This window comes from Homo sapiens, chromosome 1, assembly GCF_000001405.40.
Source record: "Homo sapiens chromosome 1, GRCh38.p14 Primary Assembly".
Lineage (NCBI taxonomy): Eukaryota > Metazoa > Chordata > Mammalia > Primates > Hominidae > Homo > Homo sapiens.
In genome coordinates this window covers 34,457,208-34,745,565 of record NC_000001.11, presented here as the reverse complement: position 1 = coordinate 34,745,565, position 288,358 = coordinate 34,457,208, and the positions used below count along the sequence as shown (strand labels likewise).

At 44.1% G+C, this 288,358-nt stretch overlaps 2 long non-coding RNA genes and 1 other non-coding gene across 10 annotated transcripts, besides 6 other annotated features; all 3 read left to right on the top strand.

Moving 5' to 3' along the window:
- Nucleotides 1–21,309: 21,309 nt before the first annotated feature.
- Nucleotides 21,310–35,549, top strand: LOC105378642 (uncharacterized). 6 transcript variants are annotated; one of them, XR_007065731.1, is made up of 6 exons: nucleotides 21,310–21,417; nucleotides 24,417–24,532; nucleotides 27,157–27,298; nucleotides 33,996–34,114; nucleotides 34,357–34,420; nucleotides 35,360–35,549. It is a non-coding gene; the product is annotated as an uncharacterized LOC105378642 (long non-coding RNA). The 6 variants fall into 6 exon arrangements; XR_007065726.1 differs by lacking the exon at nucleotides 34,357–34,420; XR_007065729.1 differs by having other exon boundaries at nucleotides 34,357–35,549.
- Nucleotides 26,467–27,666: an enhancer, noted in NCBI's record as "CDK7 strongly-dependent group 2 enhancer chr1:35183501-35184700 (GRCh37/hg19 assembly coordinates)". NCBI's record gives its function as "activates an origin of replication core promoter dependent on BRD2, BRD4, P300/CBP, MED14 and CDK7 cofactors, with strong dependence on CDK7, by STARR-seq in HCT116 cells {active_cell/tissue: HCT116}" and the evidence as "EXISTENCE:reporter gene assay evidence [ECO:0000049][PMID:35650434]".
- Nucleotides 35,741–35,900: a silencer, noted in NCBI's record as "fragment chr1:35175267-35175426 (GRCh37/hg19 assembly coordinates)". NCBI's record gives its function as "represses an EF-1alpha promoter that drives an FKBP-Casp9 reporter gene in an ReSE screen in HepG2 liver carcinoma cells {active_cell/tissue: HepG2}" and the evidence as "EXISTENCE:reporter gene assay evidence [ECO:0000049][PMID:32094911]".
- Nucleotides 60,247–287,707, top strand: LOC105378641 (uncharacterized). 3 transcript variants are annotated; one of them, XR_001737964.2, is made up of 9 exons: nucleotides 60,247–60,401; nucleotides 129,871–130,002; nucleotides 140,989–141,093; nucleotides 186,319–186,452; nucleotides 197,937–197,987; nucleotides 275,580–275,785; nucleotides 282,457–282,503; nucleotides 283,340–283,444; nucleotides 286,666–287,707. It is a non-coding gene; the product is annotated as an uncharacterized LOC105378641 (long non-coding RNA). The 3 variants fall into 3 exon arrangements; XR_001737965.2 differs by lacking the exons at nucleotides 275,580–275,785; nucleotides 282,457–282,503; nucleotides 283,340–283,444; nucleotides 286,666–287,707 and adding an exon at nucleotides 203,878–204,065 and having other exon boundaries at nucleotides 197,934–197,987; XR_001737966.2 differs by lacking the exons at nucleotides 197,937–197,987; nucleotides 275,580–275,785; nucleotides 282,457–282,503; nucleotides 283,340–283,444; nucleotides 286,666–287,707 and adding an exon at nucleotides 203,878–204,065.
- On the top strand, nucleotides 75,872–75,967 carry MIR552 (microRNA 552). The gene has a single exon (NR_030278.1). It is a non-coding gene; the product is annotated as a microRNA 552 (primary transcript).
- Nucleotides 105,191–105,690: an enhancer, noted in NCBI's record as "H3K4me1 hESC enhancer chr1:35105477-35105976 (GRCh37/hg19 assembly coordinates)". NCBI's record gives its function as "activates a minimal SCP1, AML or CMV promoter by ChIP-STARR-seq in primed H9 embryonic stem cells {active_cell/tissue: H9 hESC(primed)}" and the evidence as "EXISTENCE:reporter gene assay evidence [ECO:0000049][PMID:30033119]".
- Nucleotides 173,095–173,744: an enhancer, noted in NCBI's record as "OCT4-NANOG-H3K27ac-H3K4me1 hESC enhancer chr1:35037423-35038072 (GRCh37/hg19 assembly coordinates)". NCBI's record gives its function as "activates a minimal SCP1, AML or CMV promoter by ChIP-STARR-seq in primed H9 embryonic stem cells {active_cell/tissue: H9 hESC(primed)}" and the evidence as "EXISTENCE:reporter gene assay evidence [ECO:0000049][PMID:30033119]".
- Nucleotides 195,613–196,113: an enhancer, noted in NCBI's record as "H3K4me1 hESC enhancer chr1:35015054-35015554 (GRCh37/hg19 assembly coordinates)". NCBI's record gives its function as "activates a minimal SCP1, AML or CMV promoter by ChIP-STARR-seq in naive H9 embryonic stem cells {active_cell/tissue: H9 hESC(naive)}" and the evidence as "EXISTENCE:reporter gene assay evidence [ECO:0000049][PMID:30033119]".
- Nucleotides 214,858–215,027: an enhancer, noted in NCBI's record as "active region_715". NCBI's record gives its function as "activates an Ori minimal core promoter by ATAC-STARR-seq in GM12878 lymphoblastoid cells {active_cell/tissue: GM12878}" and the evidence as "EXISTENCE:reporter gene assay evidence [ECO:0000049][PMID:35858748]".
- Nucleotides 287,708–288,358: the final 651 nt, after the last annotated feature.

The window sequence follows — 288,358 nt, the reverse complement described above, 5'->3', positions numbered from 1 at the left end:
TTGGCAGGGGCAGTGAGTAGGGCAGGGAGTGATGGACACACCTCCTACACCCAGCCAGCCCAGGGACTGCTCATCCTGATGCTCCTAACCTGTCTGTGAATCTGGGTAAAAGACTTCCTAAGGAAGGGGAGAGTTCAGGCTTCAGGCTTCAAGTTGTGTGTCTGTGTGTGTGTGTGCACGTGTGTGCGTGCACGTGGAGAAGTAATGCCCCCTCTGTCCCCAACTGCCGTGCCTGAGCCCTTGGGCTATGGCCTTGCTTTGTCTCTTATGCCCTGACAGTGGTGAGGGAGGGCTCTTCCCTACCTCAGCAGAACACAGGTAAATGTGTGTGCAAATGATAGGCTTTTAGGGGGAAAGTAAGGACTTTGCCTCTCAATCAGGAATCTTCCAGGATTACAGAAGATTCTGACAGCATCTGGGTGAATGAGCGAGTGGGTGCTGGGAAAGGAAGGCAGATCTTGTGGGCAGAGCTGCAAAGCCTGAGCTCCTCCAATCCTGCTCTGTGGAACACCTACTTCTCCCACCTCAGAATCCTGCCTAGAAGTCTCTCTGTACCCCCAACCCCCGCCACCCACCTCCAGCTGCTGGGCACACTGGTGCAGATCACAGGCCCAAGAAGCCTGAGGGCTCTGGTGCTAGGATGGCTCAGGCCTTCAGGTATGGGGCCCAGGCAAGACGTGGGATGGGGAAGAAAGGCCAAGAGGAGGCTGAGTTATCCTAGCAAACAATAAGACGTTGCACATGTGCACACCTACAAAGCTCCTAGAAACATCTCTAGCTCATGGCAAGTGCTACCTATGTGCTATTAATGCAAATGAAGATAGATGAGAATGAAGAGGCCTGCGTCAGAAGCTTCCGGAGTCTGCTGACAACCAGAACACAACCTCCTTGGGACCCCGCACCTGCTGGAGAGAGGGGACACCAGCACGGGACAGAGTGCTTACTTTGTGCCAGATACGGTTCATTTAATCCCAACAGCTACACAATGAGGTGTGATGATCATCGGCCCATCTTCCAGGCAAGAAGATGAAGGCTTAAAGTAGTTAAATAACTCTTTTTCTGTTCATTTTGAGCATGTCAAGATGACTTCTTTGCACCTGCTCTTCCCTGTCTGCAGTGCTTATGCTCCGCCCTAAAATATTCACAAAGCCAGGATACAAAGCTATAACAAATCACCCCCAAATTTAATAGCTTACAATCACAAGTATTTATTATCTCCAAGTTTCTGTTGGTCAGGAATTCTGGAGCAGCTTCAGGACCACATGATGATGTTTATGGGACCTAGGCACTTTTGCCTTTTATGGCCTCTTCCCTTTTCAAAGAATATTTGAAAAATCACATTTCATGATTGTGTTGGTATAAAGATAAATATATTAATGTTATATATTAAAAACATTTTCTTTGACCTAAAAGTTCCTTCTTTCTCCTAATTTTAAAAGAAGTGAAAAACATTTTCACTGGTCCTAAATGTCTTGTGGGCCCAAGGCATGGTGCCTCCTGTGTTTAGCGGACAAATTGGCCCTGAGTGGCTTAGCCAGCTAGTTCTGGCTCGGGGTCACTCAAGTGGCTGCAGTCACCTGAAGGCTTGACCGAGGCTGGATGGTCCATTTCCATGATGGTGCACTCACATGGTTGCTGGCAGAAGGCCTCAGTTCCCCGCTGTGGGCCTCTCAATGGGTTGACTTGAGTGTCCTCATGATATGACAGCTGCTTCCCCTAGAGTGAGAGAGGGGAAAGTAGGGCGGAATCCTTTTATGCCGTATCTTGGAAGTCATCCATGGTCAAATATCATTACTTCTGCCACATTCTTCTTGTGAGTCATTAAATACAGCTTGCACATAAGGGATGTAGGGGAAGGGAAATTAGTCTCCACTTTTTGAAGGCAGTGGACGGACATATTCAAAAACCATTATACTTGGCTTCAGACAGGCCTTCCCTAGGTCACCTAACTTTGACTCTTGTTGCCACCCTCCAAGTCCCCTATAACACATCACTCAACTTATCGCCATCGGAGATTACCTTGTTCATTGATTCAAATTGTTTGTCTGCCCCAGCTGGAAGGTAAGCTCCTTTGTGGGAGCGGACCTCATCAGTCTGTTCTCTGCCTTTGTTCTAGGGTCTAGCGTAAAGCCCAGCACCCATGAGGCTCTCAGTAAGTATTTGGTGAATGCAGGAATGAGTGAATGAATGAGCTTTGGTGGTGGTGGTGGGAGAACCTGCAGTCACTTCAAACTGGTGGTGGAAGGGGAGTGTGTGGAGAGGCTGAAGCTCTCCGCTTGGGGTTTGTTGGCCTGGGATGGTTTCCGAGGCTCAGGGGATTGGGAAGGAGGTTTGGCAGGGAAGAGCAGAGTAGAGCAGTAAGGGAGTGAGAAGCCTGGAGAGGCTGGATGACCAGAAGGCATGGAATTACCTTGTGAGCGCAGACCCCAGATTATAGGATCTAGTGGGGTCTAGTTGCTACACATGTAGCAACAGGAAAATTACAATGCATTATGGCAGATGCCTAACAGGAGTGTGTTCAGGACCCATTAGGCTGGACGCTGATGCTGACCGCTGAACGGAGGACTTTGCTTTTGGCCACACCCTTGACTGTGGACTTTGCTCACTTGCCGAGGTGTTAGGGGATTGCTGAGTCCTGGGGAGACACACTTGGCTGCTGGTCGCTGCAAGACTAGCTCACCTGCCCGGGCTGCTCCATTCAGCCGCTGGGGGGCAGCAGAGGCCCAGGCTTGGCGGCAGCGCCCGGGCTCCTGCAGCCTCCGCCCTCAGAGCCGTTCTGTGCTGCCAGCGACCAGCCACCAGCGACCAGCTCCTGCTCCTGTAGGGGCAGAAGCTGCTGGGTGGGGTGGAGGTCACAAGTTTGGGGTGTTCCAGTCTGTGCTCCTTCTGAATTGTTCCTTCCACTCTCCCCTGAGCCTTCTCCTAGTGTCCTTTCCTCCTTTACAAATCTTCCCAGAAGATGAAAGCAGAGAGGTGGCGGTGGAATGGGGGCCTGGAACTTGTCGACTTCAATGAAGGAGTTGGACTTTACCCTAAGAGCCATGGAAAGTTCACTGAAGTCCCTGATTTGTGTTTGCAGAAAGATACCTCTGGCTATCGGGAAGCAGAAAGCCCAGACAAGAAGCTGCTTCAAGGCTCAGGTGGGAGAGGGGTCAGAGAAGAACCAGTGAGACAATGAGGTGGATGGTGGGTACCCCCTCGCTGGGACATGGGGAGAGCTGGGCTGAGTGCAGGGGGGCAGTGCTGAACCCCAGAATGAGCACACTATTGCAGTGGTGGCAGAGGGTTCAGGACACAGGGCCCCCAGCCCAGATAGGCCTGGGTTCAAGGCTAGGATTCCCTTCACGGGGGTGACAGCAGGTAGAAGGGGAGCAGCCCTCCACCCTAGATGGACTGGCTTGCTAGAAAGTGAGTCAGGAACAGGGGCCAGGGACCCACAACTGAGCACAAAGTGAGGTGTTGGACTTGACCGTGGTGGAGTCTCTGACCAGAGCTGGGCTCAGAAGGGCAGCTGGCCCTCTAATTCCTAAAGGCTGTTCTCTCATGCCATGTGCTCCAAAGGTGCTGTCATCAGACATCAGGGACAGTGTGAGGAAGCCCTAGAGGATTGGCCTGGTCTTGGCCCTGACCTGGAGTTGACTGGAGTCCTACACTTTCCAACTTGGGGCTGAATCCACAGGCCTCGCCAGCCTTTGTGCCTGCTGCCTGCTGGCCTTCACCCCACCTGGCTCCAGGTCCTCCAGGTCCTCCAGGTCCTCCAGGTTGGTACTGAGCTGGAAGCTGGCTGTGTGATCACAGTTGAACTTGTGCCCAGAGACTACAGTTGGGCTGGGTCTAGCAGAGGGCCTCGCTGCCTCCCAGGGATCCTAAGGTGGACTGCTCCTCTAAACCTTTGCTGTAGGTGGTGAAGGACTCATCCCTGAGCCGCCAGGAAGGTTTGGCCCAGAGACTATAGTTGGGCTGGGTCTAGCAGAGGGCCTGGCTGCCTCCCAGGGTTCATAAGGGGGACTGCTCCTCAAAACTCTTGCTGCAGATGGTGAAGGACTCATCCCTGAGCCGCCAGGAAGGTTTGGGCTTGTGCCCCTCTTCCCCTTCCCACCGGCTGTTCCTGGCATCTGCAGCATTCTCTCACTGCTCCCTTTTACCTGGCCAACTCCTAGTCATCTTGATGTCTCAGTTTAAATGTCACTTCCTTGGAAACAATTTTAGTGCACCCATTATTCTTGCTCAGAGCGTCCTTTGCTTTTCCTGCAGTGTATTTATTACAGCTTATTATACTTTTACTTGGAGAGAGAGAGAGAGAGAGAGAGAGAGAGTGTGTGTGTGTGTGTGTGTGTGTGTGTGTGTGTTAACATCTTGACCCCCTGAATAGACTGGAAGCTCCCTGGAGACCGGAAGCATGTCTGTTTTACTCATGATTATAGTCCCAGGCTCTAGCCCCAGGCCTGGGATACTGCAGGCACTCTAAAAATATTTGTTGAATGGGTGAAGGAAAGAAAGAATAAACGCATTATGGATGCCCCTGGGGATGCCCTATGTGTTGGGAATTCATAAAGCCACAGAGTAAACCTGGCATGTCTCTGGATCATCAATTTTACTTGATGGCAAGGAATTAGAAGCATTCTATTTACTTATTAATAGAATATTTTACATTACAAAAGTAATACATGTTCCTTGTCAAAATTCAATCAATAGGCATTGAAACAAACCCTGACACATTATGGAGTACAACAAAAAGTTCACTTGACTTTTAAAGAGAAAATAGGAGGCTTCAAAGACATTTTGAGCTTAAGAGGGGCCAGACTGACCTGCAGTGCAGGCTCCTGCAGGGATGAGGTCACTCCTGTGGGTTAGGGCACCTCCATGGGAGAGGCTGAGAAACTGCTGTTAGGCAATTGCGCTGTTGTTGGCGCTGTGGCTCTAGAGCCTGGGCGCTGACTGCACTTGGAGAGAAAGCAAACGCCTGCTTTATATACCGAGAAGTCGTCTGGCCAGACTCCAGGGGCAGGGGCCTGGAGGAGAAGAGTGTTTTTGTGGAGGAGTGGGGATGCAGGGAGGCTTTCTAGGGGGTATCAGGAAGGAAACCTTCCTGGTAACGAAATAACAAAAATCCTTTCGGAAGAGTGAGAGAGTGGGGGTGCTGTAACAGGTCAGCCACTTCAGAGGGGCTGGCTGTCCCAGGCCGCGGGCATCACGGCTGGAGAGTACCGGGGAGGTGGGAAAGTAGGTGGGGGGGATGTCATTGGGTTGGCTGAAGGGGCAACCCACGGCCATCCAGGGAGACCAGCAGCGAACGGGCCGTGGAGAATGACACTATTATGTGCAAAATGTACAGCTCGAGGTGGAGTCAAAGATGTGGGCCTGGAGCCTGACAGATCCGGGTTCAAATCCCAGCTCTGCCATTTTTAGTGATGTGACTTTGGTCAAGTCTTTCCCTCTCTGAGCCTCATTTGTTCCATTGGCACAAGGAGAATCCTGATCACCATCTTGAAGGGGGTTGTGATGGTTCCATTAGGTATCTGTTCTCTGTACGTTCAGATCACCTGGGTAGTGTTTTAAAAAATACTGATGTCTGGGCTTCAGCTCAACTATCTGAAGCAGAGTCTCTGGGAGTGCATCCCCAGCATCTAGGATGCTTTGACAGAGCCCCAGGTGATTCCGTGTGCAGCCAGGAGAATCCCTGCCAGAGGTGATCTGAACACAGCCTTGTGATTGTCTCCAGCAGAGGAAGAGGTTCCTGTTTCCCGATTAATCCACCACAGTCTGCCCCAGGCTTTGTGGTCAGTCCACAAGCTGCCTTTGTGCCTCTCACTGGGCTTTTCTCCTCTGCCTGGCTTGTTTGCTCTTTGTCTGGGTCCCAGCTATCAGGCGCAGGGCATGAGCCAAGTGCCCACTGGGATGCAGCTGCTTTCTGTCCAGTGGCTTTGGGGGTGACAGACAGATGCAGACCTACTGGGAGAATGACGAAGGGGCGGACAAGCCAGGCCTAGAGCGAGGAACACCCCTCCTTCCCCGCAAGGAAGATCCAGAAAGAGATTGACTTGGTGCTTAAACTTGAGCTGCACCAGAAGCCCCGGGGGTTGGGGGAGGGGTGTTAAAATACAGATTGCCAGGTCCCCAACCCCAGGGCATCCGATTTGGTAGGTCTAGGGTGGGGCTGGGAATGTGCACTTCTGACAAATTCCCAGGTGACACTACTGGCCCCCTGGACTACACTTTGAGAACCACTGACTTAGAGGCCCACAGAGAAGTCAGCTACACACCACCTCGGCCCACACATACCCAGAGCCAGAGAGCAGCAGGCCCAGAGGAAAGGCGGGCCGTCAAGCAACCCACAGACACCCTCTAGTCAGAGGAGGCACCGAGGAGGCGAGAGACCCGGACACACATCAGCAGAGCTGGGGGAGACAAGGACCCCAGTATAGACCCAGGGAGGAGACACCTAAGGGACAGAGAGAGTGACATCTTCCTGGCCCCTCACCCCAGCTCAGAGAATGACCTCGGGAAACAGAGTGGTAGGCTGACCCAACGACAGACAGACAGACTGACTGGAGGACAGAGAGGCTGGTGGAGATTCGCAGTGCGTGAGCACCGAGCAGCCGGGGGGAGCTCTAGGGTGTGCTGGTGCCAACTTGTACCCCTCAGTTTTCAGGACATTTGCGGGTGAATTGTAAACCCTTAATTGTTGGAAGTTGGCCCTGCTGGGAGTGTTCACCCCGTGTGGACACCCTGTGAACCCCAAGTGGTGGCGACTTTAGAAGCAATGCCTCCTCTTTTCTGACCTAGGTTTGACCCATGTGGGACTTTTTGCCCTTCTGCTCAAAGGTCAGGTGCTGCCACCTGCTCCAGGAAGCCTTTCTGACTGCTCCACCCATGGGGTGGAGATGCTTGTCTCCCGGGAGTTCTGTGGCGTCAGCTTCTCAAGCCTTCTGTGGATTTTTCAGGGTTTTGGTTCATTGTTTCTGGTGTGACTCCGGGTTGTATCACCCCTTTCCCGGCCCTCAGTGTCCTCAGTGGGGATTGGCTGAAGGATTCCTAGGGCCTCTTCCACTTGAAATAATTTGTGTTTACTCCCTCTTTCCTACCTTTTTTGGGTTGTGTTCCCCTGTCCTTGAAATTTTCTTGCGTAAGGCCCATCAATATATGTATGTTTATTTATAAAATCTATATGTTATGAGACATATATGAAGTATAAATTTAACAGGATGAGATAAAAATACAAATGGAAGTTACTCTGTGTGTATATATACACACATATAAATGTATGTAAATAGATATATATTTATATATTTATTTTCAACAGTGCTTGAGAAGTAATATAAATATATAGTAACTATAAATATTTGATTACTGTTATCAAATAATCAGAGAACAGGGGTAGCTGTTTGCTCATTATTTGATAGTAACAGTAATAGAATATTTACTCAGCGCTCTTGTTATGAGCTGGGTACTGTGCTAATTGCTTTACATGAATTGACTCTTTTAAGCTCCTTAACAGCCCTATGAGGTGGGCACCATCATCATCTCTACTTCCCAGGTGGGGAGACTGAGGCACAGAGATGGTGGGTAACTTGCCCATTATCACACAGCCAGTAGATAGTGTGACTGGGATTTGAACCCTGGTCCAGCCACCAAGCTCAAGCCACCTGTTAGAGGGCAAATGAGGGAAGTTCTGCCTCCGAGGGCTGGTCCCTGAACTGGCATGCTCCCAGAGGTGAAGGCCATGCTGTCTGTGTCTGTTTTCTTTTTTCTTCTTCTTTTTTTTTCTTTTCTTTTCTTTTCTTTTTTTGAGACTGAGTGTCACTCTGTCACCCAGGCTGGAGTGCAGTGGTGTGATTTCAGCTCACTGCAACCTCTGCCTCTGGGGTTCAAGCAATTCTCCTGCCTCAGCCTCCCAAGCAACTGGGATTACCAATGCCCACCACCACACCCGGGTAATTTTTGTATTTTTAGTAGAGACAGGGTTTCACCATGTTGGCCAGACTGGTCTCAAATTCCTGACCTCAAGTGATCCACCCGCCTTGGCCTCCCAAAGTGCTGGAATTACAGGTGTGAGTCACCGCGCTTGGCCCATGCAGCCTGTTTTCGTTAGAACCACTGTTAAATAGTCTCTGAGAACTTCTTCGACTTCCGGTGTCCTGTTCAGGAGCTGTACCCGCATTATCTCATTGACTCCTTCCTCAGACCCCGCAAGGGCAGTATTGCTATCTTTACAAAGCCCGAGCTCAGGAGGCAGCGCCCTTCCCTGGGACGTGCCTGGGCCACTCTCCTGCTACCCTGGCTGAGCAGAAGGGTGAGATTTCCCCATAAACATTAGGAGAACATTAGGAGATGCATCAAGCTGCCCTAGAAACTAGGCTCTAGTTAAGTGCTTGAAAAGTAATTATAAACTCCAGAATATCTTTCAGCCGAGCAGGTGGCTGGAAAATTAGAAATCTATTTCTGAGACACCTTCTGCTTTCCAGAAAGGCTGAGGTTATGTTTCAGGCAGGTCAAGTGCTGGTGGCCTCTGTTGGGGGGGTGGGTGTGTGTGTGTGTGCACGACTGCATGTGCATGCGGGGTGCAGCACCGAGGGGCCAAGGAGAGAGGAGACGCCAGTCTGGGGGTGTAGCTGTCATGCCTGCCCTTCCCTGGCACTCTGTGCAGTGTGGAGGCGGCAGGCGCCTCCTCTCTGGTGTCACCCCTTGAGAGCTGGGTTGCTAGGACACCGGAGCCGAGGAGATGCCAGTTGATTTGCCAAACAATTTTTCTTCCAATTAGGAATAATTAGACAAAGGGAGAAAGTGTGTGCTTTGATGGTGGCAAGAGAGGCTTGGAGCTTGGGGACCCCGAGGAGCTGTTAGGGTTTCGTGGCTGAAGATGGCTAGGAGTGTTGCCCCACCCCTGGGAAGGAGCCTCTTTCTGGCCCGGTGGCACCCAGCCTGGGGGAGAGAGGAGGAGATCTCACATTTATTAAGTGTCTACTACATGTGTGCAGCCCTCTTTCATACTCACGATAAGCCAGGAAGAGGGACTAGGATCGCCTATGGTCTCTTCACTGCTTGCAGCCACACTGGGCTCCCTCAGTTCCCAAACTTCTTGGGATTCTTGCACACGCTCTTCTGTCTGCCCAGAATGCTTGCTCTTCTCTATGCGGCTGGCTCCTTCTGACCCTCCAGGTGACCGCTGTTATTATCCACAATAGGCCCTCACCCAGCTTTCTCCCCAAAGCCCCTGGCTACCTCCCTGCGTGGTGCTCATTACGGCTTGCGGTTATTTTATTTGTCTGGTCACTTGTTTTCTTGTCTGTCTTCCTAGCTAGAACATCACATTCGTGAAGACAGTGTGTGGCACATGAAAAGCTCTCAGTAAATATTTGTTGAATGAATGAATGAATGAAGATCTCTGTTCAAAAGGAAGCGGAGGCTTAGCGAATCTGAAGTTCTTCCTTATGGTCTGTCCCTCAGTAAGGGGTAGAGGGATAGAGCCAGGCCGTCACCTCGTGTCCCCCTCGCTTTCAAGCTGGCTCTCTTCCCATGGCATCACGCTGCCTGCAACCTCTGTTTGCCTGCAAACAGACAGGCGCGGCCTCTGTCTGTTTCCCTCTCTCCAAAGAGGCCTGCATCAAGGGAAGGCTGCTGGTCCTCCAAGTGCCAGCAATGGAGCAGTGCAGGGTAGTAGTCCCTGGAGTCTCCCTGTCTGGGTTCAAATTCCAGATCTGGGCTGGGTGCAGTGGCTCACGCCTGTAATCCTAGCACTTTGGGAGGCTGAGGTGGGGGAATCACGAGGTCAGGGTATCGAGACCATCCTGGCCAACATGGCGAAACCCCGTCTCTACTAAAAATACAAAAATTAGCTGGGTGCAGTGGCGCACGCTTGTAATCCCAGCTGTTTGGGAGGCTGAGGCTGGAGAATCGCTTGAACCCAGGAGGCAGAGGTTGCAGTGAGCTGAGACCATGCCACTGCATTCCAGCCTGGGAAACAAAGTGAGATTCCATCTAAAAAAAAAAAATCCAGCTCTGCCTGGCTGGGCCTCAGTGCTCCTGGCTATAATGTGGAATGAAAACAGAACCCATTTCTCAAGGGTCTTGTGAGGATATAATGAGATAATACACGTGGAATGTTTAGAGCAGTGCCTGGCACATAGGAAGTGCCTCCTATGATATAAGTTATAGGAAAAACTGGGGTGACAGACAGCTCTGATCCTTCCTGCTTGTGTCAGTGACACATAGTGGGCCAGATGATGCAGCCCTTTAGGTGCCTGATATAAATTATTCATCTTGGCATCCGGGGCCCCAAATTCTTAAGAGCTCCACTATTAGGAAGCTGAGAGAAGCTAGCCAATGTGAGAGAGCCCAGTACAGTGTCTGGCACATAGTAGGTGTTCAGTAAAATGGCAGTTGAACCACTCTTGAAATAGCCGGGCCGAAAGTCCAACTGACTGTCGAAACTGTCCACCTGGGTGTGCCATTGGTCCCTCAAATGCAAGAATAAAAATAGCTACTGAATTTCATGTACTTTTAACTATTTGAAATTATCCTATGTAACTCATTTACTACCTGTCTCTTCCCACTAGAATGAAAGCTCCAAGAAAGAGGGATTTGTCTCCTTTTTCATTGCTCTTTTCTCCATGCCCAGAGCAGTGCCTGGCTCATAGCAGACCTTCAAGAAATATTTGTTGAGTTAATTGCCCTCATGTCTGTTATGGATCCTGTATTAGATTCCTATTGTTGTAACCAATTGCCACAAATGTTATGATGTAAAACAGTAACATATTTAATATCCTACAGTTCTGGAGGTGAGAAGTCTAAAATGGGCCACAGTTTGTGTTCATTTTGGAGGCTCTGGGAGATCATCTGTTTCCTTGCCTTTTCTATCTTCTAGAGGCTTCCCGCAATCCTTGGATTGTGGTTCCGCATCACTCCGACCTCTGATTCAATCATCACATCTCCTCTGACTCTGGCCCTCCAGCCTCCCTCTCAGGCCACTCAGAGAATCCAGTAGAAACTCCTCATCTGAAGATCCTTAGCTCAATCATACCTGCAAAGTCTCTTTTGCCCTATAAGGTAACAGTCACAAATTCTAGGAATTAAAATGGGAACATCTTTGGGGGGCTGTGATCCTGTCTACTGCAGGCCTGATACCCCATCTGTTCTTTCTGATGATTTATTCTCTTTCTGTCTACATTCTTCTTTCTCCCCTATCCCACTGCCCCACACCCCTGGCCCCCCCAGGCTCCACAACATCAAGGGTTTGCCTCCATGGACAGACCATGGTTTCTGTTCCCAACAGCTCTTCACTCTGAACTCTGGGAGTGATAAGGGGATTCTAAGACTTCTTAACATTTAATATTTGGGAGTTCTGGTACACTGTAGTGTTGTTATGCACTGAAATGCAGGCAATTTTTGTAGTACCAGCATTTTTTCAGTATTTTAGAAACATCTGAATCACAGCTGCCTGAAGTCTACTCAGAGAGGGATATGCTGCACTAAGATTTCCAATTAAACAAAGGTGTATTCATGTATAAGGCATGCTGAGCACCTCCTGGCCCTCATTGAGACCCTTCCAAGTCCTCTTAATGTTGTTTTAATTCCCTCACCCTGGGCGATAGTGAAGATGCAGAGCTGGATGTCTTCCCCCTGTTTCAGCCACTGTGTTCCCTTTAGAGCCACTTTGGGTCTCTGATGGAGTCTACCTGGGATCAGGTGGTGGAGAGGACTTCAAAGAAAATGGGAAGAAGGTTTGGTTAGGGGACTTAGGAGAGAAGAGAGTGGAAAAGGTATAGGGAGGTTCCCCAGACCCAGTTCTCAGCCTTCCCCACTCTCTTCACCAATTTACTTAACCAACCCTCATTAAGAACTTAACATGTGGCTGGGCGTGGTGGCTCACACCTGTCATCCCAGTACTTTGGGAGGCAGAGGTGGGTGGATAACTTGAGGTCAGGAGTGAGGTGGGTGGATCACTTGAGGTCAGGAGTTCAAGACCAGCCTTGCCAACATGGTGAAACCCTGTCTTTACTAAAAATACAAAAATTAGCCGGGCGTGGTGGTGCACACCTGTAATCCCAGCTACTCAGGAGGCTGAGGCAGGAGAATCGCTTGAACCTGGGAGGTGGAGGTTGCAGTGAGCTGAGATTGCACCACTGCACTCTAGCCTGGGTGACAGAGTGAGACTGTCTCCAAAAAAAAAAAAAGAACTTGACATCTTAACATGTGCCAGGCAACTTTCTAAGCACTTTATATATATTAAAGAATTTACTCTTTAAAACAACCCATTGAAGTAGGTATTATCATTAACCCTGCTTCACAGACAAAGGCACAGAGAGGATAAACAACTTGTTCAAGGTCTCACAGTGATGAACGGAGCCGGACTGGACCCAGGCAGTTTGGCATCAGAACCCATGAATTCACCACTGCACGCTGCTGGATTTTGCCTGATAGCTAAATTCCCTCTGATTTCCTCCTCCTTCTTCCTGAGCCAGCTCTGATATGGTTTGGCTGTGTCCCCACTGAAATCTCATCTTGAATTCCCACGTGTTGTGGGAGGCACCTGGTGGGAGGTAACTGAATCATGAGGGCAGGTCTTTCCCGTGCTGTTCTCATGACAGTGAGTAAGTCTCATGAGATCTGATGGTTTTAAAAAGCAAAGTTTCCCTGCACAAGCTGTCTTCTCTCGTCTGCCACCATGTGAGATGGGTCTTTCACCTTCTGCCATGATTGTGAGGCCTCCCCAGCCACATGGAACCGTAAGTCCAATAAACCTCTTTCTTTTGTAAATTGCCCAGTCTTGGATATGTCTTTATCAGCAGTGTGAGAACGGACCAATACACGCTACTTCCTCATGGGCCCTGCTCCTTCCTCCCTGATAATTTATTCTGGCCAGGACCTTGCCCTCCATCATTATACCTGGAGAGACTGAAGTCAGAAAGATGGAGGAAGCTTCGTTATTTATCCTGGCCCATCTCAGATAAAGCAGCATTTGAGGACCCCGTGTGGGTTCAGTGGTGATCATAGATTGCTTTTTAAAAAAATTAGTATTTTAGTATCATTTTAACGATTTATGGAAATACAGCAATCGGTTGTTTTGCTCCAGAGCTGCAGCCACTAGGTCAGAATCAGAGCCTAGTTAATCATGAGGCCATGGGGCAGTGACCTGGAGCACCCGCCTATATGGAATTCCACACATCTTTGGAATAAATTGCGAACTAACTGAGGTTTCCTCACCAGACCCTGTATGTGGCAAGTAGAATGTCAATGAGTCCTACTTCTGCAACACCCTCAAAGGGAACACTGCACAACATCTTGGACATAGGTTATTTCTTTTACTCCGAATAGCAGTTCTATGAAGTATGCATTACGATGTGCATTTTATAGATGAGAGAATTAGGCTCAAGGAGGCTCAGCAATCTGTCCAAAGTCACAGCTAGTAAAAGGCAGAGCTGGAGTGTCACCGTGGAGTTGGCTGTGTCCAGGGCTTGTGGTTTTAATGTCCTTCCTCTGCTGCCCAAGGAGATGGATAGTGGGGGAAGAGACGGCCCGCAACAGTTCCTCCTCCCTCTCCATCTCACAGCCAACGTGGGGCAAAAGTGCCTGCAGTGAACTTAGGTCTGTGGCTCATAATAAGTACTTGCCTGTTATGGGGGTGCAAGCATCATGATTGGAAGAAAATGTAAAGGAAAGAAGACAAGAAGTCTTCAAGAAAGAAGTGGCATTTGAATGAGGCCTTTGATACAGGGAAGGGCCTATCTCCATTTATGACTGTGCGCACATGAGTGGGTTCATTCACTTACGATTTCCTGAACCCCTACCATGTGCCAGATCCTATGCTGGGCACAGAGTACACATTAGTGAGTAGAAGAGGCATTGCCCTGCCCTCTGTAAGCTACAGTCTGTGGCAGCACTGTCCAAGGGAAGTTTCTGGGCCGATGGAAATAACTCACGGTGTTCAGTGCAGTAGCCACTGGCCACATGTGGTTACTGCAGGTTTGAAATGTGGCTAGTGTGACAGGAACTGAATTTTAAATTCTTTAAATTAATTTTTTTATTTAACTTCAGTTAATTTAAATCTAAATTTAAATAGTCACACGAGGCCAGTGGCTATGCTATTGGACAGTGCAAGTTTAGAGGGAAAGACAGACAGTAAACATAAAGAAGTGCTTATGGTGATAAGTGCTATGCAGGAGGCAAGATCCAGTGGATGAAAATAATGGGGAGTGTCCTATTTAGATTAAGTAATCAGAGGAGGCCTCTCTGAGGAGGTGACGTTTCAACAGAGACCTAGAAGATGAGTGTGGGCCATAGGAAGAGTCAGGGGCAGAGGGAACAGTGGGAGAGAGGCCCTGAGTAGGAGAGGGGTGGGTATACCTGAGATAATGCGAGGAGGCCAATGGGTGAGAGTGTCGTGGGCAAGGGGAGGGGATGCAGGAGATGAGGGCAGGGCATGAGGGGAGCAGGGTCTGATCACGTAGGCTTGTAGGCTCGGGTAAGGAGCCTGCACTTATGTAAAGTGCAATTGATGTCACAAAAAGGTCTCTTGCTCCGACTGCCACAGATTGTAGGTGGTAACAGTGGAAGCAAGGACCTCAGGGAGGAGCTATAGCAATGGCCTGGGGTTGGGGAGATGGGGGCACGGAGTGGAGTGATGGCTTTGGAGGTGAGGGAACTGACTGAACTCAAGACATACTTTCAAGGCAGACATGGCAGGTAGCCTGGCTGTGGAGGGTGAGGAAGTTGCTCAGGTTTTTGGCCCGAGCCACTGGGCAAATGGTGGAACCATTTTCAGAGAAGAGAAAGTTAAGAACAAAAAAATCAAGAATCCAGGCAGTCGGATGGTCATCCAGATGGTTGCTGAAGTCGGAGGGAAGCTGAGTGTTTATCTGATTATGTTGTGTCTCTGTGGGCTGAGCATGTGAGCACAGTCTGTGTGGGCGAGTATGCATTGATGTTTGTACACATTTTTGCTTTGGGTAAAGTATATGCATCCATTTGGGGTGGGGTGAGTGTGTATGCACATGAAGGTCTGTATTTGGATGACTGTATAGGAATGTCCGCACACATCCATGCAGGTGTGGGTGGGGTCAGTGTGTGTGAGTGTGTACCTCTGTGTGTGTCTGCGTGTGTGGTGAGAATGTCTGTCTCGGGTTCAGGGTGAGCCCAGGCCTGGTTTATCTCTGTGAGACGCGTATAAGTGAGGTTTGTGTGTATGCGTCTGTGTGTATGCAGGGTGAAGGCGTGTGCATGTATGTGGGGTGACTGTGTGCAAGTTGGTGTACATGTGTGGATGCAGCAAGTGCGTATCTTCATGCATGAGGGTGGAGCTGCATGTAGTTGCACACTTCTTCCTACATGAGGCATGAGTGTGTGTGTAGGGTCTGTGTATGCACATCTATTTGGGGGATCATATGCACAGACCTGTGTGTATCTGTCTATGGGGAGAGTGCATGCACATAAGTGTACAGGCATGGAAGGAGGATGTTCCAGGGATGGGTGTGTATGGGGGTGTGTGCCCATTTGTGGGCCTCGAGTGTGCCTGCCTGTCCCCTTTGAAGCTCCTGTGACTGCAAGTCACAGAGGCAGCAGCTTGCAGAGCGTGTTACGTCATGTTTATAGGTCTTTCAACCTTAATGCATTTTAAATTTCCAACCCAAGGTGATCCCAGTGGATGGCAGAACCATTTGTTCCTTGCTCTGATTTAAAAAGAAAGTTTCCAGAGTAGGATCCCTTCTGTCTCCAGCCTGGCAGTCCTGCCTGATTCTTTGACTCTTCAGTGGAAGGAGGACCCAGACGTGGGTCCCCAAACAGTGCAGGTGGATGGGGACATGGGAAGCGAGCTGGGGAGAGAGGCTCTTTGAGTGTGGAGAAAGCGGAGGCGTAGAGGCTGGAGTGGAATGGGAACAAGGAGGTGGGAAGAAATCAGACCCTCTCCTCACTAGGGCAGGCCCAGGACACAAAGGCTTGCAGACCTAGTCTCTTTTGCATACCCTCTTTCTTTCTTGTCTGCTTGAGGATTGGCACTGGGCCTTTTGCTTCTCACACTACACACACTCCATGAGCAACTTGACCTCTAGCTGCTCAAGGCAAACCCTGATACCATAAATCCCTTTCCAAGCTGCCCTGGGCACCTTCTGGGACCCCTCCTGTGTGCCTTTGTCTACCATGAGTGTCCACCACTTTCCTTTCATTATACTCCAAGTCGCTGTGGTGATGTCTCCTGTTCCTATTGAAGCCCAGCATATCAGCTGTGTCCCCCAGACAGAAGGGGCCACAACTCCTGCTTGTCACAATGTGTGCTGAGGGCCTGAGGGGCTGCTCCCAGCTCAGCTGCTTGCAGAGACCCACGGAGGTAGGAGAGAAACAACTCAAACTTCAACTTGTAAAGGTGAGGAGCTGGAGGCCACCTTGTGCCAGATCTCAGGGATGAGGTGGTTGGGGTTGTGCTGCAGCACACACCAGAGCTGGAGTGACACACCAGAGCTGTGCTAGAACCTCCTCTACGGTCATCTTTGGACCAAGTTTGGACCTCAGTTTTCCTTTCCCTTTGATGAGTTTTCCCTCCGTCATGGCAACAGCTCCTGGTGGGCCTGCCTCACCCCTTCTGCAGATGTACTAGAGTCCAAGGATGCACATAGATTGAACCCTGTGTCTCAGACCTCTGCATTCGTTGATACCGCCTCTCTGGTGATCTCACTTGCTAGCCATTTGGGTCTCATTTGAAACAGATATTTATCATAACACATTTTTCTGGCTTTGAGTCAAGCATGGGCTGGGTCTGGGGCTTGGAACTGAATGCCATAGGCGTCTCTTTCTTTACCGTTGGTCAGCTGTAGACTCACAGGATGGACCTCTCACCCCACCAAGGGATAAGCCTACAATCTGGGGTCTCCTTAACATCCTTTCCACCATGGGGCTTCCTGGACCAGGTCTTGTCATGTCCCTTGAACTTACCTTGTAGGAATTCTGTCTATGCCCCAGCTGGTAAGGAGGCAGGAGAATCATCAACAAAGACCTGGGGATGTGTCTTTTGGAAACATAAGGCACCTTAAAGCCAAGCTGATGAACCTTTTTTTTTTTTTTTTTTTTTTTTGACAGAGTCTCGCTCTGTCGCCCAGGCTGGAGTGCAGTGGTGCGATCTCGGATCACTGCAACCTCCACCTCCTGGGCTCAAGCTATTCTCCCATCTCAGCCTCCCTAGTAGCTGGAATTACAGTTGTGCATCACCACGCCTGGCTAATTTTTGTATTTTTAGTAGAGACAGGGTTTCGCCATGTTGGCCAAGCTGGTCTCAAACTCCTGGCCTCAAATGATCTGCCCGCCTCGTCCTCCCAAAGTGCTGGGACCACAGGTATGAACGACTGCACGCGGTCTTTTCTTAAATAAGAAAAATGGTCTTACTGTTTTCGTAGAAATAGTGTCTAACCACTGTGGAGTAGGACAGCTTGATGGCTAAGCACACGGACTCTGGAGCCAGGCTGCCTGGGTCTGACTCCTGTCTTTGCCACTTACTGGCTGTGTAACTGTAGGCAAGCTATTTGACCTCCGTGTGCCTTAGTATTCCAGTCCTGTAAGATAGAGGTAATAGCAGTATTCACTTTGTAGCATTGTTGTTAGGATAAGATGAGTTAACATATATAAGGGATTTACTGGAGTCTGCAGCACAGAGTAGGTATAATAGATGCACCTTCATTATTATTCTTGAACACTTTCAATGCAGAAGAAAGCAAAATTGACACCAAATGCTATCACCCAGGGGACCTTCATCCAGAAATCTCTCTTGGGGCTAAAACACACATAGTTTTATATAAATGTGATTTATGATATGTATTGTTCACATACCTTTTTTTCTACTTAACCATATGTCTTAGAGATTTTTTCATATCAGTCCCTATAGATCTACTTCATTCTTTGAAAATTAGTATTAATGAGCTACAATTTATTTGCCTGATCTATCACTGACTTGTGGGCATGAAGGTTGTTTTCAATTTTTCTCTATTGTAAACAATGCTGTGTATATATGCTATGCATATGTCTTCTTTTGCATTTGAGCTGTTATCTCCTTGGGCTGAATTCTAGAAGTGGGAATGCTGGGTTAAAAAGTACGCACATTTTACATCTTGATATATGTGGCCAAGTTGCCCTTTGGAAAGGTTGTCTCAGTTCCCAGTTTACACTCTTTCTGTCCTCTGTCTGTGACGTCTTCTTGTTGAACCTTTTTCATTTTGATTCTGGGTCTCCCATTATGTCCCCCTTGTGCCCTGAGGTAAGGCCACCTAGATGCAGAAGGAAGCTGGATGAACACATTTTTTTTTTTAAATTGGTCCACGAGATCACAAGCTGCCAGGAAAGTGTTGCCACTGAAGGCACTTTCTGATGTGGCCGTTGAGGGACCTGTTGTGCCACTGCAGTTCTTCCTGAAGCAGAAAGGGCGAACTATGAAGCATGAGGAAGGCTGTTGAAAAGTGACTTTGATGAATGTTAAGCATTGTTCTCTCCAGGCTGCAGATCGAAGCAGCCCGGTTGATTTTACTGGATTTTGCATGTGAACAGAGGCTTGGAGTGGCAGATTGCCCTTTTCAAAGATGGCCACAACAATAGCGTCCATGCCATATGTTTGTGTACAGTGGGACCTTGCCATGACCCATCAAGAGGTGGAGTCTAATTCCCTTCCTCTTGAATCTAGGCTGGCTTGTGACTGCTTCGACTAATGGAGTCTGGTGGAAGAAATGCCCTTCTTGAATTCCAGAACCACGAATTTGGGAGTAAAATAAAATGGTGGTCATTCTACATTTTGGGGGTCATCTATTACACAACCATAATACCTGGAACATTTAGCTACTGCTCACTGGGGAAGACAGTCCAGTGAAATGCAGCAGTTTTCAACCTTGGGATACCTGAGAATCAAGTGGAGCTCTCATGAATGATGCAGATTCCTGGGTTCCACCTCTAGAGGTTCTGACTCACAGGACTTAGGGTGGGGCTGAGAAATCTGCATTTTAAAATGAGCACCCTGGAAAATTCTGACACTGGGTAACCAATCGAAAACTTTGGTGAATCATGTAAGAGCAAAAGCTAAGGAGCCAGAAAGACTTGGATCTGAATTCTGGTTCCGTGGCTACCATCTCGCTGTGCCTTTGTTCCTCATCTGTAGAGTGCAGGCAGTCATATTTCCTACTTCATGGTGGTATTGAAGGGTTAGATGAGATAATGCATGTGGTCCTTATCATAGTCCTGACACATAATGAATACAAGGAAATAGTGTTTGACATTGTAGCTTCATGGGGCAAGGATTCTTAAGGGATTCCTCCCTGTGCTTTGATATTAAATAGAAAATGTTGGTTTGGGTGTATTTAAGTAGGAATGGGGCCCATAGTTTTAATCAGATTCTCAAAGAGTCCTATATCTAAAGAAAGTTGAGAATGCTCAAGAGAAAGTTTCTGCTGTTTGACCTGGCTCCAGCCCCAAGAGCCCCTTTTCCTTCTAACTGAAGTCTCTTGACCATACCCATGGGGTTGGCTTCATCCCAGAGCATGGAAGAATGACTTTCATGTGTCCTAGTTTCACTTTCTGGGACTCAGTGAAAGTATAAGGTGGTTGGAACAGCATGGACAAAGATCTGGAGGTGGGATTGAGCTGGAGTCCACAGGTGGCAGCAAGCTGATATTCAGAGAAAGAGGTAGTTTAGAGTCTGATTACCAGTATTTAGAATGTCAGGTTAGGGAGTGAGGAAGTAGGGAGGCAAGGCAAACCTCTGAGCAAGAAAGTGGCAGGATCACCACTGCGATTCAGCAAGGCATCTCTGTGATGCTGGTTGAGGCAGGATGGTGGCCTGGTTGTTAAGGCAAGGGAAGAACCCTGGATTCAGGAACAGGCTCAGTGCAAAGGCAAACTGTGATATTCCTTCCTGGGAGTTTTGGAAGAGCTGGTAGCAGCTGACTGCTTCTATACCTCCCCTGCCCGGGCATGTATGGTTGATGGAAGAGCAAAGGACTCCATTCTTTGGGCTGGAATGCCAAGGCCTGGGTGGTGGTGTAGCAGAGGGAAAATTAAACTCCTGCTGTGTCCTTGAGTAAGCCGCTCCTCCTCTCTTGGCCTCAGTTTTCCCATTAGTAGAATAAGGGGTTAGGAGACCTGGGTAGGTTTGTGACTGCTTCATCCTGTTTCTTGGAGTCCTGCTATCATACAGTAGGAATGGCAGGCGTGTTTTAACTTCTGTGCCACTGCTGCTTGGAGTGTGTGCTGTGTTGGATTCTGAAGTGGAATCTGGGCTCAGTGGGAAAGGGCTCTGATAGATTAGCAATGCCTGCCCTGGTTGTGACTTGGGCAGTGGCCTGTCTCGTTAATGCCCCATCATATGGAAACCTTATGTTCACACGGCATGACTCTAGTCACTCAGGTTAACATCGTCACAATTTTTGCTCTATCTATATACCACCTCAACTGACTTAATTAAAAAATTAATATATCTTAAAAATTGACTTACTTTGACATTATATTGATTGTTTACATGGTTTTGAATCCGGATTATTTAAAAACACACATGCAGCTAAGTCTAATTTTTATTCGTAGTCCCTTTCCCCTGTTCTTGCTCTTACTCCCAAAGAGAATTGTTTTTATTTGTTTTTGGTTTATCTTTCTATTGTTTCTTTTGGCAAGTTATATAATGCATTGTTATTTTCCTTAACTGTCTATAGATCGGTAAAAGGGCCAAAATGTTATTTGCTTTTACTTGTCCAAATTAAAAATCTTTTTATTGTAGTGTAATTGTGGTATAATGCATATACAGAAAAATACACATATCTTAAGTGTACAGTTCCATGAGTTGAAAGTTGGAAACTCTAAAAGTGAATGTATCCATCTGATCACCTCTCAGATTAAGAAAAAAAGTATTCCCAGTTCTCCACAAACATCCTGCATGGGTTACATTTTTATTAGATGTTTGGGCATCTTCTTTTTTGGAGTTCCTATGTCTTTGGGTAATTTTTCATTTGCATTATATCTGCCTTTTTACAACTGGTTTGTAGGGCTTCTTTATACGTTCTAGTTGTGTGTCTAATGTTGATTACAAATATTGCAATAGTCTTCTATTTTGTGGTTTTTATTTTACTCTCTCAGTGGTGTCCTTTGATAAACAGAAGTTCTTAATTTTTAAATAGTCTGGTTTATCCATCTTTTTCTATATAATTAATAATTTTTTGTTCCATTTAAGTAACTCTAACCCCAAAGGCGTAAGATCCTCTTATGTTTATGATCTAGAAGCTTTTTTGTTCTATCTTTAACGTGAGGATACTTGGAACAGACTTTTGTGTATGTTAAGGTAGGGGTCTGATTTTCATTTTTTCCATACAGATATCCCACAGACCCAGCACCATTTATTGAGAAGACAATCTCTTTCCCCTGCACTTCAGTCATTCCATTAAAAAAAACTGACTATCATTTTGAATGGTGAGTTTGATGTGCTAAATTATTTTTGTAAAATACATTAAAGTACACATGTATTTGTGAAAATAAAACATGTTTAATCTGCATTAAACCACCTAAAATCATCTTATGTACCACACTTTAGGAAACCTCTCAGTGGGATGTTGAGATAATAGCCTCAGATAAGGGAAGAAATTCTCAAAGTAAATTCTTAAAATTCCTTTAAGAATTCATTATATAAGAAGTTCATATTTGTTTTAGAAACAATAGAAAATACAGATAACTATAAAGAAGTAAATAAAAATCCCCTGTAACCCTCTTACCCAGAGGTAAATGCTCTTACCATTTTGGTATATTCTTTTCCAGCCATTTTTTCCCCCACACACACACTCACACACACACACACAACACACACACGTTGTATCTTATAAAAAAGGGGTAATGAAATACATACTATGTTGTATCCTTAATTTTTACTTAATATATTGTTAACACCTCTTCATGTCGATAAATCATATTTTTACATAATAATTTTATTAGACATCTAGGCATGATATGCCAACTGGCTCCCACTTTTTCCATTCTTTTAAACATAGATTCTTATTTCTTTCTTCCTTTCTCTAAGCCCTTGCTTTCCAGACCCTCATTTTAATAGTACTTACCACCAAGCTTAAGAAATAAAGCCAGGCTGGGCATGGTGGCAGGCACCTGTAATCCCAGCTACTCAGGAGACAGGAGACAGGAGAATCGCTTGAACCCAGGAGGTGGAGGTTGCAGTGAGCCAAGATCATGCCACTGTACTCCAGCCTGGGTGACAGAGCAAGACTCTGTCAAGAAAGAAAGAAAGAAAGAAAGAAGAAAGAAAGAAAGAAAGAAAGGAAGGAAGGAAGGAAGGAAGGAAGGGGAAGGGAGGGAAGGAAGGAAAGAAAGAAAGAAAGAAGGAAGGAAGGAAGGAAGGAAGAAAGGAAAGAAAGAGGCTTCCTTTGATTCCTCCTTATCTGATTCCATTTTCTTTCCTGACTCCTGAGTCACCATCATCTAGAGCTAGTGCTTCTAAATAATTTAACTTGCCATTTATGGTGTGCACTTTTACTATATTCAAGTATATTCATTAACAATATATAGTATTGCTTTGTATGTTTAAACGTATATGTAAACGACACCATACTGTACACAACCTTTTGCAGGATACTTTCTTTACTCAAAATTATGCTTCTCGGTTTTATCCATGTTGCTGTAGGTAACTTTCATTTATTCATTTTTAACCACGATGTAGTAGTATTCCCTTATATGAGTGTACCACAATTGAATCATTCATTTCCTTCGTTAGAAAAAATAAGGAATGATGCTCTCTTTCTCAGTAATCTGTAAGGGTTTCTTTAGTGTTCATACACAGGACCAGAACTGCAGGGTATGCAATTTGATTTTACTAGTTATTGCCTGCCCAGTTGTTTTCTAAAATGGTTGTAAATTTACAATCCCATCAGAAATGTATAAAATTTCCAATTTCTTTGAGTCTCAACCAAACTTTGATATTGTTACATTTATAAATTTTTTCCACCCAATTGGGGTGAAATGACATCTATATTAGCCAGAACTCAGAAAACCAGACACCACACAAGGTATTTCAAACAGAGTGACTTTAATACAGGAAATTGCCTACATAGATGTTGGAGAGCTGATAGGGCCAAAAGGGAACACAGAGGTAACTCAGAGATAATAACTGCAGGAAGCAGGTACCAACCTGAGGGCTAGAGGAATAAAAGAAGTTTGGGAACCAGGACCTAGGAGCTCAGAGTATGGGTCCTGCGGTCCTGCAGAGCTGGTGCTGAGACCTAGGAATGGTATGTGGCTGCTATTGGTATATGGAAGGATTGTGGTGAGGCTGGGTTTGGGAGTACATCAAGAAAGTAGGGGCTGGAGCCAACTGCTGCTGCTGGAGTGATGCTGGCAGGAAAGGAAGAAACAGGAACCAAGTCCCTTCTCTCCTCATCTTGCCTTCCAATCTTCCTCGAGTGCCTTTCGTTGTGGGAACCTAACAGGAAGCCAGCTGGTCCTGGAGTCTGGGAAGGGTTGTGTTCAGAGTCCTGGCCTCAGCAAGAGCAGAATACAAAAGGGTAGATGTGAGCTGAGAGACATTGGGTAAATAACCTGCATAGAATTGCACTGTGTGTATATTGCATCTCGGTTCTTTCCATTTTTATGTGTAGCTATTTTAAATGGTGCTTCACAAACATCCTTGCACATACGTTTTCCTTAGAACTTGTTTCCGAAAGTAGAATTGTAGAGTCAAAGAAAATGCATATTTTTAAGGCTTTTGGTCCAGGCTGACAAAATCACCAGTGAGTAGGTTTTGGAAGAAAGGGAGTCCCCCCACCACCCCACACAGTGTATTCCTGGAAACCACATCACAGAGCAGATGGTAATGGAGAAGATCATCTTTCTACGCTGGGGTGCTGTTACCTGGGAATTGCTTCCTGCCCAAGGAATGAGTACCAGGAGACAGCAGTTCTAACAACCCTATCTCAGAAAAAGAGAGCTACAGCCTCAAACTTCTGTGTCATTTATACTAGTTATATTATTCTTTGAATTTTATATCTATTACCCATTGACCACGGAAAAGCCACAGTGAATTTTAAAGTGTACCCACACAATTGAAGCACACAAAAATGTAATTCCACAGTATCACTCACGCAATCTACCACCAGTGATGTATCCTTCTGCTAAGTGCTCAGTATTAAATTAACTGTGGATTCGTTTGCTTAATTGGGCTTACAGGGGCCAGGAGTGTGTGTATGTGTGCAGTGAGTCTGGGCAGCTGGAAGGCAGAGGCTAGAGGGAGTGTAGAGAGGAGATAAAAGTCTGAGTTTAGGAGGGTGAAGAAAGTTGCTGTCAGTTGGCACAGTGGGAGCTCCCGAGGCATTTAGGGGAACAGAAAGTGCAGTGGAAAGAGGGATGCATGGGCGTGAAGGCCTGGGAATCCGTGGGGCAGTGCTGAAGAAACACCTCACCTGTATCACCAGATAGCTAAGAACTACTCCACCTGGCCCAGATTCTTTGGCGTGTGTCTCTGCTCAGCTCCGATGAATGCAGGAATCCCTAATCAGATGACTGCAATCACAAGACTCCCCTCCAGCAGGTAATCAAGAAGCCAGAGCCCCTGAACATTGGGCCAGGTATCCATCTCCAAGGGAGCTGTCCCTCCCACGGTCACCTTGGAAAAAAGCCCTGCAGAGGGACCTTGGCCTTGGCTGGGTATTGTGGGAAACGAAGGGTTGAAGTCTGAGCCTTGAAGAAAGCTTCTCATAATTTTTCCAGCTCTTGACACTTTCTGAAATGTGTCTGGGGCATTTGGGAGATGGCCCCCAAGCCGTATCCAGCCCTGACTATTCTCTGAATTGTCTCCTGGATGTCTCTTGGTATCTTCCTCTCACCAAGGCATACCTCCCATAAGGGCAAGAACTATGTCTGTTTGGCAAACCATAATATAACCAGAGTCCCATGCAGTGCTTAACACAGATACTCAAGACATATTGATTGGATGAAGGAATGGAGTTCTAATACAAAAATGTTAACTTTCCACTTGCAAACAGTTCCATCTCTGGGCTGCTTTGTCTGTCACTGATGTCATCATAGTCATTGTCAGATTCATTCTCCATCTTCCTCCTTCTCTCATCCAATTGGCCATGTTTATTCTATCACCACTCCAGTGCCCTAGCGTAGTCCTCTTTCTGCACTTTGTGCCATCCTTCAACTTCACATCTAAAACCCCCATCGGTTCCCTTTCACTTTCAGCATAAAATCCAAACTTCTTAGTTTGGCCTTCAAGGCCCACCATTGGTCTCCAGCATCCTTCTGTCTGCCTCATCCATTTCTCTCCTGCATGTGTCCTGATGCTGCCAACTGGTTTCCTCCTAACTGCTCAAATATATTCTGGATTTACCTGTTCTTGTATCTGGGCTCATCTCCCTGCCTGTAATCTCCTCTTTTCACGGGCCAATCCTGTTTGATGATTTCTCCTTCCACTGAACTGAGAATCAGATTGAAGTCACAACATGAGACCAGCTCTGCGTCATGGTAGGTGTCGGGAACTGGTGATGAAGCTGAGGCTCTGATACATGTAGTGATGGTCAAGGTCACACAGCTGGTAATAACAGCTGCCACTTATTGGCTGTCTTCTATGTTTTAGGTCCTCTTCTAGGTGTTTTACACACTTCCTTTCCAACGTGCTCAATACACTTGCAACATATCATTCAAGTAAGGATATAGCATTAAAAGATTCCACAACTGTGCCCATTGCCAGGCAGGACCATTGCAGGAAACTGGCTCAGTGATGGAGTAAGTTATGGCTGGAGTAAGGAGAGGATAGGATCTTGGAGTGCTGCTGAGGACACCAGGGGTTACCTTGTATAATAAATGCTCAGTTCCTGGGGAAAGCAAGGGAGAGGAAAAGAGAGATGCAATGAAAAAAATCCTCCATTTGTGTCGAATTATTTCTCTCCTGGAGGAAGAGGAGATAAAATCTGGAGGTGCAAATGGGGCATGGTTCTATCTATACACAAGACACACAATGTCTTTTTAAAGACATTAGTGCAGACTTCAATGTACTGCTTCTCAGGTGGGGCCTGGGATTCTTCATGTCTAACAAGCTTCCAGGTGATTCAGATGCTGCTGGGTCCTGCACTTTGGGTAGCAAAGCTGTAGGAAGGTTCCATCTTCCTGTGACTGGGGTCTAGGCTGATGTGTGACCAGGGCCTAGGGTCAGTCTACAATTGGGGAATTGCATCAGTCCAAAACTGGAGAATTGTGTGATTGACCATACTTTTGGTTTTGACCAACACTGCATCTGTCCTCCAACCTATAGCCACGAGTCATAATAAAAAAATCACACAAGAGTGAAGGAGAGAAAAGATATTTCCCCTGAAAGAGGAGGTGCAGAGCACATGGGGGAAAGATTCCCGTACTATCCGGGTTGGTTAGCTCCTTTTTTGTAAAGGTAATTTCTCCCTCTTCTTTTCTCACTCTCCATCCCCGCATTTTACATATGTTCTTAACAAAGAAATATATGGTTAGTGCCACATCTGGGAGTCTTGTCCACAAGGCCTGATGGCAATATATAATCAGTTTGGGAGAGGGGGTGGCACAGCATAAAGAAAGGAAATGGTTTCTCTAGACTAGGAAAGAAAAAAGGAAGAAAAGGAAACCAATATGTATTGAGCTCCTGCTATACACAAGGCACTCTACCAGATGTTTATATGTAAGCCAATCATTTCATCTTCCCAAGAATAAAATATAGTTCTTATCTTATTTCACAGATAAGGAAACTGAAGTCCATCAAGGCATCAAGTACCCATGGTTGCTTGAGTGTTAAAGCCAGGACTCCGTCTAGATCAGTAATCTCAAAATCCTTGCTGCCTCATGGGACCTAGTCAGATGAGTTCAGTTTGGGAAATAATGCATTTGAGGAGCCTGTGGAGTGGGGTGGGGAGGGGAAATACTCAGGTGGAGTGGTTGAGGTCTTAGAAGTCCCACGTGGTAGAGTGCAAAGAGAGAAGAGGCCACGGCAGAGACTGCTCTCTTCTTCTTCCTCAGTGTTCAGAATACCTGAGTTTTAGCTAGACACAGCCATTGGAATGAAGATTCTGCTTCTCATCCACCCACAGAGCTGGGTGTGGCTATGTGTTAAGTTGTGAGTAGTGGGAAGTGTGGGAGAGTGGTTCTCACCTACCTTTGTCCCTCCGTGCTCCCTTTTCCTTCCTGCAGGCTGGAATGAGGCTGTGAGGCTCCAGCAGCCGTTTTGTGCCACGAGGCAGTAGAAACCTGGGTTCCTGATGACTGTGGAGCTGCCGAACTAATCTGGACCTCCAGATTCCATACCTGCAAGACACATGAACATCTGTCTTATGTAAGCCACTATTACTTTTTTTGTTTGTTTTTTTTTTCCTGTATGGCAGAACATAATCTTAAGGAACACAAAGGCCAAGGGCATCTTTTCCATTCAGGGCTGCAGTTCTCAAACCCAGCCGCACTTCAGAATGCTCGGGCCTCCCAAAGACCAACACATTGAGACTTGCTGGAGGGCGTGGCTGCACATTTGTCGTTTGAAGCTCCCTAGGTGATTCTAGTGTGTAGGAATTGATCTAGGACTGAAAAGGATGTGAAGAGGGCATGTTCCTAAAGAGAGAAGAACCAGGAGAGTGAGCTGTGAAGGCCTGAGGAGGGAATTTGAGTTAAAAAACAGGCGGGCATCAGCACTGAATGCCTTAGTTGGAAGCTGGGGAGGGGGGAAGCCATGGAATTAGGTTATTGAGCTCACTGGTGACTGGGTGAGAGGCATGAGGTCAGGGTCCAGTTTGAAATGGGCTAAGGAGGGGTGAGTGCTTCATAAGAAGCCTGGTAGCCCATCAATGATACACTGGATAAAGAAAATGTGGCACATATACAACTTGGAATACTATGCAGCCATAAAAAAGAATGAGTTCATGTCCTTTGCAGGGACATGGATGAAGCTGGAAACCATCATTCTCAGCAAACTAACACAGGAACAGAAAACCAAACACTGCGTGTTCTCACTCATAAGTGGGAGGTGAACAATGAGAACAAATGGACACAGGGAGGGGAACATCACATACTGGGGCCTGTCGGGGGGTGGGGAGAAGGGAAGGGAGAGCATTAGGACAAATACGTAATGCATGTGGGACTTAAAACCTAGATGATGGGTTGATGACGGGTACAGCAAACCACCATGGCACATGTATACGTATGTAACAAACCTGCACGTTCAGCACATGTATCCCAGAACTTAAAGTAAAATTAAAAAAATAAAGAAGCCTGGTAGTGTAGGAAAGAGAGGTAGGCCACTAGCTTGATGGGACAGTGAGCGCATATTTATACTAATGACTAAATTTCCTTGAGTGATGAAGGGGCAGGCAGCGTGCTAAGCCTTGCCAGGCATCAGCATCTCATTTCACAGTGACCCTTCGTCTGAGTTAGTGGCTGTTATTTCCACTTCACAGATGTAGAGGCTGAAATACAGAGATGGAATGACTGGCTCAAGGTGAATACAGCTGGTAGGTGATGGAGCCTGAACTTGAATCCAGATCTAATTCCATCCTGGGAAGGCCACCTTTAGCCTGGAGGCACCTGGAGCCTGTTTGTTGCTGGAGGTCAAGGGAGAGGTTTTATGTGCAGATCCTCGAGGATGCAGAGGGCGTGGGAACTCAGCTGTAGGCTTGGGCTTGGATGAAAGGAGGGGCCCTTCCTCTCTCTGAGATGGAGGTGAGGATGTGGGGAGTTGTGGAGAGGAGGGAAACTGGGGCCCTCCTGTAGCACCTCCATCTTTCCAGGAGCCAAAGCAGGGTCATGGCAGGGCACAGGGGCAGTAGGGACTGATGAAAGCTTGAACAGCAGGAATTTGTTCTCTGCCAGAGGGCAGGAGAGTTGGCCTATCTCTAGTATTGTACTGAGGCCATGGGACCTTGTGATAGAAGCCTGATTCCAGGCTCTGATAGTGCTAAGCCAAGCAGAGCTGATTATTAAATATCCAAGGACTCCTCTTCTGATAGAGACATAGGTGAGTTCTCTCCCATCCCCTGCCTCCTATCCCCAGGACAGCCTCCTAACAGGATTCTGCTGTGGCTGCAAATGAATTTGCTGTGATCCCAAACTCTTTGATTCCAGCAGCCATCCCTGGAGAGGATCCCTGGAGAGGAGCAAACCCAGGCCATCCGGATTTTCTGCATGGGAGACCTGGCTGACCGCTGCCTGGGCTGCTTTCAAGTCTCACCGAATTATGAAGTCAACTACTGGGTGTTTAGAATGTCTCAAGTTCAAAGACTAGCAGGCTAGAAGCAGACATCTGAGAGAACTTCGGGCACCTTAGCAGGAGGAATATTAAGATGTGGCATGCTGGGCTTATCGGGAGACTGGATAGGGATCAGAAGGAATACATTTCTATTCTGCGAGCTGCAGAGCTCAGGAGTCGTTCTGATATCAGGCCCATTGGTGGGTTTAGCTTTGGTGCAAGTTTCTTGGCCATGGAGCTTAACTAGGAGGAAGTGAATTGCAATCATTTTGGCCTGTGCTCCTTAGAGTCCCAGGGATCAATGGGAGACGAGTGACTGGGTGGGCGGGTAGAGCAAGGAGAACAGGGTGCAGGAGACACTGCCACTTATTTATTTGTTTTTCCTACAAATATTTATTGAGCCTCTAAGTATGTACCAGGCACATTCCAGAAGAGGGACTCAGAGGTCGTTGGAAGTGTATGCCAGGAACCACTGAGCAAGGCCCTTGTCTCTCTTTGTGGGCCTTCTTCAGACACTTCCCCCTCATACACGGGATCTGGGATCATTAAACATCTCATTGTCCTTTGGATTCACCAGCTTTTGAAAGTGCTGCTCCTGCTGGAAAAGCCCTCGCTTCCACTCTTCACCTAGAAAACTTCTATTCATTCATTAAGGCCTGACGTCACGTTTTCTGGGAAGTCTTCCTTGCTTATCCCCTGACAAATTTGATTTTTTGTCAAATTTGTATTATTTATATCTTTGTGTTATTAAATTTCCATCACATTTCAGAGTTTCTGAGTGTTTAAATAACTTAACCTAAGTTCACACAGCTAGTTAGAGTCTCAGCTAGGATTTGAACTTGGAACTTCCTGACACCAAAGCCAATACACTTAACCACTAGATCGCATGGCCACTGAAGTTAGTGGTTCCTTCTCTAGGCTCCCAGGGCCCCAGAGTTTTGTCATGGAACTCATCATTGTTGATTGTCATTATTCATTTGCTGGTGAGATTTCCAGGGGTACGGGCTATATGGAGTCACTATGATGACTCAACATAGAATCGACAGCCCAGATGCTGGTGGGATGATAAGAAAGGCTATTAATGTGCCCAGTACTGGGCTAACCTCTCCATATTCATTGTATCATTGATTACTCATGACAATCCATGAGACAGTCATTACTATTCTTCCCATGTCATATTTGGAACAACTGAGGCTTAGAGAGCTGAAACAATATGTCCAACTCCCACAGCTAGAAGAGGCAGACCTGGGGTTCAAACTCAGGTCTGGCTTATTCCAGAGCCCATGCTTTTAACTGCTATATCACACTCCTTCTCCTCGACGTGTTCTCTGAAACCCTGTAGTGGTGCTGGGGTACAGAGACAAGTGTCACCAAGCTCCTACCTTCAAGGAGCTCACAGTCAAGTGGAGAAGTCAGGCATCCCGGCATCCCAGGCATCCCTGATTATCCTGGTATGAACAGATAATCACAACACAAGCTATAAATGCAGGTAGCCTGGAGAAAGGAGTAAATAATTAGTCAAACAGAGGGAGTGCTAGGGAAAGATTTCAAAGCAGTGGGGATACCTGAACAGGGTTTTGAAAGTTAAATAAGAGTCTTCCAGGAGACAAGGAGGTAGAAGGACACCAGACATACAGAGCAGCATACACGAAGGGAGGGAGGGAAGGAGAGAGAGAGAGAGAGCTGCTGGGTGGTAGGGAAACTCCAAGTGATTAGAAATTTCACCCTTCCTGTCTCTCCTTCCGCAGCTGACTCTGCTAGGAAATGTGGAAAGCTGCAGCTGCAGACAGCTGGCTGTGCCTGCTTCACTGGAGTTCTCAGCTCTCTTACACCTGTCTGTTTAGAAAGGAGCAGACAGGCTGTGAAGCTCTGCAGGATTCTTTTCAGTGCTGGGGCAGAAGGAGAAATGGTGGGGACAGCCACTCTGGGCATCAGAACCGAATACCTGCTCCCCACTCCTCTCAGTTGCACAGCCCAGCTCCTGGCTTCACTGCAGTGGGAAGGGAGATGAAGGACTCTTGAACTCAGAATATGACTGACCAAGACCCTTACAGCTGGGGTGGAGGTAGGGGGCTGAAGGCAGGTTCTGGAGGTGGAGATTGAGTCTTCCAGTTGTTTTCCTGGCAACAGCGGGAACAATAGATTCTAGGTTCTGGCTGGCTCAGGAGTTGGGGTGTCTGACCTGTCTTTCCTCAGTCCCTTCTGCTATAGATACTGATAGTCCTCTGCCACCAGGCTCTGCCTACCAAGTCCCTGAGCTCTTCCTGACCTAGCCTGGCTCTGAGAGGGGAGCCAGCATGGCAGAGGGTGGGCCTGGTACCAGTTGTGTCTCCCTGAATACAGGATCTGAGAGCTGGGGAGCTATGGACACCCAGAGCCCATCAGCCTGGTCTCTCCCCTCACTGTAGGTTCCCAGGCCAGTGGCTGGTTCCTGATTTTACCTAGTCTTCTGCACTGGGATAAGAACCTGACATCCAGCTTCCCCTTTGGGAGTAAGGCCTCTTCCACGGGCTGCTCCTGGTCTGTGTTTTCCACTGCAGTCTGGGAGCCTACTTCCCCCATGAAGGCCCTAACCCCACCCATGAAGACACTACATGAATTACTGTCCAGACTGGACTCCAGATGCAGCCTCGGATTAGACCCAATTTGGCCTCATCTCCTTGGAGCTGTCTAGTAATTTGGAATACACGCTGCTCCCTACTTAGCCACCTGCAAAGCAGGGTCCATCTCCCAGCCTGGTTCTGCCTTTTCCTCAGTCTTATATGTGTGTGTCTGAGTACATGTGTCAGTCAGTGATCATGCCAGGACGGCCAGCTGGACTTGTGTCAGCATGCACATATGTTCCTTGAGGCTGTCCCGTGCAGGCGTGCACTGAGTTCTCAGCCCAGTTCTGAAGCGTGTTTGTGAATATGCCCAGATACATCATGAACATTGCTGGGATGCTAGGAGGGGGATCAGTATGAATGACATTGCATGTCCTCAAGTACACAGGTATGTGTCTACGCACACGCACAAACCTCTCTAATATGTATGTATGCACGTGTACATGTGTATAATATGGCTAAGTGTGTGTCTGGGAGTATTTGACCATGTCTGATGTGAATCTTCTGCCCATTCTGAAAGGAAAGGGGACATGGGCCCACTCTCCCTTTTTGTAGTTACACTGTGGTCAGGGCTGGCTTGTGACAGAGGGAGTCAAGGTGAGTGCCCCTCTGAACTTCTGGGATCTTTCTGCCTAACATTCTGAGACTTCCCCAGCTGTTCCCTAGTCCTGCAGCCTTGGCTGTCAGTACTTCAAGATTATCTGGCCAGGCGTGGTGGCTCATGCCTGTAATCCCAGCATTTTGGGAGGCCGAGGCGGGCAGATCATTTGAAGTCAGGAGTTTGAGACCAGGCCAACATGGTGAGACCCCATCTCTACTAAAAATAAAAAAATTAGCCAGGTGTACTGGCACGTGCCTGTAATCCCAGCTACTTGGGAGGCTGAGGCAGGAGAATCACTTGAATCCAGGAGACAGAGGCTGAAGTGAGTCGAGATTGCACCACTGCACTCCAGCCTGGGTGACAGAGTGACACTTGGTCTCAAAAACAAACGAACAAACAACAAACAAACAAAAAAAAAAAAAAAAAAAGAAAAGAAAAAGATTATCTGGTGCCTTGGCCCAGTCCCCACCCTTCACTTTGGAAAGGGTGTACCTGCAAAAGGTACAAGAGGAAGTCCACACCCCCACATTTAGTCTGGCAATGATGCCAACTATTCAGGACTCGCCTACTGTGGCCTGTGTAGGTCCTCCTCCTCTCCTGCTCATGTCCAGGCCATTGTCTTTAGTGGGACAGGGGGGCCTGAGGGAGGAGCTTCTGACCTGGCTGTTCTGGAGGCCTGGGCTTGCCAGAGGCCTTCAGCTTTGGCAGAGGACTCCGGGCTGTTTGGAGGCACTCCCAAGGCCCCTGTGCTGTGTCAGGGGCAGGAGGTGATGGTGGGGGGTGGGTAGTACGTCCAGAGCTTCCCCTTCCCAACAAATCTGTGGATGGGCAGGGGGTACACTCATGGGGAAATTACCAATTTAAATAGGAAATGCAAGCAATTTGGATAGAACCCCAGGACTGCAGTTTGAGAGCTCATTCTCTGCCCCGTGGGGGTTTGATTACAACCAACTTGGCTGATAACGTGCAGAGAGGGCCAGAAAAATGGTTTCCAAGGAAACTCAGATCTTTCTAAGCCCCTTCTGGCTCAGGTGGGAGCCAGGGCTGGCCGGGAAAGCAGAGGCTGTGCTGAGTACCATGGTGCTCAATTCCCGGTGAGCCCTCTGCCCACTCTCTGCCTGCTTCTGTGCTTATCCCTGCTTCCCCAAACCTGGCCTGCACTTTCATTCCTGTTTACAACAGTTGTTTCTCTCTTTGTCTCTGCTCCCTTTGTCTTCTTATTTATCTCAGCTGATGTCTGCACTTGGGAAAGTTGGCAAACATTAAAAAAAAAAATTCTAATTTTTTTCTTATTAATGGCGACTATTCATTCAACACCTACTCTGTTCCAGAAATGCCACAGGATTTAGTTCTATTATTTCCATTTTCACAGCAACCATATGGTAGACAGGATACTATGTGTTCATCAAATCTTTTTTCTTCCTGGAACTACATTTCCCAGCATGCCTTGCTGTAAGGTTGAATCATGTGACTGAGTGCTGGTCAATGGAATGTGGGTAGGAGTAATATATGCCACTTTTGTGGCTGCCCGGCCCCCCCTAAATATCACGAACAATCTTCTACACATACTCATTTACTCTTTTTTTTTTTGTAGGCCGTGGAAACAGAAATCTAGTGGAGGATTCTGATCCCTAGGGAATGTAGGGCCACTGGACCCAATTGCCCTATAATCTTGTGTGGTATTTCCCTGCCCCTGCTCAACTTCATTGGATGGTAATGTTACATTTGTTAAGCCACTAAGGTTTTGGGGGTTGTTTATTAGGCAGTTGTCTAGCCTGATAACACAAGCCTGAAAGAAGGGCATTCTTATCCCTATTTTTCCCTGGGGGAAATGGGCTCAGAGATACTAAGTAACTTGCTAAAGTCACACAGCAAGTAAGTGGCAAATCCAGATTTGAGCTCAGGTTATGTCTTTTCCACTAACCCAGGCTAACAGGATGATTGTTCCTGCTTAGGTATTGCCTTGGTCTTTGTTTCTTGAGGAGTCACAGAAAGAAAGACACAGACCAGGACTGGGAGGTAGGGAAGGAGGGAGCAGCTGGGGGGCAGGTGTGTAGTGGTGCATCATAGCAGCAAAGGGAGGTAAAGGTTCTAGGAAGGGGTGGTCAATTGTGTCTAATGAGATCCAGCCAGGTGGAGGAGGAAGAGGGCTGGGAAGAGCCCATTAAATTTAATGACCTCAGTGACAGTTTTATCTGAGTGATGGGGCAGATGCCAGCTTGCAGAAGGTTTGGGAACAAGTCAGTGATTATGTTGGTTAAGGGAAGGAGAGAGGAAAAAAAGAGAGATAGCTTTAAGTGGAAGCCAGGCCAAAGGAAAGCATTTTGAGAAGGAAATCAGTGGTTAGGGAGAGGTTAAAAATAAGAAAGGGAATCATGACCTACATAATGCAAGGCATCTGAATGTGATGATTTCCTCCTTTAGGCTTGGTTCTGGTGTGCATTTCCAGGGCTAAGCTGACTGGCCAGGAAGCAGGGAGCAAAGGGGGTTGGACACAGCCAGCAAATCACGCAGCATTAACTGGGCTGCGAGGCCGGATCCTGAGTGGGCAAGCAGGTGGCAGCTGAAGTATTGTGAATCGAGAGCCTGAAATTCTTCAGGATCTTCTAAGATTATCCATTTGATTGGGTCATGGAATTAATGTGGATAAGCCTAGTTGATCAACCTGAGTAGAGGGTGCTGTCACCTGCACAACACCTACCACAACTTCCTAGAACCTAGTGGCCGAGCTTGTTAAGTGTCCCCAAATGCCCATTCTCTCCTTCCTTTTAGTCAAGGAGCCATGAATTTTAGGGAAGAACATGATCATTTAGCTCAGGACCACAGTTCCCAGACTCCCTGCAGCTGGATGTGGATGTCTACTCAGTTCTTGCTAAAACGATGTGTGCAATTTCCAGAGCACATCCTTATATGGAAGTTATTTGCAGTGAACATTGTCTGTTTCCTCCTTTCAATGAGGTGGAACTGGAAGTGCTGGAGATGAGCTGCTGTGGCTGTATGGACAAAGGCAAGATCCTATGGGATGGCCAAGCAACCAGACAGAAGAACTCTTGAGACCTTGAGGAAAAGAACTGCCCGCAACTGCTCTTGACACTCTCTCCCTCTGGCCTGTTGTGTGGGAGAGAAATAAACTTCTATTTTATTCAAACCACTGGATTTATGGGTCTCATTGGTACAGCAGCTTGTCCTGCACCTTAATTAATATTCCTCCTACCCCTCTCCCTGTCAACATCTCTTTCTATAGTGTTCTCCTTCATTCAGCAGTCGACCCATCCCCCTCTCTCATTTCTTCCCTTCTTTCTCTTCTCTCCCCACTTCCATGGCAATATTCTTTGAGTCTCCACCCCACATCTAGACCATCTTCTCTTTCCTATTCCGTTTCTTCTGTAGAGCAATTTATGCCTACCAACACTAGCGCTCTCCAGGGTCCTGGCCTTGGCCCTGCACTGCTTTCCCCTCCACGCTGTACGTGCTTTCTTGAGTCAGTCTCATCTACTTTCTCAGTTTAAATTCTGCCTGATGACATCAGACCTGTTTCTCCCACTTGACTTCTTGGGTCACCTCAGCTCCATTCAACATATCTGTGTCAGTTAGGATGCTCGTGGCTGTACATGGCAGAAAACCCCACTCAAAATGTCTTAAACAATAAGGAAATTTATTGGCTCATATAAAAGAAGGGGACAGGTTGACCTTCTGGATGGCTTGATCCAATGGTTCAATGAATTCATTGAGGGTCCAAGTTTTTCTATCTTTCCATTATATTCTTCTTCTAGAATGGCCTTATCTCTTGAATTGGAAGATCACTGTCAGTCCTAATCAGGACTGTTTGTTTTCTGTTCTCAGCAGAGAGCTCCTCTCCCACAGTTATTGAAGACAGATGCTTTTCTTTGGTCTGAATGAATCAACTTATGGCCCCAACACCAATAAAGACACAAGGGAATAATATGTGCTTATTGGCTTAGACTTCTACTCCAACCAGTTATAAGCAAGGGGGATTATTACGGGATGGGTTGTCATGATTGGGTTACACGGGTCAAGGCCCATCCTGGATCTGGAGTGATTCCTCACATCGCATTTCTGGGACAGGTGGCAGAAGGCCTGAATGGATGTTGTGCATTGATTACAATGTCAATGTCAATATCAAAATCTAAATTCATCCTGTATGCTCATTCCCCACAACCCAGACCTCCTCTTGTCTCTTCTATTTCAGCACATGCTCCCACCATGAACTCAGCTACTTTAACCAGAAACTAGAGTCAGCCTTGAAGTTTTCTTTTTGACCCTCTCAATGATTACTCAGTTATTCAGTATTTTTCTCATTTGTAGCCCCCTCTTCTATCTGCTCTCCCCAATCTAACAGCTTTTTAATTGGTGTTCTTTCTTCAATCCCAGTAATTTTCAATCTACTCTCCCTGCTGCTTCTAGAATGAGCTTTTGAAAATACAAATATGATCCTTTTTGTCAACCCTTTGCTTATACCCTTCATTGGCTTCATATCATTTACACGATAAAATCTGACCTCTCCCTAGGTAGCTGGGGGGTAAGTAGGAATTAAAATGATTTATCTTGGCTACAAAAGCAGCACAGCTAATCCTGATGCATAGTAATGTCAGTAAATATTTGTTGCACTAAACAGAATGCTGCGTGGTGTGTACATGTGTGTACAAGGGCCTGATGAGAGAGTGAGTGATTGGCATGAAGGGAGAGTTGACACGAGGTAGCCTGAAGTTTGACAAAGCTCAGAATTCATACTGGCATGGTAGGTTGGTCTGTTTGTTTTTAATTGTAGTGTGGTGCTTAGGAGCTTTGGTTTAGAAGTTACGCAGCTGGGGTTGGGTTTGAATCCTGACGTCATTCACTGCCACCTTGGGCAAGTTGTTGAACTCTCCAGCATCAGCATCTTCATTTTCTCTGCAAATGAAGAGAATACTATTACCCAAATCCAAGATTTCTTGTGAGAATTTGCTGAGGTGATTCTCAAAAAGCACTCAGTATGTGGTGAATATGCAATTAATGTTGGTTGTTATTGTTATTTCTTAATTGAAACGTAACATAAATTGTAGACATGCTCCATATAATGATATTTTGGTCAATGTCGGACCATATATATGACAGTGGTCTCATAAGATGATAATGGAGTTTATACAGAAACTTGATATATGGCACTTGATATTGGCATTGCAGATCAAGTAGGGGGAAATGATTGATATTCTGTAATGGTGCTGGGACATTTAGTTTTCCATATGATAAATATACATATAAATAAAAATATATATACCCTCTAGGTTTGTGTAAGTACACTCTATGATGTTCACGCAATGACAAAATTGCCTAACGACACATTTCTCAGAATGTATCCCCATCGTTAGGTGACACATGGTTGTACTAATATTTAAAACGATTAAGAGACGTTTTATTAGTACAAACTTCTCCTATAAGAGGATGAATTACATAATATTTCCTTTCACACATGAACACAAATTTTTCTATTGATTTTCTTCACTGCATTAAAATTTGGAGTGGGATGTCTTTAAGTGCGAATATTTTTACATTACTTTTTAATTTTTAAAGTTTTTGAATTTTTTTTTTTTTTTTTTTTTTTGAGACAGAGTCTCACTCTGTTGCCCAGGCTGGAGTGCAATGGCTTGATCTCGGCTCACTGCAACTTCTGCCTCCCAGGTTCAAGCAATTCTCCTGGGTTCAGCCTCCCGAGTAGCTGGGACTACAGGCGTGTGCCACCACACTCAGCTAATTTTTTTGTATTTTTAGTAGAGATGGGGTTTCACCATGTTGCCCAGGCTGGTATCGAACTCCTGAGCTCAAGTGATCCACCAACCTCGGCCTCCCAAAGTGCTGGGATTATAGGCCTGAGCCACCGCGCCCCACCATTACTTTTTAAGTAGTTAAAAATTCCTAAAAATGAAATTCAAACCAAATGTTTAGGGACCTCTTGAAACATTTCTGAGGAAGGCTGTGTTCCATGGGACATAATTTAAAAGCCGTGGATCTAGCCCTGCACAGTACAATACTAGCTATGTGTGGCTATTGGGCGACTGACATTGGCCAGCCCAAACTGAGAGGTGCTGTAAATGTACAATACACATGAGACTCTGAAGACTTAGTACAAAAAAGGAATGTAAAATCTCATTAATATGTTTTCATATTAATTACCTGTTGAAATAATGTTTGATATATATTGAGTTAAATAAATATATTATTAATATTAATTTTACCTGTTCCTTTTTACCTTTTTAAATGCGGCTACTAGAAAATGTACAACATAGGCTGGGCGCAGTGGCTCACGCCTGTAATCCCAGCACTTTGGGAGGCCGAGGCGGGTGGATCCTGAGGTTAGGAGTTCCAGACCAGCCTGGCCAAGACGGTGAAACCCCGTCTCTACTAAAAAATACAAAAATTAGCTGGGCATGGTGGCAGGCTCCTGTAATCCCAGCTACTTGGGAGGCTGAGGCAGGAGAATTGCTTGAACCCGGGAGGCAGGTTTGCAGAGAGCCAAGATTGTGCCACTGCACTCTAGCCTGGGCGACAGAGCAAGACTCCATCTCAAAAAAAAAAAAAAAAAGAAAATGTACAACATGATATATGTGGCTTGTATTATATTTCTATGTATTTCTAACAGGGCTGATCTAGACTTCCTCCAGCCCTACCTCCTTCTTGCCTCTGGATTCACTGCCTCTATGTTCTGCTTTGCTCTCCTTAACTCCTTTGGAAGATCTCCAACATCCACTTTTTGCCCCGAACGTCTTGTGAAAGACCTGTGGCCAGACGTTCTGCACAGTTCTGCTCTGGCACCTGTGAATTCTCATTTAGAACTTCTTTGGTCCATTCTGCCACCTCCTGTGGGTGGAATTGAGACTCAGGAGCACAGCCTGATGTCCCTAGAGACTTCATTAGGGCCAGTTCCTGTGTGTGGAACTCAGCAGAGCCTTTGGCTGAGCAGGGGCAGCCGGGTGCAGGGCAAAGTATACACTTTCTGTGACCCTGGGGGATGCTACTTCTCCAAACACCTGCTCCTGGATTTCTGCACTGTGGTAATTATCAGTGTAACAGCGAACAATGGTGCAAACACAGGCTTTGGAGCTAGAGGTTCTGATCCCAGCTCCACCTTACAAGCTCTGCAACACTAGGCTTGTTTGTTGATCTTTTTGCATCTCGGTTTCCTCTTCTGTGAAATGGGAGCAATACAAAGCTGTGAGAATTATTGATAGGCTTTAAGAGGGCATGCATATAAACTGCCTAGCCTGGCATATGTGCAGACCCTCAGTGGATCTGACTTCACTTCCTCTCCCGAAATCCATCTCCACACTGGGTGAAGAGTAAGTTTGGTAAAGGAGATGAAGAGAACAGGGAGATGGAAAGGGCTCAGAACAGAAAGGCTGAGGGCACCAAAGGAAAACTTCCTGACTGTCCATTTTTGTCTAGGGCTAGCCCTGAGGGAAGAGACACGAGTGGGACTGCTGGGAGCTCTGGGTTAATGAAGAACTGGAGCCCACTCCACTGCTGTCACCATTGATTTTTCGTTCCAGGCAGCTTGCAAGCTGCCCCAGGAATCAATGTCGGAAGGTGAAAACAAATTTCTAAAATTAGCCCGGAATACACTGCAAGAAAAACCTTTTGTGCAACAAATTGTAATGAAGCTAATATCTGAGGAAGGTGTCATAACAAGGAGTTCAGGGGACAGGCAGCACATCCAGCACTCTCTGCTTCACCACAGGGGACTCAGTCCCCAGGGGTACTGATCCTATCCACCGGGAAAGACATACAACTCGTCACCACACAGACACATGCACAGCGCATTCCAGCACCTGTGAGTCCTATTATGCAGCCATTAAACCAGCAAGAAAGGACAGCCAGGCTAAGTGCTAATTTTGGGATGGTGTGGAGGGAGGGACACACATTTGTACTCTGCTGGTGGCACTGGAAAGTGTTCCATCTTGCCAGAAGGCTCTTATCTATGGGCAGTAAGTGCTGGAAAACCATTTAGATTTTTGGCCAGGTTACTCTGCTGAGCAGAGTCAGATGTGACCATTTGTGCTGGGTTAGGAATCCCAAACATGACAGTTTTCTGCTTGCTTTTCATGATGATGTGTCTGCGGTAAACCTTACTATCTGAAGTGAGCACCCTCACAGAAGCCCAAATGCCTGAGTGTCTTATTTCGCAGTCTTCCCACATCCTCCTGCCAGCATAAGCTATAAGAAGAAAGGAAATAAACAATGAATTCCAGGAGAATCATTTTGTGCCAGGAGACCCTCACCTGGGACCCATCTCCAAGACTGTGGAATTGTAGCAGGGGAGTTTCAGGAAGGGTGTGTGAAGGGGGAGGACATTTATTCTGGCTTTTTGTGACTCATGGATGACATAAATGAGCTGAAGACAAGCCTATGGATTTCCCATCCTCAGAAGTCGTTGGGATGTTTTAGTACAACTAAGCATCTGAGTAAGAAGGCTCTTGGTCTCTTGTCCTCTTGCAGTGGGACCGAGACATCATTACAATCCCTAGCAGCTGGAAAAACTTGAGTTTAAGGGCCCAAATCTGCCAGAGGAGATAGTCAACAACTGGAGGAAGACATCCCACAATCTCCTTTTGCAAAGCTGACTCCAAGGAAATAACCAAGAGGGAAAACAAATATTTGCAATACCCATGTTTTTAGCTGCATACTTTTGTAGGTGCAAAATATTGGAAACAATCAAATGTGCCACTTCTGGGGCTTGGTTAAGTGGCATAGTGGGATCATGGGGTGCTATGTGGGGGCTCAGGGTGAAGCAACTAGGGTGAGATGTTATGGGCTGAAAGGGACACAGAGTCATTTGCCCACTGGGACTGTAACTGGGTTAAATGCAGGCACAGACATGAGATGAGACATGATGCATTGTAAGTGAATAGATGCACAAAGCAGACGGAATCAAGTAGGAAGAGCGGATTTATTTATGTGTGTACTGTTTTGTTGTTAGTAAAACCATGCTTATTGTACCTTCAAGAAAGAAAGAAAGAAAGTAACCTGAGTCCATAAGGCATCTGCAATTTGCTGTGATTCCTGCCTCTCCTCCTTCTAAATAAACATTCACTTCTGTATTTAAAAAGAGTCGTGATAAAAAAGAGAGTTCATCGACATTAACTATAAAATTCACCAAGATCACAGACCAAGTTCTAACAGGGCCCTTAGGTGTAATTTGGTCTAACCTTTCATCTCACTCAATTCAACAGCATCTACGGTCAAGCATCTACCACAATCTAGGTCATGTGCAAAGGACCTGGGGAAAAATGTTGAGCAAACCCAGAGTCCTGACCCTCATGGTCTTCAAGGTTTAGGGTCTTTAAGGCTTAGGTCTTCAATGTTTCAATGTACGATCCCTTCTACATTGCTTCTCATAAACAGTGGTCATCTGATATCTGCTGGAATACCTGTGGGAGACCATCTGCTGGACACCACTTCTTTTTGAGATCAGTGCTCCTCCACTGTAGGACATCACTTGCTGGGAGCTGAAGTGTGGCTCTCTTATTCCTTCCACATTAGAGCTGAAGCTGCTCTTTGGGGTCACACTGAAAAGGTCTCTTTCTCCTCTAGACTAAGCCCATGTGTTTTCAAGACGGGAGAAGGTATTCAAAAGTCCCAACCCTGGGGTGCTTGGCTGTGGTCATACCCAGGGGGAATGGTGTGCCCAGAGCTGCTGTGCCCTCTCCCAGGACTGTAGATGGCCTGGCTCTGCTGATCTGCTCCCTAGGCCCACCATGATGGGCTTTCTTCCTCAGTGGAGACCTTTCTAAGTATGTGGACTCCTCAGTTGTCCTAATATGGGCTGGCATCCAAGGAGCTACAGATCTTTTAGGCTGTTCAGTTTTTAACAAGAAAGAGCTTTAACGAAGTCCTTTAGAGGCTACACTGGGTTGAGGTGGGTAAGGATGTGACTAGTTTTTTGACTTCACACTCCTGTTTCTCCTCCCCTGACTCCAGTCTTATGTTCTTTGACTTCCTCAAACCCAAGAATCAGAACTTTCTTCCTTTTCTGCGAGAGGGGGTCTTAATTTCAAAGTTCAGGATCCAGAAATTCAGTCCCAATGGCCCCAATATTCAATCCCAATGGCACCTTCCCAATTTCTCCCAAGAAGACTAGGGACCCTTAGTCAATCAGAACCCTTGGCAGCCAGCCGTAGAGGATTCCCAGTGTGGGGCTGTCAGGAATGCTTCATGCTCAGCAGCACTCACAGTATTTGGGAAGCTGTCTCTTTCCAGGTTCCTTTCTCAGGGTCTAATGTCTTCAGGAAATCTTGATGCTGCTGTTCACTAACTGTCTGGTCTTGGGCAAGCTCCTTGGTCTCTCTGAACCTTGTCTTGTAAAATGGAGAAAGCCCTGGTATCTATTTCGTAGGGAGCCATGAGATATTGGAACTGAATGAGATAACTGATTAAAAGAATATGCCCGGCCGGGGGTGGTGGCTCACGCCTGTAATCCTAGCACTTTGGAAAGCCAGGGCGGGTGGATTGCCTGAGCTCAGGGGTTTGAGACCAGCCTGGGCAACAAGGTGAAACCCCGTCTCTACTAAAATACAAAAAAGTAGCTGGGTGTGGTGGCGTGCGCCTGTAGTTCCAGCTACTCAGGAGGCTGAGGGAGGAGAATTGCTTGAACCTGGGAGGCGGAGGTTGCAGTGAGCCAAGATCATGCCACTGCACTCCAGCCTGGGCAACAGAGCAAGACTCTGTTTCCAAAAACAAAAAAAAGAATATGCCCCATTACCAGGTACACTGTAAGCACTCAAAATGTTTGCTTCACCGTCTATCACTAAGTTGTAAAGGGAGGCACCGGAACTAGACTCAAGACCCCAGGCTTGGTCATGCCAAAGTACAGTAGAATTTTTTTCTCCAACTTTTTAGACACTAGCATTCTATGTCTGGGAATTGCATTAGTTTTTGAATACCTTCAAAAGCTTTATGCATTTACTGAGACCTCCCCCACCATCTACAAGTCACCCCGAATACCACCCAGAAACTGGGAAGTTCACATTTTGGTCTGTGTCTTTCCATAACTTTTTTCAATTCTTTTTCTTAAAAAATAAAAATGGGCTTGAACTATTGCTTTGTAACCGAATGTTTTTCCCTTCATAATATTTCCTGATGTTGTTTAATATATTCTTATGCCATTATTATTTTTAATGGCTATATAGTTGTCAACTTCACAGATGAACCATGTCTAGTGGACACTTAGATTGCTTCCAGTGTCGAGTTATTATAAGCAATGTTGTATGAACATCTGGATTTTTTTTTAGTGTCGTAGCCATGTTGACTGTGTTCACTGAACCTCTAAGTCTTATTAAAACCTGCTGTTGCTAAGTTCCATTACTGTCCCACCCACCTCAATCCTGTCCTTGAGCAGTTATTATTTTGAAGCCAAGTTCGGACATGACATTTAAACCCTGTTTTATTTTATCTTATTAGATTCAGCCCATCAGTCCAGCCTGTCTAGAGCCATCTGGATCCTGTCAATGTTTTTGTAGGCTGCCTCTCCTTTTATTCTTTTTAAAAATTAACTACAAATTTCGTAAACAAGTCTTTTATGTTTTCAACTAAGTCATTAATAAAAATGTTGTACAGGTCAAAGTTGAGGCCAGAGCCCTGTGGCAGGCTTCCAGAGACCTTCTTCAGGTTTGATCAGCCCTCGCTGGGTTCAGCAAGTTACAAATTCTCCTAATTGAACCAGCATTCAGCTCACCTCCTCCTATAAGTTTATAATAAAGTTCATAAAACAAAGTTGGACCAGATGGTCTCAATACCCAGGCTCAGTCAAGGGGAACCATCTTCAGATGCAGAAGCTCAGGTTCTGGATGGAGAGTTGGGCTCCCATTGTTTCTATTTTAACTGGGGCACTTGGCCACCTGGTCTACTCACTGCCTCCTTAGTGACCCAGGCTGAGGGCTCCCTGGGGTTACTGTCCCCATCATCAGTCAGTGACAGCCTAGGGGAAATGGCTGATAATACCAGCTGAGCCTAAGTAAGAGGGAAGTCCAATACTGAAGGAACCCAGCCAGGGAGGGGAACCTCTGAGTGCTTCATCAGAATGTCAGTCTTGACCCCACATGCAGCACTGGGCCGTGGACATGGGGAACCACACATCCTAGGCTTTCACCATTGGGGAGCAACCTGGTGTTGATAGGGTGGTTCAGGGCCCTGCAGAAAGTACAGACTCCAGTTTCAGTACTTAGCTGTGTGGCTGTGGGCAAGTCCCTTTTCTTCTTTGAGTCTCAGTGTCCTCATCTGTTGGATGGGGATGAATATTATATACCTTTTAGGGGCTGGCATGTGCATTTAATGAGATAAGGTAGAGACAATATATATGGTACAGTGGGGGCAAAACAGTGGCTAATGGACTTGATTTGGCCAGCAAATGTGTTTTGTTTGGACTGATAGCATTAAAAAAAATTGAGGCGGTTTTCAAAAATCAGGCTATTTTACTTTATACTCTGAGTCCTGGTTTCTCTTGAAACATTAGAAGATATAGCAACATCAGTCTCACATTCCTAGCTTCCCGCACATGCAGCAATATGGCAGGCCATTCATGACTGTTCCCCTTGGACGGGCATCCTTTCCGTTAGCTTTTGCTGTGGTCTCCTCCACTCACGCAGCATATGCCTAGGCATGTATGCCCAGCCTGCTTGACCTGCTTACTTCACAGGCCTGGATCCTGCAGAGATGGGTTCATCACCCCTGGTGCAATGTGGATGAGCACTGGCTCAAGATTGGGTTGCTTAGCCCTTGTGTGACCTCTCAGTGCCTCAAATTCCTCTTCCATAAAACTGGCATTAAGAATGGGTTGTTACAAAAATTGTGTCTGTTGCACCTCTTAGCTGGTGCCCTGTGGAGTTGTGCAGACTGCACGGCCACCCATGGTGGCCTCGGCTGGGAGACCAACCTTGGAAACTGGTGGCAGCCAAGGGAAAGCCAAAGTGCAGAGCAGCAGCAGGCACAGCACCTGCCTCATGGCCTCGCCACCTCCCTCAATTACAAGAGGTCATGGGAGCCATCGTAGGGCAAAGGGATGTCCCAGGTGACATTCACTATAGATCACGAAATGCAGCTACTGGGGAAAATGTCATCTGTCATAGAAGAGGCACCCTATTCCTGTGTTACTGTGCCTTCAATCTCTTCTGTCTGCTTTGCTGCAAGGGTCCCCGTGGGCCTAAGACGTCAGTCAGGTCTTTCCCTATGCTTCCTCCTCGTGTCTTCAGAGTATCAGGGCTCTTCAACATGGATTTCCCTGAGAAACCAGAACGGGCCCCTGTGGGCCTCAGAGGAGCAAAGAATTCTTAGAAAAGGGTGCAGCCTCACCAGGCCACAGGTGGCAAGCAGCTTGGAGACCAGAGCTATTTTACTTTAAGACTAAAAACTTCCTGGTGCCACAGAGCAGCCCAGTACGGAACTCTCCGGGCAGTGGTGGGTATAGATGATCATCCCTTATGCCTATCCAGTGATTTCAAAGTGCTGGGCTAGTAAACCAGCTGGCTTCTGTCTACAAGTTTTTGGCCCAGTGCTCTGGCCTGTTGTATAAGTTTGTAACAAACTCGTCTGTGTGCTATCAGCAGATTTCAAAGCTGCTTCCCCTCTGCACTCTGGTCTCCACTGGAGACCTCCTTCCTCTCATCTGATGGGGGTGGGGGTGTTAATGAACCCTGTTGGGCACAGCTGTTGGAGTGGCTAGGCTCTGATGCCTGCCTGCCATGCAAGCCTTTCCCACTTTCGTGAAACCACCAATTCTCCACCTCCTGATTTATTCCCTTTTCTCTCTTCAGAAGGTGAAGACCATCAGGCTTAAGCTCAACATTTCTCTGTACATTTACCCAGTGCCTTGTTCTTCCTTCCTGCCTCAGCATCCAGGAGTTCCTGTCAGTGTTCAGAGAGCACCTACTATATGTTGGCACTGTGGACAGCACTCAGCAGACAAGGTTCCCCTTCTCTCCAAAGTTTATTACCCCCAACTGCTCCTCCAGAAGTACCTGCAGCTTCCTGTGCTCTAGATTAGGTGGTGTAAACTTACAGCCCGTGGGCCAAATGCATTATGGTATCGATTTTTGTAAATAAAGTTTTATTAAGATATGGCCATGCTTATGTGTTGACACGTGGTCTTTGGCTGCTTTTGTGCTATGATGGCAGTTGGGTGATTGCAAAAGAGATTGTATGGCCTGCAAAGCTGAAAACATTTACTCTCTGGCCCCTTACAGAGAAAATTTCCGATCCCTGCTCTAGGTGCCATGCCTCCCTGCCTCCCCTACACCCAGGTGAGTTGCTCCTCTCCACCTCCATGAACCCCTTTCTCTGGTCCAGGTTGCTTGCCTGTTCTGTAAAACCTCCCTCTCTGTTCATTGACGGGTTTCTTGAAGGAGTTCTGTATACTCACTGTCTCCACTGCCTCCCTGTGCTAGCACCCAAGGGGGTGAGGGTGTCCATCTTCCCAGGCTCTGAAAGCCACTCTCTGGATGGGACCTGGGAGTGGTGGGAGTGGCATGGAAACCTTCAGAAGAATCTGCCCGCTGAGACCTTCCTCCTTGTGGGGCTCCCCCAGACCCCTGAAACTTGTTTCTAGTCCAGCTAAGCACACGGATGATGTGAGGATCTGAGAGGGGAACAGGATCATACAGAGAAGAGAATGCAGGATGAGGACTCAGGCAGATCTGGGGGCGACTCTGCCACTTGCTAGATGAGTAACCTTGGGTTGGTTCCTTCACCTGCGACCCTCTCAGTTTTCTCATCTGTACAATGGGGATGTGATGCCCTGTCTCTGACACCTGTATCTAGAAGGCTTCCTCTCCTCTCCTGTTCCTGCCCCTCCAACTCCCTGGGGGTACCCACTCCCCTGGGGGATGGCTAGAGGATAATAGAGGCAGGCCATGCTGAGCGTAATGGCCCATGAGATCAGAGCCAGAGGGGCCGATGGCCCTCAGCCTGGCCCATTTCTGGACTCTGGATCCCTACCACATGCCCCTCCCCTCAGCCTGGTCCTTTCTTACAAGTGTGAGTTGAGGATGAGTGTGCCCAGCCAGTGGTGGGCTGCAGAAGGCAGCAGCCACGAGAGCTGAGGGCCTTTGAGGGGCACAGGTGCTGGGGCCTGGCAGAGGAGGCCGGGCTGGTTGCTATGGAGAGAGAAATGTTATGTGGTTAAGTTGTTTGACTGGCGGCCTTGAGAAATACCCATGTCCCCTCCAGGGCCTCAGAGCCATCTATCACTCAGAAGGCCTCCTTTCATGGTGAGGGTTATTTATTTGGCTAAGAAAACTGCAATTACAGTCCCTTCCATACAGACGGCCCTTCCCTTTTTACACATTTTATGGAGCCCTCTTCAGTTTATAAGGATCCTGAGGCTTCATTCTGTTCAGTGCTGACTTCCACTGTGACAGGCATTTTGGGGCACATTCTATGTGCTGGGCACAGAGAGGTGCGGGATAAGCCCCACAGAGCCCTTGCCTCGTAGCAGCTCCTAATCCCATGCAGACAAGCTCAGGCCAGGTACAGTGGCTCATGTCTGTAATGCCAGAATTTTTGGAGGCTGAGATGGGAGGCTTATTTGAGGTCAGAAGCTCAAGACCAACCTCTACAAAAATAAAAATAAAAATTAGCTGGGCATGGTGGTCCCAGCTACTTGGGAGGCCAAGGCGGGAGGATCACTTGAGCCCAGGAGGTCAAGACTGCAGTGAGCTGAGATCCAGCCACTGCAGTCCAGCCTGGGTGACACAGTGAGACCCTGTCTCAAAAAATAAAATAAAAAAATGGAAAAGAGATGAGAAAATTTCAGAAGCAAGTTTCTGAGGGGGAAAGAAATGGGATGTGGAGGTGACCTGGGAAGGGAGGAGGGACACTCTCATCTGAGATGGGAGGAGAGGAGGCAAAGAAGGATGAGACTATAGGAGTGCTGTGAGGGGAGCTAACAACAATCACGCATCTGCTTCGATCCAGGCACCGTGCCAGGCATTTGGTGTACATGGATTCATTTATCACAACAGAATTCTTTTGGTTGTGAGTAACGGAACCACAGTGCAAACTGGCTGAGATGAAGAGATGATTACTGGCTCAGGTGCCCAAAATCTAGTAAGGGCCGTGTTGACAGAGTCTGAGGAGTCACTTTTTCATACCATGTGGGAAAAGGCCACCAGCTGTTCCCAGCCTCCCCATTTTGTCTCTCAGGCAGGGGACATTTTGCTCTTTCCCTGGCTGCAGTTTGAAATATCCCCGGGAAGGACTCTCACTGGTTCAGACCACATCAGGTGGGCCTTTGAGTTGGTCGCAGTGGCCAAGAAGAAGGGCATGTCAGAAGGTGGCTGGTAGCTCCCATTGGACCCGGTGCTGGAACTGGGGTGCGAGGTTAGAAGTAGTCATTTCTAGGGGAAGTGGTGGTGGTGGTAGCACAGAAATGTCTCCAGAGAGTCATTAAAAAATTCATTTAACAAAATCTGATGAATACCAACTATGTGCTAGGCATGGTTTTGCCATGGCAGCTTACTAGGACCAATACTCAGCCCCTGCTCTCTTGGAGCTTATACATTTGTGAGGGAGACAAGGAATAAACAAGTAGATGAAGTAACATAATTTCAGGTCTTAAGTTATAAGTAAAACAAAGAGAAATAATGTAAAGAGATTAGAAAAAAATGGAGGGAGGTGCTGGTTTTGTTGGGGTCATCAGGGAAGGCCTTGCTGTGCTGAGGAGGCTGCACTGGTCATGAACTGCCTGTAGGGGAATGAGTCATGCCAAGATCTGGCAGAGGGAACCACATGTGCAAAACCCCTGAGGCAGAAATGAGCTTGGCATGTTTCAGGAATAGACAAAAGTCAAGGTGACTGGAGCAGTGTGAGCCGGGGGAGAGGAGTGGCTGATGGGGTGAGAGTAGACAGGGCCGGGTTGCATGGTGTCCCCTTTGCTGGCCATGGTAAAGAGTTTGGATTTTGTTCTAAGCGTGATAATCTTTCATCTTGGAGCACTGACTTTTCACAGATAAAGAAACTGAGTCACAAGGAGGTGGAGATAACTTGCCCAAGAAGGAAGGTCGTGCATGGTGGGACTCTCTGGAACCAATCCTTGCTTTCTTTCTTCCACATCTTTCTTCCTCTAGTTAGCTGTGAAAAAATTAGGAGGGGGCAAGGAAAGAAAGTGGGCAGCAGCCTCATGACCTGTCCTTCCTCTGTAAAGTAGGACAGATGGTCTTCAGAGAGGGAGGGGCAGCGGTGGGTCAGTGAGACTGGCAGAGGGTGGAAAGGGTTGGCACAACTGTGGAGCAGAATGGGAAATGGACAAGTCCGGGAGTGAACAGGAGGATTGGAGGGCAGAGGAGAGCCTAGCCAAAGCTGGAGACCGCGAATCTGTAATGGAGTGGATCAGCACAGTTATTTGATTTTCTCCAGCAGTACTTGGCAGGCAGCCAGCCTGGGACAGGGGCAGAGAGGAAGGAGGGATCTGTGAATAAAGGTGGGGATTGGGACCGCAGGTTCAGGGGCAGTGGAGGGTGCTGGTGGGGATGTGGTGGAAATGACATATACACATGCGCAAGCATATGTTTTGGTGTTTTCTAGGACAGGCGCAATAAAATGTTAATTAATTTTCAACAAAGGTGGTTATTTACAGTTTTAATTCATTGAGGTTTCAGTTTTATACATGTATAAGATCTTGCTGACAGATAACATCACTGTCATGAGCTGAGCTGTGCCCACCCCACCAAATTCATATGCTGAAATCCTAACCCTCAGTACTCAGAATGTAACAGTATTTGGGGATAGGACCTTTAAAGAGGAGATTAAGTTAAAATGAGGCCATTAGAGCAGGCCCTAATCCCATCTACTTGACGTCCTCATAAAAAGAAATTTGGAGGCAAAGAGACACCAGGGGTGGCGTGCACAGATGGATGACCGTGTATATGAAAAGGGCGGCAAGAGGGTGGCCATCTGCAACCAGTGAGAGAGGCCTTGGAGGAGACCAACCCTGCCGACACCTTGATCTTGGACTTCCAGCCTCCAGAACTGTGAGGAGTAAATTCTTGTTGTTTAAGCCACTTAGTCTGTGGCATTTTGTTATGGCAGCACCGGCAAACTAATACAATCACGGATCAGAACGTTTTCCTTGGGTCAGACTGTGTCCTAACTCAGCCTGCTCAGCCCTGCCTGATCCAGCCCATGCCAACCTTTCCATCCTCACTGTCCTTGCTCCCCTGACTTCTCTCATGCTCAGTGTTCCAGCCACACTGCCTTGAAATGTCCTTCTTGTCTCAGGGTCTTCCCACATTCTGTTCCCTCTGCCTAGAACATCTTTCCTCTCTTTTTTTCGTCTAGATAACTCCTTATTCTTTGGATTTCCACTCAAATGTACCCATTTTTTATTAGGGAAGCTTTCTGTGACCATCAAACATTCCCCTCATCCCCGGCCACCAACTAGAGCAATCCTTCTTTGACATGTTGTCTTTGTTGTTCCTTCTGGGACAGATTCCAGGACAGGGACCTGTGTGCATGGAACCGACACCCACAGGGTATGAGGTGGGAGTGAGAATGAGCAGGTGGAGTGGTAGAGCTGTGATAATGTCATAATCAAGGCCAACATCAATTCCTTAAGGAGCTGTGGAGCTGGGACCACCCAGTAGCTTTCCCGTGACTGCATTTACTGGTCATTGGCAATGACATACCCCAGGGATGGGGCTTGGTCTTTGCAAGGTGGCTGTTAAGGGCTGAGGGCAATTCTTGAGGAAGACTCAAGTGAGAGCTGCCAGCATCCAATACCCTTGGCAGTTGGGAATAAGTGTCTCAGCCCTGAAGGGAGGATTGGGGGGCACACCACAGCACCCACTACCTATGCTCCCACCTTTCCTTCAGAACACTTGGCGCCAGTTGTAAGTAGATATTTCTGTGATTAGTTCACTAATTTTCGTTTCCCACTAGATTTAGAGCAGAGAGGAGTTCCTTGACAGTAAAAGCGTCAACCCACAGGGCATAGAGGAAGGAGGTGGGATGGGTGGATATATGCGGAGAAGATAGTTGGACCAGGGAATGGAAGAGCAGGGACCTCAGGAAAATCTAGGAGAAAATGCTTGTGTGGCTAGAATGACTTGACATTGGTTATTATTGTAGGAAAAAAGGGAACCGAGTGAGAGGGGAATGTTAGTTCATTTGCCACCTGCTATGTCCCAGGCACTTCCCTGTTTAATCCTTATGACAACCCTGGGACTAAGGATTGTTGCAGCTTGAAAAGGGTTGATGAGAGGTTGGGCATTTCTAAGAGGAGGCTGATAGGTTGGCTGCTAAGAGGCCTTTGAGCCTGGCATCAACTTTGTGAATTTATTGCAGAATAAATATGGCCAACTTCTGGCTCCTTGGGCTCCCCTTGTCTCTGCTCCAGGCTAGGCATGTTCTCTCTGTTCACGCAGTCTTTTGTCAACTGATTTAGTTAATTAGGTTTCTGCTTACTCAATTACCATCACCCCCTCCCAAAGTCTTGCCTCCCCGTGACCATACCCAGGCCACCATGATTGGCTTTTGGGGTCTTCCCAAACTCTGTTCAGTCACATTTTCAGGTCATCTCTTGGTTTGTGCCAACAGACAACATATTTCATCATTCTGCGTGGATTTTACTAACCTCTTTCTCAGAGGGCAGCCTTGCTTCTCGGTCCCACGCTCACTTCCACATGTGGCTGTCAGGTATTGCTTCTGTAGCTTTGACAGTGAGGGGCTGAAGCTCAGAGAGGTTAAGTCACTGGCCCAGGAGAGCTGAGATTTGGTGGCAGGTCCTCTGACTTCCAAGGCAGAGTGAAGGGATGGATAAAGGACAGGAGGGTCACAGGTCAGAGGTGCACAGCCTCAGGTTCCATGGGGAGTTCTGGGCATAGATTGCTTTGTGATCTTGTACTTAGGGTCTCCCAAGGCTTGGTAGAGACAGTTGTAGCCAGTTCAGCCAAGAGCCACTGGATCCTTGGAGCCACATCTGTGTTGGCCGGAGCTGAGCCTGTGCTCCAGGGATCTCTCAGAGCTGAGCCTACTATGGTGGCCGCAATGGGAGCTGACTAGTGCTGCTGCCTGTGGTTGGGTAAGTTGAGTCTGGGGGGTGATTGGGGTTAAAAACCAGCTCACTTATACTCTCCAACCTTTGCAGCCTGGTTTGGGGCTGCCAAAGCCTAGAAGAAGGAGCAGCTTCTCCCTTCCAGACGAGGCAGCATTTTGTAATTTTACCACCTTGTGGGGGAGGCTTTTTCTAATTCCTGCAAAGTCCAGCCTGAAAGTCAGCTGAGTGGGTTGTGCCCAGCACTCCGTGAGCTCTGCAGACCTCTCATATGCCCCTAGATTTCTGGAAAGCCCTCTAGGCAGCCAGTACAAGGTCAAACACTTCTGTGCAGCGAATCCCTGCAGGGGGATTTGTTCCGGGAAGGGAATTACATTTCAATTTGATTTAATTCAATGAGAATGACACCAAATTGATCAGCTGGTAAAATGCCATTTGACGGGCAGATGTGCTCTTTCCAAGTCAATAGGAACCACCAGAAAAGTCAGTCTTGTTTTTTCAGACAGAACTGAAAGTTTTACCCATTTTCTTTGCCTTTTAAAAAGGGCTCAAATTCCCTGAAGGTGGAGAGACTTTTCCTGATAGGCCTGTTGACCTGAGCAAAGTGATTAAACCACCAGGCACCCAGGGAACACGAAACAAGTTCTATATCTGTTTTTTCATTTTTGTTTTTAATTAAAGGCTCCCTAAAGCCTAGGAGCTCTCCAGCTGTGGTTCCTTGCCCCTTTCTATATGCCAGCTTATTTTCTGGGGTGTAAGCAGACATTTGGGTACTTGACCATGTCCCCTGCAGGAGTTCGCAGAAACCATCTGGTCACCTCTGTTGACCTAGAAGGGTGCAGCGGTCCAGACTTCTGTGCACTTTGTACCAGACTCTTGTATGATCTTGAGAAATTTCTCAGATTCTTTGAGCCTTAGTTCTGTCATCTGTAAAATGGGCATGCAGTCTCCCTTCGTCCATCTCTGGGCTACTCCCTTTGGAGTAGTAACATGAAAAATAGCTATGGCCCCACAATAACCACTGCCATTGTTCCACACACCACAGTCACTAGCATTATTTTTGAGCAGTTACCATGGGGTGGGCACTATTGAAAGCTTCATCTGCATTAAATCGCATAATCCTTGTAACAATTCCATCAGGTAGATACAGTCTGTTTGGCTACGGTGCTTATTTTGAAAATGCAAATTTGTTTCAATGCGATCCATGTGTCAGGAAACTATTTGAGCATCATGTTAGTTTTGCATTTGCTTATGTCTGATTTGGTGTGTGAGAAACACAAGGTGAGTGCAGAAAATTGCACCCAGTTGAACTGAGCTGTGTAGGAATATACATAACACACACATGGACACACTTCAAACATCTCCCAGCATTCTCAGTTCCTGTGTGTTATGGCCACTCACAGGATGCTACAACCTTCCTTCTGACTCCAGATCTACCTCCTCCCACCACCTGACAGTAATTCTGAAGCTCGCTTCCACATACAGAGTGAAGTGTGTGTAGCGTCATGCTTATTGTAGTGTCTATGTATGTCTTTTATGGCATTTAACATGTGTAAAACCGTGTTACCCTTTTTATTAGGTTTCTTTTATTTTTCGTGTGTCGCCGAAGGAAGTTTATGAGCATTGTACCCCAACTCCATTGTTCTCATGAACCCTGTGGTTTTTGCACAGTGTGGTGATTCTTTGTTTTATTTTATTTTATTTTTTTCTAAATTGTGATAAAAAGACACAGCATAAAAATTTTCACTGTGATTTTTTTTTTTTTTTTTTGACAGAGTCTTGCTCTGTCGCCCAAGCTGGAGTGCATTGGCATGATCTCAGCTCACTGCAACTTCAGCCTCTTCGGTTCAAGCAATTATCCTGCCTCATCCTCCTGGGTGGCTGGGATTACAGGCATGTGCCACTGTGCCCGGCTAATTTTTGCATTTTTAGTAGAGATGGGGTTTTACCATGTTGGCCAGGCTGGTCCCGAACTCTTGACCTCAGGTGATCCACTTGCCTTGGCCTCCCAAAGTGCTGGGATTATAGGCATGAGCCACCATGCCCAGCCCAATGTGTCCATTTTAAAATATACAGCTCAGTGGTACTAAGGACATTCATATTGTGGTGCTACTGTCACCACCATCCATCCACAGAATTATTTTCATCTTAAAAAAACTGAACTTCTATACCCAGTTCACAACTCCCCACTTCTCTTCTCCCCTGCTCCTGGCAACCACCATTCTACTTCCAGTCTCTAGAAATTTGACTACTCTATAAGTGGAATCATACGGTATATGTCCTTTTGTGACTGTTTTATTTCACTTAGCATAATGTCCTCAAAGTTCACGCATGTTGTAGCATGGGTCAGAATTTCCTTCTTTTTTAAGGCTGAATAATCTTCCATTGTGTGTATATACTACACTTTGTTTATCCATAGCGGGTGACTTTTAGGAACACTTACGAGGCATGACAGCAGAGCTATCCTGTTATTTTTCTGTTTTGCACATGACGAAACAGGCACAGAGTGGTTAAGTGACTTCCCCGAGGTTTCCCCACTAATAAATGGGAGATGTGAGATTCAAGCCCAGGCCTTGCTCATTCTGCAGCTTGTGCCTCTGACACTGTGTCACCTCAAATGCTGTGTTACCTGCTTCCTTTTTTTTCACGTTATTGTCATCAAACCAGACGATGTTGACTTTGAGTCAGCTTGGTTATTAATTTCCTGTTGTTAACAGAAGCTTTAGTGTCTGAAATCTCTGCTGCACCATCTGGAATTTTTAATAAAAACTCAAGGAATTTCCAGGGGTTTCTGTGTATTGCATATGTGTATTAGCCAGGGAAAAATGCTATTTAAAAATAGAAATGCCTACAGCCACTTTTAAACTCCAGGTGTGGGGCGAGGAGGTGCCCAACAGAAGGAAGGCTGCTCTTTTGTTTAAAAAAAAAAACAAAAACACTATAGTCAGGCTTTTTGGATTATTCAAGGGAAGGCTCACTCCCTACCTCCACCTCGAATTGTCTGGAAAGGGGAGGCTCTAAACTAAATTGCTCTACAGAACAAGCTAGCAGGAATTCCCGAACAGTTCACTGGCAGCTCAAAAGGGAGGGAGTTTTCAGGGTCTTGTAACAGTCAGGAAAAGAGGAGATTAAATAATGTTCATGGTAGAGAAATTAAGTGCCTCTGAACAGGGCAGCAGTCTGGGGCTCCAGAAGAGTGATAAGACAGATGGGTACACAGTCATAGTAATAAAGAATACTATGGGAAGTATCCTTTGTTGAGGTGGTTAAAGAACTCTTTGATGGTGACAATTTTAAATGTTTTCAGCTGTGTGCTATTTTATACCCTCCTTCACCCTTAACGTAGTCAGCTACAGAGAGCAGGCAGGCTTGGGTTAGTGACACCTTAGTGCAGGAAGGTGGATGGAATGGGTTCCTGAGAAGGAGCAATTGTAGGGAACAGGACAGCAGGCGTGGGAAGTGCAACATGCGAGGGGCTCTTCCCACAAGTAGCTTAGATGGAGGCTGAGATTGCTTTTCATGGATGACAGAGGAATGGACAGTTCAGAAGGCAGCACACATGGCCATCTGGGGAGCTGGCTCCCAGGGAGTGATCCACATGCTGCCCAACCTGGGCTGTTCTGCAACTTAAGGCCGTGTACTTCATAATGAGCATGGCCATGATCTTTTACAACTATCACTTGCACATCTCCAAGGCACTCTTTGCACATATAGGTGCCCTTCTTAAAGTCATCCACATAGATTTGAAAAGTTAGCACGAGTACTTCCCTGTAATGGCAATAAAGCAGCATAAGGAAGGGACTCTCTTTTCTAATTTGCCCAAAGTCATCATTTGGGCTTGTGGCAGGTAAATAGCTCTGCCCTTTTTTGAGTACTTAGTATGGGTCCTTTATGCATATTACCTCTTCAGATCCTTAAAACAACCCGACAAAGTCAGCCTTGTTCCAGTTTTCATCAAAGAAGAGAGGCTTAGAAAGGCTTAGAGGTTGGTGACTTACCCAAGGTCATGCATCTAGGAAGTGGCTGAGGTGAAATGTGAACGAGGATTCAGCCATCTCTCAAACCTGTGCTTATAACCACTTTGGTTTCTACCTTCATCCTTGAAAAAGATGGAGGGGTTCTTAGATCCATCCTTTGGCCTGTAAGTCCCCTCTGCAAGGCTAGGGGTTCTTGTATTGAGCAGTGTTAGAATCACCCGGAGGGTTTGTTAAAGCAGATGGTTGGGTTCCCACCGGCAGAGTTTCCAGGTAGAGTCTGAAAAATGTGCATATCTAACAAATCCTCAGGTGAGCAGAGTAGCTCCTCTGAAGACAGCAGTTGAGAGCACTGTACTAGGCTCATCTAACTTGCTAGGTCACCTAGGCATTGTCTCTGAACCCCATGCTGTGCTCTGCTATACTTCCACAGCCAAGGACACAGACTGGGTGGGGCTTTGATTTACTATCCTCTCAGGCTGGGTGCTGGGTGCTGTCCCTGTCTTCCTGACCAGCTGCCCAGGTCTGTCTGGCCCTGGCTTGGTCTGGTGTCCGGGCCCTCCCTTCTCCCTTATGGGAACATGCATACTTTCTGTGGCGAGACTGCACATCAACAGTGCTGAGATCTGAGGGACTGGAGGGAGGGGAAGCAGGACCTCAGAGCTGAAGCGGGCTGGAGGACAATGGCTTCATCTGTTCTCTCCCTCTAAGAGCAGGTGCATGGGGCGTGGGGCATGCTGACTCAGGGATTCGAATGGCCTCTGCAGCAACTCAGGGGCTCCTCTCCTCTCCCTGCTGGGTTCAGACAGCCTTTCCCTTGGAGACAGACAGGTTGGAAATCCAAGCAGAAAGAAAAATAACTTAATGTATCAATGTCTTTCAGCAGTGGTTTAAAGCGCCCAAGAGACAGGCTGTCAGATGCAGTCTCTGGGTACCCAGACCAATATGCCTCTGCTCTGCTCTGCTCTGCTCCTGACGCCAGTCTCTTAATTCCACAGCTGGAAGGGGAATCAAATCATGAGAGTGTGTGAGTGTGTGTGTATGCATGGAGAGTGGTATCTTCCATAAAAGAGGAAGCTAAGGAGCTGGGATAAAGCTTCTATGTGGTGTGAGGCTGTATGGGGTCAAGGGGAAGCAGGAAAACAGGGAATCTGGATTGGAGAGATTCTCACACCAACCCCATGAGGTAGGGACTGTCACTCTGTTTTACAGAATCTGAGGCATGGAGAGGTTGAGTCACTTGCTTGAAGTTACAGTTGGTAAGTAATATGGATGAAATTTGAACAGACACTTCACCAAAGAAGAAATGATGGAAAATAAGCCCATGAAAAGATGCTCTACATTATTACTCACCAGGGAAATGCATATTGAGGCCACAATGAGATGCCACCACACATCCACTAGTCCCACTAGAATGGCTAATGTTAAAATACCCAAAACTGTATCAAGTGTTGGCAAGAATGTGGAGGAGCTGGAACTCTAACACACTGTAGGTGGGAATGGAAAATGGTAAAGCCACTTTGGAAAACAGTTTGTCAATTTCTTAAAAAGGTAAACCTATACCTATCATAGCATCTGCCATTCCACTCCTAGGTTTTTACCTGAGAAAAGAAAGTCTTTGTTGACACAAGAAGAACTCGTACATGATTGTTTTTAGCAGCTTTATTTGTAATAGCCCCAAACTGGAAACAACCTAAATGCCCATCAGCAGGTGAATTGATAAACAAATAGTGGCAAATCCATACAATGGAATAATACTAAGCAATGAAAAAGAACTATTGATATATGCAACCATGTGGGTATATCTCACAAGAATTATGCTGAGTTCAAGAAGCAAGACATAAAAGAGTACATACTGCATGCTTCCATTTATATAAAATCCTAGAAAATACAAGCTAATCTGTATTGACAAGAAGCAGATCAGTAGTCGCCTGAAGATGGGGGAGTGAGGAATGGAAGGGGCAGGAGGAAGGGATTCAAAGGACACAAGGAGACCCTTGTTGGAGGGATGGAGGTGTTCAATATCTTGATTGTAATGATGTATTCAAGGGTGTATACATATGTCTAGACTTGTCAAATTGTGTAGTTTAGACTTGCACAATTTGTTGTATGACAATTATGACTTAATAAAGGCTGTTAATAATAATAATAATAAACAGAACCCAGGCTGCAGTCTGTCTCTGTGCTGGAACTCTAATTTACTCACTGTTCTATTTTCCAGCTGTGTATTAGAGAGCAGGGCTGGCTCTGGGTCTGCACAAGGTAGATCGTCACATCACCCTATTGTGGGTAAAGTGCTTGGTACTTCACATTGTTTACTCTTCCCATTCCTTAATTTTCTCAGGAAGGTCCTGTTTGATTATGCCCATTTAATGCAGTGGTGTGGAGTTAAGTGACATACTCAAGGTCACATGGGTGGGGCGTGGGAGAAGGATGGCCCCCCTCCTTCACCACTTACACAACCAGCACCTCCTTCAGAAGAGAGGTGAAGGAGCAGCAAGCTGAGCCCAAGTGATTTCCAAGGCCTTTGGTCAGGGTCCAAGAACAGGCTGGCCAGGGCAACAAATTTCTTCTCCAAAGGGATGGAAGCAGATCCATTCTAAGGCTCCCTCCAGTTCTGGTCTCCAAGGAGTGTGTGAAATGAAATACCTAAGTGGATGCCCTTGCCTGCATTTTAGAAATAGACCTGGTCCTGCCATTTACCTTCCCGGTGACCTTGAGCAGTTCAACTCTCTGGGCCTCTATTTCCTCATCTGTAGGACGGCGATAATTAGACCTAACTTCTAGGGTCTTAAAAAGGGTTCAATAAATTAAGGGATATAAAAGTGCTTTGGACAATGATGAACCCTAAAAAAAAAACAAACTTTGTTTGTCTTGGTATTTCATAGTTTGTCGTTTGCCCTAAATAAGGTCAATTTTTTAAAAATTGTGGTAAGGTATATAATATTTATTATTTTAACTCTTTTTAAGTGTGTAGCTTAATGGCATTAGGTACATTTGCAACGTGGTGCACCACCATCACTTTCCATTTCCAGAACTTTTTAATCATCCCGAACACAGATTCTGTCCCATTAAACACTAACTCTTCATTCCCCCTTCCCCTCACCCTCTGTTCCCTGGTTACCTCTATTCTACTTTCTGCTCCTATTAACTGGCCTATTCTAGGTACTTCATATAAGGGGAATCATACAATACTGGAATGGGATCATTAACCCCACATTAATTCCCACTTTTTTCTGTTTGCTTGGTTTTGGTGTCAGGGGTGGGAGGAGATGGAACTTTGGAGACTGCTTTGTAGACAGTGGAGCTCATTCTTTCCAGAACAGAAGATGGGGTGCTAGGGAGTCCTTGGGCCTCTCTGAGAGGCTGGACTTGGCATGTAATCTAATATGACTGATGTTTTTATAAAACAGGGTAAATTTGGACATAGAAAATTAACACCATGTGAAGGTGAAGGCAGAGACTGGGTGATGCTTCTATAAACCAAGAAACTCCAAGGACTGTCAGCAAACCAGCAGAAGCTAGGAGAGAGGCATGGAACGGATTTCTCCTCACAGCCCTCAGAAGAAACCAACCCTGTCACCATTTTGATCTTGGACTTTAGCCTCTGGAACTGTGAGACAATACATTTCTGTTTGTTTCAGCCACCTAGTTCATAGTACTTTGAAGTGACCTTTACACCACTCTCACTTAGAGATGAGGTCTGTGTCCCCTCCTCTTGAAATTGAGTGGCTTTTGTGACTGTGTACACAGGTAGAGTAAACTGCAGAGCTGCCTGTCTGTGACTTCCAAGGCTAGGTCATAAAAGGAGATAAAGCTTCTTCCTGGCTGGTTGGGCTGCTTGCTCTTGAAGCCTTCAGTCTCTATGCACGCAGCATGCCTTCCCAGCCTCCTGTGGTTGTAGAGTGTATAGAAGGCAGTTGGATCACTATGGACAGCGGGTAAGAGCTGAGGAAGCAGCCTCCGCCAGGTGGTAACATGGAGGACCCTGAAGGTAAGAAAGGGCTCTTACTTGTTGGAAGCCCAGTTAAATCCACTTACAAATTAATTAGACACAATGCCATTTCCAGATGAGAGTTCTGGGAAGGCTACTGTGGTTAGGGCTTGTTCTCGTTCCTCCTAGGAAACCATTTAATCCAGACTCTGAAGGATCAGGGGATGGGAGGACCTTCTTGCTGGTAGGCAGAGTGGCTGGCCTGTAAATGGCATTATTGGAGAGGCATCCCCAGCCTGAGCCCCAAACACTTCCTCTGCTCCCCTCTGTCTTTCCCTGTTAGCAGCACTTCCATTGAGCTGTCTTCACTCACCCTCAGAACGGGTTTTTATTGAGTTCCTACACTGTGCCAAGCACTTTACCTACATTATCTCGTTTAAACCTTGCAATGACTCTGCCCAACAGGTTTTATTGTCTTTCTACTCTATCATTCACATCTCAGTAGGATTAATTAACCAAATTAATCCTATAAGCAAATCTCAGTTGCACCGTGAATGTCTCAGGCTAAAGAACAGGTTTTAACTACTGTGGAGGAAGACCGGCCCCTTTAAGGAAGAAGTGACTGCAACCAGGGTTGAAGCAGGTTGTAAAATGTTGAAATCTGCTGAGCTCCGGAATGGAAATTTCTTTCAATGTAGATTAGGCCTTGATTCAGGGTACGGAGAGAGACTGGTACCTGTGGTTCCCTTGGCAACTGCTCTCTGATTGGAAGGAGCCTAAGTGCAGAGAAGGGAGCAGCTGGGGGGCCCGTGTGACTCATCCAAAAGTGGGCAGGAAGCAGTTAAAAAGCAGCCATCCGGTGAAGCTGTAGAGGGACAGGGTTTTTGCTTTCTTTTAATCAACATGCCAAGGTTTTGGGAGGGACTGCTGACACCAGAGATATCAGAGAAGTAGCATAGAATGGCTGGCTTCTGAGAAGCCTCCTGGTTAGGAAGGAAGTTGTTCTCTTTCCACTGCAAGCTTAGAAGCCTTCCAAGTTCTCTCCTTCTGCAGCATAAAGAGACAATAACTCAGAGGAAGGTATCCCCAGGAGTTTCCAGACAGCTGCACAGATTTAAGTGCAGAAATCTGAGCAGAGGTATAGTCCTGGCATTTACATGAACACCTTTCAGTAGCAGGAAGAATAAATGGAAAGAGAGCTACAGAAATACCAGGGGCGAAGTCTTCATCTGAAAGTCCAATCTTTGATCAAGAGCTGGTAGGAAGTCTGAGAATTTGTATCAGCAGTGATTCTAGGCTGTCTGGTCTGAGTAATTGGGATCAGAGCAACAGCTGATATCATGCTTACCTTGTGCCAGGCTCCCTTCTAAGGGCTTCCTGGACACCTGCTCGTGTCAGTCCTCACAGCAATCACATGAGGTATGTTCTGTTGTTGTCTCCTTGTGCGGATGAAGACACTAGGCACAGAGAAAACTGGCCACAGGTGTACAGCTGGGGAGGCCAGAGCCAGAATTCAGACCTGGGGTGTCTTGGCTGATGTGAGCTAGTGTGGGCCAGCATGGGACACAGAGGAGGATTAGCTGGAGAAGCAGGACAGAGGGCAAGAGAGACGAGATCTCCGACAGTGCTGGGTCAGAGACACTTTCCTGAGCCATGATTAAACCTGATTATGGACATGTTTTAGCCTGTCAGACTCCAGCACCCAGAGCGGTCCCCTCCTCAGAGTAGTTCCTGGCCAGTCCTGAAACAAGATGGGTGTTTTTATTGTTACTATTAATTATTTTTAGACACAGGGTCTTTCTCTGTCACCCAGGCTGGAGTGCAGTGGCACCATCACAGGTCACTGCAACCTTGAGCTCCTAGGCTCAAGCAATCCTCCTACTTCAGCTTCCCAAGTAGCTGGGACTACACACGTGTACTACCATGCCTGGCTAATTTTTTAAAATTATTTTTTTTAGAGACAGGATCTCCCTATGTTGCCCAGGCTGGTCTCAAACTCCTGGCCTCAAAAGATCCTTCTGCTTTGGCCTCCCAAAGTGCTGGGACTATAGGCATGAGCCACTGCACCCAGTCTAGATGGATGTTTTCAAAACACAGATCTAGTTATGGTACTCCCCTCTATAAAAAATCCCTTGTTTGTAGGATAAAGTCCAGGCAGGCCCTTTGGCCTGTCATATAAAGCCTTTCTGATCAGACCCACCCTGCTTGGCCCACTCCTTGCTGCATTCCTGTGATTCCAAGCCCTAAGTTTCCCAAGTCTCTCCTTTCCTCTGGCAGAGCTAATCATGGCTCACCCCATATTTTGATGGCTGTTCTTTCCAGGTGATGCCACTGCTGTGATGAGTTTTCTGTAAAGAGAGGCATGCTTCCTCTGCAGTACTCTCAGATAACCACAGATATAAGCAACATAGGAACATAAAGTCAAGGTGCAATAACCATAAACCTTGACAATAATCTTAAAACAAGAAAACAAGTGCTGAGTTCTAGAAAATGAGCCTATGTACATTAATTATACAGCATACCCTCATGTACTATAAAGCGGGCATGAAGGAAAATGGCGCAACTCCACCATAAATTTGATATCAAATGGATGTGCCGGAAGGCAGGGTGCGGCAGAGGCAAGTCAGATCAGCTTCTGCCACTACTGATTGTGTGACTTTGAACAAATAAGCCTGTTTCCTTAATGTTAAAGAAGAAATACCAATAGTGTCCAGGTCATGGTGGCGGCATGATAATTAAATAATATGTGTAAGGCTCCAGGCAGTCCTTTACCTTACTTTTCCTGACCAGTAGGAAATGTTCAATAATAATTAACGGCAATTTTTCTCACTTTGTCACAATGATTCTTATGAATTATCTAGATGAGAAGGTAGAGCTGAGGTCATCTTTCCCAGTGTGACATTCAAACTCTTTCCACAATACTTAGAGACACTCAAACTCTGGCTATGTACTTAGAGACACTTAAGATCTTTCTAGGTACTCAGGCTGAGGATTTTCCAGGCATGGTCCTTGGCCCACACAGGGCCCCCTGATGGGCTATAAACAGATTAAAAAAATCAAAGTTCTTGTTTTGTTTTTCATCTTTTTTTTTTTTTAAACAGACAAATGCTGTGCAATCTGCAAATGTTTGTTTTTATATAGCACAAAGGGTTGCTTACTGAGTATGTTATTAAAGATCACCAAAAATCACTATTAAAAATATATTTATAGTAAAAATCCACCAGATCAATTAGGTGATGAATCATGATAGCCACCTTGGTTCTTTTACTTAAATTTTTTGTAAAAAAAAATCTTTATTGAGATAGAATCCACATACCACAGAATTCATCCACTCATTTGTGATTGTGCAATTCACAAATCATTGTTTTGTTTCTTACCAGTTTTTTGATATCACAGCTCTTCCCAAATCTCCCTCTCCCTTTGAAAAGTGGGACCAGGTAGAGAGGGAAGCCATGGGTCTTTGACGACACCTGAGGGACTGTGGTAAAGCATTTTGAGACCTTATGCCTTGCAGTGGTTTGGAAAAGTAGCCTGCATTCCCCACTTTTACCACTGGGTGTCAGGCTTGAAGGTGGGTAAAGTCTCATGCTTGGGGAACCCAGCAGGGTATACAGGGCCCTGCACTGTTGCTCTGCAGGTAAATGGGATGAATGGAAGAGAAGAAGTAAAATTAGACATCATGGGATGATTAGAACTTTGACATTTCTTATGTTTGGGCTTGGAGAATTGCTTCACATTTCCTTAGGCATGTGGCAAAAAAAAAAAAAAGAATAGTTTTTTCCTCCTCCTTTTGCTCACCCTTTATTACTATGTTTCACCATGTTTTGAGGATTGCTGTGTGTCAGTAACTGTGCTGGAAAGGAGAATACAGAGATGTACAAGACACAGCTGGTCCTTTCCCCTAAGGTGCTCATACTATAGGGAGGAGGGAGATTACAAATAGATCAGCAGGCCACAAATGGCAAATGCGAAGAAAGTGGAGAGCACAGGGTCAGAACCAGGGGAGGGGAAGGGCCGTACTATACACGTGACAACAAAAGCAACACAAACGACACGTCTGACCTGTGTGGGGGTTTACACACTACAAATACTTTCACAGACAGAGTTTATCGATTATTTAAATTATATTTGTTGAGCACTGGGTTAGGTACTGAAGATACAACAGTGAAAAATTACTGTGGATGTTATTGTTTATACTTTGCATGTGCCAGACAGTGTGCCTGGCTTTTTTACATACATTATCACATTCAATCTTCCAAGAACTCATACAAGGAAGGATCTCTTAGACTGATTTTTCAGATGAGGAATGTGAGGTACAAGTTTCTCCCCCAAGAAACCTGTAACTTAGTGAGTTGGATCGTTGTCCCCACCCAAATCTCATGTTGAAATGTAACCCCCAATGCTGGAGGTGGGGCCTGGTGGGAGGTGATTGGATCATGGGGACCGTTTCTAAAGGTTTAGCACCATTCCCCTAATGCTGTTCTCATGACAGGGTTCTCACAAGATCTGGTTGTTTAAAAGTATGTATCACCTCCCCCATCTTTCTATTCCTCCTGCTCTGGTCATGTAAGATGTGCCTGCTTTCCCCTTTACCTTCCACCATGATTGAAAATTTCCTGCGGCCTCCCCATATCACTATCAGCAAACAGCCTGGCTGTGTTGTGCTCCTGCTCTAGGGATCTGTGGAACTTTGAGCTTGAGAGTGATGATTTAGGGTATCTAGTGGAAGAAATTTCTAAGCAGCAAAGTGCTCAAGATGTGGCCTGGCTACTTCTAACAGCCTATGTCCATATTTGTGGGCAAATAAGTGACATGAAACTGGAACTTATATTTAAAAGGGAAGCAGAACATAAAATATTGGAAAGTTTGCAGCTTGGCCATGTGATAGAAAAGAAAAACCCATTTTCTGGGGAGGAATTCAAGCCAGCTGCAGCAATTTGCATAGCTAAAAGGAAGACAAGTGCTGATAGCCAAGACAATGGGAAAAGGCCTTCAAGACATTTCAGAGACATTCACGGCAGCCCTTCTCATCACAGGCCCAGAAGCCTAGGAGGGAAGAATGGTTTTGTGGGCCATGCCCAGGGCCCCTCCACCCTGTGCAGCCCTAGGACACTGTCTTCTGCATCCCAGCTGTTCCAGCTCCAGCCTTGGATCAAAGGGGCCCAGGTACAGCTCGGGCTACTGCTTCAGAGGGTGCAAACCATAAGCCTTCATGGCTTTCAAGTGGTGTTAGCTTGCAGGTTCACAAAGTGCAGAGTTGAAGCTTGGGAGCCTCTGCCTAGATTTCAGAGGATGCATGGAAAAGCCTGGATGTCCAGGCAGAAGCCTACTGCAGGGGCAGAGCCCTCTTGGAGAACCTCTACTAGGGCAGTGTAGAGGGGAAATGTGGGGTTGGAGCTCCCCCCAACAGAGTTCTCACTGGGGCACTGCCCAGTGGAGCTGTGAGAGAAAGGCCACTGTCCTCCAGATCCCAGAATGGTAGATTCACTCACAGTTTGCACTGTGCTTCTGGAAAAGCCATAGACACTCAACACCAGCCCTTGAGAGAAGCCACAGGTATAGAGCTGCCCAATGCCTTGGGAGCCCACTCCTTACATCAGCATGTCCTGGATGTGTGACATGGAGTCAAAAGAGATCATTTTGGAGCTTTAAGATTTAATGATTGCCCTGCTGGGTTTAAGACTTGCATGGGGCCTGTAGACCCTTTCTTTTGGCCACTTTCTCCTGTTTCAAATGGACGTACTTACCCACTGCTTATTCTCCCATTGTATCTTGGAAGTAACTAAGTTGTCTTTTATTTTACAGGCTCATAGACAGACAGGACTAATCTTGTCTCAGATGAGACTTTGGACTATGGGCTTTTGAGTTAATGCTGGAATGAGTTAAGACTTGGGGGCTGTTGGAAAGGCATGACTGGATTTTGAAATGTGAGAAGGACATGAGATTTGGAAGGGGCCGGGGTGGAATGATGTGGTTTGGATCTGTGTCCTCACTCAAATCTCATGTTGAAATGATGTAATCCCCAGTGCTGGAGGTGGAGCCTAGTGGGAGGTAATTGGATCATGGGAGGCAGTTTCTAATGGCATAGCAACATCCCCATAGTGCTGTTCTTGTGATGAAGTCCTCACAAGATCTGGTTGTTTAAAATATTGTGCCCCTGCTCCAGGGATCTGTGGAATGTTGAGCTTGAGAGTGATGATTTAGGGGATCTGGTGGAAAAAATTTCTAAGCAGCAAAGTGCTCAAGATGTGACTTGGCTGCTTATAACAGCTTATGTCCATATGTGTGAGCAAAATGGATTGAGCAAATAAAAGACATGAAACTGGAACTTATATTTAAAAGGGAAGCAGAGCATAAAAGATTGGAAAATTTGCGGCTTGGCCATGTGGTATAAAAGAAAAACCCATTTTCTGGGGAGGAATTCAAGCCAGAGGTAGAAATTTGCATAACTAAAAGGAAGACACATGCTATGACAAAGACAAATTTTTGTGACCTTGAATTAGACAAAGATATCTAGATAGGTTGCCCAAAGCATAACCTGTAAAGGAGAAAATTGCTCAATTGGAACTCATCAACATTAAAAACTTCTGCTCTTCAAAAGATACTGCTAAGTGAATCAAAAGACAGACAAAAACTAGGAGAAAATATTTGCACCGCATATATCTGATAAAAGACGTGTATCCAGAATATATAAAGAACTTTCAAAACTTGATAACAAGAACACAACCCAATAGAAAATAGGCAACAGATATAAGCAGACACTTCACCAAAAAAGATATGTCATGGAAGATAAGCATATGAAAGGTGTACAAAATCATTAATTATTGGGAAAATACACATTAAAACCTAATGAGATTTTCCACACACCCATTGGGATGGCTAAAATTAAAAAGACTAACCATACCAAGTGTTGGCCAGGACGTGAAGGAACTGGAACTCTCATACACTTCTAAATGGCAATGTAAAATGGAAACCACTTTGGAAAATAGTTGGGCAGTTTCTTAAAAACTTAAGCATGTACCTTCTATATAAGCTTGCATTTTACTCCGATTTGCACAAAAGAAAGTTTATGTTCATACAGAGAGTTTTACATAAACATTTATATCAGCTTATAGCACTTATTTTCAAATAGTAGTCCTAAACTACAAAAAACCTGAGTGTCCATTAACTAGTGAATGGAAAAGTAAATTGAAGTAAGCCCATAGATAGAATAATTCTAAGAAATAAAAAGGAACGAACTACTCATACACACAACTACATGAAGGAACTTCAAAAATGATTTTGCTAAATGAAAGAAGCCAAGCAAAAAGAATTATACCATGATTTCATTTTTATAAATTTCTAGAAAATGCAAGCTTAGAAAATTTCTAGAAAATGAAAGCTCAATGGTTGCTTGGAATTGGGGAAGGGGAGAAGAGAAGGAGAGATTCCAAAGAAATTTTAGGTTAATAGTTATGTTCACTATAACTATTGGTTTTGATTTTGATAATAGTTTCATGAGTGGGTAAAACTTACCAAATTGTTCATTTTCTATCTGAAGTTTATTGTATTCAGTTAGACCTCAGTAAAATTGCTAAAACACTCAGTAGCAAGAAAACAAATAATCAAATTAAAAACCCAAAGATTTGAACAGACATCTCACTAAAGAAACAATATCAATGGCATATCAACACAGGGAAAGATGCTCAAGATTATTAGCTATTGGAGAAATGAAAATTAAAACCAAAATGACTACATATCTATCAAATGGACAAAATTATATTAAAAAACCCAAACCTAATAATATCAAATGCTGATGAGTATGTGGAGCAACTGGAATTCTCATACATTGCTGCTGGGAATGAAAATGGTACAGCCACTCTGGAAAACAGTTTGACAATTTCTTATAAACATATACTTATGATATGATCCAGTTATCCTATTCCTGAGTACTTGAGGAAATGAAAACAGTGTTTACATAAAAAGATCTGTTCACAAATAGCAGTTCGATACACCAAAAGAATGGAAACAAGCCCAAAGTCCTTTAATGTGTAAGTGGATAATCAGACCATAGTACATCCGTACAATAGAATACTACACAGCAATAAAAAATGAATGAGCTATTGATTTATGCAATAGTGTGAATGCATCTCAAGGGCTTTATGCTGAGTTAAAGAAGACATTTCCAGAGTTATGTATATTCTGAAAGACTTTCAAGACCAGCCTGGGTAACACAGTAAGACTCTGATTCCACAAAAAATAAAAAAAATTAGCCAGGTGTGGTAGGGTGCACCTGTAGTCCCAGCTACTCTGGAGGTTGAGGCGGGAGGATCAGTTGAGTTAGGGGTCTGAGACTGTAGTGAGCTGTGATTGCACCACTGTATTCCAGACTGGGCAACAGAGTGAGACCCTGTCTCAAAACAAACATATTCTATTATTACATTGACATGAAATTCTAGAAAGCTATAGGTATGGAGAGTGGATCAGTGGTAGGGGAAGAGTTTGACACAAAGGGGCAGCATGAGAGCATTTTCTGGGGTGATGAACCCGTGTTATATCTTGAGTGTGGTGAATGCATATTGAAGCTCATACAAGAGTCCACCAAAAAGAAAGCAAATTTTACTGTATTTAAAAAAAAAAGTTATGGTAAGAAGCTAAAGCAGTACTCAACAGGAAATTTTTAGCATTGAGTGGTCTCATTAGAAAAGAATAAAAGCTGAAGATTAATAAGCTAGACCAGGGCTTCTCAACTTCAGCACTCTTGACATTTGGGCTGGATAATTCTTTGTTTCTGGGGCTGTGTTGCTCACTGTAGGATGTTTAGCAGCATCCTTGGTGACTACTCACTAGATACCAATATCATTCTTCCCCCAGTTGTGACAACCAAATAATATCTTCAGACATTGCTCAATGTCCCATAGGGGCCAAAATTGTCCCTGATTGAGAACCACTGAACTAAATATTCAACTGAAGAATTTAAAAAGGAATAACATAAGAATAATCCAAAAAAGCAGAACATAGGAAACATTTTTTTTTAAAAAGAAACACTTATGAGATAAAAATCAAATGCACAATGAAGAGGCTTAATGCAGCCAAAAGTTCTTTCTCTGAGAAACTAATAAAGTTGAAAAATTTCTGACAAGATTGAGCAAGGAAAAAGAAAGAAGACAGACAAAGCAATGTAAGGAATAAAAAAAGCAAACATATTTACTGATGCTGCAGATATTTAAAAGATAATTAACAACTTTAAGCTAATATTTTGGAAAACTTAGATGAAATGGAAAAATTTCTAAAGAAATATAAGCTACAGAAATGGTTTCAAGAAGAAATATGAAACAAACAGCACTATAATTATTAAATAAATGGAACGATTAGTTTACAAATGTACCCTAAAGAAAAATCAGATCCTCCCAAATGATTTTACTTGTGAGTTTTACCAAACATTCAGGAGATAGATATTTTCAATCTTACACAAGCTAGTCTATAATATAGATAAAGAGGAAATACAAATATGCCCCAACCCATTTTATAAAGCCAGTATAATTTTAACACTAAATCTTGACAATGATAGTGTGAGAAGAAAATTGCAGGCAAATTTTACTTAAGAACATTGACACATAATTCTAAACCGAATGTTGGTAAACAAAATCCTACAATGTAGAAAAATGATAATATGCCCTAAGCTAGTTTACCTAAGGCATGTAAGATTGGGGAAGCATTAAAGCATAAAAAATCAATGTGATTCCTTACATTAACAAGATAAAGAAGAAAAGCAATGTGAGCATTGTATTAGTCTGTTTTCACACTGCTATAAAGAATTACTTGAAACTGGATAATTTATGAAAAAAAAGAGGTTTAATTGACTCACAGTCCTGCAGGGTTAACAGAAAGCATGACTGAGAGGCCTCAGGAAACTTACAATCATGGTAGAAGGCAAAGGGGAAGCAAGCAACCTTGTTCACATGGTGGCAGAAGAGAGAGCGAGCGAAGGGGGAAGTGCCACACAATTTTAGTGAGAACTCATTCACTATCGCAAGAACAGCAAGAAGGAAATTTGCACCTATGATCCAATCATCTTCCACCAGGCCTCTCCTCTGATTTGACACGAGATTTGAGTGGGGACATAAATCTAAACCATATCAATCATTTTAATAGATACAAAAATATAATAAAATTTAATATTCACTTATGATCTTTTAAAGAAGTCTTTGTAATCCAGGGATAGAAGAAAATGTTCTCACCTGATAAAGGACACTTACAAAAAACCTATACCAAATATCTTTTTTTTTTTTTTTTTTGAGACGGAGTCTCGCTTTGTCACCCAGGCTGGAGTGCAGTGGCGCGATCTCAGCTCACTGCAAGCTCCGCCTCCCAGGTTCACGCCATTCTCCTGCCTCAGCCTCCTGAGTAGCTGGGACTACGGGCGCCCGCCACTACACCTGGCTAATTTTCTGTAATTTTTAGAAGAGACGGGGTTTCACTGTGTTAGCCAGGATGGTCTCGATCTCCTGACCTCGTGATCTGCCCGCCTCGGCCTCCCAGAGTGCTGGGATTACAGGTGTGAGCCACCGCGCCCAACCCCAAATATCTTATTTAAAGGCGAAGCACTGAAATCATTCCCTTTAAGATAAGAAACAATACAAAGCCGTCTGCTATCACCACATCTCTTCAGCAATATGCTAAAGGCCCTAGCCAATGAAACAAGGCAAATAACACACACACACAAACACACAGAGGAAATACAGATCACGAAGAAAAATCATATTGTTATCACTTTAAAATGTTAGCTTATAAACATAGAAACCCTCCATGAATATGCAGATACATTATTAAATTAATAAAAGGTCTCTGGATATAAAACCAGTGCAAAAAGTTAACTGCATTTTCTACATCAGCAATAAGCAGTCCAAATTTTACTTCAAAATAGATACCATTTACAGTACCTCCAATGAAATGAAATATCTAGGAGTAAATCTAAAAAAATATGTACAGGAACTTTATGGAGAAAATATAAAAACTATTGAAAACATTAGAAAGTGATAAAATAATAGTGGGCTAGTTTCATGGATTGAAAGGCAATAATGTAAAAATTTCTGTTTTCCCAAATTGACTCAAACATAGATTTGATGCAATTTCAGTTAAAATTCAATAGGTTTCTTTTTCAGAGATTCTGAAAAACTGATTCTAAAATATATATGAAGAAATAAGAGGCAAAGAATAGATACCATTTACAGTATCTCCAATAAAATATCTAGGAGTAAATCTAAAAAATATGTATGAAAACTTTATGGAGAACATATAAAAAATATTGAAAACATTAAAAAATGATAAAGTAATAGTAGGCTGGCTGGGTGCAGTGGCTCATCCTGTAATCCCAGCACTTTGGGAGGCCAAGGCGGGTGGATCACCTGAGTTCAGGAGTTCAAGACCAGCCTGGCCAACATGCTGAAACCCCATCTCTACTAAAAATACAAAAATTAGCTGGGCATAGTGGCAGGTGCCTGTAATGCCAGTTACTCTGGAGGCTGAGGCAGGAGAATTGCTTGAACCCAGGAGGCAAAAGTTGCAGTGAGCCAAAATTGTGCCATTGCACTCCAGCCTGGGCAACAAGAGCAAGACTCTGCCAAAAATAAATAAATAAATAAATAAATAAATAAATAAATAAATAAGAAAAAGGCTGAGTTCATAGATTGAAAGACAATAATGTAAAAATTTCTTTTTTTCCAAATTGATTCAAACATAGATTCAATGCAATTTCAGTTAGAATTCAATAGGTTTCTTTATCAAAGATTCTGAAAAACTGATTCTAAAATATGTATGAAAGAATAAGGGGTAAAGAATAGTCAAAATCTGCTAAAGAAGAAGAGGGTGGAGAACTAGTTTATCAAAAAGCATTACAACACTATAGAAATTAAAACAGAGTGGCACTGTCTTAGGAATAGACAGACCAATGGAAGAAAATAGAAATCTCAGAACAGCTCCTAATACCTAATACAAAGGGAAACTTGATTTATGACAGAGCTGGTACTACAGTTCAGTAAGGAAAGACTCAATTTACAAAACTGTATTGGGTAAATTGATAATTTGCCATAAAAATGTTGGGATAATGCCTCAAACCATATATAAAAATAAATTGTAGATTGCTAAAACTTTAAATGTAAATGTCAATATTCTAAAGCTTGGTGATGATGATTATGATGATAGCACATAATACTATGTTCCAGACTATTTTCAACAGAGGTTATTTAGTCCAACAGAGCATGTATATGATGTAGGTACTAATATCGTTTCCACTTTGCATTTGAGTAAATTGAGCCACAAAGAGGTTAAATAAGTTGATCAAGTTTTCATCACTAGGATTTGAACCTAGGCAGTTTGGCTTGGGAGTTTATGTTCTTAAATACTGTAAATAGAGAGGCAGGGTGCATTTATGACCTCAGGATAGGTAAGGATTTCTTAAAATCCAAAAGTAGGAGCCACACAAACAGGTATGAAAAATGTGACTATGTTACAAACTTTTGTTTGTCAAAAGACACTCTAACAGAAATAAAAAGAAAAAGCACACGCTATAAGAAAAGATTTGTAACACAAATAAGTGGGAAAGATTAGCATTGAGAATATGTTAAAAACAAAAAACAAAAAACCTCCTGCAAGCCAATGAGAAAATGACAACCTGATATATGGTTTGGCTGTGTCCCCACCCAAATCTCATATTGAATGTAAGCTGAATTGTAATCCCTATGTGTTGAGGTGTTAAGGGATCTTTGGGGTATCAATTGGCCAGAAACCTCTGTGGCTGGTGGCACCTTTGCTGAGGTCTTGTCCTGTGTCCAGGAAGAATGAGGTACACAGACAAGTGTAGGGTAAACACGATGAAGAGGAGGTTTATTGAGTGTTAGAATGCTCAGAAGAGACCTGTGGTGGATAGCTCCTCTCTGCAGGCAGGTCATCTCGTTGAGTGTTCAGCTTTCAGCAGAGAGGAGGCCCTGGGGTCTGTGGCTCCTCTCTGCTGGCAGGTTGTCCCATTAAGGGTTCAGCTCTCAAGAGAGAGGAGGCTCTAGAGAGGGTAACTCCTCTCTGCAGCTGGTCATCCTTGTCCTGTCAGGGGTTCAGCTCTCAACAGAGAGGAGGCCCTGGAGATGGTAGTTCCTCTCTGCAGGTGGTCATCCCAATGTCTGCTGCTTTCAACAGAGAGGAGGCCCTGGAGAGGGTAGCTCCTCTCTGCAGCCAGTCATCCTGATGTCTGCTGCTTTCAACAGAGAGGAGGCTCTGGAGAAAGTTGCTCCTCTCTACAGGCAAGTCTTCCTCTCTTCTTCCCAGCTCTCAGCAGAGAGGATAGCTCCTCTCTGAAGTTGGTCATCCCATCATCTCTCCATCCTCTACCCTGCTTTAGCTGAGCCTGGGGCTTTTACGGATGTCAGAGGGGAGGAAGTGTGTGTCAGTTGGTCCATGGGTGGCCATGGGCAGGCCTGAAAGGCACTGCAAGTCCCCACTTTGATCTGCGGGACTTACTGCTCAGCCCCCAGCCTTCAGGCCATCCCTGGCCTAAAGGTAGGGCCTTACTAGGGATCCACTCCCTTCAATCCAGGAGCCTGTCTGCCTCCTGCTGCCATCCATGGTGCCTATGGTGCCCAGGCTGCTTGCACCAAAAGGCACCTGCAGGCCAGTGCCAAGCCACCCTCAGCCCTCCCCCTCAGTTTCTCCTCTCATGCTCATTTTGCCCAAATTCTGGAGGAGGCCGAGGTAGCAGGGTACTGGCATGTCAGCACTGCCCCAAGCATGTGCACACCTGGCCAGGCTGTGCCAGTGCCCAGGATAGGCCCCAACCTGGCTCCAAGATTGGAGTAGGGTGCCAGGAGTGGAGAGGCCAGGCAGCAGGAGCAGACACTCTAGAGCCTGTGGGGCCAGGGGGTTGGGGGGGACTTCTGAGGCCCCCAAGAGTGAAGACTGCAGAGACTCTCGGGTCCTGCGCTTGGGAGGGTGGCCACAGCTGCACCTAGGGAACTCCCGCCTTGCCAACTCAAAAGGGGTGGGGCTCCCACTTGTCACCAGCTCCTGCCTGCCTCACGGAGTGTGCAGCCCTGGGGTGGTGCCTCCCTGCTGCAGCCTGCATGATGGCAGCGGCCACTGCCAACAGAGGGAGGAACCTGGTGGGAGGTGATTGGATCAAGGGGGCCAGTTTCCCCCGTGCTGTTCTCGTGGTAGTGAGTGAATTCTCATGAGATCTGGTTGTTTGATAAGTGGCTCTTTCTCCTTCTTTCTCTCTCCCTCTCCTACTGCCTTTTGAAGATGTGCCTTGTTTCCCTTTTGCCTTCTGCCATGATTATAAGTTTCCTGAGGCTTTCCCTGTGAGTCCATTAAACCCCTTTCTTTATAAATTACTCAGTCTCAGGTAGTATCTTTATAGCAGTGTGAAAACAGACTAATACACAACTCAATACGAAAATGGGCAAAGTAACTTAAATAGACACTTAATGAAACAGGAAATCTGAATGTCTAGACTGAATATTCAGTTTCACCAGGGAAGTAAAGGAACTATTTGTATTTATTTGTATGATTATTTGTAACTTGGGAAATACAAATGAAATAGATATCATTATATGCCCATTACATTGTTAAAATTGAAAAAAAGTCTGATAAGATCAAGTGCTAGCAAAGGCATGGAGTAATAGGAACTTTTACACTGCTGGTGGCAGTTCTAAGTGATGAAATTTCTTTGGCATAAATTCAGCATTATCTAATAACATTAATAATGCACATACCCTGTGATCCAGAAATGTTACTAGGTCTATACCTTAGAGAACTTATATAGGTGCAGCAGTGGACACATCAAGAAAGCCCATGGTAACATGGCTTGTGAAAGCAGAACAATAAGCAATGTCCATCAATAGTATAATGATACAGCAAAATACAAAACAATAGTAGAATGATACAGCAACAAAACCAAAAAAATCCATCTGCATAGATAAAACTGAGGACAATAATCTTGGGTAAAAAAGCAAGCTATAGACAAGTTGCTGAGTAGGAGAAGATATTTTCAAATCACACACCTGAAAAGGACTAGAATCTTGATTATATAAGAGCTCTCAAAACTCAATGGTAAAAAGAAAACAAGTAATCTACTAGAACATGGGCAAAACACATGAATAGATATTCCATAGTGTAAGTTATTCAAATGGCAAAAAAAATCCATGAAATATGTTCAACATAAGGGTAATGCAAATTAAAACCATGATAACATATCACTATGCATCTATCAGAATTGCTAAAATAAAAAAAAAATGAGAACACCCAACATTGGCAAGGATGTAGAGAAATAGGCTTGTTCATATATTGTTGATGGGATGTAAAATTGTAGATCTAGCCTAGAAAACAGAGGGCAGCTAATTATAAAACCCAGCATGCCTATGACCCAGCAGTAGCGCCCTCAGGTGTTTATCCCAGGGAAATAAAAACTTATGTCCACACAAAAACCTGGGGAGCTTTATTTGCAATAGCCAAGTGTTCACAGCAGCTTTATTTGTAATAGTCGAATATACTACAGTTTGTTTAACCATTCAAATATACCACAGTTTGTTTAACCTTTTGCCTGTTGGTTGAAGATGCCTTTCAACAGGTGACTGGTTAGACAAACTGTGGTATATACACAGGATGGAATACTACTCAGCAATAAACAAGCAACAAGCTATTGATTACAAACAACTTGGATGAATCTTTGGGGAATTATTATGAGTGAAAAAAGTCAATGCCAAAGGCTACATATGTATGATTACATTTATATAACATTTTGAAATGACAAATGTTACAGATAGAGAAGGGATTAGTGGTTGTTGAGGGTTAAGAATGTGGTGAGGTGGAGGGAGGTGGTTATAAAGGCACAACATGAAGGATCCTCATGGTGATGGACTGGCTGATGTCTTGACTTTAGTGATGGACACACACACACACACACAGACCACAAATGATACAAGTAAATTGGAGAAATCTGGGTAAGACTGGTGAGCTGTATCATGTCAATATCCTGGTTATGATATTGTACTAGTGTTTTAAAAATGTTATTGTATTAGTCTCTTCTCATGCTGCTGATAAAGACATACCTGAGACTGGGTAGTTTATAAAGGAAAAGAGGTTTAATGGGTTTACAGTTTCACATGGCTGAGGAGGCCTCACAATCATGGCAGAAGGTGAAAGGCACGTCTTACATGGTGGCAGATATGAGAGAAATGAGAACCAAGTGAAAGGGGTTTCCCCTTATAAAACCATCAGACCTTGTGAGACTTATTCACTACCATGAGAACAGTATGGGGGAAACCACCCCCGTGATTCAATAATCTCCCCCTGGGTCCCTCCCACAACACGTGGGAATTATGGGAGCTACAACTCAAGATGAGATTTGGGTGGGGACACAGCCAGACCATATCAGTTACCACTGGGGGAAACTGGATAAATGGTACACAGAATTGCATATGAATTTATAATTATCTCAATAACAAATTCTAATTAAAAATTATTAACTCTTTCACTCAAAAATTTCAGAAACAAATTTATCATAGCTTTGACTTGGCTACAAAAACCCCAAGCCATACAAACCTACATAACTGCAAGATTCTAGTCTTAGAGATCAAAAACGTATTAAACAATATATTGTTCAGGATATAAGGTGATAAAGAAAAAAAACATTGGAGAATGAATTCAGATTAGCATTTCTCTGGGTTACGAAGAGAGGCAATCAGATCAAAGAGGTCATGCTTGATGGTCACGCTTTCATTTCTAAACTGGATGGTGGGATACACGAATGTTCCCTTTATTGTTATTCTTTGTACAGCAGACATGTTTTATAAATATCTTTTGTACCCACTCAGTATTTAATGAAACCTTGTAGAAAGTCTTTGGTGTGTGTTGGTGTATATGTTGTGTGTGTATTTGTATTTGGCAATGTATGTTTCCACCTCCTGAGCCTGGCAAGCTCTTTCCTGCCACAGGACCTTTGCACTTGCTATAACCTCTTCTGAGAACTCTCCTTCTTTGGTTCTTCAAAGATTGTGGTCCCACCTCAGCTCAGGCAAGTGAAGTGAAGAGACTTTCAGATCAATGCGTATGCATCCTGAATGGTCTTGTTTGTTGATTCATGTATCTGCCTCTTCTGACTAGAATGTAAGTTCCCTGACGTCAGAGAGCTCCTCTAACTTATTCAACCATTACCTAGACGTGGGTTGACAGACTGAACGAATGCATATTTATGCATATGAATTTAGGGTCTAAAAAAAGCATGCCAATTGAAAGTGTTGGCTTCCTAAGAATTTCTTTGGGCTACTGACTATTTTACTCTTTAATAGTATCATGGTAAACTGGGGGTTAAATTGCTTTTGCAATTATTGAAGGTCTGAGTGAAGGGAGTTACGTAGAATAACAAGGGGCATGTCTTTGAAGGACACAGGTAACAGCAAAGAACAAGTTTAAAAGAGTTAAACACATTCTAGCTAAAGAGGGAATAAGTTTAAATTGGGTTATTTTCCCTGGAGATTATTGCAATTTTAAGAGTAATGCTGCTTCCAAGAATGTTAGCTTTTCTCTTGGTGACCATGGATATAACAGTGTGTGGGTCCGTCATTAATCAGGATAAGGCATTACAGATCTGGGTCCTATTACCCTAAGTTTGTTTGTAAAATGGATTTCTTTGCAGGCAGCACTGACGTGTGACCATGTGATGTTTGGATTGTGCTTCAGAGCAGGGGATGGCTTGGCAAAGGCCTTTGCGGTTTATAACCTATTTTATTTTCTACAATTGAATTTTGAATTTTGAAGTCCAATCAATTTGAGTTCTTTACAAGTATAATTTGGTTACCCATGGGATGGTTTGAATTTAAGTTTCATGGAAGTAAGTTTGCATGCATTTTGGTCTTTTTAAATTAATTCTCATTGGAAACGTTTCATTATTCTGAAATGTTTGGTGATAGTAATTGTGAGGCTAGAACTGCTTGTTCATAAATAGGGTTATTATTGGATCTCCTCATGCCTTGATTGATTTATGATGAAGAAGACACACCTGTAGCATAATGCTCTTTTTTTGGTGGTGATTTCAAGTACAATCACTATGAAATGTAAAACCAGGATACAGAAGTAGAGAATTTAGTTCATGCCTTTCTGTGTAATTGATTTGAATACATTGAGTCAGGCTACATGCTTATGGGGAATTAGAGGTTCAGCAATTTACAAATGTTGCCATTATAATCGGATCGGAAAAAGAAGTGATGGGACCTGCTGAGTGGTGTGAGACAATGGGAAATGTATCTTTTGACAGGAACCCCAATGCCTAGGATTTTCTGTAGCATGAAATGGAGTGAGTGTGCTGGGCGAGGTGGAAAGCCACCATTTCTGCAATCAAAATTATAAAAAGAATTATAATAACTGCCAGTTATTAAGCATTAACTGTGCACCAAGCACTTTGTTAAGACTTTGTCTCTGCATTATTGCATTTAATCTCATAAAAAGCCTATGCAGTAGGTTGTGCTAGGTTGTTGATTGTTCATCTGGCATCACCACCACCTGTCATCAGGTGTCCCTTGCTTTGTGGAAGAGGAGATGAGACCTACATTTCCCAGAATGCCTTTTGCCATATGGCTCCTGGTTTGAGTCTGCCAAAAGAGGTGCTTAGGGAAGGTTTGGAAAGTAGGAAAGGTGGCGAGGCTGTGATTCTCCAGAATTAGTTGCAGGTAGGTAGATAAATAGGCAGACATGAGGTTTGAAGCACCTTCCACTTGAGTTTTACCTGCTTCATTGCTGCAGCCTGAGAAGGCCAGCAGAGCTTCCCAGGGGTTTTGGGTAAGACCTTGGATGCCTGCTGTACTGGTGTCCTTGGGTGCTCAGTGGTGGCTTCCCCAGCTATTCTTTCCCAGGTCTTCTAACAGCTGTAGAAGCTTCTAATTCCCTTCATTAAAGCCCTTCCTACTTGGACTATGTGGAATTGGCTTCAGTGTTTCTGACTGGACTCTGACTGATACATAGGGTATTATTCTTCTTTCCAGTTTTTAGACGAGTGAACTGAGGTTTAGAGAGGTGAATTGACCACTCACAAAAAATGGCAGAGTGGGATTTACACCCAGACCGTAATCACAAGCCTTCACCATCTCTGAAAAAGCACCTGGAGATCCAGGTGCATGAACACTGCTCACAGCCTCATACATATAATGTTTGCTCGATCCCAGAACTATAGCCCCACATTAATTGTGACCGTGGGCACCCCTCTCAGAGACAGGGTTTTCCATCTGTTGGTCCACTTAGACTGCATGGTCACTGGTCAACTATGGTTGCTCTTCCTTGTTGGAAACCCAGACAGCCTCTGGAAATTAGTTAACTTGTGGATGAAAACAAGAAATATATATTCATATCTTGCCTTGCTCATACCAATTGCTATCGTAGGTGACAGATTCTTGCATCAGTAATTTTAGAGACAGCTGAAATTGTTCATGATAGATGTCCACTTGAAGGTTACATAACGGGATATTAACACTGCTTACATCAGAGGAGAGGTCATGGGTGGGGACTGGCGCTACAATTTACCATCTTTTTATTGTATGTTTCAGTTGTTATAATCAAACATGTGTTACTTTTGTAATTTGAAAAACATGCTATAAACAAACTGAATATAAAATCAAAAGACATGCTCACTTAGATACTAGGGCATGTGGCATGATGTATGTGATGGTGACACCAAGTTGACAACGGACATCTATAATGTCACATAATGCACTTTAAGTGATGGCACAGGACTTGTATATGGTAGCAAGCAGAGCAGCAGTGGTTCTCAAATCTTTGTCTAGTTGGAAGAACCACTTTTAAATAACATTTCACATGGAACCACAATATATAAAACTGATAAGAGGGGAGCTACTCTGAATAAAACGACAGTAATCCCTGGAGCCTCAGAGCCCCAAAGACTAGTATTTTTGTTTCAACCCCATGTTCTTCCATTAGCCTTAGAAATGCCACTGTAGAACCTTGCTGCCATGAAGAAAACATAACGACAACATAAATGCCAACAAGAAATCTGCTCTCATGCTGATTGATTACTTGTGTTCTCTCATTATTGTTCCTTCTCTTTGTAGGGTAGGCCATGGGAATGAGCTCTCGATGCTTCTCTACAATCATGAGTAAAAGTCAGGCTTCTCCATGGAGCAGAACTAGCTTGGACACTAGCCTGATGAGCAGATATCTCAGGAATTACATGGGACAGAGAAGATGAGGTCCCAGTGAGCATTGTTTCCCCAAAGCCTGGAGTCAGAAAGCCCCATGGGATGGGAAGAAGAGGGAGTGTGTCTTCAACCTGAGATATTCCTGAGTCACCTTAGATTGGCAGCCCGACACAGATAGGCTTGGAGCAAAGAGCAAGGACTGAGGGATGGATGAGTCAGAGGGAAGGGGTCTGGACCAATGCCTCCATTGTGAACTGTGAGGCTCTTGCATATTGGGAGCTCTCTGAAGGCAGCAGTGTCTCCAGCATCACACCAAGAGCAACTGAGGCTAGGCTTGTGTCTCTACCCTCTCCCTTCTAAGTGAGGGAAGTCTTTGGTTTTCTGTGTGTCTCCCCGCAATGCCCAGAATAGGGATTGATGCAGAGGGTGATGTTGTCTGAATGCAATCGAGTGACTTTGCTTTCCTGTCTTAGCCATTTCATACTGCTATCACAAAACACCACAGAGCATGGATGGATCTGTAGGCCATTATCCTTAGCAAACTAACACAGGAACAGAAAACCAAATACTGCATGTTCTCACTTATAAGTGGGAGCTAAATAATGAGAACTCATGGGCACAAAAAGGGGAACAATAGACACTGGGACCTACTACTTGAGGGTGGAGGGTAGGAGGAGAGAGATGGTCAGAAAAATTAACTATTGGGTACTAAGTTTAGTACCCGAGTGATGAAATTATCTGTAAACCAAACCCTTTTGACACGAGTTTACCTATATAACAAACCTGCAAATGTACTGTGAACCTAAAGTAAAGTTAAAATCCCACAGACTGCATGATTTATAAAGAACAGGAATGTATTTTCTCACAGCTCTAGAGGCTGGGAATTCCAAGATCAAAGTTCCAGCAGGTTCAGTTTTCTGATGAGGGCCTGGTCTCTGCTTCTAAGATGGAACCTGGAATGCTGCATTCTCCAGAAGAGAGAGATGCTGTGTCCTCACATGGCAGAAGGCAGAGGTCAAGAGGAGCAAATTTCATCCATCAAGTCCTTTTGTAGGGGCACTTAATTCCATTCATGAGGGCTCCACCCTCAAGACTTAATCACCCCCTGAAGGCCCTACCTCTTAATATTGTTACATTGGTGATTAGTTTCAATGTCTGGATAATGGAGAGGCCACATTCAAACCATAGGATCTCCTCTCGTTAAACATGAACCCAGTGTCCCCATCTAAGTCTGGGCTTGGATCCTGGATTCCTGGTTTCAATTCTCAGGGCCTCTGGACACTGTTCTGGTGACATCATGGCTCAAAAATATCTTGAATCTTAAAACCCATAGTCTGTGTTGAAGGATTCCCTTACCACTCCAGAGCTCAGCTATACTCTGGGAAATACAGCAGAAGGGGCTGGCATCTGGGAGGACCATGCAGGATGGGGAGGACATGGACTGGGAAAGGAAGAGAGAGGCGGTGAACATGGCAAACTTGGCTTGTGAACATGGGGCCCTCTCTTGGCCAATTTCGAGGAGCTGGTGGCAAACTAGGTGGTTTAAGTTTTAGACTAGTCATGGTACAGGTATTTACTGTCAGATCCGAGCTGAGTCTGCTCAACAGAGCATCCCCAACAGGCCTGAGCACTCACACTCATTCCTTCTTCTGCTTCTCTTTCTTCCTCCTCCTCCTCATCATATTAGCCTGAGTTCTCCAGATAAAGAGAACCAATAGCATATGTTTATGTATAATATATTCCTTATCACATAAATATACATGTCTTCTATATGATAAGGAATTGGCTCACATGGTTATGAAGGCTGAGAGGTCCCATGATCTTCAGTTGACAAGCTGGAGACCCAGGAGAGCTGATAGTGTAGTTTTGGCCTGAGTCCAAAGGTCAGAGACTGTTGAGTGCTATTGAGGGCCCATGTCCTTGAGGCCATCAGCAAGGGGAAAGGCAGCTTTTCTGTAGGAGGAAAAGAAGATAGCAGAAAGGAGAAGCCACAGAGAGACAGTCAGGATTGCTGATGGTTAATTTCCAGTCTGAATCTTAAGGCAGCAGCGAAGACCAGTGTCCCAGCTTGAAGACAGTAGGGCAGAAAGAGTGTGAATTCTCTTTAACTCAGCCTTTTTGTCCTATTCAGACCTCCAACAGATTGGATGAAGCCCAGATGAACAAATTGGAGAGGGCAATCTGCTTTACTCAGTTTACTGATTCGAATGTTAATCTCATCCAGGAACTTCTTCACAGACACACCCAGAATAACATTTAACAAAATATCTGTGCACCCAGTGGCCCAGTCAAAATGACATAAAATTAAGCAATTATTATTATCATCATCATTAAATACCTATTTAGTAGCAGATCAGATCAAACACCGTTGGCCTTGGTGAGAATTTTTTTTTTTTAATTTTAATTGCCATGGAAAGCCTCGATGATGTGATCTGATTTACACTGTACAGAAGGACAACTGTGGCAGCTGTATGTGAGGTAGAGAGACCTGTTAGGGGGCTGTTGCAGTAGGCTAGATAGACAATAATGGGGCTTTGACTAGAGGTTTTGGAGGTAAATCTGACAGGTCATTTGGAGAAGATTTGAGGAGGAGCAGATTTACGAGGATGGTTGGTAGTAAAATCAAGAGTTATGTGCCAAAGTTATGTTTGATCTGCCTGTTAGATACCCAAGTGAAGACTGGAACTGACAGTTGGATAGATGGGTCTGAAGCTCAGAGAAAAAGATGTGCCTGGAGATAGATATAAAAGACCCATCAGGCCGGGTGCTGTGGCTCACGCCTGTAATCCCAGCACTTTGGGAGGCTGAGGTGGGTGGATCATTTGAGGTCAGGAGCTCGAGACCAGCCTGGCCAACATGGTGAAACCCTGCCTCTACTAGAAATACAAAAATTAGCCGGGCATGGTGGTGGATGCCTGTTGTCCCAGCTACTCAGGAGACTGAGGCAGGAGACTTGCTTGAACCTGGGAGGTGGAGGTTGTAGTGAGCCGAGACTGTGCCTCTGCACTACAGCCTGGGTGACAGAGCGAGACTCTGTCTCAAAAAAAAAAAAAAAAAAAAAAAAGCCATCAGCATGTGGAGAGTACTTAGGGCCATGCGGCTACATGGAATGTTTCACTCAGCTTTCACTAGGTCATGCTGCACTAGCAAATGACCCCCAAATTCCACAAGTGCCAGTGGCTTACAAACAACACACGTTTATGTTACTCTTACTTTACCTATTATCTGCAAGTCAGATCCCAGGTCTGTTCCTCATGTCTTTTCATTCTGGTAGCTGGGCTGAAGGAGGAGGCCCTGTCTAGAGCATGCGGTTCCTGGGGCAGAGGAAAAGGAGCAAAGGCAGAGCAATATGACCCTAGAAGCTTCTGTTCAGATGTGGCATGTGTCACTTCTGTGCACACTCCCTTGGCTGAAGCCTGATGTTCCATGGCCATGCCTGATGTCATTGGGGTGGGAAATGATATCCCTTCCTGCAGGGAGGCCCTGCAAGTCACATGGAACAGGCAAGGAGGCAGTGAAGAGTTCATTTAGTCAGAACAAATGGCTGAATACTCTGTACATTCCCCTCTCCCGCAACATTTACATCTGCATCCTCAAACACCATGTCCTCCAATGCATAGATCAGCTGTTTCGTGCAGTGGCTCACACCTGTAATCCCAGCACTTTGGGAGGCTGGGATTTGCCTTGCACAGGTGGGACCTGTATGCTCTCAAATAAATGGCCCTCATGGTGTTCACGTGTCCCCAACGCAGGGTGTATGAACTTTCCTGATGACTTCGGAGGCTGAGCACATGTTCTTCCCATGTAGCATGTCACCCTGTATGTGTGGCATGTGTTAACATATCCATCCCCTCCCTGCATGCACCACACTTCACAGAAGGAGGATCCTCAGGCTGCTTCTGAAGATCCTATCTTGGGACTTTGGAGGTTTTTCTCCTGCCCTGATCTTGAGCTTTTCCCCCTGATCTCTAGAAGTCACCACCACTGGAGGTTCTAGGATTGGGGGAAGGGACACGAAGGGAAGGGCAGACACCCCAGATAGAGGAGATAAAAAAAACCCATCTGCAATAAATCCCTGAGGAGTAGAGAGGAAAAGCTGGTCTGCCACCAGGAAAACAATGAAGAGGTAGCAACAAATGCGTGCAGGTGCTATTGAGGCCCATATCCTTGAGTGCGGACAACGAGGCCATCGGCAAGGGGAAGCGCAGCCGTTCTGTGGGAGGGAAAGATGGTGGCAGGGAGAAGAAGCCACAGAGAGGGAGTCAGCAAAGGTGGGCAGAGACATGGTGACCGAGCAGAGCCACAGACACACAGAGAAACTCAGGCATGGCAATGCTGATGCAGGGGCCAAGGCCCTTGGCCACCTGAAGTTTCACTGAAAAATCAATTCACAAAAGATAGATTAATAGGAGAAAAGGCATACACATTTATTTGGTGCGTATACATGAGAGGCTTCAGAATGAAGGCCCAAAGATGCAGGAGAAAATGTCCACTTTTGTGCTTGGGTTCAACAAAGTATGAACAGTCGTGTAGAGATATGATTGGACAAAAGGCTATGATCGAATGCTAATAGACTGAGAGGGGAAACCCAGCAGGGCCTGTCTGCTTAGATTCTTCTTGGCATCTGTGAGCACGCATTCCTTCCTTCTGGGCAGGGAGCAGGACCTTCACTGGAATGGGAGTCTTATAACCTACAGTCAAACAAGGTAGTTCAGATAATTTCTTTTTCTTTTTCTTTTCCTTTTTTTTTTTTTTTTGAAACAGGGTCTTCCTCTGTCACCCAGGCTGGAGTACAGTGACTCAATCACGGTTCATTGCAGCCTTGACCTCCTGGGCTCAAGTGATCCTCCCATCTCAGCCTCCCAAGTAGCTGGGACCATAGGAGCACACCATCATGCCTGCCTAATTTTTTTTTTTTTTTAAATAGACAAGGTCTCACTGTGTTACCTAGGCTGGTCTCAAACTCCTGGGCTCAAGTGATCCTCCTGCCTCAGACTCCCAAAATGCTGGGATTACAGGTGTGAGCCAGCACCCCAGGCTAGATAATTTCTTTATAGCCAGTTTTTACACAGAAAGGCAGAGGGAAAGTTAGAGTAATATTTTTGGGTTTTATGGCTGGCTTTGGGTAAAGGAGGTTCTGGTTTCCATGACCCGCCTCAGGGAAGAGAGATTCTAGTTTGTATGGCTAACCTCAGGGGAGAATGAGACTGAGAGACAAGAGGGCAAAAGAAGGTCAGAGAAGAACTGCTTCTGAGTCTGCTTCTGAGGCCTTCCTTTTGGGGTGCTTTCTGAACCCCAACACTGACAAGGTGCAGAGACAGTGATGAGGTGAGATAGAGGTGCAGAGAAATGGGGGTGTTCTAGAGAGCACAAGAAAGAGGCAGGTAGAACCGGCCAGAGGCAGGGCTGAGGAAACAAGAGGGCTATTTTTCCTGTTTGCCTTTATCCAGGGGGTTGGGGGCCCTGGCAGATACTATGAGGGATTGCCCTGGGCAGGTTCCAGGCAGTGGGTATCAGTAGGAAAAGCTCAGTCAACAAGTGTGGCTATGTGCCCATCAGCCCATTCAGTCAACAAGGGCCAGTGAGCAGATATCAGCTAGCAACACAAACAACGTGAGAAACACGGAGGCAACGCTCCTGGGGTGCCAGGTATGGTGCTGGGTGCTGGGGAATGGAAAGAGACAGATGAGGAAGGCTCAGACTCTAATAGGGCAGGCGAACACATCACCATGGAGAAAATACTGCTGTTTAGTGTTTGCTCTGGATGAGTACTGAGCCTGTCGGATCAGCATGGATGCCTGCCCGAGGCCTCAAAGCACCCCAGGAGGTAGGCATCAGTACCCCCATTTCACAGAGGAAGAAACTGAGCCTCAGAGAGGTTAAGCAATGAGTGCTGAGCAGAACCAGAGTTTGCACCTGTCAGTTGGATTTCCAAAGGGGCTACACTTGCCCACGGTGCTTTCTTAAGTCTGTCCAGCAACAGAAGATTGAGCGCTGACTGGTGCACAGAATGATAGAATGATGCTGCTTACTGTGGACTGTCAGAGAAGGGAGTGAGAAGAATTAACTGGTGGGAAGGCAGCCCAGGAAGAGGGAATAGGCTGGGCAAAGGCAAGATGTCCGAGGTTTCTCTCGCCTCATGTTTTCCCTGCTGAAGTCCTGGGATTGGTCATTTCTTCAAGGAGCCCTGGCTCCTTTTAGTGGAGAATAGTATTTAAAAACCAAGACCTAGGTGTTAGGTGTGCTTGTTGCTACGGGGATTTCTTTGCATCTTGGCCCTCTCAGCAGACAGAGCTGGGAGATAAATACATGTTTGTTTGTTTTTTTTCTTCACTCTTGTTGCCCAGGCTGGAGTGCAATGGTGCAATCTCGGCTCACTGCAACCTCTGCCTCCCAGGTTCAAGTGATTCTCCTGCCTCAGCCTCTCAAGTAACTGGGGTTACAGGTGCCCACCACCACACCCAGCTAATTTTTGTATTTTTGGTAGAGACATGTTGGCCAGGCTGGTCTCAAACTCCTGACCTCAGGTGATCCACCTGCCTTGGCCTCCCAAAGTGCTGGGATTACAGGCGTGAGCCACCGCGCCTGGCCCAGATACATGTATTTTTATACACACATACTTAGAGACTGTCAGGGGATGCAGTCTGAGCTGCTAGAAAGGACTGTGGTTGTGAACAGCATGGGGGACCTTACACCCACCGTGGGATCTGGAAGAAGACAATGTGACACCTGCGAGCTGGTCCTGAGACCAGACCCTCTGTTTCAGACTCGGAACGAGAGAGTCTGGGAACGAGGTCTGCTGCTAGTGGGATTGCTCAGGAAGCCCCCCAGCATTCCATCCATCTGCGGTGAAGAAATGTGAATTTATTTATGGTTCATCAGTAGGAATCTGTTTGGGGAGAAAGCATTTGAGCTCTCCCCTGCTCAGAGCTAAATGCAGCAAGCCATCCACCCCACATTGTCCCTCAGTCCCTCCCACTGCAGCCTTATGTAGGGAGGCCACAGGGCTGGCACTGTCATCCACCAGGAGCTATGGAGCACCCTGGCTGCAACTGGGAGGGACAGTGCACCCCGCAGAGGGATGCCACCCAGAAGGCAGAGAAAGGAATGCCTGGAGTCAGGAGCCTGGGAGAATGCCATGTCCATGCCAGTAGGAAGGTTTTCTTCAGGGCTACACCTGCATCACCTTTGTATCATCAGTGTAAAGCTTCACTCTGGGAAAACATTTGAAAATGTTTAAGAAATGAATGAGTGCACAAGAAACACCCAAGGATGTGGGAAGGAGGAAAAAGCCAGGCAGATTCTGTTTCTATGACTTAGCTCTGAGTTGTCTGATTCTTGTTGCCTTTAGAAAAAGTCCTTGCCTCCCTTCAGCCTCTGCACTCTGGGCAGGACTGGTTCAGATGGCTCAGTTTATCTATCTACAGGAATAACTGCAGTTGATGGGATCCCAGTGGATGGATTCCCAGAGTGAAGGAGGACTTGGTGGGGTCTCAGCCTGAGTAGACTCAGGCAGGCCATGCAGGGACTCAAATCCACTGATCTACAATTTAAGGCAGAGATTTCATTTCTGAGGCAAGACTGAGGCCACTGCAGAAGTGGGCATAAGGCCAGAGCAGGGTAGACAGCCAGGCTGGATTGAGGCTGTGTTCCCTTGGGCATGGGCTAAACCCTGTTGGGCTCCTTCTGTTGGGGCAGGGTTGGTATTGGAGTCTATGTTTGGCCAGGGCTGCAGGTATGGGTCTGATTTCAGCATGGTGAAGGTGGGGAGAGGTGGATGTACTGGGGGATGTGGATGCAGGGATTCTGGGGGTGTTCAGCTTTTGTCCTGGCTTTTTTATTTCTTGCAGCCTCTTAAAGGGCTTTCTAAATCTCCTCCCTCTCAAACCATCCATTTCTTTCATCGGCTTTGATATTGTAAACACAATTTTACGGGTTTTCTTTTTAAGGAGGTTGGATTTTATCTTTCGTGTCTCCTTCATTGAGTCCTTTTCAGAGGCCTCCTTTTCTGTTTCTGAAAACCTTTTCTCTCCAGCTGCTTCCCCCCAGCCTGCTGCCCCAGTAGGTAGGGTTTGATGTTTGCCCTCAGGCATTGTTATCCTCGACCTTCTTGTGTTGACAACACAAGTCCGGACACCTGAAAGCTGTTGTGTATTGATCCTGCCGGGTCCTCCTCAGTACTGGGCGCTGCCGAAGGAGGCCTCGCAGAACTGGAGCTTGGGCAGTTGGCCCAGACTCTGCCTAATAGGGCTTTGCTTTTTCTTTTTGGTAAAACATACAGATTTCCTAAGTTTCTCTTCTCTTAACTTGGCATTTAAAATCCAGGAGAGTCTGATGTTGAATGAGTTTTCTAGCACTGCCTCCCACAAACCCTCCTTAAGGTCCATATGCCTTGGGATCTTCATGCTCCTTCATATTTTATTTCTTCTTATTAAAAAATTGATCTATTTATATATTGCTTGGTTGATTGGTTGAGGTATATCCCAATTCTTTTGCTTACCTTTTCTATATTCCTCATGTCGAAATCCTGCTCATTCCACAAATGTCACCTCTCCCAGGGAGTCCTCCCTGATTTTCCTAATTAGCACTAGTCATTCCTTCTGGGATCCAGGGCTCTTCGCTTCTCTCTCTATGGGACTAATTACTGCCCTGGGTCTGTGCTTCTGCTCATCTCTCCCACCAGGTTTTGAGTGCCATCTCCTTGTTGACAAGGGCTGTATCGTGTTTACCTGTCTCCAGCATGACAAGCCCTGGCGCACAGTGGGAAATAATCCAAAAGAATTGCATTTAATCAAACATCATTTTCCATGGACTTTTTCTCTTTTCAGTTTTCCCTGGGATGTTGATGCTTAAGTCCTTCGCAGTTTGTCTGCGAGTTCTTTGTCATTCAATGTGGTCCACAGAGGAGCAGCAGTAAGCACTAGGAATTGCATTAGAAATGAAAAATCTCAGGCGTCACCCTGGGCTACCAAATTGGAATCTGTATTTTAATGGGATGACCAGTTGATTTCTATGGATACTGGTCTAACTTACTTGCTGGGGGCTGGGATGAGGGAGGTGAGGACAGGACTGACACGTACAGCTGTGCAGGCTATGCACTGCACACATGTGCCTGGCTGAGGGGCTAAGTGGGGGCTCCATTTGCCCAGCTGTTCAGGTGGGCTGTCAATCCAGAGGGGATGTCTTCTAAAAACTCATGCCTTGGTTCCACATAGGCTACAGGTGTGGGGAGGGGTGGGGTTACTGTCGTGGATATATCCTTTGTTGGTTTCTAACTTCATGCCCCCTGACAACAACCTGAAAAACATGCCTATTTTGTGTTCCAGCCCTTCTGGCCTTTTGGTCTTTCAGTTCCTCAAATATGTCATGTTTCTTTCCTCCATTAGGCCTTTAACAGCTTCTTTCCTCTGCCCTCTGTCTTCCTGTCTTTCTTCTTCTCCTGCCTCTCTCTACCCTCAATCTATCATTACCTCCTGTTTAAATCCTTTGAGTCTCAGTTTAAATGTCACTTCCTCAGGAATGCTTTCTCTCCTTCTCTGGATTACATCAGATCCCCAGGGTTGTTTGCTGTCGGAGCTCCCTGTACCCTTTCATGGCATTTATCTCCATTTATAATTATATAACTAATTGCGTAATTAGCAGTTTCATGCCTGTCTCCTCCCTGTCTTTGTTGCAAATGCCTCAAGAACTCTAGCCCCAGCTCCTAGTTCGCTAATTTACTCTAAGATGCTTAAATAATATTTGTTCAATGAATGCATAATATAAAGACACTAGCCAGAGAAACAACAAAAAAAGACACTAGCCAGGACTGCCTGGGTCAATGTCTTCTTCCTTTCCTATCATGAAAATTCCTATCCCTCCCACCTTGAGCTTGGGCCCTGGTCACACTGGTATGCTAACCCATTCTGCAGGACTTCTGATGCACCTGGAAGCTGTGTGTTCTTAAAGTGAACAAAGAGATTTTCTGGCCAACACCTGCTCCTGACATAAACCTAATACAGTTTTCCTTCCTGCCTTCATCTGGCATGGTCCGTCCTTGTGCCTTGCTTAATTTCACCAGACAACTAGCCAAGATATTAACCATCCTGCTTCTCTACCTTGTGTTTTGTGTAAGGGAGCACAGTGCAGAGAAGAGCCCAGAATTTGATGTTAGATTTGACTGTAGCCACTAACCATGTGACTTAGGTAAGTTGCTTCTTTTTTTCCATCTATATAAAGAGAAATTTGGCTAGATAAGAGAGGGCAACTCTATGGCACACAGGCTATCATTCCTGTTCCTGCACCCATGGCAGACATTATTAATTGATCATTGAATTCTTTCTTGTGGAATCTGGACAGAGCCTTAGAATTCTTCCTAAGGCAGTGCTCCAGGCCCCCACTAGCAGTTGATCAGAGTTGGCACTGAGGTAGAAGTCTATTTGCTGTCCGAGCAACAGGTGTTCCGAAGGTTCCCTCTTGCTCTGGCAAGTAAAGATTTTGTTTCCTCTGCTGTTCTCCCCAGCCTCTCTAAGGAAACCTTGTCAGCTCTCAGCACTCTCAAAAACCTCCAACCTCTTACACCCTCTATTACAACCATGGGATTGCCAAGCATTTTTGACATTCCTCTTCTTTCCCGTGCATTGTGGAAGAGCGCGCCCCGAAACGTGTGCAGGCCAGTCTCAGAGGTCCCCAAAGTGATCAGAATTTCAATTCATTTGAGCATGCATTCAGCAGTAAACCTTTACTTTAATATTTAAAGTAAATGACTTGAGCCCACTCCTTCCCAATGGTTTTAATGCCTTCCCCAAGGTTTCAGCAAATTCCTGGGATGGTTTTGGTTCTCATGCTTACCTTTCCCTTCTGACTTGCTTTCTCGACTTCTCAGTCATCTGCTTGCCAGCTCCGCTCCTCTGCTGTCCCTCTGTGCATGGTCCCTGCAAGACGAGGTTTCTTTGCCTTTATTCCTCTTGAGCATCACCCCAGCAATGTTGATCGCTAGCATTTGCCTGAAGGTTTGGGGTATTGTGGGGAGAGGGGCAGGACTGTGTGTGTATGTGTGTGTGTGTGTGTGTGTGTGTGTGTGTGACAGCATAGAATAGCACAGTGCAGGAAACACTTTAAACCTGAATTTCTGACATCTGTTTCTTCAGGTTCCTCAGCCCACACTGTCCCAGAGATGTCCCACCGTCCACCTTTCCTCTTTAGACCCTAAGCCTTCTTGCTGTGTCCACCCTCCCCTACATAGCTTCTCGCATACTCCCCACGTCCCTTTGTTTTCTCAAGAAATGCTTACCTTCCCACTGGGGCTGTCCAGAAGAATGGAAACGTTTCTTGTTTTTTCCTTTTTTTTTGGAAACCTTTCTTCATCTTACTATGCAGTTTGGTCCCTCCTTCATATGACTGCTCTTTCTAGATTATGCCTAGGAGAGCATCACATTTCATCCCAAAGAGGCGCTGCAACATATTTTCCTAAATAAACAGCCATCTCCTCTGATAGGAATTTTCCTATCCCCCTAGCATGTAAAAGCAACTACAGTCAGTTCTTATTCTGAAGGGCAATCATTGTTTCTTCCTGATATCCACGATGAATAAGCTGCATCCTTAACCTCAAAGTGCTCACGGCTGGATGGTGAATATAGAAAAGTAAGCCATCAGTTACCTTATGAGGTGAGCAGTGTGCAGGAGAGAGGACTAAGTAAGATAATTGGGGGCCCTGGGGAACACATGGTGGGAGCAGTGGGGCAGAGCCTGCCAAAGCTTCTCAGAGGACGTGCACCAGAGGAGAGTCGGAAAGGCTAAGTAGGAGGTAGAGGTTAGACTGGAAACGGTGGTAGAGAAGAGAAAGGCAATCCAGGCAAAGGAGACTGCATGTGCAAAGTCGTGAAGTCTTGAAAGAGCATCGTGAAGTCCACAGCACAGTTCCCCTCCAGTGCAAAGAGTAAGGTTAGAGATGAAGTTACAGAGATAGGCAGAGACCAGGTCTCAGGACCTTAGTGGGATCTCTTGCAGAGCATTAATCTGGGGAGTAATGGGGCTGCTCTAGGAAGACCACTGGGCAGCTGCTGGTATGGAAACTAGATTGGGACAGAGAGCGAGGGTTGATGGGAGCCCAGAGATTTACTTTTTGCTAGCCTCTGGGAGAGGGAGTAAGAACCTGACCAAGAGCAGGGGCAGTTCTGATGGAGGCAAGACTGGATCTGAGGGACATTTAGATAAAGCAGGTTAAATAGGATGAATGGAGGCTGGTTGTGGGGATGAGGGCCTGAGGGACTCTTGGGATTAATTTATTGATCAAACATTTATTGGTATACATTTATTAGGGACTGCTCAGGAATTCCAGGTCTCCCAACCAGGGGCAGAATTCTCCCGTAGCCTCTGATTCCACTAACAGCTCTGAGGACCTCCCATACCCACCCTTTGGTGGACAACCTGGGGAACAATGTTGCCTCCCTGCTATCAGCTGGACCTCCAGTGTGTTGGATGCTGCATTCAGCCAAGGAAAAGGTGATGTTCTGTTTTATGGCAGATGAAGAAGGTCTTCAGATCTGGGAGTGTGGGTGTGTGTGAGTGCTGGGTTGTTCCAGGCATGCCAATGAAAAGTTTAGAATCATATCTCTACCGGTAAACCCAATCCAAACAAAACTGGTTAGAAGACAATTCCACAGGGAAGCTGGGAATCACTGTCCCATTGTGGAGTGGGGCTGGCACTCTGAGAGTGGCTGAAATAGGTATTCATGGAATGAAACTTGACTCTGGTTTGGGATTTCAGATTCAAATGGGTCTAGGACACAGAGAGCAGGTGTTGGTCTGCACATCTCATTGCAGGCTCTGCTTTTAGGACTCCACTCCTCACTCCTAGGAAGGGGACAGGAAGGAGCCATAGGTCCCTTCAGATCCCCACTTTCCCCACAGCCAGCCAAGAGGGTGCGGTTTGAAGTTAGAGGAGATTGGTCTGTGCTCTAGGCTTGACTGCTTGGTTAAGACTCTTAACCATTCTGAGTATTTTAATTAAGATTATTTTATTTGCAAGTATCAGAGACTAAGTTGGCTTAAACAAAAATAGAGAATTTTGGGCAGGTGTGGTGGCTCACGCCTGTAATCCCAGTACTTTGGGAGGCCAAGGCGGGTGGATCATGAGGTGGGGGTTTGAGACCAGCCTGACCAACATGGTGAAACCCTGTCTCTACTAAAAAAAATACAAAAATTAGCTGGGCATGGTGGCGTGTGCCTGTAATCTCAGCTACTCAGGAGGCTGAGGCAAGAGAATTGCTTGAATCCGGGAAGGGGAGGTTGCAGTGAGCCGAGATTGCGCTATGGCACTCCAGCCTGGGTGACAGAGCGAGACTCTGTCTCAAAAAATAAATAAATAAAAACAAAAACAGAGAATTTTTTTTTGCAGGGAGGCAGAGGCCATCGCAGGAAAGCAGTAGCTCTCACAAGGGACTGGGAGGCCACCAAGAATCAAAGCAGTCACCCTATCTCAGTCTCACGCTCCCTGGAGCCAGACAGTCTTTCATGTTTGGATTTCTCTGGGCTTGTGCTTAATCGTCTCTCTTTCTCTCACTTGTTTTTGTTAGTTTGCTTGTTTGTTTTATTTTATTTTTTCAAAAATTTTTATTTATTTATTTTTTTGAGACAGGGTCTCACTCTGTCCATAGGCTGGAGTGCAGTGGTGTGATATCGGCTCACTGCACTCTCTGCCACCTAGGCTGAAGTGATTCTTGTGTCTCAACCTCCCCAGTAGCTGGGATTACAGGTGTGCACCACCACGCCCGGCTAATTTTTGTATTTTTAGTAGAGACGAGGTTTTGCCACGTTGCTCAGGCTGGTCTTGAACTCCTGGCCTCAAGCAATCCACCCACCTCAGGCTCCCAAAGTGTTAGGATTACAGGCGTGAGCCACCATGCCTGGTCCTGTCTCTTGTTTTTATCTGTCTTTTGGCACATGTCATCAGATGATAGTCCAGTCTCCAACTTCCCCAGTGCGGCTGATTATGAATTGCACACATTAGTGGGAGGACAACTCTGATTGGTTCATCTTGAGTCATGTGCTCTCCACTATCCAAACAACTGTAGCCAGGGGGCGAAGCCAGTTACTGGAATGAATGTCATCGTCAACCAGGAAGGGGGTCCGGCGGGGGCTTCCTAATCTTCCAGGTAGGGCTTGAGCCTTAGGCATCTCTTCTGGAAAGTGGGATGACAGTGCTCACCTCAGAAGGTTACGTGACCGTGACAGGAGCGAAGGCACGTGGAAGGCCCTGGTCGAGTCTATGGCACTGGCACACACCCCTCCTTCCTGCTGCTTCCTCAGCTCCAGCGTGCTCGCACGCTTTCCACCCCCTGCTCCTGCCAGGGGAGAGGTCCTGAGCTGAGGGAGCTGGAGGCGCCGGCACTCCTCTGCCAGCGCAGAATCTGTATTCAAGTGTCTTCCGACCAGGAGTGAGGGAACTGTGTCTGGGGGCAGCTGGCTGGTCGTGGACTGCTTGGGTCAGTGCGGCTTTGTCTCGGTCTTAGAAGCTGTAGAAGAGGGCGGCAGGGTCAGCACCGGGAAGATGAGGGGAGGAAGGCCAGAAAGCCAAAGTTCAGGAGCCATGACATGTCTGGATTTGGGGAACAAAGAACAGAGGATCAAGGATCAGGGAAGTGTAGATGACCTCTTCTTTTTCCCTCCCTCCCTCCCTTCCTTTCTTCCTTCCTTCCTTCCTTCCTCCCTCCCTCCTTCTTTTTCTCTCTTTCTCTTTCTTTCTTTCCCTCCCTCTTTCTCTTTCTCTCTTTCTTTCTTCTCTTTCTCTTTCTTTCCCTCCCTCCCTTCTTTCCTTCCTTCCCTCCTTCCTTCCTCCCTCCCTCCTTTTCTTTTCTTTTTCTTTCTCTTTCTTTCTTTCTTTCCTTCTTTCTTTCTTTTATTCTCTCTCTCTTTCTTACCTTTAATTTTTTTTTTTCAGAGACAGAGTCTCGCTTTGTCATGTAGGCTGGTGTGCTGTGGTACGACCATGGCTCACTGCATCCTTGACCTCCTGGCCTGAAGTGATCCTCCCACTTTAGCTCCCAAAGTGCTGAGATTACAGGCATGAGCCACCATGCCTGGCCAGTGACCTCTTCTGAATGGTTTGTATGCTGTTTAAGCAAGATTTTACTGGGTCCATAATCAAAGAGATTTTCTTCCCCCAAATCACATAGCAGTAAATGGAGGGAGAATAGATTCGAATCCATCCTGTTGGATTCCACCACATTCCATTGTCTCCTGTGTTAGTGGGAAAGGCTTTCCTCCTACTCCAGATGTTTCTTCGGTGAAGGTGGCTTAATTAGTGTAACTGAGTCCTTTTCTACCCCACTTGTTTTTGCTACCCTGGGGAGATGGAATGACTTATCTGACTGGCAAATTTAAGAAGAATAACAGTCATGTCTCTGTGGTACCTTGTCTCCCTTGGGGGTGATCTGGCCTGGATGAGACCATGAGGGCTCTACCTTGCTGTGTGTCTTGACTGGGCAGGGTTCCTGCAAAGAAGTCTGCCCTGTTCTGTGTGTGTGTGAGAAACTTAAACTTGGAATTCATTGTCCTAACTGTCATCACTAAGCTACATCCTCCAACTCAGCCTCTGTCAGTAATAATATCAATATTTTGATCTCTATCTGTTTTATATTTAAAAATTCTGCAGACTGAGTCAAGAAGGCTGCCACTTATTGAGAACCCCCTGGAGACCCCAACAATATTGCAATGGTTAACAATATAAATAATACTAACAATCATAATAGAAACAATGCCTGTTCATGGAGATTTTACTATGTGCTAATAGCCTTACATGGATTATCTCAAGAACCACTTGCAACAATCTTAGGAAGTAGAAGCTATTATTTCTCTACTTTACTGTTGAGGAACTGGGAGTTTAGAGTAATCTGGCTATTAAGCAATGTGCCCAAGTCACACAATTAGTCTGAGGTAGAACCCAAATTTTACTAGGCATGACCAAAACCATGCTCCTAACCACTAGGGTATACAGCCTTCTGGAAGGAAAGGTCTATGGAGATGATGTCATTAGGGATGGCTTCCTAGAGGAGGAGGGGACAGAGGCCCTGAGCTGAATCTTGAAGGCTATGCAGATAAAATACTTTGAGCTGTTAGTTTACCAATTCCGTTTTGCTTTGTTCATTGGCAGATCCCAATGCTATGTGCTCCATAACTCTCGGGTGCCTCTCCCTCAAATTTAGATATCATATCATTTGTTTAACTTGCTGAATAAAGTAATTAGTACCTGGGAGCCTGCCTGCCTGGCAGAATATATTGGTGCAGCTAACGAAGTTTATGCCTTCAGGCTGTGCAGTGGAATTTGATTTAATTTGTCCCAAGGTTAGGAAAGACGATGGGAGACTTTGGCATCTTCTCCATCTCTGTCTCGGAGTAATTCATTGCCAGTGTGGAGGGAGGCAGCATTGGGCCGTTTTAGCACTAATGGAGACTCCAGAAGCTTTCCCAGTGGAATCTGACTTGCTTTATGGATGCAGCTGAGCAGCTACCAACTTCCCTTGCAAGGGAGATGCTGTCTTTCAGAGTCACAGGGACCACGCCTGGGGAAGGCACCCTCTCAAGCCCATCCATGGCAGCGGCTGCTACAATGGCTTTTGCCTACAAGATTGTGAGCTCCTTGGGGTGGGGATTTTATTTTATTCACTGTCTCTGTTCCAGACAAGGCATTAGGTGGGACTCTGCCATTCACCTTGTCCTGTCCCTGTAATGATGATTCTGTTTGAGAGGAAGAACAAAACTAACCCTTTACCTTCCCCAAGGCCTCTGCCCCAGCCAGCCGACCTCCTCCCTGCCTATGGTACACCTTTACCATTTGCTCCATGCTGTTCTCCCAGACAATGCCCTTTCTCTCTGTTTTTAAGTCTCTGAATCCTTCCTACCCTTTTAGTCTCAGTTTTACCATTCCTTCCTGTAGCCTTTTCTTCCCTGGATTGCTCTAGATGGTATAGTGCTGGGAGACAACGTAGGACAGAGAGTCAGGATGCAAGCTCTGGAGCCAGATTGTCTGGCCTCAAACACCAGCTGTATTGCATATTTGCTGTGTGATCTTGGGAAAATAACTTAACCTCTCTTTGGCCTGGTTTGCTCCTCTCTCAAATGGGAGCAGATAGGGTCTTGTGAGGATAAATGAGTTAATCTGCAGGTAAAGTACATAGAACTGTGCTGGTAAATGGTATGTGCCATCTAAGGGTTAAACCATAACAACGTTGCTCTCTTCCTCTGTGTTCTGTGTCCTCTGGGGACTTCCCGCCTTCAAGAGGCTGCTGGGTTGTGCACCTGGTCTTGCATCCAGTGACATCTGGGCCAGCACATCCCTTCTCCTCACTTGGTTTCCCCAGGGAGCTGAGTTAGGTGTGAGGCTGACCTGTCCCCTTCTTGGCCACCCAGGCAAGTTGGGCTGGCTGGCATGCAGGATGTCCGTGCCCTCCATCAACTTTCACGGTCTGGGTGCTCTGTGGCAGATGCTGGCTTTTGCAGATAGAGAGAAACCCTTTAGAAGTGTGCTGTTCAAGGGAGGAGCGTAGAAACACCAGGGGCCCTGCCCAGGGATGGGGTAAAGGAAGAAGAAATGATTGGAGGTCTTAACTTGGTGGCAAAGTGCCTGCTCCCAAGCTCAATGAACTGGGGAAGGAGGATAAGGAGAAAAGACCAGCAGACTTGGGGATGACATCCTTGTCTGGGTCTCTGCAGAGATGTCAGGGGAGGAGGGTTAGGGGCTGCTTCCAGGGCACAGCTAGGACCCAAGGGGAAGAGGAGACAAGTTTTGGCTCAATAACAGGGTGACTGTTCTCGTAACTAGAGCGGGTCATGTCAGGGTCTTTGTAAGGCAATGAGCTGCCCATCACTGGAGAAGTTAAGTACAGCTTGTGTGGGATTTGTTGTGCTGACACTTCTTAAGAGCTTACTATGTTCTAAGCCCTGCATTAAGTCCTTTATCATCTCATCTAATCCTCATCACAACTTCATAAGGGTGGGTAAAATATAATATGATAAGCCTCATGTTATAAATAAAAAGTTAGAACCTAGAGGGTTTATGGGATATACCCAAGTCAGGCAGGCCACCGAGAGACCTTGGCTTGACCACCTATTATATATTACTGGGTACATTGCATTTCATTCCTTTAAGTTTCCGTATCTGAAAACTGGAGATCATGAAGTACTGTACAAGGTGAATACCCAGCAAATATGAGCTACTGTTATTCTCAGACACGGTCATCTCCTCAGGTGAACACAGCTGGTTTCAGCATCTTTTTTTCTGGTCAGGTCACTGTGGTCCTGGGTTGAGTCAGACTCCAGTCTCTTCTCTTACTTGCAGCTGAAAGTCTTGGCTGTGCCAACAAACATTTCCTTAAAGAATGTTCTTGGGGATGTTTGTAGGTATCCACGAAAAAGGTACCTTGATCAGAGCAGTGCAGGAAACAATGGGTTAAATAAAGCTAGCCTGGTTATTTCTTGCAGGGCTTCTCAGAGCATTTAGAATGCTAATGTGCACTGTGAATCTCCCAGAGAAGGCTAAAGTATGCAGCATTTCCAAAATTTATTTAATCATGAACATCTTCCATCCTTTTATTTTTGGTGTCATTGCCCAGGATTGTTTGCTGACTCCCTAGCCAATAACTTCTGCAAAAGCGCATGACTCTCAGGCTATTGGTAAAGGGGCAGGGAGAGTAATCAAGACAGGAGGCTGTCAGGCTAGCTGGCACCCAGGCTGGTTCACAGAAGCTGCCAGGAGAATGGCCTTCCTTAACTCTTGGCCAGAGGTTTCTCTCATGTGGTGACACCAGCAGATAGGCAGACAGGTGCATGATGTGAATTCACTGACAACTGCTTATGATGGTGGCAACCATTGGTGGTAGAAGTGACAGCAGGTACCGTACCCAGGACATTCTTGAGCACATGGGTTTCATATATCCTTTCTACCACTCAAGTCTGCCCCCGTGTGCTTTAATTCTTTAATCCTAAGTGCAATGCTCTCCCAAGTACTGTTCCAGGATCTCCTTCTCAGGTTATGAGAATGTCAGGATCATCCGATCTTTTCCTCATTGTCATTTCTGGGTCACCAAGATTCTTACCATCTGAGGTATGTTTTTTCTTGCTTACCAAGAGGTTTATTTATTCTACTGATTCAATACATCCCATGTCTACCAAGAAAAAAACATAATAGATCAAATATTCCCAAGAATGCATAACCACAGCAGAACCTCTTACAAGGTACACTTCCCTTTCTTATTATCTAACCTAATTATTTCTCTCTGTTATAGCACAATACATTTTCCTCCTAATCATTGGTTCACTTGGGAATCATGTCTTAAAGACAGCTAGAGAAAAGGAGGTGAGGGGCTTTGCAGGGTGGGAGTGGAGGGCTCTGTCTCCAGGCTTCAGCTCTGGCAGTGCTGTGGGGTGGAGGGAGTCAGCTTTCAGCCCGGGAAGGGTCCAGCCAAATGGTTCTGAACCTGTGGCCTCTAGGCCCTTTTGAGAAAGAAAAATGAGTCAGCATCAGTTCCGGTGTAGTTTGCTTCCCTTCTAATCGGTGCCAGGGCCCCAGATACCAGGGCTGTAATTACTTATGCTGTCGAGAGAAAGGAGTTCTTAAAGTGATTTATCATGGAGGCGACAGAAAATGACAATTGCTCATCACTTAAAACAATGAGCCTGCCAGATGCTGACTACGCAGGTGTGGGCACGTGGGGTGGCAGCATTCCATCTCTGTAGGACTTCACTGGTGGAGTTAATGAACAATTAGCCCCCCAAGGGACATTGCCTCCAGGGAGAGGCACCCATGGTCAGGGCTGTGACTCCCATGCAGGCTCTTCTGAGAGGTTTTAAAAACATGTATCACACTTTTACTCTATCAGGCACTGTGATGTGTTTCATGTAGATCATGACATGAGGTGGAAATTATCTGTCAGGTGTGCTGAGAACCCCAGGGAGGCAGGGGTCCCCATAGCTGGACCACCCTGAAGGGCCAAGAGAGCCAATTGTCATGGCAACTGGCCAAACTCATATACCGACTCCCAGGACCAGGGCGGGAGTTGATGGCTTAACTTAATGTTCCAGAGGCAGCAGTGAGCTTTGGGGCTTTCTCTGCCCCTGCATTTCACCCCGGACATCCCCTTAGGCATCCCTGACTTCTTACCTCAATGTGGCAGATGGAACGTTCTTTTCTGTCTTTTCTCCCATCTTTGTTTTCCTCTGGCTAGACTCTTGTGCAAGAAAAGCCCGTCTGTGCATCAGGACCCTCCCCAATCTCTCGTGCATGGCACACACTTCTCCCATCTCTCCTCCTCAAGATGCACTTCAGTGCAGTTGTGAGTAGCACTGCTGCTGGAGTCTGACTGCCTGTGTTCAAATCCCAGCTCTGCTCGTTAGCTGTATGACCTTGAGCTAATTATCTAACCTCTTTGTGCCTTGGTTTCCCCACTTGTAAAACAGAAGTACTTTAAACATTAAAAAGATTAATGTATGCAAAGTGCTTAAAATGGCTTTGTGTGTTACTGTTACTTACTTCCTTTAATTAATATCTTGAGCCTCTACTGTGTGGTGGTAGTGAGACTGATGCCAGGATACATACAGTGGTCATCCTCACAAGCACAGCTCTGCCCTCGAGTCTTCTTGAGCAAGCCGACATTGGACAGATAATCACACAAATAATTATGTACTTAAAATCATGACAAATGCGACAAATGTGACATAGAGGGAATACAGAAGCTAGGAGAGCATTTAACAGGGGGACATGACCTTGTGTGGGAGATCAGGAAGGCTTTCCTAGGGAAATAATGTTTAAGCAGAAACTTGTAAGATGAATAAGGGTCACCAGACAAAACGAGAATAGAAGAGAGTGTTCCAAATATACAAAAAAAAAAAAAAAAAAAAAGTAAAGCATGTACATAGGCCCTGGCTGCAAAGAAGCATGGCATTTTTGCAGAGCTGAAAAGAAGACCAGTTTGGACAGGGCACAGATAGAGTGAATGAAGTTAGGGATAACGGCTTATTTTCTTTTTCTGGTCTTTCCTGGCCTCTCTCTCTCTGCTCCTTCCCTCTCTCCTCCCAGGGAAGACAAGTGATTATTCTGACTAGTGAGTTTGAGACGAGGTGCTGGGTATTCTGGACTCCGTTAGGGGTCTCTTGGCAGTAAACATTCTGCCCCTGCAGGGTGAAGTCTACAGTCCTACCGTTCCTTGAGGCTGGACGTGTGAGGATGCTTGATGATGAGGTGGACTTAGGAAACCCAGTGTTGACACTTAAGCCACAGTCCACAACAATATACTTTCAACAACGCAGCTGATGTCTTGATCTCCATCTGCAGGACTTCATAAGTTCTATATTAAGGCAGGGTAAGAAAGGGGTGTCATCTATTGGGCCCTATGGGAAGGGGCCAGACCATGCGAGACCTTATCAGCCATCTGCTCTTTCTCCACTCTCTGGCCCATAGTTAGGTGTTTCTGTTTGGAGGTAGGATCAAGTGCCGAATATTAAATATTTTTAATACAACTCTGTTTTTCTTTTATTGTTGGTGGGCTAGGGGTGGGGGAAATGAGTCCAGAAACCTCTTTAATATCGAAGGGTCCGGGGATTCAATTATACTTGTCTCTGACAGAAAGTCAATTTTAAAAGAATACATCAACAGTTTAAATGGTAGTGCTGGCTTTTTTCTGCAGTGAGAAATTTTGAATTCTCTAGTTTGGTCTCTTTGAGCCCAGCCAGCCTGGTAGATTTTGGCCCAAAGCATGAGGGACCCCATCACCCATTTACCCCTACTTGAACTGCAAATGGCACGAGGCTTTCAATTCTTTTGCAGTTCATTTTTGAAAGGACACACCTTCCATCTCATTTCCTCCTTAGGAGAACCTTGCAAAGGGAGGAATTTTTGTCCCATTTTACAGATGAGGTAACTCATGCTTACACAGGGGAAGTAACTGGCCCAGGGCCACACGGTGACAAGTGGAGGGTCCAGGAATCGAGGCCAAGTCTCTATGATTTCAAAGGCCATGCTACCATCTGCTGGAAGCCTTGTCATTTTATTAGTCAGGGTTTGCTCATGACTAGCCCATGAGAGAAAAATGGAGTGACTGGGAAAATAAGAGGCAAAACTGCAGTTGCAGGAGCCTCAGGCCAGGAGCCATGGACACACTCACTCTTGCCTGCTAGCCTCCTTTACTCCCATAGTGGGCAGTCATGTTCCACTTGGTGGAGAATGGGGCCACACAGTCCCCGGTTCCTATTGCCAGTACTGAACAACCACTTCACCTCTCAGCTTAAAGATTCCTTCTTCAGGGAAGCCTTCCAAGATGCCAAGGTTAGGCCTCTCTGTCATTCCCCTCCATGGCACTGATCTCAATTTGTAATGATTGATTAATCTGTGTTATTTGATTTGTCCCTTGAGGTAACTATGACTCTTCCATGAGACTCCGAACCTCATAAGGAGATCGCCTGATACAACCCTGGCATTCTGTAGGTAGTTCTTGAATGAATTTGTTGAATAAACTCAGCAAGTGAAGAAGAGGGGGAAAAGTGTTTTAGGCAGAGGGAATAGCACTTGTCAAGGCCCAGAGGACGGAACGAATCTGGCACTCTAAAAGCAAGCATGTTGAGTCTGATCAGATTGGACTGGAAAGGGAGGGGCAGATCGTTAAGATGTTATAAATCCAGTTAAGGCTTTTGGACTTCCTCCTGGGTGCAATGAGAAGCCTTTGCAAGGTTTTAAGCAGGGGAGTGATGAGGTAGATTTGTGTGTTAGCAAGATTGTTTTGGTTGGAGCAAGGGGTGAAGCTGGAAGCAGGGAGGTCAGGAAGGAGGCTCTTGGAACAGCCCAGGAGGGAGACGAGGGTGGCGTAAACATCGATGGTTGCTGTTAGTGGTGTGGGAGGGAAATGACACATTTGGATGATGGGATGGGTAGGGCTTGGTGTAGAAGGTGGGTTAAGAAAGATTGGCTGGGCACCGTGGCTCATTCCTGCAATCCCAGCATTTTGAGAGGCTGAGGCAGGTGGATCACCTGTAGTGAGGAGTTCAAGACCAGACTGGCCAACATGGCAAAACCCTGTCTCTATTAAAAATACAAAAAATTAGCCAGGTGTGGTGGCTGGTGCCTGTAATCCAGCTCCTCGGGAGGCTGAGGCAGGAGAATTTCTTGAACCTGAGGGGCAGAGGTTGCAGTGAGCCGAGATCATACCATTGCACTCCAGTCTGGGTGACAAGAGCAAGACTCCATCTCAAAACAAACAAACAAAAAACAAAAACAAAAAACAAAAAACCAGAAAAGGTGTCAGGAAGAGGCTTGGGTTTCTAACTAAGGCAACAAAGCAGTAAGCCTGTAGTTTTGAGTGGACGGTTGTTGGTCTGGGCTCATTCACAGTGGCAGGGTTGAAGCCAGTTCCCACAGGGCTCCTGACTTCACACATTTTAAAGGGGTTCTGAGCTGGGCATGGTAGCTTATGTCTGTAATTCCAGCTACTCTGGAGGCTGAGGGGGAGGATTACTTTAGCACAGGAGTTTGAGATTAGCCTGGGCAATATAGCCAGACCTCAACTTCCTACCAAACAAACAAACAAACAAACAAAAAATTTCAGAGTCACCCTCAACAGGTAGAATTTATCCTACTACAGATAGAAATTCTGGTCCAACTGTCTGGGCCACCTGAAATCCCAGCTGGGTCAGCTGCAGGAACTCAGGAAGCCTTTTCTGGGCTGCCACTCAGAGAAAGACACTCTCATGTGGGAAACCAGAGGGCCAGTGCCTTCGCAGTCTGAAAAGCAAAGCTGAGTCCACATCAGGATTAGGACGTCTGAAAAGAGCCAGTTAAGGCTTGTTCATACAATCCCAGATGTAAACACCAGGGAGCTTCCTTGAGTCTTGAGAAATAAGCACGGGCCACAAAAGGAAGCTGGGTTTCCTTACCTTTGTCTTGAGAGGAGGTTAATAGGCTCGTGGAACTTATTACCTAGGGCCGGCTGGGATCAAGTGATTGATTTATGGATTGATTGACAGCCACTCACCCAACAGATACTTATCGAGGGCCTGCTATATTTTGCTCTGCAGTGCCCTGAGGGTTCGAGGTCTTGGACTTGCTACTAACCTACCAGGTAACCATGGACAATCCCGTTCTCCTTCTTGGATTAATAATCATAAAAGCCACACTTTACTGAGTCATGAACAGGTTCAAGGTGCTGATTGCTCACCACTCACAACAGTTCCTTGAGGTAAGTATGGTTACACCCATTTTACAGATGAGGAAGCTGAGTTTGGAGAGATTTAGTAATTTACCCAGGGCCATATGGAAGCAAGGTGGAGCTGCAGTTCCACTCCAGTGCCAGAGGTCAAGGGAAAATGCACTCTCCCACGGGGCATCTTGGCGGTGAGGTGCCAGGAAAGAGTTTTAAGTAGAAAGATGACACAATCAAACCTTTGTTTGGAAGATGGATCCAATGTGGGGTGACCAGAAAGGAGGTGTTATAGTGGTCCAGGCTGGAACTAGGGCAGGGACTGTGGGCTGGAGAGGCAGGGCTGGATAAGAGTTACATGGCAAAGGACAAATCCCCAGCACATTGGGTTGGAGTGGACAGAGCAGTGGGAGATTCTGAGGTTTTCAGTGGTGTGGCAGGAAGGATGATGGCAGAGACAAGGAGGAGTGGAGGAAGAGGAGGTTTTGGGGGCAGATGAGAGCTTCACAGCCTAGAAGTAGCCCTGTCCTGGCACTGCGGAAGAGCCTCTGTCCAGACAGCAGTGCCTGAGGTCATCTGTGGTGTGGAATTCTATCTTTCTTTCTTAATGGTTTCCCAGGCAGGGGCCATATCTTCCTGTTTACTCTTTTAAGAATTATTTGAAATGGAGTGTATGTGTGTGTGTGTGTGTGTGTGTGTGTTTATTTCTCAGCTTTTAACCTTGCCAACTTGTGCCTCTTAAATACTAATTACCTCTTGGGCTCTGACAATTCTGCTTTCTTAAAACAGCCTCAGCAGGCCTTTCCTGCCCACAAAAGGCCAAGAGTGTGGATGTCTCTGTGCCGAAGGCCTCTGGACAGTGCAGGTTTTGGGGATAATTAGCCAGGGAGGGTGAGGCTCCAGGAGCAGACAAGGTGAGTCAGGGTTGGCAGCCACTGCGTCTCCCCAGCAGAGCTCTGGTGCTCGAGGCAGGAGATGCTGCAGCAAGCTGCTGGCTGCGATACGTCCTGTCACCCCAGGCCTAATGAGAAGAGTCAGGCCAACCACAGTGCCTGCTGGGGGGCGGGGGCACCATTGGGACCAGCAGGCTTTTCCCGGGACGGGCTGACAGCCGCATTGTTTCCTTAGTGCTGGAGGGGAAATGAGATTCCTCCTAGGGGGATAGTGTCCACCCTACAGTCCACCCAGTCCTCAGTCGCCAAGCTCCCCACTCCCCAGGACCAACCCTGGGCAGAGCAAAGGGATGTATGTGTGGGAGAGGGGGAGGTCCTTTGAGAGGTGGGCAAAGTCAGGGCCTGTGCTTTAAGTTACCAGATGTAATGAGAGGTGCTGTGCCCCATTCAACCTCTCCCCAACCCCCAGCACCCCATGCAGCATGGTTAAAATTAGTGGTTAAGATCTCTTGGTAATCAGGCAAACCTTGTTTGAAATGCCAACTCCTCTTCTTCCTAGCTGTGTGATGTAGGCGAGTTACTCAGCCTCTGCAAACCTGAGTTTCTGTAAAATGGAGATAACAACAGAGTTGGCCTTCTAGAATGGTAGCCGTGGCTTGATGAACTTGTATTTGTTTGCTAGGACTGCTGTAACAAAGTATTATAAACTATGCTTTTAAAAAAACAGGATTTTAGTGTCTCACAGTTCTGGAGGCTGGAAGTTTGAGATCAAGGTGTTGGCAGGGGGGTGTCCTTGGAGGGCTGTGAGGGAGGATGTGTTCTGGGCCCCTCTCTTTTGTCTGTAGATGGCTATGTTCATGCCATGTGGCATTCCCTTGATATGCACGTCTGTCTCCAAATTTCCCCTTTTTCTAAGGACCCTAATCATCTTGGATTAGGGCCCACCCTAAATACCTCATTTTAACTTGATTATCTCTGTAAAGACATATCTATCTCCAGGTAAGGTCACAGTCAGATCCCCAGTCAATTCCCAGCCTGGGTGCTGGGAATTTTGGGAAATGGTGACATACATTTTAACCCATGACAGAGAAAGATGACATGCAAAACACTTAGTAGGGCACAGAATAAGTGAGCTATACGTTATTATTATTGTCCTTGCCATAATCCTATCCCTAATCTCCAGCCCCCTTCTGAAATGTGCTCTGTTTCAGCTTCAATATCCTGTCTGTTCCCCAGAGCTTTCTCGCCTGTGCTTTCCCACCCTAATCTCTATTTTCTGTTTTCCCCGACCTGAGAATTCAATCCTCATCCCCAAGATGGAAAACGATCACTGGGAATGTTGTGACAAAGGTTTAGATCACTGGGTGTGTGGACCACATGTGAAGGGGGCTGGTCTGAGCCTAGGTCCTGGCTGATAACTGAAGCCTGTCTCCTGCTTCTGTGATGGTCATCCTCTGGGACTCCCTTACCTTAGTCTCTAGAGAAAGATGTGGCTGAGAAATAAAAATAAAATTTGAAGCCCCACAACTAAGTGAACAGACCCCCTCTTGGCCAAAGGAACCTCAGAGAAATTGTAAAAACTGAGTACCCATCCAAGACAGAATGGGATGGGGAGGCAAACACAACTTGTTATATCCCCTCCCTCACTGACTACCATTAGACTCTTTCCTAAAGGTGAAACAGAAACCAGCTCTTGTGAAAGACTTGTCAGATGCCTCCCTTTTTGCAGTTCTGACACAACCGACTAGCATTCCTTCCTGATAAGAGACCACTGACTGGGCTGGGCATGGTGGCTCATGTCTGTAATCCCAACACTTTGGGAGGCCGAGGCGTGTGGATCACCTGAGGTCAGGAGTTTGAGACCAGCCTGACCAACATGGTGAAACCCTGTCTCTACTAAAAATACAAAAATTAGCTTGGCGTGGTGGCATGTGCCTGTAATCCCAGCTACTAAGGAGGCTGAGGCAGGAGAATCACTAGAACCTGGTAGGCGGAAGCTGCAGTGAGCCGAGATCACACCACTGCACTCTAGCCTGGGGGACAAGAGTGAAACTCTGTCACAAAAAAAAAAAAAAAAAAAAATAGAGACTGCTGACCATGGGCTGGTTCTGGCCGGTTTACAGAGGCTGTGCACAGGATGCTTCTGCATCCTTTCTTTGACCTTTTGACATACAGAGCCTAACTTTACTGCATTTAAAAGTTAAGTCTCCACCCAAAGTGATATGGTTTGGCTCTTTGTCCCCACCCAAATCTCACCTTGAATTGTAATAATCCCCACCTGTCATGGGAGGGACCCAGTGGGGGGTAATTGAATCGTGGGGGTGGATTTTTCCCATATTGCTCTCATGATGGTGAATAAGTCTCATGAGATCTGATGGTTTTATAAAGGGGAGTTCCCCTGCACATGCTCTCTTGCCTGCTGACATGTAAGACATGACTTTGCTCCTCCTTCAGCTTCCACCATGATTGTGAGGCTTCCCCAGCCATGTGGAAGTGTGAGTCAATTAAACCTCTTTCCTTTATAAATTACCCAGTCTCTGGTATGTCTTTATTAGCAGCATGAGAATAGGTTAATAGACAAAGTGAACATGGATGTATGTACCATGTATGTTTGTTTATTATGCATGCATATGCCCCACTATCATGAATAGTCATAGCTCCTCCTGTAACCCACTAAATGTGTATACTTATCCAACCCATTTTGCATAAATTACTCTTCCACCCTTACCTCCCTTGTAGTGCTTGCTTTTGGTTTCTACTGGAGGCTACATTTTCCCACCTGTGGGATGGCCAGCCCACAGGCTGCAACCCTTATAAGAAATAAAGCTCTTCTTTCCAAATTTGTGAATCTTGTGGTTCTTCAATTGATATGGATAATGGCTAAGAATTTGGACTCCAATATCCCTTGCCTGCTAGCTTATGGATCAGCAAACTCAGTCTGTGGGTGATATTTGGCTCACTGCCTGATTTTTGTAAATAAAGTCTTATTTAGACAATTACACCCATTCATTTATATATTGTCTATGATTGCTTACATGCTGCAAAGACAGAGTTGTATATTTGCATCAGAGATCAACCATATGGCCTGCAAAGCTGAAAATAATTACTATTTGGTTCATTATGGAAAAAAGTTCACTGACCCCTGTCTTAACTTTATGATCTTGGCAACTATCTTGACCTTTCTGTACCTTACTTTCCCATTTATTAATTAGAGGTGGTGATGGTACCTTTCTTATGGGGGTGTGGTGATTGTCAGGCCTCTGAGCCCAAGCCAAGCCATCACAAAGGTGTCAGACCATGCAGGGACGCCTGCCTTGGTCCTTCACCCTTGGCAGCAAGTCCCGCTTTTCTGGGGGAGGGGCAAGTACCCCAACCCCTTCTCTCCGTGTCTCTATCCCTTCTCTGCTTTTCTGGGGGAAGGGCAAGTACCCCAACCTCGTATCTCTGTGCCCCGATCCCTTATTTCCACGCCCTGACCTCGTATCTCTGTGCCCCGACCCCTTCTCTGCTTTTCTGGAGGGCAAGAAACCCCCACCCCTTCTCCGTGTCTCTACTGTTTTCTCTGGGCTTGCCTCCTTCACTATGGGTAAGCTTCCACCTTCCATTCCTCCTTCTCCCTTAGCCTGTGTTCTTAAGAACTTAAAACCTCTTCAACTCTCACCTGACCTAAAATCTAAATGCCTTATTTTCTTCTGCAATGCCGCTTGACTCCAATACAAATTCGACAGTCGTTCCAAATAGCCAGAAAATGGCACTTTGAATTTTTCCATCCTGCAAGATCTAAATAATTCTCGTAAAATAGGCAAACGGTCTGAGGTGCCTGACATCCAGGCATTCTTTTACACATCAGTCCCTCTCTAGTCTCTGTTCCCAATGCAACTCATCTCAAATCTTCCTTCTTTCCCTCCCACCTGTCCCCTCAGTCCCAACCCCAAGCATTGCTGAGTCTTTCTAATCTTCCTTTTCTACAGACCCTTTTGACCTCTCCCCTTCTCACCAGGCCGAGCTAGGTCCCAATTCTTCCTCAGCCTCCGCTCCTCCACCCTATAATCTTTTTATCACCTCCCCTCTTCACACCTGGTCCGACTTACAGTTTCGTTCCGTGACTAGCCCTCCCCCACCTGCCCAGCAATTTACTCTTAAAAAGGTGGCTGGAGCTAAAGGCATAGTCAAGGTTAATGCTCCTTTTTCTTTATCCCAAATCAGATAGCGTTTAGTCTCTTTTTCGTCAAACATAAAAAGCCCAGCCCAGTTCATGGCTCGTTCGGCAGCAACCCTGAGATGTTTTACAGCTCTAGACCCTAAAAGGTCAAAAGGCCGTCTTATTCTCAATATACATTTTATTACCCAATCTGCTCCCAACATTAAATAAAACTCCAAAAATTGGAATCTGGCCCTCAAACCCCACAACAGGACTTAATTCACCTCACCTTCAAGGTGTACAATAACAGAAAAAAGTTGCAATTCCTTGCCTCCACTGTGAGACAAACCCCAGCCACATCTCCAGCACACAAGAACTTCCAAACGCCTGAACTGCAGCAGCCAGGTGTTCCTCCAGAACCTCTTCCCCCAGGAGCTTGCTACACGTGCCGGAAATCTGGCTACTGGGCCAAGGAATGCCCGCAGCCCAGGATTCCTCCTAAGCTGCGTCCCATCTGTGTGGGACCCCACTGAAAATCGGACTGTTCAACTCACCTGGCAGCCACTCCCAGAGCCCCTGGAACTCTGGCCCAAGGCTCTCTGACTGACTGCTTCCCAGATCTTCTTGGCTTAGCAGCTGAAGACTGATGCTGCCCTATCGCCTCGGAAGCCCCACAGACCATCACGGACGCTGAGCTTTAGGTAACTCTCACAGTGGAGGGTAAGTCCGTCCGCTTCTTAATCAATACGGAAGCTACCTACTCCACATTACCTTCTTTTCAAGGGCCTGTTTCCCTTGACTCCATAACTGTTGTGGGTATTGACAGCCAGGCTTCTAAACCTCTTAAAACTCCCCAACTCTGGTGCCAACTTAGACAATACTCTTTTATGCACTCTTTTTTAGTTATCCCCACCTGCCCAGTTCCCTTATTAGGCCGAGATATTTTAACCAAATTATCTGCTTCCCTGACTATTCCTGGACTATAGCTGCATCTCGTTGCCGCCCTTCTTCCCAATCCAAAGCCTCCTTTGCGTCCTCCTCTTGTATTCCCCCACCTTAACCCACAAGTATAAGATACTTCTACTCCCTCCTTAGCGACCGATCATGCACCCCTTACCATCTCATTAAAACCTAACCACCCTTACCCCACTTAATGCCAAGATCCCATCCCACAGCACGATTTAAAAGGATTAAAGCCTGTTATCACTTGCCTGCTAAAACATGGCCTTTTAAAGCCTATGAACTCTCCTTACCATTCCCCCATTTTACCTGTCCAAAAACCAGACAAGGCTTACTGGTTAGTTCAGAATCTGCCCCTTATCAACCAAATTGTTTTGCCTATCCACCCCGTGATGCCAAACCCATATGCTCTCCTATCCTCAATACCTCCCTCTACTACCCATTATTCTGTTCTGGATCTCAAACATGCTTTCTTTACTATTCTTTTGCACCCTTCATCCCAGCCTCTCTTTGCTTTCACTTAGACTGACCCTGACACCCATTAGGCTCAGCAAATTACCTGGGCTGTACTGCCGCAAGGCTTCACAGACAGCCCCCATTACTTCAGTCAAGCCCAAATTACATCCTCATCTGTTACCTATCTCGGCATAATTCTCATAAAAATACATGTGCTCTCCCTGCTGATCGTGTCCGATTAATCTTCCAAACCTTAATCCCTTACAAAACAACAACTCCTTTCCTTCCTAGGCATGGTTAGTGCGGTCAGAATTCTTACACAAGAGCCAGGACCGCACCCTGTAGCCTTTCTGTCCAAACAACTTGACCTTACTGTTTTAGCCTAGCTCTCATGTCTGCGTGCAGCAGCTGCCGCTGCTTTAATACTTTTAGAGGCCCTAAAAATCACAGACTATGCTCAACTCACTCTCTACATTTCTCATAACTTCCAAAATCTATTTTCTTTCTCATACCTGATGCATATACTTTCTGCTCCCCGGCTCCTTCAGCTGTACTCACTCTTTGTTAAGTCCCACAATTACCATTGTTCCTGGCCCGGACTTCAATCCGGCCTCCCACATTATTCCTGATCCCACACCTGACCCCCATGACTGTATCTCTCTGATCCACCTGACATTCACTCCATTTCCCCATATTTCCTTCCTTCCTGTTCCTCACCCTGATCACGCTTGATTTATTAATGGCAGTTCCACCAGGCCTAATCGCCACACACCAGCAAAGGCAGGCTATGCTATAGCACAAGCCACTAGCCCGCCTCTTAGAACCTCTCATTTCCTTTCCATTGTGGAAATCTATCCTCAAGGAAATAACTTCTCAGTGTTCCATCTGCTATTCTACTACTCCTTAGGGATTATTCAGGCCCCCTCCCTTCCCTACACATCAAGCTTGAAGATTTGCCCCCACCCAGGACTGGCAAATTAGCTTTACTCAACATGCCCCGAGTCAGATAACTAAAATACCTCTTAGTCTAAGTAGACACTTTCACTAGATAAGTAGAGGCCTTTCCTATAGGGTCTGAGAAGGCCATGCAGTCATTTCTTCCCCTCTGTCAGACATAATTCCTCAGTTTAGCTTTCCCACCTCTCTACAGTCTGATTAACAGACCAGCCTTTATTAGTCAAATCAGCCAAGCAGTTTTTCAGGCTCTGAATATTCAGTGAAAACTTTATATCCCTTACGGTCCTCTGTCTTCAAGAAAAGTAGAACGGACTAAAGGTCTTTTAAAAACACACCTCACCAAGCTCAGCCACCAACTTAAAAAGGACTGGACAATACTTTTACCACTTTCCCTTCTCAGAAGTCAGACCTGTCCTCAGAATGCTACAAGGTACAGCTCATTTAAGCTCCTGTATAAATGCTCCTTTTTATTAGGCCCTGGTCTCCTTCCAGACACCAGAGCAACTTAGACTGTGCCCCCAAAAAACTTGTCATCCCTACTATCTTCTGTCTAGTCATACTCCTATTCACCGTTCTCAACTACTCATACATGCCCTGCTCTTGTTTACACTGCTGGTTTATACTGTTTCTCCAAGCCATCACAGCTGATATCTCCTCGTGCTATCCCCAAACTGCCACTCTTAACTCTTGAAGTAAATAAATAATCTTTGCTGGCAGGACTATGTTGAATCTCCTTAGGCACTCTCTAATTAGACGTCCTAGGTTCTCCCAATTCTTAGACCTTTTGTACCTGTTTTTCTCCTTTTCTTATTCCATCTAGTTTTTCAATTCATACAAAACCGTATCCAGGCCATCACCAATAATTCTACACGACAAATGTTTCTTCTAACAACCCCACAATATCACCCCTTACCACAAGATCTCCCTTCAGCTTAATCTCTCCCGATCTAGGTTCCCACACCGCCCCTAATCCCACTCAAAGCAGCCCTGAGAAACATCGCCCATTCTCTCTCCATACCATCCCCAAAAATTTTCGCTGCCCCGAGACTTCAACACGATTTTATTTTATTTTTCTTATTAATATAAGAAGGCAGGAATGTCAGGCCTCTGAGCCCAAGCCAAGCCATCGCATCCCCTGTGACTTGCACGTATACATCCAGATGGCCTGAAGTAACTGAAGATCCACAAAAGAAGTAAAAATAGCCTTAACTGATGACATTCCACCATTGTGATTTATTCCTGCCCCATCCTAACTGATCAATGTACTTTGTAATCTCCCCCACCCTTAAGAAGATTCTTTGTAATTCTCCCCACCCTTGAGAATGTACTTTATGAGATCCACCCCTGCCCGCAAAACATTGCTCTTAACTTCACTGCCTATCCCAAAACCTATAAGAACTAATGATAATCCACCACCCTTGGCTGACTCTCTTTTCGGACTCAGCCCACCTGTACCCAGGTGAAATAAACAGCTTTATTGCTCACATGAAGCCTGTTTGGTTGTCTCTTCACACGGACGCACATGAAAGTGATGATTAAATGTGCTGATACATACAGTGCCACGTAGGCTATTAGTATTATTATTATACAAGTCACAGCCAAACTCCACTGGCCCAGAGCCATGTGCCCTCAGCTGGGGTTGTAATCAGGGCCAAAGGCTTGACTTCACAGCCTTGCTGGAGGAACTTGGCCTCTCTAAACCTATAGCATCCAGACCTCCACCGGCAATTTCTATTAATAGTTTGCATAGATGGGCCTGCAGTGCCTCTCTGTTTTTTATCTCCAGCTGCCCCACACAGGATCTCACACTTGTTCCAGTTTATGCCATCTCATTCAACAACGATTTGTTGAGGACCTATTAGATATGCAGAGAGTCTTGAGCTGGGCATTAGCCAGGGCAGGAGATAAATACAGCATCATCCCTGCCGTCACATTTATCGTCCTCCTTCTACTCCTTATGTAATAGGATGCCTGGTAGAGACTCAGACCTTACAATTTTTGTAGCTGAAAAAATTTTGAGCAGTATTGTAAAAATTTTGAGCAGTTTCTGTCTTTAAGGGTGGAGACTGAAATTTACCTTTAGGGCAGACTGTCCCTTTGTTCTTGGCAGAACCTCTTGAGTGGGCCCTTGTAGTTATGTAAATGAGAAGCAAGTGCTTTCCCTGGTTCTCCAAGACCTAAATGCCATTGCTTCAGACTGAGATGTTAGGTGTACTGCTTAGTAATGGAAATCAGGTGGGTATTTTAGCGGAATCAGGCCTCTGCAAATTATGTTTCCTTTAGAGAAATGTTTCCTTTCTAATTCTGGATCGAGACTGCCCCAGGCCTGTAAATTGCCACATTTGTATCTAGTTGGTGAGATTTTTCTGCGGCAGTTGTTCCTAGTTGTAATCTTGGAGAGCCAGACTCTGGGAAGTGTACCGGGGGATTCTTGTGGGGCTGCCTTGTTATGGACTTGATGCCAGATGTCTCCCTTGTGGGTGGGTGGGGGTCAGTTTCAGTAGGGGTTCCCATTTGGGGATAGGATGTGAGGATTTGGGAGGCAGGTCTGGACTCCAGAGTGGGAAGGCTGGCCAGCAGCCAGGGAGGGAACCAGTCCAGTAAGAGGTTTTAAAGTTGGAGTTGGGTCTGTGGGTTCAAAGAGTGGCCTCTTCTAGTAGCAGTTCTAAATTATTCTTTCTGTTGTGCTTCCCTTTCTTGAGTCCTAAACCTTCAGTTTGGGATTGGGGGGTGGTGGATTGGGGAAGATAATAATCTGGGGTTTAGAAGGAACAGCCAGTTTCGATTGAGGGCCTCAGAAGTGGATGTCAGTGGTGGATCAGGAGAGGACAGCTAGGCTCAGTAGCCTGGTGTATTAGTCTATTCTCACACTGCTAATAAAGACATACCCAAGACTGGGTAATTTATAAAGGAAAGAGGTTTAATTGACTCACATTTCTACGTGGCTTGGAGGCCTCACAATCATGGCAGAAGGTGAATGAGGAACAAAGTCACGTCTTACATGGCAGGAGGCAAGAGAGCTTGTGCAGGGTAACTCCTCTTTATAAAACCATCAGATGTTGTGAAACTTATCCACTATCATGAGAACAGCACTGGAAAGACCTGCTCCCATGATTCAATTGCCTTCCACTGGGTCCCTCCCAAGACACATGGGAATTATGGGAGCTACAATTCAAGATGAGATTTGAGTTGGGACACAGCCAAACCATATCACCTGGTGACCTCACCAGAGCCCACAGCAGCAGCAAGCAGACCAGCCAAGGGGCTCATTCTGGAGCATTCAAGGCCGTACCCTTGAAAACTCTCAGAATTAGCTGGAGGACAGGTTGAGGGGTACATTTCCAGCAATGAGGAGATGGTTTCATGGAGTATGCAAAAACAGCCACTTGTCACTCTTCATTTCTTTGCCCGTTAAGCCAAAACCACCTGGTAATGATCTGTACTTCCTTTCATCTTAGAATAGTTCACTGTCACCTCTGCCACCAGTTGACATTTGGGATCTGTGTAAATTTAATATCGGTTTGGCCTATTGATATTGGACAGGACAGAGCACACTAAAATAATACCACTTGTCCAGGATAACCGAACCCTTTGGTACTTAGGAGCAGGTGCTGAAAATCCTAGATGTCAAGAGTTCACAATAAGGAGGTAGGAGGGGACTCCCAGGACAAGTATCCCTGAAAAAGGGGCAATGGTTACGATGGCAGGTGGCCCTCTTGGTAATTGCTGTTGTGGTGCCCAGAGGGACTTGAAACCAAAGGTAATTGTGCAAAGTTGCAATGGCAGAAGCTGGTGTTTCTCTTTCCACCAAGCATATTCTGAATGTCCACTTTTGAACTCAGCAGGCAACATCTGTCTTCTAGATCCCATGATGGGTCATTCAGTAAAATCTCTGGGGCTTCCATGAGCTAGATGCCCCTTCTGTGTCTACTGGTGCTAGTACCAGGAATGATCTCCACAGGGGAATTTGGAGCTGTGTGTTCCCACAGAAGGGAACTAGCTGTGTGTAGTGAGGAAGCAGATTAGAAGCAAGTCCCCTCTGAGAGGACCTAGATAAGAAATGATCACAGAGAAAAGAGCAAGAAGAGACTCTAAGGAGAAAAACATTTAGTGCATGAACCAAACACTTTGCACACCTTTGGAGCCATTGAAGTCGGCATCACCTTTGCAAAGGGCCTGCCCCGATCAAGCAGCTCTTTATTGGATAATTCAGGTCGATAGCCTGCTTTTACACAACTTGGGGCCAGATGCCTCTTGGTACATAATGTGTGCCAACTCATACCTGTAGGTGATTTTCACAGATGGTCCCTTCCCCTGGAGGGGGCTTAGTGCCCGCTCCAGGACTCTGAATGGCCCTATTCAAGAAGATCCCCAAACCATAAGAGGAGAACAAGACTAATGGGCTGCAAGTCACGTGGTTTGGAAAAAGAGGTGGCCTAGTGCAGTGGCTCTCAGGACTGGCTGAGACGGTGAGTCCTGTGCCCCTGAGCTGGGATGCGTGCAGTTCTAGAGAAAAGGAAGCTGGGCAGGGCCAAAAGGAAGGTTGACAAATCTCCGTGGCCCACAGGACTGCTGCAGGGCCAATATCCTTTTTCTGGAAACAATGCAGACAGACAGACAGACCCTACAACTTTTCCTTTGAATAGGAACTGAGTTTTCCAGGGAAGGACATTTAATAAGTTTCATTCAGGAAGTCTGTTGCCAATAAAGACTTAACAAAGTTAATTAGACTAAACAGCAATTATCATGTCGCCTCATTGTTCAATTATCTGCTGAACTGGTGTTTCCTGATTAATTTTCTGATTAAAATGTATTAAACTGAAAAGACCAGCAAACAGGCCCTGACAGATTCCTAAAGAAAGAGGGAGGTTGCAGTTGCCTGTGCGGGACACTGGGCACTGGGGCCAATGAGGTTGTCTTTCACCTTTTCAGCTAGGGGACAAGGGAAGGCCAGAGGGTCCAGCAAGGTGGGAGTGATATCTGTCTACCTGCATCCCCACAGACACACCTATCAACATCTCCACTCAGAGTCCTCCTCCCAAACCTGGACTTCCTCCTATATGGGAATGGCATCTTGGCAAATGGTGCCTGTAGGTGGGTGGCAAAAACCTGGGAGCTGCCTTCAGTCTTTCTTGACCCCCTCCCACCATGTCATCTCCCCCTTCCTTAACCAGCTAAGCATGGTGTATTAGTCTATTCTCACACTGCTATAAAGAATCACTGAGACTGGGTAATTTATAAAGGAAAGAGCTTTAATTGGCTCACAGTTCCACATGGCTGGGGAGTTCTTTGTAAACTTACAATCATGGTGGAAGGCAAAGGGGAAGCAAGGCACATCTTGCATGGCAGCAGGAGAGAGATAACTCACAGGGGAAATCACTGCTTATAAACCATCAGATCTCATGAGAACTCCCTCCCTATCATGAGAACAGCGTGGAGGAAACCGCCCACATGATCCTCCCACCAGGTCCCTCCCTCAAACGTGGCAATTACCATTCGAGATGAGATTTGGGTGGGGACGCAGAGCCAAACTATATCATATGGATTGTAATCATTTCCTTACAAATGTCCTTAACTCTCTTCCAGCAAAACCTCTGTCCTGGCTAACCCTATCTATTGGTCTTCCTGGAATCTGCACCCAGGCCTCTGAGTATTGCTGGAGAAACCCTTGTAACCCTGCTGACTGATCTCACTTTGAATCTGTGACCACAAACCTCAGATGGGCATCTGACGCTGCCCAGCAATGCCATAACCTTTCCTTCCTACCTCCCCTTCCCCACTCTGAGAGGGCGGGCAGTCTCTCTCTGCTCAAACACTGCCCCTCCCTCCCTCACTGTCAGCTGATGACCTTGCCTTATACTTCACTGAGCCTTAGAAGCAATCAGACAGGAACTCCTGTGTCTTTCCATCAAGAAATTGACAAACCTCCTTCTATGACAATGAAAGACGTGTCCCTACTCTTAACAGAGGCCGACCCCTCCACTCGGGCCCTGGATCCTGTTCTTTCTCCCCTTCTCAAGGACTTTGTTCCTGTAAATATCCTTTCTCTTTCCTGCATCATCAGTTTCTCCTGTCTCAACTGGATCATCCCATTAGCATACAAAATGCTGTAGCACCTCTCATCTTTAAAAAAGAAGAAAAGAAAAATTCCTTTGAACGGCATATATGTACTACAGCTATTCTTTTGAATGTCTGCTACATTTCACAATCATAAAAGTGTAAAACAAAAGTTCCTTCCCTTGACCCCATGCCCCACCCTAGTGTTGTTCATTTTTTATGTGTCCTTCACAATAAAACTTCTCAAAGGACTTGCTTGAATCCACTGCCTTTACTTCCACATCTCTCACTCTCCCCTCTACATACCAGAACTTGGCCCTTGTCTTCACAATGCCACTGAAACTGCTCTTATCATGGCCAGCAATGACCTATACCTTGCCCGATGTAACAGTCCTTTCTCTTCTGACCCATTTATCCTGCAAACGCATTATTCTTTCCCCCTGGCCTCCCTCACTGCTACTTCTATTCTACTTGCCCTCCTTGCCCTCTCCTCCTCCTCTGCACAATGTCTAGCCCATGTGGATTCTGGATCCTCTTTTTCTCCTCTTTCCATGTTTTTATAGGTGATCTCCTAAGACCCACAGCTTTCAACATCTTCTATAAGTTGAATGACTCACAGCTTTATGTCTCCCGCCTAGACATCTCCCTGGAGCTCCAGTGTGAATGTCCAACTTAGAGCTCAACATTTCCATTTGGATGTTTAATAGGCAGGTATAAGAAAGGGGAAAGAATCCCCCAGATTCTGAGAATGGTTTCTGCACTGACATCCATCCTCCTGGTCAGTTGATCGTCTGACCCTCTGACTGTATCTGGCTCATGCCACCACTGGGCTGCTCCCGCTTTCTGTCTCACTGGAGCAGGGCCAGAATAAACTGCTTAGGCATCACATGGTGTTTAAGGCTCACTTTTTTTTTTTTTTTTTAAGACAGAGTCTCACTCTGTCACCCAGGGAGGAGTGCAGTGGTGCGACTTGGCTCACTGCAACCTCTACCTCCAGGGTTCAAGCAATTCTCCTGCCTCAGCCTCCCAAGTAGCTGGGATTGCAGGCATGCATCACCACCACTCCTGGCTAATTTTTGTATTTTTTAGTAGAGGTGGGGTTTCACTATGTTGGCCAGGCTAGTCACAAACTCCTGACCTCAAGTGATCCGCCCGCCTTGGCCTCCCACAGTGCTGGGAGTGAGCACTGTGAGCCACTGTGCCAGGCCTGAGACTCATCTTTGATGTGAATTGGATCGAAAGGGAGAAGTCACCCCTGGGGAAGCTGGTCACCTAGGACCACCCCAGAACCCTGGACACACAGTGGGTTTTCTGTGGGTCTCTCTGGGGGTCACTCACTGAGCTGCAGTCAGTGACAAATCAGCCGGGGCTGGGTGGTCCAGGGACCTTCAGCTGGGACAGTTTGTCTCTGCTTTTTGTGGTCCCATCTTCCAGTGGGCTAGCCTGAGTTCCTTCAAAGGGCAATTTGTGCTTGGGTCTTACATTATAAAGGTGACTAGGTGATGACATGAGTCAGTGCCATTGAAAGAAAAGTTGAATGTTACTCCCAGTTCCCCTAGAAATAAGAGGCACGGAACAGCTTGCCACACGGGGCCACAGAGGGAAGCGTCAGTGGTGGTCAGGAGGCAGAAAGGAGGGAGTGGAAGCCATGCCCTCTATTGGGTTTCCGCAGGAAGGCAAGGCAGGGCAGGGCAAACGGTTTAGGATTGGCTAGTTTGAATAATTCCAGTGGGCTTTGGAGCATTAGGGCTGTTGCTTGCTGTCTGGTACTTGGTCCTAGGTTGATTTAGGGCAGGGGATTGCCTCATGTGTGAGAGTTGGAGGAAGGAGGTGGCTGGGGGCATGCATGTGGGTTGGTTGGTCTGTATATGAGAGGCATGCTCACCGACAAGCTGTTCACTGTCTCTAGGAATTAGCTAGAGAGGGGTAGTCTCTCCCCAGCCAGCAAAGCTCCCCAAAGATGTCAAAACATTATAAAACAAAGTAAAAAATATGATTAATATACATGGCAGCAGGAGGCTAAGAGTGGAAGCTGTGCAGTGTTGTACTTGAGATCTGGCTTTTGAGCTCCCCAAATAACTTCTGCTGCCTTCTCTTGATCAAAGGAATTTCCTAAGGCCAGCTCAGAACCAAGTGGATAGAGAAATAGACTCCTTCTCTTGATGGGGGAGCAGCTGTACCACATGGCAAAGGGGTGAGCTCACAGGAATTGGAGAGAATAGTAGCCATATTTTGCATCCTACTGTAAGCCTATGGAGTGATGTTTTAAAGATGGAAATCAAAGGAGATCACTGTTTTATGTAAAGCCATCCAACAGCTTCCTTCCCACCACTATTGCAGCAGGCCCCTCAGGATCTATCCTTGGCCCGCCTCTGGTTTTATTTCTCAGCCCTGTCTTTGTTCACTGCACTCTGGCCATGCTGACTCTCTATTTTTTGGATGCTCCTAATTCCAGCCTCAGGATCTTTCCCTTGTCTGGAGCACTTTTTCCTAGAACTTTGCATTTTTGGTTATTCTATCCATTTTTTAGTTCCAGCTCAAGAGTAAGCAACCCAGAGAATCCTTCCTTCACCTGCTAACCAAAGTCACCTTTCCCTAGCTCTAGGATGGAAGTACCTCCGTGCATTTTAATATGTTGTTTTTCTTGTTATAATAGCTAATACTTACAGAGTGCTTACTATGGGACAGGCGTTGTTCTAAGCTCTGAACATACATTAACTCATTAAACCCTTACAACCACCCTATGAGGGGGGTTCTACTAATGTCCCCAGTTAACAGATGAGGAAATTGAGCCACAGAAAAATTAAACAACTTGCCCAACTTCATGGCATGGCACATTCTTATCATGTTTATTTTTGTTTGCTTGTTTATTTATGTAACCTCCACCCTCCCCCAGTGTAAGTTTCATGGGCGTGGAGACATTGGCTCTCTTGTTCAGTGTCTAGAATGGTGCCTCATACACAGTCAAGGTTCCATAAATATTTGTTGAATAAATGAATGCACCTTCCAGGCCAATTTGTTGCCAAATCCTGTCTGCCATACTTCCTAAGTATTTCTTAATTTCAGTGTCTTTCTCTGTCTGTTTCTGCCACATAAGTAAAGATCATCTCTTACCTGGCCCTTTGGACCATCCTCTACAGACTCAATTGCACTTCCTCCAACCCATGGCAGAATGAGCAAGCTGAAATAAAAAGTTAGGGCCTGGCACGGTGGCTCACACCTGTAATCCCAGCACTTTGGAAGGCTGAGGTGGGCGGATCACGAGATCAGGAGTACAAGACTAGCCTGACCAATGTGGTGAAACCCCGTCTCTACTAAAAATACAAAAATCAGCTGGGTGTGGTGGCGTGCACCTATAGTCCCAGCTACTCAGGAGGCTGAGGCAGGAGAATCACTTGAACCCGGGAAGTGAAGGTTGCAGTGAGCCAGGATCGTGCCACTGCACTCCAGCCCGGGTGATAGAGTGAGACTCTGTCTCAAAAAAAAAAAAAAAAAAGCCACATTCTTCATCTTATAAACCTTTTGTAGCTTTTAATCATCATCACAGCAAACTGCAAACTCATTAGAACCCACGTGGCCCTTCCAGACCTGGTTCCCTCTGCTTCTTTGCCAGATTCCTCAGTACCAAACTCTCCACAGCTCCCCCATCTGCACGCTTCTTCCCACAGCCATGCCCTTGTCTGAGGTACATTTGCTTTCTCCCTGCAGACTCCTATTCTACTTTTGAAACCCAGTTTAAATGGCCTCTGTTCAAATGCATGGTCATATAGTTTGTAACTCATTCATCTACACCACAGCACTCATTTATTCATACATCCACCTTTTCATTCATTCATTCAGCAAGATTTACTGGACCCAATCTTCAGAAGCTCAGCCTTGGGGTCAGAGAGTTGCAGTAGTGATTTTTTTTTTTTAATTTTATTTTTTAGATGGAATCTCACTCTGTTGTCCAGGCTGGGGTTCAGTGATGTGGTCTTGGCTCACTGCAGTCTCTGACTTCAAGCAATTCTTCTGCCTCAGCCTCCTGGGTAGCTGGGACTACAGGCATGCCCCATCATGCCTGGCTAATTTTTGTATTTTTAGTAGACACATGGTTTTGCCATGTTGGTCTGGTTGGTCTTGAACTCCTGACCTCAAGTGATCTGCCTGTCTTGGCCTCCCAAACTGCTGGGATTACAGGCGTGAGTCACTGTACCCAGTCATGATTTTTTTTTTTTTTTTGCACTCGTTCATCTGTATATTTGTTTCCTCCTTCACACTGAAAGCCTCATTTGGTTTTATATCCCTAATGCCTGGCTTAATAAATGTTTGTTAAATAAATGAAGATAATTATGAAACAAACAAGCACAGACTGTTAAGGTGGAGCTTGAAGCAGCCCTAACTCAAACTGAGAGGATCAGGGAAGGCTTCCTGGGAGAGGTGATGTCTGAGCTGAAATTTACTTATTTCTTGCCTTTCCCTCTCAAACTGTGAGCATCTGAAGGGCAAAGATTCTGTCTTATTCACATTTTTGTCTGGGCTAGCATATAACATAATGCTTGGTACGTATTAGTTAATTCAAGAATTTTTTTTCAGGCTGGGTGTGGGGGCTCATGCCTGTAAACCCTAGCACTTTAGGAGGCCGAGGTGGGCAGATAACTTGAGGCCAGGAGTTGGAGACCAGTCTGGCCAATATGGCAAAATCTCATCTCTACTAAAAATACAAAAATTAGCCGGGTATGCTGGCACATGCCTGTAGTCCTAGCTACTCGGGAGGCTGAGGTTGCAGTGAGCCTAGATTGTGCCACTGCACTCCAGCCTGCACAACAGAGAGAGAGAATCTGTCTCAAAAAAAAAGATTTTTTTTCAACTTTTAAAAATTGTAGTAAAATACACAGAACAAAATGTATCATCTTAAGTGTATGGTTCAGTGGTATTAAATATATTCATTTTTGTGCGACCAGCACCACCCTCCAATTTCCAGAATGCTCTTTCATCTTGCAAAACAGGAAATATTTTTGAATGCATGTCAAATATCTTTTTCCTTGCTCCCCATTCCTGCACGTCTACCCCATATTCAGTTTTTGAGACAGTCCAATAATTCAGCTCACCCACAGCCAGCACCTCTTGTTTAACATGAGGCTTAGCCACAGTGTACACAACCAGCCAACAAGACTTAGAATAACTACCAGGAATGCTCAGATTTAGATTGGACCCACGGGTCACTTTGCCTTCCAGCTGTCCATAAGGATGCTCCTTTACCCCCAGACCTGGGAGGGCTTTTCCAACTCTGCCACGGCATTGGAATTCTAAATCGGTGCCTGACATCTGAGCCTAAGGGTTCTAACTGGAACTTGGAGGCTGACTAGTTGCATGCTCAACCCTTCCCCTACTTCCTTCGTCTCTTGTGTTAACTCTGTAGGCATCTGTCTCACCCACCAGATTACAAGCTCCTCTGAGGCCAGAGACCATACCTTCAGCATGTTTGTATTCCCCACAGTGCCTGCCACACTGCAGGTAGGCATCAATAAAGCGTTGTTAAATAAATAAAGAAATAACCCACACTGAACGATTTATCCTGATTAACTCCTTGGAAGTAGTTCCCTTAGGATGAATTCAATATGTGGTTTCTCCCATCTTCTAAAAGCCTCACCCTTTATCTACAGCAAATTATGGTCATGCTGGTTTCTACACCATTGGTTTTCTCCATAAACTGCCTGTGCAGGTCTCTCCATTGAAACTGCAATGGCCCGGTTGACTCTGAACCCCAGAGCCCTCCTCTCCCATCTTGATTCCTGGGAATGCAGGTTTGGTCTAACTGACTCCTGGAAGTAATATTGGGGTGTAGCTGAGATATGTTCATGTCATGATTGTAGGCTAGGAACCCAAGACAACCTGGGGGTGTTCTATACACAGAACTCAATGTGGTGCATGAATCAGCAGCCTTGGTTACGAGGGGCCATATTTGCGTTACCTGTGTGGTCATCCATGGCCTAAAATGTTTTGATCTGTTTCATCTTCTTCCACCCTAAAAGCTTGGAACCAAGTCTCAATTTGTACCATTTCAGTGGGAGAACAGATTAGCCCAAAGCTTCAATGTTTGTTAATAGAACCAGAAGAAGGGCCAAGAGGTTTTACCTCGATGCTTAGAGCTGGGCTGGCTTAGATCAACCACCAAGATTTTTTACTCCCAGAAAGTTCCTTTGAGCTCTCTTACCTAATCTCATGGGATAAGACGGAACATCCATAAAATGACCACACCCATGTTTGCTGGACCCTTTTGGAATCCTATTCAGTGAGACCATGGTCCAATATGCTGGCCCTGAACTTGAGTACTGGAGAGTGCACCTCTCCTTCAGGAGTTGGGGGTAGGATGGATAGGAAGGTTCAGGTTCCTTGCTCTTTCCCTAGAACCCAGTGTCCCCATTCCAGTCATCTCCAGGCTCTGGGCCCAATTCAGTTCTGGGGAAAGGGAATTTGAAGGAGCCTCTTTTTAAGATTTAGCACCTCGAGGACTCAGTCCAATCTTGAATAGAAGCCTGCTTAATCCTGAAACCAAGTTCTAACTTTGTACCCCTGATATCTGGGGCTAATTTTGCAGTCCCTCCCTCCCCACCTTATGCTCTGACCTTGTACTTTAGTCCTCCTAATTTGGGACCTTACTTGGCTCAGACCACTCCTGTGCGTTTGAGATGCTCTGTCTGTGAGCCCAGGGCCCTGGGACCTTATGCTTCCTCACTCCCTGCCATGTTCTTTGCATCTGCCTATTTCACTCACCTGCAGAAACACCTATTGTCTCCTAAACTTTCTTGTGGCTGAACTTGCTTGGACAACTGTTCATTTGTTGACTACCTGTTAACGCTTGTCTTGATCCTGGGGGCAACACTGACATGGATTGATTTATTTCAATCAGCTTCAGCTGGGCTCACCTTCCAGCCCTTGACTCATCCCAGCTTGTGTGCTGGGTCCTCAGGCTCTAGGATTTCCTGGTCACTCTTAAACCTCTGCTCCTGAGTTCCAGGCTCCTCTTTTGATTGATCTTGCATGAAATTTAACTAGGTTTAGACAAAACTGCTTCACTCCTGATCATCACTGTACTGTTTAGTGTCACCTGAATGCAGTTTAAAATAATGAAAAGCTTTATTTTTCAGCATTATTGATTTACTACCAGTCATTAGTCTCCACAGAGAAAATATTTAAAAATGGACTCAGACCAAACTATAATAGGAGAGGATAGTAATGGGCCCATGTTAAATGGAATAAAATATGATCGCATGCTGTTATTTTGAATTTATGTCTTAATAACCTAATTGAATTTTTAGATGATCTGGATATATTTGCTCCTGACACAGCAGTTCTGGAGATAAACATGTTTTCTTTGTTGAAGACTGGTTTGACAAGTCTAATTAAGGTTTAAGAAATGATTACTTCATTCACTCATGCATTCATTCATTAATTCATTCATACATGCATGCATGCATTTATGCGTTTGTTCATTCTACCAAACACCTCTTGAGTGCCCAGCATGTCCCAGACCCTGGGGCAGGTGTTAGAGGTTAAGAGGTAAATGAACAGGGGTCTCAAGTTCAAGGAATGACTTTTCTAGAAGAAGAGGCAGATTATTACAATGCAACAGGTATGGTAGGTTGCCGCCAAGATAGCCCCCAGTAGCCCCCACCTCTTGGCATTCATGCCCTGGTGTGTTTTCCTTCCCTTGCATGTAAGCTGGACCTAGCAAATGTTTTCTAACAAATAGAATACTGTGAAAGTGGTGAGATGTCTCTTCCAAGATTAGGTTACAAAAAGACTCTCTGGCTTCTGTTCTGGGCTGCCCTCTTACTCGCTGGCTCATTTGTTTTGTTGGAAGCCTGTGGCCATGTTGTGAGTTCTTATGTGGAGAGGCCCATATGGCAAGAAACTGATATCTCCAGGTGATAGTGAGGACATGAGGCCCGCCAACAGCCATGTGAATGAGCTTGGAAGTGGATCCTACCCTCCTTGATTACATCATCATGAGGGACTTTGAGCCAGATGCTCTGAGCTAAGTCACACCTGAATTCCTGACACACAGAAACTGTGAGATAATAAATATTTGTTGTGTTAAGACACTAAGTTTTGCGGTGATTTGTTGCACAGCAATAGATAACTAATACAACACGATGCTTTGCTGGAAAGATGAACCATGCACTGTAGGGGTAGAGAGGCAGGAGTGATCAAATCTGCATGGAGAAGTTGGGCAAGGTGTCCCCAAGGAGGGTATGGTCCTGTAGCTAGAGAAGAAGGCTACAGATAATTAGTGGTAATCCATCCTCCCTTTCCCTCTCCTCTTATTACCATGGAACAATCTTCAAGCTCCTACCCTAGAATCCACACCTGGCAAAGAATCTGCACCGTGTTGTTCTGTAGATCTGGGCTAATGCACTATTGGTAATGGAATAAAAGAGATGCTGGTGGTTCCCTTCCTCTCCCTACACCTCTTTCAGACACAGTGGACTGGCTCTGTCCTGACTATCTCCTTCAGATTACTGGGTCTCAGTCTAGCTGCCTTTTCCCCCAGAAGGGGCCTCAGACACCCCATCTTGCATTTGCAAAGTCTCCATTCAGCACAGCTCAGCACATCTCCCTGTGCCCTCCTCAATTAAAAATGACACAAAAGTAAAGGAGACACATAGCTCTTTGAAAAAACTTCCAGATCCAAACTTTTTAATGAAGATGGAATATAAAGAGCCTGTCTTATCTGTCCGATGTGACTCCCATGTGCTGTAATCAAGCAGAATTAATTAAAAGCAATCAAGTGGCTAGTTGGCATAGGGGCCTGCGGCATGAGTCTTTCATCTTAGCCACAAGAATGCTCTTCCTGAGGGGGCGGGGTTGCAGGCAGAGAGTTGGGTGAGCCCATTGCTAGAGGGAAAACCAGCCCACTAGCAAGTGTTCAATGCCAAGGCATGACCCATGCTGCTGGAGTGAGTTTAGTGCAACTCAAAGAGGTGTTTCCACATTGTGTATGAAGGGTCCAGTTCAGGGCTTCTTAAACTCTCAACCTATGGACATCTGGGGCTGGATACTTCTTTGTTGTGGGAGCTGTTCTGTGCATTATAGGATGTTTTGTGGCATCCCTAGCATCTACCCACTAGATGCCAGTGCAACCCCTGCCTAATAGCAACAAGTAAAAATTTCTCCAAACATTACCAAATGTCCCCAGGGTAGGGGTTGGGGAGCAAAATTGTCCACAGTTGAGAACTGCTGGCCCAAACTAGAGTTTCCTTCAATAAAGGTATAGCTAGACTAGGACACCTTTCAGTCACGGTGGCCCCTGGCACCCTGGGTTAGCTTAAAGATGACAACGACCCTCTAGCTTGCAGTAAGTTGGAAAATGTTATTATCCCAGTGGGGCCAAAGAGCCAGTCACATGGAGAGAGGCAATGTGAAGCCTCAAGTCTAAAGGGGAATGATTCTTCCCTAGACTTATATAGAATGCAAGAAATTCCTCCCCCCGGAAATATTTTACAACCACTGCCAAGTATTGCACAATCTCTCCTAACATCAGCCACCTCCTCATACTGTGACATTTCCCAGTACAGAGTGACAAATGGGGGCAGGAAAGGGGTTGTGGTGGTGGGATATCAGAGGACTTTCATCTCCAATTTGGCAATACTTTTTCTCACTGGTCCCCTCTGTCTTTTTGCTTACAAATATCTTATAGAATCTTGGAATATTTGGCTCCTGTTATACTCAAAGGATATGAGCTTTGCTAGACTTTTCAACAACAAGAGTGTGACTTAAATAGCCCTGTCTTGGTCCAGCAACAATAGATTAAGCGAATGGTATCATATCCTACATAACAACCAGGAGAAAAGTGGAAGGCATGCTAAGGTACCACGGGAGTGCCAACTTTCACCCAGTGGCCCCACTTATTAGATAAAGAAGGACAGAGAGTTGAAAGATTGCTTAATGCAGGGTGGCAGGGGCTGAAGCATTGCTGGGTCCTAAAGAACAAAGGAGGAGGAGTTTCTGTCCGAGCTTGTTTGTGCAGCGTAAGTAGAGAGTCCATTAGAGCTCCCCTCTTCCCATGATTGTCTGTCTTTTTCAGCCTCCCTTTCGGGCTGGATGCCTGCAGAATTGGGGAGGTGTGGGGACATCCTTTCTGGATATCCACAGAAGGAATAGGTGACATTTGAAGGTGGCCAGGAAGCAGAACATGTCTAGAACCCCTGTTATGGGCCAGGCACAGTGCTCATATTTCATTAACCCAAACAGCCCTGAGAGAGAAATAGCATTACCCCTTTACAGTGAAGGAAGACGAAGCAACTAGAAAGTTGCAGAGCCAGGATTCAAACCCAGTCTCCTGACTCCAAAGTTTATGGTCTTTCTCCCGTATCTGCTTCTTTCCTTAAGCTCATAAAATAGACTTAAGGATGTGGGTCTCAGTGCATTGAGGTCAAGGGCTGTTGATGGGCAGGATCCCAATTCCAGAGGAAGCGGTGACAGAAGTATACCTCAGGCTCTGGTCTACTTTTGGTCCCTTCTGAGTTTCCTTGGGGGTCACAGCTTCACTGCAAAACTGGGATACAGCTTAAAGAGCAAATTGACGGGTACCTTTGCCCTTCCTGACACCTCCCTGGGCCACACTGCCATTCCTCATCTGTTACTTTATTTCCAAAGAGTTGTTCGGTCCAAGAGTTACCTCCAACTCACCCTTCTTTGGTCAGGTCCCGAAAAGATGCCTTCACATCCTAACCCAGAACGTGTGAATGTGACTTTATTTGGAAAAAGTGTCTTTGCAGATGTAACTAAGTTAAGGATCTCAAGATGAGATCATCTTAGATTATCTGGGTGGGCCTTAAATCCAATGATAAGTGACTCCATAAGAGACAAAAGAGGAGAATTCTGGGAGAGAAGAGGAAAAGGCCATATGAAGATGGAGGCAGAGATTGGAGTGATGCAGCCACAACACAAAGAATGCTGACAGTCACTGGAAGCTGGAAAGGGCAAGGAAGTACTCTCCGCTAGGGTATTTGAAGGGAGCATAGCCTTGCTGACAGCTCAATCTCAGACTTCTGGCCTCCGGAACTGGGCACAAATAAATTTCTGTTGTTTTAAGCCACCAAGTGGCTTATGTGTTATGGCAGCCCCAGGAAATCAATACAGGTTCCCAAAGTTAAATATAAGGTCATTGCAATTTGCTACTGCTCCATCAGCCTGCATTGATGGGATGCCTGGTACATTTGTGGCCTCCTCCCCCGGTTGCAATGAGGGGCAAGAGGGTGCCCCCGAGGCACTTGAAAGCCATTCACAGCCAGGAAACACAAAGTATAAGCTTATATGAGGCTAGAGAGTTGGCCTGAGGCTTGATGCCAAAGGGCCTTAAATCCACGTTAAAGATTTGGAATTCATCTCTAGGATCTTGAGAAGCTCCTGCAGGTTTTAAGGTGTATAATGAATCAATGAGTGTGCGTTTTAGAATGCACACGCTGGGTGCCAGATGGGAGATAGAGAGGGCAAGATTCCCATGTGCCTCCATCCAGCTCTGCTCTTCACCTCTAACTCCAAGTGACAGCCCCTAGGTGGGCTGTCTCTGCTTGGTCAAGGAGACAGACACACTTGGGAGAAGAGTTAGCCAGCCGGAGGAAGTCAGGTTCAGAGTGGTGGACTGGTGAAGCTCTCCAGGCACTAAACTTTTATTCATCACCAAGGTCTCTCAGCTAGTAGTCTATTTCCATGAAAGTCATCACAAGATTTTTTTTTTTTTTAAAGCAGGCCAATTAAATCAAGCATATTCCTCAGTATCATGGAGAGACTGGAGGTTAGAGACACCAAAACCATCCCTGGCTTAATGACTTTGGGATCCCTGGGCCCCTCCATGCAGCAGAACGGCAATTAACCAAGGTGGGTGACTTTCTTTCTGCTTGTGTTGACAATTGGAAACAGAAGCAGCTTTTGGGTCTGGGGTAGGAACCAGAACTGAGTTAATACTTTAGTTTGCCCTGAGAATAAAAAAAGAATGATAGGGCTGAATGGGGGCTCCCCACTGCCTCTGACTTCCTCAGATCTTACGCTGTGTTCCTCTGCCATGGCTCCTTTATTCCCGGGCCTCCTTCCAAGTTGTTACTTGTCACCTGTCACCTGAGTCACCCTGGAGCCTCACAGCTGATCTTCTGTCTTTTCTTCCTTTCTCACCCATCCTTTACATCAGCCATGGGAAGCTCTCTCTCAGGCACCAGGTAATCACGATTCCAACACACATCCTATTGCCAGTGGGTTCAACCCGAAAGTCTTTAGTCTGATGTTCAGTCTCATCTTTCACTCTTTGTCTTCTGCTCTCTGCTTGCCTACATCTGCTGGAGCTGACACTGTGCCAAATCCTGTCCAGGACCTGCTTATTTCCAGCACTGTCTTTGTTGGGTGTCTGTGCTTGGGACACCTTCCTGTTTCATCTCCATCCAAGCTTTGAGAGACTTTGCAGTATATTCATTAAGTGTGTAGCGCTGGAATCAGACTCTTTGAGTTCATATTCTGCCTCTGTCACTTACATGAAATAAAATATATAAGCTCTTGGCTCAGACCGTGACATAAAATAAGTGTTCAATAACATGCTTGACAGTATTATTTCTCCCGCACATCACTTCTGTTGAATCCCAGTGTTCACTTCTCTCAGGAAGTCTTTCCTGCGTAACATTAACCTGGGCCTCCCTGACCCTGCTCACTCACAGGCAATAAAACCTCCCTTGGAAGCTCGAATCAGGGCAGAGGTCCTTTCAGCATGTCTGACCCCATGGGTGGGTGTGGAATGACTAGCACTTTCTGATTCTCTTTGGTCTGGTACATATTGATGAGCCTCCATTGAACTGCTCTGAATCAAAGCTTTCTCTTAACATCAGTCATGGACCACCCATCCACCCACCATCCATCCATCCACTCAGTCATTCAGCGATATTTTGAACACTTATTATGTGCCAGGAACTGTGCTATGTGTTGGGTATACAACGGAGGAAAAGGCAGACTCTGCCCCACCTTCATGAAGTCATTGTGCAGTAGGGAGAAAGATACTCAGATAGGCAAATATGACACAGAGGGGCCAGTGTTCTGATGAGGGAAGCACAAGGTGCTGAGATAACCCGCAAACCCTAAGGAGAAGCTCTGCAACCCTGCCTTAGAAGATCCCTGGAAGCGATCCAAAGGAAGCAAGTTTAAGCTGAGACCCAAAGAATAAGAAAAATGTTAGCCAAGTGGAAGAGAATTGCTGGTGAAGAGTGTTTTAGTTGAGGAAACTGTGTGTATAAAGACACAGAGGTGAGAGAGGGAATGGCATAGTGGAAAGTTGGGTGAGGTGGTGTGTGTGCCCATGCACCGTGCAAGTGTATGCACGGGTGCCTGTTGGAGGTGAAGGTGAGATGAGGCGGGAGGGGCAGGCAGGGGCCAGGATATGCAGGGACTTACAAACCATGTGAAAGAGTTTTGACTTGCACATCACAGCCATGGAATAAATGAGAAAGTGAGTGGGAGTTTCAGTGGGGGAATGGCATGATTAGATTTATAATTTAGAAAAATCACACTGGCTGCAGTGTGGAGAATGGAGGGAGGTTGGTTTGTGAGACTCCATGACAAAGTCGGCTTCAGTTCTTTCCCCAGGCAACCGGGATCCTGCTTGAGCTTGAGCTCCAGCTGAGGCCCTACTGCCTTGCGTGGTTCTTGCTAGGTCCCCTCCTGAGGGTTGGATCTGTCCCTAATTCTCAGCTGTTGACTCAGGTCCTGCTCACAGTGGACAAGTGACCTCCAACCAGGATCATGTCACTCCAGGTACAGTCTCTGCATAGAGGGGACACATGTCCACATAGATTGGGTCTCTTGCATTCTGATATACTTGACTACTGGTCTGGGCCAAGCTTGAGACAGCTGTATATCTTTGGAACAATACAGTTTGGAGCTTTGGCTATCACTTCTTGTGTAGTGGCAACCTTATTCATCCACTTATTTGTCTCAAACATTTATCAATTATCTGCTATGTCCCCAGCGCTGTGCTAGGTACTGGGTACCTGGTGGTAAGCAAAGCCAAGATGGTTTCAGTGCTCATGGCATTGTGAGAGATGGCTCTTTTTTTTTTTTTTTTTTTTTTTTTTTTGAGACAGAGTCTTGCTGTGTCGCCCAGACTGGAGTGCAGTGGCGCAATCTCGGCTCACTGCAAGCTCCGCCTCCTGGGTTCATGCCATTCTCCTGTCTCAGCCTCCTGAGTAGCTGGGACTACAGGCGCCCGCCACCACGCCTGGCTAATTTTTTGTATTTTTAGTAGAGACGGGGTTTCACCATGTTAGCCAAGATGGTCTCGATTTCCTGACCTCGTGATCCGCCTACCTTGGCCTTCCAAAGTGCTGGGATTACAGGCGTGAGCCACCACGCCCGGCCTAGAGATAGCTCTTAAATAAAATAAATAAATACATTTCTATTAAATAAATAGAAATTGTTCTAACTGACATTAAAGAAAAGAGTAAGGTTCTGAGGGGGGATGTGCTTTAGGTTAGATGGTGCATCTGGCATCTCCATTCTGATCCTCCAGGTCCTTCCTCCACTCTGGTCTCTGCCTTGGTGGGCTGACCTGGATGGTCCACCTCAGTGGGTTCTCTTATGTCTGGCTTCTAATAGAGTTCAGCCAAAGGGGGTGGTCAGCCAGAGATTAGAGGGTGAGAGAAGAGTGAGGTTGGGATATTTATTCCCCTAGCTTTCTCCCTGGCTGGTTACCCTGGGCTGGCCACATTCTTTGTCTTGTTCCTTCATCCTTCCTGGCTAGGGGCAGTTCTGTCCTCCCCCTGATGGTACCCCTTTGTCTCACTTCATGCCTTTATGCATAGTCCTTTTAGAAACCTCCTTGAATTATCCTAATGTGAATGTGCCATTGTTTCCTGCCAGGACCCTGATGGATACAGATGGCAATAGAAAGCCTCTCTGAGGAAGTGACATTTAAGCTAGACTTTCGGGATGAGCGGGAGCCAGCCATGTGAAGAACGGGGGAGGAGAGACACTCCAGGCAGGAGGAAGTCGCGTGTGAAAACTCCAAGGTGGAAAGAGCTCACTGTTGTGTTCAAGGAACAGAGAGAAGGGCAGTGTGTCTAGAGTGCAGCACTCAGGAGAGACAGCACGAGATGAGATTTTCTGAATTTCATCCCGATCACACAGCACACAGCAGAGGAAGTGGTTGGCCTGCCCTCCGGGTCACCTCTCTCCTCATGCTGGCCCTTACGAAAGATAAAAATACTGATAACTAATGCTTATTGAACACTTACTATGTTTCAGGCATTGTTTTAAATAAATTTATATTAAATAAATAGTAATTGTTCTAACTGCAATTAAAGAAAAGAATAAGGTTCTGTGAGGATGACAGCGGGAATGTGCTTTAGGTTGGATGGTGCGCCCGGCATCTCCGTTCTGCTCCTCCAGGTCCCTTCTCCACACTGGTCTCTGCCCTGGTGGGCAGACCTAGAGGGTCCACATCAGTGGGTTCTCCTATGTCTGGCTTCTAGAAGGGTTTAACCAAAGGCGAGGACAGCAGGAGAATGCTTTGCATGCATTGATTCATTTAATCCTTCAACAACCCCAAGAGGAAGGTATTCTTAGCATACACATTTTACAGATAAGGAAACTGAAGTTCAGAGAGATTGAGTAACTTATCCAAATTCCACAGCTTCAAAATGGAAGAGCTGGGACTTGAAATCGCGTAGTCTGGAGCCAGGGCACTACTCTTAATCACCCGCTATAAACACGTTGGCTAAGTCCTTAGCCCTCACTAGTTCTTATCTTACATGCCTCAAACATACAGTGATTTCCTGTATTTATCAATCAACTCCAGTGGTTTCCTATACCTGTCAATTGTTTAATAAATTATGCACATTTTTTTCTGTCTTCTCAAATGTATCATAGACTTCTCAAAGACCTAGACAGAGTCTTTTAATTCTCCACTACCTGTAAAATCTTGTAAAGTGATGAGCACACAAGAAAGTACTCAATAAATGCTTTTTGGATTCTTGATTTGAATTAGACAGTGGGTGTAAAGTAACAGTGCCTGGGAAATAGAAGGTGTTTAACAGATGGAACCTGTCACTGGTGCTTACAAGGAAGGAAGCAAGAAGGAAGAAAAGTTAGTTTCCTAGGCAATCAAACATGAGATTGTTGGATAATCACACTAGGTCATCTCCTTGGTACCCATAGTGCAGGATCTTGTCTTAAACTAGGCACTAAAGAGTAAATTGGGGGAGAACAGGATTGTTCTCCTAGATGTCAACTTAATGTCATCATTTTTCTTTCAATCATCCAATTTGTATCTATAGGTTTTGGGATCTTATATTTTCAGCTGCATCTCCTCTTGGGGTGATGAGTTCTGTAAATTCATTCCCTGCTGTGTGAAGGAGCACTTCCTTTTATTGATCCTGAATTTACCTCCTGCAAGTTTCAAGTTTCAAGTTTCCTTCCCTCCCTTTCCTTTATCTTTCCCTGGAACAAGTACCTGGGAATAGGTGAGCAATTCCCTGTGCTTTACTCCACTCTATACCTACCTATTCTCCATCCCAAGAAACCTAGTGGTTTTCTCTCTTCTCACTTTCCTTCAAACTTTTCCTTTCATCTCTTCTTGGTACAGTGAAGACAGTAGAATGAACTTCCAAAAAGAACCTTCCTAAAAATGAAGGTAACCTGGACAGAAAAGAAGCAGACCATACACACACTGTTGGAACTGTCTGGTGGCCCAAACTTAAGCCCCTTCATTGAAGCAGAGAAGTGCCTCCCCAGATCCCTGGTTCCCAGGCACTGAGAACACCATACTTATTTTTCAAGTGGCTGGCTTGTTCTCCACCTGATTTCCCTGCCTGTCCTTTGGCCAGGTGGTTGTCAGGGATCTTATTGTTTCCTTGTATAACAAAAGCTCACCAGCCATCTTGCCTCCTAAGAGAGATATTTTGACAAAAGAGACATTTTATGTTGATGATTTTGAATGCTACTGGGTCATAGTGGCTATGTAAACATTTTTTTAATGTCAAAATATTGTGTATTTTAGATATCTTTGAGCCTCTCTGCCCATGTGTCTCCCCATTTCTGGGAACTGTGCTCCTTTCCTGACTTTTACCTGATCTGACCTCTACCCCTGAACTCTGCCCCTAGGCCAACTGTCTACCCTGTAAAATCAGCCAAGGGTGTGGAGTGAGGGAGGGGGAGTCATGGGGTGAGGTTGCCCCTTCCAGAGGGTGTGGGCAGGGTAGGCAATAAAATAAGTCGTGTGTGTGTGTGTGTGTGTGTGTGTGTGTGTCAGTTTCACACATTACTTGGTTAAAAGAACAGAAGAAAGGCCATTTTTTTTGTTTGGTCACGTGAAGGTGCCATTGGCATCTAAATGATTGTGTCCAAGTACCCACATCAGAATGTTGTTCACCTTGGAACCAGCGATTCTCAAACCCTGGCTGCACATTAGACTTTGTGGGGGCCTTTATAGAAACGAAGCCATGCCTCCCTCCTTTCTGCTCCTGTCCCCCTGCCCTCTGCCTGGAATCCAAGTAAATCACAATTACATTTTGAAAACTCCCCAAAGGATTCTAAAGCACAGCTAGAGAAAAGAACCACTGTCCTGATCACACATACAACCTCTCAACACCCACACACTGTCTCTCAATCTGTCTTTTCCACAGCTCCAGTGACAGTCAACGGGTGGGGCTGAGAAACCACACTGAAGATTTGTCCAGAAGAATATTGATCTTGGGGCCCTGATCAATGAGCTCTGTATTATCACAGTGTTTTTTTTAAAATTACTTTATTGTATTTTTAGTATCTAGTTTCATTTTCCAGTCTCAGGAGCATGTCTGGTTTATGCCTGAGTTATAGGGCTCACTAAAACTTATTTATTAATCCACTCGTTTATTCATTCATTCTCGTTTATTCATTCATTCATCTAGTCACTCAATCACTCATCCACTAATTTACTTATTCACTCTCCCACTCACTCATTTATCCCTCTGACCATCATATCCATCTGTCATTTATTTACCCATTGGTTCATTCACTGTTTCATTCATTTCTCGTGTTTATTCATTTGTTCATTAGTCCATCCCTGTACCATCATCCCACCCATTCATTCATCTATCCATTCACTCTTTCGGTCATTCATTCAATCATTGTTAATTTATTCACTTTTCAGACATTTTCTGACACTTTATAGTTGAAGGCTCCTGAACCTGGCTCTGGGGAAACACAGATGAATTACACTCACAATAAGGTTGCATTTGGAGGCTGAACTTATTTGTTCTCTGGGGCCAGAGAAGCTTGGCCTTTTGCTCTCTTCCGTGATTAGACGCAGTGACTTTTGGTGGGAAACACTTCACCATCCCAGTGAAAAGTCTTTAAAGTCTAGGGACTCTCCCAGGACAGGACCAGAAGGCTTCCTCTGGATGGAAGAAATTGCTCTGTAGTGCTAGCTGGTGGGGAGGAATAGGAGAAGATGGGAGTGACACCTGATGTTTCCAGTTTAGGAAAAATCAGCTGCTTAGAGCTATGCCTTCTTACAATGAAATTTTCTTTTGAATAGGAATAAGGAAAACGGGAAAATATAATAAAAAAGAACTAAAATGGGCTAAAAATGGCACAACGAAAGGAAAATAGAGAAAAGATAAAAGCAAATTGCTGTAGTAAATATAGTATATAAAATAAATAAATACCCACCCTCAAGAGACCAGTGAGTCCTGGTGGGTGAGTTAAGTGTGAAAAACCTGGGGCAGGTGGGGGAGAAGCTGGGCTATCTTCTAGAAGGGCCAACTTGTAGACTGGGGTTCCCTTCGATATTCTGTGGTTAGAGATTCTGGCGGAGAGTTCTTCAGAGAAAGGTCCTAACTCTTAATGCATGTGTTTCACAGAGAAATTCATTCATTCTTTCATTCTACAGATGTTTACAGAGTGTGTGGCCCACTGCCTCCTTGCAGTTTACCATTCAGTGGGGAAGGCAGACACTTGGACAAGTAGTTACATGTAGGGGTGATGGGTACCATGAGGAGGAAGTACAGGGAGCTATGGGAATGTCTAATGGGAGAAACCAATCTAACGAGTCAGGAAAGTTTCCTGGAAAGTGTAGGTGTAAATGGTGACTTGAAGGTGGATGTGTGTTACGTAGTGAGGAAAAAAATGTGCGAAGGCTGAGGGTATGGGAAGGCATGGAATGAAATCTCCCCTCTGTGGCTGGTATGCATGGTGTAAGGGGAGAGGGGCAAGAAAAAAGGCAACAACTAGAAGTGTCATTCATCCAACAAACCATCACTAAGCATCTACTCTGTATACTCCAGAGCTAGGAGTATAGAATGTAAGGACAAGGGGACACAGTTTCTGTCTTCAAAAGCACCTGTTGTTCAAGGAGCTTAAACGGAATGGAGAACAAAGGAAGGGTTAAGAGAAAATTGTTGAGGTTGCCGTCCCTGCCAACACACTGACTTTGATGCATGACTCCCTGCTGTGGTTGAGGGAGGCACAACTTGCTTTGTTTCTTGGGTGCATTTTGCCTGGGTGGGAATGCGTCAATGCTGGACTTTTCCAGCCAAAGTGGCAGTGTTTTCTAAAGAGCAGCTAACTGGACAATGTCACTGCATGGTGATTTTGTCACAAGAGGGAGCAGCAGGAGGAGGACTGGGGATGGAGGGCATAGACAAGTGGTCCAGATCGGCTACATGGGCAGTACAGCCTGGCAGGTCTGATCTCACCAGGAGTGGCCATATGGAGACACAGAAGGACTTCTGGGGTGTTTGAATGTTGAAGTGTGTACAAAGTTGAGGTGCCACCAGAGAAAACCAGGTGGTCTGTTTCCCCCCAGGCCTTACAAGGTGCTATTTTTCTTGGTGAATTCACCATGCCCAGGCTTCAGTCTAGCCTTACATAAACAGTTTGGTCCATGCCCCAGAACGGATCAAACTCAGGAATGAATACCAATGTACTTAGGCCAGTGGATTTCATAAAGTTCTGGCGTGCGACATCAGACCTCCTTGAAAAATATTACCACTTGGGGGAATGGCATGGCTACTCATGTCCTCTGGACACAGCATTCTCTCTTTCTGGCCATGCCAAACGCGTAGTTAAATTACAATCAGAAGGTGTTTTCATGCATCAGTCAGGTTTTAATGCTGGACACAGGAACTTTGGATATTTGAAGAAGAAAGAGATTTATTTATGATGAGGAATTAGGTGCTTCCAAAATAGCTGGATGGCTTGGAGGACAAACTCTAAGTGGGGCCTCCAGGACTGATTCCTAGTAGAATGGATCCACTGGGGGAGCTGTTACCTTTGATGTAATCTGGATAGCAGGAGATCAGGAGGTTGAGCCTGAAATAATTGAGGTCAAATGTACAAAGCTATAGCTGTGATCTAGGGCTCAGGAGTCTGCCTGTGGCACTACCACAATTGCCTGGATGCTGAAACATGAAGTCTGATGAAAGCCTACTAATATCTCTACTCCCTTGCTTGTCAAAAGGAAGACAGCCCCTGCCTCACTTTTCCCTGCAAAATTTCACCTAGGTGCATTTGAATGATGAAACCTATTTCTCATCGAGAACTCAATCACTCAATCTCCAAGGGAGTCTTGGAAATGTAGACTAAATCAAATCTTTCCAGTATAGGAATACTCAGTAGAAGGAGGTGGGAGTGGATGCTGAAAGCCAGTTGACAATTTCCATCACTCCTAGTACATGTGCAATTAGAACAATAGGATTTAATTACGCAATGTGAAAGGTGAACAACGTGAAGCCATGATACCCTAAAGAATCAACCTGTACATATGCCACAAGTATGTTACAGGAAACTGAAGGGGTCAAGGCCACGGTCCATGGTGACCCGAATCCTCAGGGCTGGGATGGACAGTCCAGTGGTCCTCTAAGTACCACTTGTTCTGTGCCTGTGGCTGACCACTTCTCATTTTGATTCACAAATAATTTCTTTATAACACTCCTGTCAAATCTTTTACATGACTTTGCTGATCTCAGAAAATATGTGTAGATTTATTTGTGCCATTATGTTGAAGGAGTATGGCTTGTGAGATGCAGTTCTAAAGCAATTTTATTTTTGTCTCCCATGATCCCAGTTAAAATACATTCTATGGGCCTACTTCTTCTCTTGTCTCTGGATAAAAACCCAACTGGGCTCTTAACATCTATGGTTGTCACCATATAATAAAAAGTCCTATAGATACTTTAAGTTTCTACTATATTTCTAATTTAGTAATTAAAATATGCAGCCCCACAATCTTGCCTTGAAGGATAGACTTCTCGACTCAGCCCGCTGCATGCTGGAAGCTGTAGGGGAAGGAAGATGTATGGTTGGTGCTTTCTCTCTTTCTTCATTCACGTAGTACTTCTACTCCTCTCTCATCTTGCTAGCCATGTTCATGATGCCTCCAGGACTGGATGAGGAAGTCATAGAAGAGGTTAGGGGAGCAAGGATGACTTCACTTGACTGTTATCATAGTGGTGACCAGCTTCAAATCTCTTTGGACTTGGCACATGTTTAAAGTGACTTCTTCCTCTCATGGGTGCTTTTGGGAGACTTCAGAGATGCCCACCTTCTCACTGAAGATTTCTCACCTGCAGTCCCTGGTCTAGACCACATGCATCTCTATTTCGGCTGTTTGCATTCTCCTGAGAATCCAGCAGCATCTCCGCCTTCTCTCTGCTGAGGTCTGTTTGCTCTTCCATGTGGCCTTCCTTGAAAGGACCTAAGATGACACCCACCCTGGCTCTCTCTTGCACTTGACTTATATCAGATTCATGTGAAAGTCTTGTTATTCCTTTGCTCTGGCAAACTCTGGAAGAACGTCACTTTCCAGACTGTAGCCCTCAGCTCTGCATCACAGGCTGTGGCAGCCAGCCTCTTGACATTTGGATTTCTCAAGTGAGATTACAGGATTCCCACATTACGTTCTCCAGGGGGTATCACAAAGCCATAGTCTCTTGATTTGGGGTGAGGAGGTAGCACCTGTGTACTCATCAGGCTAGGCTAGATAATGCTGAGCTAACAAACAGACCCCAACCAAAGTGGCTTAATACTATACAAATTTATTTCTTGCTTTCAATCCACTGTGGGTCCAGATAACACAAAAGAGCAGTTGTCCTCCAAGCGTTGACTCAGTGCTCCAGGATGCTTTAATCTATGGCACCTGGATATAAAAAATGGTTGTACAAAAAAGTACTGCAGGTGGATAGTCATGTTGGTTGCACAACAATGTGAATGTATTGAATGCCACTGAACTATATACTTGCAAATTGTCAAAACTGTAAATTTTATGTTTGCCCACAATAAAAAACCCTGTTGTAGGCTGGGCGCGGTGGCTCACGCCTGTAATCCCAGCACTTTGGGAGGCCAAGGCGGAAAGATCACGAGGTCAGGAGTTCAAGACCAGCCTGGCCAAGATGGTGAAACCCCGACTCTACTAAAAATATAAAAATTAGCTGGGCTCAGTGGCAGGCACCTGTAATCCTAGCTACTTGGGAGGCTGAGGCAGGAGAATTGCTTGAACCTGGGGGGCGGAGGTTGTAGTGAGCTGAGATTGCGCCATTGCACTCCAACCTGGGCGACAGAGTGAGATTCCATCTCAAAAGCAATAACAAAACAACAACAACAACAACAACAACAACAACAGCAACAAAAAACCCTGTTGCCTGAGAAAAAACAACTATTTTTAGTGAACTTAACTTTTGCTTCATATGAGAAAATAATTTTTACCTTAAGTAGCTGCTAGATAGTCACTCAGATGCTGTTGATAGGACCTAAGATGACCCCCTCTTTCTTTTCAGTAATTGTTATAAATATTAATGGGCTAAATGACTTTAATAGAATTAAATAATAAAAAAAGTGTTTCTACAATTGTCACAGCAAAGGAAGAGAGGGCAGCAGGGCTGAATCCTGTCATGGAATGCTTCCATCTGCAAGTGGCACATTTCAGTGGCCAAAGCAAATTATGCCATCCCTGACTTCAAGGTAAGGTAGATGAAGTACAATCTCTTTGATGCCCAGAAGTGAAGAAAAACCAAACACCTGTCAGTATAGCTGTACCTCCCATGGCCTTCCACAGCCTCCCTCTCCTCCACCCTGGGTAGGGGTAGGATTCGTAGCACAGCTTACTCCAATAAATTCTCTGCTAAAATATTTTTTTCCCCAAATCCAACTCTTGACCTGCGCATACACTGGATGTGAAACTGATGTTTACAACCTCCTTTGCAAATTGTGCATATGGTCTACAACCTCCTTTGACATATGAGAGCTATTGTCTTTTGGTGCCCTGGCTAACAATTGCATTTTAACATTCTGTTATATATTTGTTCATGTTCTGTCTCCCCTATCTGAACGAAGGCCCTTGAGATCTGGGACTACATCTGTCTTGTTTCTGGGACTGTCTGTTAGGCTGCGTGCCTAGCACGGCATTGGACATGTTGCAGATTTTTCAGAGCTATTCTGGACAGGAAGGAGGGACAGAGGAGAGAAGGAAGGAAGGAGGGAGACAGGGAGAGAAGGAAGGAGAGAGGAGGGAAAGAAAAGAAGGAAAGAAGAAAAGAGGGAAGGAAGGAAGGAAAGGGGGGAGGGAGGAAGGAAGAAACAGAGAGAAAAATAGAAAAATGGTAGAATGGAGTTGAGTCAGGAAGCAGAGTCAGCAAAAAGAGTTCATGTGAGAAGGCAGAAAACCAAATCCCAGCATGGAGCCAAAAACTGGCAGATATCCAAATACTGGGTCAAACTCAGATCCAGTATTCAGGGGTGAAGCACTTTAGCGACAGAAATAAAATTACAATAGAGTGGCTAGGATTTGGTGCCTGATTGTGGGGTATGAGGCCCAGTGTCCCTGGAGGCTTCACGTTCCTCATTCTCCCTAATGAGAAGGGGGAAGAAAAGAGAAATGGCACTTTCTGAATGCCAGGTACTGCCTAAAGTTGTCTTATTGAACTCTCACGGTAACCCTATTATAGAACTGGGAAACTGAAGCTCAGAGAGGTGAGATAACTTGCCCAAGCTCACACAGCTAATTAGTGCAGCTGTAACCCAGATCTGGGTATCTCTAGGATGTGGGCTGTCTTCATTGCACAGATCCTTCTTAGTCCTTCTCTGAGGACAAATGATTCCTCTTTCTCTCTCTCTCTCTCTCTCTCTCTCTCTCTCTGTCTCTCTCGGAATTCAATTCCAGATAGCCGCTCCGCTAAGTGGATAGCATGAGATGCTCACTTTTCAATTTCCTGACTTCTGAGATGTTGGTAGCCATTGTGAGAGACATAAAACAACTTCAGGGTAAACCTGCCTGCCTCCACTCCGTTTATGTCTGGTTTCAAGATTCCTCCCCTCACCCAGCCCCTGACGTGCCTCCCACACAAGATCTCTGAGTTCTCTAAGCAGACGGCTTAAAGTGTTTTCTGTGGCACAACTCTATTTCAAAGAAAGATCCAAGTGCCTGTGTATTTGTGTATAAGCCTGTGTGTAGAATTGCTGATGATGTGCTGTCTGGGGAACCCCTCTGAGGGGTGCAGGTGTGATGAGGGTGAGGTGTGTAAAGGCTATATGTGCTGAGTGTGACATATGTATGTACACAAAGTCATTTACAGCTGCCATTGGCTGTGGTTTACCAATGGCCTGGAGGGCTGGTTAATGTGCCCTGTGAACTGTGCTGTCGGAGATCTCTCTTGGGTGTCATTGAGTTCCCGACTGTGGCTTTGCCTAGTGATCTAGGAAAATGGCATGGTGGCCAATTCACCTGAGGGAATTGGTGATGATGGGAATTGTGTTGAACTGTGGCTTGCCCCTTAGGACACTAGTAAGACTTGCCTGCAGTGCACGCACGTCTGTGCTTGATGACCACTTGAAGTCACCCTGGCTGCTAGTACTGATGATCTAAGAGTTCTGCAGGGAGAAAGTCTGTGAAATCTTCCTGGGTACACCATGGGGGTGGAGGGTGCACCAAGATGTTGAAAAATGCATTGACAATAGGTACCAGAATCCTTGAAGAGCTCTGTAGTGAGTCATCTGTAAGCTGGAGATGGAACTAGGATCCTTGATCTCTGTGGTATAATGGGGTCCCAGTGCTGTCGAGGCAAGACGGTGGTGACGAACCATCAGAGACAAGGAATGTGGAACTTCTATAATAATCCACAAGCAGAGACGTTTGCTTTGAACTTTCAGCAGACTGTTTTACCTTCCTATCAGGCCAGCTCCTTCTGGGAAATGGGGCAGGTGATAAGCCCAGTGATTTCCATGAATCTTCTGCCTCCTTGCCAATGCATTTCCTAATACTTCCGTGAAACAAAGCCCTCCCATGGTACATTGTTTGGGCATGGCTGAGTAGGTTGTACATCAAATATAGGCTTTCTTTTCCTGCCTACAGCACCAGCTGAAGTCCAGAACCATCATTTCTGGACTTATCATCCCCTTGATATCCACACAGTAATACTTCCAACCAGGGCAAACTTTTTAAGGCAAAGGAGTAAGGTACTGAACTAAAGACCACGCACACTATTCTAACCACATGCCCCATCACCCAGAAGAAACTGGCTTGATAAGGTGAAGGAGAGGTCTGCTGAAAGTTCAGTTACAACTGAATAGCCTCAATTGATGAATAGCATCTGCGAAGATGAGGTTGGATTCTGCAGGGTATGGTGTATGTCTTAAACCAGTAGTCAATGTCTGGTGCTGTTCCATAGCCAAAGTGAATGGATCTGGGCCCCAAGGAAGAGGTGGAAGTAGTTTTTTTCACAATTACACTCAGTAACCTACTTGAAGATTCTTTCACTTGCTGTTTCCTTGACCTTGGGCTTCCCAGTAATTAGAAGCTGAGATAGTCCCCTGGCCATTCTGGGATCCTTGTGTGGCTGAACCACCAGGCTGAAGGGGGCATCTCTGTGCTGACCAGGATAGTTGATCCTGGCTGCCAGGGGAAATTGGTTTGTTGCCACACAAGAGGGGCAAGAAGTACCCTGCTTGGAACCACAGGGCCACTGGAACATCTGTTAGTACTCACCTGTGCAATAGTCCTGACCAGTGGAAAACTGTGGCAACCCAATAAAGACAAGACTGCAGAGGACTCAGATCTCACAAGAATGAAGGATTAGGTCACCCCATCGGGCATTCCAAGAGGCCAAGGGGTACGTAGATTTGGCAGTAGAAGAGGGCACTATGGATTACCTACTTATGTCTCATGTTCAGCTATAAAAGCATGGAGAGTAGCAGCTAAGCTTTACGGCAGTTTTCTCTTTTTCTCCTCCTCTACTACCTTATATGAAGAATACTGGTGGTATTCCTCTTTTAGGTTTCAGTAGAGAGTTTGACTGAATTGACATTACCTTGTAATGATACAGAAGAGATGGACTTTGTGTGTTCTCTGTATTGAAGACATGAGCTTTTTACCCAGAGGAATGACCAAAGTAGATGCTGAGATGTAAAAAGGGTGGCTTGTGCTAGATATTGTTATTGGCTTCTTCAGATCCTTTTGCCACCATTCTCCACTCTGTTCTGTGTCCCCAGGGGCTGGCCTTTCCCCACTAGATCAAAGAGCTCCTTGTCCTTTGGGTTTCAGGTGGGTGTGGTCAAAGAGGAGTGTTGTAGGAGGTTAGAAAGAAGGAAGAGTGAGGTCAGGGCATTGATTTTCCTAGATCTTTCCCTGCAGGTCACCTTAGGCTGACTGACTGTGTCCCTCCACGAAAAGTTACAGCTCCTGTAGGTGGCCCTCCCTCTCTGCAAAACTTTCTTTTCTTTCTGGGTTCCAGTAACCACTCTGTTCCTTGCCTCCTGTGGGTGGGCAATCATGGCACTTTGCTACTACAAACTCCAGAATGCTGAACCATTCTTTTGGTTTCCTTATACCCTCCTCTCACCTTTGTAAATGGCCCCTTTATTAAACTCTTCTCAAACCCTTCCCAATTCCTGCCAGGACCCTGATTGATACACTGAGCTTGGCCAATTGGTTGTGCTGCCCAGGACTTTCAGTCTGGAGCATGTAATGCAAAAACCCCCACCAATGGTTGGGAATTCATTTGTGGTAACCATGGTAGTGCCCAGTGGCAACAGCAATTGTGGCTAATGTCAGTGTCCTTCTTCTGCAGTGACCATAGCATCCTAGCCAGATCATTTCCTGTGTTTTGGCCCTTGGGGGAGCCCTTGGTTCTTGCTTATTTTCCAACCCTTGTACCTTAGCCTCCTAATAATTTTGTAAGCCTCCAATATCATTCTAAGAAATTCTATTTTTTTTTTTGAGATGGAGTGTCGCTGTGTCACCCAGGCTGGAGTGCAGTGGCATGATCTCGGCTCACTGCAACCTCCGCCTCCCAGGTTCAAGCGAATCTTCTGCCTCAGCCTCCCAAGAGAAATTCTCTTAAAAATTAATATAGCCAGAGATGTTTCCAGTACCTTTAACAAAAACCTTGACTGATACAGCCATTGAGGCAGATATTTGATGTCTGGTCCAAAGCTTTATTTTTTGGCCAAATTGAAACTGCATGGAGTTCTTTAAAAATGGCAGATTCAGTTAGTATGAACTCCTTTTGTTCATTGCCCGTGGCATTTCCCCTTCTTTCTACCTGGAATGTGGGCTGATGTTGGAGGCACAGCTGCCATTTTGCAACCACAAGTTAATCATAAGGAAAAGGCTAAGAATGTGGTAGAAGTCTTGGCCTAGATGTCCCTGTGCCTTTGGGCCAACATAGCAACAACATCTTCTAGAGGCTTTCTTCTTACCAGAGAAGAAAGAAAAGCCCTGCTTGGCTTAAGTCATTGTTTCTCATTTTGTTATTAACGTAACGAATTCCTTCTATTATAGTATTATTTACTTCTATCTCTACAACAATTCTACTTGAGATTGAATTCTCTGCGTATCAGGTGGAGATTCAGAGGCTGAGAGCAGACAAGTGACCAGTCCAAGTACATACAGCTAGTACTGGGGAAGGGACGCAAACTGAGAACAATGCCATGAATATGTTTTGGCCCATTCATTTGATAAGAATTTCAGGATTTCTTATCTTGTGCCAGGCCTGGGTCCAACATTTGAGATACAAAGATGGATACAACAGGGTCCTTGCCATTGAGGTCCACCAAAGTGGGCCAAGTGAGAGATGATGGGAAGTTGCCCAAGGAAGATAGAGAGGGCTGGGTAGAATTAAGAGACATTTAGAAGGAAGAATCGTAGGATTTGGTGATAGATTCAAAGGAGAGGACGGATATCTAAGTTTGTGGCTTGAACACTTGGGAGAAATGTGTGGTCATGACTGGTATAGAGAATATGCAAGGAAAGGCAGGAGTGGTGGGAGGCAGGTGGGAGGAGCCTGGAAGGCAGGCAACCAGATGCAGAATGGATTTTTGAAGCAGGGCAGCTCTGGGGAAGCAAGGGCTCCAGGCTGTTGTCATGGGATTGGTGACTGAGATAGAGTGGAGGTGAAAGTTGGGGCTGGCCTGAAAGCCTCAGCTGCTAACTATTAATGCCATATTCCCTATTCAACCCCTTCAGGGCAGCCTGGGCAACTGGAGCCACAGAGGAACAGCAAGAGGAGGGCTGTGCTTTCACATTGGACCCTTATAGAGGGCCTTGGCAGGCTCCCCTTCTCTCCCCAGCCATTTTCTGGGCTTGAATTCAGCATTCAGTCGCTCTCCTCATTAGAAAGAGTGGCTCTGTGGGTCTGCAGGATCACTCAATACAGTAAGTGAGCCAACCCCAGGGGTTCTTTCAGGTAACTAGTACTTAAGCCCGCCATTAGCCACCATTAGGGATGCCTTTACTGCTTAATGATCACCAGCTACAGGGCTTGGTGGGGCTGGACAGATGGAGAGCAGGGAGGAGCTTCCCCACAAAGAGGCCATTCCAATGTTCTTCTCCTGAGACCCCAGAATTGAGGCTGCTCTGCCCTCCAGGCACAGGATTAGTTACAGATCACTGGCCTGTCTTGGTTAGAATAGGTAGAAATCTATATTTGATGAGTCTATGGGAAGAAGGAAGGGGATGCTAGGAGAAGCTAAGGCTCCTGTTTCTTTCTGATGGGTGGGATCTAAGGGTATTTGTGCTCTCTCTCTCTCCCTCCCTCTGTATGTGTGTGTTCGTGTGTGTGTGTGTGTGTGTGTATGTATTTTGGGGAACCTGTTCTCCGCTCTGAGGGGGTCTGGGATTCAGGGTTAGATATCCCACTTTATATAATAGAAATTTCCCCAGGATCCACTAGTCCATGGGTATCAATGAAATCATGGGTAACAGAAATGGCTCAAATTTCACTGTCTTGTGTCCCCACCTTACCACCCTCTGAAAAATCTCGCAGTTTCCCAAGAATCCCTGGGACGTCTCTGGCACTTCTGGACACATATGCTGCTGTTTCAGTGAGCACCAAGTTGCCCTCTAGGGGGTGCTGCTGCTCCACTGGGCATGGCCCTGCAGACATCATTGCTGCTCTGCAGGTGCTGGGAACTCCGGGCACTGTTGCTGCTCTGCTGGGCACTGCAGCCTCTCCCTCTGCACTCCTGGGCAACCCTTTGAGCTCTGCTGCTGGTCTGCCAGGCCCAGAAGTGTCCACCAGTCACCACTATTGCCCCACTGTTGCTTCACTGGGCTCTGTTATTGCTGCCATCTCTCAAGGGACACAGTTCAGGGGGCCAAAGCTGAATAGTGGTCTGTTGTAGGTGGAGAAGAAGGGAGGAAGCCTCTCGCCTCTTGTGCTGCACTATCTTGGAGCCATCCCAAACTTCTATAAAGTTGGATGACACAGGCCCTCCTGTCTTTTTTTTTTTTTTTTGAAACAGAGTCTCGCTGTTGCCCAGGCTGGAGTGCAGTGGCGCGATCTCGGCTCACTGCAGGCTCTGCCGCCCCCGGGTTCACGCCATTCTCCTGCCTCAGCCTCCTGAGTAGCTGGGACTACAGGCGTCCGCCACCTTGCCTGGCTAATTTTTTGTATTTTTAGTAGAGACAGGGTTTCACCGTGTTAACCAGGATGGTCTCGATCTCCTGACCTCGTGATCTGCCCGCCTCGGCCTCCCAAAGCCTCCTGTCTTTACTTAGGTATTTTATTGTTCAGCAAATATTCATTTTCTCTCCCCAAACCTCTAGGAGAGAAATGTACTTCCCAACCATTAATGCTGAGCTTGGCCGCGTGACTTGCTTGGGCTAATGGGACATTAGCAGTTACAAAGCAAGCAAAAGCTTGGAATGTGCTTGCGCAGTTGGACTTGCTGCCTTCTTGGGCCTTTGCCATTGCTGGGAGAAGAACATGCCCTCCAGATCGAGAAACCTGGGGAACAAAGCCAGATACAGCAGGCCTATGGCTTGAGGCAGAGCCTCCCCAGTAGACCTGCAGATGCCAGAGTAGGGAGTAAATGCTGACTGTTGTATGCCACCAAGTTTTGGATGGTTTGTTATGCAGCATTATTGAGGCCATAGTTGACTGAGGTAAGCTCACTCCACTCTAAGATCCAGACGCGTGTCTATGGAAATAGACTAAGATGAGTTGGACTTAAGCCATCAGGTAGTAATGAGAAATTTCCTTTCATTGATTAAACTATCCAGCTGGGTCAGGTTATTTGAGTTTGATCCCTCCTTTACTTAGGATAAATTCTCTCAAAAGGCTCTCAGGTCTCATGCAAATGAGCTTCACAAGGGCCATCTATCTGAGTGTATTAGTCCCTTTTCATGCTGCTGATAAAGACATATCCGAGCCTGGGAAGAAAAAGAGGTTTAATTGGAATTACAGTTCCACATGGCTGGGGAGGCCTCAGAATCATGGCAGGGGTGAGAGGTATTTCCTACATTGTGGCAACAAGAGAAAAAATGAGGAAGAAGCAAAAGCAGAAACCCCTGATAAACCCATCAGATCTCATGAGACTTATTCACTATCACGACAGTAGCACAGGAAAGACCGGCCCCCATGATTCAATTACCTCCCCTTGGGTCCCTCCCACAACACTGAGACATGTGTAGACTCAAGCTGTATATTTCTCTGTTTGCAAACTTATGTTTATTAATTTTTATAAACACTCCAGAGCAGGGGTTGGCAAATTCTTTCTGTAAAGGTCCAGATCATAAATACTTTTGGTGTTGAGGACCATACGGTTTCAGTCACAACTACTCCACTCTGCCACTGTAGCTCAAAAGCTGACATAGACAATACTTAAATAAATAGACATGGATGTGTTTCAATAAAACTTTATTTACAGATACCTAGAGCCTGTTGACCGCTGCTCCGTGGCAAAAGCATTTTAGCTCTTCCTGCTACCAACACATGGCGGTAGCAATTGTGACTGGTTATCACCTGATTTGTTGGGGAATGTTTGCACTGTTTGTGTTACACTGAAGCTATTTTACAAATGTTGTTATCGTCATGACCAACAATAAGTGGAGAAGTGGAGAAGTGGCGAGTGAGCTTATTGAAAATGCTGGTTAGAAGAGACATATGGTTATGATGGAATCCAAAGTGGAATAATAATTTCAAAAATTGAAAGTGGTGAGAAAATGGATGTTGTAAGTGAAATGGGATACTTTTTTTTTTTTTTACAGTGTCATGATTGTGAAGGATAGAGAGTAAATCAAGCAACATGTAAAAAAATGCTGCACCCATGCTATTGACAATAATCAGCAAAACATAATGAGAAGCAATTGCCAAAAATCAAAAAAGGAGAAAAACTTTTGAGTGTATGGCTAGAGAGTAGAAGTATCAGTGGAGCCTCATTAGCCTAATATGAGTTCAGGAAAGGGTAGGAGTCTGTTTGAGAACTTAAAGGCCACGGTGAACTGTTGCTTGTTGCAAGCCATAAATGGTTTTTCAGGCTCAGGGCCCCTAAAGTCTATACAAGGTCAAAGAGATGTTGACACTGTAGCTGCTAAGACTTTCTCTGTAGAGAGCTTTAAGGAGGAGATTTACTTGCCTTAACAGATTTTAAAAGTGGGAGATATAGGGCTGTTTTGGAAAAAAACACATCAGAGCAAAACATATTATGTGAAGCATCAACTCACTCGTCTATCTAGTGGAAATGGGCCTGGGGATTACAAGCTTAACCTTCATGAGGTTCTTTGCAGTTGCAAACAAGCAGACTTACAAACAGCTGTTTGGAACTGAACTTGTTAACACACACACATGCGTGCACACACACATACCCATAAAACAAGGTAGTAAAATGAAGGGTAAAATCTGTTGCTTTGCAGAGCACAATATAGTCATAATTCACTTAATGACATTTTGGTCAATGTTGGATCACGTGTCCCAAAAGATGATAATACTATCTTTTTACTGTACCTTTGCTATGTTTACTTGCCATTGTGTTACAGTTGCCTGCAGTATTCAGTGCACTAACATGTTGTGCAGGTTTTAGCCTGGGAGCAACAGGTTATACCATATAGCCTGGGTGTGTAGTAGGCTATATCATCTAGGTTTGTGTAAATATTCTCTGTGATGTCTGCACAACAACGAAATTGCCCAAATGACCCGTCTCTCAAATGTATCCTGGTCTTAAGTGATGCATAACTTACTCAGTTTGGATGGGGGGATGGCGGGGAGGTTCTCAGCTCAGCTGCTCCCTCCTCACTCAGGGGCACGTGGGCTTAAGGAGATGGTTTGCAGGTGAAACACAGTGGTACAGTGGAATGAGTATGGGTTTTAGAGCCAGGCAGCTTTGGTTGGTGTCTGAATGTTGTCTATACTAATCATATAATCCTGGTTGCTACTGTGAGAAGCTTTCTACCTCCCTCAAAGGAAATGGAGGAGAAATGTATCCTTGGGAAAAAGGGGGGTGGATACCTCTGCTATGGAGACAGAGAGGGTAGTTATAGCACTGACCAAAAGGGGAATAATCAAGGCATTATAGCAACTTGTTAGCTTATAGGTTGATATGATAAGTAAAGGATCTGGGGAGAGGGGAAATATTGATCAAAGGGTACAAAGTTTCATTTAGGAGGAGTAAGTTCTCTGATCTATTGTACAGCATGATGGCTAGAGTTAATAATAATATGTATTTCAAAATTGCTAAAAGACTGGATTTCAAGTGTTCTCACCACAAAGAAATAATGAGTATGTGAAGGGATGGATATGTTAATTAGCCTGATTTGATAATTTCACAATATATACATGCATTGAAACATCATGTTGTACCCTAGAAATAGAAACAATTATTATTTGTCAATTTAAAAAGTGAGCTGAAAAACAAATTAATACAAGGGCAAATCCAAAGAACTGTAGTGGGGAAAGGAGTGAAAGGAGGGATTAGGGTGATTCTCACCAGAGGAGCGAGAGGTGACCTGGCTGTGGCCCTCCTTTCTTTGAGGTCCAGCATGAAGAGAGGGTGGTGGTGACTTGGGGGATGGAGCAGTCTACTTCTGGTATCTCAGGCTCAACGAGCTGTGTTAGTTAAGGTTCTCTTGGATGCAAGTAATAGAAACCAATTGGAAGTAGCTTAAGGTATATTATATTTGATTTATTAGAAATATGTTCTAGTGTCTCATGGAATTCAAAGAAACAATTGAATAACCTAGCTGAGGGAGGAACTTAGCAGTAGGAGTTCATAGACTTCCTTCCCTCTAGGGCAAAGCTTCTTTAACTTCAGTAGCATCAGAATCACCAGGAGGACTCCTGGGCCCCACCTCTAGCAGGAATTTGCTTTTTTTTTTTTTTTTTTTTTTTTTTTGAGACAGAGTCTTGCTCTGTCGCCAGGCCGAAGTGCAGTTGATCTCGGCTCACTGCAACCTCCAACTCATGGGTTCAAGTGATTCTCCTGCCTTGGCTTCCTGAGTAGCTGGGACTACAGGCACGTGCCACCATGCCCAGCTAATATTTGTATTTTTAGTAGAGATGGGGTTTCACCTTGCTGGCCAAGATGGTCTTGATCTCTTGACCTCGTGATCCACCCGCCTCGGCCTCCCAAAGTGCTGGGGTTACAGGCATGAGACACCATGCCCTGCCTAGGAATTTGCATTTCTAACACATTCCCAGGTGATACTGCTGCTGCTGCTCCTGCTGCTGCTGCTGCTGCTCTTCCTGCTGCTGCTGCTGCTCCTGCTGTTAGTTGGCCCAAGAGCACTGCTAATAGCGTGGCTCAGTGATCAGCTCCCAGCCCTGTCCCTTGGTTCAAATGACTTGGGCCATCCTGGTCAAGTGTTCTTCTCTGGTCCAATCATTTATGGCCAGGGGATGGAGTTACAGGGTGTAGACACAGCTGCCTGAGGGCCACCCCCAGTGTGTCATGAACACTTCAGAGAAAAGAAGGGCTTGGTGGATACAACAGAAGGTGTCTGCGATTCCACTCCTCACAAATGCTGCATTCAGGAATCCGAGTCTTGAACGCTGAAGTTCATTCTGTAGGGTTTGTCTTTGAGCTGCCACTCTGTCCCTTGGGATTCTCTCCACCAAGATTAGCCTTCAAGTGAGACACTGCCTTCCTGGCTCTTTGCTTTCTAGTCCCTTTAAACAAGTAAGTAGGGCATTTACATTTTAGTAGTAATCCCTACTGGAAAATCTAGAGGAGATAATACATCTAACTAACTTGTGAGAAGTTACACAAGTTTTGAAATGTTCTAAATCCCTTATAGTAGTAGGGTTGAAGACTCTTGGTTCTCCTCTGAGTGGGTAGCCTGGCTATATCATTGCTGTCCTCTGCCAGGAAGATCTCTCTTCTTAGCAGTAGGTCTGCCTTTGCTACCAGGGCAGAGACACAGAAGCTTTATTCTCTCAGTGGTTTATTATAATACATCTTTGGGGACAGCCCTAGAGTGATCCCCACTGGGCATTTCCCCAGGAAACAAAATCCTGAGGAGGGAACTGCAGATGCCTGGATTCCTGCCTTTTCTGTTTACTTACAACATCTTTATTTATTTCTTGGAGGACAACAAGCTTTCGAAAAAAAACAAATAAATAAACTAAACCCTAGTTGTGTTTGGAGCAGAAAGAACAAGGGAGGTATTGCCTGCCACTGTGGAGGGAAAACACACAGGAAAATAGAGAGAAAGCAGACTTATGCTGCCATTTAGCAAAGTATTTTCTGCCAGAGAAATGGATACTCAGAGTGGTGAGGGCACACGAAGCTTCGGCAGGGGGAGCCCGTCCTAAGTAGAGAGGCTAAAACAGAGTGCAGAATCACTGACACAGGACTGGGAAAGATCTTCAAGGATGACTTCCCTCTATAACCTCTCCACCAGGTAGTTATCCAGCTTTTGCTTGAACCTTTCCAGTGACAGGGAGCTCACCACCTGTAAAGTCAGCCTACTCTTTCTTGGGGTGGTTCTGACACTTAGAAAGTTGTTCCATGTAGTGGTCTGTCATTTCTCCAGGCTGACAATGACAAGTTTACCAGGTCCCTTTGTGGTTGGGTTATTGCACTAGCCTTGAGCTGAAACTGTGGAAAGTATGAGAATCAGGCACCAAATCAGAATCCCAATTCAGAAAAGGAATTAGATTTTGCCTGAGACCCTTCATATCTAAAGCAATACAAAGATTAAATGTGAGTGGTACTGAAACTTGTAGTGATAAGGCCCCTTGTGGAGGAGGAATGGAACAGGCTGAGTCATTCCAGTCTCTTCTCTTCTGTCCTGAACAGTTCAGCTCTCCCCCAAACTTGCACAGCCCACTGAGCAATACAAAAGGACTGCAGTGAACCAGACTGAGCCTCCTTACAAGGCAGCAGGCCACCTATTATTTCTTAAGCATGTGCTTTGAGGCTTTACCTCCACAACTGGCTTAGCAGAGTCTTCTTTTCCAAGCACAGAGAGAATATTCTCCCTGAGAAGAGTTCTGTGAATATAATTTTCTCCATATCATTGCATATATAATAATATCTCTATGTCTCTAATGCATTGGGCTAGATTTGATTAATCCATTCCTTTTTTTTTTTTTTTGATGGAGTCTTGCACTGTCGCCCAGGCTGGAGTGCAGTGGCACGACCTTGGCTCACTGCAACCTCTGCCTCCCGGGTTCAAGCTATTCTCCTGCCTCAGCCTCCTGAGTAGCTAGGATTACAGGCACCCACCATCATGCCTGGCTAACTTTTTGTATTTTTAGTAGAAATGGGGTTTCACTATGTTGGCCAGGCTGGTCTCGAACTCCTGACCTTGTGATAGTCTGCCTCGGCCTTCCAAAATGCTGGGATTACAAGCTTGAGCCACCGCGCCCGGCCTCCATCCCCCCTTTTATTCACTCTTCCCTACTCTTTCCTAGGATGAAGTCTCTGGTGTTAGTTTTGGCCTCAAGCTCTGTTTTCTAAGGAACCTGGGTATGTTCCATTTCTTTTCTTTCTTTCTTTTTTATTTTTGAGACAGAGTCTCCCTCTGTCATCCAGGCTGGAGTACAATGGCACCATCTTAGTTCACTGCAAACTCTGCCTCCTGAGTTCAAGCGATTCTCCGGCCTCATCCTCCCAAGTAGCTGAGATTACAGGCACACGCCACCAGGCCCAGCTAATTTTTTCTTTTTTTTTTTGTAGAGATGGGGTTTCACCATGTTGGCCAGGCTGGTCTCGAACTCCTGACCTTAGGTAATCTGCCCGCCTTGGCCTTCCAAAGTGCTGGGATTACAGGTGTGAGCCACTGGGCCCGGCCCCATTTCTTCAATCGTTGTATTCCCAGTGTCTGGCCCAAGTGCTAGGAAATAATAGGCACTCAGTGTACTCTTGTGACTATGATCCTTTTTTGGTATTGAGGGGTCAAATCAATATTTCAAGACCCATTCTGGAGGCTGCCAGGGTCTGGACAGAAAAGCAGCAGCAGGTGCTCTCTGGGAGGGAAAGGGGTAAAATGGAGCTCAGAATTCCCGATTAAGGCACGTTTCAAAAAGGAGACCTGCTTCTAACCTTCAGGTGTCTCCTCCCAACCCCCACCAGGCCAACCCTGTGAAGGGGGATTGAGTAGTTTACAGTGTCCTTGCTTGCTCCCTTCTCCTTAGCCTGGAGAAGGCTTCCCAGAACCTGTTCACCTGAGACAGCCACTCAGCCTCACAGCACGAACAAAGGGCTGTCTGGGCCTTGGCTCTCAGCCAAGGATGCCTTCTAGGTGTTGTCATGGCAATGTCGGAGTCAGGGGTTGCTCACCACAACTCTGCTTTGATTGTAAAAAGTAAATTCCTTCTTCCTTTTCCCTGAAGTGTCAGGTGAAACCTTTCCTGCTGTGAGATGAGGGTGGGGGAGGCCCCCCTGTTGGAGCAGGTGCCTGGATGTGAGTCATCTCTGAACCAGCCTGCCTGGACTCCCAGGGAGTGAGGTACTCAGAAAGCATCGTATGTCAGAGTCAGGGAACTGGAGATCACACAGCGGACCAATCAGCTCCTTGTCCAGACTGGAGACAATTCAAATGGTCAGTGCCTGCAACCAAGGACATCTCTGATACTGGGGTGACTTAGGAACTTATAGGATCAGCTTGTCTGTTCTGGGCTGGTGAGGATTGGTTTGGGAGTTCACTGGGTGCCCTTTGTTAACAATGAGAATGACAACAACAGTTGCTAGCCCTTGTATAATGCTTACCATGTACCAGGCGCTGATCCAAGGAACATGGTAAGGAGCTTGGATTGGCTTCAGTGGGGCATGTCAAATGCCCAGCACAACACCTGGCATATAGAAGTGTTCAATAAATAGAGCTGCTATTGTCATTATCAGATGTTGTCATTATCAGACTCTGATCCCACCTACGCCTTCTCTAGTAGGTCTGTTTGACTGCTGAGGTCATTTCAAGGTAGCTGGAGGTCACCTTGCCCGCTTGGATTTAGGATGTAATTGCCAATCTGAAGGATCAAACTACACATTACATTTCCTTATTCCTAGTTCCCCAGAGCCCTGCTCTGGCCCCAGCTAACCCTGTTCTCTTCTGTGGGAGTTCTAATGCGTTCCTAAGGGTTCAATGTCCACAGACCCTCTGGCTGGACCCCTGTTCTAGTGATCAGTTTGGCAAGGATCCAACTTAAAGAAATCCCCAGGTTGTATTTGTGTCCTGCCGCCAGGCTCAGCATAATGGCCATGACAGTTGAAGTAAGCAATTGGCCAATTTTCTTCAGGAACGTTTGAAATAAAAAGCAGTTTGTCTGAGTGGAGGGAATTGTGAGAGCCCCAAATGGAATTGCTTAAATTTATTGCTGGAGAGTTTTTACATATTGAGCCAAAGGCATATCTTTTTGCACTTGGTCTTGAGTTTTCGGGAGTGCTGCACTGCCTTGGAGATGGAGAGGTCTGGGCTGGCTCCAGAGTTGGCCTGTAGGAAGATCCATCCCATCCCCAGACCTTCCACGAGCAGTCTTAGGTCTGCCCCATCCTGTGGGAAAGATTTGAATGCCAGGATGGGAAACACTCCAGGCTTTTTCAGTGGAAAGTGAAAAGTGGTACCTGCATCTCAAAATAGGACGTTGACCAAGACTTATCATCCGTAGCATCAGCCATGATCTTTAGCTGCTGAGCGGATCAGAGGCTGCAGCAGATACGACTTTTCAGGTGGGTCTTTCAGCCATTTAGTGGATGAGCACAGCAGGCAGGAAATGTGGGGGCTGCCAGGAAAGAGCCCCTGCCGCAGTTTTTCTGGTTGGGACAGACACAATTTTGACCTCAAGTTCTAGAAGGCACTGGGGACTTCAACACAAGTCAACACTAGAATAAGATGGAAATTATTTGCAGGAACAGCAGGGAAATGTAGTCAAAGGAGGTAGGCCAGGTTATTATCAGACCAGAGATCTGGTCTGACTTGGCAGTAATTCACTGTGTGACCATGGGCAAGCCACTTTTCTTAGGACCTCAGTTTCCCTATATGTAAAATGAGGTAGTTAGAATAATTTGAGGCCCTGCCCAGCTCCAACATACTGTGATCTGTCTCCTTATGGATCATACCCCAAAACCTTCCCTCTCTTTACCTGTCTCTCTCTCCAAATATGACTTACATATTTTATTTTTTTAAAAAATGTAAATATTTATTTATTTATTTGAGACAGGGTCTGTGTCACCTAGGCTGGAGTGCAGTGGCACAATCTTGGCTCATTGTAAACTCTGCCTTCTGGGTTCAAGTGATTCTCCAGTCTCAGCCTCCCCAGTAGCTGGGACCACAGGCATGCACCACCATTTTTTGTATGCTTTTGTAGAGATGGGGTTTTACTATGTTGCCCAGGCTGGTCTTGAACTCCTGAGCACATGTCATACACCTGCCTCAGCCTCCCAAAATGCTGGGATTACAGCTGTGAGCCACCACACCCAGCCTGACTTACATATTTTATACACATTGAAGACGCCTCATGCAATACTGACCTCAGTGCATTTAGATATACTGACAGGAGGCATCCTGGTGCAGGGAAAATAGTGTTGTCCCAGGAGTCAGCCGATCTGGTTCAAGTCCTGGCTCTGCCTCTCATGCTCTGTGACCTTGAACAAGTTACTTACCCTTTCTGACCCTCAGTCTCTTTCTCTAAGCCTAGGAATAATGTTGTGGGGATGAAATAAGACAGTGTCATAAATCATCAAGGATTAAGCTGGGCAAACATACGTGCTCACTCAGCATGAATTTCCTTCCTCTTCCCATGCTCAGACCCATGTAAGCTGCATCACCTACAGTACTGCTGGATGAGGGAGGACCCCGCTTTGATCTTATGCATGAGTTTGTACTCTAAAGGGGAAGTGTTATCTTTCATGTTATCCTCTAAGCAGCTGGAATGAAAGATTCTTGGACCAAATGATAGGTATTCTTGGAAGTGCTACTTTGATAAATGGCTTGAGCTGGGGATTGGGTGAGACTCCTGGGATTATCCTTAAGTAAAATAGATTGTAGCAAAACTGCCTTCTAAAGAAGGTAGGTCCTATTAATTGCAGAACTTTTGCTGAGCAAAGAGATTGAATGAGGGATGTGAATCTAGGAAAGGGGCTGAATTACTCTGAGCTATAGAGGAGAGGGACACTGGTGGATCTAGAGGAAAGAAAAAGAGCCAAGTGATGGCACAAGAGAGAAGGGGCTTTGAGGAAAAGTTGGAAGCATTTAAGGGCGATTTTTAAAAAGCAGCAGGCCTACTCACATCATTACACATACACAGAGATTTACCCTGTATCAGAGATGTTACAGAGAGACACAAGTATGCCCACATACAGACATGGTGCTGTCTATAGGCATGTAAATAAATCTCTATGTGTGTATGTGTGTGTGAGACAGAGAGAGCGAGCGAGCACATGCCCATGTGCGCACATGCTCTCTGGCACTGGAGACAGCTGTGCTCTAAGCCTTATGGACACTAGTCTATCTGTATTTAGTCTGTATTAAGCCTTCTCCCTTTACCTCCTCCCATGCCATGAGGCCTGGCTGGGGTCAGAACTGCTCTGTTCGTAGAAGTGGTGTTCAGAACCCTGCACTGGCTTACCAGACTGAGCAGGATGGTGGGGTACCTGGAGAAAGTGACGTTTCTCACTCTCTCGCATTTGGTGGCCCAAATAATAACATATTTTTTTTTGCTTGTAAAAGTAATATGCTCACTCACTACTATGTGCCAGGTGCTGTACTAAGCACTGGGAATATACTAATGAGCAAAGGAAGCATGGACCTGACCTTTCTGCCCTCATGTAGGATAAGGGGATGAACCCAGGCCTTGAGGACCTAAAAGAAACTCAGGAGTGCTTGGAGTGTAGACAAGGAGAGGGAGTGCAACAGTGGATGAGTCTGGAAATGGACACAGGCCAGATCACAAGGGGTTGTAAAATATGTTCAAAGATTTGAACTTGATCTTCAGGGCCACAGGGAGCCATTGAAGAGTTTTTAGCTTTGCTTTCTAGAAAGATCACTTTGGCTTCACTGTGCATGCTGAGTCCTTTCCTTAGAGCCAGAGTCCTTTACAGCCTCTATGATGAAAGGCAGCAAAGTCCAGCCAGGACCCAAGATCACGGGCTTGGGTGAGGCCTGGCCATACACCATGGGCTGGATTCTCTCCTTCCAGTCACCCCAATTCATGTGCACAGGCTGAGGCTTCATGGTGGCAACATACAGTCAATCATTTTCAGATATTTGACTTTAAATAACACTTACTGAGTGTCTAAAATTTGCCCCTTTGGATTGCATCATTTCATGCTCACATTAGCCTTACAAAGCATGTAGAACAACTTTCATGTTAGAGGAAGAGACAAGGGGCTAACGTTTGCTGTGGAGTCCTATCCATATTCCAGGTATGGAACTAGGGGCTGACCTTACTTAATCCCATCTGAACATCTATGATATTAGGGCTGTTATCTTCATTTTAAGATAAAGAAGTTAACAACACAGGTGAAGCAGTTTATCCAAGAACCTCAAGTAAGTGGTGCAACTGGGAATTTTTTCCCCAAGTTCTTGAGCTGCAAGTCAAGTTCATTTTGCTAGGTTATTTCCTGAAAACTTAACAAAAAAGTCTTCTCTTGCCTAGCAGAGTCATCCTCAGTCTTGTGTGCTGCTTGGGAAAGACACGATGGAGTGAAGACAAGGGCGACTGCAGAGGCTCAGGGCATCCTTGGGCTGGCAGACTGAGAGGGTGAGCTTGCTGCAGCTCCCTGGGGATGGCACGGATTCCCACATCCTCCTACTGCCCCACCAGAAATGTAATTCAGGGCTGAAGAAGGCAGGGGTCAAGGGCTTTGCTGTACACCAGTTCACATGCTCAGTTATCACATGAGTTAAGCCTCTCAGGGTCAGCCAGTTGTGGGAAAAGAGTCAGGCAGGGATAAATGGCAGGAGGTAGCACAGTGTGGGATCATAAGTTTTGAAGTCAGAGCTCTCTGGGTTTAAATGCAAGCTCTGCTATTTAGGAGCCATGGAAACTTTGCTCTATACCAAGTTACTTTGAGGAAGCTTCTTTGCCTGTGTGACTTTGGGCAAGCCTGTTTGTACCTCCGTTTGCTCATCTGTAAAATGGAGATTATAACACTTCTTACCCCTCTGAATTTTTGTGTGGATGAATAAAATAATGCAAGGCATTAACCCAGCACCTGCATGTTCTGAGTTCACAATAACTGCTACCTATAATTGGCAGCCATTGACTAATGAGCCAAATCTAAGATGAGAATTAAACTCTTGGCATAGAGTTTGGGTGGTGGTGGTATGTGTTAAATGGCAAAATTTTTTTGTTTGTTTGTTTGTTTGGAGATGGAGTCTTGCTCTGTTGCCCAGGCTGGAGTGCAATGGTGTGATCTCGGCTCACTGCAACCTCCACTTCCCGGGTTCAAGCAATTCTCATACCTCAGCCTCCTAAGTAGCTTGGATTACAGGCACCCACCATCATGCCCAGCTAATTTTTGTATTTTTATAGAGATGGGGTTTCACCGTGTTGGCCAGGCTGGTCTTGAACTCCTGACCTCAGGTGATCCACCTGCCTCGGCCTCCCAAGGTGCTGGGATTACCAGTGTGAGCCACTGTGCCCAGCCCAAATGGCAAAATGTTTTAAGAGTACCCAGCATAGTGATGACCCCCAGCACAGTACCTAAGGGGTGCCCAATCCTCGTGTCTGTCCTGGTTTCCCTCTTCCTGGGTCTGTGGAAGAGAAATCAGCAGATGTTTTCAGTGGCTGCAAATATTTACTAGAAATCTTCAAGGTTGGTCCTTTGCTTTGTCAATCCTTGAGGGAGTAGCTTGGATTGTGTTTGCCGCCACACACCTCCTGTCTGTCTGCACGCTGGACTGCCAGGAGAGCTATGAAATAATAAAGTTATTCCTCTCCCCAGATGGCAATCCCCCACATTACTTCACTTTATCTATTACACACGTCTTTTGAGCAGCTTTTTCCCTGCCCTGATCACAAAGGGTAATGAGGGGTGAGGCTTGCTCTTGCTGTAATTCCAATGCAGAGCTGTACTCCAGTTAGATTTCCAAGTCACTTCAGCAACTTGGGACTTTTGAGTCCTGCTAGGAATCATGAGGTGGGAATTAGGGAGCTTCTCATTGCCTTGGTGACCACATTCCACCCTGTTCCCAAAGGTGGCAACAAGGTAATTAGAGCCCTTCACTCAGTGCACACTTATCAAGTCAGGGAGCCTCGTGGTTTGGAGATTAATTACTTTCTACTCAAGGCAAGTCCCTTTTTGGTTGCCAGGAACAGACTTTGACCTTCATATCTTTCTTTATTTTTCATCCCATTTTCCTCCTTCTTTTCACAGCAAAACTCCTCACGAGTCACCTGTACTTCCTCTACTCTCTTTCTCTCGTGGCTCACTTCAGTCCCGGAGTCTCCACTGAAACAGCGTTTGTCAAGGTCACCGATGAGCTGTGTGTTGTTACATCCCATGGCCAGTCTCAGAGGCTGGTGGTTCTCAGCAGCACTTGCTCCTGCTGAGCACACCTCTGTCTTGAAACACTTTCTTGGCTTGGCTTCTGGGTCATCAGTCCCTCTTGCTTTTCTATTTCATTGGTGTCCCCTTTTCAGGCTCTTCTGGATTCATCTCATCCTCACAACCTCAGAGATCTCTTCTCATTTCTTTCTTTTTTTTTTTTTTTTGAAGAATAATGTAGATTTTGTTGCAGATTTTTACCTGGAATATGACATAGAAGACTTCTACAAATCCTTCTTAGATGCCTCTTATGCTCATGTTTTTCAACAGAAAGTGAATGTTTGGCTCTCTCATGCTCCCTCCTAGTGCCTGATCATGTACCCTTAGCTCCATTCATTTCTTCATCACTTTCATCAACCACCCTCCCAAGAGCATATTCCTAGTCCCCCTAAGAAATGCTGTTTATCTTCAACTCCCTTTGTTACACTTACTCCCTACCTGGGTTACATAAATACACTCAAGCCTCCTTCACAGACTTCCCAGCGTGCTGGATCCCTCACTTTCTCATCATTACAGATCAGCCTCAGCGTTCATTTCATATCATGCTGAAACCTGCATGGAACACCTCTCTCATCTGAAACTATAGTTTAAAGAAGATTAGGATTTTAAAGCAAGCTCAACATCAGATGATCGCCCCTGGCAATTAATATATGGGCAAGCTGAGACCCTGAGAGAGGAGCGTGTTAGATGCCCCAGAACACTGTTGTTAGCAATACCATGCTAGGAAGAGGAGGAGCTTCATGTGAGTTGAGTATAGTCCACTGCATGCTTCCTTCCTGCCTTGATGTTGCTTTGACCTCACTAATCACCACCTGGGAGAAGCCCCGCCTGCTGAGGTGAGTGGCTCTGCTCAGGCCCACCACAGCACCCTGTGACCCCTTAGTATCCTGCTGCCCCGGTGGGTTGAATCATAACCATCCCTAGCCCGTGAGTTCACTGTCATGGGGATGATGCCATTTCTATTGGTGAGCTCCAAGCCCTTATTAGGAGCTGACATATTTGTAGAACTCAGACTCAAACCAAAGCTTTAAATCCAGCTTCTTCAATAAACAAAACTTTAGGTTTTTACTTAATTTTTAAACTTTTATTTTAGGTTCAGGGGTACAAGTGCAGGGTTATTATGTAGGTAAACTCATGCTGCAGGAATCTGTGGTACAGATTATTTCGTCATGCAGGTACTAAGCTCTAGTAACCAACAGTTTAAAAAGTTTTTTTTTTGTTTTTTTTTTTTGTTTTTTTTTTAGATGGAATCTCACTCTGTCACCAGGCTGGAGTGCAGTGGTATGATCTTGGCTCACTGCCACCTCTGCCTCCTGGGTTCAAGTGATTCTTCTGTCTCAGCCTCCCAAGTAGCTGGGATTAGAGGTGCGCACCACCATGCCCAGCTAATTTTTGCATTTTAGTAGAGATCTGGTTTCATCATGTTGGCCAGGCTGGTCTTGAACTCCTGAGCTCAGGTGACTGTGTGATCTTTTAAAAACAAAGAGTGAATCATGTCATTCATCTGCTCAATTCCTCCAGTGACTCCTCATCTCAGTTGCAACAAAATACAAAGCGCTTGTCATCATCCACAAGCCTGGCATGGCCTCTTCATTTCTGTCACCTCTTTGCCTAAATCCCTCCCTTCCCTCAGTTGACCTTAGAGCACCCTCCTCTGTTTACTGAGCACATTAAACACACTCCTGTTTGCACTGGTCATTCTTTCTGCCTGGAACGCTCTACCCCCAGAGGTCTGCACAGTCATTTGCTCACACCTTCCATCTCTGCTCAAATACTAACTTATCAGAGAAGCTCCCTTGATCTCCACTCTATAAGATGATTCTTTGCCCTCCCTAGCAATTCTTAAAAATCTGCCTGATGGTGGTGGTTGTTGTTTGTAGTCTCATTGTTGCTCATTTTTGTGATTCTGTCCTGTACTTCTTTAAGCATTTCATATAAAGTTGTTTTCTATTCTGTGTTTCACAATTCTAGTATCTGAAGTCTTGGGGTGAGGGGCAGATTAAATCTATTGTTTGTTGATTCTGTACTTATTCATGGTGCTTTGTTTCCTTGTGTGTTTGGTGATCACTGGATGCGAGTTTATATATGGTTGATCTTAATGTATGGAAAATCTGGGTCAATAAATTGAGGATGCTTTCTTCCAGAGAAGATTTATATTTATCTCTGCCAGGCACCATAGGGCATGGTCAACTGGAAATCTTTTTAGCCCTCTTTAGAATTCCTGGCTAAATGTGAGAGTCAGGCTTGGGTCTCATACTGTGCTGTGCTGGCTCAAGGCTTGTTTCTAGGTTGCATCTCTCCCTGAAGCCTCACAGCTCACTATTACTCATGGTTCATGGCCTCTTTCTTCCAGCCCCTTGGAGATTTACCCCATCTCTCCGGAGCCTAATAATGTGGTTAAAATTGTGTTATGTACAGTGCACAGTTTTGCCTGAGTAGAAGAGCTTCTCAAAATATCTTGGCCATAGTTCCAGAAGTCAAAGCATCTTTGCACTATCTTGAGTTCCTTATCTAGTTTTAATTTTTAAAATAGCACTTAATCACAATCTGACACATTACTTTATTTATTTATTTTATGTCTTACCCACCAAAATGCAAGCCACAGGAGAGCAGGGATTTCAGCTGATTTGTTCATTGCTATATCCCTGGCACCTAGAACAACACAATTGTGTGTAGGTGTTCAATAAATAGTGTTGAATGAAAGAACACAGACTCCTTTACATTGGTTCAAGCAAAGGTAGTTATTTTAAGACTGCACATGGAGAGATGGGAACTCCCAAGACAATCTGAGAACAGGAAGAGTAGCTGGGCTGGGCTTCACAGGATGGGAAGCAGTGGCTGCTTTCGATTTAAGGTGGTTCTGGGTTCTTCCAGCAGCAGAACCCCCCTTCTGCTCTGCTTCTAAGGTATATCAGCTACTCCCACCCCATATCTATTTCTTCTCTTTCCTTATAATTTTCTATTGCATTTGACCTTGATTTGCCATTGTCCTAACTTAAGATACCCTTTTAAATTCTTCCTTAGCTACTAACTGGAAAATTCTTTTTTCCTTGGGTCATATTCTTAAGAAAAAAGATTAAAAGATGATCTAGCCTTTTTTTTTTCTTTTTAAAGCCAGGCCACACCGTCTTCGGCTAGGGCCATGGATTTTAAGAATGCCCATAGAGAGAAGAGAACCCTCAAGTCAATCCATGAACAGGAGAAGGAGTGGGCGGAGCTCCAAAAGGCTGGGAAGCAGTGGCTGCTTCTGGACATAACCAGATTATAGTTCTGGGTTTTGGTCAGGTGTCCACCCTCAGAACCAATGAAATATGGTAGATAAAAGGGATGGTCAGATAAGAAAATATGGAAGCTGGGCAGCAGGAGTCTGAGTGAAGTAATTTCTTTTAAAAAGGGGTATGGGTGGGGCATATAAGGAGACTGCTAATTCATAACAATCTCTGAGAGTGAAACTATGGAAAATTAACATTTGATGGAATAAATCAGCATCTTGAGAAGGTAGAGACCCACCTTGAGTGATGACAAGACACCCAAGTTCAATTAAGGAAATGAGGCAGTAGTCTCAGGAAGGTGAGATTACACTAAATAAAGCTGTAGCCTGATCAATGACACTGAACCATGTTCCAAGTGGTCAATCAGAGAGCGAGAAATGTCAGTGTCTCTTCTTGCTCTTGCCCAGGGGAGAGAGGCCAGTGCTCAAGGTAGCATGGTGTTCAGTTGATCCAGCTAGTCTAGTAAAGAGTGTGAATTAAACAGTTACCCACACACACAAGCTAAATAGTGCTTAGGGCTATGAAGGAAGAGAACAGGGGCCTATGAGAGTTTGGATTTGATCTAGGCTGGGGGTGTGGGAAGTGGTTCAGAAAAGGCTGCTTGGAAGAAATGAACTTTGATCTGACATTTAAAGGTGGTTTGGAAGTTTAATAGGCAAAAGTTGGGGATGGGAAAAGTGTTACCGCAGGACAAAATAGCCCTGAGGTTATTTGCTGTTCTTCAGACCCGTCTTCAGCACTTTCCTGCCTAGGTCTTTGCATTGACTGTTTTCTTTGCCTAGAAAGCCCTTCCTCTGGATAATTCGATGGCTCACTCTGTGCTCAAAGATCCCTTTCCGGCACTCTAGCGAGCACAGCACCCCTCAACATTCCGTATCCCCTTTCCCTGATTGATGCTTCTTGGCATCACTTGTTCACCCCCTGATTTTGTGTTGCAAAGTGCTTTGTTTATGATGTATTCCCTCACTACAAGATAGGCTTCATGAGGGCAACAATTTTGTCTCTTTTGTTCATTTCTATATATCCATACCAGTGTCCAGTATATGGTCTGCCTCAATAAACATATATTAAAAGATTAAAACAAGGTACTTCTAGGAACGGGAGAAAGGCCAGCGTGGCTGGACTTTAATGAGAAAGAAGGAGGATAGTAAGAAAGGAGGCGAGACAGATAGGTGGGGTCCTCATTGCAGGATAGTGTGGACTTTGTTCTAGAGTTTAGGGCCCATTCTATGAGCAATGGAAAGCCACTGAAGGTTTTAAAAATGGGAGTATTGAAATTAAATTTCTATTTTAAGACTTTTTTTGGCTTTGGTGGAGAGACTGTATCGTTAGGGGTAGGGAAATGTGGAGGGGTGGAGACCAGTTAGGAGGCTATTGCAGTTTTCCAGCCTGGGGATAATGGTGCCTTGGACTAGGGTGATGATGGTGGAGGTGAGAAGAATAAGGTGAACGCAAATAATGTTTATAAGGCAGAATCAGTAGGATGTGGAGTTAGATTTGGAGGAGTCAGAGGTGTTTGAAACAGAAAGACTCCATCTTGAATAGGGGCTGGATAAAATAAGACTGAGACCTACTGGGCTGCATTCCCAGGAGATTAGGCTTTCTAAGTCACAGGATGAGATAGGAGGTTGGCATGAGGTATGGGTGTTAAAGACCTTGCTGATTAAACAGGATACAGTAAAGAAGCTGGCCAAAACCCCCCAAAACCAAGATGGTGAAGAGAGTGACCTCTGCTCATTCTCACTGCTCATTATATGCTAATTATAATACATTAGCATGCTAAAAGACACTCCTACCAACACCATGACAGTTTACAAATGCCATGGCAACATCAGGAAGTTACCCTATATAGTCTAAAATGGGAAGGAACCCTCAGTTCTGGGAATTACCCACCTCTTTCCCCAAAAACTCATGAATAATTCACCTCTTGTTTAGCATATAATCAAGAAGTAATAATAAATACAAGCAGCTGAGCAGCTAAAGCCACTGCTCTGTCTCTGGAGTAGCATTCTTTATTCCTTTACTTTCTTAATAAACTTGCTCTCACTTTATGAGCTTGACTCAAATTCTTTCTTGTGGGAGATTCAAGAGCCCTCTCTTAGGGTCTGGATCGGGACCCCTTTCTGGTAACAGAGGTACATATAGAGAAAGAGGTGTCAAGGATTAGTCCTAGGTTTCTGACTTATGGAACTAATGGAGGGCGGTCCGTTTGCTCAAATGGAACTTTGGAGGAGTATGTGTAAGGGAAGGAGAGGGTCAGAGAGATTGGTAAAAATCAGATTACACCAGGCGCTGAGATACTGGAGTTTAAGATTTGGAAGGTGGGGCAGGTCTAGGGGATAGCCATGTCTGGGGAAAACCTTGGGATTTGGTGGATTAATTCACTGGAAAAATATTTATTGAACATCTGTTATGTTTCAGGCACTATTTGGACTATGGTCCTAGCCTACGAGGGCAAACAAAGCCTTTGCCCTCAGCTAGGAGAGTCAGATTGAACTATTGTCCACATTAAAAAAATCTGTAATTCCAGATGGTATGAAGAAAAACAAAGCAGAGTAAAGGGACAAAGGGTGGAGTCGGGGTGGAGTGTATCTAGGCAGGGTGGTCAGAAAGGCCTTCCTGAAGGTAACAGTCAGATGAAGACTCATGAGATGAGAAGGAGCCATTTGCAGGCAGGTCTATGGGAAGAGCATTCCTGGTAGAGGAAACAGTGAGTGCAAAAGCCCTGAGGTGGGAAAAGCTTGATGTGCTTAAGGAATAGCAAGAAAGCCGGTATAGCAGAAACGAAGTGGCAGGAGCACTTGCAGAAGAAAGGGTAGAAGTAGGCAGCGAGCAGGAATAGGAAAAGGTGCTCTCCATCACTAATCACAAGGGAAATGCAAATTAAGACCACAGTGAGATATCACTCCATATCTGAGAGAATGGCTATTATCTTTTTTTTTTTTTTTTTTTTTTTTTTGCTTTGAGATGGAGTTTTGCTCTTGTCGCCCAGGCTGGAGTGCAATGGCACAATCTCAGCTCGCCACAACCTCTGCCTCCCAGGTTCAAGTGATTCTCCTGCCTCAGCCTCCCAAGTAGCTGGGATTACAGGCATGTGCCACCATGCCCGGCTAATTTTGTATTTTTAGTACAGATGGGGTTTCACCATGTTGGCCAGGCCTCAAACTCCTGAGCTCAGGTGATCCACTTGCCTCAGCCTCCCAAAGTCCTGGGATTACAGGTGTGAGCCACCGCGCCTAGCATTATCAATAAAATTAAAGATAGTGAGTGTTGGCAAGGATGTAGAGAAAAGGGAACCCTTGAGCATTGTTGGTGGGAATGTAAGTTAGAAAAGCCATTATGGAAAACAGTATGGAGGTTCCTCAAAATATTCAAAATGAACTACCATATGATCCAGCAATCCCATTACTGGGTATAGATACAGCCAAAGAAAAGGAAACCAGTGTGTGGAACAGATATGTGCACTTCCATGTTTGTTAACAGCACTGTTCACAGTAGCCAAGACAAGCACTCAACCTAAGCATCCGTCAGTGGGTACACGGATAAAGAAAATGTGGGATACATACACAATGGGATGCTATTCAGCCTTGAAAAAGAAGGAAATTCTGTCATTTGAGACAACATGGATGAACCTGGAGGTCATTATATTAAGTGAAATAAGCCAGTCACAGAAAGACAAATACCACATGATCTCATTCATATGTGGAATCTAAAAAGGTGGAAAGTAGAACGCTGGTTACCAAAGGCTGAGGGCGAGGGGTGTGGGGCTGGGGAGGTGTTGGTCAAAGGATACAACATTTCAGTTAGGAGAAAGACATTCAAGGGATCTATTGTACAACATGGTGACTATAGTTAATAACAATATATGCTTGAAAATCATCAAGAGAGTAGATTTTTAGTGTTCTCACCACAAAAACGATAAAAATGTGAGGTAAGGCATGTGTTAATTAGCTCAATTTAGCCATTTCACAATGCACACATATTTCAAAAGGTAATTGTTGTACACAGTAAATAGGTATGATTTTTGTCAATTAAAAATATAAATAAATAAATTTTTCAAAAAGAAGAAGTGGGCAGGGCAGATCAGGTCAGCCCTTTTCTGTCCATGTTTAGGACGCAGAAATTACTCTAATTGCAATGAGAAAGCATCGGTGGGTTTTAGGTGGGGAGTGCTTTCGTCTGACAAATGTTTTTAAAGGTCACCCTCACTATCATGTGGAGAATGGATTGGAAGAGGCAAGAATGGAGAAAGGCAAACCAATGAGGATGTTCCTACCGGGATCTGGGGGAGAAGGGATGGTGAACGGGTTGCGGGGGTCAGGTGGGCTGGAGCTGACCAGCTGGCTTGGGGATGCCTTTGAGGGTAGTGCTGCCAGGACTTGCTGCTGGGGGAGGTGCAGGGGTGAATGGGAGTGGCAGTCACTGGATGCCCTGCATGCACTGCAGACCCTCACTGCATCTGAGGATATCAAGGTGCTGGAAAGGCATAGGGTTTGTTGAGCCCACATGGATGGCTAAGTTGGCTGGCTGAAGCAGAGCAGAGCGAAAGACCCTGAGCCAGGGCCAGAGCCTCCAGGGAGGCAGAGGTATGACTTTGAGGTCAGGTGTGGCAGCAGTGGGTAGGGAGCTTGTGGCTGAACTCCTAGGAAGGCCTTCCCATGTGAGATGGTGACTGAGCTGAGGAGGGCACAGGACTCTTCCAGCGCTGCCCATTCCTCCTACCTGGTAATCCATGGGGTTTTAGAGAGTGAAGCCAGGAGGAGAGCCAGTCTCAGCCACCCCGGAAGTGGAGGGAGAACATAGGAAAGGGAGAGATGCAGAGCCTGTTGCTGAGGAAGGGGAATGGGGTGTGTGGGGTGGGGGTCCATTTGGTTCAATGGAAAAGTTGGCAGGGACAATGGTACATTTGACATCTGCAATGGATCAACTTTTTTTTTTAATTTGTAAAAAGCAGGTAATTATTGTATTAGTCCATTAGTGCTGCTATAATAAAATATCTGATATGGGTAATTTGTAAAGAACAGGAATTTATTTCTCACAATTCTGGAGGCTGGAAGTCCAAGATCAAGATGTTGGCAGTTTGGTGTCTGGAGGGCCCAGTATCTGCTTCCGAGTTGGTGCCTTGTTGCTGCACCCTCTGGAGGGAAGGAAGGCTGTGTCCTCATGTGGCGAAAGAGTGGAAGGGCCAAAGGGCCTAGCTAGTTATCTCCAGGTCTTTTATTTATTTTATTTATTTTTAAAATTTTTTAAAATTTCCATAGGTTATCGGGGAACAGGTGGTGTTTGGTTACATGAGTGAGTTCTTTAGTGGTGATCTGTGAGATTTTGGTGCGCCCATCACCTGAGCAGTATACACTGCACTCAATTTATAGTCTTTTATCCCTCACCCCCTTCCTACCCATTCCCCCTGAGTCCCCAAAGTCCATTGTCTCGTTTTGATGTCTTTGCACGGAGTGGATCAACTTTTAAACAGTCTCCCTCTTCTATTTAACACAATTATTTTCAGTACTAATCATGAAATGAAACCAATAATAATAATGACCAGAAAAGAAACTCAGTAAAATGTTTTTTTATTGAACTTCCTACATAAACCATGCCAGTAATATAAATAAAAATAAATAAAATATTATAATACAAAATTTAGAAAGTAAGGGATTAATAGTTTGTAATTACAGCAACGTATGTTTTGAAAAGGGGAGAAACATATACTTACTTATTTGTCTGTCACAATAACAAACGATAACATTACAATTTCTGTTTCCTTGATTCCTTCTTTCATTTTATAACAAGCAACAATTAAAAACAGAATTAATTTTAATGTTAAAGATATGATTCACGTCCAGTGAACTAGTTCTTGTGTGAGCTAAAACTGGCACTTCCAAACAAAAGATGGTTCACCTTGCAGTTTGCATTCTGCGTTACTGTTTTAAAAATTTATACACAAGTAAAAATTCCATGTGGCCCCATACAGTGACAGAATTGAAGGAACTCAAGTTCTGTTTCTTTGCTTTACCATCACTGTGCTCTCACTGTTTATTTAGAAGCTTCTCTTTAAACACAGGAATATGTAGTGTCTCGGGAGTTGGAGACATAAACCACTCCTGTAGAGAGCTTGAACGATTCTGAATGTTGGAACACTCTGGAAATGAACACGTAGCTGAGTCCCCATGTGTGGGGGCAAACTGTACAACCAAAAGGGCTCAGTATTAACCTCCTGGGAGAATTCAATGTTCATTAAGGGATAAGGAATCAAAAAGGGCTAATTCAAAAATATATTATATACACATATATTAAATATGTATTAAAACTCAACAGTAATCTAATCACAGCACTTGTAAGCATTTTACCAACAAAAGAATATTTTTGGGGAAGAGTATTTTAATCACTGACAATGTTTAGAATTGCCAGTACCTGGTGATCATAAAAAGAGCCTGGTGGTTACCGAGCTGGAGTGGTTAGAGGGAGGGAGGATGGGGAAATGTCGGTAAAAGGATACATAATTACGGTTAGATAGGAGGAATAAATTTCAAGACATCTATTGTACAGTGGGGTGACTATAGTTAATAATGATGTGTTGTATTCTTGAAAAATGTAGGCCTGGCGTGGTGGCTCACGCCTGTAATCCCAGCACTTTGGGAGGCCGAGGCGGGCGGATCACGAGGTCAGGAGATCGAGACCATCCTGGCTAACACAGTGAAACCCCTCTCTACTAAAAATACAAAAAAATTAGCCGGGCGTGGTGGCGGGCGCCGGTAGTCCCAGCTACTCGGGAGGATGTATATATTCTTTAAAACATCATGGTGTACATGATAAAAACATTCAATGTTATCTATGAGTTAAAAATCCAAGAGACTCCATTTTATTACTGTGTTAAGATTCTCTGCAGAGAATACATCCCCTATTGCCTGCCTCCCAGGGTGCACCCCCTTCCCCTGGCACCCACTGGTTGGGGAGCAAGTCCAGGGCAGGCATGGTGGGGATGAGGTTTGGGAGAGGGTAGCTGATGGGATCTTCCTAGATGGGCTGTGGGATGACAAATGTTTGGGTTGGGAGGTCTTCTCCAAGAGGCCCTGCTGGGAGACTGGCGGGGGAGGACCTCAGTCCTATGTCTTTTGTAGCTTCAGCAAGCAGATGACAGGGTGCAATGGCAGAGAGACACAGCACTCTGTTTTTGTTTTGAGACAGGGTCTTGCTCTGTCGCCCAGGCTGGAGTGCAGTGGAGTGATCTTGGCTCACTACATACTTGAGCTCTTTGGCTCAATTGATCCTCCCACCTCAGCCTCCTGAGTAACTGGGACTACAGGGGCGCAGCACTGTTCATGGCTATTTTTTTCTTTTTCTTTTTTTTTTTTTTGTAGAGATGGGGTTTTGACATGTTGCCTAAGCTGGTCTTGAACTCCTGGGCTCAAGCAATCTGCCCACATCAGCCTCCCAAAGTGCTGGGATTCCAGATGTGAGCCACCATGCCTGGCCGACAGCCCTTTTTGGGCCCAGAATTCCTGTCTGTGTCTCTCTGTTCTCTGCCTCCTTCTCATTACTTCGCTCAACACTTTTTCCTGTCCTTCTCTCTTCCTCTCTCTGCCTGTCACTCCCTCTCTGTCTCTTCGTATCACCCCCTGCCTCTGTATCTGTCTATTTTTCTGCCTCTCTCTCTCTCTCTGTCTTGGGCTCTCTTCCTATTCCAGCTCTGTTTCTGTCCCCACCTTGCTGTCTCTCCTCTCTCTCCCTCTGATTCTCATGTCACTTGTCCATTGCTCCTGTCTCTTTCTATGTCTTGCCCCTCTGTACACAATCCAGTCTCTTAGTTTCTCTATTGGAGAACTATGAAGAGTGAGGGGAACAGAGCTAAGATGATTCTCAGTGCTTGCCCACCTTCTGTTGGGACACCATTCTCTTCTTAGTCCCTCCCTTGGGGTGTCTCTAAAAGCCAGAGGTTTGCTGCACCCTGAGGGTCAAGCCCCAGGAAATGACAGCTGTTTCTCCAGCCCAGAGCTGGCTGTGCCCCGGCCCAGCTGACCAGGTCCCACTTTGGGAGTGGGGGTTGGGTTGGAAGTTTGCAGATGCCTCGGCCACTGGTGGGCAGGCAGTGGAGGCATCTGGGTGGACACGGGCAGAAGAAAGCCATAGTGCAATTTCAGAGTTGGGGGCTTAGTTGGAGTTTGAGAGACACCATTAGCAGCCATGTCTTTGAGGGATCCAGGCTCCCCTCTTCTGTTGGGGTGAGGAGGGACAAGTGCCCACTTTTCAGGGGTTAGACTCCTTCTGCTCACTGATTTCCTCATCCAGTCTCTTCCTTCCCTAACCAATATGGGAGCCCTGGGGAATGAGGAAGCTGACTTGGCCTCCTGCTTATCCTCTCCTTCCCTTCTTCCTCCTGGCCCACAAGTCGTGTCCAGAGAATATAAGAATGGTCCCTTGCTTCTCTTTCCCCAGACCGCACCCTACCCTCTCACTCCCCTGCCTGCTCTGTCCTCTATCCCGCGAGGCCCTGCCTTGGCTTCCTAGTAAGCCGCCCCTTGGCTTTTATGTGAGATCTGTTTTACTCAGACAGAGCAATACTCAGACCCCAGGGGAGAGGGCAGTGGAAAGTATTCATGAGGTATCCTGGTCCCCAGGCACCTGGGAAAGTTGCACCCTTTATATAGGTGAGGAGGCTGAGGTGTAGGAAGATGCCCCAGTCAGTCCAGTTGCCTCTTTCTCACTTCCTCCACTGGATCCTCAATGTTCCTCAAACACCCAGAATGCCTCTGCCTCAGGGCCTTTGCATGTGCTGTTGCCTAAATATCTGAATCTCTTGCTCTCTCACCCTTTCAAGTCTTTGCTCAAGTATCCTTCAATATAGTTGAGTAAAGACTCAGGGGGAGGAGCCAAGATGGCCGAATAGGAACAGCTCCGGTCTACAGCTCCCAGCGTGAGCGACGCAGAAGACGGGTGATTTCTGCATTTCCATCTGAGGTACCGGGTTCATCTCACTAGGGAGTGCCAGACAGTGGGCGCAGGCCAGTGTGTGCACGCACCGTGCGCAAGCCGAAGCAGGGCGAGGCATTGCCTCACCTGGGAAGCGCAAGGGGTCAGGGAGTTCCCTTTCCGAGTCAAAGAAAGGGGTGACGGACGCACCTGGAAAATCGGGTCACTCCCACCCGAATATTGCGCTTTTCAGACCGGCTTAAGAAACGGCGCACCACGAGACTATATCCCACACCTGGCTCAGAGGGTCCTACGCCCACGGAATCTCGCTGATTGCTAGCACAGCAGTCTGAGATCAAACTGCAAGGCGGCAACGAGGCTGGGGGAGGGGCGCCCGCCATTGCCCAGGCTTGCTTAGGTAAACAAAGCAGCTGGGAAGCTCGAACTGGGTGGAGCCCACCACAGCTCAAGGAGGCCTGCCTGCCTCTGTAGGCTCCACCTCTGGGGGCAGGGCACAGACAAACAAAAAGACAGCAGTAACCTCTGCAGACTTAAGTGTCCCTGTCTGACAGCTTTGAAGAGAGCAGTGGTTCTCCCAGCACGCAACTGGAGATCTGAGAACGGGCAGACTGCCTCCTCAAGTGGGTCCCTGACCCCTGACCCCCGAGCAGCCTAACTGGGAGGCACCCCCCAGCAGGGGCACACTGACACCTCACACGGCAGGGTATTCCAACAGACCTGCAGCTGAGGGTCCTGTCTGTTAGAAGGAAAACTAACAACCAGAAAGGACATCTACACCGAAAACCCATCTGTACATCACCATCATCAAAGACCAAAAGTAGATGAAACCACAAAGATGGGGAAAAAACAGAACAGAAAAACTGGAAACTCTAAAATGCAGAGCGCCTCTCCTCCTCCAAAGGAACGCAGTTCCTCACCAGCAACAGAACAAAGCTGGATGGAGAATGATTTTGACGAGCTGAGAGAAGAAGGCTTCAGACGATCAAATTACTCTGAGCTATGGGAGGACATTCAAACCAAAGGCAAAGAAGTTGAAAACTTTGAAAAAAATTTAGAAGAATGTATAACTAGAATAACCAATACAGAGAAGTGCTTAAAGGAGCTGATGGAGCTGAAAACCAAGGCTCGAGAACTACGTGAAGAATGCAGAAGCCTCAGGAGCCGATGCGATCAACTGGAAGAAAGGGTATCAGCAATGGAAGATGAAATGAATGAAATGAAGCGAGAAGGGAAGTTTAGAGAAAAAAGAATAAAAAGAAATGAGCAAAGCCTCCAAGAAATATGGGACTATGTGAAAAGACCAAATCTACGTCTGATTGGTGTACCTGAAAGTGATGTGGAGAATGGAACCAAGTTGGAAAACACTCTGCAGGATATTATCCAGGAGAACTTCCCCAATCTAGCAAGGCAGGCCAACGTTCAGATTCAGGAAATACAGAGAACGCCACAAAGATACTCCTCGAGAAGAGCAACTCCAAGACACATAATTGTCAGATTCACCAAAGTTGAAATGAAGGAAAAAATGTTAAGGGCAGCCAGAGAGAAAGGTCGGGTTACCCTCAAAGGAAAGCCCATGAGACTAACAGCGGATCTCTCGGCAGAAACCCTACAAGCCAGAAGAGAGTGGGGGCCAATATTCAACATTCTTAAAGAAAAGAATTTTCAACCCAGAATTTCATATCCAGCCAAACTAAGCTTCATAAGTGAAGGAGAAATAAAATACTTTATAGACAAGCAAATGCTGAGAGATTTTGTCACCACCAGGCCTGCCCTAAAAGAGCTCCTGAAGGAAGCGCTAAACATGGAAAGGAACAACCGGTACCAGCCGCTGCAAAATCATGCCAAAATGTAAAGACCATCGAGACTAGGAAGAAACTGCATCAACTAATGAGCAAAATCACCAGCTAACATCATAATGACAGGATCAAATTCACACATAACAATATTAACTTTAAATATAAATGGACTAAATTCTGCAATTAAAAGACACAGACTGGCAAGTTGGATAAAGAGTCAAGACCCATCAGTGTGCTGTATTCAGGAAACCCATCTCACGTGCAGAGACACACATAGGCTCAAAATAAAAGCATGGAGGAAGATCTACCAAGCCAATGGAAAACAAAAAAAGGCAGGGGTTGCAATCCTAGTCTCCGATAAAACAGACTTTAAACCAACAAAGATCAAAAGAGACAAAGAAGGCCATTACATAATGGTAAAGGGATCAATTCAACAAGAGGAGCTAACTATCCTAAATATTTATGCACCCAATACAGGAGCACCCAGATTCATAAAGCAAGTCCTGAGTGACCTACAAAGAGACTTAGACTCCCACACATTAATAATGGGAGACTTTAACACCCCACTGTCAACATTAGACAGATCAACGAGACAGAAAGTCAACAAGGATACCCAGGAATTGAACTCAGCTCTGCACCAAGCAGACCTAATAGACATCTACAGAACTCTCCACCGCAAATCAACAGAATATACATTTTTTTCAGCACCACACCACACCTATTCCAAAATTGACCACATAGTTGGAAGTAAAGCTCTCCTCAGCAAATGTAAAAGAACAGAAATTATAACAAACTATCTCTCAGACCACAGTGCAATCAAACTAGAACTCAGGATTAAGAATCTCACTCAAAGCCACTCAACTACATGGAAACTGAACAACCTGCTCCTGAATGACTACTGGGTACATAACAAAATGAAGGCAGAAATAAAGATGTTCTTTGAAACCAACGAGAACAAAGACACCACATACCAGAATCTCTGGGACGCATTCAAAGCAGTGTGTAGAGGGAAATTTATAGCACTAAATGCCTACAAGAGAAAGCAGGAAAGATCCAAAATTGACACCCTAACATCACAATTAAAAGAACTAGAAAAGCAAGAGCAAACACATTCAAAAGCTAGCAGAAGGCAAGAAATAACTAAAATCAGAGCAGAACTGAAGGAAATAGAGACACAAAAAACCCTTCAAAAAATCAATGAATCCAGGAGCTGGTTTTTTGAAAGGATCAACAAAATAGATAGACTGCTAGCAAGACTAATAAAGAAAAAAAAGAGAGAAGAATCAAATAGACACAATAAAAAATGATAAAGGGGATATCACCACCGATCCCACAGAAATACAAACTACCATCAGAGAATACTACAAACACCTCTACGCAAATAAACTAGAAAATCTAGAAGAAATGGATACATTCCTCGACACATACACTCTCCCAAGACTAAACCAGGAAGAAGTTGAATCTCTGAATAGACCAATAACAGGCTCTGAAATTGTGGCAATAATCAATAGTTTACCAACCAAAAAGAGTCCAGGACCAGATGGATTCACAGCCGAATTCTACCAGAGGTACAAGGAGGAACTGGTACCATTCCTTCTGAAACTATTCCAATCAATAGAAAAAGAGGGAATCCTCCCTAACTCATTTTATGAGGCCAGCATCATTCTGATACCAAAGCCGGGCAGAGACACAACCAAAAAAGAGAATTTTAGACCAATATCCTTGATGAACATTGATGCAAAAATCCTCAATAAAATACTGGCAAACCAAATCCAGCAGCACATCAAAAAGCTTATCCACCATGATCAAGTGGGCTTCATCCCTGGGATGCAAGTCTGGTTCAATATACGCAAATCAATAAATGTAATCCAGCATATAAACAGAGCCAAAGACAAAAACCACATGATTATCTCAATAGGTGCAGAAAAAACCTTTGACAAAATTCAACAACCCTTCATGCTAAAAACTCTCAATAAATTAGGTATTGATGGGACGTATTTCAAAATAATAAGAGCTATCTATGACAAACCCACAGCCAATATCATACTGAATGGGCAAAAACTGGAAGCATTCCCTTTGAAAACTGGCACAAGACAGGGATGCCCTCTCTCACTGCTCCTATTCAACATAGTGTTGGAAGTTCTGGCCAGGGCAATCAGGCAGGAGAAGGAAATAAAGGGTATTCAATTAGGAAAACAGGAAGTCAAATTGTCCCTGTTTGCAGACGACATGACTGTTTATCTAGAAAACCCCATCGTCTCAGCCCAAAATCTCCTTAAGCTGATAAGCAACTTCAGCAAAGTCTCAGGATACAAAATCAATGTGCAAAAATCACAAGCATTCTTATACACCAACAACAGACAAACAGAGAGCCAAATCATGAGTGAACTCCCATTCACAATTGCTTCAAAGAGAATAAAATACCTAGGAATCCAACTTACAAGGGATGTGAAGGACCTCTTCAAGGAGAACTACAAACCACTGCTCAAGGAAATAAAAGAGGACACAAACAAATGGAAGAACATTCCATGCTCATGGGTAGGAAGAATCAATATCGTGAAAATGGCCATACTGCCCAAGGTAATTTACAGATTCAATGCCATCCCCATCAAGCTACCAATGACTTTCTTCACAGAATTGGAAAAAACTACTTTAAAGTTCATATGGAACCAAAAAAGAGCCCGCATCGCCAAGTCAATCCTAAGCCAAAAGAACAAAGCTGGAGGCATCACACTACCTGACTTCAAACTATACTACAAGGCTACAGTAACCAAAACAGCATGGTACTGGTACCAAAACAGAGATATAGATCAATGGAACAGAACAGAGCCCTCAGAAATAATGCCGCATATCTACAACCATCTGATCTTTGACAAACCTGAGAAAAACAAGCAATGGGGAAAGGATTCCCTATTTAATAAATGGTGGTGGGAAAACTGGCTAGCCATATGTAGAAAGCTGAAAGTGGATCCCTTCCTTACACCTTATACAAAAATCAATTCAAGATGGATTAAAGATTTAAACGTTAGACCTAAAACCATAAAAACCCTAGAAGAAAACCTAGGCATTACCATTCAGGACATAGGCGTGGGCAAGGACTTCATGTCCAAAACACCAAAAGCAATGGCAACAAAAGCCAAAATTGACAAATGGGATCTAATTAAACTAAAGAGCTTCTGCACAGCAAAAGAAACTACCATCAGAGTGAACAGGCAACCTACAACATGGGAGAAAATTTTCGCAACCTACTCATCTGACAAAGGGCTAATATCCAGAATCTACAATGAACTCAAACAAATTTACAAGAAAAAAACAAACAACCCCATCAAAAAGTGGGCGAAGGACATGAACAGACACTTCTCAAAAGAAGACATTTATGCAGCCAAAAAACACATGAAGAAATGCTCATCATCACTGGCCATCAGAGAAATGCAAATCAAAACCACTATGAGATATCATCTCACACCAGTTAGAATGGCAATCATTAAAAAGTCAGGAAACAACAGGTGCTGGAGAGGATGTGGAGAAATAGGAACACTTTTACACTGTTGGTGGGACTGTAAACTAGTTCAACCATTGTGGAAGTCAGTGTGGCGATTCCTCAGGGATCTAGAACTAGAAATACCATTTGACCCAGCCATCCCATTACTGGGTATATACCCAAAGGACTATAAATCATGCTGCTATAAAGACACATGCACACGTATGTTTATTGCGGCACTATTCACAATAGCAAAGACTTGGAACCAACCCAAATGTCCAACAATGATAGACTGGATTAAGAAAATGTGGCACATATACACCATGGAATACTATGCAGCCATAAAAAATGATGAGTTCATGTCCTTTGTAGGGACATGGATGAAATTGGAAACCATCATTCTCAGTAAACTATCGCAAGAACAAAAAACCAAACACCGCATATTCTCACTCATAGGTGGGAATTGAACAATGAGATCACATGGACACAGGAAGTGGAATATCACACTCTGGGGACTGTGGTGGGGTCGGGGGAGGGGGGAGGGATAGCATTGGGAGATATACCTAATGCTAGATGACACGTTAGTGGGTGCAGCGCACCAGCATGGCACATGTATACATATGTAACTAACCTGCACAATGTGCACATGTACCCTAAAACTTAGAGTATAATAAAAAAAAAAATTAAAAAAAAAAAAAAAAAGACTCAAATATATCTTCCCTGACCTTCTTTTTCTTCCAGAACTCTCTGCTTAATTCCCTTTTCTGCTTTATTTGTCTGCACAGCATTTATCACCTAACACACTGTAGAGTTAGTTATCTATTTTTTTATTGTCTGTCTTTCTCACTAGCATGTAAGCTCTCTCAGGAAGGGAATTCTGTCTATCTCGTTGAAGGCTGTATTCCCAGCTTCTAGAACAGAGTCTGGCACCTCGGAGGCATTTGTTGAATGAGTTTAGAGTCGAATCCTACTATTTAATATACCAGCATTTATAGAGAGATGGCAGTGTTCCTGACTCAGCAGGATGCCTGGCATCTCTGAGCTGGTGCTTTCTTGTGCCCCTGGCTGGAATGCCCTTTCTCTGGTGACCAGGAGAATCCCTGCCTAACCTTGAAGGCTCTGCCCGTGCCTTCCTCAAAGCCTCTCCTTACTCTTTTGATCTTTCCCTCCACCCTCCACCTTCTCCCCCTTCACACTCCACCAGACACCTGCCTCTCTTGAATGATCATGAGCTTCTGATCCCAACTGTGATTCATGTCCTTGCTTCACCTCTTCTTGGCCACTGACAAGTGGCTTAACTCCTCCAGGCCTCAGTTTCTTCATGCATAAAATGAGTCTAATATAATATAATATAATATAATATAATATAATATAATATAATATAACATGCTTCTGATAGAGCCGTTCTGATCATTAGTAGCCTTTTGTGAGATGGACCTAGCACTGTAGGCTCAACCCTGTGGGCCAAGCTGGTGGAGGTGGTACATTCTTGGTAGCAGCAGCATCTCCAGCCCAGGTTCCTGGGCTGTACTTGCCAATGGCAGGCCTTGAAACAGAGATGTGGCAGTGTTTAAGAAGCACTGGGCTACGTGAGGAGCACCCTGCCATGGGTGATGTGGGTACCTATGACTTCCCACTCCTGACTCTGTCTCTGCCACTTCCATTGGATGCCTGTGTTGCCACATGTCCTGTCAAACCTGCCATGAGCACAACATCACCCCATTTTCTACATCTACAGGTGAGCCTTGCACACCCACCTGCCTGCCTTCTTTGGGGTGGTAGGCCTTTGCTGAGAGACAGAGGACTCTGTGGAGGTACTGAGCCACTCTGAGCTGGTCAAGAGGAGTCTTCAGCCTTCATAGAGGGCTATTTTGCCATTTCTAGGAAACTGCATTTGCCAACTTGGAACATTCCTTCCAATTCTGAGAACCTATAGTTCTAAGAATATTTATCGTCTATATCCAGCCAAAGTTTCTTTTTCCAACCTTTTTTTTGTTGCTCTCCTGTCTTCACATTTGAAAATTGGAAAGCAAGTGCTCAAGTCTTATGTATTTAGAGGCAAGTTCCTTCTCCTCTAGTGCCCTTTCAAGCCCGGGAAGGAATTCCTGGTCAGCCATGAGCAACCGGCTTCTTAGAACATTGATAAATCAAAGGCAGTTTGGGTGGGAGAGAAAATTGGACTCTGGTGTGTATTCAGCTAAAGAGCAAATGCCCAATGTCTTTCTGAACTGAGCATCTTCTCTGTAATGATCTTGTGCCTGTGAAACCAACAAATGCATTTGCTTGGAAAGTATTTTAAAAATTCGTTCAGTACCATGTATTGAGTGACTACTCTGCTAGGTGCTAGGCTGAGTACTGAGAACACCATGCACACAAGACCAGATACAGAACCTGTCCACTTGGTGCTTGCTTTCTAAGGGGGTATGGACATTTTCACCAGTAGAAATTCCAGTTCTTGCAGGAAATGGCAGTCAGCTGCCTTCCTAGAAGGGGATGAAGACAGGCCTATGTTTCAATCAGTGGGCCATTAATGAAATAATCAGAAGCCACTCAAGTCAGCTCAGCCACAGGGGGTTGTTGTAAGGGAACTCATAGACTCTAAGTGTAGGTTACATGGCCAGGCCTTGTCATCATAGAAAGTCTTCAAGCAGCTATTCTCCCTCTATGACTCTTTCTGGGGTCACATGGTCCTTCTTCTACAAGGGCCATCATAACTGCCCCCAAATTGTGACCTCAAGCTGTGAAATCTATGAGCCTTTCCAGCTTGGCTCCCTGTATTGTTAGGGGTCCAGCAGGACACAAATGGCCTGCTCAAAAGTGTGGTCAAAGAGAGCTTAGAGAAGGGATGATTTAACCACTGCAAGGTTCAGGGAAATCTACAAGAGATGCTATAGCTTCCTGGGGCTGGCAACGTGGAAAATCCATCTCCTTCTGGAGACCTGGAAGAGTGAGGGGAGGGAGTGGCATTATTGAACCTAGCAATGGCTGTATGGATGGAGAAGTCATGGCTTCAGGTAGAGGAACTCAGCCACTGTCACACCATGGCCTGGAAGGGAGGGAGCAGTAGAAATAAATTCCTCTTCTTGTCTCTCCTTCCACTCATCCATGTCCTGCTGGTGTCTTGTGTTGGCCAAATCTGACTTGAATCCAGGAGGTCAGGAAGGCCAAATGATGAAACCACAGATAGAGTTCAGCCTCCCAGAGCACAGAGCAGGGCAGCGAAGGATGGTGGGTGGAAGTGGAGGTGCAAATGGACAATATCCATGGCTCCCTTATGTGATCTCTCCATCCTACTTCTTTTTTAGACAAGATCTTGCTTTGTCACTCAGGCTGGAGTGCAGTGGTGCAATCTTGGCTCCGTGTAGCCTCAAGCTCTAGGGCTCAAGTGATCCTCCCATCTCAGCCTCCCTAGTAGCTGGGACTATAGATGCCCATCACCAAGCCTGGCTAATTTTTGTATTTTTTGTTGAGATGAGGTTTTACCATGTTGCCCAGGCTGGTCTCGAACTCCTGGACTCAAGTAATCCACCCACCTCGACCTCTCAAAGTGCTGGGATTACAGGCATGAGCCATTGTACCTGGCCCATTATACTTTCGAATGCCCTAGAGAGAGAGAATCTAACTGGATCAGCTCAGACTGAGGCAGCAGCAGAAGGAAGCTAAGCACTATCCTCATTTTTAGGATGAGCAAATGGAGGCTGAGAGAGTAAAGCAGGCATGCCCAAGGTAACACAGAGAACAAATGGCAATGCCTCTGAGATTTTTTTTTTTTTTTTTTTCCTGTAGAGATGGGGTCTATGCTGCCGAGGCTGGACTTGAACTCCCAGGCTCAAGCAATCCTCCCACCCCCACCTCCCAAAGTGCTGGAATTACAGGCATGAGTTACTGAGCCCAGCTGCCACTGAGCCTTAAATGACCAAGAGCCATGGGCTCAAGTTAGCTGTCCTCCTTCGATTGCTCTCTCAGGAATATTCCTGGCCTGGGCTTAGGGGTGCACCTGCTGCATCTCTCCCAGGTGTTTCAACAAGTGCTACATTCAGGTGTCTCTTTAAAAATCACCAGAGGTGTTTAAAGATCATAAAGACTTAGGTATGAATGCATGTGTGTCCCTCAAAGTCTGTTCCATCTCAGCAGGACACTGTTCCTGACATTTTGCTGGATCCACTGTGGACTGTCTGGTCCAGCATCCTTAACTCCTGTGACGCTTCTCTCCACCTGCTCTGACTCCAGTGTTCATATTTGCCTGGGTTTGTCTGGAGGGGCTTTGGGAATGAGGAGTCTCCTCACCACTGTCACTACACTTTCACGAGGGTCACAGCCTGACCTTCACAGGGCCCTTGCTCTTGAGGTCGGCCTAGGCATGCTTTTGACTTTGCTGTGCCTGGGTCAGCACTGGCACCTTGAAGGTCAAAGTTGCTCCAAAAAGTCTCGGAGTAGAACTGCACTCACACCATCTGAGAAACCTGTTAGTACTTTCTTTTCTGAGACTCTTAAAGGAAGAGGTTTATTGTGGGAGTATCTGAACCTCTTGTGGCTAGGCAGTTGTCCTAGGCATCTTGCCTTGTTCCCTCCCAGTGTAACTTAGGCTTTTTTTGTGTGGTGAGAACAGAAGAGTGACTTGGGTTGCGTTCAGAGGCCAGTGCAGACTGCTGTAGACACAGCAGAGAGCAGTGAGTAGCTTCCAGCTGGTACAGCAACCATTCTGGGGTGCCAGCTGTGTGGAGTGGGTGCCGGCTGTGAGGACCTGGATTCCAACCAGCTGTGTGGACTGGGCCACCATCTGTGGGCTGCAGTGCCAGCTGTGTGCACTGGGGTGCCAGCCAGGTGTCGGGACTGGGTGCCAGCTGTGTGGACTGGATACCAGCCAGAGATGTAAACTGGGTTCTAGCTGTGTAGGCTGGGGTGCCAGCCATGAGAATGGGGGTGCCAGCATGGGTCAAGTTGAGGCTGAACTCCTCTCAGCTACTGGCTTACTGCATGTGCTTCTGTTTATGGCACAAGCAATTTCAATAAATCAAGGTCACTGAATCAAGTCGACTTTACCCAGAGACTTTTGTTGCAGAATTGAAGATGTGTTTCTTGGATGGGAAGAAAGGAGAATATTCTTAAGAATAATAAAAGCATCATTAGGAATGGGTCAGATCTTTCAGAATCATATTTGCAAGAGAAAGAATATTTATGTCAAGATGTTTATTTGTTCAACAAATATGGTGAACACCTACTATGCTGAAATTTGTTGAATGCCTACTATGTGGCTAGACATTGTATAAATTATCCCACTTAAAATAGGGGGCCAGGGGCCAAGATAAAGTACCTGGAAAGATTTCGATATTTGTTACATTCTACAAGGGAGGATTCCCTGGCTGAGGCCAGAAGGGGTGGGGAGGGTCTTACCTTTGTCCTTTTTTTTTTCTTCTGGGGAAAAATCTTCACCCTCAATTTGTCAGGGCCCAGCCATCAGAACTGGGTGCATTCAGGAGGAACCATGGAGGATCACAATAGAGGCAGCAATGGCAGAGTGGAGCCATGGGATACTGGGTGGTGCTGATTGTGACAAGGGCAAGAGATGCGGGAAGGAGCTGAGAAGACCTGAACAGTTCTGCAATGGGAGACAATTCCCTGGCTTATCTAGTCAACCAGCTTGATTATTATTTCCATACTTACTCTATATCAGTCCTCTCTCTTTCAGCCACACCCTGAATTGTACTCTGTTACCTTAGAAGTAGTGCATTTGATGGTTGTTTTGAAAAAATAAATGAATGAAGGAGGACCAGTTCATATTACCCTTCAAAAAGGCATAGGTAAGATATATACATGTGCATATATCCATATACATACCACACACACACAAACATACATATACTGCTTGATATGGTTTGGCCGTGTCCCCACTCAAATCTCACGTTGAATTGTAGTTCTCATAATCCGCATGTATTGTAGGAGGGATCAAGTGGGAGGTAATTGAATCATGGGGTCAGTTACCCTCATGTTGTTCTTGTGATAGTGAGTGAGATCTGATGGTTTTATAAGGGGCTTTTCTCCCTTTTGCTTGACACTTCTCCTTGCTGCCTTGTGCAAATACGCTCCTTGTGAAGAAGGATGTATTTGCTTTCCCTTCCACAATGATTGTAAGTTTCCTGAGACCTCCCCAGCCATGCGGAACTGTGAGTCAATTAAAACTCTTTCCTTTATAAATTACCTGGTCTCAGGTATGTCCTTATACCAGCGTGAGAACAGATTAATATACCACTCACATTTGTTATTCATGAAAGTTACATTCTACAAAGTTGCCACAGCTACCGAATTAGCAAGTAATGAACCATTGCTCCTAGGAGAAATACAAGGTTAGGTTTCTGTAAGCTTATGGTTTCAACATTTCTGTAAACTGATTAATATGTAACCTTATTTTATGTGGATTTCTCTTTAAAGATAGTTTATTTAGTATATATTGTTGATTCATTAATATTGAACTCATGGCCGATAGCACTATAACTCATGGCTGGAAGAAGCTTAGCTAACACATGTAATTTCTCTGGAAGGCACATCACGGCCTTCTTATACTTAGGAACACTAAAGAGCATTCTGGTGCTATTCTTGGAGGCCATTTTAAATAGTGAAATCACCAAGAAAGAGCATAAAAATGCAAAAAAAAAAAAAAAAAAAAGGAACGCTAATCAGACTGTGAAAAGGACACTTGTTTACAGTGTGAGAGCTGAAACAAGAAGGCAGAAGGTCACCTGTCTGACCCTAGCTGGGAATGTGTGTACATTGGGTGACTTGAATTTTTTCCTCCTCTGCACATGTCCACAAATGACTGTGAAAGCACTGTGAATATTGAAATTGATTTTGGGTTTACAAATAAATTTTAGCATGTAAGCAAATTCACAAACATGGAATCTGTGAATAATGAGGATAGACTGGATATATATGTGTATAGATATGTATGTCCTTATACCAGCGTATTATAACAGAGTATTATTACTCTGAGGCTAGAGGCTCCACCCAGAGGCAGAAAACACCAATTCAAAGTGACCTGGGACTTCAAAACAGAGACATGGGAACATGAGTTCACCTGAGATGGTCTCTATACTGCATTTCTTTAAGCATCTATAAGTGACCCTGGATCGTAGGGGCAGTGCACATTGAAGTATCTAAATCTGCAGTTCTATGGAGCTTGTTGGGACCTGCAATATTAAGTTGTTTAGGATTCACTCTGGGAAGACCTTTCAAGTCTTCTCAATCAGACAGAAAACACTGAAGTAGGGCCTGTTGTGAATGTATCACATTTAGAAAGGAAAAGTCATAACAGGTTCCAGGCCTTGGGATGGTCCTGGACGTGGGAGTCAATGTAGATTCTTAAACAATTCTGGTGTGATGTGCTGTGAAGATCAAGGTGGCTGGTCTTGGTCTAGGCAGCATCCTATCACCCACCCAGATCTACCAAGTTGGACACCTGAGATTTACCCTCAACTAATTTGTGATTCTACTTCCTTTATATCTCTTTATCCAGACCATTGGCCATTCTCTGACCATCTCAAGCCAGAGGTGACTTGATCTGTCACCCAGCTGTGGCCCATGAGCATTATCTAAGGAGGAACATTTTTGCTTACGTTTCCAGTGCTCTACATAAGCCCTAGGCCCTGGGTGAGTAGCATGCCAGAAGAAAATTTTCTTTGGTTGATACCTTTTCCTATCATGATCTGGGAGTAACAACCAGTGATCTATCACTGTCTTTTCTATTCAACTGAAATACACGTTGAGAAATAATGATTATGGTGATGATAATACAAATCAAAATACAAATAATGATGATAACACAAATAATAATGATAGCTAACATTTTGAAGTGATGTATACTCCAGGCATTGGGTCAAGTGTTTTATTTTTAAATTTTAATTTTATCAGAATAACACATGTACCTAGTTTCCCCCTAAATGTTTTATTTTGAAATGCAAATTTAAACTACAATGAGATGCCACCTTACACCAGTCAGAACTAGCTGTTATTAAAAAGCAAAAAAATAACAAATGTTAGTAAGGTTGTGGAGAAAAGGGAACACATATACATTGCTGGTGGGAATGTAAATTAGTTCAGCCACCGTGGAAAGCAGCTAGGAGATTTCTCAAAGAACTTAAAACAGAACTACCATTTCACTCAGAATCCAATTATTGGATATATACGCAAATAAAGATAAAACATTCTACCATAAAGACACATGCACTTGTATGTTCATCACAGCACTATTCACAATAGCCAAGATGTGGGATCAACCTAAATGCTCAACAATGGTAGACTGGATAAAGAAAATGTGGTACATATACACCATGGGATACTATGCAGCCATAAAAAAGAATGAGATCAAGTCCTTTGCAGCAACATGGATGGTGATGTAGGCCAGTATCCTAAGCAAACTAACATAGGAACTGAAAACCAAATACTGCATGTTCCGAGTTGTAAATGGAAGCTAAACGTTGAGTACATATGGACACAAAGAAGTGAACAATATACACTGGGGCCTTCATGAGGGTGAAGGGTAGGAGAAGGGTATCGAAGAACTACCTATCAGGTGCTATGCTCATTACCTGGGTGATAAAATCTGTACACCAAACACCTGCAACACGTAATTTACCCACGTAACAAATCTGCACACGTACCCCAAACCTAAAATAAAAGTTGGAAAGAAAAAAATAAAATTTAAAAAATCGACAGAAAAGTTAAAAGGAAGGTGCAATGAACATCTATATATCATTTATTTAGATTTTCCAGTTACCATTTTGTCACATTTGCTTTATTTTCTCATCTGTCTACTTATCTATTTTTGATTAATGATTTAAAATTATATTGCATTGTAACATTTTATCATGTATCTCCTGAGAATGAAAGACATTCTCCTATATAATCATAATACCATTATCAAAACTAAGAAATTTAACATCAATTCATTGCCATCATCTAATATGTAGCCCATGTTTAAATTTCATGTACTTAATTTATTTTTATTTTTCTAAAACTTTTATTTTATGTTCAAGGGTTCATATGCTGGTTTGTTATATACGTAAACTCACGTCATGGGGATTGTACAGATTATTTTGTGACCCAGGTGCTAAGCCTAGTACCCAATAGTTATTTTTTCTGCTCCTTTCCCTACTACTACCCTCCACCCTCTATTAGGCCTCCGTGTCTGTTGTTCCCCTCTTTGTGTCTCTGTGTTCTTGTTGTTTAGCTCCTGCTTATAAGTGAGAACATGTGGTCTTTGGTTTTTTGTTCCTCCATTAGTTTGCTAAGGATAATGGCCTCCAGCTCCATCTGTGTTCCTGCAAAGGACATGACCTCATTTTTTTTGGCTGCATAGTATTCCATGGTATATACGTTCCACATTTTTTTTTTATTATACTTTACGTTCTGGGATACATGCGCAGAACATGCAGATTTGTTACATAGGTATACATGTGCCATGATGGTTTGCTGCACCCATCAACCTGTCATTTAGGTTTTAAGCCCCACATGCATTAGGTATTTCTCCTAATGCTATCCCTCCCCTAGCCCCCTACCCCCTGATAGGCCCTGGTGTGTGATGTTCCCCTCCCTGTGTCCATGTATTCTTGTTGTTCAACTCCCACTTATGAGTGAGAACATGCGGTGTTTGGTTTTCTGTTCCTGTGTTAGTTTGCTGAGAATGATGGTTTCCAGCTTCATCCATGTCCCTGCAAAGGACCTGAACTCATTCTTTTTTATGGCTGCATAGTAGTCCATGGTGTATATGTGCCACGTTTTCTTTATCCAGTCTATCATTGATGGGGCCTTGGGTTGGTTCCAAGCCTTTGCTATTGTAAATAGTGCTGCAATAAACATACGTGTGCATGTCTTTATAGTAGAATGATTTGTAATCCTTTGGGTATACACCCAGTAATGGGATTGCTGGGTCAAATGGTATTTCTGGTTCTAGATCCTTGAGGAATCACCACAGTGTCTTCCACAATAGTTAAATTAATTTACACTCCCACCAACAGTGTAAAAGCGTTCCTATTTCTCCACATCCTAGCCAGCATCTGTTGTTTTTTGACTTTTTATTGATCACCATTCTAACTGGTGTGAGATGGTATCTCACTGCAGTTTTGATTTGCATTTCTCTAATGACCAGTGATGATAAGCTGTTTTTCATATGTTTGTTGGCTGCATAAATGTCTTCTTTTGAGAAGGGTCTGTTCATATCCTTTGCCCACTTTTTGATGGAGTTGTTTGTTTTTTTCTTGTAAATTTGTTTAAGTTCCTCGTAGATTCTGGATATTAGACCTTTGTCACATGGATAGATTGCAAAAATTTTCTCCCATTCTGTAGGTTGTCTGTTCACTCTGATGGTAGTTTCTTTTGCTGTGCAGAAGCTCTTTGGTTTAATTAGATCCCATTTGTCAATTTTGGCTTTTGTTGCACTTGTTTTTGGTGTTTTAGTCATGAAGTCTTTGCCCATGCCTATGTCCTGAATGGTATTCTCTAGGTTTTCTTCTAGGGTTTTTATGGTTTTAGGTCTTACATTTAAGTCTTTAATCCATCTTGAGTTAATTTTTGTATAAGGTGTAAGGAAGGGGTCCAGTTTCAGTTTTCTGCATATGGCTAGCCAGTTTTCCCAACACCATTTATTAAATAGGAAATCCTTTCCCCATTGGTTGTTTTTGTCAGGTTTGTCAAAGATCAGATGGTTGTAGATGTGTGGTGTTATTTCTGAGGGCTCTGTTCTGTTCCATTGGTCTATATATCTGTTTTGGTACCAGTACCATGCTGTTTTGGTTACTGTAGCCTTGTAGTATAGTTTGAAGTCGGGTAGCGTGATGCCTCCAGCTTCGTTCTTTTTGCTTAGGATTGTCTTGTCTATACAGGCTCTTTTTTGGGTCCATATGAAATTTAAAGTAGTTTTTTCTAATTTTGTGAAGAAAGTCAATGGTAGCTTGATGGGAATAGCATTGAATCTATAAATTACTTTGGGCGGTATAGCCAATTTCATGATATTGATTCTTCCTATCCATGAGCATGGAATGTTTTTTCATTTGTTTGTGTCCTTTCTTATTTGCTTGAGCAGAGTGTACCACATTTTCTTAATCCAGTCTACCACTGATGGGCATTTAGGTTGATTCTATGACTTGGCTGTTAAGAATAGTGCTGTGATAAACATACACATGCATATGTCTTTATGAAAGAACAATATATATTCCTTTCCTTTGGGTATATGCTCAGTAATGGGTTTGCTGGGTCGAATGGTCATTCTGTTTTCAGCTCTTTGAAGAATTGCCACACTGTTTTCCACAATGGTTGAACCAATTTACATTCCCACCAACAGTGTATAAACATTCCCTTTTTCTCTGCAACCTCACTAACATCTGTTATTTTTTGAATTTTTAATTACAGCCATTCTGACTGGTGTGAAAAGTGTCTGTTCGTGCCCTTTACCTACTTGTTAATGTAGTTATTTGTTTTCTCTTATAAATTTGTTTGTGTCTTAATAGATGCTGGATATTAGACCTTTGTCAGATGCATAATTTGCAAATATTTTCTCCCATTCTGTAGGTTGTCTATTTACTCTGTCGATAGTTTCTTTTGCTGTGTAGAAGCTCTTAAGTTTGATTCGATCCTATTTGTCAATTTTTGCTTTAGCTGCAATTGCTTTTGGCATCTTCTTCATGAAATCTTTGCCAGGTCTTATGTCCACAATAGTATTCACCAGGTTGTTTTCCAGGGTTTTTATAGTTTTTGGTTTTACATTTAAGTCTTTAATACATCTTGAGTTGATTTTTTTTGTATTAGGTATAAGGAAGGGGTCCAGTTTCTATCTTCTGCATATGGTTAGCCAGTTATACCAGCATCATTTGTTGAATAGGGAGCCCTTTCCCCATTGCTTGTTTTTGTCAGCTTTATCAAAGATCAGGTGGTTGTAGGTATGCAGCTTTATTTCTGAGCTCTTTATTCTGTTCCATTGGTCTATATGTCTGTTTTTGTACCAGTACCATGCTGTTTTGGTAGCCGTGTAGTGAAGTTTGAAATTAGGTAGCATGATGCTTTCTGCTTTATTCTTTTTGCTTATAATTGACTTGGCTATTCGAGATCCTTTTTTGTTTCATATGATTTTTAAAATAGTTTTTTTCTAGTTCTGTGAAGACTGTCATTGGTAGTTTGATAGCAATAGCATTGAATCTCTAAATTGCTTTGGGCAGTATGGCCATTTTAATGATATTAATTATTCCTATCCATGAGCATGGAATGTTTTTCCATTTGTTTGTGTCATCTCTGATTTCTTTGAACAGTGTTTTGTAATTCTCATTGTAGAGATCTTTCACTTCCCTGACTAACTGTATTCCTAGGTATTTCATTCTTTTTGTGGCAGTTGTGAATGGGATTGTATTACTGATTTGTCTCTTGGCTTGCCTGTTGTTGGTATAGGACTGCTAGTGATTTTTGTACATTGATTTTGTATCTCGAAACTTTGCTAAAGTTACTTATCAGCCCAGGGAGCTTTTGGGCACAGACTATGGGATTTTCTAGATACAAAATCATGTAATCGGCAAACAGGGATAGTTCGACTTTCTCTCTTTCTATTTGGAAACTCTTTATTTCTTTCTCTTGCCTGATTGCTCTAGCCATGACTTCCAATACTACGTTGAATTGGAGTGGTGAGAGAGGGCATCCAGTGGTGCCCGTTTTCAAGTGGAATGCTTCCATTCTAGCTTCCACCCATTCAGTATGATATTGGCTGTGGGTTTGTCATAGATGGCTCTTGTTATTTTGAGGTATATTCCTTCAATACCTAGTTTGTTGAGAGTTTTTAACATGAATATGTGTTGAATTTTGTTGAAAGCCTTTTCTGCATCTATTGAGATAATCATGTGGTTTTTGTCTTTACTTTTGTTTATGTGATGAATCATGTTTATTAATTTGCATATGTTGAACCAGCCTTGCATCCCAGGGTTAAAGCCTACTTGATTATGATGGATAAGCTTTTTGATGTGTTGATGGATTCAGTTTGCGAGTATTTTGTTGAGAATTTTTGCATCAATGTTCATCAAATATATTTGCTTGAAGGTTTGTTTTCTTTTCTTTCTTCTTCTTCTTTTTTTTTTTTGCTGGGTCTCTGCCAGGTTTTGGCATCAGGATGATGCTATCCTCATAGAGTGAGTTGGGGAGGAGTCCCTTTTCCTCAATTTTTGGAATAGTTTCAGTAGGAATGGTACCAGCTCTTCTTTGTACATCTGGTAGAATTCTGTGAATCCATCTGGTCCTGGGATTTTTTTGGTTGATAGGTTTTTTAAAATTACTGATTCCATTTTGGAGCTCATTATTGGTCTGTTCAGGGATTCAGTTTCTTTCTGCTTCAGTCTTGGGAGGATGTATGTGTCCAGGAATTTATCAGTTTCTTCTAGGTTTTAATAGCTCATGTGCGTTGAGGTGTTCACAGTATTCTCTGATGGTTATTTGTATTTCTGTGGGTCAATGATAATATCCCTTTTGTCGTTTCTAATTGTGTTTATTTGGATCTTCTCTCTTTTTCTTTATTAGTCTAGCTATTTGTCTGTCTTAATTTTTTCAGAATACTGGCTCGTGGATTCTTTGATCTTTTGAATGGGTTTTCATGTGTCAATCTCCTTCAGTTCAGCTCTGATTTTGGTTATTTCTTGTCTTCTGTAGCTTTGCAGTTGGTTTGTTCTTGTTTCTCTAGTTCTTTTAGTTGTGATGTTAGGTTGTTAATTTTAGATCTTTTTAACTTTTTAATGTGACTGTTTAGTGCTATAAATTTCCCTCTTAACACTGCCTTAGCCATGCCCCAGAAATTCTGGTATGTTGTATTTTTGTTCTCATTAGTTTCAGAGAATTTCTTGAATTCTGCCTTTATTTCTTTATTTACCCAAAAGTCATCCAGGAGCATGTTGTTTAGTTTCCATGTAATTGTATGGTTTTGAACGATTTTTTTTTGATGGAATTTCACTCTTGTTGCCCAGGCTGGAGTACAACGGCACCGTCTTGGCTCACCGCAACTTCTGCCTCATGGGTTCAAGCGATTCTCCTGCCTCAGCCTCCTGAGTAGCTGAGATTACAGGCATGCACCACCACGCCTGGCTAATTTTGTATTTTTAGTAGAGACGGGGTTTCTCCATGTTGGTCAGGCTAGTCTCAAACTCCTGACCTCAGGTAATTCGCCCACCTCGCTCTCCCAAAGTGCTGGGATTACAGGCGTGAGCCACCTCACCCAGCCAAATGATTTTCTTAATCTCAATTTCCAATTATATTGTTCATACCATTCGGGGTCTGAGAGAGTGGTTGGTATGATTTTGGTTTTTTGCATTTGCTGAGGATTGTTTAGTGTCCAATTGTGTGATCCATTTTACAGTATATACCATGTGGCAATGAGAAGAATGCATATTCTGTTGTTTTGGGGTGTAGAGTTTGGTAGATATCTATTAGGTCCATTTGGTCCAGTGTTGAATTCAGCTCTGGAATATCTTTGTTAATTTTCTGCCTTAATGATCTAATACTGACAGTGGGGTGTTGAGGTCTCCCACTATTATTGTGTGGGAGTCTAAGTCTCTTTGAAGGTCTTTAAAAACATGCTTTATGAATCTGGGTGCTCCTGTGTTGGGTGCATATATATTTAGGATAGTTATGTCTTCTTGTTGAATTGAACCCTTTAACATTATGTAATACCCTTCTTTGTCTTTTTAAATTTTCGTTGGTTTAAAGTCTGTTTTGTCTGAAATTAGGATTGCAACCTCTTTGTTTTTCTGTTTTCATTTGCTTGGTAGATTTTTCTCCATCCTTTTATTTTGAGCCTATGGGTGTCATTGCATGTGAGATGGGTCTCTTGAAGATAGCATACCATTGGGTCTTGCTTCCTTATTCAGCTTGCCTTTCTGTGCCTTTTAATTGGGACATTTAGGCCATTTATAATACATTCAAGGTTAGTATTGATATGTGTGGATTTGATCCTGTCATCGTGTTGTTAGGTTGTTATTATGCTGACTTGTTTGTGTGGTTGCTTTATAGTGTCACTGGTCTGTGTACTTAAGTGTGTTTTTGTAGTGGATGATAATGATCTTTCCATACTTAGTGCTTCTTTCAGGAGCTCTTGTAAGGCAGATCATGTAATAAATTCCTTCACCATTTGCTTGTCTGAAAGGATCTTCTTTCTCCTTCACTTATGCAGCTTAATTTGGCTGGATAGAAAATTCTTGGTTGGAATTCTTTTCTTTAAGAATGTTGAATATAGGCCCCAATCTCTTCTGGCTTGTAGGATTTCTGCTGAGACGTCTGCTGTTACTCTGATGGACTTACCTTTGTAGGTGACCTGTTCTTTCTCCCTAACTACCTTTAACGTTTTTTTCTTTCATTTTGACCTTGGAGAATTTGACGATTATGTGTCTTGGGACAATATTTTGTGAAGTATTTTGTAGGAGTTCTCTGTTTTCCTGAATTTCAATGTTAGCTTCTCTAGCTATATTGGGGAAGTTCTCATGGATGGTATCCTAAACTATGTTTTCCAAGTTGCGTCCATTTTCCCCATCTCTTTCAGGGATGTCAAATGAGTCATAGATTCAGTCTCTTTATATAATTCCATATTTCACTGAGGTTTTGTTGTTTCTTTTCATTCTTTCTTCTGGTCTGACTGTCTTATTTCAGAAAGTCAGTCTTCAAACCCTGAGATTCTTTCCTCAGCTTGGTTTATTCTACTATTAATGCTTGCAATTGCATTATGAAATTCTCATAGTGTGTTTTTCAGCTCTATCAGGTCAGTTATGTTCTTTTCTATACTATTTTGTCAGCTCCACATCTTTTTATTGTGACTTTTAGCTTCCTTAGATGAGTTTCAACATTCTCCTGGATCTCAGTGATCTTCATTCCTATTCCTATTCTGAATTCTATTTGTATCACTTCAGCCATCTCATCCTGGTTAAGAACTCTTCCTGGAGAAATAGTGCAATCATTTGGAGGAAAAAAGGCACTTTGACTTTTTTGAATTGTCAGAGTTCTTGCACTGGTTCATTCTCATCTTTGTGAGGGTGATGTTCCTTCAGTCTTTACATTTTCTGTCCTTTGGATTTTTTTTTTCTTTTATTCCATTTGGTGACCCTTGTGGTATAAGGTGGGTTCAGTTGACTGGCTTCATGTTTGAAAGATTTTAGGGGGGCAAGGCTCAGTTTGGGACTCCTGGACTGAACTGGGGAACTAGTATCAGACCCCCACTTTGTTCTCTGGCTCCTCAAGGTTAGGAACCTGCTGTGCGGGAAGGGATGAGTTACTCCTGGACCACTGGTCACAACACTCCGATGGGTAGTGCCAGCCAAACCTACACCGTACTTTGTAGGGTGGTGGCAGAGGTATCTGTCCATGTTCACTACATGTCATTAGTAACAGCAGCTGCAGCACTGTGGGTTGTATGCTTGTTGACTGCAGCAGGGTGCTAGTGGGTTCCGGGGTGCCAACCTCCATGTGGGTGTTTGCAGCAGTGGCTGGCATTGACAGCACTGGCTTGGGAAAACGCCCCTCCCCATAACTGTGGGTGTGTGAACCAGCAGTGATGTTAGTGCAGGGGTGGGGCACTGGTTGGTGCAGGACTGTGTGCACACTCTGTGTGTGTTCCCATGGGCAGGAGTGGCCACTCAGGGAAGGGCTAGGTCTGCTTTTCTTCATGTCTAGTTTCATGCTGGTGATAATTTCAGCACAGGAGTGGGCCCTGGCAGGAGCGGGGCTGGTGGGCTCTGTCCCCGACAATGTTCTAACTACAGTGGTGGTTCAGCAGCGGGGAGAAGGGTGGGATGCACATACACAGGCAGCAGTGGCATGGCAGGGTGCCCCTCCACACATGCTGGAGGGGGAGGAAAGGCAAAGTATGCCTGCACACACACCCACCCACAGAGTAATTTGTGGGTTAGCCATGGGTGAGTGCATGTGGGCAAAGGGGCATGAAGGCAGGCTGCAGTGGGGGGTGAGCTGGTGCCTGTCCACTGAGATGGCTCTGTTGGAGTACTGTGCCCATCAGACACAGTCCACCAGCACAGGAGCTATGATGTGGGCTCCCAGGAGGTGCCTTGGGGCCACACTGCAAGCAGGTGCAGCCAGGCTGGTGTGCCTGAGAGAAGACAGCAGATTGAGAGGTGCTCAGGTAGGATGGGCCCCCTCTCATAGGCAAGACCACCATGCAGAGTTCAGGTCCTATGGTTCCCCTAGGGCTAAAGTCTCCTATAGGAGTGAGTTGAACCTAGGGAGATGGGCGACCGTGGCTGTGCTCCACTACAGATGCTCCCACACCAAGCACTCGGTTTCTGCTCTGGCTGGAGTTCTGCTCCTACCACTTCTCTGAGCAGCTCCCCCTGCCGGTTCAAGTGTCCACAGTGGTCAAGGGATCTCCTGCTGGGATTCCAGAAGCCCGTGGAGAGAGTGAGTTGCTCCTTGTCTATTTAGCTCCCACCTTCCCCAGGAGTCACCAGGAGCCAGAAATGAGTTCTGGTGCATAGTAGCCCCATGCAGGGGTTTCCTCCCACTTCAGCCAAGCATCTGCATCCTCCCTCCATTTGTTCTCAGTGTCTTCCCTCTGAAGACTTGCTAGGAGTGTGCCAGTATTCCCAATGCCCTGTCCCTCAGTGGGAGATGCTTGTCCTGGCTGCATCTACTCAGCCATCGGGCACTCTCTCCCTACCTAGTTTAGAATAATAAATATTTACGTAAGACTTTGAAGGGAAGGCAGCATTCTTATTTCTCCTGGTTCCTTCTTCCCCAAAGCAACCATTTTCAGATCTTCTAGTTGTTTCTTCCAGTATTAACTCCATATTTTTAAGAAACATGTTTATTCTACTGTTTTTTAAAATTACTTATCATTTATTAATGACCTTCTATGTAAGAAGAGGATTATAGCTCTCTTATCCCCCACAAACACATATCCTCTTATCCTCTCAATATGAATATAACATCATTTTGGGGACAATATTAGTATTCAGTATTTAAATTATTATGATTATATTATTTTCAAGTTGAGTTACTTGGTGTGCCATGATTATATTAATATTTCCTCTATTGTACAACTTTGTTGCTTTCCTTGGGTTTTTTCATTGCCCTGATTTGTCACTTCCTTGGTTTTGTATGTATCTATTGCTATTTCATGCCTGAGCTCTCTGGAAGAATTATAATTGTCTTTCAAATATGTTGACATCTATCAAATTATGTATTGGTTTAATTCTTTCCTTGGTTCTCCTGCTCTAACATGGTCTGCCATTCATCTGTCATTCTGGAACTTCTCTTCATCATTAAATCAGGAATTCCCTTGGCCCTCTCCTGTATTAAATTCCTGTTTGCTGGATTCTGGACATCCACTTTCTTGATTTACTCTCTTATCTTGGTGGGGAATATCCTTCAGTAGCTTTCTGCATAAGGATTCACAGGAAGCAATATTTTGAGATCTTGTACAGGAGGGATGATTTTCTATTATATTCTCACACTTGATTAATAGTTTGACTGAATATAAAATTGTAAAATGGTAATCATCCCCCATTCCCCTCAGGACTTTGAAGTATTTCTTCATTGCTTCCTCCTTTCAGTGTTGATGCTGAGAAGTCTGATGCTTTTCTGATCCTTGATTCTTTGAATATCAGTGAGTAGGGGACGTTTTCCATCCATCGTTCTGGCACTTGGTGGCCGTTTCAATCTAGAAACTCATGTCATAGTTTGTTACTTCAATAATTTTCCCCTTTGATTTCTCTCTTTCTGGAACTCCTGCTATTCAAATAAATACTGGCTGTTATACTGGTGTTATATGTAATCTTACACTTTCTTCCGTTTTCCATCTCTTTGAGTTGGGTGCTTCTCTCTGAAGATCTTCTTAACTTATTTTTACAGTCATCTTATTGAGTTGTTTATTTCTGTTACAATATTTTTAATTTTTAAGAGCTTTCTGTTAATATTTATTTTTAAATAGTTATGTATTCTTGTTTAAGGATATAATATTCCCCCTGTATCTCTGGGAATATTAATTATTTGGTTGTTTTTTTCCTTTGTACATTGCTTCTATTTCCTCTGATTTTTTTTTCTGTTTTCTTTCCATGATACTGTGGTTCCTCAAACATCTGGCGACACTGATTACCTTTCATATTTGAGAAGGAGGCACTGAAATGCTCAATGGGAGCTCCATGTGTGCAGGCTTATGGACTGGTGAGTTTCTGTAAGATGATCAAACAGGACCAAACTGTTCAAGTAGGAGCCTCTAAGATCTCTTCTCTTAGATTGGTCAGTTGCTGCCCTCTCCAGCCCCAGGGCCAGCCATACCCTGCCCTCCCTGCCCCTTCCCCTACCCAAGTACACAGGCTGCCCTCCAGCCATGCTCCCACTCCTACTTGACCCCTGGAAGTGAGCAGCTGCAAGCTTCTGTGTGGATATTTGCCAGGAATGCCTTTTCTCTCTTTTCAACTCTTACTTACGTAACAGGGCTCTGTTGCAATCACTTCTTTTGCCTCCACACTTGTTCCCCTGCTCCCAATTCCAGGGCAGATCAGCCTCTCCTTTTTGTCTGTCCTCACAGCACCTAGTGGCTCTCCATGGGAATCACACTCTGCAATAGCACGATTTCCTGCTTGTCTCCCATACTAACTAACCTTCAAGCCTTTTAAGGAGCTTTGTTATTCTATTATCTGGTCCTGGTCTGGCCCATTCCTTTACAGTGGTGATACTTTAGCATCTTGGAGTAATACAGAGAGAAAAGAGGCACCGTGGAAGAAATCAAGGAAGTTTTATGGATCTGCCATCATCACAGGCATCTAAGCCCCACTCTAAGTGCTACATTGTGACCAAGACTCAAAAGTTTTAACACCCCACAAAACTTTCCTCACCCCACACTCTCCTAGTATCCTCCAGTATGGTCAGCAGATATACTCTTATCACTATCTACCATGCCCCATGACCAGTGTGAACTTATTCTCTGGAAAAACAGGAGGAAAATACCCACTAGAGGGGTCAAAGAGGAGACCTTTGACCTCTCTCTGAAAATATCTGTCTGTGGAGGTGTCAACAGGTCAGCAGAAAGTCCTAGATGGACTTGGGTTCTCCCAGAGTCTTTTCATTTGGACTTCTTGTATATCCATCAACAGATCAAGAAAATGTCAACACCACAAGAATACATATTCACTAGAGCAGGGATGGCAATTATATTTCACCTCCATTGTAGCTCCCCCTGATGACTGGTGGCTGCCTCAAGTGCTTGTTATGGGTTCTGAGGCCTTCTCCAGGCTCAGAGTGAAAGAGTCCTGTGATCAATTAATGATGTCTGCCACTGGCAGTTATTCACTATCCCAGAACCAGAGGAAAGATGAAAGTAAAATGTTCTAAGACAGTGTTTCCCAAACTTGGCTTATGATAAGAATTACCCGGAGGTACTTGTTAAAAATAGATTCCAGATTCTTCATCAGGAGATTCGAATCCAAGGGGTCTGGAGTGAGGTCTTTAAATCTGTACCTAGCAAGCACCTACATGAGTCATAGAATCAAGCAAGTCTGGAAACATTATTCTAAGGGAGGGTGGGTTTCCAGGACTCCCTACTTAAGAGAAGGAAATGCAGAAAGATGGAATATCAGAACCCAACCCTGGGGGAAGAAAGGGAAAAATGGCAAACTCAGGCAGGCAGGACTCCAGGCCCCTACACTTTCGTGAGGGCTTTGTATAAACTCTGAAGTCCTAGCTGGAGTCCCATGAACATATCAGTGTTGGAGAATGATCAAATCACTGAGTTTTAGAAATACACTTCTCAGTATCTTGTTTAACTTTCACTTGTCCACACTCAGATCCCTGTGTCTTGCTTCTGCCACATCTGGTTTAAGATGATCTAGAGAGGCCTCAGAGGAATGGTACATGTAACCATATGAAGAAGTCACAAAGGTCTGTATTTGTCAGTCAGAAAACCAAAGGCTGAGAAGGAATGGGATCTCTCCTGTGCAGCATGAATGTCTTCTGAGTAGTCTCACCACATCCCTGACATGAAGGATCCCATGAAAATCAGTTAGTTTAGACACATTTTAATAAATCCCATCTCATCAGTGGGGTTCAGTTCCTGAAACTAGTCCCCCTATCTTAATAAAATAAGAGCTCCTATAAATAGGCATAACAAATGTAGACCAAAATCCCAACATCAGCACTGTGTGCTTATGCTTTTATGTAAGGAGATGGTGGGTCTTGGATACATATTCAATGGAGAATCTATACATATATCATGTAACAAAAACTGGATAGCTAACATGAACTGAGCACTTACTCTGCACCACAAACTATCTTAAGGCTTGTCTTAGTCAATTTTCTGTTTCTATAACTGAGTACCTGAGACTAGGTAATTTATAAAGAAAAAAATTATTTCTTATAGCGCTAGAGGCTGGAAAATCCAAGGTCTAGGGGCTGCATGGGTGTGGAACTTCTTGCTAGTTAGGACTCTCTGTAGAGTCCCAAGGCAGCTCAGGGCATCTCATGGTGAGGGGGCAGAGCATGCTAGCCCAGATCTCTCTTTCTCTTCTTATAAAGCCTCTGGTTCAATCATGGGGGCCCTACCATAATGACCTTATCTGATTCTAATTACCTTTCAAAGGCCTCACCTCCAAATGCCATCAACATATGAATTCGAATATTAAGTTTCCAACACATGAAATTTGGGAAACACATACAAACCATAGCAAGCTTTTTTATGTATACATTTATTTTTTCCTCTCTAAAACCCACAAGGAAAGTACCATTATTTTACCTATTTTATATCTATGAAATTGACACACAGAGTTTATAGGTAATTCCCAAGATCACATAGCTGATATATGCCCATATTAGTTATCTATTGCTACATAATAAGTTACCCTCAAACTTAGCAATTTAAAATAACACCATGTATCTCAGTCTGTGCTGCTCAGAAATCTAGGTGTGGCTAGGTGGGTTCTCTAACTCAGGGTTTTTCACAAAGCTGCAAAGTGTCTTCAGAGACTGCAGTCATTTTAAGGCTTGATTGGAGAAGCATCTACTTCCAAGCTCATTTACTGGCAATTGGTAGGATTCAGTCCCTTGGGCTTATTTGATGGAGGGTCTGTCTGTTTCTTGCCATGTCAGCCTTTCTGTAGGACATGGCAGTTGGTTTCCACTACAGTGAATAAAAGAGCAATTAAGGAAGAGAGAGCAAGATGGCTGCTAAGATATCTTTCTGCAACTCAATATTGGGAGTGACATCCCATCAAGGTTGCTATATTCTTTTCATTAGAAGAAAGTCCTTAGGTCCAACCCACATTCAAGGGGAGGGGATTATATAAAGGCATGAATACCAGGTGGCTGGGATCACTGGAGGCCATTTTAGAAGCTGCCTACAACAGTAGCAACGATCTAGACAATGAGGCTCCAGAGCTGCCCTCCTAATGCCAAGAAGCACGAGAATGATAAATGCAGAATTCAGGAATATGGTTATTCCCACTGAGGGAAGGAAGAAGATGGGATGTAAGAGAAGCATACAGGTGGATGCAACAATACTGATAATATTCTAGTTTTTAAATGGATATTCACTTTATTATCATGCTGTATAATTCACATGTAGGTTATGTGAAATCTTTTGGATGCACCAAATATTATATGATAATTTAAAAACATTATCTGCTTATTTTATTTGTGAAAAGTGACAAGAACAAATGTTAACTCTGAAGAATGAAGAATATTTATGTGCTTAGATTGGTGATATGCAACAGGACTGCATATAAGAAATAACTGGGGAACATTTAAAATATAATAGATTGTATTTTTTAGAGTAGTTCAAGGTTTATGGAAAAACTGGGTAGAAAGTATAAAGAATTCCCATATCCCCTCTTCCCACCCCCAGTTTTCCCTATTATTAACATCTTGCATTAGTGTGGTACATTTGTGACAATTGGTGAGCCAATATTTACACATTATTAATAGCTAAGTCTGTAATTTAGATTAGGGTTCACTCTTTATGTTGTGCATTCTATGAATCTTGATAAATGTTTAATGGCATATGTCTACCACTATAGTACCATACAAAATACTTTCCCTGCCTTAAAATTTCTTAGGCTCCACCTATTCATTCCTCCCTCCTCCCAAACTCCTGGAAACCACTGATCTTTTTACTGTCTCCATGGTTTTGCCTTTTCCAGAATATTATTTACAGTAGTTGGAATCATACATTGTGGAAACATTTTTAGATTGGCTTCTTTCACTTATTAATATGCACTTAAGGTTTGTCCATGTCTTTACATGGCTTCGTAGCTCACTTATTTTTAATCACTGAAAAATATTCCATTGAATGGATATGACATAGTTTGTTTATCCATTCAGGTATTGAAAGACATCTTGGTTGTCTCCAAGTTTTTGGAATTATGAATAAGGTTCTATAAACATTTGTGTGTGCAGGTTTTTGTGTGGACATGTTTTCAACTTATGTGGGTGAATACCAAGGGACATGATCGTTGGATCATATGGTAAAAGTATAGCTAGTTTTGTAAGAAACTGCCAAACTGTTTTCCAATGTGGTTGTATTATTTTGCATTCCCACCAGCAATAAATGAGAGTTCCTGTTGCTCCTCATCCTTGTCAACATTTGATATATTATCGCTTTGTTTTAATTTGCAATTCCCCAATGATATGTGATAATGAACAGCTTATTTATCACTTATATATCTTCTTTGGTGAGGTGTCTATTCAGATTGTTTGCCCATTTTTTAATTGGGGTAGTTCTTTCCTCATTGTTGAGTTTTAAATGTTCTTTGCATATTTTACACGCAATTACTTTATCAGATATGTGTTTTGCAAATGTTTTCACCCAGTCTGTGGCTTATCTTTTCAGTCTCTTAACAGTGTCTTTTGTCAATTAGAAGTTTTTAACTTTAGTGAAGTCCAACTGATCTTTTTTTTTTTTCTTTCAATGATTATACTGTTTTGTTGTACCTAAATGGTCATTGTGAAGCCCAAGGTCATCTAGTCTTTCTCCTATGTTATTTTCCAGGTGTTTTATAGTTTTGTCTTTTACATTTAGGTCTGTGTTTCATTTTGAGTTAACTTTTGTGAAAGATATAAGATCTGTGTCAAAATTCAGCTTTTTGCATGTGGATATCCAGTTGTTCAGGCATCATTTGTTGAGAAGACTGTCTTTTCTCCATTGAGTTGCCTTTGCTTCTTTGTTAAAGATCAGTTGACTGTGTTTAGGTGGATCTATCTGTTCTGTTCCATTAGTCTGTCTAGTCGTTCACCAATACCACATTGTCTTGATCACTATTGCTTTATAGTAAGTCTTTAAGTTAAGTAGTGTCAGTCCTCTGCTTTATTTTTCTCCTTCAATATTGTTTTGGTTATCTTGGGTCTTTTGGCTCCCTTTAGAATCAGTCCATTGATATCTGCAAAATAACTTGCTGGGGTTTTCATTGGGATTGTGTTGAATCTATAGATTAAGTTGGGAAGAGCTGACACTTTAACAATATTGAGTCTTCTTACCCATGAACCATGATAATTTTTAATAGCTTTATGGAGACTTAATTGATACACCATAAAATTAACCCATTTAGGTTATAGAATTCAATGTTTTTTGTACATTGAATGAAGTATGTTGATAAGTTTGCACAACCATCACTACTATCTAATTTTAGAATATATTTGTATCCCCAAATAAACTCCATGCACATTAGTAGTCTCTCCTTATATGTCCCTGCCTCCTACTCCAGTCTTAGGTAACCACTAACATACTTTTTGTGTCTATCGATTTTCCTATTCTGGACATTTCTGGACATTTTATATAAATGAACATTTTATATAAATACAATATATGGTCTTTGTGACTTGCTTCTTTCTTTTTTTTGAAACATTGTTATGTGTTCAAGGTTCATCCATATTGTGGCACATATTGGTACGTTCTTTCTTTTTAATTAGAATAATGTTTTACTGTATAGATATACCACATTTTATTTATCCATTCACCAGTTGATGAACATTTGTATTGTTTCTACTTTTTGGCTATTATAAATAATGCTACTATGAACATTTTTGTACAAGTGTTTGTATGAATGTATGTTTTCATTTCTCTTAGGTATATGCATAGGAGCGAAATTACTGAATAACTTACGTGAAACATTTTGACGAACTGTCATATTGTTACCCAAAGTGATTGCACTGTTTTACAAATCATATTGGCAAGGTAGGAGGGTTCTAATTTCTCCTCATCCTCACCAGCACTCGTTATTGCTTGTCTTTTGAAATTACAGCCATCCTAATCGTTGTAAGGCGGTATCTCATTGTGATTGATGGCAATCCATCTTAACAATGTTAAGCCTTTCAATCCATGAACATGGATGTCTTTCAATTTGTTTAGATATTCTTTAATTTCTTTCAACACTATTTTATAGTTTTCAGTGTACAAATCATGCAATTCTTTTGTTAAATTTATTCCTGAGTATTTTTTTGATGCTATTGTAAATGAGTTTGTTTTCTTAACTTTATTTTCAGGACGTTTATTGCCTGTGTATGGAAAGAAAACTTATTTTTAAATATTGATCTTGTATCTTCGCTGAACTTATTTAATTTTAATTTTTTTTAGTGAATTCTTCTGGATTTTCTATCTACAAGACTGTGTCATCTGAAATAGAGATAGTTTGACTTCTTTCTTTCCAATGTACTTACCTTTCCCCCCAATTTTCTTGCCTATTTATTCTGGCTAAAACTTTAGAATCCTAGTAGAATGTTGAATAAAAATGGCAAAAGTGGACGTCCTTGTTTTCTTCTTGATATTAGGGGAAAAATACTCGGATTTTCACCATTAAATGTACTGTGAACTGTGTTTTTTTCTTACACGTCTTTTGTCATGTTGAGGAGGCTTTCTTCTCATAATTTGTTGAGTATTTTTAATTTGAAAGGGCATTGAATTCTTTCAAATTCTTTTTCTGCATTTTTGAAATGATAATTTCTTGTCCCTTTTTCTATTAATATGGTATATGACCTGAATTGATTTTCAAATATTAAATCAACTTGCATTCTTGGAATAAATCCCATTCAATCATAGTGTATAATCCTTTTCATATGCTGTTGCAGTTTATTAATATTTTGTTAAGGATTTATGTAAGTATATTAATGAGAGATATTAGTCTATAGTTTTCTTTTGTGTGTTTTTTTTTATTTTTAATATCAGGGTAATACTGGCTTCACAGAATTAGTTGGGAAGTAGTCTTCTTCTATTTTTGGGAAGATTTTAGGAAGCACTGGTATTGCTTCTTCTTTGAATGTTTGGTAGAATTCACCAGTGAAATCTTTTATGCCTGGGCTTTTCTTCATGAAAAGTTTTAAAACTATTAATTCAGTTTCTTTACTTGTTACAGGTGTTTTCATATTTTCTATTTCTTCTTGGATAAGTTTTGGTAATTTATGTCTTTCTACACATTTCACCTAATTCATCTAATTTGTTGGCATTTAATTGTTTATAGGATTCTTTTATATATATATATTTATTTCTGTAAGGTTGGTAGTGATGTCCTCTCTTTCATTCCTGATTTTCATAATTTGAGCCTTCCTTCCCCCCTCCCATTTTTTTTTTGGTAACATTAGCTAAAATTTTATCAATTTTGTTGATCTTTTCAAAGAACTAACTTTTTTCTTTATTGTTTTCTATTCTTTATTCCATTTTTTAAATCTAATCTTTCTTGTTTCCTTCTTTCTGCTTGTTTGGGTTTAGTTTGTTTTTATTTTCTGGTTTCTTGAGGTGAAAGTTTATTGATTTGAGATCTTTCATATTTTTAAAGTTTAGGCATTTTCAGCTATAGATTTTCCTCTGACCACTACTTTAGCTGCATTTTATAAGTTTTGGTATGTTGTGTATTTGTTTTTATTTATCTCGAAGAATTTTTAAATTTTCCTTGTGATTTCTTCTTTGCCCACAGGTGATTTTGCTAGTGTGTTGTTTAATTTCCACATATTTGTGAAGTTCCCAAATTTTCTTCTATTATTGATTTCTAATTTGATTCCCCTGTGGTCAGAAAACATATTTTACTTTGTATAATTCCAATCCTTTTAAATTTATTGAGGCTTATTTTTTGGCTTACTTTGAGGTATATCCTGAATAATGTTCCAATGTGTGCTTGAGAAGAATGTGTATTCTGCTGCCATAATGCGGAGTGTTCTACAGATGTCTTTTAGGTCTAGTTGGCTTATAGTATTGTTCAAGTCTGCTATTTCCTTCTAGCTCTTTTGCCTAGTCATTCCATCCATTACTGAAAGTTGAGAGTATTGAAGTCTCCAACCATTATTGTTGAATTGCCTATTTCAATTCTGTCAGTTTTTGCTTTATGTATTTCGGATGGGACTCTGTTGTTAGATGCATACATATTTATAATTGTTATATCTCTCAGATGGAGAGACTCTTGCCAATATAAAATATTCTTCTTTAGTAACAGGGAAACTTTTTTCTACAAGTAAGCTAGGGCTGGGGCTGGGGCCCCAGTAGTCTTGGCCTGCTGTGCTTAGTGTAGAGCTTCTGTCCTATGAATGGGTCTGGGTGGGGGAAGGGAGGCTGGTCTTCTCTGCAGTGTCAACCATAATAGAAATTCTGCAACATGGGGCTAGAGATTAGAAAGGCCAGTGGTCAGCCCCTGCCAGGGTGAAATCCTAGTCCCAGACTGGCAGCTGAGGGGAGTGGGAGCCTTCTTCTTGGCCACACCAGTTTGGGGTAGAGCTTCTGTAATATGGATCTGGGTATGAGGTTGTCGGGGGACAGGGAAGGGGATGGGTTTTGGCTCAGATGCCATAGACTCTCACTGTTCTTACGAAGATTAGGTAGATTTTCCTGAATGACTATTTCCCCCTTTGCCTTATACTCTTAGGGCAATTTCCAGATTATTTCTAAAATACAATTTTCACCAAATTTTTGTTTCTTTGGGAGAAAGTCTGCCAAGATTTTTACCCTGCCTCTCTGAAAGTTCAGCCCTCCATGACAAATTTTTAAAAGAATAAATAGGACTAGGTTGAGTCTGTTTAGTTTGAATACCACTTAAACCTCCTGACTGTTGAGGTTGCCATTTCCAGAAATGACTAAAAACAAGACATAGACCTTGGCAGTACCAAATTTTAAAGAAGTAAGATTTGGCTGCTGAGTGGCCACATATTTGCCTTTTACTTCTCTGAGAGATCAATCTCATTACTCAGCAACTCAAAATTATGGCAGCAATAAAAGCACAGTTGCATTTGTGTGAAGGACTAACCCAGCTCAGTGCTTTGGATTGCTTATGAGCTCTGTGGGCAAATGCCAAGGCAAGAGTCTGATTAGCAAGAGACCACAGATTTTTTTTTTTTGAATTCTAATTATGTAGTTAAAAGGGAAAGTAGAACTTTGTATAAATAAATAAAGAACTGCCATTCTCAAACTGGGTGATGCTTGTCAGAAGAAGATGTAGTGGTGGGCTGATGTAGGCTGGGGAGGTCTCAGATCCAGAGGTTAGACATGCTTACTGGGCAAAGGTATTTGAATGTGTATTATTAGAAGGCCAAAGGCATCCCACCAGCCAGGCAAGGAGATGCTGGGAGAGAAGAATGATGAGTAGTCTTGGCAGGTGGTCAGCTCCAGGGACATCCAGCTGTTTCCTATTCTTCACAGCCCTAGGAGAATGGAGACTGAGGCATGAGCCAGATCCCATTGTTGATGGGGCACAAAGTCAGAATAGGACCCAGCACCAGGCTGGCAAGGATGAATCATGAACAATAAGCTAGAGGAATCTTCAATTCTCCCAAGTACCTAATGATTGGATCTAGAGCTTGAGGTGAGAGCTGATTAGCTATAGCTATAAGCATTCAAGACCCTTAGTGGAAGAGAATTATATGGAAGAATGCAGCTCTCTTTACTGGACAACTCAGATAATAATAATCATGATAGTAATAGTGGTAGTGTCAGCAGCAGCAAACACTTATATAGCACTTACAATGTGACAGTCTCTCTTCTTGACATATATTTCATCTTTACAAAAAGTAAATCTAGCATCACCTCCATTTTAGAGATGAGAAATCTAGACACAGAAAATATGTAAGCATCAGCATGTACTGGAGCCAGGGTTCAAGTCCAGGTAATCTGGCTTCGTGGTCCATGTCTTAACCCCTGCACACTACCACATCAGATGTCTAGGAATCTATTTTCTCATCCTTAGATAGGAAGAACAATAGATACCTTCTCAGACTGTAGGTGGGAGTAAATGAATGTGGAAGCACATGTAAGCTAAGAATTACAGCCTTTATGCTTGTTGTTGTTTATAATACCCCCAGCCATCCCTCAAATACGATCCCTTTTGCCAGCTTTTTGTAATAATTGAAAATGAGCTGGAGATGGAAGGCTTCACCTCTAGTAATGTTTTATTGCTTAAGATGGGTAGGGCACACAGGTATTCATTGCATTATTCTTTATAGCTTTTTGTATACCTCAAATATTTCATAATAAGCTAAAAAACCAAAATGAGTATATGCCAGGGTGGGGTAAGGAGAGTGGCATCAGAATACATAACCCTAGCATGGTCTTAATGCCAACTTTGTTGACTTGACACTATGGCTCTTGGGCCACTCTAGTTTTCTAGACACCATCTGGAAACATCTGGAAAGAAAACAAACATTTCAGGCAGGGAGATTTTTACACTGGGAAAAGGGAGCCGAGAAGGAGAGGACAGAAAAGTAAGAGAAAAACTAGCCAGAGTATTATGTGCTAGAAAAAGCCGAGGGAAGAGGGCAGAGAAAGGCTTTCAAGAGGCTGAGCACGACGAGAAGCAGGGAAAGGCCACTTAATGAAGCAAGTAGAAAGCCCCTAGTGATCTTCCAGAGAGCAGCTTCAGAGTCTGTCAATAATTCACCTCTTTCTACAGTAGGATTGATATATTTTATCCACAGATAATTGATATATTTTATATATGTTATATATATAAATATACATCCACAGATAATTTACATATAATATAATATATAAAATATATTATTCAATTGGTTCAGTAAAGGATAGATCCCAAGGAAAAATTGGCACCAAGGATAAAAGAGGAACTATTAATAAAACATGATCATAACAAAATTTAGCTTAGCCTCTTGGAATTCCAGGCAAAAAGTGAAATACAGAAGCTGTAAAGCTCAGATAATTAGAATGAAAGCCACAAGCCTGTTCCTCAAGATATGCATTTTTTCCCCATCTAGAGTTGGCCTTTGATACCTCAGGATGCTTGAAAGTAGAAAAGGGTAGTTTAAATTGCCCTTAAAAAAGGGAACCCCTCCAAAAATGGATCAAAGTTAGAATGCATCTTAAAAAATAAAATATTATTAAAATAAGTTTATTTTATTTCACACTTAAAATTGAAGTTGTATATGTAACTATCTGCCCACTCTTTGGATGAATAGGGTGAACCAACTGCTGAATTTTTTTGGTAGAATTTTTCCAACAAAAGTATATAATAGAATGAAATAACATTCTCAAATTCATGTTTGACTTTGGCAGCATGATCATAAAAAGGGTGTTTTTTTTTCCAAAACTCTTTGAACACTCTATCAATTTTCTCAAGAGCGTCTCTTATTCCTTTGATATTCAAACCATTCTCTTTCAAAGTCTTCACAGTATCATCGCCCTTGCTGTTTTCTCCTCTTGAGTTGTTAACTGCTCGAACTCTCCCAAATACTGATTTGTCAAAGCCTTTGCATGTGACGCCAGCAGTCCTTCCCCTTCACTTTCATAGATTTTATGAAATCCTGCCCCCCCATTTTTTGGCGATATTTTCAATTATACTTTTGCAATCAACTTGCATTGTATTCCCAGGGTATTGATCATCTGTCAACCAGTGAGACACTGAGCAATGAAGACGTTGATGGGACAGGAAGGAATAGACCCTAGTGGGAGTGTGGGAGGGATGTGAAAGACTGAGGACTCATGTCCTAAGTGGCGACCTCTGCTGCCCTAGATGACCTAGTCATGGCAGGGGTTCAGGTAATGAATGCCTAAATAAGAGCAACCCCTGTACTAAACTCTTAAAGTGTTTCTCACATGGCTCCTTACAAAGATGACCACCAAGGTAAAGAAGCAGTAAACAGGCCGGGCACAGTGGCTCATGCCTGTAATCCCAGCACTTTGGGAGGCCAAGGAGGGTGGACCACGAGGTCAGGAGTTTGAGACCAACCTGACCAACATGGTGAAACCCCCGTCTCTACTAAAAATACAAAAGTTAGCCAGGTGTGGTGGTGCACGCCTGTAGTCCCAGCTATTTGGGGGGCTGAGGCAGGGGAATTGCTTGAACCGGAGAGGCGGAGGTTGCAGTGAGCTGAGATTGCACCACTGCACTCCAGCCTAGGCAACAGAGCAAGACTCTGTCTCCAGAAAAAAAAAAAAAAGCAGTAAACAATATCAATATGCTTAACAGCAGGTGTACAGCAAAATTGGTGCACATTTTATATGGCTGTTTCTCATCACCACTGCTGAAAAAAGTTGGGGCAGAATGTCCAAACACAGTTTAGTGGAGGTGATTCTGTGAGGGGCTGACCTTAATATGGTCCAACATGTAGTCTCCCTGTATTAGTTATCTACTGCTGTGTAACAAATGACTCCCAACTTATCGACTTAAAACAACAGACATTTATTATCTCATAGTTTCTGTGGGTCAGAAATCCAGGAGCAGTTTAGCTGCAGGTCAGCCAGGGCTGCAGTCATCTGAACATTGCCTAAGTCTGGAGGATTTATTTCCAAGCTCATTCATGTGTCAGTTGGCAGAAAGTTTTAGTTCTTGCTATGTGGGTCTTACCCTAGGGCTTCTGATGACATGACTTCCTCCAGATGGAGTGATCCAAGGGAGAGAGAGGGGAAGCAACCAAGACAGAAGACAGTGACTTTTATAACTTGACCTTAGAAGTGACATACCATCATTTCAGCAGTATTCTATCAGTCACCTGGTACAATGTGGGAGGTGACTGCAGAAGGGTGTGAATTCCAGGAGGTGATAGTCATCTTTGGTGGGAGGCAATCTTGGAAACTGACTACTGCACTGCCCCTGGGTTGATTGGCCATGAGGTAGAGACAGTTTTAATATTGGAGCAAATAACTGGGAAGAGGCAAGAGGTTGAGAGAAGGGGAAAGGGAGGGAATACATGGAAAGAACTCATGGAGTAAGGGGTGTGGAGGCTGCGGCAGGGCTGCCCCAGACAGTTGGGCTAGTTGCGCACTGCACTATTTTAGGAGGTTCCATTTACACAGACAATATATTAGGTGCCCTGAGTGAAGACAAGCACAGCATCTTCCTGGCAGAAATTTGACATGGAAAGGGCTTCACTATATTCACTTCTTCATCATACAGAAATGACCCAGATGTTTCTGGAAGCTGGGTTTGTGGAGCTCATTCTTTGTGTTGGTCAGGTGGGAGGTGGCCACTTACAGTGAGGGGGTCTAACTGGCATCTGTGAACTCTTGGCTCTGGTGTGATGCTCCTTTCTTCTGCTGAAGGAGCCAATGGAAGTGAGTATTATGGGGGTGTCACAGGAAATCTGGCTGCACTTGGGGACGGCAACATGACTCGCTAAGGAGGAATAGTGAGGCAGAGCTGCTGCTTCTCTTTTTAGCGTCTGCAGTTCCATTTACACCTCTGTCAAAAAGAGTTGACAGAGACACGATGACTCTGGAATGAAGCCCCAGAGAATATCAAGCCAGAGACGGGAAGCCAGAGAATATCAAGTTATATTTCTGTAACCATCAATGACTTGCTGTATTGCTCTGTGTGACGGGCTGAAATGTGTCCCCCCAAGATTCATATGTTGAAGTCCTAACCCCAGTGTCTCAGAACGTGACTTTATTTGGAGACAAAGGCTTTAGAGAGGCAATAAGGTAAAATGAGGTCATTAGAGTGGGTCCTAATCCAATATCACTGGTTTCCCTGTAAGAGGAGATTAGGATGCAGACACCTATGGAGGGAAGACTTTGTGAGGACACAGGGAGAAGACAGTCATCTGGAAGCCAAGAAGAGGGGGGCCTCAGTAGAAACCAATCATACCAACACCTTGATCTTGGACTTCTGGGCTCCAGAATTGTGAGAAAATAAATTTCTATCGTTTAAGCCACTCATCCTATAGTACTCTTATGGCAGCCCAGCAAACTATTATACCCTGGACAAGTCTTTACCCTCTATGTGTTCTGGTCTTGCAGTGCTTACGGAGATGGTACCTCATTGGTATGGTGTGTGCACATAATGGATATCATGATGAATATTGCACATATGGCTGCTGCTAACACACGTGGTGCTTTTGTGTAAATTAAAAAAAGATGCCCTGGCCGGACGCGGTGGCTCACACCTGTAATCCCAGCACTTTGGGAGGCCGAGGCGGGTGGATCATGAGGTCAGGAGATGGAGACCATCCTGGCTAACACAGTGAAACCCCGTCTCTACTAAAAAAAACAAAAACAAAACAAAAAAATTAGCTGGGTATGGTGGCGGGCGCCTGTAGTCCCAGCTACTCAGGAGGCTGAGGCAGGAGAATGGTGTGAACTCGGGAGGCGGAGCTTGCAGTGAGCCAAGATCTCGCCACTGCACTCCAGCCTGAGCGACAGAGCAAGTCTCCGTCTCCAAAAAAAAAAAAAAAAAAAAAAAAAAGAAAGAAAGATGCCCTTCTCCCAGGTGGCTGCAGTTTTGCCCTGGTATGCTTGGCTTGGTGAGGTAAGCATGGGCTAGATTCCAGTGCTCCTTGCCCCTAGACTAGGCACGCTTTTGCTGGGCACAACCTGCATGTCCTCACATGGTGACTGTGCCAATGCAAGGAGCTCTGGATGCCCAGGAAAGAGGGTGGGACACTAGCTCTGACTGGAGCAGCCATTCATGCCACTGTTCTCAAGGAGAAAGGCTGAGATGACATCCCTTTCTCCTCATTGCCCTTTCCTAGAACAAACTCAGTGAAAAACTTCAGCAAATGATGCATTAAACTTTTAAATTTACAGCACACTTAGCAAGTCTACTATACCTTACTAAGATAACACACCAAAAGGTTGGAGAGAGCTCCTTTTAAACATTTTATGAATTCATGGCTCTGTACTCACTGCCTCATTCTCATTCTCAACTACTGATACTTACAAACCCAGAAATTTACATATTCATGTATATAGAAATACCACCTAGCTCTATATATAAATACATTTTAATATCACTTTGAGGAAATTTGTAGACCTGGCTACCTTGCCACAGGTTAATGAATATTTGTTTAGATGAAACTGGCTCTTCCTTGCCAAATTTCCTCCTCCTAAGCCAAAAGCTCAGGAGATGCCATAATTCTCTTCCCTTTACATGGCACCATCAAGGTAGCTCAGGAGAGCTGGAGAAGCTCAGGAAGTGGAGTCAAGCAGCCTGAACTGGGAGTTGGTGTGGTCATGGGTGGCTGGGGCAAAGTGCTAAGATAGATCTGTGCCCTTCTCCCCGAGACTTTCTGTAGCTGAGGGTGCTGCTTATGGCTTACAGCTGCTGACACCTGCAGCTCTGTTCCTGGGACTTTCCCCAGAACTACGGGAGGCCACTTTGCAAGTACTGGAGGAGCAATAACCCCTGGGAGCAGCCTTCAACCAATGATTGGTGGGGCTTGTATATAAAACACCCCTGCATCTCTGCTGGGTGTGTGTACCTGTGATCGTTTTGAGGCATGTGTTTTACAGCATTTTCCAGAGTTTCCTCATGGGATTATGCAGCGGTCCCTCACTGTGGGAGCTGGCTTAATAACACACAAATGTTGGTTGCTTGCCTTTTCCTGTGTCACTTTCTCATTCCTCTACTGGTGTTTCTGGGGCCTCTCAAAATAAATTATTAGTACTTAAATTCTGTCTCAGGGTTGGCTTCTGGGAGAATCTAAACTCTATCCCCCTCCATATTATAAAAGACTCTGCTTCAAACTTTAGATAGAGTCAGCTAATTGCTCTGACCCAAAGAGCCTGGCCAGAGGGTCCCTGCTGCTAATTTGCTGCTGTAGGGTACATTTATGGCTCACAGCCTGAAACACATCCTGTGTGTTTTACCTACTATGTCTGTAATATCCTATGGACTGGATATTATTATCCCATTTATAAATTCTTGAGGTTAATAGAGGAGTCAAGTTTAGGAAGTGGAGGGATGGAAAAGCAATTCACAGCCATTGCATACCTATTAAAATCTAGATCAAGCTTATCCAACCTGCAGCCCAGGACAGCTTTGAATGTGGCCCAAAATAAATTCATAAACTTTCTTAGAACATTATGAAATTTTTTTTTGCATTTTTTTTTTAGCTCATCAGCTATCATTAGTGTTGGTGTATTTTATGGTGGCCCAAGACAATTCTTCTTTCAATGTAGCCCAGGGAAGCCAAAAGATTGGACACGCCTGCTCTAGGTGCTTTATATACTTAAAATAAAAACTTAATTTTGAAAGAATAGGAAAGTTGCAAAAATAGGATAAAGCATTTTTGTGTATTTCTTACCTCACTTTCATCTTACAAAAACACATCGTTGGTGTACATACATTTATTTCCTAGCTCTGTCTGATGAAAGCAATGATGCTACAAGCAATGACACCTCAGTAGCAATAAGCATGTCCAGCACCCCAATCTTGGTCTCTAAACAACGTTCTCCATTAAACGGAACCAGGGTTCCTAGGGGAAATAGCTGATTCCAGGGCTGAGAATGGAAAATACAAGATGAGCTTGGAATATCTGGAGGCTTGTCAAAAGAACAGAGGAGCCAGCCTGCTGGAGCTCCTAATGGCTGAAGCTGAAATAACTTGAGAAGCAAAATAATAATGTTGGTATTGGACTTTAAGCCAGATAATAAGCACATACACTAAAATTTTAGACTTTTTACAACCCCATGAATAGATATTATTATCCTCATTTTATAAATTCTTGAGGTAATGGAGGAGTCAAGATTCAAATCTAGGTTCAAATAGGAACAAAGCTCCACTGTGCAACACGACGTCCCCGTTGTGGGAGGGCAAAGAGTCTCTTCAGGCATTAAAGCTTTCACTTCTGCTTTGAGTTGAGCAACATGCAAACCTTTACCCATGCGAGAGTGGGTTCTATTTTCTTTCTCCACCTTTCCATCTTTCCAGCAAACCTTTAATTCCTACTGTCCTCACACTGACCTCACAGAGTCACTCTTTTGTTTACTCTACCAGCTTAAATCAGAGGTCACTTGGCAAGAGTTTTACAATAATCCCCCTTTTTAAAGTCTACTGATGTTCCAGTTGTTTTAGAGCAACTCTTCCATTCTCATCTATAACTCAGATACAGTCTCAGGTCCTATCTGGGGAATTCTAGGGGATGGGAGGGAGTTAAAATAAGAAGTAGAGAGGGCAGTGGGGTGGAAACTTGACATCCCATTCTTAATCACCGCTCTGTGCCTTGATGCCTTCCTGATAGCATGTGTACTGATTCCTTATTTGTTCACATTTCCTGGGGGGTGGTGAAGAGAGCTAAATACTCCCACACGACTATAAAAATAACGAAGGTGATGAATGGCCCCAAACAGCAAGGAAGGGAAGAAAAGCATTCCTTTCCCGCTTTTCCTGGGCTGTAGATAAATCACATCTGTCGTGGCTGGGGCTGTGGAGCTCTAGCTGTGATGTGGTTGGGGTGGCTAGCTGCCAGACCCTCCTCCCCTTCCAGCAAGGAGGCTGACTCTGCTGGCTAATTTCGAAAAGAAAAAAGGAAGCAGGGGTCCGTTCCTCTTAATAGCTCAAGGCCCCGAGTCTCTGGGGCCTCAGGGCCTTCACCTCCACACTGGTGCTGCTTCCTTGTGGACAGCAGAGCCAACCTGTGTGCTCAGGGCATGCCTGTCCTTTGCTGCACCTGCAGCTGACTGCTTAGATGGGTTGAATGCAGACTGGCCCAGAGGCAGAGGGATGCGTGAGATAACCTCTGACAGGCTCCTTCCTGTCACAAGTTTGGATCACAAGATGGGTTTGGAGTTCTGACCCAGAATCAGTCAGTGATAAAGCTTTGCCATTTTAGAACTATAAAGGGAAGTGGTGGGCCAAAACCTGGGAGTCACCCTTGACTCTTCCTTCCTTCCCATTTCCTACGTCCCATAGGATTCCCTATCTTAACAATTTGATCTCTTTAACATCTTCTGCTTGTGCCTCTCTCTTCCCAGGGCCCTTGCCTTAAGGCAGCCCCCTCCTCTCTGCCTGAATTGATGTCAGGACTTTCTGGTGGTCTCCTGTCTCCACTCACATCCTCTCTAGTTTACATTCTACAAACAGCCAGAGCAAGCACTCATCTCAGTACACATCTCCCCCAGTTAAAACCTTTCTATGGCTCCCGTTGTCATGAAGAAAAAAATCCACATTCAACTGCATGGTGTGCACGGTCTTGCATGACCAGGCCCCTGCTTCTCTCTCCCCGTTTGTCTCTCATTGCTCTTCAGCAACTCTGATCTCTGAGACAGCTGAATCTCCCTATGAGTCCCTAAATAAGACTTGCTTTTTCTTGCCTTCAGTAGGTGCTCGAACATGTTCCTATTTATTGTGAGAGCTTCAGCTGCAGCGTTACTTCCTCTAGGAAGCGTTTCTAAGGCTAGCTTAAAGAGGTCTTCCTCTGCTGTCACAAGGAAGCCTCCTGACATTATCCATCTTGCAATCTCATCAGACTCCTTAATAATAAGGTTCGTCCAGACGCTATTCTAGCACATGAGCTGACTAATTGAATGCTCATACCCATCTTCTGTTTAGCATCTTCGTTTTACAGATGATGACGCTGAGGTACAAAGCAGTTCAGTGACTTTCCCAAGGTTTCAGAACTTGTATGTGACAAAGTCAGGCTTGAGCTTAGCCCATGCTCTTGACCACTATGCTGTACCATGTGTGTTAAGTGACTAGCAGAGAGGATTGCTTTGTTACATTTATGTAGTTTTCCTTTGAGCAGCTGGGATGAGCTCCTGGAGCTGTAAACAGAATTTCTAGAGTTGCATCTGCACTGGAAGGCCTTCCAGATTGGCAAGTTATATCCTGAGCATGGACCACCTGCTTTTATAGATAAAGTTTTAATGGGACACAACTACATCTGTTCATTTACACATTATCTGTGGCTGCTCTGGTGCTACAAAGGCAGAGATGAATGGTGACAGAGAACTTATGGCTTGCAAAGCTTAAAATATTTACCATTTGGCCCTTTAAGAAAAGCTTTGTAGACCCCTGTCAGACAACCCCATATGCTTAGTAAATGGCTGAGCTGGGATGGGGACAGAAACCTTTCAGGCTCCAGATTCCAGAACTTCCAAATTCTGCACACCAACTTCCAAGGCATCTCCCTGCAGCCAGGTGCTGGGACAGGTTACACAAAGTAGCCACAGGAATATGAAAGGTAGGAACAAGGACCATACATACCTTGAGCTCTGTCAGCTGCGTTCCTCCTTCTTCCCTACTCACCTCTCTGTGTTGTCCCCTTCCTACTCAGTGTCTGATGTCTTAGCTGAGGCTGTTGGTCTGCAGCACTCGTGGGCCTCTGCATCAGAGTCTCCATCCCCTTGTGAAGCCCAGTTCCTCCTAGAACAGCTGGGCAGCCTCCTTTTTCCTGGTGCCAGCTCGCTCCCTCTAGGCAGGTGCCAAGAATTGAAGTCCAGATCTCCTCCAGCCTACTTCCTCCTCTGGGCCCCGTCACTCCACACTGGAGAGCCACAGATGGAGTTGGTTATAAAAGTGCATCAATAAATGGAATTGGGGACTGGGTGCAGTGGTTCATGCCTGTGATCCCAGCACTTTGGGAGGTTGAGGTGGGCAGATCACCTGAGGTCAGGAGTTCACGACCAGCCTGGTCAACATGGTGAAACCTCATCTCTAAAATATAAAAATTACCTCCTGGGCATGGTGGCAGACACCTGTAGTCTCAGCTACTTGTTGAGATTGATGCAGGAGAATCACTTGAATCTGGGAGGCAGAGGTTGCAGTGAGCCGAGATCGCACCACCGCATGCAGACTGGGAGAGAGAGCAAGATTCCATCTCCAAATAAAATAAAGTAAAATAAAGTGAAATAAAATAAAACAAAAGGAACTGGGGAAAGAGAAAATTCCTGGCATAGAGAAGAGCTTGTGGGTGTGTGTGTGTGTGCATGTGCGCACACATGCATGCACAGGAGTGTGTGTCTAGGGGCACGCAGAAAGGTGGGAGTGGAAGGAGGGCTTTGCGGAGAGAGAGAGAGGGCAAAGGCCCCAGGAAGGGAGGATTGTGTGGGGCTGTCAGAAGAAGTTTGATTTAAAATCAATTTTCTGGCCAAGAAGAATCACTCTTGCCAGGGTGAAATATAATGTAAAATAGGAAAGAAAGGCAAGCTTGGGCTCTGCCACGATGTGCCTCTAGCCTTCCTGCTTATGAAGCAAATAAATCACCTTCTCCATAAGGCAGCCAGTCCAGCTGTGTTATCATAGCAGGGGCAGATGCAAGGTGCAATTGGCTTTGGTCACCAGACTGGAGACGTCAGACTCAAGAAGGATAAGGCCCACGAGGGCGGCCCTGGCCCTGCATGTGAGTGGCCTTAGCATCAAACTGTCTTAGATACCAGACTCACTGTGAACTCATCCTTTGGGCTTTAATTCTGATATTAGAATTATTCTGATTGCCAATGACAGAAACCCAATTCGATTTCGTTTAGGTTACTAGTGGCTCTTGTAACCTATTTGGCAAATGCTGAAGTTACCAAATCTCAGGCCTGGCAGGGGCTCAGACACCCCAATAACCTCTGTCTCTCTGGAATGTCAACTGAATTCTGCCAGGTGGGCTTTCTCCATCAGCTACTCCTGACAAATCCTGGGAGTCATCGCTAGAGATAAATACTCTATTTCCTTGGTTTTAATTGGAGAAATCCCAGGGGGGGACTCTGATTGCCCTAGCTTGACTCATGCCCTCTTCTGGTCTCACTGAAATGAAACGGTTGGGGTTGAGAGAGGGAAATGATCCCCAAAGAAATGGGCGTGTGGTTACCAGAAGAAGGAAGGGCCTGGACACACCAACTGCGGATGTCCACCACAGTGCCTGATCCTGCCTTCTGCCTCTGCCGCCCCAGCTTCCCAGCACCAAAGTCCTGCCCTTAAATCTTAAAAGTGTTGTCTACACTTCCTGCCCCCGCATCCCTCTCTCCTCTGCCCCTTGCAGTCTGACTTCTACCCCACCGTGCCATAGAGAATCTCCCTCGAAGGATCTGACCAGAGGAATCGTTAGAGAAAGCACACGGTCTCATCTCATTCTGTTGGTCTCTCTGTGTGTATGGTTATTAGCTGCCTGTAGCTGTGGGACAGTCTCTTCCCATCCTTCTTGTACCTGGGAAACGTGCTTTCCACCGACCTCTTGGACTGTTCCTTCTCAGGTTCCTTCTCTGGGTTTTCTTCTTTAGCCCATCCCATAGTTACAGGATTCTCCCAAAGTGCTGCCCTCTTTCTGTCTTCATCTCAGCACTCACCTTTAGTGATTTTTAATTACCCTCAGGGCTACATTAATAGAGGTTTAGTAGCTAGAGAAAGGGAGTTCATGTTTCTGCTCTGTAGGCAGACCCTGTCTCTGGTAATGGTCTTCAATCTGGACAGGGTGTTTTTAAAGGAGCGATGAAAGACTGGTATGTGTTCACAGGGTTATAACTAGAGTGGTAAGAAGACTCAATACTGGGTCATATGGGGAAAAAGGTAGCGATTGGCAATACTTAACCTGGCCAAAAGAAGCACGAGAGGGCTGCTTCTAGGGTTGTCAGCTTCATGGGTGGGGTGGGGTGGGTCTTAGAGCATTGCCAGAAATTCCAGGGCAGCTAATGTCATCTCTGTGTCCTTGGGGCTCATCCAACCTTCAGCATCAGAATTAGGGCTTCACATAGACTAATTCTGCACCAGCTCTCTAGCTGGGCTGTTCTGAGTGAGAGAGGAATACCCCCTCTCCCCATCCTGGGAAGCAGGTTTGCAGAGATGGGCAGATATGATTTACAACACTCTGGAGGGGTGGTAGTCCGGGCGGGGGGGTTGGCTTTCTAATACTTACAGGTCCTCTGATTCTCAAGTCACTGAGACTCTCTGGCTTAGAGATGAGATTTTACGGGAGGCAGGGTTCCTCTCATTCCTAAACGACATTGGGTGGAATCAGTGAGCCCCTCCTCCCCTGGGTCACCTGGGGCTTATTCTGTGTTCAATCTCATCCTCCACCCAAGCCTCGGGGGGCCTTATTTCTCTGTTTATTTAACTGTTCAAATAATATCTATTATTGTTATTATTATCTATTATTATTATAGCCTACCTGCTACAGGCCATGCAGTGTTCTAGGTGCTAGGAACACGCTGTATGTAATAATTAGAATAACAACACATACAATAATAATAATAGCAGCATGCATAGAGTGCCTGTTATGTGCTAGGAACATCAAGGTAAACAAGTCACACAAGGTCTCTGCTCTCATGGAGCTTAAATTCCAGCAGAAGAGATAAACACTAGCAGGTAAAGACACTTTCATCTTAATAATTGCTGTGATGAGAATAAATTGGGTAATGAGAGGAGATGGGATGGAGATTAGGGATGCAGACAGAGATCATTTAGAAAGGGTGTTCAGGGAAGTCCCTGTAGAGAAAGGGTTTAACTGAGACCTACAGGATGAGGAGAACCCTGCAAAGAGATGGAAAAAAAAAATGTTCTAAGTGAGAAACAAGGACCTGGACTGCAAGTGCAAAGGCCCCAAGAAGAGGGCAGGTTTGGCTTGTTTGCAGAACAGAAAGAGGCCAGAGTGGCAGAAGCTAGTGAGTAGAAGGGTGGTGTGCAGTGAGGTCACAGATATGGGGATGGAACAATGCAGAGTTGGGAAGGCTGTGCAAAGGAATTAGGACTTGCACATGGAGATGATATGATCAGTCATGCATTTTTACAAGACCATGTTTGCCTGGAGGATGGCCAGACAGTGGATGGGGAAGAAAGGTGAGGATGGAGCCCAAGTTTTGGGTAAAAGGCCATGGCAACAATGCAGGAGGGAAGAGATGGCTGCCTGGACTGGGGAGGTAGAGGGAGAGATGGGCAAAAGTGGACTGGGGTATATTTTAGAGAGAAAGCCACAGATCTTTTTATGGATTAAATGGAGAGAAGAGAAAGAGAAGAATAAAAAATGAATCTATGGCTTGGGGCCTGAGCAATGGGGTGCATGGTGGTAGCATTACCAAAACAGGGGTTCTTGGGGTGGAGGAGGTTGAGATATGGGAAAGTGAGGGGTCAGAGGTAGGCTTTGGCTCATGGTGCCACCACCCCAACACTGGTCATCAGTAATCAGGGCTAATGGCTGCTACTCAGAGAGACTCTGAAGCCAGCTCTGTGATCCAACCAGGATAATTCCAAAGCTGTCCTGGGGCCTTGGACACATTTCCAGCAGGATAGAGTCCAAGGTCCTTCTTGTCACTCAAATCCCGTGAGATCTGGCCCCTGCTCTCCTCACCACTCCATTGGCTCTCATTCTCCCCAAGTACTCGATAGCATAGCCAGACCTAAGGGAGCCTCCCAACTTCTACGCTCTGTCCAACACATTTTTGAGTGCCTACCATGTACTGTATTGGGCGCAGAAGACATAGAGAAAAAAATAACATGGCCCTGGACCTAAAGAGCTTATTTTCTGGGGTAGATAAATAATTATTATAGAAGAGCATGGTGAGGAGATGGCAGAGGCACCCTCAGGACTTTGTTGAGAGAAAGAAGAGAGACAATGGCCCAGGTTGGGGCAGTCTGTACAATCTGCTTCCTCTTCCTGATCATGTTCAAGAGCTGCTTCTGAGAAGCCAATCTTGACCTCTCCAGGAGACTGCACACTCCTCCCTTCCTCCTCCCTCCTCAGGCTTTCCTGAGTATGACCCCCCACGACAGTGCCTGGGTTGTACTTCATCTGTTTCTCCATATGTCATTCCTACTGGTCTTAAGCTCCTCCAGAGCAGGGCCCCCGCTATTTCTCTCAGCATCTTCAGGGGCCTGGCCATGACCTGCCACAGGTTCCAAGTCTGGTTTTTGCCCTCCCCCCTACCCATTGCCCTGCAGTGGAAGATGGAGACTCCCACTTGGCTATTGAAGAAAAGACTATTTCATGGCTGTCAACCTACGCTTCCTGCCTGGAAGACGTCTTGGCTTCTTCAGCCTGATAGGAGGCTGCTCCTCCTGCCTCTGGCTGCCAGAAAAGCTCAGCCTGCTTTAAGGAGGGACCAGACTTTCCACTGAGGCCAATACATGGGAAATGTAATACACAGGAGTTGAAAATGTCTACATACACAGAAAACATTCAAAGACATAGTATCCAGAAAGCATGATGGTTTTAAACTTGTTTTCATTTTTTTGGTTAGGAGTTTAACCTAAGTCTGTGTGTACTGGGGACAGGGGGCAGCACAAACCACTTCAAGCTTAACTTAATTCTTCCTAATTTGTCACCCATCCCACCTATTTACTTGGGGCCCTTCTCATCCTTAAGGGGAGTCATACACAGTGTGGATGGGTGCAGAGGGGATGTGGGAGGCAGCATCCTGAGAGTTACTGGCATCACCTTTCCACATTTAAAATTCAAGTTTATGGGCTTTGTCTCTTTAGCTTGTGTTTTTCTCATTGTGGAGCTTACATTTTTATTTGCAGGAATAAAAGTCAGTGGCAGCTGATGTGGCCCTCTGGAGTTGGAGGCAATAACCATTGTGGGCAATGTAGCCTGGAAAATAATAATAATAATAAACAGCACAAGGGGAGACAGCTTTTTGAAGGTGGTTGATGAATGACTATTGACTCCATAACATCTCTCCACCACCACCACCGCCAACCACATACACCCAACTTCCCTGCAGTCCTGCAAGAATTCCACTGACAAGCACAGCACAGATACTGGTGCAAAGGAGGGAAGCTGAGAAGGTTTGCTCAGGGGTCCTGCAACTGGGAGGTGAAAGCAGCTGCTAGGATAAGCAGGTGACATCACATCTGGAACAGAGAGGGAAGGGAGATGAGGCTCTCTGAGCCTCAGTTTCCCTATCTATACAACAGGATGAGCATGCCTGCCTCATAAATTTTGGGGCAGCTTGCACGAGATGGCATATGTCAAGCATCTAGTACAGAGCCTGGCTCATAGTAGACCCTCTATAAATAATAGTCCACACTGTCCTCCCATCCCAAAGCCAGAGATGGAACCAGTAATGCTTTTTCAGCAGAGGAAGGAAGAGAATCTCAAAGGAAAGGCATTTGGGTTTGATCTGGTCCCTTAAACTTGCCCACTGAAAAAGATTCTGAAGCTGCCACCAAATGCTGGTGGAATCCCTCTCATCCAAATTCCTTCCCCTCCACTTTTGGAATACCCCTGCTCTCCCAGCCTGGAGCCCTCGTTTACTGCCTGCATCCCTTCTGCTATTCTCATCATACCCTGTCTTTCTCCTGTCTGTGCTCTGTATCCCCTGCCCTACTGTGTGCACGGCCTTGATAATGATAATGTGAGATCTAAAAAGATGACTACTCTTCTTCCTTTCAAGCGGAGGTGACCTGACATTTTTGGGACCTTACATTTGCTGTGCAAGTCATGTTATGTTACTACTTTTTTTCTAATCCATAAAACAGCCCTAGGAGGCAGGCATTTAGCTCTCCATCCTACAGAGGAAAATAACTTGGGTTCTGAAGAGTTGAGTCATTTGCCTGCCCCAGGCCATGCTGTGAGTGAGTGAGTAAGGAGTAAGGGGTGAGTGAGGGGTCTGAAACCCAATCCCATCAGAATCCAGAGCCCAGGCTCTTTTGATGGCTCCAGGTTGCCTCTAATGGGGATAGAGACTGGAGCTCTAACAGGCATTCAGTTAATAGGCTGAACAGAACCCACCTGTCCCCACAAGATCCGGGACACCCTTCCTACTGAGTGCCCAGACTCTGAGAGCCTCTTGGTGGCAAGGCAAATAGCATTTGGTTGTATCCTCCCTCCTCCTACCTCTGTGACCAGCAGTCATTCAGCTTCTGCTTGAACTCCTGCAAAGACAGGGAACTCACTCCTCTCTGTGGGCAGCATGTTGTAGGATAGGGGTTCTCAAAGCTTGACACCCAGAACAGCAGCTTCAAGATCACCTGAAATCTTGTTAGAAATGCAAATTCTTGGGTTCTACCCCAGAATCAGAATCAGAACCTTTGGGGGTGGACCCAGGGAACTGTGCTTTAACAAGCCTTCTGAGTGATTCTGATGCTCCCCAAGGTTGAAGCCCAGTGGCTTTGTGGAAAGGGAAAAGGGCCATGAGATCATAGAGATCTGAGCTCACAGCCCTGGTACTTACCATCTATGTAGCTCTGGGCAAGGTAGCTGTGAGGACTTTATAATAACATTACTGACGTTTACTGAGCCTGTGGAAGGCTGACTAATGCCCCACCACCAAGGATACCCACGTCTCGTGAATAACTTACCTTATTTGGCGAAAGGGACTTGTAGATGAAATTGAGTTAAGGATCCTGAGATGGGGAGGTTAACTGGGTGGGCCCAATTTAACCACAAGCGTCCTTATAAGAGGAAGGCAAGAGGACCAATGAGAGAAGAAGGCGATGTGACAGCAGAAACAGAGAAGAGTGATGTGGCCGTGAGGCAGGGAACGCAGACCGACTCTAGAAGTTGGATGAGGAAAGGAACGAATATTTCCCTGGAGCCTCCAGAAGGAATTAGCCCTGCCAACACCTTGATTTCGTCCTGTAAAACTCGCTTTACACTTCTGACCTCCAGAACTGTGAGACAATACGTTTCTGTTGTTTTAAGCCACGAAGTTTGGGATAATTTGCTACAGTAGCAGTTGGAAAGTAATATAAGCCTTTGCTATATGCCAGGCTCTAAGTGCCTTAGCTATACGAAAGATAAAATGAGTTCTCTATTATTATTAATAACTCATTTCATCCCCACAACTACTCTATCATGTGAATAGTGTCAGTAGACCCTTTTTACAGGTGAGGGAACTGAGGCACAGAGAGGTTTAGTCACTTGCCCGAGGATATACAACTAGCAAGTCACCTGGCTGCAAGCTTGTCTCGCATGGTGGATTTGCTGTTTATCCTCCTAGGCTTGCCTCTACACATTCCACCTGCCTGCCCTCCCTGTATTCTGAGCAGAGCTTCAATGCTTCCTTGTAGCTGTTTTATTCTTGCAGCAAAGCTTTGACTGATCCTGGGGCAAAACTGTCTAAGCTAAAGCTTTGACATCCTCTGAGCAGCCCTGTGTCTCTTTCTAATCTTCTTTCCAACCTGGAGGAACCTTAGCTTTGGGGCCTTTCCCAGATGCTGGGCTCAGCTCTCAGAGGTTCCAGTTGTGCCCTTCTTGCATGCAGTGGAAGGAACCCCAGGAAGGAACTCCAGTGCTATGACACTGGACCTTGGAGCTGGGTGGGCCACAGAGACCAGCCTTGGGAGAGCTGTCTGAAAACTATACTCAACCAGAATGCACTTCCTGGAGAGGTGCCAGGGCTCTCTCTAAGGTTTCCATCTATCCCGCAGTGAGATCTACATTCTGGCTCTTGTTTGCAATGTATACACGTGTGTGGGCTGCATTTCATTCATGCCAGAATCTGACACATAGGCAGAATTTTAGTAGCAAGCATATGGCTGAAAACCCTCAGATAACGTGCTCAGTGGGGACCCATTTTGAACCAAGATTTCGAGTGAAAACAAAGTCAGCAAAGAAGTGAAGGCTGTAATAGGCACAGAAGAGCCATTAGCCTTCGAATGTAGACTTCCAGTGTGTGTGTATGTGTGTGTGAGTGTGCAATGTATGCTTGACAGTGTATGTTGGAATGTGTCTGAGTATGTAGTCATATGTGAATTGCGTGATCACTTGTGTTGTGGGGTGTATAAAGTCTGAGGCTAATTGTGAACCTGTTGGTGGGTGGATTATTTCAGGGTGTGTCTGCATGGGTATGCATTTGAATATCTGCTTACCATATTTTCTGAATGCCAGTGAGTATGTATCTTGTGTGAAGACTGAAGTGGAGTAAAGGTAGGTGTATCTGGGTATTAGAGTGCTATGCGAATGCTGAGAGGGTTTATGTGACCATATGTGCCTGAGTATGAGCTTAAATGTGCATATGAATGGTGTGAATGTGAAGGTGTGTACCTGCTTCTGCATCTCAGTGAATTCTCCTGGCAAAACAGGCTTAGGGTTGCCTCTCTAGCTCCTGTTCTCAGAGCTTGCTGGTGTTTTATGACTGAGCATCCCAGGCACAATTTATATGATGCCCAAATAACGAGGCTATTCAGCAAAAGATCCTGACAGATGGACCACAAGTTCCCTATATCCCAACCCCATGGTTGTGCAGCTGATTTAAACTCTTCCTTTGGCCATAATACTATGAGCAGCCCTCCTCCAGGGCCTTGTGGTCTGAGATGCCGCTGTGCATACCAGATCCACAAAGGGTGCTCCATTTCACCTGGTGCCTTACAGCATCCATGGGATCACCAGAAGTGGAGATTGGCGTCTGGTTCCTCCATCATGGCTGTCTTGCTCTGCAACTGTTTGCAGCATACTAAACCATCTTAGTGTGTTGCCAACAGGCTAGGCACAACAAGCAGGTCACACATTTTCCAAATGAGAGATTTTCTCCATTCTGTAGATGTGATGGAGAGCTGGAGATTGAAGCTGAGAGTGAGTTTGAGGGATCCCATATAGGGAGTATGGCGTAGGAAGAAGTGGTGGAAAAGGACAAGTGGTGTATGCCCACGGGAACAGCTGAAAGTGATTGCTCCTCAAGCTGTGGTTGTAGTTTATAAAGCACCAAATTTTGCTCTCACAACAATCCTGGGAAGTATGGTTCACATTTTATGGGTGACGAATCTGAGACTCAGAGACGTTAAGTGACTTGTTCAAGGTCACAGAGCTGTCAACTGCTGGAGCTGCAGTGGAGTTTGGGGGATAAGATTTTGCATCAATCATATGATGTCTGAGCAAGAGCCCCAGCCTTAGGACGGGTCATATCACCATGCTTTCACTCCACTCACACATCCCCACTCAAGTCCTGTTTTTTTCTCCCATGTTTTCCTTGGCAATCTCTCCTTCACCATGGTGCTTCTGACTCCGATAGAGGGCAAACACATCAAGGCAAAAAGTCAGGTCAGGAGCTATTGATGGATAGCTGCTGTGGGCCAGCTCTGTGCCAGTTATTGTGAGTGTTATAGAAGGGAAACCACCATGTGTCCTTTGCTGTGATCTGCTCAGGAGGCTAGCCTCAAGCACCTGTCACTTCCTTGCTGGGTGACAGTGGGTAAGTCATTTGTTCATTTACTCACTCCCTGACAGGGCCATCTGTTATTTTGGCTCTCCAGTGGCCACCCTGCGTACTTCTCATAACTATAGCCCAGATTTCCTCAGGAGACTCACTCCTCCCTCACCATATGGTACGCTTGGTGGTGCTTTTTCCCCTGATACTCTGGATAGAGTGTTTGACTCAGGCATGGCTCATCATAACATTGTACTCCCTTGGCCACAGTGACTGGCTCAGAGATGGGCATGAAACTCAGTCAGAGCCAGTGAGATGTAAGGAGGCTTTGGCTGGAACAGTTGGGAGGTGGGTATTTGCTTCCCGACTGGACATGGACTATGAGAGGCTGGGTCCCATAGGCAGTGTGTCCCCACCTGGAGCCTGAGCGTAGAGCCAAGGCATGGCAAGGGGCAGAGTCAGGCTGGAGGTGGAGCTCAAGAACATGTGACATTGCTTGAGCCTCTGAAACCAGTTCTGCCTGGAGCTGGCATATTAATTTGTCTGCAGACTAAGCTGCTATAATGAAGAAATTGACATATGCAATGAAGTAAACAAAATACATTTCACTCTCAGGTAATAGCCCAGAGATATGTGGTCCAGAGACAATAAAACAGCTCTGCCATCTTCAATTCATGGTTTCTGTTCCTAGGTCCAAGGTGGCTGCTCTAGAACTTGTCTTCTCCCTAGTTGGAGAAAGAAAGGGAGCAAGGGAAGTTTTTTTCACCGTTGTTAATCAGCTTTATTGAGGTATAATTTACATCGAATAAAATTAACCTATTGAGGTGTACAGTGCTATGATTTTTGACAAGTGCGTAATGTCATGTAACACTCACTACAATCAAGATAATAAGACATTTCCGCTCTTTACAGTCAATTTCCTACCCGAACCCCATCCCCACGAAACACCAGCCTATGTTCTTTTTTTAAAAATTTTTTTCAAAAAAAAACCAACCGGGATATGTATACAGAATATGCAGGTTTTTTTACATAGGTATACATGTGCCGTAGTGGTTTGCTGCACCTATTGACCCGTTCCCTAAGTTCCCTCCCCTCACCCTCACCCCTGACCCCTGAACAGGTCCTGGGGTGTGTTATTCCCCTCTCCATCTCCATGTGTTCTCAATGTTCAACTCCCACTTATGAGTGAGAACATGCGGTGTTTGGTTTTCTGTTCCTGTGTTAGTTTGCTGAGGATAATGGCTTCCAGCTTCATCCATGTCCCTGTAAAGGACATGATCTCATTCTTTTTATGGCTGCACAGTATTCCATGGTGGATATGTACCACATTTTCTTTATCCAGTCTATCATAGATGGGCATTTGCGTTGGCCCCATGACTATGCTAATGTAAATAGTCACCAGCCTATTTTCTAGAACTATAGTTGTGCATTTCCCAGAATTACATATAAACAGAATCACGTAATACACATTATTTTTGTCTGGTTTCTTTGACTTAGCAAAATGCCTTTGAGATTCAGCCAGACAGACTGGATAAAGAAAATGTGCTACATATACACCATGGAATACTATGCAGCCATAAAAAAGAATGAGATCTTGTCCTTTGCAGGAATGTGGATGGAGCTGGAGGCCATATCCTTAGCAAACTCAAGCAGAACAGAAAAGCAAATACTGTATGTTCTCACTTATAAGTGGGAGGTAACTGATGAGAACACATGGAAACAAAGAAGGGAACGACAGTCACTGAGACCTACTTGAGGGTGAAGAGTGGGAAGAGGGAGAGGATCAGAAAAAATAGCTATTGGGTACTAGGCTTAGTAGCTGGGTGATGAAATAATCTGTACAACAAACCCCCATGACACAAGTTTACCTATATAACAAACCGGCACATGCACCCCTGAACCTAAAATAAAAGTTAAAAAAAGAGAAATTCAGCCACACTGTTGCATGTGTCAGTCATTGTTTGTCCCTTTTAATTGCTGAGACATATTCCACTTTATGTATATGCCATAAGTTGTTTTTCCATTCACCAGTTAATATTCATTGGGGTCTTTTCCATTTTCTGACTATTATGAATAAAGCTTCTATGAACATTTGAGTACAAGTCTTTGTGTGGATATATGCTTTCATTTCCCTTGGATAAATATGTACCTAGGAATAAAATTGCTTGGCCATAGTTAAGTGTATGTTTAACTTTGTAAGATACTGCCTTATTGTTTTCCAAATTAGCTGTGCAACTTTGCATACCCATCATTGATATATAGAAGTTCAGATTGCTCTTCCATATATTTGTCAACACTTGGTATTTTTAGTTTTTAAATATTATTATAATAATTTATAGGTATGTCATATCTCATGGTGGTTTTAACTTTCATGTCCCTAAAACTAAATATATTCAGCATCTTTTTTATGTGCTTATTTTACATCCATATGTTTTTGGTCTTCAAATCTTCTACCATATACAAAAAATAAGCTCCATTCATACTTCACATCATATATAAAAATGAACTCAAAATGGATCAAATGGGTTTTTAGTTATTCCAGTACCACTTTATTATTATTATTATTTATTATTATTATTATTATTATTATTATTATTATTATTATTATTAAAAAGACTACCCTGTCCACTGGAGTTATTTGGCACTTTCATTGAAACTAAATTGGCCATATATGGAAGATCTGTTTCTGGATTCTACTGTGTTTCATTGGCCTACATGCCATTTACATACCACAATTCTTTATTAAAGTAGCTTTATAGTAAGTCTTGAAATCAGGTAGCGTGAGTACTGCAACTTCATTTTCCTTTTCAATACTGCATTGGCTATTCTATCTGCTTCATTTTTCCATGTAAATTTTGAAAACAGCTTCTGAATTTCTACAAATATTATGCTGGGATTGTGGTTAGAACTGTGTTTAATTTATAAAACAATTTGAGAGGACTAACATCTTAATAATATTGAGTCTTCTAATTAATACACATGATACATATCTCCATTTACTTAGGTCTTCATTTTTTTTTTTACCAGTGTTGTGTAGCTTTTGGCATGCAAATTTTGCACATATTTTGTGATATTTATATATACACATATTTTAGATTTTATGGTGCTATTTAAATGGTATTTTAAAAACTACAATTTCCACCATTCATTATTGGCATATAGAAGTATTTTTTTTTTTTTTTGCACATTTTCCTTGTCCTATAGTTTGGATATGGTTTCTTTGACCCCACCAAGTCTTATGTTGAAATTTGACCCTTATTGTTGGAGGTGGGGCTTGGTGGGACATGTTTGGATTTTGCAAGTGAATCCCTCATGAATGAGTTTGTGCCATTCTCTCAAGAGTGAGTGTGAGTTTTTGCTTTTTAGTTCCCATGAGACCTGATTGGTGAAAAGAGGCTGGCAACTCCTTCCCTCTCTTTCTTCCTGTCTTGCCATGTGATGCCTGCTCCCCTTGGCCTTCTACCATGAGTGGAACCTTCCTGAAGCCCTCATGAGAAGCAGATGTTGGAGCCATGCTTCTTGTACAGCCCGCAGAACCATGAGCCAAATAAACCTCTTTTTAAAATAAGTTACCCAGCTTCAGGTATTCTTTTATAGCAAAGCAAACAGACTAGGGCACCTTGCTAAACTTGTTTATTAGTTCTGTTAGGTTTTTGTAAATTCTTTGGGATTTTCTATGTGGATAATCTGGATATCCATAATCTGGTCTATGTGTCTGTTTTTGTACTTATACCATGCTGTATTAGTTACTCTAGCCCTGTTGTATAGTTTGAATTTGGGTAACGTGATGGTCCAATTCTATTCTTTTTGCTTAGGATTGCTTTGACTATTTAGGCTCTTTTTTGGTTCCATGTGAATTGTAAAATAGGTTTTTTTTCTAATTCTGTGAAGAATGTCATTGATAGTTCGACAGGAATAGCATCGAATCTATAAATTGCTTTGGGCAGTATGGCCATTTTAACAATATTGTTTCTTAAGATTGGTATTATTTATTCATTGAAGTGTTTAGTAGAATTCAGCAATGAAGCCATCTGGGTCTGGAATTCTCTTTGTAGTGAGGTTTTAAAGTGCAAATCTAAATTTAAAAATAGATATAAGAATTTTCAGAACGCATATTTTCTTTTGAGGGAGCTTTTGTAGTAAGCATCTTTCAAAAAATTTGTCCATTTTATTTAAATTGTTGATATATAGGCATAAAGTTTTTCATAATACTCTCTTATTGTGCTTTTAACATCTCTAGTGTCTGTAGTAATGTCTTGTCATTCTTTCTTGATATTGGTAATTTATGTATTTACTGTTTTCTTGATTATTATTGTCAGGGTTTATCAATTGTGTTGATCTTTAGACTGAACAAATTTTGGTTTTATTGATTTTTCCTTTTTCTCCTGTTTTCTTTTTAATTGATTTTGGTCCTTATCTTTTTTGTTCTTTTCCTAGTATCTTAAGGTAGGGGCTTAGACTGTTGAAGACTGTTGATTTTAGACCTTTCTTCTTTTTTTTTTTTTTTTCTTTTTTGAGATGGAGTCTCACTCTGTCGCCCAGGCTGGAGTGCAGTGGCATGATCTTGGCTCACTGCAAGCTCCACCTCCTGGGTTCACACCATTCTCCTACCTCAGGCTCCCGAGTAGCTGGGACTACAGGCACCCGCCACCAAGCCCTGCTAATTTTTTTGTATTTTTAGTAGAGATGGGGTTTCACCATGTTAGCCAGGATGGTCTCAATCTCCTGATCTCATGATTCGCCCACCTCGGCCTCCCAAAGTGCTGGGATTACAGGAGTGAGCCACTGCGCCCAGCCCTCTTCTTTTTTAATATAAGCGTTTTAAATATGATTTTCTTCTATGCACTACTTTATCTGCATTTCATATATTTTAATATGTTATGTTTTAAATTTCATTAAGTTCAAAATAAATTTCAATATCCCTGTGATTTCTTCTTTGACTCATATGTTATTTAAATGTGATATTTAATTTCCAAGTAGTTAAGGTTTTACAGATATCTTTCTGTTACTGATTTTTAGTCTAACTTCAGTATGGTCAGAGATTCCTACACTTTTAAATTTATTATTGTTTATTTTATGGCCTAAAATATGGTCTATATTTATGAATATAATTTGTTCACTTGAAAGGAATGTGTATGTCACTGTCAAGAGGAATGTTTGCAAGGACAAAAAACCAAACACCGCATGTTCTCACTCATAGGTGGGAATTGAACAATGAGAACACATAGACACAGGAAGGGGAACATCACACACTGGGGCCTGTTGTGGGTTGCAGGGAGGAGGGAGGGATAGTATTAGGAGATATACCTAATGCTAAATGATGAGTTGATGGGTACAGCACACCAACATGGCACATGTATACATATATAACAAACCTGCACATTGTGCACATGTACCTTAAAACTTAAAGTATAATAAAAAAAAGAAAAAAAATAAATGTCAATTAAGTCAAATTTTTGATAGTCAAGTTCAAGTTACACTGCCCTTTTTGTGATTTATTTGTTCTTGCAATTACTCAGCTTAGTGTGTTGAAATATCCAACTATAATTATTAATTTGTCTGTTTTTTCTTTCAGTTATATCAGGTTTTACTTAGTTTATTTTGAAGTGCAACCAATAGGTGCATGCATGTTCAATTGAATTGACCCTTTTATCACTATGGATTGTCACATTTTGGAGGACATATTTGGAATATTCTTTGCCCCCAGGTATTCTTTATCTGATATGAATATAGCCACCCAACGTTTCATTTGATTAGAGTTTCCACAGTCTATCCTTTTTCCATCTTTTAGTTTCTAACCTATCTGTGTCTTTATAATTAAAGTGGATTTGTTTTAGGCAGCATATCATTGCGTCTTGGTTTTTTTATTTAAGATGACAATCTCTGCCTTTTAATTGGAGTGTTCAGGTCATTTAATGTAATATAATTGTCAACGTGGTTGACAGGGTCAATTCATTAAGACAAGATTTAAATCTCCCATTTTTCTGTTTCTCTTTGTATGTTTCATATGTTCTTTGTTCCTCTCATTTTTTGTGCCTGTTTTTAGATCAAATAATTTTTATGATTCTATTTTCATTCCAGACTTGACTTATTAGCCATATATCTATGTTTTGTTTTACTGATTGTCTTAAGGGTGCACACATTTACCTATCATAGGCTGCCTTTAAGTAATATGTTACTTCATATTAATGTAAGAACTACTTACCTTTGAGCTGCAATTGTCATATAGTTTACTTCTATGTGCGATATAAACCAGAAATGTATCATTATTGTTTGTACTTTAAACAGTCAATTATCTTTTAAAGTGACTTTAAAAATAAGAATTTTTTAATGTTCATCTGTATTTACCATTTATGGGGCTCTTTATATAGATCGAGATTTATTTCTGTTATTTTTCTTCTGCCTGAAGGGCCTTCTGTACTATTTCTCTAGTCCTTATGCTGTTGATAATTTTTTTATGCTATTATATGCCTGAAAAATATTTATTTTATTTTTATTTTTTGGAAGATATTTTCACTGGGTACAGTGACATTATTTCTTCCAGTATGTTAAAGACACTGTTCCACTGTTCAATAGCTTGCATTTTTTCTGTTGAGAAGTCTGCTGTCATTCTTATCTTTGTTTCTATTTTCATAGTGCCTTTTCTCTTGCTATGGTCAATTTAAAGATTTTCTCTTTCACACTGGTTTTAAGCAATTTGATGATTATGCTCTTTGGTATAGTTTTTTTTTTTCACATTTCTTGGTGTTCATTAAACTTCCTGATCTGTGGATTTTTCAACAAATTTAGAAAAAAATAGACTTTTCTTTTTTCTTTTTTTTGCCCTGTCCTACTCCCCTCATTTTTGGTAAGTCTGGATTGCTGGACTGTTTAACTGTAGTCTCGCAGTTCACTAAGCTCTGTTACTTTTTTCAGTATTTTTATCTCTCTGTGCTTTATTTGAGATATAGTTTTGATTGGTATATCTTCAAGTTAACTAATTTTATTTTGTTGTTGAGTTTGCTAATTTTGCTAATTAGCACATTAACAAAATTAGCAAAATTAACTTGTTAATTTTGTCCAATTTACTTTCTATTTTATACTTTACTTTTATTTGTAGAAGTTCCATTTGAGTTTTTGAAAATATCTTCTATTTCTCATTTTATATGTATTTTTTCCTCTAAATATCCCAGCATATTTATAAAATTTATAATAGCAATTTTAAAGTTCTTTTCTTAATCCCATAATATCTTCATTTCTGGGTTTTTTTCCCACTCATTGATTTTTCTCATGGTTATGAGTTATACTCACATGCCTGGTAATTTTTGACTGGATTCTGGATATTGGGTATACTACACTTTTGAATGTTAAATTTTGCTTTCCTTCAAAGAGTTTTGGACTTTTTCTGATACAAATTTAAGTTATTGAGGATCAGTTTAAACATTTTGAGGATTATATTAAGCTTTATTAGTGGAAGTCCAGAGAAACATTTACTCTAAAACTAATTTAAGCTGATGGTGAAGGCCTGAACTTTCTGAGGGTTCTACCCATAATTTCTCTCCACTCTGGCTTTTGGGAATGTGAACTATTCCCAGCTCTGTATGAGATCTGGGCATTTTCATTGCCTACTGATTACTGGAAGTTCTTTCTCTGGCCTTGAGGAGTCTCACCCCAGGATTCACAGATTAGTACTCAACCAAAGACTTAAAAGGACCCCTTTGTAGATCTCTAGAACTCTCTTTGAGTGTGGCTTCCTCCTTTCTGGTACTCTGCCCTACAGAAGCTGGCTTCCTCAGCTTTCCCAATCTCTGCTGTGTCTCCTCAACTCAGCAAGACCACCAGGCTCTGCTTTGCCTGCTCCTTCCTATACTGTATCATGGAAACTGACTCTGGACAGTAAGCAAGAGTTATCACTGTTTTGTCTTCGCTTATTCCCCTACTCTCAGGGATCACAGTCCTAATGCATCTGTTGCCCAGTGTTTTGTAAAAGTTTTAAAAAATATATTTTGTATGTTTTTCTGGTTGTTTATGGTGAGATGGCAATTTCTGTAGCATTTAATCCTTCATGGTCAGAAGCACTAGTTTTCCAGGGTCAAGCTTTTGAGGGAAAGACTCAGAAGTCTCCCACCTTACCTCCACTAATATTGGATTATAAGACTTTAGTTATTCGGCAACACCTAGCTGTAAGTAGGTAGCCTGAATAATGAAGTCTAGCTAGGCCTTGTGCCCAGTTAAATTGCATTACTATAGAGGAAGGGAAAAATGCATGATCATTTCAGTTATGTGCATCAGTTTGGAGTTGGGCTTCTGTTTCTGTCTTCTAGAGTCCTGGCTGAGAGAGCCAGTCAATAGACAGAGGGAAATATATATTCAATATCTTGGAGACTGTGTTAGTCTGGTTTTTGTGTCACTATAAGGGAACACCTGAGGCTGAATAATTTGGAAAGAAGAGAGGTTTAATTGGCTCACAGTCCTGCAGGCTGTACAGGAAGCATGGCTTTGGCATCTGCTTGGCTTTTGATGAGGCCTCAGAGAACTGTTACTCAAGGCAGAGGGCAAAGGTGGGACATGCACATCACACGGCAAGAGAGGGAGCAGGAGGAAATGAAGACTTTCCCAGAGTCCCATACTCTTTTAAACAAGCAGATCTCTTGTGAACAAACTGAACAAAATCTCACTTATCTTCCAGGAGATAGTGTTAAACTATTCGTGAGGGATCTGCCTCCATGATCCAATCACCTCCCACCAGGCCCCACATTCAACACTGGCAATTACATTTCAACATGATGTTTAGGGGGGACAAATATCCAAATCATATCAGAGACATTTAGTTTTTTATTTAATCTCTTTGGAACTTAGTTTTTCTATTTGCAAAGTTGGGATATGTTATTCATCTCTCTGTTTTTTTTCTTAAGTTTAATACTTATATAAATAAGAAAGTCCTTTGTAAGCTGTCCAGTACCATACAACCATATCTCATATTTGTCAATCTTTTTCTAACCCCCACATTTAGTTTTTTCAACTATGTTACACTCTTAAAACACCTGGTCCTTGTTCCTATAGTTTATCTGAATTATAGTAGACATCTGTATACTAATTTATTTCCAGCTCCCACTCCCCAACAGACTGACAGATACATTGGATGTTCAGAGATTTGCTGCTTCTCTTATTCACAGCTGTATCACCAGCCCATTGCACAGTAACTGGCATTTATTGAGCTCCCAAAGAGTATTTAAGTGAATGAATGTCAACAATATAAGATGACAAATCATTGTCTGACTTCTAGAGAGTATGTGTTCCAGGACTTGGGGAGAAAGCTTTCTTTTTCTTGGGTCTATATGAATGTTAAGGCTGTGAGGACTATACTCAGGACTGGGGTCCAAATATGGAATGTGAGGTGATTTTAGGAGTACATCCCTTTCCTGAATGATCTGCTTTTTCATCTCTATTTCATATATCCTATTTACAAAACTATCCTTTGACCCCAGATGTCCCTCCAGTTACTGTTCTCTTTATCTACTTCCTTTTGCAAAAAACTTCTTGAAGGAGTTGATTCTGATTACTTCCTCCATATCCTCAAAAATGCCCTTCCTTTCAGCCTACACTCACCAGCATTCTGCCCCAACCACACTCAATTGCAATGGTCCTTGTCAAAGTCACCAGTGAAATTCAATGGTCACTTTGTGTTCTTTCTAACTTGTTGTCTAAGCAACATTTAACACAATTGATCCTCTCTCCTCTTTGAATGACTTTCTTTTGCTGTCTTCCATGGGACCACATTTTCCTGGTTTCCCTCCTACCTCAATAGCTTTTTCTTTTTAGCCTCCTTCATTTGTTCCTCATTCTCTGTCTTGCCTTTAAATGCTGGAACATTCCAGGGCTAAGCCTTTTCATTCTCTATTTACATACTCTCTAGGTGACATTATCTAGTTGCATAGATTTAAATTTTACCTATATGCTGATGACGCTAATCTTTAGTGGTAGCCCTGTCCTTTCTCTGGAACTCCAGGCTGCTATATCTAATTGCTTATGCATCCAAATGGATGTCTAATAACGGTATTTCAAACTGAAAGTGGTGCAAATACAATTCTTGTTTTGTTTCTCAAATCTCTCCTCATTTTCATCATCTCAGCAAATAGCACATCTCCTAGTTGTTCATGTTATCCTTAACTCCTTTCTCTCACCTCTCAAATTCAAGTAATAAGCAAGTTTCACAGACTCCCTATCCAGTCTGCAGCATCTCCACAAAGTTCAAGCCTTTTTCATTTCTTGCCTGAGTACTGACCGCAGTGATATTGTAACTGGTCTTCTTGGTAGCCAGAATTAGATTTTTAAAAATTAACAAATAAAAAATTGCCTTCAGTTGGTCTTCCATATTTGTGAGTTCCACATCTGTGGATTCAACCTACTGTGAATCAAAAATATTTGAAAAATAAAAATAAAAGATATAGCAACAAAAATCATACAATGTAGTTTAGCAACTATTTACATAGAATTTACATTATATTAGATATTATAAATAATCTAGAGATGATTTAACATATATGAGAGGATGCGTGTAGGTTTATATGCAAATACTGCCTTATTTTATACATAGTACTTGAGCATCTGTGGACTTTGGTATCTGAGTGGGTCCTGGATCCAACCTCCTGTGGCTACCAAGAGAGAACTGTATGTTATGGTGCACAATGTAATGTTTTGATATACGTATACATGGTAGAATATCAAGCTAATTAACATATCCATCACCTCATAGCTTTATCATTTTTTTAATTATGAAAACATCTAAAATCTATTCCCTTAGCAATTTTCAAGTTTTTTTTTTTTTTTTTTGAGACGGAGTCTCGCTCTGTCGCCCAGGCTGGAGTGCAGTGGCGGGATCTCGGCTCACTGCAAGCTCCGCCTCCCGGGTTCACGCCATTCTCCTGCCTCAGCCTCCCAAGTAGCTGGGACTACAGGCGCCCGCCACTACGCCCGAATAATTTTTTTGTATTTTTAGTAGAGACGGGGTTTCACCATTTTTTAGCCGGGATGGTCTCGATCTCCTGACCTCGTGATCCGCCCGCCTCGGCCTCCCAAAGTGCTGGGATTACAGGCGTGAGCCACCGCGCCCGGCCCAAGTATTGAATAGATTACTAGCTATAGCCATCGAGCTGTATAATAGATCTCCAGAACTTATTCTTCCTGTCTAGTTGAAATGTTGTGCCTTCTGATCACTATCTCTCTATTTTCTGTCTCTCCATCTCCACTCCCCACCCCAGTCCTTGGTAAACACTATTCTACTCTTCAGTGAGTTTGTACTTTTTTTTTTTTTTTTTTTTTTTTTAGATTCTACCTATAAGTGAGATCATGCAATATTTGTCTTCCTGTGCCTGGCTAATTTCACTAAACCTAATGTCCTCCAGTTTATCCATGTGGCACAATGGAATACTATTCTGCCTTTAAAAAGAAGGAAATCCTATCATTTGCAACAGCATGGTTGTACCATAATTAGATTTGTAAATCTCAAATTTGATTCATGTCAAACCCTCTTTTAAAAATGTTCCTACATCTTCCCATAACATGAGAAAAACATTTCACATTTTATCCTGGTTTCCAAAATTTCATGTGATTTGGACTGTTTTTACCTTTCTGAGTGTATCTCATGCCACTCTCCCCTTTCCCCTGTGCTCTCACTATCCTGGTCCGATTTCTGGTTCTCAAACTTGCCAAACTTGTTCCCGCTTTGTGGCATTTGCACTAGCTTGTTCCCTCTGCTTGGAACAATTTCCCCCCAATCTTATCATGACAGGCTCCATCTTCCTTTCCTCTCTTAGTCTAAATGTCAATAACTTAGAGAGATTCCTCCATATAAATTAACCATCTGGTTTCTATCACATCACCTTATTTTACCTCTCTTCATTGCATCTTTTTACTATCTGATGATAATCTAGTTATTTTTTCTGTCTCTCTTCTTTTCCCCACTAGATTGTAAGTCTGAGAGTAGAGACAGTATCTCTCTTATTCTCTGTATAAATTCATTACTTAGAATCCCTTATGGCATACAATCAGTGTTCAACAAGTACCTCCTGAGTGTGAAGTCAGACCACTCATTTGTTTTAGTATATGTTGTCCAAATCTGTCTCTATCTAGGCAAGGTGCTTTTAATAGTAACCCTTGGTCTAGCTGAACTCATCAGATCACAGTGAGGTTCAGAGCCTTTAATAATGACCACAATTTTGATGACCCCTGGCCTTTTTTTGCCTCCCTCATCAACCTATGGCAGCACTAGGTATCTGGCGGAAGGCTTGGGGCTCAGGAAAAACATAGAACTTCATCTCAATTACATTTGGTAGAGTCAACAATGTTTAGAGCTCCTGGTTCCCTGCCTTCCCTTTCCAAGCCCTGACTACCTCCCCAGCTGCGCTCACCTTTGTTAGAATTGCTACACTAGCAGTATTGGAGGGGCAGTGAATGGGTCAGAGAAGGAAATATTAGCCTGGCTTGTAGCACTAGCAGTATTGGAGGGGCAGTGAATGGGTCAGAGAAGGAAATATTAGCCTGGCTTGTAGCACTAGCAGTATTGGAGGGACAGTGGATGGGTCAGAGAAGGAAATATTAGCCTGGCTTGCAGTTTTCAGGGACCAGCTGAGCCGCGCTAGGATTAGGATAAGTTAATGAGTGAAGAATGCTGACAAAAATGTGGCAATGGAAAAAGTAGAGCATTTCTGTGGGGGAGTAAGAAGACTTCTGAAATACCCAGAAACACTAAATCAAATTTAAAAATTGCAGGGTGTGGAATTGGGGAATGTAGAGTATTATTGGGCCATGTTCAATACTTATTTCTTTCATCACCAGGTAAAAATCTGAAACAATTTTATTTCTTAAGGCATCATAAAATTTGATAGACCCAGGGGACCCAGGATTCCATTTCATTAGACTTCTTACCTTAGGCAAGAATGTCCTGTACCATGGAGCTAAAAGGTGGCCATTTGGCTTCTAAAATACTAAATACTAGAGAATGCATTTCCACATAAGGAAGCCCAACTAAATTGTAGAAGGCTGACTATTAGAAATATCTTCCTTATATTATTAAAGACTTAAATGTAAGACCTGAAACTGTAAAAAATACTAGAAGAAAACTAGATAAAACTCTTCTGGACATTGGTCTATGCAAAGAATTTATGAATAACTGCAAATGCAAATGCAACAAAACAAAAAATAGACAAATGGGACTTAACTAAACTAAAAGGCACAGCAAAAGAAAGAATCGACAGAGTGAACAGACAATCTGCAAAATGGGAGATAATATTTGTGAACGATGTATCTGGTAGGTGACAAATATCCAGAAAGGTCTCAACTCAACAACCAAAAACCAAATAACCCTATTAAAAAGTGGGCAAAGGATATGAATAGACATTTTTTGAAAGAAGACATACAAATGGCCAAGAATCATGTGAAAAGAATGCTCAGCATAGCTAATCATCAGAGAAATTTAAATTACAACCACAGTGAGATATCATCTCACACCAGTCAGTATGGCTATTATTAACAAGACCTCCCCCACAAAAAAACCCCCAAAACCAGATGTTGTTAAGGATGTGGAGAAAAGAGAACACTTGTATGCTGTTGGTGGGATTGTAAATTAATACAACCTCCATGAAAAAAATTTCTCAAAGAACTAAAAATAGAACTACCATTTGATCCAGTAATCCCACTACTGGGTATATACCCCACCTAAAAAAAAAAAAAAGAAATTATATCAGAAAGATACCTGCACTTGCATGTTTATTGCAGTGCTCTTCACAAGAGTGAAGATATAGAATCAACAGATTCTATCAACAGATGAAGTGTCCGTCAACAGATGATTGGGCAAAGAAAATGAGGTATAGATACACAATGAAATACTATTCAGCCATAAAAAAGAATGAAATTGTATCCTTTGCAGCAACATGGATGGAACTGGAAAGTTAAGTGAAACAACTCAGAAACAGAAAGACAAATGCCGCATGTTTCACTCATGGTGGGAGCTAAATAACATGTACACACAGACATTGAGTGTAGACTGATAGACACTGGAGACTTGGAAGGGTAAATGTTGGAGGGGTGGATGCTGATAAATTACTTAATGAGTACAATGTACTTTATTTGGGTGATAGACTAAAAGCCCAGACTTCACCACTATACAATGTATCTCTGTAAGAAAATTGCGCTTGTACCCCTTAAATTTATACATTATTTTTTGAGAAGGAGTTTCGCTCTTAATGCCCAGGCTGGGGTGCAATGGCACGATCTCGGCTCACTGCAACCTCCGCCTCCCTGTATAAAGCGATTCCTCTGCCTCAGCCTCCTGAGTAGCTGGGATTACAGGCGCCCACCACCATGCTCGGCTAGTTTTGTATTTTTAGTAAAGATGGTGTTTCACCATGTTGGTCAGGCCAGTCTCGAACTCCCAACCTCAAGTGATCCACCCACCTCGGCCTTCCAAAGTGCTGGGATTATAGGCATGAGCCACCATGCCTGGCAATTTATACATTTTTAAAAATATATTCCATATATTGAATATACATTTCCCTGAATTGGCTGTTTAATGGTCCTTGTTTTGGTCTCTGGAGCATCAGAGAGTGAGACTAAAACTCTTTCCCACCTAAGAGTCTGTTATGGACTGAATTGTATATCTCCCCTACCTTGCCCCAATTCATATGTTGAAGTCCTGACCTCAGGACTGACTTAGATATGTGACTACTTTGGAGATAGGGCCTTTAATTAAGGATAAATAAAGTCACAAGAATGGGGCCCTAATCTGATAGGACTGGTGGCCTTATAATACAAGGAAGAGACGCCATGGGCATGTGTACTGAGGAAAAGCCATATGAGGACACAGTAAGAAGGTGACCATCTGCAAGCCAAGGAGAGGGGCCTCCAGATAAATCAAACCTGCTGGCACCTTGATCTTGTACTTCCAGCCTCCAGAACAGTAAGAAAATAAATTTCTGCTGTTTAAGCCACCTAGTCCGTGTTATTTGGTTAAGGCAGCTTGAGCTGATGAATACATAGTCTTTGTACACCTCAGGGAACAGTGAAAGCTCTTTGAAAACTTCTCTTATTCAAGTGAAAAGTTCTCTTTTCAACTGCTCCTCCTCAGAGCAGAGATGTCCATCAGAGGGAGGCCTTTTTAAAAGAGTAATGAGTAGAGTGGAACCTAACACCACAGTGAAGCAGGATGGGTGCTGGCCAGAGAAGTAGGACTATTACTTTACTTATTCTATAGATACTATTTTTATAATAAATACAGCTGAAGACCCATGCTGTAACTATTGACTAAGATTAACTTCCAAGAGAGTTTAAAGTACTCTCTCGAAGGTTTTGCTAATAGTCCATTGGCTTGTGCATTAAGTGCCTGACTTAACATCAGTCTGGTTAGATTTCATCACGTTAGATTTGCCTCATTTTTTAATCCATCCACATATACTCGCTGTCTGCCCCACATGCTTATTATTGGAAAATCAATGCCCTTCTTCAGATGTTTCATAAGGCTCTTGAGTGGGAAAGGGTCAAGAATAGAACCTGATATTTTGAATGATAATAATAACAACTTACATCTATATAGAACTTTACAGGTTATAGAGCTTTCTACCAGTTTAGGGATTCTGGCAAAATAGGAAATGAGTTTCATCTTTCATGACCTTTTCTTTATGAGTTGCTTAGTATGATGGAAATTCATTGCGAACCAGGAGCACTAATCTCAGCTTTGAAGCCACATTACCTCTCTCAGCTTTGATGTTCACCTACGAGTGAAGGGAAAGGCTTGATGATCTCCGAGATGATTTATCTTCTATTTATCTCTATCTCTATCTCTATCTATCTATCTATCTATCTATCTATCTATCTATCTATCTATCTATCTATCTATCTATCTGCTCTCCCATTTCAAGCCAAACATTCCTGGTTCCTTAACTAAAGCTGTCTGGTAAATCCACACTGATTTCCAGGCTCCACTCTGTAACTCTAAAGTATTCATTAAACTTTTCACTAGTTAATAGTTTGAGAATCCACCTTTTTCTTCTTGTCTATGTTAAAGACCTTTCTCCATCTGCAACCATCAGCATCTCACCCATTTTCCCTGATACCTCATAGAAAGCCAACAGTGGCTTAGTGATTGCATCTGCAAGTCTCCCCAGGACTGTGGGGTGAAATTCTTCCAGCAGAATCTTTTTTGGCTTTGCAAGAGCAGCCAGGTGCTCTCTTGCTCCCTGTTCACCCATTGTGAGTTCTCCTCTCAGCACTTTCATCTGCACATTTCATATTCATGTCTGCCATATCTTTATTCAAGGTGCCAATAAAAATGCATTATGCATGACTTGGTTGGCTAGAAAATGATCATGTTTTGTGTATTTAGGGATGTAGAGCTTATAAAGAAGCAAAAAATGGTGGGGGGAATGTGTTACTTCTTGACAAAAAAATCTTCAGAAAAATAATGGTTTTACTCCTCTCCGTCAACCACTTTCCCACCCAAATCTCCACATCTTAACCTAGAGCACATAGTGCCTGAGGGGAAGGAGAAGGGGTTAAAATTGGATGGATGGAGTGGATGAGGTGCAGCCTGGCAGAAGTAGCCTAGAAAAAAGACATTCAGGCTAAGTACAGCAGGCAATAGGTAACCCTTTGCAGTTTTTAAGCAGAGAGGTAATGCAGTGGTAGCATGTTTTCTATTTGTCTTTAGATGGTGCTAATCAGTCCAGGTGACTGCTTTCCTGGATTCCCATAGCCAAAGCAGATGTACATTTTGGCACTTGCTGTTTTCTTTTTTTTTAATTGACTAGCAGAAGCTTTAAACTCCTCTCTCTCTCTCTCTCTCCGTATATGATCTGTTAAAGTATAGATTATTAATAATACCCATCCTCAGAGGTTTTGATTCAGTAGGCTTGAGGTGGTGGGCCTGGGAATTTGCATAGTTAACAAATTCCCAGGTAATACTGATGCTGCTGGTCCAAGGACCCCACTTGATAAACCACTGCTTTAGAGAACCACGTATGAATCTTTTCCTGACGTCTCTTCATTAATGAGAAGCAAGCAGCAGCATGGGGCCCATGAGGGGCCACTGAGAATAATTACATTTTTTTTTCTGCTCATGGTAAGACTCAGAGCTTTACCTTGGCATATAGCAAGACAATTTTCCTAGTGATGCTTGTCTTCAGACAATGGGTCTTTATATCCCATAGCAGTAGAATTTGACATTATGATTCATCTACAATAGACTGAAATTCCCCATCTCAAGTGAATGGGCCAATTCATAGACGTAATGCTCATCAGATAATCTCCATCTTCCCAAGATGTTAGATTATCCTGGGGAGGATTTAGATTAGGTACCAAGAGAATCTGCTGATAATGAAAACTGCTAAATACCCACAGGGCTTAAGAGAAGATATTACATCTCTCATCTGGGCAATAATTGAAAACAAGTTAGATTTTCCTCAATGCAGACGGAGTTCTGAAATCAGAGAGAACACGGTTGGAATAATTTTCTGCCTCTTTTAAAGGTAATCTGCTCTAAATGAGTCACTTAATCTCTCTGAGCCTCTGCTATGATATACGTAAAAGAGGGATTATCAGGGCTTTTATAAACTTTAATCAAGATAAAAAGTGTAAAATGCTTAGCACTTTGGCTCATAGTAGATGCTCAGCTAATGTTAATAACCTCCCTTCAGATGTCTTCTTTCTGTAATAGAGGCCATTTTACCGTTGCATATTATGGATTAGTCTGAAATATATCAGAAAACAAAGAGCCAGGCTTGGAAGGGGAGTCATTTTCAGAGTCAGCTTCATTGCTGCCAATTTGGAAATTAAACTTTCTCAATGGTTGGAGAATATCAGCATAGTAATGGGCTTACCTACAAACTGCAGAGAGAAATGGACTCTGCAGGGGACCACTCATTCAACACCGGGTGGCCCTGGAAATCTGTTTCCTGCTGGCAGAGGGCAGCCAGCAATAAGCACGGCGGGTGTCAGCACCGTGGACAGCTACCCAGAGGTCCAGGCCTGTCAGCTGGGCGCTCACTAGGCCTGGGTAATGATCCGTGGCAGTCTTGTTAATGGCCTTAGGGTTTCATATATTTCTGTAATTATTCAATCATTTGAAAGTTTTGAGTTTCTAATTATTAGGCAAAAATTAAAATATCTTTCTTATTATTTCTTTATGTATTTTACCTCCAGGATGTCCTCTTTGCCATCAGGTCTTTAAATCATCACACTGGTGTGCCCAGTGATTAACACCAGGTTCTCCTCTTTCTAAGCCCAGCCTCTTAGTCTAGGGTAAGATTCTCAGCACTGGCTGCATATTAAAATCACCTCAAGAGCTTTTAAAATGTCTGTGCAACCCCCACCCCAGATAATATAATTTAATTTGTCTTTATCCTGGGAGAGGCACAAGCATCAGTATTTCTTAAATGATCCCCAGGTCACTGTAACGTGCCACCAAGGTTGAGAACCACTGGTCTAGAGATGAATCTTTTTTTATCTCCTGATGTCTCCCTGGTGTTAATCTCAACTTCTTACCTATGATTCTGTTGGAACACAGACTGAACCCAGTTTCTAACTTATTGATTTCCAGCATAGGAGTTGCCAAACTCAGCATTGCAGCCTCATCTTCCCCAAATGTAGAGTAGAGATATCTTTATCTCAAAAATCTTCCCTATTTGTCTCAACAAGTTTATCACAAAATTAAAGAAAATAAAGTGAAAGTTGAAAATTTCAAATAAAAATTATTAGCATTCATATATGGTTGGAAGAGCCTAGAGAAACAAAAGAAATACCCTGAATTCTGGTGCAGCCATTCAAGAGCTCATTTAATGAAATTAAATGTGCACATGGCCTGTACCAGAATTCAGTGACCTGGCAATCTTATTGTGTGCACACCTCGGAACACTCCAGGCACAGGTCCATCAGAACTGAACAAAGATGTTCAGAGCAGCATTGTTGGTGATGGTAGGGAGCTTTAGGCAACCCAGGAACTTGTCACTAAAAAATTGATAAGCAAAATGTAGATGATGTTTTTATCGAATACAGTATAGAAGTTAGAGCAACAAAATGGGTATATACACAGCAACATAACTAGAACTGTAAAATAGAGTGATAAAAAAGGAAACAGCTTGAAATCTGAAGCACACTGCCACTTATGTACATTTAAAACAAATTTATTCATAAAGCAATATTACAGATTTTTCATGGATACACTCATATCCAAGGGCATTTACCAAGCACAATATAGTAAATGCTTATGGGAAATGGGCCTGGGGAGTGGGGATGAAGGAAAAATATTGAAACAAACTCTATCAAGACTTTTAAACAGGCAGTTGCTGATGATACCTGCTGTGAACCAAGAAGTATGATTAGCTTAGCTCTCTGCCCCTTGCAAAGGGGGAAAGGGAGCAAGAGTTAGACAGAGAGAGGGAGCCCTGACTGGTCTACAAGTGGGAACAGGAGACTCTAGGAAGAAAAATGAGACCTTGGGAACCAGGAAAGAGAACCGGGAACCAGGAAAGAGATCCAGGAACCTGCCCTGGGCTGGAAAGAAAAATCTAGCTTTATTGCTCCCTGTAAGGGATTGGGAGAGGAAATGAAAAAGGCTTGCCAAGTTAGAAATAAAAGTATTCACAAAAGCCCTGAGACAGAGGGGGAGCAATTTAGAGGCTGGAGTGGAGAAATTGCATTTCTAGGTCTAGAAAGAAGTTTTATGTTAAAGACTCAGGGATGTTGCTGCTCACCCAGGTGGGAGAAAGGCTCTGTTCCTCCTAACATTCTGGGCGTGCCTAAGTTTCAGAACAAGGAAGTTTCCAGAGCGAAATTATATCCTCTCCCTGATAGACTGACCCATAACTAGGGCCTCTTTTTAGACTTCTTCAGGTACTGATCTAATCATTGAGTCATTCCACTAAGATTGATGCTACAGGCCTGCCATGTCCTAGGCAATGGGTGTACAGAGAAGGGTGAGGCTTGTCCCTTGTTTCAGACAAGGCAGATATAGATGTTGAAGCATCCTTCAATTTGCCTGAACACTGAGCTGGGGCTGTGCAGAATTTCCTCTCTCCCTGGCAGCAGGTAATCATCTACCTATAGAATAGAAACCCCAGTGATCTATTCACTGTAAACCCAGAAAAACACATAACTTAGCAGAAAGCCTTTTCATCTGTGTTACTGATAAAGAATAATGAATACATTAGTTAATATATTAAGGAAGCACAATTTGAGTTTGTTTTCTACTAGGAGTTGAAGAAGAGCTATGCAAATCCCACCAACTTATAGTTGAGGACAACTTGTACATCTGATCAAACTTGTGTAACAGTGATACCAGGTCTTGCTGGATGTGGGTTGGATTGTACAGTTATGGGGACTAGGGTTCGGTAAGATCAAATTTATACCCCCAAAATAGGGCAAGGAGGCTGGTTCTTGGGTAACCACTCCAGATGACCCCTTGAAAGTCACAGTGCGGTGGCTTTGAGAGCAATTCTCTTGGTAAAACGGCTCTTACTTTGCATTTAACATTGTCCTCCTGAAGAGGTCATGTGTAAATCAAATTTAATAAATCAAATTCCACACTTCATACCTTGGGGAGGCTCTCTCTTCAAAGGAAACTGTGAGTGAATCCCTTTTTAATAGAAGTAATCAGCTCTTCATTTATCTGATTTGTAAGGTAAGATTTTTATGTATCAGATTTTCTTAAAGAGATCAGCAGAGTCTTCATTTCATCGGTAGAAAACCCAACACAGAATGGTGTAAGTAAAACAACAGCAACAACAGCAAAAATAGCAAATTACAGGCTCATGCAGTGAAAAGGTATAGGGGTACACTGGCTTTAGACAGGGCTATATTCAGGACCCAAAAAATGACCTAGGATTTTGTTTTTTTCCATCTCTCAGATCTGCCTTCACTTGGCTTTGTTCTCAGGTGCTACCTGAATGAAGCAGCTGCAGCATCTTTTTCCTGCCAGCTTCAACGCCAACAAGGAACATCACTTGCTTCTCTTCCCAGAAGCCCCACAATTGGCTCTGAGTGCGTCTCCTGCCCATCCCTGAAAGAGTAGGGTGTGACGACCTGATTAGCTTAGGCTGGTCATGGGGGGCTTTCCATAAACCAGATGGGCTAAGAGTGGGGAAAGGGAACTTCCAAGAAGAAAATCAAGCAGTTATCAGGAGAAATAGGGAACAATGCTGGGGGGTGAGGGAAACATAAACTCAATTTTTCCTTTCCCTCACCCTCATACCCAATCCATCACTGGGCATGTCTATCCTAGAAATACCTCACAAGGAGTTGCCTGCACAGCACTTGCATCAGAATCACCTGGAGGCCTGCTGAATGCAGGTTTTAGGGTCCTATTTCAAATGTAGTGAATTTCATTATCTTGGGGTTCTCAGAATCTGCAATTTTAGATCATTTCCCAGGCGATTTTTAAAAATGTACACTGACATTTAAGAACCACTTCCCAAAGCTGTTTCGTTCTTTCCATTTCCCATAGTTACTGCCTTTGTTCAGGACTCACCATGTCTCACCCGGGCACTTCCAAATGCCTCTTTGCTGGTCTTCCCATCTCAATTTGTTCTCCGCCAGCGATAGTCCTTTCCTCCACCACATCTTCTCATGTTAATAGCCCAGAAATTCTACCTCAGATTTAGCTCTCCAGCCTCCTCACCCATCCTGGCTCCGAGCCATTCCGGACGTCTTTCTCATCCATTCTCTAAACATTTCGGGTTATTTCCCCAGATCTACTCTGCTGTGTATAACCTTCCCTCTGCACCAGACATCATTCCAAGCCCCCTCTTTTTTTTTTTTTTTTTAGATGGAGTCTCCCTCTGTCACCCAGGCTGGAGTGCAGTGGTGCTATCTTGGCTCACTGTGACCTCCGCCTCCCGGGTTCAAGCGGTTCTCCTTCCTCAGCCTCCCAAGTAGCTGGGACTACAGATGTGTGCCACTAAGCCTGGCTAATTTTTTGTATTTTTAGTAGAGATGGGGTTTCTCCGTGTTAGCCAGGATGGTCTCGAACTCCTGACCTTGTGATCCGCCCACGTCGGCCTCCCGAAGTGCTGGAATTACAGGGGTGAGCCACCACGCCCAGCCCATTCCCCTTTTCTGGCAAAAGAAAACTCCTGTGTTAAAGGCCAGCTCAGCTGCCACCGCCCCTGTGCAACCTCCCTGTGCCTTCCCTCCAGAAGAAATTTGTGGCTACCCACTCCTAGCCTCTTGTTCTCCTCTGGAATCCTGTTCATGAATCTCTTTTACAGCAGTTTAGCACATTATGTGGAACTTACGAATGTATATGTCTGTTTTTCCCTCTGGCACTACTAACGGGTTCAATAATATTTAAGTGCTAAAAGCAAGCCTTTGGAGAAAGACGAACTAGGCACTCACCCAGCTTGTGATATTTACAAGATGTGTGACCTTGGGTAAGTCTCTTCACTTTCCTGAGCCTTGGTTTTCTAATGTTTAATGGGTATTTTCATACTTACGTCATGGATTTGTGCATGGATTCAACCGAGATAATAAACAGAAATCTCTTCACACAGTGCCTGGCAATGCAATCTGTGCCCAGTGAATGCTAAAGTAAACAAAACAAAACAAAAAAACCAAAACCCTTGAGTCAAGGAAGGAAAAAGCCTCAATACTGTATACCTAAATTCATGTTTATTTAATGCTAAGCAACGTTTCCTAAAAACCACATTCTGAACTAATCCTGTAATGTTATGTGGGTCAAATCTGGAAGGGTGCAGATAGAATCAAGTCTTTAGACTATATTCCCATTTCTCTGACACCTGCACACCCCTCTCTATCTTCTCCTGAGCTTTGAGCTGCTTTAAGTCCACCCCTGTGAAATAATCACTTTTAGAACGTGGAATGCTGACATGAGAATAATGCAGCTCCCCAACAGTGCAATTTCTCTGGAGCACAGAAATGTTTTGGCTTTGTGGGAATGAGAAAGGCTAAGGCTTGGTGGTGGACAACCAGTTCAGAAGTGGCAGTGTTGAGCTCGCATAAATAAAAACCATTAAAGCTGCCTGAAGTGACAAGATTGGTCCAGGAATCCAAATGAACTGATAAGTGTGGGAGAGATAAACATTTCATTTAAGTGAGCAGCGGGATGAATTTCAAGAAATTTAGCCCCTCTTGTGGTGACTGTTTCCTGCTTGCTTTATAATCTGCCTGAAATTGTCACTCCCCTTCATAACCAGGCATCTTACACTTGGCATGCAAGAGGCTATGCAAAAAGGATCACAAACAGAAGCTGGGAAAAAATGGGCAGTTCAAGAAAATAAAATGACTGCAAATACCTAGTTATCTGCAATGCCCACTGCAACGTAGTGGAATATCTACATGATGTATGAAAAGAACCCAGCACAGTAGCTGGTGCTTTGTAGCTACTGTTGCCAATGTTGATTTTCTTGTTTCCTTCCATCCATTTTGAAATTTAGTGGGTAAGAAATGGAGGAGGTGTGTGTGCGGGGCGTGTGCATACAAGAGGATACAAGAAATTGTCTTCTGTGTTTTTGTGGATTGCTCAAAATTTAGAGTGTAGATCACAGCACTAATCTGATTGTGTTTGTCTAGTCAACACGTTAGATACTATTCTGAACGCAACCCTGCTCCAGGTGCAGGGAATATGAAGTTTAACAAGAAAACACAGGGCAAATCCTTGCCTTCCAGGAGCTCATGATTACAACATAAAAATAGACAAGTAAACAGAAAAACATAAGATTAGGCTCCCTTGAAGCCAGAAGTTATGTCTTGTGCATCTTTGTTTCCCTAGGTTGTTTCATAACCTTCACAGGCCTTAGGTACTCAGTTTTAGAGGGCTGTCTTATTAAAAAATAAAACACACTATAATACCACTGCCATACTAAATATACAGTCAGGCCTCCATATCCATGGGTTTTGCATTTCTGGATTCAACCAACCAAAGATTTAAAACATTTTTTTAAAACTAGATGGTTGTGTCTGTACTGAACACTTACAGACTTTTTTTCTTATTATTATTCCCTAAACAATAAATTATAAACCATTTACAGAGCATTTACATTGCATTAGATATTATAAGTAATCTAGAGATGATTCAAAGTGCAGAGGAGGATATATGTAGGTTATATGCAGATACTACAACATTTTATATAAGGGACTTGAGTATCTTCAGATTCTGGTATCCCAGGGAGGTGCTGGAACTAATTCCCCACAGATACCAAGGAAAGACTGTGTAATTTATATATAACCCTATAAGAGTTGTGTTGAAAGGTATTTAACTGGTTGATATAAGGTTGTACTTTGTAGACATTCAAGTAGATTTTTTAAATTTAATTTTGCAGTCTTTGTATTTTGGAGATGATGACTATTTTCAGTCTCAAATATTCCCATGACCACTTGAAAAGCTCATGAATCCTAGGAACTGTTTTAATGTTGTCTGATAGAATAAGTGACCCTTGAAACTTCACACATTACCTGGCACACAGTGAGTCTTTCATTCAAATATTTGATGACAGAATAAATTCATTAAGGACATCAGATAATGAATAAATATCATGTGTTATAAAGTTCAGTTCCATGAAGCAAAGAACTTATCTCATGTCTCTAGATTCCATTCTAGTTCCCAGTTCTGATCCCTTTGAAAGTAAAGGCCATTGGTTGCTAAGGGATTACGGTGGCTTGAGAGAATATCTCCTCTCCATTGTAAAACTAACTTACAAAGCCTGGTCCTCGAGTTTTTAGCAAAAGACATGGAATGATCCAAAATGCACAGTGTGAAGTTAAGCATGTGGAAGTAAGTGGGTTCTTTAGTCCCCATTTAAACATGAAGTGGGTGATGGTGTCTTGCAAAGTCAGTAAACCTGAGGCACTAGAGATAATAGATATGAGCACAAGCTTTGATACCAGGCTGCCTGGGTTTGAGTCTTGGCTCCAGTACTCCTGGTTGTGTGCCACTGGGCAAATTACTTAGCCTCTCTCCAGTTATTTATTTCTTATTTTAATCTAAAAAGGGGGAATAATTATAGAACCTATTCCATAGTGAGAATTAAATGAGTCTTTGCAAAATGCTTATCACAGTGCCTGACATGTGGTAGGCATCCCCAAATTTTATATTTGTCCGAGTGTGACCAGAAATTAGCCACATGATCTTAGACAAGTTTCTCATCTACTTACAATCCTCTGGTTTTCTTTCTTTTGTACCTTTCCTAATGCATCAGACCGAGGTTGTAAAGACTGGATGAGGTCACAGAGTTGGCACAGAATTAGTGGTACACTAAGCCAGCTCATGCTAGCTCACTCAAGTCTACCATTACATTTTTAGGAATCCCTTAAGTTGATTATTAAAGACAGACAACTAAAAATTAATTATATAAGTTTATAATAATTATATTTGTAAACAAAAGTAACAAATACTCAAAACTCATCAATTTCTAATTATTTTAGTATGTTTTACTATCATCTATGCTCTTGTAGTTATTTATTTATGTCTGTTGTATCTGTATGGTAAAAATTCTACATAATGTTGTGCCAGTCTCTTCCCAACTCCACATTCAGAGCTGTTACACTGGCATCTTGAAATGAGTTATGGTAGGGGTATGTACAACATAACATGGAAATTGGCAAATGCTACAAATATGAGCTTTTCTCCTTCTGAAAAGCCAGCTGTTAAGCATTAACCAGTATGCCACTACACCTTTATCCATAAAATAGTGGTCCTAATTTCTGTCTTGCATGCGTAGATTCATAATGCCTTCTGGGCCATCCAAAAATTCTGGGCAGGACAGGACTACATTGAGTGCAGTAGGAAGATCCTTACATTAACACAGCTACTTACTGATGCACTATCCTCAGGTAAACCTGTACTTAAGGATAGCATCAGTGACCTTGTCACATGCCTTGTTGAGTTACAACTGTCTACACACTCCTTTGTTGTACCAGCCTCACGATCCTATTAGAAAGAGAGAAGAGATTGATTCTGTTGGACCCATTCTTTTTTCATCAGCTTTTAAGTTCAGGGGTACATGTGCAGGATGTGCAGGTGTGTTACATAGGTAAACGTGTGCCATGGTGGTTTGCTGCACAGATCATCCCATTACCTATGTATGAAGCCCAGCATCCATTACCTATTCTTCTTGATGCTCTCCTTCCCCCCATCCCCAACAGACCCCAGTGTGTGTTGTCCCCGCTGCATGCATCCAAGTGTTCTCATCATTCAGCTCCCACTTATGAGAACATGCGGTGTTTGGTTTTCTGTTCCTGTGTTAGTTTGCTGAGGATAATGGCTTCCAACTCCATCCATGCCCCTGCAAAAAACATGATCTTGCCCCTTTTTATGGCTGCATAGTATTCCATGGTGTATATGTACCACATTTTCTTTATCCAGTCTATCACTGATGGGTATTTAGGTTGATTCCATGTCTTTGCTATTGTGAATAGTGTTGCAATGAACATATATGTACATGTATGTTTATAATAGAATGATTTCTATTCCTTTGAGTATATACCCAGTAATGGAATTCCTGGGTCAAATGGGTGTTTCTGCCTCTAGGTCTTTGAGGAATCGCCACACTGTCTTCTACAATGGTTGAACAAATTTACACTCTCACCAACAGTGTAAAACATTCCTTTTTTTTCTGCAACCTTGCCAGCATCTGTTGTTTTTTGACTTTTTAATAATAGTCATTCTGACTGGCATGAGATGGTATCTCATTGTGGTTTTGATATGCATTTCTCTAATGATCAGTGAGGTTGAGCTTGTTTTCATATGTTCGTTGGCTGTATGTATGTCTTTTGAAAAGTGTCTGTTCATGTCCTTTGCCCACTTTTTAATGGGTTTTTTTTTCTTGTAAATTTGTTTAAGTTCCTTGTAGACTCTGGATATCAGACCTTTGTCAGATGGATGGATTGCAAAATTTTTCTCCCATTTTGTAGGTTGTCTATTCACTTTGATGATAGCTTCTCTTGCTATGTGGAAGCTCTTTAGTTTAATTAGATCCCATTCATCAATTTTTGCTTTCGTTGCTATTGCTTTTGGTGTTTTTGTCATGAAATCTTTGCCTGTGCTTATGTCCTGAATGACATTGCTTAGATTTTCTTCTAGGGTTTTTATAGATTTGTGTTTTACATTTAAGTCTATAATCCCTCTTGAGTTAATTTTGTATATGGTGTAAGGAAGGGGTCCAGTTTCAATTTTCTGCATATGGCACTCCCACCACCATTTATTATTTAATAAATAGGAATCATGGCCTGGCATGGTGGCTCATGCCTGTAATCCCAGCACTTTGGGAGGCCGAGGCAGGCAGATCACCAGGTCAGGAAATGGAGACCATCCTGGCTAACACCGAGAAACCCCGTCTCTACTAAAAATACAAAAAAATTAGCCGGGCATGGTGGTGGGTGCTTGTAGTCCCAGCTACTCAGGAGGCTGAGGCAGGAGAATGGCATGAACCCAGGAGGCAAAGCTTGCAGTGATCCCAGATTGTGCCACTGCACTCTAGCCTGGGCAACAGAGCAAGATTCCATCTCAAAAAAAAAAAAAAAAAAGAAAGAAAGAATCACTTTCCCCATTGCTTGTTTTTGTCAAGTTTGTCGCAGATCAGATGGTTATAGGTGTGTGGTCTTATTTCCAAGTTCTCTCTTCTGTTCCATTGTTCTATATGTCTGTTCTTGTACCAGTATCATGCTGTTTTGCTTACTGTAGCCCTGTAGTATAGTTTGAAGTCAGGTAGCATGATGTCTCCAGCTTTGTTCTTTTTGCTTAGGACTTTCTTGGCTCTTTTTTGGTTGCATATGAATTTTAAAATAGTTTTTTTCTAATTCTGTAAAGAATATCAATGGTAGTTCAATGGGAATAGCATTGATTCTGTAAATTACATTGGGCAGCATGGCCATTTTCACAGCATTGATTCTTCCTATCCATGAGCATGAAATGTTTTTCCATTTGTTTGTGTCCTCTCTGATTTCTTTGAGCAGTGGTTTGTTGCTGTCCTTGAAAAGGTCTTTCACTTCCCTTGTTAGCTGTATTCCTAGGTATTTTATTCTTTTTGTAGCAATTGTGAATGGGAGTTGATTCATGATTTGGCTCTCTGCACTCCTGTTGTCAGTGTCTAGGAATGTTAGTGATTTTTGCATATTGATTTTATGTCCTGAGACTTTGCTTATATTGCTTATCAGCTTAAAAAGCTTTTGGGCTGAGATAATGGTGTTTTCTAGATATAGGATCAGTTCACCTGTAAACAAAGATAATTTGACTTCCTCTCTTCTTATTTGAACACGCTTTACTTCTTTTTCTTGCCTGATTGCCCTGGCCAGAACTTTCTAGGTTGAATAGGAGTGGTGAGAGAAGAATCCTTGTCTTATTTTCAAGGGGAATGCTTCCAGCTCTTGCCCATTCAGTATGATATTGGCTGTGGGTTTGTCATAGACAGCTCTTATTATTTTGAGGTATGTTCCTTCAATACCTAGTTTATTGAGAGTTTTTAATATGAAGGGATGTTGGATTTTTATCAAAGACCTTTTCTGCATCTATTGAGATAACCATGTGGTTTTTGTCTTTAGTTTTGTTTATGTGATTAATCACGTTTATTGATTTGTGTATGTTGAACCAACCTTGTATCCCAGGGATGAAGCTGACTTGATCATGGTGGATAAGTTTTTTGATGTGCTGCTGGATTTGGTTTGCCAGTATTTTACTGAGGATTTTTTGCACTGATAGTTGTCAAAGATATTGGCCTCAGTTTTCTTTTTTTGTTGTATCTCTGCCAGGTTTTGGTATCAGGATGATGCTGGCCTCATGGAATGAGTTAGGGAGGAGTCTCTCCTTTTCAACTTTTTGGAATAGTTTCAGTAGAAATGGTATCAACTCTCTTTTGTACCTCTGGTAGAATTCAGCAGTGAAGCTGTCTGGTCCTGGGCTTTTTTTTTTTTTTTTTGGTTGGTAGGCTATTTATTACTGCCTCAATTTCAGAACTCATTATTGGTCTATTCAGGGATTTAGTTTCTTCCTGGTTCAGCCTTGGGAGGGTGTATGTGTTCAGGAATTTATCCATTTCTTACAGATTTTCTAGTTTATGTGCATAGAGGTGTTTATAGTATTCTCTGATGGAAGTTTGTATTTCTGTGGGGTTAGTTGTGATATACCCCTTATCACTTCTGATTGTGTTTATTCGAATCTTCTCTCTTTTCTTCTTTATTAATTTAGCTAGTGGTCTATTACATTTTTTTTTTCAAAAAACCAGCTCCTGGATTCATTTATTTTTTGAAGTGTTTTTTGTGTCTCTATCTCCTTTAGTTCAGCTCTGATCTTGGTTATTTCTCATCTTCGGCTAGCTTTTGAGTTTGTTTGCTCTTGGTTCTCTAGTTCTTTTAGTTGAGATGTTAGGTTGTTAACTTGAGTTCTTTCTAGCTTTTTGATATGGGTATTTTAGTGCTATAAATTTCCCTGTTAACACTGCTTTAGCTGCATCCCGGAGATTCTTTTGCATTGTCTCTTTGTTCTCATTAGTTTCAAAAAACTTCTTGATTTCTGTCTTAATTTCTTTATTTACTCAAAAGCCATTCAGAAGCAGGTTGTTCATTTTCCATGTAGTTGTGTGGTTTTGAGTGAATTTCTTAATCTCGAGTTTTAATTTGATTGCACTGTAGTATGAGAGACTGTTATGATTTCAGTTCTTTTGCATTTGCTGAGGTGTGTTTTATTTCCAATTATGTGTTCAATTTTAGAGTAACTGCCATGTGATGATGATAAGAATGTATGTCCTGTTGAATTTGGGTGGAGAGTTCTGTAGATATCTATTAGATCCACTTTATCCAGAGCTGAGTTCAGGTCCTGTGGACTCATTCTTGAGGTGAATTTTGAGAAAAAGTGGTTTTACATTTTTTTCCACTGCAGTTATATGGAGAAATTGCCTTCAGTGTACATGTAATCAATCAGTACCTCCAGAGCATCTCTTCTGTGCAAGCTCAGGTACCCTGCTAAGCACTTTGTGAAAGGACAGTAATGAATGAGACTATAACCTTGCCCTCAACTAGTTCACAACCTAATTAGGAGACACATAAACAAACAACCACAGTAGACCATAATGTCCCTGGAAGATGAGGCAGCACAGCATGCTATGCAATTCAAGAATTGGGAGTGAATATTCTGCATATGTGTGTATAGAAGGGATGGTTGGTGAAAGATGGCAGGAAGGTGGAGATGTGGGAAGATTTCAGGGCAGGGAGGGTGTATCAGTCAGAGCTTATAATCACAAAAAACATAAATCAGCCTCAGCTAGTTAAACAGAAGAAGAATTTAGAAGAGGTATTAGAAAGCATGAAGAGCCTCTAGGAGGGCCTAGAGAGTATGCATTCAGAGGCAACACCCAAAATTGTGCTGCAAAGCTAGTTCAGTTGAGTCACATGGCTGTCCAACTGGTTGTGGATGCAGTCACTCATGACCAACTCTGCTGATGCCAAGCATTAGACACTGCCATTAGGCTTCTTGCTGCTGATGTCTTTTGCAATTGAATTTAGTTGCTGCCACTAAATTCTACACAATGCTTTATTCTACAAGTCACAAGCTTCTTATTCAAAGCCTAGTTGGATGTATCTGATTATTGAAGCCTCAGTCACATCTTAGTATCTTAGCTGCAAGAGAGGCTGGGGAAAATCTGGCTTCTACTAAAGGATTTAGAAGATGAGTAACTCTCCAAACATAGTACAGATGTTCAAAGATCTAATCAGCCCAAATAATGACAAATCCCCATTGTAGTGTGATCCTTTGGCTTTGTTTTGCAGAAAGTTCAGAAGTGTGTCAAATTAAAAGATTGTGATAGGGCATGCTAAACATAGAGAACAGCATATTCAAGGGCTTGGTGGCCTGGGGAACCTGGCATAGATAGGTAATTTCAAATATTTTAGTCTGTCTAGGGTGAAAGTTCTGTGTACGTGTGCATGTGTGTGTGTGTGTGTGTGTGTGTGTGTGTACCAGAGGTGGTGGCCAGAGATGAGTATGAAAAAATAAAATGAAGCTCAGAATGAAGAGTTTTGAATTCATGGTAAAAATTTAGGACTTTAAGACTTCATTTTGTAGATGATAGTGAACCATAGAAGAGTTTAAAATAGGAAAATAACTTGGTTGTATTTTTCAGGTAGCTCAGCATATATGAAGGATGGACAGAAGAGAGAGCTCCTATATTAATGCTTAAAGAAATTAATACAATAAAAAACAGGATCTTAACTTTATCCACATATTTTGTTTTTCCTAAACTCTTAATTTTAAATTTCTGTCTGTTATAATTGCTCTTAAAAATGTCTTTATTTCACCTTTAGTTTTGGAGGATGTTATCTCTACGTATACTATTCTAGTTTGACAGGTTGTTGTTGCTTTTTTTCTCCTGTGTAGCAATTAAAAGAGGTCATTCCATTTTCTTCTGGATTTCATTGTTTCTGATGAAAAGTCAGCAAAAATGTGTGTGTGTGTGTGTGTGTGTGTGTGTGTGTGTGTGTGTGTGTGTTCTCTAGCTGCTTTAAATATTTTCTTTTTCTTTTCACTGTGAGATACTTAGGTGTGGTTTTTATTATATTCATCCTGTCTGGGATTTGCAGAGCTTCTTGGATCTCTGGATTAATTTTTCAAAATAAAATTTGAAAAAATTTAGACATTATGCCTTTTCATACATTTAAAAAAATAACTGTTCTTTTTCATCTCCCCTTCTGAGACTACACTTATGTATGTGTTAAATTATTTTATATTATCTTAACATGTAGCTGATGTTCTGTTCAGCCATTTTCTTTCCCTGTTTCAGTTTGGATAATCTCAACTGACTTGATTTTAAGTTTACTATTCCTTTCTTCATTGTGCTGAATCTGATGTTAAGCCTGTAAATTAACTTTTAAATTTCAAATAAGTAAATTTTCAGATATCCAATTTTCATTTGGTTCTTTTAAATGTTTAAATAATTTACCCATCCTGGGCAACACAGCAAAACCCTGTCTCTACAAAAGACACACACATGCACACACACACACAGGCATACACACAAAATAGCAGGGCATGATGGCACATGCCTGTAGTCCCAGCTACTCGGGAGGCTGAGGTGGGAGGATCACCCGAGCCTGGGGAGGTCAAGGCTGCAGTGAGCCATGAACCTGCCACTGGACTCCAGCCTAGGCAACAAAGTGAGATCCTGTCTCAAAATAATAATAATTTTTATTTCTTTCTTGCTGTTTTATTTTACTTCATGCATTCTATTCATCTTTTTTTCTGCAAATTTTCTGATGTGTTCATAATAGTTATTTTAACACTTGATTGACAACTGTGATATATTGATATTCTGTGAGTCTCCTTCTATTGGTTGTTTTTCTCTTGATTGTTGATCACATTTTCATGTCTTGTAATTTTTTACTGTTTAAGTATACATTTTGTGGGTTTTTTGATGGATTGATTGATTAAATTAATGAAATAATTTTGCAGAGGGCACAAGTCATTTTCTCTGTCAGGTGAAATTCATATTTCATTAAGAATTAAATTCAGCTGAAGCCAGGACACAGCTTTAATTATATTGAGTTCACTTCTGGTTTCAAATAGGACCCAGAACGTCTCTTTGCCTTTTATCTGAATTTGTTACCTTCCAAGGGAGTGATCTCTTTGATACTTGATGATTTGACCAGGGATTATCCTCCAGCACGGCCCCAAAATTCAAGAATCACAAGTCTTCACAAACTTCTCTACTTTCCAGCTGTATTTCCTCTGCTAACTATTCAGCAAAATTTCAGAATGTGGCCAAGTGATTTATCTTTGGTTTGGAACTCCTCTAGATTCCAATATTTCCTGCCTTATCACATTGACATTTGAATCTTGGCTGGTTTCTCCTACTCTTAAAAATTCTCTCTGTCTATGGCAGACCTGATTCTCCATCCACTTTCTTTCTTTTATAAAAAATAGAGTTAGGGTCTTGCTCTGTCAACCAGGCTAGAGTGCAGTGGCTCAATCATAGCTCAATGCACCTTGTAACTCCTAGGCTAGAGAGATTCACCTGCCTAAGCCATGTGAGTTGCTGAGATTACAGGTGTGGGCCACTGTGCCGGCTCCATCCACTTTCATCAAGATGTGGTCTTTGCTTTCAGGTATGGAAGCCACCATTACTTTCTGCTCACCTATGAAGGACTTACTCCTCTCTGGAATTCAGTTTATCAAGACTTCCTTGCATCTACTGCTCTTTGATAGTTGCATAATTTGTTATTTGTTTGTTTTTTTTCTTGTTATCATGGGAATATAGGTCTTTTACATACTAACCAGAAAGAAAAATGACTGTCCCTCTCTCCCCATTGCAAAGTATTATATTCCCTTTTTGAGTCTCTGCTTAGAGATGGAAGGAAGACCTATGACCCTGGACACCCAGAGATCACTCACTTCCTATGTATCAGTTATGTAAGAAAACACCACTCTTCTGCCCAGATCTTCATGCAAAGACTGATGCTACCTTGTCGCTAGATGCCATGAAATGGGCTCGGGAAGATGTCTAACCTCTCAGTCATTTCAGAACATCCACTTTGCACAGTTTCAGCTACTCCCTCTTCATACCTAACAGATGCATTTATATAAATTTGCAAATTTTACAGAATTTGCTATTTGTGATTTCTTTTGTGATTGACTTAGTTGTTAAATGCCCTATGGGAGTTTTCTATTTACAGGAATCTTGTTGTTAATCCTTTCATAATATGAATAGTGAGAGTAACAAGTCACCCTCTACTCCTACACAACCATCTCCATTCCAACTGTTGAGTATAACATAAAGAGCTTGGACACTAGAGTCAGGTAAATCTGAAATCAAACCCTCTTTCAACCACTTAGTATGTGTGTAACCTTAATCTCTGTTTGCCCTAGTTTCATTATTATTCAAATTGTTCTTATTGCTAAATATTTTTCCTTTCCATCTTCCATAGTTATATTCCACCCTTTCTTCTGATCTAAACTGAAGTGTCATTTCCCTGACCCCCTCGACTGGGTCATATTTGCCTATTTTACATACTGAAAGCCCCAGGTACCTTTCACTTACAGCAATTGCCACAATAATAACTTTATTATTTATTTATGTGATTATTGCTTAGCATCTTCCTTCAGTCTAGAATATAAACTCTTCCTTACATGGAAGGGGCCATGGATGTATTCCCAGTGCCCAGTCCTTCACAGAGTAGGTGCTTGAAGAACGAATTCTCATTCATTGAGAATAAGAGTAATGAAACTTACCTCTAAAGGGCTGCTGTGAGGGCCAAATGAGCTAAGGTAAGGGTGCCTTGGTTTGGGCTCCTTCTGAAACAAGGATTTAGGTCCAAGAATTTTATTTTGTTTTGATACCAACTAGGATGGTGAAGAAGTGAAAGAAAGAGACAATGGAAGAAGCAAAAGTCATAAAGGGTGGTGCCTTGAGGAGGAGGTTACACTGTGGGGAACATGGCTCTGTCTTACTGGGGACTCTCTGAGAAACTATGTAGAACCTACTATGGAATTTTCCAAGTGAGGGTTGATGAAGCTGGGTTATTTATTCATCCACTTCTGTGTTTCATTGCTTAGGGGTTTCTCTCCCAGGCGTTTTCTCTCCAGTCTCCAGAGCACGTCTTTGGGCAGAAAGGTTCAGGAAGCCAGAGCTGTGTATAAGGGCACTGAATGCAGAGGACCTCCAGGGTGGGAGGGGCACCTTTGGTGACCTCTGTGAAGTTAAAGCACTCTGTGCAGTGTCAATGCAGATTAAGCCTCCTTCCAGAAATTGTTCTTCCCTCCCCCTATCTGCTACAGCCACTTTGACCCCAGCAGAACTGGGCACAATAACAGAGCTTGTGCCAGGGCCTCAGAGTATGCCTGCTTTTACCACTGACTGAAGAATCAGGACAAGTGGACAGGCTTGCCCTGGGTCCAGGCCCCATTTTACCCTGAAGGAGCTTACCTCTCAGGCTGACCTTAGGGACAATTAGAGAACACAAGCAAGGCTGCGTTGGGGCAAGTTCTCTGGAGAGAGGTGGGATTTTTTTTATTATTATACTTTAAGTTTTAGGGTACATGTGCACAACGTGCAGGTCTGTTACATATGTATACATGTGCCATGTTGGTGTGCTGCGAGGTGGGATATCGATCCAACCCTTGCCTAGGATATGGTTACACAACATGTAGCCAACACAAGGCCTACTGTTTCCACAGAGCATTCCGCTCAGCTCAGTCCAGGTCCTGCACCTGGGAGGTTTCTAATTAATGCCTATTGAATAAACATGGAATCCACCCCCCAACTGAGGTCATAGCAGAAGCAGGGCCACCATGGTAAAAATACACTGATATTTTAAATGGTTAGTAGCATAGGAGTGTTTTGTGAATATAAAAAACCCTTTTCCTTGAGAGATGAGATGGGATGATTCCAATTCTCAGAATATAAAATTAAGGTTTCTTTACTTTCACAATGAGATGAGGATTTCTAGAACATTTGTGCTGCCAAATTTTAGCTCTGATTTAGAACACCTTTATCACAAACAATGCTGGCTGAGCATAGTCTTTTTAGACTGTAGAGAGCTGATTCAGCCTTCCCTCCCCAAAAGGAGTAGAAGAGCAGGAAGGTGGAAAGAGAGAGAGAGAGAGAGAGAGAGAGGGAGAGAGAGGTTTCTTTTTCTAGCTTTGCAAATGCCAATGTTGCATTTTCATAGCCATGTGTATCTCCTCACTCATGGAGTTCACATGTTATTTCTCTTTGACAACAGGGAAAGGAGGTTTCATTCGTTGCTTTCTGCTGTCTCTGCCTTTTTACCACTGCGTTTCCCTGCTTCCCTCTCCGTCTGTCTCTGAAGCTTTCCTGTCTGTCTATTCATCTGCCCGCTGCTTCTTTTCTGCATCTCTTTTTTTTCTTTCCCTTGTCCTCTGGCATCGTCTTCCTCCCTTCTTGTGTCTTTTGCCATCTGCTTTCTGTCTTTCTATGGTGTGTGTCTCTCTCTACTTCTGTTCTTCATCCTCCTCATTCCTTTTCTCTCTTGTCCCCAGTTTCACTCTCGCTCTCTTTCTGTCTCTCAAAATCACACACACACACACACACATAATTTCTTAAAACAAACTCAAAGATATTTTAAGTTTTATCAGAAGAGGAGTGGAGTATCTTCAATCTGCCTCTTTGAAAAACAAAACAGGAACACAAATCTAGCTTGCCTGGTTTCCTCCTTCTGTGGCCCTGGGTGAGGCCCTTTGCGGACCCATAGAGAAAGATTTGCTGTTGCTTGTCTGGCCTGGACTGGCGACTTCAGTCTGTGATTTTTTTCTTTCAGTGTGTTCACTCCGTTCTGGGCTCTGGACTGAATTGTTGGGGATCCCTGAGTCAGGCAACCCCAAGAAGTCTGCCCAGTGGCTAGGGTTGGCCGTGCCTGTCCTGGGCATTGTCTTACGTGGTTGAGGTTCCTCAAAGTTTCAAGGCTTCTTCCCTTTATTCTGAGCAAGTCACAGCACAAATCAGAAGTGTTGGTTTGGGGGAAAAAATGAGTTGAATCATATTAGTGGTGCTACCTCCACCTGCCGTCCTGCATCCATGTTCCAGCACCTACTAGCAAGTAGCAGGCAGATCCCTTCACCTCTTGGTGCCTGGGCTTTCTCAGCTGTGGAATAAGGATGAAACCTAGGTTGAAGGTTGTTTTCAGAACTTGATGAGGTAAATGGATGTGAAGCTCTCAGCACAGGGCTGAAAGCTAAACCACAAGTACAATAAGGAAAATAATACTGCCTTGTCTGCTGCACACAATTGCTTTAGGTGTCAAATGAAGTGATGATGGAGAATGTGCTTTGAAAAGAGTATCACGTACTAAATAAAGTTTATTCTTATTATTGAGGTAAATTTTTTATAGCTAGCAATTATTGAATACTTATAATAATAATTTAAAAAATCCTCGGAGGTGGGGATATCTCTGTTTTACAGACGAGGAAATGGAAGCTTGGAGAGGTTAAATGATGACCAAATCACACATTAAAAAAAAATAAAAATTTTAAATTAAGGGCTTGCCATGTGACAGACATCATGCTAAGGCCCTTACATTTATCATCTCATTTAGTTACACAATTGCGTGATAGCTATTTTCTCCATTTAAAAATATATTTATTTATTTATTTTTATTAATTTCAACTTGTATTTTAGATTCAAGGGTACATATTCAGGCTTGTTACAAGGGTATATTGTAGGATGCTTAGGTTTGGGGTACAACTCAACATTGCCCAGGTAGTGAACATCATACCCAATAATTAGTTTTTCAAACCCTTTCTCCCTGTCTCCCACCCTTCTCTTGTAGTCTCCAGTGTTAATTGTTCCTGTATGTATGACCCTGTGTATCTAATGTTTAGCTCCCACTTATGAATGAGAACATGAAGTGTTGGTATTTGGTTTTCTGTTTCTGCATTAATCCACTCAGTTTAATGGTCTCCAGCTCCATCCATGTTGCTGCAGAGGACATGACTGCATTCTTTTTTAGGGCTGTGTGGTATTCCATGGTGTATATTTGCCACATTTTCCTAATCCAACCCACTGTTAGTGGGCACCTAGGTTGATTTCATGTCTTTGCTGTTGTAAATAGTGCTGTGATGATCTCTACAAGGAGAACCACAAAACACTGCTGAAAGAAATCATAGATCACACAAACAAATGGAAAAACATTCCATGCTCATGGATCAGAAGAATCAATATCATTAAAATGTCCATATTGCTCAAAGCAATCTACAGATTTGGTAATATTCCTATCAAGCTATTATACCAGTGTCATTTTTACATTATTATAAAATTCATATGGAACCAAAAAAGGGCTCGAATAGCCAAAGCGATCCTAAGCAAAAAGAACAAAGTCAGAGGCATCACATAACCCGACTTCAAACTATACTGCTAAGCTACGGTAACCAACACAGCATGGTACTGGTACAAAAACAGACATAGACTAATGGAACAGGTTAGAGAACCCTGAAATAAAGCTGCATCCCTGGGTCCACTTATTTTTAGATGAGAAAACTAAAGTTTGGAGAAGTTAAGTGATTTGCCCAAGCTCAGGTGGCTAGAGGCAGAATCTGTCAGATACCAAAACTCATTCTTGAAACTTCTTGCTGTTCCACCTCATAACTCCTAAAAGGTAAAGCTTGGCTGGAGCCCAGGTCTTTCTTCTGGGGCTGCTGGTGGAGCAGTGTGTGTTGGGGGGTGGGGGAATGGGGGTGGGAAGGTGACTCTTGGTGTCCCAAGCAAGGGACTATTATCTGAAATGAACTATTATCTGAAAGAACAACAGTGTGTGCAAGTTTGCAGTCAGCTAGGCATGGGCACTCTTGCCTCTGGAGCGTGAAGTAGGGTACAAGTGGTTCTCCTTTTGCTTTTCTCCTTCCTTATTCCTCTTGCTCCCTTCCCTCCATTTCTTCCTCTCCCCATGCCTCCTCTGATTCCTCTCTCATCTCTTTCCCTCTTCCTGCCTTCCTTCTCCCCTTCCTCTGCCTTCTGCTTTCCTCCCCCTTGTCCTTTTGTTCCCCCTCCCCTTCCACTGAGTTTTCCTCTCCCTTTCCTTCTTTTACTCTCTCCCTTCCATCTTCCTTTCTTTCCCCCCTCCTGATTTCTCCCCCACTCCCTCCTCCTCCTGCATTGCCCCTCCCATCCCCCCAACCCCTTCTCCCCTCTGCCTGCACTAACTGATGCCTGAAGAGCGTGCTGCCCGCTGTTGCCATGGAAACACCTCAGCCGGTGTTGCAGCCTTTTCCTGGATCTCGGCTGGCCAAAGACCAATAAGAGAAGCCTAATGAAGTGGCCCCAGCATTTCCTTCCTCTCCTCTCCCTCTCAGAGACCACACTCTCTGAAGGCTGGAGCCACCTATCCCTGGAAGTGTGAAGGGCAGAAACATACGGGGTTGTGGAGAGCTCCAGGGTGGCCTTGGGCATGAGATTGGGCACCAGTTACCTTCCTTGGCACCATCAGCTCAATCTCAAAAGACTCTGCTGAGCACCGTGTGCACAATACAGTGTAAAAGGAATCACTCCAGCACCCAGTGCACACAGAGGTCTCCATAAGGCTGATTTGTGCCACCCCTTCCTCTGCTAAATGTCCAAGTTTTAGTCAAATGCTGTATTTGCTGGTCACTTTGTCTTGGTGAAAGGGGTCCCAAGCCAGACTTCAGGGGACCTGCGTTTGGCTTCTGCTCTTGCTGGGTAACTGGGAGCTTCACACTTATCTGTCACTTGGCAAGGTCCCATTTACCCTAAGACCTTTCAGAACACCACGGGAGCCACATCTATAGGACTGCACGGGTGCTGGTGGCTTCTCCCTCTTTTCTCCCTTCAGGAAATCCCTGTCTACAGATTCATTCTACTACACTTTTGACTTCAGCTTGTTCTCTGCATCTGCTGGAACCACCCAACAGGGAAGAAAAACTCAAAAGACCTTGGCCACTTTCTCCCTCCTTTCACTCCTGAGTCCTCTGTGGCTTCATTATTCTGATTTCAATTTAGAGAATATATATTGATCATCAATTATGTATAAAAATGCATTGGGCAGTAGAAAGCCCACCTTTACAGCCAAATGCATTACTATTTTGCAATGCAGCAAGCTCATATTATCCTTTCCTGCTTCTGTTCCATCAGAGTGGAGAAGGCCTGGTCTATCTCCTGCCTCTGGGACCATGTCTGCATTAGCCAGCGTTTCCTGTGGCAACAACCTCCACCCACTCCTGCCAAATCTCAATGCCTTACAACAGTGAGCCTTTATTTCCTGCTCCCATTATGTGAGAGCTGCTGGTCAGCAGGAGCTGTCCTTGGTTCTTCTGGGATCTGCTGGGCCTGGCTCAGCACCATGGGTCTTCTCTTATTCCAGGACCCCAGCTGAAGGGGCAGCCCACATATGCAGCATGCTGTTCTTGTGGCAGAGGGCAGAAGCTCAAGGGAGAAAGAGCTCAACCAGAAAGCACATTGAAAGGCTCTGCTCAGATGTGGAGTGAGTCCCCCCAGTGGGACACCACTGGGTAAAGCAAGTCACGTGGCTCAGCCCAACATCAAAGGAGCAGGAAGTAGGGCGGCTTACAGGGAAGCTAGGGAACAGACAATTACCAACAAAGAATAGAAGCTGCTACAATGCCCAGACAATCCCAGACTGGAGTCAGCCTTTTTCTAGGACTCTTGTTATTTCACTTTTGAACTATTATCTGAAAGAACAACAGTGTGTGCAAGTTTGCAGTCAGCAAGACATGGGTTGAAATCTGAGTTTTTCAGTTTCCTAGCTATGTGGCTTCAGGATGGGGAGTTAACCTCTCTGAGTCTCAGTTTCTGCATCTGTAAAGTGGCAATACTAACACTGATTTCACGTGGTTGCTATAAGGATCACAGGAATATATAGTGCTAGGCACATAGTAGGCACTCAGCAAGTCGCAGTTATTAACCCTGTTGTATATTAAAATGAGTAAATTATTTTTGTCAAAGTAAATAAGTAAGATATAGCTTTCCTGTCTCCTGATTTTTCTACTTACGCAATCCGGGTCATAATAATTGGCCAGGTGATGTGGGGGAACAATAATAGCAAATGTTAACAGTTAAATGGCACTTACTGTGTGTGAGATACTATTTAAGGGCTTTAAATATTCTAACTTACTTAATCCTCACAAGCCTATGAAATACTGGTACTCTTATCCACATATTACTGATTATGGAACTGAGCCCAGAGGAACACAGAAGGAGGTTCAGTGGCTTATTCATGGCTGTATAGCTTCCTAGCAGCAGAGCCAGGATTTGAACCCAAGTAGCTCAGCTGAAAGCTCATGTTCTTAGCCATTGTGCTATGGGGCCTCTGAGCTTTTTAGTAGCCAGTGTTTAGACAGGGATGGTGAAGAGCTGTGTGACTGTGGCTATGATGCTTAAGCCTGGTTTGTTGGGCGGAAAGAAAATCTGGTGAGTGACCTGGATTTAATACCTACTTGGACATGAAATAAAGGAGCCCTTGGAGGCAAAGGCAAGATTTAGAATCCATGGGACAGCCCCTAGTCAATTAGCATGGAACGTGATTCTAGGTATGTGTGTGGGAGAGTGAGGTGGGTTTTCTGGAGTGGAGGGTGACTCTGTTTCTTCCATTCAAATGCCCCAGGCCTTGCTCTCCAGCTAGGTCAGCCACCCTTTGGGAGGCAGGTCTTTGAGATTCCAGCGTCTGACAATACTGTGACTACTCTGTCCATTTCTGCACATAAGGCAGTAGGATGGAAATTTCTCTGGGGAGCATCTTCACTGCCCTTTCCCAAGGCAGATGAAAACATTTTCATCCCAACAGACCCATGGTCGCTCTGACACCTGCAGCAAAGGGGAGAGCTGATAACACTGCAAGTGATGCTATAGCCGGTGAACTTACACATCATCTTCTCCTGTTACGCCAAGAGCTGACCGCCAACTCACAGCCCTAGCAACTGAGGATAAAAATGGCAGCAAACGTCTGCCTGAGTCTGAGCCTTTAAATGAGGCCAGCCCACACTCTCACACCCACGGGACCTTTAACAGGGTGCTCTGGGCATCCTGGCCTTGTTGACAGCAGAAGTTCTTAACCTGCTGGCATCAACTCACTGTTTCTTACCTTTTGCTCTGCATCTTTGTTTGCTCAGCTCCTCACATTTTTTTTTTTTGTTTTTTGAGACAGGGTCTCACTCTGTCCCCCAGGCCAGAGTGCAGTGGCGCCATCTCGGCTCACTGTAAACCTTGCCTTTGGGGTTCAAGAGATTCTCCTGCTTCAGCCTCCCGAATAGCTGGGACTACAGGTGCGCACCACTACACCTAGCTAATTTTTGTATTTTTAGTAGAGATGGGGTCTATTGCCCAGGCTGATCTCAAACTCCTCACCTCAGGTGATCCACCCACTTCGGCTTCCCAAAGTGCTAGGATTACAGGCGTGAGCCAGTGTGCCTGGTCTCCTCACATGTTTTTTAACTTCAAGATCCAAAACCACATTTACCCCTTAAGTGTAAGGACTGTTTGGGCTTTATTTGATTTGATTCATGAGTGTGGTTTTGGAGTCACCTTCAGGATCTAGCCCCAAGCATCAGCCTGCTTTGTCAGAACCCCTGGGCTGGCTTGGGCCTCATGGGGGCCAAACACTGCTCAACCCTGAGTCAGTCATTGTTCTTGGATTTCACTGAGGTCTCCTTTGGTCATTGGTAACGTGGGAAACAGGGCCTGGACTTCATGCCAATCAATGTAGAAATAGCATTAGCTCAACGTCATTCCTTTGAGCATTGCTGTGCCCACTCTCACTCCCACCTCAAGACTAGAAAAGGACTTGGTTGGAAGGAATCATCTGGATGTTTTCTGGCAGAAGATGCTTTCTTCCTACTTGGTAGACCCAGTTGTCAAGAGTAGAGTCCGTGCCTGCTCCTACTGTGTCACCTGCCCAGTCCTTGAGCCAGTGAGGGCCCAGCCCAGCCTTAAAGGCCATCAGGAGTTCCTTGTCCACTAGTCAGTCAGGTCTTCAAATAATCAGTTGCCCTTACATCCAGTGTGCCCAGTGCACGGGGTATTTAGCCCCTGGGTACCCAGGGAGGCATCAGGCTGCCACCTCAGTAGCTTGCACCTTGAGTCTAACTGCCCTCGGTTCTGCTCCGTTGTTCCTAATTTTGCCCCAGGGCTTGTTGTCTAGTCCTAGAAGCCAGCCCCATTGTTCAAGCCCCTTGCGTCTCTTTCTTATATACCTTGCATTGTATATACAGGATATACCATCTCCCTGACCTGCATATTGCTTCTGCTAGCCCTCCCACTAACGTAGAGTCCCCTTTCAAATCTATGACTCAGATACTTATCAGATGCCAAAAAGTGCAGTCATCTAGAAAGCCCACCCAGACCCCTAGAATGTAATATTAAATGAATCAGACTCCACTTGACTCCAGCTCTTGGATTTAATGGTTTGGGCTGCCAGCCTCTTCCTCCAGGGAGCCAGCTGTCTTGTCCTAGGTGATTACTGTAAGAAGAGTCTCAGTAAGCTCTTCTTCCCCAAACACGGGCTTTTGGAATCTCACGGCCCTGCCAAGACATGTAGTTATATCATTTCCTGAGATGGGGCCTTTCTTGGATTATTAAATTGTCAGAGCTAACAAGAATGAAACATCAGGTCTTGCCCATCAGACTGGCAAAAATGAACATGATTAGCAATGGATAGAAAGGGTATAAGGAAACAGACGCTCTCAGACAGCATTCATGAAAGGGTACATTAGCACACATTTTTCCTTTTTTGGAGGGCAGCTTGAAAATATGTATCAAAATTTTTACCTCGACAATTTTTCTTCTAGGAATTTATCAAGGAGTTAATCAAATAAATTTTCAAAAATATATATGCAAAAGAATGCTCCTTCAGTAATGTTTCTGATAGCAGAAAAATGTATAGGATTTGTTAGATAATTTATGTTATATCCATACAAAGCAATACAGTACAGCTGTTAAAGAGCTTGTTATAAAGCAACATGCATTAATATGGAAAGATGTCCACACCACATTGCTGAGTAAAGAAGCAATTTGTACAATAGCTTGTCTAAGATAATCCCAGTAAACAGATGTCATAAATGTGTAGCGGGGAGGGGGAAGTATGTATACATATACGTGTATTTGCACACACATATGTGCACTTCAGGGAAGCCACGGTCTAGCAGTTATGGTAGGCACATACAAAAAAGACAATTATGGAATCGCATGGCATAGAGGTCACTAGAGAAATGAAAAGAGTGGTTCAAGGAAGTCTTCCCAAACAGAGTGACAGCTAAACTGAGAACTGTAGGACAATTGCGAGGTTGTCAGGGGAAGACACAGAGATCCTAGTAAATGGTTGGGTCCAAAGCATAGCTATGACCTAGGCGTGGAGAGTCTTCAGGTCTAACCACGAAGATCACTGGCCACAAGCTACAGAGGCTGCAGGAAGCATCATTGAAATGAGTCACATAGTTGGACCACTGGGCAAAAGGTAGACTTGGGCGGGGGGAGGGGAGCATTGAACTTTGACCCCATGCCCATTTTGTGAGGCACAGAAAGGCTCCACCTTTTTCAAACAACTTTCAAAGTTCTCCTTCCCTCGCCTGCCCTGCTGTGCCCTGAAGCAAAATGACACTTGGTCACACAATCCATTCCATAGTTAAACTTGCACTTTATTAAAATTGCTCTGAATAACTCTGGGGGGAAGATTGTACCCGTCTCCATTCATCTTCAATGGCTTTTACACCCCACTCGACATAACTGTCTCCTTTGATTAAATCTCCATTAGGGCTCTGTTCCATATTCAGCAGCTCTATAAGCCAATTAACCCACCATTCCATAGGTTAGGACAAAGAGCAGTGCTTCTTCAGAGAGGGAGAGAGACAGAGAGAGAGAGAAGGAGAAAAAGAGAGAGAGAGAGAGGAGAGGGGAAGGGAGGGAGGAAGAGTAATACAGCAAGAGAAACTTATCTCCCCTGCCACTGCTACAGCTAATCAGTGTTTATCATTATACTCTCATTTCCCCACATTTAATCTAAAGGAGATGGGAGGGACGTTGCCAGCAAGATGCAACGTCAGGCCTGGAAAGTCCATGCTTGGCTTATTCATTATGCCAGACTCCATAGATGACAAGATGCAATTTCTTTTCTTCTTCTTCTTCTTTTTTTTTTTTTTTTTTTTTTTGATAGTGACAGAGTCTCACTATCACCAGGGCTGACCTTGAACTTCTGGACTCAAGCAATCTTTCCACCTCAGCTTCCCAAAATACTGGAATTACAAGTGTGAGCCACCACACCTGGCCGAGATGCAATTTCTTAAGCTGAATAGTGTTTGGGAGTGCTCAAACCTCTCAATGCCTTCCTCATCTTGATCAACCAGAATCCCCAAGGATGCATACCCCTAGGTTCAGCCCCTCCAGACCCTGCCCAAGTCTGCATGTTAGAAGGCCATCTCCACTAGTGTGAATCTAGTCTAGTCTCATGGCTCTAAGCCTGGCTCCAATGGGTGTGGAGGCAGGGCCTGGCTGTTCACAAATCCTCATTGTTCCCTACCCACAAACTACCCCCCTCATCTCCACTTACTGGAATATGTTATAGGATTGACTTCTGTCTGGAGACTTGGCCAACATTTGAATCCTCTTTAAGGGCTGGAGCTCCTACATGCCTTTGATTCACCAGCTGGTCATCAGAGATCCTATCCCCTACCTGGTTCTGCTAGTTCCTTTCCCTGGGGTATGGCCCCAGTGGATGAAGTTCTTCCCTGAAGAGACAACATCAGTCCACATTTTGGTGTTGCCTGAAGCTGGAAAATCCAGCTGATTCCCAGGGCCCCATTGACTGAGTACATGCACACCACTTATGTGGGACCCTAAAAGTCCCAACTACCTGGATCCATGGCTGGACTGAATGAAGTGAACTTGAACAAGGATTCATGTCAGGCCTGTTCTGAGCCCAGATGCTCACAATTAGGGTGCAGTGGCTCAGAGTTGAAAGGCAGAGGTAGGATTGGAGGTCAGCACAAGCCCAGGATGAGAGAATAAGCTGATTCAAAACTTGAGTCCATCCACAGGGTTTTGCTGTCACACATACCTAACTTTCCATCTCAGCTCTGTTGCACACCAGCTGACGAGCAGAAAGGATCTGCTCATCCCAGTCTGCCCACCTCATATAGGGATAATGGGGGCAGAAAATACCTAGCAGGCTGTCCAGACCTCTCTGCTCTCTAGCAATTGGCCTTGGGAAGATGCTTTCTGCTGTTTTCATATAGAAGTGAGGTTTTAAGGAAGCCACAGGGCCCACAGGGCGGTGGCACATCAGGTGAATCTCCTCCAGCGTTCTGCAAGGGGCTGGGTAGAAGGGGCTGGCATGGGCATCTGGAATCCTTCAGCCTAGTCCTCTGGCTCGGTGATGAAAGCCCAACCACTGTTCTCAGACCAGCAGGGATAGTCTATCCCTCCTGGGTCACCCAGCCTTTTCCCAGGCCATCCTCCCTTGATTCACACAGACTTGCCTACCAAGGCGGGGCTCTGCTCCTGCTTTGCTGGTCACCTCTGCTCTGCCCCCGATTCCTCTTCCTGGACCAGGGTTCTTGAGACCCTGAACATTTCTACAGGTGGGGGCTTGTGCATGACACTGTCCCTGAGGCTTGGGAATTTTTGACCTTTCACTGGGATAGGCTAGAGGAACCCCTCTGCCATCTTAGTGTTTGCTCTCCCCACCCCCCACTTTCCTTTCAGAACTGATGGGTCCCAAATATCATATGCTCATCCCCTGTGGCTCAAGTCAACCTCCTCCTGGGATCCATTCTATTTGCTGTGGCTGCCCATGAAACCAGTGAGCTCAGAGGAAGCATTAGTATAAGTACAGCTTCTGGAATGAAGGAGGTAACTCTCTCCAAGCTGAGCCTTTGTGCTTGTGGAGGGTGTGTGGTATTTAGTCTTGGAAGCCACCAAAGGAAGAGCAAGACAGACAAGCCCAGTGCACATGGTGAGGGTATTGGGGAGTGGAGAGTGGGGGCAGGGTTGCACAGGGTTTTGCTGTCACACACACCTAACTTTCCATCTCAGCTCTGTTGCACACCAGCTATAGGATTTGGGGAAGTTAATTAATCCCTTTGAGCCTTGGTATTCCCAGCCATAAAATGGGAAGAACAACGTCTGCTTCAGAGGGTTGTAGATCAGATGAGAATATGTACATTATGTGGCACTCGGTAAGCGTTTGATAAATGATAGCCATTACAGTGAGGGTGGCAGAAAGACTCAAAACCAGTTTTATTAGAAATGTTTGGGAGGACCGGGATGATCAACCTAGAAAAGTCTAGGGGAGATGTGATGGGGATTTTCAAACAGTGGGACTGTGCCCAGAGAAAGCGATTAGAATTGATGGAGCGCCTGGTGTATTTGACATCTAGAGAGGATCACTCTTAACAACCCCTTCCTCTGCCCAACAAGGCTCTTCTCAGTAATAAATGTAAAATGAAACAAATGCCAATGGCCACAAAGGAAAAGCAGGCAGTGAAAATTTTCTTTTGTTAAACTTAACACATATAATCATACCAGTAAAAAATACAACAAATATTGCAGAATAAATGAGAAAAAAGTAATGGATTAATATTTTTATCATGTTAGTATAGCTTTTGAGAAAAGGGAAAACATATCTGCATTCTGTTGCAGTAATAAATAATAACATTACAGTTTTATTTTCCTGATTAACTCTTCAGTTAAAAAACAATTAGCACTTCAAAAAGAATGATGAATTTCAGTTTTAAAGATATTATTCAAATTCAATACAGATAAACTAAAAATCACACTTACTGAACAAAAAATAATTGTACCATGCAGTTCTCACTGTTTCACTGTTTTAAATTAAAAATAAAAATAAAAATTTCAAGGGCTCACATAGAATGTCAGAATTGAAGTAACTCATTTTCCGTTTTTGTTTTTTTTTTTTTGTCTTCACCATTATGATACTTATTTCAAATTTGCCATTTAAAATCAGGGATATGTAAGTACCACAGGAGGCGGAGACATGAACTGTGCTTGAAACAAACTGGAAGAGATTCAAATCTTAAGAATTTACTCTTGAAACGAGCATTTATAGCTGAGTTTGCATGTGTTGGGGCCAGTTGTATAACTGGGACTTCTCCAAATTAGTGCCCATGTAGAATACAATGTCATTAAAGGATAAGTAATAAAAATGTGCCAAATGGAAGCTTATTACATCTATTATTATTATTAAAACGCGACAGTAACCATAACAATTACTTAGTACTTGACCAACAAAAGCTTTTGTTAAAGAGGAGTATTTTATCACTAACATTGTTTAGAGCTGCCAGAGAATGATGGTAATAATAAAAAGCAGACTGGCTTTTAGTCTGTTTTATTATTGTTTTCACATTCTCTACAGACAACATTCCCTCTATTTTCTGCACCTGGGGGGACTGCTCCCCAAAGCCACCGTTGATGTGCTCTGATTAAAGGGGTGACCCCGATGAAAAGCAGAGCTCAGTTGGGGCTCAGCGTAGGGGAGAGTGTTCCAACTGCCAGAGCTCTCCAAGATGGACTGGCCTGCCTCCGGAGGTAGTAAATCTCCTGTCACAAAAGGTGCTCAAGCATAACATGGCCTTTAAGGTCTTTCCAACCCGAAGACTCAGTGACTCCATGAATCAGGAATGACAGAGCCTCCTTCAGTCATTGGGAGAGAGTTGGGGACTTAGCTGTGTCTGGGGCTGGTGTATCGGCTATGTTCTGCAGAGGCACAACCCCAAATTCTAGAGCCAGCTCCTTCCCCACCCCCACCCCCACAACCCCTGCTTTTACCAATAAAGGTATCACTGTCCATGGCCAGAGACTGGAAAATTCCTGGTTGCTGGTCAGAGCAAAGGGAGACCAGCTGGAGTGTCCTGCGGGGCCATCATAAAGAAGATGGTTAGTGGACTTTCCTGGATGTTACCTCTTCTCTGGCTTAAGTCCTCCCCTCTGTCTGGTGCTCCTCCTGACAGCCCGGGGAGGGCTGGTGTGTTTCCTGCTGTTTGCATCTCAGAGGGATGAAGCAATTTTGGAGGAGTATTGACCCTAAATTCTAGTCATGCTTTAATCCCCCTGTGGGAGGTTCCCATTATCTCTTTAGTGTAAAACACATTATTAATGGATTATGCTTTCACCAAGTAAAGGTCTTTTTAGAAATGATTTTAAGAATCCCAACCTGGATTTTCTTTTCAGAAATACTACTTTCATGGCTCTGGCTATGAACATCAGCATATAGAGAATGGATCACTACCAAAGAAGGCACCCGAATGTGTCTGTCTCATCCTGGGGAAACTCATTCATCTGTATATGTACTCAGCAAGTGTTTCCTGGCACCTGCTCTGGGTCACAGTGCTGGGCACTGGAAGCTGAGAGATGTGGAAGAAGGCTGGACATTCAAGGTATGCACCCACACCTGCCTAGGGGACTCGTACCTGCAAACAAACAAAAGATCACAGTGCAAGCTGACAAATACTCTGATAGAGGTGTGGGAAGAAATGCTCCAGGAGCTCAGTGGATTGGTGAAGTTTGCTTCATTCATTTAAGCAAATAAAAATGGGTTCTGGATACATTCAGCAAAAGATGATTTGGAAGGCAAGAAAGATCTTGATCACCAAGCTTATGTGCTTGATCTTGTGCTATCCAGAGGGCTTCTGGCTAATTCATTGAACTTAAAGATGAGAGATATAATTTTCTTTTACAAAAAGACAAGTTTTCCAAATTTGCTGACCTTTCCAATGATGACAGGTAGCTGTTGCTATTAGATATTTTTGAAAAAGTAAACATCTGTAATCTGCCCTTTCAAGGTAAAGGCGATATTTTTTTAACAATGAGTGAGAAAGGAACTGTTTTTTGAAACAGGTTTGTGTGCACAAAAGGAAGAACATTTTAAAATGGATGTTTGAAGTGTTTCCACCATTACATGATCCTATTGCCTAAAATTTTGTCAGGGTGTCACTTATAAAAATTGTTATATCTGTGTTCTATAAAAACTTGGAAACAAAATTTCCTAAAGTGTTAAAAAATCTCCTACATAAAAAAACCTGGAGGACTTTGTACACATTTGTTCAAAATGTAGAAATGCTGCATCTTCCAATTCATTTGCAGAAATGAACAATTGATACGTGGAATACAGAGATCTAGTAAGCAAATGTTCACATTGTCTGTATAATTGGTAGGTGGGATTGAAAATGGGTCTAACATGTACAAAGTGCAGCCAGTAAGTATGTCTCCCACTGTGATCTCCATGTCTTTTGCATGCCTTTCAGCCTAAGTCATGAAAACCATGTACTAAATAAACATACTTTCAACTTGACCTTCAAATGATTATATCAAAAAGTGTTAAGCTAAGATTTTTAAAAGTATCAAAGCATTTATGATGAGCAAGTACATAGCTCTCATTATTTTATTTAATGGTTGAAAATTATATATATATATATAAATATAAATGTTTTATAATTTTCAACCGTATGTATCTTCAACCTTAAAATTTTCTATTTTTTGTGCAAAATTTCCATGACACTTAGCACATTACAGATATCTAATTTATAAATAAACAAATAAGCAGACATGTTTATGTTGAAGTTGCATTATCAAAAAGTTTTGATGGATGAGATGTTGATCATGAAACTGGGAAACTTCTCCTGTCCTCAATGGGGTCACCCTAAAGGAAATTAACATATGGGAGTGAGAGGACATACTTTTGTCTTAGAGAGGTGAGTTTTGCAACAGTGTGGAGAATGATTGGAATCAAGGAAACCAATGAAAAGGGTGTTTTGATAACTGGTGCCATGTGATGAGGGTCTGAATTAAGGTTGAGAAAGTGGGAAGGAAGAAGAAGCCAATTAGGAACAACTCCTCTCCATCTGCTGCACCTGCCTAAGTCACATTCTATTCATCTGTTACATCTCGTGTCTTGTCATCTACACCAGGAAGCCTTCCCTGATTTCCTAGGCTGGCGTGGGTTCCTCTCCTTTGGGCTCCAACAGCACCTGTGTTTTTTATAGTGTCGCTTTCATCACACTGTTTTGTAACTGTTTCTTTACTTGTCTGCCTGCTACTCTGTGCACCAGAAGCAGAGAGCTAGTTAGTGCCTGATTTTTGTTTCTGATTCATGGTAGGTACTTTGTCAATGCCTCTGAATGAACAATGCAGAATTTGACAAGACTGACTGGACGTTGAGGAAGTAAAGAGAGGTTGGGAATTTCCGAGATCAAATTTTCAAAATACAGAGTTGTTCTATCAGGCCCGTGGACACTTTTTCTTTGCCTTCATGTTGCTCTCAAAACTTTTTAATTAGCTGCCAACCCTAAAAATTTAGAAGGTTTCATATTAATATCTGAATTTCCAGCTTCTTTAAAAAAATCAGAGGAGCAGGAAACGCTGGGTTCATATTTCTATATGGCAGCATCAGCTGCAGTTGGTGATCTGCTGTCCCTTTTAGCTGGACATGCATGCCTCCCTGCAACCCAGTACTCTTCATTTGAGTTACTTGCCTGGCCTGATCAGGCATTTTAGCTAGTGATGTCTGCTTTCTGAGAGTGTGCATTTTAAAAGTGGCAATGCTTAATACAAGAAAGAAAACTACTAAGTGGGTATTTCAAGCACCTGAAGAGAAAATATTTTATGGAAAGGGAGCTTTCTGCTCCCTAAAAATTATACGATAGAGATGATCATTTGTAGATCAAACAAATCTGCGTATCAGCCTCCCAAGGAGTCTACTCCTTTTCATTTGTAACTAGCCCTGCCTCTCACAGAGCCTTCAAAGTAAACATTGCTTCCTCCCTCCTAAAGAGAGGTAGCTTTACATCCTTTCTCTCTGACAAAGTGAGCTGGTCACTTTTTGAATCCTTTCATGGCACTGGATCTCCTAACTTCAGGATTCCCTTGCTTTCATCCCAAAATAAGAGAACCAAGGTCAAGGAACAGAGAAGACTGTCTCCCTTCTCATTCTCAGTTCCAGGGAATTCTGTCCCAGTCTGGGTTTTCCCAAAAGCAGAGCTTGAGTCATGGCATATGTATATGAGTATTTTAGTGAGGGATATGATGCCAGAGAAGAAAAAGATAGGGGAAAGGCGGCAGGGAAAAGAGAGTCAATATAAAGATACGTTATTAGGCTGACCACTACTATGGTTGACTAGTTGGTTGATCCCCCAAGACCATCACCAAGCCATGTGAAATGTGATTAAGACCATCTGACTAGAGATAGAAAGAGGGAAGTATTTATACATTATCTTCTTGTTATTCATTGCTCAAAAGTTGGCCTCACGGGACATTATTAACTCTGCCACACTTCTAGGTTACACCTGCCTAGGTACTGAGTGCATTTCCACAGTAGCCCACACTGCAGCATCAACAGAGAACCTCAGGATGGGAGGCAAAAAGTGCATGGCATAGGCTCAGGGTAAGGCACTCTTAAGTTGCTCTGTGTAAAGCTGAGTGGGGTTCTGTGGGAGGTTGAGATAAATGAAATCTCGTCTGTGGACTACCCTGTGACAGACAACTGGAGGGTCAGCATGGTCCCAGCACAAGCAAAGGCATGCTGTTGTCCTTCCCATGTAAAGATAAACTGCTTTTGATCATCCTAACTGATAAATATCCAGAATAATGTATTTGACAAATTAATAATCACATACAAATACTAGATAATATATTGATCTGCTCAGTAAAGATACTGCATGGCAGCTGGGATTGGGACTCCCAGCTTGTTAAGTATAGGGCTGTTCACGTTGATCTGCCATGATCCATTTTCTTGAGAAAGTAGAATTGCAGAGGAGGACGTCTTTACATTTTTGTGGTGGCATTGATCTCTGCAATTCCTCCAAGGGTGCAGAAGAGCATCTGATTTACTACTGTATTGGGATACTGGAGTTATATATCAAGGCTTTTTTATGGGCGAGATAGATAGAGAGATAACCAAGTATGGCTTCATTTGTATAAATTTAGGGGCTTCCACTTCATCCTTATTACAGTAATGACAGTTTATAGGCTATAGAGGAAAAATGTCCCTGAGCCTTCTGACCCCTTCCTTGATACTATGCCAAGGCAATCCCAGAATTTTTGTCTCATTTATTACAGGCTATGGTGATGTCCAAGCTCCAAGTAGTCATTCCAGTAGGTTGTTAGGAGGGGCTCCACCAGTCCTTTCAGAATATTGAACTCCAAGTTATAGCTAAGTTCCCCCATGTCAACAAATTCTCTGCTATTCCACCTTATATTCTAATACCCCCTACAGTCTAATACCTTTGAGATCCAATTCCACACATGTCCCCCAGATTCCTGCTTATACATGTAATCTGGGCCCTGATATTTTCTTTTCTTTTTTTCTTTCTTTCTTTTTTTTTTTTTCTGAGATGGAGTTTTTTGCTCTCGTCACTCAGGCTGGAGTGCAATGGCGCAATCTCGGCTCACTGCAACCTCTGCCTCCCAGGTTCAAGTGATTCTCCTGCTTCAGCCTCCCGAGTAGTTGGAACTACAGGTGTATGCCAGCATGCCCAGCTAATTTTTGTATTTTTAGTAGAGACGGGGTTTCACCATGTTGGCCGGGCTGGTCTCGAACTCCTGACCTCAGGTGATCCACCCGCCTTGGCCTCCTAAAGTGCTGGGATTACAGGTGTGAGCCACCGTGCCCGGCCCCTTGATATTTTCTCCAGGAGCAGGGTCTGCACTTACAGAGGCTGTGCTGAGACCTGACCCTCGTTATTGGTCTGAAGCTAATGAGGGGTGGAAGGGACAGATATTTAGAAGGACAAGCCATGTTTTGCAAGCACCTGCCTCAGGGGAGGCTATTGCAGGACCTCCAGACTGGAGAAACTGTTCTCCTGAGACAAGGGAAGAGGGAGACCTCTGCCAGCCTAGAGAGTTAAGGCAAATCTGGAGGTTTAAGAGTTCCACGTTTTTCCATTCAAAAGCTCCCATCCCACATTGCAAGATTTCACGCCTTTTCCGTCAGGCCTTGATTTTGATGCAGAAGACCTATTGAAGCTGTACATTCTATTTCCTTTGTAACACTTGTCACCCTTTCAATGAGATCCTGGCCAGGTTTTGGCCCAGTCTCTCTCATGGCTACAGGAAATCAAAGTCACTTCAAAGCTTCCATAAAGGCCTTCTGGTTTTCACAGCATAGCCTGAATATACAGTTGGAGATCTTGTGCCTTTTGTTCTCTCATTTCAAGGTGTTTAGTGCAGTTAACAAAAGGCCACCCCACTCTAATCTGTGTAATTATTATTGTCTCTGCACATTCAATTACCGTAACCACCGTAACCCACACCTCACCTTCCAACTAGCTCTTCATCTCCGTCAGCCTCAGGCGGAAGTCTTAGTTATCAGAATGCCACTGGGTGTCAGGGGGTCAGTGCCCCTCTACTTCTCACTGATGCCAGGGTCCTTATTGCCATTGACTGGCGAGTGATCAAGCCCTAAGATCCCATCCTGAGGGGCTGAGTTCCAGGCCACTGTGGGAAACAACCATCTTAGGCTGGCACCCTTGAAAGCAGAGCCTGAGACAAAGGCTTATATACAAGCACTTTTTTGGGACTATGATCCCAGGGAGCAGAAGTGAAGGACAAGTGAGTGGAGCCAGGCAGGAGAGCAAGCCAGTGCAAAGATGCATTAACCTGGCTACGGTCATAAGCAACTGGTCGCTCAGTCCCACAAGACCATCTGAAAAGTCCTCTGAAATGTGTCTCAGCCAACACACTTAGAGGCAGAAGAGGGACATTTATCTACTGATTGCTGTCACCCATGGGTCACAGCATTGCCTCAAGGATATCGATTCCCCTGCACCTCCTGGTTGTGCATGTGTGGGGTGCTGGGAAAGTTTCCCATGGTATCACACACCAAGGCATCAGAGAGACGCTCAAGGGAGATAGCCAAGAGGTGCACAGTGGGGCTTGAGCCAGGAACTGTCAATGTGTACCTGCATAAAGCTGGCCAAAGCCTATGCCTACCTGGTCACAGCAGCAGAGGCCATGATTGGAGACAGACAAGGCCAGGAGGATCTGAAGTAGAGCACAGAGGTGTCTGTAAGATCAGCTTGGCAGGGACTTGTGTTAACTGAGCACCATCTAGACCTGGTGGGGGTACAGCAGGGAGTCATTGTATACCTATTAGGCTATGTAAATCTCCTTGAAAGGAAACATGCAAGGAAGCTTTGGGGCGTGTGTGTGTGTGTGTGTGTGTGTGTGTGTGTATTTGTGTGTCTGTGTGCTTTGTGTTGCGTATGTGTATTTGTGTGGAGAGGCAATGGCAGATGCAGGGGCCTTCAAAGGTGTACTTGCCATGTGTCTGATAGCACCATCAGAAAGATACCCACAGAGGGATGTTCATTAAGGGAGCCCCATATCCTAGTAACGAGATCACCCAATTGAAGCCAGTTAGCCAGCACAGAGAGAACCAGTCCTTATCTGCTGTTGCTGCAGCAGCAGCTGCTTTAAGAAGCTGAGTGATACTTCAGCAGTTTTCCTCCCTCCCAGATCAATAATGATAATTGGGAACAGAACCTAGCTGAGGAACATGGACAGAAGGTGGTCAGATGTTGATGCTGAACTCTTTGAAGTCCATTTCCTGGAAAGTTCTTTGGTAAGACACAAGCTCACTTCCCTGCCTCCAGCCATGCAGATACTCAAGCAGGCTGTGGACTTCTGTTTGTGCCAGACATGTGCTGGATTCTGTGGTGGGGAGAACAGGAGCAGGTGGGATCGAAGGACAAGATGCAGCCTGATAGGAGGCCCTGAACCAAAGGTCAAGAGTCATGCCTTCCCTTGAATTGGAACAAGCTCTTTTTCTGCATCAACTACCCTCTCATTGTGGAGCCCTAGGCACAATATTCTCCAATTTGGGCTTCAGTTTTCTTATCTACAAAAGGAGGGTACCGGGCTGGGTTGTCGTTTCCCACGCTATGTTCTCAGTGGCACATGAGATGCCAGTTCTCCACACTTACATGGTGCCAGAGGCTACCAATTGCTGGGAACCTCCTTTGTTCAAGACATGTGCTGAGTACACTTTGCTCCTGATCTCATTCAATGGTTACAGAAAGCTTCTGAGAGTTCTGCTATCATTTCTATTCTACAGATGAGAAGCCCGAGGCTGGTAAACTAGAGTCCAAGGGCAGAAAGCTGGTAAGTAACACAAGTAGGATTCTTCAAACTCAAGTCTGCCTAACCTCAGAGACTTAAACACTTTAACGCTATGCTAGACTGCTGTGTCAGAGTTTTGGAAGGTTACTCATGAAGTAATTGGGCAGTGTTTCCCAGTCTTCAAAAACCCACTGCCCTTTTGGTTAGATGTGGAAATCTCACACTTCCCCCCCAGCGATTCTGGTATCTCCCCCAAAGTGGAATGCTAACTTGGTGAGAATCACTGGGCCAAAACATCTCTAAAGTCCATTTAAAATCTAATAACTCAATGAGAGAGTTTGTATAAAGCACACAGTCCTTGACACATAGCAGGTCCTCAATCTCCGGCAGCTTTAGTAGTCCATGGCTGCCTGCCTCCGTAGCATCTATTTCCCCCTTCCTTCTTTACAGAGGGATCCCAAATCTCCCATTTGTCCATGTAGGTTGGATTTAACCACTTCCAGCTCAGGGGTGGGCCCTGATTGGCTGAACACTAATGACATGATCTCTCGCACCTGCACATCACATTCTTCCAGCCACAGTTCTCAGGGATGTCCATGTGACCCAAATTGGTCCAGTTAGAGAAAAATCCCAGGACTTTGTTCAAAAGCTCCTATTTTTAATAGCTTTGATTATTATATATCACCAGGTATATAATAAAAACTCCGAAGGAAAGATCTGGAAAACATTTGTGACATCATTTTTGCCCGAATGGGAGATCACAAAACCATGAGGAAATAATATGTGTCCTACAAGTTGGATAGGAAGGAATGACATAGGAAAGGTCTTTCCCCTCATCCCTCTATGTCTCTGCCTCTGCCCTCTCGCCCTCCTTACAGCTGAGCCAACCTAAATGTGCAGTCCCATCTCTCCCAAAGATCCCAGGCCAGCCGGAGCTGAATGCAAGAACTATTTAAGAAGCCTCAGCTCCTCTTCACTCCCAGGTGTGAGGGGTTAGGGGTGGGGAGTAATGATCACTCTTATCACTCTCAGATCACCTTCCAGTGTGACTCAGGGACCCAGAGCTGACCCAGAGCCCTTGAAATGTTACCAGAGTCACAGTTTATTTCCTCTCGAGACCCCAAGGTCCCTGACACCACCACCACAATGTACAACTGACCTTTAGCTTTCAGCCCTCTTGAAATAAATTCCCAGGGATTTTTCCAGTTCCCCAGAGCCTGAGGGGACTCAGGCTGGGCCTTGCCTCAGACCCTAACCCTGAACTGTACCAGGCACCTGCTGCGTATGGACTGACCTCCCTGCTGATGGAGGATGCCTGCTTGGATATCAGCAAACCTTGCCCACTGTTCCTGGGACAACCCCGAGGCTTGAACCAGGACTGGACACTGCTATGCCCTCTGTTGCTGTATTTTCTACCCTCCCCCATCTCTGAACCACTACCACCCAGTGTTTCTATATTTCTCACACCTATGGTCCTGGACTCCCCTGCCCCACCTCTGGCCCTGCAATATCTCACTATAGATAAATGAGCATGTGTCCCCACGGTGGTGGGTGATGGTGACAGGTATAACCTGCCGAGGACACACTGAGATAGGGGTGTGTTCAGGTATCCCCAGGCGAGAACATGGGCTGGTACAGGAGGGAGAAACACTTTGAAAGAAGGTGATGGATGCTGGTTCGAGGAGCTGGGTTGGGCCGCGTGGGAGCTGGTCTAAGCTGGCAGCAATTTTCCTGTTTCCCTGGCTTTAAGACCGACAAGCTTGAAACAGGGCCTGGCACAGTGGCTGGTCAGCTCGAGTGCTTTATTTTTATTTCTTATTCTCAATCAACAATTGTACTGCTTTTATTAGCAATCAGTGCTCTGACAGGAGTGCTGACGGCAAGAGACTCGGTGGTGAATCGAAGTGGTTGGCTCTCAGGCAGAGAGTTGGCTGAAAGGAGGAGGAGGAGGACTGTTATTCTAACAGGCTGAAGGGAGCAGATCCTGTGGGGCTGCCAGGTCAGGAAGCTCTGCAGGGCCCTAGGCAAGCAGGGTGGGGCTAGACGGGCTGCCTTAGCATCCACAGCCCGTTTTCCCCGAACCCTGTCCCAGCCCCCTGAGTCTCTGGCAGTCATGGCCTTAATGGGGACTCAGTTTCCTCCAAAGTCTGCAGCAGGGTGATATTTCTAGAATGATTCCTTGTTCCTTCTGCCTAGGAAGGATGAAGGCGAATGGACACATTTTGATCAGAGACCACAAAATCCTGCGAAGGCATCAGAAATGGAAGAGCTCCAGGGTGAAAAGAGCACGCTTCCATTTGGGAGCTTGGGGCCTAGATTATGGCCCAGTCCTCAGTGGCTCCATTCGCTTTTCTTTTCTTTTTGGTAGCCACAAAAAGGTTCTAAGTCTTGTTACAGCTGGAGAACCAACCACTTGGGGATCTGAGCAGAAACTCAAATTCTTGCTTTTCAGTAGAGCCATTAAAAAGAAGGAGCCTGGGCTCAGGCCCACCTCTGTCTGCATCCTGGCTCTGCCCCTCATTAGCTGCGTGACCTTGCACAGATGACTTAACTTCTCTGACCCTGGGCCCCTTTATTAGGAATGTGGAGGGTTAAGTAAGAGCCAGGAGGCAAGTTGGCAGAAGGGCCCTGGGCAGTCACGTTCAAAGACTGGCAGAAGTTCAGAGCCCCATTCTGCCACCTAGTGGTGGTATGTCCTTGGGCAAGTCGCTAAGTTACAACCTCTGGGCCTCCGTTTCTTCACCTGCAAAATGGAGCTGATGACTACCGAAACTTCCTCCTTGGGTCCTTGTGAGGGCTAAATGTCTGTGAAACACTTAGAATAGTGGCTGGCTTATAGCAAGCCCTGTCTGAGGTCAGCTAGGTTAGTAATCTAACATCATGCTTAGTATCCTAGGAGATTCGGTAGGTGTGACAGCAGCTGTGACATCATTAACTAGGAGGTTATCTGGGCTCTGCATCAGAAAGGGAGTGGCCAGCTGTCCTCATCACAATGTCTAGTAGCAATAAAGGTTTTCCTCCCGCTGCCCTGGAGTCCTCCATCACTGACTGTTAGAAATGGGGTCTTGTTGGATAAGTTGGATAGGACACGCGTTTCCAGCACTCTCTATGAAATGCCACGCTGCTACAAACCCCCCATAGCACCCACTCGGCGGCATTTACCCCACTCTCCTGTCACAGCCCATTTACTTGTCTGTCTCTCTTACTGGCCTGTGGGCAACTCGAGGGCAACATCTGTCTCAGTCACTGTGGAGAGATGGCAAAGTGTCGTGGTGAAGTGAGACAGCCAGGCCCCAGTCCTTGCTCTGCCACTTACCAGCTGTGTGGGAGCTGGTCTATGTGTCCTAACCTTCCTTTGAAGGTGCTTCTCCAAATTTCACTACGTCCACACAGTCACTTGGGAATCTTGCAGTGATTCTGATTCAGTAGGTCTGGGGTTGATCTGCATCTCCAACAAGATCCCATTTCTAACAGTAGGTGATGGAGGGCTCCACGGTTGGGGGCAGCAAATCTTTTTTTTTTTTTTTTTGCCACCAGATATTATGATGACAGCTGGCCACTTGCTGTGCCTCAGTTTCTTCATGCATAAAAAGTGCAAAATAATAGTGTCTATCTCACAGGGTTGTTGTAAATATTGAAGGATTAAATGAGCGCCAGGCAGGTGCTGAGCATTCAATCAGAGTTGGCGCCTTCTATTGTTGTGCTATTGTTGTGTTGCTGTTGTCATTGTATCTCTAGTACCCAGCCCAGTGCCAGGCACCCAGTAGACACTCCACAAACATTTATTGAATAAATAAATGACCTCAGCTGGGTGCACATCAATGTTTTTCACACCCTTGACATTGGCAAGGCTTTTTCCGATATCGAACACTGAACTCTGTTTCTGTTGTGTGACTTGAATTCCCTGGGGAAGATGAGCGATTGGGAGCAGACTCTCAATGTCCTCTGAAAAATAACCTGCCGAATGGAGAAGGCCACGTTGACCTCCATCTTTGGGGCCAGGTCAAGGAAGAAACAGGACTTTAAAAAAATATGGTGATTATGGTTTAGGGAGGCAGACCTTTAGAGTCAAGTAAGTACAATCTGGGTAAAACAAATGTTGTTCATTTGTATGTAAGGGGCAACGTTTCCATCCAGCAGGAAGATGTCCTCTTGCTCTTGAACGAGACATTGTGCTTTCAAAATTTTATTCTTTTTCATCCAGGGACAATGGCTGGAGGAAGAAATGAGAGGATCTCTATACCCAGGCCTTGGCTTCTATGTCCCTTCTCGAAGTGGTTGAAGTGCAGATTTCTGATTCTGTACCCAGCCTCCAGGGACACAGTACACAGTATGCTGGGAATGGCGGTGGGTGTTTGAGGTACATTACTTCCAGACAAAACATGGCTGCAGAGGGATACCAAAAGCATCTTCTGGTGGCTGAAGCCCTGTCTGCACAAGTGTCTGTGTTCTTCAATGGTTCAGGCAAGCTCAGACAGACCCTCTGCTTCTCTTAACCTGAGACACTAGTTTCCCCAAGAACTTTGAGCTGAAGGTTCCTTGCTGTGTCCCCTACCTGGCTGTGAGGACTTTGAGTATAATTATCCTATCTTATTTGTTGCTGTGCTCCCAGTGTCTTGGATGGAGCCTGACATCTAGTCAGTGTTAGTAAATGTTGATGTGTATTGAATTTTGCAAGGATCTGCAGCCCTGAGAAGAGGGGATACTTCTTGGAAACCTCTGTGGGCTAAATTGAGGGTTAAGGACTGGGACTGGAAGGCAGAGATTCCAGAGTGATAACCACAGTAGTTACTATTTCATGAGAGCCTCCATGTGCCAGCCTCTAAGCTAGGCCCATACCATGCATTACCTCTTGTCCCCACTTTACAGAAACTAAGGCTTAGACAAGTTAAGCAACTTGCTAAAGATCAAACAACTCAATATGTGTTGGAGTCAAATGAACGCATTTCTTTTCCATTTCCCTCATTTACTCCACTAATGACAGTACTTAAATTGTAGACTAGGAATTAAAATAGCAGAAGCCTGACTTGAGAGGGCAGAGCCCCTGCGTTTGAGTGCCTGAAAGTCAGTCATGGGTAGAAAGAACAGTCTTGTAGCAGAGCTCTGGGCAAGGGAGGAGCCGTGAGCAGGTGGACATGAACTCACTGTGACAACTCTCCAACAGTGAAAGCAGGTTCCCATGGAATCCAGGGAAATTACTGAATAACTTTCAACACAAAAATGTGTGCTAGTGAGCTGTAGAGCCTTTATATCCCCCCAAAACATATTATGGGGGTGGGGGGGGGGCGCGGAATTCTGAATTTTTGTTGTTGTTGTTGTTGTTGAGACAGAGTTTTGCTGTTGTTGCCCAGGCTGGAGTGCAATGGCACAATCTTGGCTCTCCACAACCTCCGCCTCCTGGATTCAAGCGATTCTCCTGCCCCAGCCTCCAGAGTAGGGGCTGGGATTGTAGACATGCGCCACCACGCCTGGCTAATTTTGTATTTTTAGTAGAGATAGGGTTTCTGCATGTTGATCAGGCTGGTCTCGAACTCCTGACCTCAGGTGATCCACCCGCCTTGGCCTCCCAAAGTGCTGGGATTACAGGTGTGTGCCACGGCGCCCGGCCTAAGTAAATAGTTTGGAAAGCTGCATCCAATAGTCTCTTTTGAAGATTCACAATGCACCCTAGCTTGTTAACTATTCCAAGAAGTCCCCGGAAAAGAATGCTTGTTTGACTTTCTTGAATCCAGTGTTGCCCATGTTTATTTGACTAGTGAGCAGGTTTTTTTGTTTGTTTGTTTGTTTTTTAAGTGACACTTTTTAACACTCTGAGGCAGTAATATTGTACTGAACACATGGGGAATCTTCTGTGGAAGTTTGGCCTGGAATACATCCTCTGTGTTCCTTCTCGCCCC